Source organism: Pteropus medius, unplaced genomic scaffold (assembly GCF_902729225.1).
Source record: "Pteropus medius unplaced genomic scaffold, Ma_sr-lr_union100, whole genome shotgun sequence".
Lineage (NCBI taxonomy): Eukaryota > Metazoa > Chordata > Mammalia > Chiroptera > Pteropodidae > Pteropus > Pteropus medius.
In genome coordinates this window covers 6,343,504-6,631,861 of record NW_024340696.1, presented here as the reverse complement: position 1 = coordinate 6,631,861, position 288,358 = coordinate 6,343,504, and the positions used below count along the sequence as shown (strand labels likewise).

General features: G+C 33.3%; 3 protein-coding genes, 1 long non-coding RNA gene and 1 pseudogene across 9 annotated transcripts; 2 read left to right on the top strand and 3 right to left on the bottom strand.

Moving 5' to 3' along the window:
• Positions 1–58,004: 58,004 nt before the first annotated feature.
• METTL15 (methyltransferase 15, mitochondrial 12S rRNA N4-cytidine) lies at positions 58,005–208,954 on the bottom strand. Of its 5 annotated transcripts, none has more exons than XM_039866132.1 (7): positions 208,831–208,954; positions 203,476–203,762; positions 135,368–135,504; positions 86,266–86,457; positions 82,623–82,801; positions 58,467–59,021; positions 58,005–58,290 (listed from the first exon to the last, which is right to left on the bottom strand). In XM_039866132.1, exons 2-6 carry the CDS (start codon positions 203,743–203,745, stop codon positions 58,576–58,578), a joined length of 1,224 nt encoding a protein of 407 aa, XP_039722066.1. In that variant the 5' UTR covers positions 203,746–203,762; positions 208,831–208,954; the 3' UTR covers positions 58,005–58,290; positions 58,467–58,575. The 5 variants fall into 5 exon arrangements, with proteins under 5 accessions (XP_039722066.1, XP_039722056.1, XP_039722076.1 ...); XM_039866122.1 differs by lacking the exon at positions 208,831–208,954 and adding an exon at positions 206,704–206,874; XM_039866157.1 differs by lacking the exons at positions 58,005–58,290; positions 208,831–208,954 and adding exons at positions 64,278–64,371; positions 206,704–206,875 and having other exon boundaries at positions 58,888–59,021.
• On the bottom strand, positions 206,705–209,683 carry LOC120609239 (uncharacterized). The gene is made up of 3 exons (XM_039871593.1): positions 209,675–209,683; positions 208,858–209,311; positions 206,705–206,941 (listed from the first exon to the last, which is right to left on the bottom strand). Exons 1-3 carry the CDS (start codon positions 209,681–209,683, stop codon positions 206,733–206,735), a joined length of 672 nt encoding a protein of 223 aa, XP_039727527.1. The 3' UTR covers positions 206,705–206,732.
• KIF18A (kinesin family member 18A) lies at positions 209,044–286,243 on the top strand. Of its 2 annotated transcripts, XR_005653563.1 has the most exons (18): positions 209,044–209,228; positions 216,640–217,012; positions 219,123–219,280; positions 222,503–222,607; positions 223,065–223,175; positions 224,611–224,808; positions 226,707–226,883; positions 228,264–228,338; positions 228,545–228,657; positions 232,698–232,860; positions 239,317–239,481; positions 245,054–245,175; positions 252,566–252,801; positions 277,329–277,770; positions 278,505–278,612; positions 283,379–283,488; positions 283,640–283,788; positions 285,603–286,243. XR_005653563.1 is itself a non-coding variant. In XM_039866102.1 (17 exons), the coding sequence occupies exons 2-17, from the start codon at positions 216,688–216,690 to the stop codon at positions 285,683–285,685; spliced, it is 2,691 nt and encodes an 896-aa protein (XP_039722036.1). In that variant the 5' UTR covers positions 209,044–209,228; positions 216,640–216,687; the 3' UTR covers positions 285,686–286,243. The 2 variants fall into 2 exon arrangements, 1 of the variants encoding a protein (XP_039722036.1); XM_039866102.1 differs by lacking the exon at positions 283,640–283,788.
• LOC120605265 (uncharacterized) lies at positions 217,063–230,853 on the bottom strand. The gene is made up of 3 exons (XR_005653572.1): positions 230,843–230,853; positions 230,205–230,208; positions 217,063–217,147 (listed from the first exon to the last, which is right to left on the bottom strand). It is a non-coding gene; the product is annotated as an uncharacterized LOC120605265 (long non-coding RNA).
• LOC120610541 (uncharacterized) lies at positions 250,047–250,158 on the top strand (annotated as a pseudogene).
• Positions 286,244–288,358: the final 2,115 nt, after the last annotated feature.

The following is a 288,358-nucleotide window of genomic DNA, read 5'->3' as shown; positions in this document are numbered from 1 at the left end:
GAAAAGAAGGGGTTCTGCTGGTGACAAATGCAGCCCCCATTCTCAGAAGTACAAGGGTCCTGGAAAAGAAAGACACAAGGGAGCAAGACAGAAACCCTGGCAGTGATTTGACCTCAGGAATGGGGAAGAGTTGGGCTTATTAAAAAAAATCGTGCCAGAGCAGAATGGAGAATGAGGTCCTGACCCGCTAAGCCAGATTTCTCTCAGATGTCTGTCTCGAACATCCCAGGATGTCTCCCAGAGTCTGTGTTGGTACTCAGCTTGCCTAAAAGATCTCTAAGGTTTAGAGAAATTAAGTCAGTCTCTTAGTGACTTATAGGTTATACAACTTTGTGTTCCACCACAGATTCAAGTCCAGAGCCCTGAGTATATAGAAGACACTTAATTATAATCATATATAACTAAATGCATTCTATGTGCTAGATACTAGTCTACATGCTTGGCATGTGTTATCTCATTTAATCTCACCCTAAGAAGTATATACTATTATTCTGATTTAACAACAAGGAATCCAAGGCACAAGCAGATGAAGTAAATTGTCTGAAATCGTCTATTTTATAAACGGTGATGGTGGAATACATACACATACAGCTTGACAAAAAAAAAAACAGTTTTTAAACTATATTGGCAATCTTGATCATACTTTTTTGTACACCTATTTGCTAAATTTTTATCGTGTCAGACCCTATGCTGGCTATTATAGGTACCATCTATGCCTTTAAGGAGGTTAGTGGGAATATAGATGCATTAAAACGATAGTAACATTTACTCCTGGGCTCTGATGGAAGGCTTGAGGATGCTATGAGAGAACTCAGGGCTGGAACCCAATATTCCCTTAAGTAAGACCTCCTAAAGGAAATGATGGAAGATTAGTGGTCACAATAGCAAAGAATGGAGAAAAGAAGGAAAAGAAAAACCAACTTGCTCAAAATCCCAGAGGCAATAAAAAGTATAATTTCTTTCAAGTTATTGAAATGAGGTAGAAGGAAGGGGTTAAGAGGTATCAGTAGAGAAGTGGGCAGAACCCCATTATGCAGAGCCAGGGAGGCCACATTCAGGGGTCTAGAGTTCTCCCTGATGAAAAAGTGAGAAAAGGATTTTAAAAGGGAGTCACATGACCAGATGCGTATTTTGGAAAATTATTCTGGCTTCTATATGGAAAGAATGGATAAATAGACGGTTGGATGGAGGGATGGATGGATGGATGGATGGAGGGATGGATGGATGGATGGATTGGTGAATGGAAAACCAACTTTTCCTCTTCCTAAACCATGAGACAGGCCCACGTGGGTTTAATTGCTCCTGCAGCCCATCTGCTCTTCAGTCTTCTATTAGGGCCTAAAGCTCAGATGACAGCCCTAGGGGCCAAATCTACCAGCGGAAATACTATCATGTGGAAACAGTGACTGGATTTCATTTAATGGTGGTTTCTTTCATGCTCTGCATGGCCACTCATTGCTCCCATCCCAGCCAGGCAGGCTCCACTGGTTTCTGAGACTCTGTGCCCTGCTTTTATAACTCTCACAAGTCATCTATAACCCTCCACCACTACTACAGTAACTGTAAACATATGTTTTCTGCTCTTCCACATCCCTGAAGTAGAGCCTTGGGTTCTACTTAGCTTAATGCAGAGGAGAAGGTGCACATAAAAAGTTCTGGAATGTTAGGTGTAATCCCAGCCACACAACAGATCTTGACTTTATGTGATAAATCATAGCTTCCACATCTGTCAACGGGAGAATTAAAAGGGGCACATATCCTCTTCTGTGTGTGGCCAAATCATTTTCTCCCAGCACTGAACAAGCCCATTTGAAGCACAGGTTGGCAGGGGTCAATTCTTTTAGCATCACACGTGTTTTAACAATACAGGTGCTCATAATATAGAGTTCTGTAACTGACAAAAGAGAGACAGCTTTGAAGAGTCCTTGCTAATGCCTTTCAGGAATTATGTCTAAAAAATTCTGATTGTTGCAATGAATTATGCCCCATTTACATTCCTACCACCTTTTTTTTTTTGTCGTATGTAGGTACGCTCTCTAATTTTTTACCCCATCTTGTCCATGCAGAGAACCAAATGGGAGGAAGGGTTCTAGAGCAGTTACCCACCTTGGGTACCTGTAGACAAAGCTAGGGTGATAATTTTAGGTCTTTTTCACAAGACCATGCAGCCTAGAAAAAGAAAGGGCAAATGTTTAGAAATAATAAAACAAGCGTCAGGCTAGACATCTTTACTTTTTCTCTGTCAGACTAAATTAAGACTAGGTTTTTAGCAAGGTTAGTTTAAGACAACCTTATAGCCATTATGACTACAAAATGAATCAATGTTAGCTTTATACCAAAATGACAAACGCAAATGCCAGTAGGGAGAACATTCTGAACAGTACAAAGGGCTCTAAAAATGCAAAGCATTATGGCTAGGTTTTTCATTAATCCCATATAGCTATGACACCCCGCCTCTTGTCAATACTCTATCATACACATTCAAAATAGACTTGATGAAAAGAAACACTTCACCTGCATGAAATTCAGTAATGAAGCAATCTTACTTTCCTGAGACAGAGAAGGAGGAAGGGAAAGAAAGAGGGAGGGAGAAAGGAAAGGAGAGAGAGAGGGAAGGAAGGAGGGAGGGAAGGAAGGAAGGAGGAAAAGAAGGAAAAATGATGAGCCACTGATCAGGCAAGGTTGATATAATAAAGCTTCTGTATTTTATTCACATAAGAATGTTCCTGGGCCTCACATTTAGAATCGATTTACTTATATTTTAGGCATAACATTAATGAACGTGATTGTCTAGTTTCCCAATTCAAACTGTCTTGGAGGAAGCAGGTCACCAGGGAGACACATACTGGCAGCATCAAAAAGAGACAGCTGGCAGCCCGAGAACTGATGAAGACAGAAAAACTCTGAAAAGCTGATACCAGAACTCCAAACTGGATCCCGCAGAGGTTCAAACACAGAGCCCTGCACTCAACAGGCTCTATTACAGCCCTTTCGAATAATTTATGATTGAGTCATCAAGACAAGATCAAATTAGAATGTTCTATTTAATAAAGCAGGGAAGTATATATACATTTTCAAAGATGTTCACCAAAAATAGTTTAAATGAAACTATTTTTATACATATGAACTTTGTAACCAGAACAACTCATTTCCTTAATGTTCTAGATAGATAGTTGACATTTTATTGTACGTTGGTTATGTCCCAATTTTAATCCCAGCTGCCTATTCGTCCTACCCATTACTGACCAGGAAGCCAAGCTCAGAAAACACAAAGTCATTATGCTAATACTACCCTAAGCTTAACAAAATTAGGCAGCAAAATTTCCAACCCCCCCAAATAAAATCACACACTCCTTTCTACCCCAGCCCCAAATACATCTATGCTTCTGCCTGTTGCCAATCACATGTAAAAATGTTAGTGTATGTGCTGACCAAGTTCAAATCCAATTTTAGCAGACCACTTAAGAAGATATAAGTCAGAGTTTTTGTGATTGAATTTATCTTTGAATCCCTTAAGCCAAATTCTCAAGAAAACAAATTATTGTCACCCAAATAGAACTGAATTATTGAACCTAGAAGCAAAAAACAATAGATTGACTGGGACCTAGAAGATGGAACAAGAACCTACATAAATGATATTTCACATGATTCTTTTCATAGATGTTAACAGTGGAAAAATCGGTCACCAAAACCAAAGCAAACTTGAGATAAGAATTTTGCTGTACAAATGGTTGAGGTTTCTAGACACTGTCAACACTTGAAGTAAGAATTAAAAAGGAATAAAAGGAAGCAAAGGCTAAGTGTACAAAAACCAAGAATCACCACTCACTTGGGGGTAGGGTGCCAAAATCTTTAGCATAGTGCGAAGGAGGAAATAACCCTCTGGAGATAAGCTTTGCAAAGCCATTCATAAAAAGTCACGTTCAGTGTTATAGGTTAGAGGAAAGGAGGCATATCAGACAGGATAATGCTGTAGTGATGAACAACCTCAAAATGTCAAAGCTTAAAACAACGAAGGTTTCTTTCTCTGCCATGCTACTTGTCTACTGCAGGCCAGCTGGGGGTCTGTTCTTTGTTGCCTGCTCTCTTCACCTCAGGGTCTAGGCTAGCAGAGAAGCTATTATCTGGTCATTGCAGTTCAAGTTGATAGAAGGAAAGAAGAAGCAGCAAAGCGTAAAAGCCAGTATTTGGAAGTGGCCATGGTCATTTCTGCTCACATTTTTTGGCCAAAGTAAGTCACATGATAAAGTCTGACTTTCAAGGGAGCAGGATGTATAACCCTCCTTCAGACAGGAGCTCCAAATACTAGTGTGTTGGAATATAGTCACCACTGGCAGTAAGACAGAACTGATGAGTTGTTCACCAGAAGTCAGGGCTTTTCAAACAAGCACACACGAGAATCCCGTGGAGGACTCATTAAAGCACAGCTTTCTGGGCCCCACCCCCAGTCTTCCTAATCCAGTCAACCTGGGAGGGTCCCAAGATTTTTCATTTCTAACAAGTTCCCAGGTAATGTTGATGTGGCTGGTCCATGGACCTCGCTTTGAAAAGACAGACATTAAATGCCCCATCCTAACAGACAAATGGGGCCAACTGACTAGCTCTCACCAAGGAAATATGAGCAGAAGTGATGTGTGTCACTCGGATTAAATTGGTAAAAAGCAAATGCCTTTTCTCCCACTTCCTTCTCCCATACGCTTTCTACACTTGATGCCCAGCCAGGGCAGCATCATAGCTCATGTTTAAAGTCAAAGCCTTCATCAGCCTAAGCCACTTTCCCCCACTGAAAAGAAGCAGCTGCATCAGATAACTACGGAAAAAAGAACAAGTTTCTATCACATTAAGCCATTGAAATTTGGGGGTTTGTTACAGCAGTTAGTGTTAACTAACATGGGAAAGAATGGGAAAAGGTCAAGAGAATCTTGACCCTTCATTTGACATTTATCATTTTTCTTTCCTTCAGTTAAATGATAAACCTCTTCTGCCTCCTTAACTTCCACAAATGTCACTTTTTTTGATCCACCTTTATAATATGTTTTCTTCTCTAACTCACTGTGGTAACAGATAAAAATAAATGGACTAGGATTATAAAGTAGACAAACAGAATCATTTTAATTCTTGCCTAAGGTCCTAGCTATAGTTCACTTATATATAAGTCATTCTTTAAAAAAAAAAAAACCTTACTCAGTGCCTGCTTACATATGTCTAGGACATATTCCTGCCACTGTAAATGGCAGGGGCACTACCTCTGGCCCCTCCTATAACCATGACAGATACCAAAAATCAAGAAAAGTGCTTTTTCTCAGTAAGCTCACACAAAGCCACAGAATCCTTTACAGCAGAGTGCTCCAAATAGCCATTACCAATAACTCTATAATGGTGGTTTGTCATTAAAAGAAAAAAAAATGCAATATGTATTCAAGTGGTTCCTATTTGTATCTCAATAAATGGTTTTTCCAAAGCTGTTGCAAAGAGGTTTGGTCTCCCATGGTCACGCATTTCAATTTACTTTTAATATGTTCTCTTGCGTAATAAAAGCTTTAAAGATCAAACTACATGTGTAGCTAAGCTTTCGCACTGATTTAAGTTCCGCTAGGAAAACATAACTGCACAAGACGTGAAATCCAGAAATCAGCATTGTGAGGTGGCAGCTTTAAATGAAGAGATTGGACTCCCTGGCAAGCACAGTTGCAGAAGTGTTTGGTTCTCCTGAAGCTGCTGTAAGGAAAGTTCTACAGGTCAGTACCTGGCACCAAAGGTACAGAACAGCAGGTACGTTACCTGTGGCAGTCGGGTTTCCCTTAGCAAGGCCCTTGATGTGGTTACACAATTCATCAGGCCGCACTGTTCCTGAATGAGTAGGACCTAGGCTTGGTTCCACTCTTAGATTCAGGTAAGAGGGGCTCCTGCGCTGGGCCCAACACTTTAGAAGTTCTTGTTCTGGCTCTGGCCAACCCCCTTCACACTGAGTGAGGCATATGTGGGGCTAATGGAACATAACTAGACCTCTAGCCCCAGACTGCATACTGAGAACCATGCCTCCTGATTCCTTACCCGAATGGCCCTGAGCTTGCTTCCAGGGTCTGTGTGGGCCACCTACCTGGGGCCATTCTCTTGAGAGTAGATTCACCACCAGTGTGGATGCCTTTAGTTTTGAGGATGGCCCCAGGGCAGCTTGTTGCCAGGGTTATGGATAGAGCTTGGACACATGGGTTGTAGTGACCACACACATGCAGATGAGGGTCCTTTGAAGTACAGAATGGAGTCAGAGATGGGAACAGAAGGGCTAGGAACCTGGATTGGGGGCTGGGGTCATGCCTTCTCCCATGTCGCTATTCTTTGATGAGGAACCCAAAGGAGTCTGAGAATTCTAAAGTCAATCTTGAGCTTCCAGGTTATATTGGAGATACCTTTCTCAAGGTGCAAACATAGCATATATTTCATTTACCAGTTTGAAACTTATGTTTAACTTTCAAGTGTTTAGACGTGTCGTGTGGATCTCCACTTGTAATCTCGCCTTAGACCCTACAAATTTTAGTAGCAGGACTACTTAGTACTCTGTCCTATGATACATCCTGTAAGCTAACTCAGGCTTTATAATAAACCCCTTTCTGCTCAGGATATATTTTGTTCTCTCTAAAACCAAGAACTCTGGCTGTTATAGTTCCCTAATGTTTAGAAAGGGATGCCATTTTCCTTTCCTTGTAGATAAGTCTACATCAACTCCAAGATTACGGAACTCTTCCAAGATCAACCATAGCTTCAATTTTCTGAGAGTCTTTTTGATTCCAAGGCTGTGCCCTATGGCAGAAAGAGTATTGAAGGTTGAATGAGAGCTTGGGTTGGAGACTCAGCCCTAACACTTACCAGTTGTCTACTTTGAACAAGCAGTTTTTAACTTCTCTGAATCTTAGTTTCTTGCCTGAGATTTTAATTAGATAACATGTGTATACACAGCACTATGCATGAATAGCACTATGCAGATGTAACATTGCCATTTCTAATGCTAGAAATAAAGAAGAGAGTTAATAATAGCTGACACCTCAGGTATATTCTCTGTGGTGTATTCTCAGCTACCTGTTCTTTTGTTTACTTCAAAAACCTTTGTTCCAATCATTTCCCTCTGGAAAACCAATTCTACTCTCCTAACTTATGACTTCATCAAGATATATTTCTAGAAAGTCATTCAAATGTTTCCATTTGCCAATTCCATTTTGGTACTTCGAGTTCTAACTCCTTATGCTCCAGGAAATCATTTTCTTCCTTGCTTGATATTTAAACTCTTCAAGCACTTGTCAAGCATTATTATGTCATACTCACCCTACTCAGGGATTTAATCACACACACTCCATCCACTTCAAGATATATTAATTTTCTGGAGTATCCAATGACATGATCCACAACAGCAGAGATAAGGATTCAAGCATTTAAGTTCCTCTTAAGTTTTCTTGATTTTCTGAATCTTAAGGAATCTTTTAGAGTTAGTCCTACAGCAATGCAAGTTTCAAATAGCTTTCATAACATGACGTATTTTCTTTTCATTATGTTTTTTCAGATTAAGAACCTATTACAAAAGTAGCCTGTTCTAGCAGGAAGATAAGCTTTCTTTGGCTCATAAACTTGGAAAAGGAAATATTTCAAAAGTCATATTATTGGCATATTTCCATTAAATGCCTAAAAATCCACGATGATATGCACACAGACTGCATTAGGTAATTTCTATTTTTAAAATATTTTCCTAGTTTCCAATGATCTCCACCAGATGGTTCTATAACGTTCCCAAAAATGAAAGTAAATGACTATGGAACATTGAGACATAGCATCAAACAGTTGAAACTACATAGAACCTCTGCAAAATGCTTTAGATTCTGGAAACAATCAATATACCTATTGATGCTGTAGCTAGGAACTTGGGCATGTTGGCTCCTGTCTTTGTCCTTCCACTTAGCTCTCTATAGGAGGGGGAAACTGAGCCCTGCAGTCTGTGATTCCCAGGATCCCAAATCAGCTGTCTTCTGGCTGAGTTGTGACAAAGGAAAACACTGGTGGGAGGTTGAATGGTATGGGAGAGAGAAGGCAGGGATTTCTCTGCTTCTCTAGCTTAGGCAGTTTCTCAGCAGTTGCTTCTCTTTTATGGCTCCAGATTCTTCCTTTCATTGCTTGACAGTTTTGTCTTAGTTCCGGCTTCCACCTGATGACCTCCTGGGCAGTAATTCTGCTACACGTTTCATCTTTCCAGCCTACAGATGGTAGTGGTTTCCTGCTGTTTAACTTTGGATTACCTTACCACTCCCTCTCTGATTCTCAGAAATTCCATTACCCATGTAATAATTTCCCTGAATTAAATTCACTCTGTAGAAAAGTCATAAAGTGGTTTCTATTTTCCTGGTTAGACTCTGATTGATAATATAATGCATTGAATTTTGAAACAATTCCTAGTGTACCAATAGGAATGTTAAGGAAAAGGGGTATAATACGTCACCTTATAGACTTCTCAGGACACTACATGAAATGAAACATAAATTGTGGAAAAACTATTCCAGCAAGAAGACTAAATTAGAGGGACCAGTGGAATCTGGGGATGTAATTATCCCTTTTTCTTTTTCTCCAGGTGAAACAATACCTAGGTGAGCAGTTATTACAGCAGTCACTAACATCTTTAAAATTCTGACCTTGGGCAAGTAGGCTTATTATCTAGTATGGACTTCATTAAGATGTTCATTAGAAAACTCAGGGTAACACCTGAAAACATTGTTTGGTTTGTTAACAAAACAGATGCCAAATATAACATAAACCAACAGCACAGAAACATTTGTCTTCATTTTGACTTCGTTCTGTCATTCACTCATTGAGTATCTACTATGTACCAGTTACTATTCTAGGTCATATAAGTATATTCCTGAATAAGACAGAAAAAATATCCCTTACTCAAATGAATCTTATGATCTAGATGAGGTGAAAGCAGTATTTGGACCAATATCAACAATGGGTTGAAAAATATTATAGGAAAAACAAAAAAATACACTTAGATTTTTTTTTTTGTCATCTTAAGTCCTAAAAAAAGTAAAGGGTGGGAGGGGATGGTCTTAAATACAATAATGTATAAGGGTACTGAATTTGAAATTTGACAAGTTTTTATTTGAATTCAGATTCTTTATTTTCCTGAGCATTTAAATTATCATGTTTATAAGATCAATCATAAAAGTTCCCTGAAGTAATTTTAAAAATAGAGAAATGTGTTGAGAATAGAGATATTTAAACTTGGATAGTAAAATTAATGAATAGCTCTGCCTCATCTTCATTTTATTTTTGATTTTCAGCAACTGACCACAATGTGCTTGTGGATTTGTTGTACTTGTTTTTACAAAATTTGGGAAATTTTAGGTCATTAATTTTTCAGATATGTTTTCTATCTCATTCAATCTCTCTACTTCTGAGACTCCAATTACAACTTTTATTAGACCATTTTATATGGTCCCAAGGCTCACTAAAAAATATGTTCTCTTTTTTTCAATATATTTTTCTCTCTCTTCTTCAGGTTGAATAATTTCTATTTTTCTCTCTTCAAGCTGACTGACCCTTCTTTCTCCCAGTTTCTAATCTGATGTTAACACAATTAAATCAAATTTTAAATTTCAGAAGTGTACTTGTTAGTGCTAGAATTCCACTTGGTTCTTTTTATATTTCACTTTATTATCTGGTGTGATTTCCCACCATACATTTCCTATTTACATCTTTTCTTTAAAATTCTTAGATATATTTATAATATCTAATATAAAATCAGTACTTGCTAATTCCAACATCTGAGTCATCTGGGGTCTGTTTCTTTTGGCTACTTTATTTCATTATTATTGGTCACATTTTTCTATTCAGATATCCAGTAATTTTATGCAAAAAATTTTAGATAATATATTATAGTGAGTTTGATTATATCATCTTCCTTTAAAAACTATTAAGTTTTGTTCTGGCTGGAAGTTTAATTCTGCTTTCTGTTTAAAAATATCTGCTTTTATGGTCTCGCAAATAACCGCTTGTTCCTTCAAATACTTCTGACCAGCTCTCTAAACTATCACGCCTATAGCCAAGGGAAAAGAGGCCGTACAAGAGGCTCAGCTATTCAAAAGTAATGAGTATTAAGATTTAAGATCCATTTTCTCTTTTTATTTCAAAGATGCTTCTATGCAGAGAACCTATTGTACTTATTTGCATATATATTATTTTGTATTCCCTATACAAATTATATCCAGTAACAAATTAATGTAAATTTTTAAGTATAAATAGTCTTTCCAAAATCAATTTGTAAAAAATCTTAGTTCAAAAGTTTAGTTTGCTATACAGAGAAGGAAACCATCAACAACAAAAAAGGGCAACCTATTGAATGGAAAAAGATATTTGCCAACAATACATCTGATAAGGGGTTAATATCCAAAATATATAAGGAACTCATGTGGCTTAACACCAAAAAAAATCAATTAAAAATTGTCAGAGGACCCAAATAGACATTTTTCCAAAGAGGACATACAGATAGCCAAGAAACATATGAAAAGATGCTCAACATCACTAATCATCAGGGAAATGCACATCAAAACCACAATGAAATACCATCTCACACCTGTTAGAATGGCTATAATTGATAAATCAACAAATAACAAGTTGTGGTGAGGATAGGGAAAAAGGGAACCATCCTACACTATTGGTGAGATTGTAAATTGGTGCAGCCACTATGGAAAACAGTATGGGGATTTCTCGGAAAATTAAAAATCGATCTACCAGACAACCTAGCAATTCCACTCATGGGTAGTTATCCAAGGGAAAAAAACTCTATATACACTCCTATATCATTGCAGCATTATTTACAATGTTCAAGATATGGAAAAAGAAGATGAGGTACATATGTACAATGGAATATTACTCAGCAATAAAAAGGAATGAAATGTTGCCATTTGCAACAACGTAGATTGACCTAGATGGTATTATGCTAAGTGAAATAAGTCAAAAAGAGAAAGACAAATACCATATTATTTTACTTATATGTAAAATCTAAAAAACAAACAAACAAACAATCAAAACAGAAACAGACCCGTAGATACAAAGAATAAGCTGATGATTGCCAAAGGGGAGAAGGGTGAGGGAATGAGTGAAAAAATAAAAGCTTAGTTTGAAAAAAGGAATCTTCTAACATTATACTTAATGGTGAAAAACTAAAAACCTTCCCTCTAAGATCAAGAACAAGACAAGACTGTCCACTATCGCCACTGTTATTCAATATAACATTGGAGGTCCTAGTGAGTGCAATCAAACAAGGGAAAGATATAAAAAGCATCCAAATAGGAAACGAAGAAGTCAAACTGTCACTATTTGCGGATGACATGATTCTCTATATAGAAAACCCTAAAGACTCCACAAGAACGCTACTAGAAACAATAAGCAAATACAGTAAAGTTTCTGATTACAAAATCAACGTTCGAAAATCCACAGTGTTCCTATACTCTAACAACTAAGTGTCAGAAAAAGAAGTGGAAAAAATAATTCCTTTTGCAAGTGCAACAAAAAAAATAAAATACCTAGGAATAAATTTAACGAAATATGTGAAGGACCTATATCATGAAAACTATTAAAAGAAATCAAAGCAGACTCTATTAAAAGAAATCAAAGCAGATACAAAGAAATGGAAAGATATTCCATGTTCTTTGATTGGAAGAATCGACATAGTTAAAATGACCATATTACCTAAAGCAATATACAGATTTAATGCAATCCCCATCAAAATCCCATTGGCATTTTTTTAAGAAATAGAACAAAAAATCATCAGATTTGTATGGAAGCACAAAAGACCCTGAATTGCCAAAGCCATCCTGAGAGAAAAGAATGAGGCTTGGAGGCATCACTCTGCCCAACTTCAAATTATATTACAAAGCGATGGTAATCAAAACGGCATGGTATTGACAGCAAAACAGACACACGGACCAGTGGAACAGAATCGAGAGTCCACAAGTAAACCCATATTTATATGGGCAAATAATTTTCAACAAAAAAAGCCAAAAACATACAGTGGAGAAAGAAAAGCTTCTTCAATAAATGGTGCTGGGAAAACTGGAAAGCCACATGCAAAAGAATGAAACTAGACTGTTGTCTATCACCACATACCAAAATGAACTCAAAATGGATTAAGGGCTTAAATATAAGACCTGAAACAATAAAATGCATAGAAGAAAACATAAGAATGAAACTCAAGGACCTTGGACTTAAAGAGTATTTTATGAATTTGACCTCAAAAGCAAGGGAAGTAAATGCTAAAATAAATGAATGGGACTACATCAAACTAAAAAGCTTCTGCTCAGCAAAAGAAACCGTCAACAATGTAAAGAGACTACCATCAGATGGGAAAATATATTTGCAAGCAATGCCTCCGATAAGGGTCTAATATCCAAAATATACAAAGAACTCAAACGACTCAATAACAACAAAAAACCAAACAATCCAATCAAAAAATGGGCAGAGGATCTGAACAGACACTTCTCCCCAGAGGACATACAAATGGCCAACAAACATATGAAAAGATGCTCAACGTCGCTAGCTATTAGAGAAATGCAAATCAAAACCACAATGAGATACCATCACACACCTGTTAGAATGGCTATAATCAACAGGACAAGTAATAGCAACTGTTGGAGAGAGAGGATGCGGAGAAAAAGAAACCCTCATACACTGCTGGTGGGACTGCAAATTGGTACAGCCACTATGGAAAACAGTATGGAGGTTCTTCAAAAAACTAAGAATTGATCTCCCATATGATCCAGTAATAACTCTACTAGGTATTTACCCCCAAAGACTTGAAAAATCATATCCTTAAAGATATTTGCACACCAATGTTCATAGCAGCATTATTCACAGTGTCCAGGACATGGAAGCAACTGAAGTGTCCTACGATAGATGACTGGATAAAGAAGCTGTGGTACATATATACAATGGAATATTACTCAGCCATAAGAAGAGATGAAATATAGACATTTGCGACAACTTGAATGGAACTTGAGATAATCATGCTAAGCAAAATAAGCCAGAGAGAAAAAGTTGAAAAATCACATGATATCACTTATATGTGGGATATAAACCTAAAAGCAACAAATGAACAGGACAAACAAACAGACTCATGGACATGGACTATAGACTAGTGGTTACCAGAGGGTAGGGGTTGGGGGAGGATGGAGGAGGTAGATGGGGTGGGTAAGGGGTCAAATACTGGGGAGGGGGAAGGTGAAGTGGGTAAAGGGGATCAAATATATGGTAGCTGAAGGAAACTGGACTTTGGGTGGTAAACATACAATAGAATATACAGATGTAAAATTATAATGTACACCTGAAAATCATATAATTGTATTAACCAATGTTACCCCAATAAATTTAATTAAAATAAAAGAAAAGAAGAAAAAAGGAATCTTACAAAATTCTAGGGAAATTAGAGGAATTAAGAATAGTAATTTGGAGGTAAATGAAACAAAACTATTTGGTAATTTCTGTTTTGATGAAATATGTATGAAGACTAAGTGAATCCATATTTAAACGGGTGTCTTTTTCTAGTTTTAGCCAAAAATGGAAAATCACTTGTTTTATAGTATTTTTGTTTGTTTTAAAAGAAAACTACATTTGTTGTAATTTTTAAAAATATTTTAGAATATAAAGAAAAAAATTTTTCTCAGAGATAAATACTTGAACATATTGTTATTTCCTTTCAATTTTGATATATATGTATCTGTGTGTGTTTGTGTGTGTGTTGTGTGAAAATCACATATACATAAAACAAAATTGGAATGATGCCGTTAATATAAAATCGTATCTTATATAAGTCATTAAACATTACATGAGCTTTTTCGCATCATTAAATGGTCTTTAAAAATGTGATTTTTCATAGCTGTGTAAATTTTGTTGTATGGATAATTTACCTATCCATTCCTCTATTATAAGAGATCATGTTTCAAATTTTTTATTATCAAATAAACTAAATAATTATTCCCATATATGATTATTTCCTTATATTTTCAAAATGGAAATGGTTGTGTAATCTTATTCTCTATTAAGACCCACAGCATTTTTAATAATGATTCTATACTATGAAGATAAGAATCAAGAGAAAAACAGGTACTTCCTATCAACAATTCAAAAATGAATGCATTTCTTTTCTGCCTTTTCTGTAGACAGACATTTGTGCCCCAGGGATCACGGACCTTGCTCACCTACATTTTCTGCATTATCTCTGTAGTTCCAGATTGGCCAAGGGTTTATTTGTCCTCACAATAGAGATGTTTAACCTGCAGTTACTAAGCTTCAAGGGGCCTTTAAACACCATGAAATTGCATATAACATTTTCTCTTTATGTGGGAACATTCCTTTTTCTGGGACACACTCCACAGTTTTTGATAGATTTTCAAATGGCATTTTCAATCCCACGAAAACGTTAAAAAATTATTGCTGATAGGTTTCTTGAGATTTTTGAGGAAGTACATGATGAACAAAACAAGGTATAGACTAATTCTCAAGTTCAAAACACTAGTCTAAGAGATTGCTACAGTAATTTACCCATCATCAGAATGTGTGGGAGTAAAACCTCAGGGTACAGAAATTAGTATGATGGCAATAAATAAATAAGTGAATAAATAGATAAATAAATAAATAAAAATAAAAAATAAAAAAGCTTTGCTTCCCCAGGCTTGAAACACTAAATAGGAAAAAAAGCTGTATGAAAAATATTTTAATGCTATGTTATAAAAATCAGCTATTAACCAGATAGAAGTACCATTATTAGCAAAAAAAAAAAAAAAGAAGAAGAAAGGTAAAAATATTTACTCATTTATTAGCCACATTCCTAGAGACCTTAAAAAGAAACATTTCTATAAGTTTGTCTATAATCATCATAGTGCCTATGACAGAGTCTACTGTGATTGATCCTTTAAAGAGAGGATTAATGGGAAAGACTGCCTGTAGGATAATTTGGCAATCTTTAGGCTAAACTTTATTAATTTGGGTCATACACTGTCTTTTACATACTCTTGAACTCAAAGTCCCAATTTATTCTAGATTAAAATCACACATGCATCACTATGCACCTCTGAATGTCATTGTGTGACAGTGATGAAAATGACAATATAGACAATGAAGATGATAGCCAACGTTGATCTTGTATTTCATAGGTCCCTCACAGAAAGTCTTTTAGGTAGGGACTGTTAACTGGTTTACAGACAAGGAAACTGAACTGTAGAAAGTTTAAATAAATGATCTTGGGTCACAGAGCTAGAAAATGCCCACACAAGGATCAGAGCCAAACAGTCCTATTCCAGAGCTTATTACGTTAGTTGGCTCTAAGATGTAATTCAGGAATTTGCTCATATACTCCTTATTTTTCATCATCCCTATTCTTTCCATATTTGTTCTCCCTTAGCTATCCCACCCAGAATGCCCCCAAACTTCCTTCTAGATTTAACTCCTAGAAACTGCCAGCATTTCCCACAAGCCACAAAGGAGGTTGTCTCAGTTCATGACCTAGAAGGACCCTGGAGGGGCCTTGACCGTCATAGTCCTTGTGATAAGAAATAGAAACTGAAGAATTTACATCGCAGTGGTCTTCACAAAGTTGGCGTTAAACTCTGAGCTGTCACATTTTACAATCTGAGCAGTCATATTTTACAAGTCATATGTGGAGATTTTACAGGTCATATGTAGAAGGTTGAGTATATGGGGTTTGCCAGGAATGAACTCAACATTATATAAGACTGAATCCCAAAACTATGGCTATTCACATAATACCTTCATGATTTTTGTCAGTTCTGTACTCTCTGTACTAGCATTGATTTGATATTTTGATTTAAACATACGTGTTGTTTTTTTAGTTAAGTAAATACGTAAAAGTTTATCTCATCACAATAAATAAAAAACTAGTATCATCTAACTTAAATAAGGGGCAATTTAAAAAACAAACACAACAAAACAAAACCATGTTGTTAAGTTCTACCTAGATTTTATTGCCTTCCAAGGCTCTAATTATTGAGGCTTCTTTCCGTTTGTTATAAAGGGAAATTATGTTGTATTAGAGAAAAACTAATACCAAACTAGGATTTTTCTTTGATATAATCATAAGGGTTAGAGGGGAATGAAGAAAAGAATATTTTTTTTACTATATGATTTACTCTCATTTAATGCACATTACCTAAAATTCATCTTGAGCAATACTGCCCAGTAGAAATATAATGCACATCATGTAGAATTTTTAATATTCTACTAGCCACATTAAAAAATAAAAAACTGAAGAAATTAATTTTAATATTTTATTTAAACCCACATATCTAAAATATTTTTTCAACATATGTAACCAAAATAAAACTTATTTATGAGATATTTTACACTCTTTTTTCACATTTTCTTTGAATCTAGTTTGTATTTTACACTTATAGTACATCTCAATTCATACTAGCCGCATTTCAAGTACTCAACAGTCACATGATGCCAGTAGTGGCCACAGTAATAGTACAGAAGCCCTAAATTGTACTCTTTAGAAAATACTGGCTATAATCAGGAAGCGTGGGCTCTAGGACCCTTTGTGTTTGACATGGCTATGACCTCTGGCATCCAGTTAACTTTTCTGGGCCTCAGTTTCTCTGCCTCGAAAATAAGAGGATTTCTCTGGCTGTCCCTGTGGTTTCAAGCTGTCCTATTTTATGATGACTGCCATTTGTTTCTTTCCTGTTGAAGCTCTCCTTAAAGCCTTATTCCTATTCCCCTAGGCACCATCACTCCCTAAAGAATATACATTGTTGGTGAATGTTGCCACAGGAGAGTAGATAACAGGAATGGTTTAAATCTGAAGGTTACAGTGCCTGAAAGTTTCAAAAGAAGTAAAGCACAGTAACACTCAGTGATTCTGTTTGTTCATTCATTCATTCATCCATTTAACAAATGTTCATTGAGCCTGCTCTGTATCAGGCCCTGTGCCAGGTGTTGGATATAGAGAGCTAAATAGGATATGATCTTATCAGTGACAGGATGGGTTGGGAGGAGTTTGGTGAGACAATTGGACAAGTACTGTTGACTGAACCCCAGAGCTTCAAGAGAACAGAAGCGGGACTCCTAACCCAATTTAGGGCTTCTTGGAGAAGGTAACATTCAAATGGACTCCAGCAATAAACTGGAGGTAACCAGGCAATTAGCAAGAGAAATGTTTTAGGAAGCAGAAGCAGGTGCAAAGGCCCAGAGGCAAGAGGAATATTTGGGGAGCTCCAGGTAATTCCTATCAGATTTCGAGATGGAGGTGGTACTAAGAAATGAGAATGGAGAGGTAATAACTAGAGTGTGGATCCGGAAAGGTCTTGAATGATGTTAAATAATCTAGACTTTATCCTAAAATCAGAGGAGCACTGGAGACTTTAAATCAGGGTGGGGGTGGTGCATAATAATATTTATATTTGATTATTATCTCTCTGGCTTCAGAGAAAAGAAGGAAGATGAGAGAGCCAAGGCTGAATGACAGCCAGGGGACCAGTTAGGAGGCTGATTCAGCAATCTAGGCGGAGAAAGAAATGCATTGAAGGGACATTTAGAGGGCAATATCCATGGATTGAATTAACTTGTTGCCACTGGTAAGGAAATGAAAGAGGCAGAATTAATGATATTCTAGGTTCTGGCTTAGGTAGCTATTAGATAACAGTGACAGTCCCTAAAATAGTGACCAGAGAAGTGGGAAGAAGTCTGTTCACAACTTTGCTGTCCTGGAATCTGGCATATTTTGTTGAAGTTCTGAAAACTACCAGTCTTGGGTGGGCTTTGGAAGGCTTCGTGCAAGAACTGGATGTTTGGCTTAGGTGAGAGCTATACATGTTTATTTCACATTCACTGACAAGAAAAAAAAAATGGGTCAATCAACACAATAATATGAAGCTTTATTTTACTTCCTAGTTTAAAGCTATAATTCTTTTCATAAGACTGAATCTTCCTGAAAGTAAGGTAAAGTTGTTACAGCAATAACTTCTCTGATCTATCCTCGAAGTATCTTCCTGCAAGAGTTTATGAATTACAAGGAGGCAGGTTTTTTCAGTTTCTTTTAGCTTGCCAAATGAGAGCATCATCAAAGCCAAATGAGAGCTTCCCTTTGGGGTTCAGGAAGGGTCAAGTGCAGGTATGCAGAGCATTATGAAAGCTTTCAGCTATTTATCCCCAAACATGGCTCTGGCTGCCTTGTGTGGGTTTCAACTGTGTTGGTGTTTACAATCCTCATTACAAAGACAAAGATTAGAAAATGACATTAAGTAAATGAGAAGGCAATCATCAAAATGATTACTCAATAAAAGAGCAGAGATAACAACAGCATAGTCAACAAAAGGAAAAAATATATATAAATATGACAAAACATGAGCAAGGACCAGGAAGTTCTCGTCTCTAAATTTAGAAAAATGAAAATGATTTAAAAAAAAAAATCCTGAGTAATAGATAATTACCTAAAGAAATAGATTAAGGTATTACTTCTTAAGGGAGGCCTATAGGTAAAGGCCTGAAAAAGGATCACCCCCGGCAGACAGTTTTAGGCAGGAAGCCATAGTCAGCTGATTCTTCTTTCAGGCATATATTAATAATACCAATGAAAATAATTAATTCCCTAACTGAGGCATTTCATTAACTTGAAAATACAAATATAGCAGTCTCACATCCACTTAAAATCAGTAGGTTTTTGTCAAAATTAAAAAGACAACACACATCACTGGGTATGTCATTTATTTGGAGATTAGGGATTATACCAAATAATCTATTGTTTGCTGAAATAAAAACTTGTTGTCTATTTTTAAAATAGAGATCAGTAATGACTTCTTATTGACAACTGTTCACATGCACTTATTTTTGCTCGTACTGGTCCAGTGGAAACCTTGCCATTAAAAAGATTTCAAATAAGTCACTGCTCTCAAGTGTTTTCAATTCTGTCCAATTCAATAGCAAACGAAGCTAGTTAGGGGGGAATACTTGTCTTTGCAAATGTAGAGTTCCGAAAACACGTTGTTGTGGTTAGTGAGCATTACACGATCCATCCATATTTAGCAAACATTTTCATTCCCTTGTCCAAGCCCACCCACAAGAGTGGATGGAACTTTGATTTCATCCACACTCATCTGGGGAATGTAAACCCCTCAGGTCCTGCCAAGCCTACTGAGCAAGAAAGCTGAATACAGAAATGTCAGAAAAATATGTAACCTTTGGACCTAAGAGGGAAAGAGGGTGGGGGCAACTCAGACTCCACTGACTATTTCAAGTTGCTTTTTAAACTATTTCTCACCTTATCCACATCAGATCTTCTTTGTTTGCCCAAGGAGCACCTGGAAAGATGCCTAATTAGGGGAAGACAGCTGGCTGTTTATCTGAGGAGCGGGACCTCAGCATTGACCATGGCTCACCTCTGAGCTGAAGGTCAGTCCGGGATGTGAGCACTCCCCTCCATGCTGATGACTCTGCGTGTAGTCGTGCTTTCTTAAAGGATTGAAGACGTGTAGGCTTAAAGTGAAGCTTGGATTACTGAGGTGGAATGAAGCTGCCTTATATGGGATAGGACTGCTGCAGAGAAAAGAAGAGAAAATCTGCTTTGTACAAAGCTACACATAGTAGGTTATCGGTAAACAATGGCTGAATAAATTGTGGCCATCTCTAAGCAGAAGGCCAAATCTAGATCCTGAATCAAATCTGCATAGCAGTTTTACTTATATTTCACTGCTTAAGCACAGCAAAAAGTGTGAGGAAGAGAAAAAAGAATGAACTAAGATTAGGAAAGCCAGTTTGTTATAAGAATTTCTTTGAAGTCTCATGTCCTTTCTTAAAAGTTCATGCAAATTTTGCACTCTATATTACACTATATAAATATTTAACTTATGGCTTCAGGTACCACCTTGCCAAATAGTTTTAGGAAAAATGGTAATCTGTCATTCCCTCTGACCATGTTAACCAAAGAAAAGTTTAGAAAAAGACTTTGAGAATGAGTTATACCAACCCCAAGTTTATATATCGCAATGTTTGTACAAATACATGTCGATTTTAAAAAACTTTATTTTTGGCATTTCATTATCAATCAGTAGATGTGTTTTGATGTTTTCAAATGATTAAAAAGATTTTATACCTTAATATATTGAATTCTATATTAGAGGAGTAAAATATGCAACAAATAAAGCAGGTAATCTTGTATTAGCTCCTTGGTGTGTATCTGTCACTACTATCATGCAGAATTAGATTTTATAAAAAATAGCTAACTAATATTTCAATACATGTGCTGTATAGATAAATGATTTTAAAAAACCTCTTGAAATGAGTACACATTGCTTTATAATAACTTTCTGCCAAAACAATACGAATGTGTTATCTAGACGTTTTCTTCAGAGAGATGAAAGTAGTTTCATTTTCCCTTTCTTATAGGAGCTGCTATAGGTAAAAGAGAATGAAATTCTCTGAGTCCTAATGCATTGAAAATAATCCATAGTTCTATCATAAATATCGAATTCTAATACTAAGTATACTTTCAATTCTGAGTTCTAGTTCTGAGTTTTAGGCAAGTGTGAGAAATACTAAAACAAGTAAATTAGATTTCTGTTGTTCAGTTAGGTTATGCTTTACGTTACCTAAAATTCTTGGCTGTAAGAAAATTGCTTTAGCCAAGCTTGAGTTGAGTCCCAAAATTCTGAAGGCAGGATCAAGTTCTTCTGAAGCAAAAGGGAATTGTAGCAAAGAACAATGGCCAGATGATGTCTGAGAATACTGCATATACAATATACATATGGAAGAAACTCTCTTAAATTAATTTCATTATATTTTATTGTGACTATGACTAATAAGGATCAGCTCACTGTTTCTACAGATTGCAATAGTGGTATGTTTGGTGGGAAGGAATTTGCCAAGGTGGTATTTTAAATACAATTGTTTTGAGTAAATGATTTAATTCATTCGGCTTACACCTTATGTGCATCTATTGTGTATCGGGCAGCATAATGTATATATAAAGATAAGTAACACATGACTCTTTCATAATTCTGGGGAGAGACAAGTACGAACTAATGAATATAGGAAATCAAGGTAAGAATTTTGTTAGAAAAGCCATAGGAGCCACTTAAAGTATAGAGCAGCAATGATATCATTAAAAAGATTAAACATCAGTAACATCTTTATGTGCACATTGTTGTAAAAAAAAATCTAATATCTTTAATCCGTGTGGACCTCCCAGCCTGGGAAGATTAGAACTGAAAGAATCCATGAAACATGCTAGGATTTTTTTAATATTGAGAACTTTTGTCCTCTGCCATCTCTAAGACCACACTTCTTTTTATAACTTCCATCTCCCATATCTGTGAACCAGAGTATGTCAGTGAAATATCAAAAAGAGAACAGAGAAGAAAATTAGACCTAAAAAGGACTGAACATGATTGTCAGACTTGTGCAGATAGAAAGCTGCAGAGGTCGCGCACATTCCTCAACGTTTAGATTGTTGTGGATGAAAGCTTTTCTGACTCTTCCTGTTCTTTCCCAATTGCCCCTGTGAAGGTATTTTTAATTTGTTAACCTAATTTGTTAATTAACATCTGCTAATTAACAGAAATGGAACTCATGTGTCACAGCGAACTGTGACAACCAAATCTAACTGCTCAAGATTGCTCCTTCCTCCCTTCACCTCCTATTTTCCTCCCTTCTCCCTTCCTTCATTAATCTTTGAGCAAAACATAAGATACTAGGCTAATAAAGTATGGTCCCTATCCATAAAGTGCTTGGCCGAATGGAAGGAAGTCAGACACATACACAGGTAATTGTAACACAATGTATACATTTAAAAATGGACATATGTGCATTCTATGTGTACGCATATACCCACACATATATACTATATTACATAAACATATATGATATATATTAATATATGTATGTGATCTATGTGTATATGTATTCACACAATGCATGGGTATACACACACACACGGAATAGAAAGAGGGACAGTTATACAATTTAGAAAAGAGATTTAAAGAAGGCTTCCCAGAGGAATAACACATAGTGATCAATAATGATGTGGTAGTAAGCACCTAATGACCTTCACCATCTTGTGTTTACATCCTCGTGTAGTCTCCTCTCACAGTGAGCCAGCATGGACCTGCATGACCAACAGAGTACCGCTAAAATAATGGTGTGTAACTCCCAAAGGCTCACAAAAGGCCTTACAGTGTCAGCCCTGTCTCTTGGATCACTTGCTCTGAGGGAAGCCAGTCCCCATGCTGTGAAGACTGTCAAGCAACCCTGAAGAGAGGTCCATGTGGAAAGTCCGCCTACCAAAGCCAGCCATGTGATGGGGCCACTTTAAAGAAAGATCCTTCAGTGCAATTTAGCCTTTAAACGCCTCCCCCCCTCCACCCCAATATCTGACAGCAACCCTGGAAAGACCCCAAAGTCGAACCGCCCAAATAATCCACTCCCAAATTCCTGACCCACAGATAGACACCTTGAACAATAATAAATGATTATCATTGCTTTAAGCTACTAAATTTGGGGGTGATTTGTTATGCAGCAATAGATAACTGATACAGCTGAGCAGCATTAGGCATGTGAAAATCACACAAGGAGGCTGAGTGAGAAGGGAAAAGGGAAAAGGAAAAACAGAACAGCAAAAGCTCAGAATGTGTGGGGAGCTAAAAGTGAACCTCTAGTGCTAGAGAGATAATCTTAGGTTAAAAAAGTAAAAACTGTGGTTGGAGAAGTAGCTAGAGCCAAGCCATAAAGGGTTTGTATGCTATGTTAATGACTGGAAGTTGATTTCAACAAAGATTCTCAAAAATGGGTCTGGATCATTAGATTCAGATCAGTTTACTGAGTTAAAAATCCCAATGGGTGAAGCCTTAGAACATGCTTTTTAATAATCTTCAGCTGGTTCTCGAGTCCATACAAATTTAAGTATGTGATGACAAATGGGGAAAAATTAATAACATTTTAAGAAAAGAGAGACTTGGTTAAAACTGAGTTTTAGGTGGACCATGGCAGTTACATAGTGAATGAATTTTAGAGGAGAGAGACTATTTACAAGCAGCCAGTTAGAACACTTTTCACAGGGAAGGCCACTTGCTTCCCATCCAGTCCAGCTAAAATCTTATTTCTGATATATTCTCATTGTCCAGGCCATCAAATTTAAACCTAATCTGAACTTTAAGATCTAGGAACACTAGCTTAATAATAGCTAATATTTACTGTACATTTATTATCTGTCAGCCATGCTAAGAAGCATTTTTTATATAGATAGAGAAGTTAAGTGAGTAGTCCAAGGTCACAAAGCTGTAAGTGGCAGAATTAGTGTTCTGGATCAGTCACCTCCAAAATGGTTCCTCCAGTTTACAGCTTACTATTCTCCAACAGAGTCTCCAAGGAACATGTCTATTTGTCTTTGGAAATTCCATGCTGCTGGTTAATCTTCACTACCGTAATGTTCCATATAGTATTTCTCTTCCTAAGATGTTTTCTTTCTGGAGCAGTAGAAAAAATACCAGCTCTGGAGGCTGTCTTGTGTTCAAATCCTGCCTTTGACTAATTAAATATGTTATCCTAGAGAAGTCTTTTAACCTCGCAATTTCTCAGTTTCCTTATCTGTAAATTGGGAATAAAACATGTTTATATTGCAATGGTGACAATTTTGAATAAGAAAATATTTTTAAAGGGTTTAGTATACCCACTGGGCCTTGGCAGATACTCAATAAATCATAATTTTCTCTTTATTTTCCATTTCTTTTGTAGTCCAGAGGTAACAAACTCATGAACTTGAGAGCTAGAGTCATCTGCCATATATGTTTTGTTTGGTTGGCATTTTTTTTTTTTTGTAAAAAATACATAGCATAAAATTTACCCTCCTAATCATTTTTAAGTGTACAGTACTATAGTGCTAACTGTATGCACATTGTTGTTAAATAGATCTCTAGAACTTATTCATCTTGCAAAACTGAATTTCTATACCCATTGAACACTTTCCTTCTATCCCTCACCCCAGCCTTTGGTAACCACCAATCTACTTTCTGTTTCGAAGAGTTTGGCTACTTTACATACCTCATATAAATAGAATCATGCAGGAAATGCCTTTTTGTGACTGGCTTGTTTCATTTAGTATCATTTCCTCAGATGAGACCATGTTGTAGCATGTGACAGGACTTCCTTCTTTTTTAAGGATGAATAGTATTCCATTGTATGTACAAATCACATTGTCTTTATCAATTCATTTGTTAATGGGCATTAAGGTTGCTTCCACCTCTTGTAACTTTTTAAAATAATGCTGCAATGAACATGGGTATGCAATTATTTCTTTGAGATCCTGTTTTCAATTTCTTTAGATATATACCCAGATATATATTCCTAGAAGTGGTATTGCTGGATCATGGTAATTTTATTTTAAATTTTTTTGAGTTCTCCAAAACTATTTCCAAAAATTACTGTTTTCCATAGCAGCTACATTCCCATCAAAAGTGAGGAAAGATTCCAATTACTCTACATCCTCATCCACACTTGTTATTTTCTGTTTTACTTCCTTTTTTAAATTCTTCTTTCTTTATTTTTTTACTTATTTTTGGTTGTCGTGGCCATCCTAATGAGTGTGAGGTGATATTTCATTATGGTTTTGACTTGCATTTCTGGAGATTAGTGATGTTGAGTATGTTTGCTGGCCATTTGTATATTTTCTTTGGAAATACATCTGTCCAAGTCCTGTGCCTATGTTTTTTTATCAGGTTATTTGTTTTTTTTGTTGCTGAGCTGTAGAAAATTTTTCAAATATATTCTGGATATTAACCTATTATCAAATATGTGGTTTGCAAATATTTTCTCCCATTCTGTAGGTTGCCTTTTCATTGTTATTTCCCTTGCGTCACAGACGTTTGATATAGTCTCATTTGTCTATTTTTCATTTTGTTGTCTGTGCTTTGGTTTCATATCCAATAAACCATTGCCAAATCCAATGTCATGGAACTTTTCTATAAGAATTTTGTATAAACACAAACGTTGAATATATAACATTTTACTATCAGCCCTATAAATCCATGTCCTTCTCACATGTAAAATACGTTTGTTCCAACTCAGTAGCCTCAAAAGCCTTAACTTATTCCAGCATCAACTCAAAAGTCTCAAATCCAAAGTATAATCTAAATATCATCTAAATCACACATGGACGGACCCAAGATACAATTCATCTCAAGACAAATTTCTAACTGTGAACCTATAAAACCAAACAAGTTATGTGCTTCCAAAATACAGTTGTGGGATAAGCATAGAATATACATTCCCATTCCAAAAGGGGGAAATAAGAAAGAAGAAAGGAGTGCCAGGTATCAAGTAAATCCAAAACCTAATAAGGCAAACTCCATTACACCTTAAGGCTGAAGAATAATCTTCTTTGGGTCACTGTTCTGCCTTCTGGGCCTACAGGGGTGGCAATGTCACTCCCAAAGTTTGGGAGCATAGTCCCATGGCAGCTATCTGCTGGGGCACACCCCAGTGATTCCCTTAAGTTGGGGTTGAAAGCCCACAATTCTGGGTGGTTCCATCCTTTGAAACCTAGGTGGAAGCCATGACCCTGGAACCTGTGTACTCTGCAAGTGGCAGAGATGACACCACACAGATGCTGCCAAAATTTGCTTCCTGTACTGGACTGCACTAGGGCAGAAAGGCACTTGGGGTCACTGAAGTACAGATGTGAGGCAGTGCCAGGCAGCAAATGCCAAGGTCCCACAGGTGCCAGAAATCTGTCCTTTGAAACTGCTCAGGCCTCTGGCCCTTGCACTCTAGGCCTGTGATGTAAGCGCAGATCTGATGATCTCCAGATTGGCTTTGGCGTCCTTCTTCCATGGTCTTAAAGAATAGCTCCTGGCTCCCGTTGAGAAGGCTCATCTATACTTATGTCATGAGTGTTTCATTTTTTGCAACACGAATAGGCTGAGAATTTTCTAAACCTTTAGGTTATACTTACTTTTTGCTTAACAATTCCGTCTTTAAGCCATTTCTCTCTTCTCATATTTTACTATAAACATTCAGGAGGTGCCAAGCCATACCTTCAGCACTTTGCTTAGAAATAGCTTCAGCTAAATATTCAGTCCCATTGCTTGAAAGTTCTACTTTTCACAAGACACTAGAACATGAACACAATTCAGCCAAGTTCTTTGCCACTTTATAATAAGGATGACCTTTCCTCCAGCTTCCAATAACATCTTCCTCATTTCCATCCTGAGACCTCATCAGAATGGCTATTATCATCCATATTTTTACTAACATTCTATTCAGGATGACTTAGGCATTCTCTAAAATAGATTAAGGATTTCTCTATAGCTCTCTTCTTTTCTTTCTGGGCTCTCATCAGAATCACCCTTAATGGTCTGTTCACAGCCTTGCAGGCTTTTTTCTTGCCATGCACCTCAAAACTCTTCCATCCTTTAGCCATTAACCAGTTCCAAAACCACTCCTACATTTTCAGGTATTTGTTACAGCAGCACATCACTCTTCAGTACCAATTCTTAATTCATTTGGGCTACTAAAACAGAATACCATAGACTGGAAGGATTAAAAACAACAAAAAATTCATTTTGCACCTTTCTGGAGGCTAGGAAGTTTAAGATCAAGGTGCCAGCAGATTCATTGTCTGGTGAGGGCCAGCTCTCTGGCTCATAGACAGCTGCCTTCTCACTGCATCCACACATGATGAAAGGGGCAAGATGCTTTCTAGAGCCTCTGTCATAAGGGCACTGATCTCATGAATGAGGGTTCCATCCTCATGATATAATCATCTCCAAAAGGTCTCACCTCCAAATACCATCATATTGAGGATTAAAGTTCAACATATGAATTTTGGGAGGACATAGACATTCAATCTACAGCAAGGTGTTCGATCCATTTTGAGTTAATTTTTATATATGGTATACGGGTCTAACTTCATTATTTTGCATGTGGATAATTCACCCAACATCGTTTGTTGCCAAAACTATTCTCATTTGTAGCCTTGGCCGCCTCTTTGAAGACTGTTTGGACACATGAATTATGGGCTCTCTATTCTGTTCCAGTGTTGACCATGTCTGTTTTTATGCCAGTCATACTGTTTTAATTACTTTAACTTTCTCATATGTTTTGAAATCAGGAAGATAAGGCCTCTAACTTTTTTCTTATTTCTCAAGATTGTTTTGGCTATTTGAGGTCCCTTGAGGTTCCATATGAATTTTAAGATTTTTTTTTCTATTTCTGCAAAAAATGCCATTAGAACTTTGAAAGAGATTGCACTGAAGCAGTAGATCATTTGGGTGGTGTCCAAATACATAAGTTCCCTGTCAGCATTCAGAGTTATGTGAGACAGAACCAGACCCTCGGGCAGCCTCCTAAAAGCCAAGAATGTTGAATAAACATTGCACATTTCTCTTTCCTTCCACAGGGAGAGGTGGCAAGTTGCACAGTTTTTTCCAGTTTCACTGAGCTGTGCCATCTTGGGGAAAGGGTGAAATACAATGGCTTTTCCTACTAATTTCAATGTAAGTGTTCCTGACTTTGCACTTGCCTGGGGTACTATGACTTCTTAACTGGAAGATCGAGTTCTCATAAAGCTTTTGAACTGTATATTGTTGTGAAGTCAGTCTCTGTGGAGGAACAAGGTCTAGGAATTCCTATTTCACCATCTTGCTCTGGCACAGTGCTTTTAGAAAATGTGTATATAAAATTTAGATGGGCAGAACATATAGCTCTAATTTAGCCCTACCCTCACTTCTCCTCTTATCTTACACGGAGCTCTGAATGACACAGAATTCTTTTACAAGCTCCTTTAGAAAGTTTATAATCAAATATTTTCCAATATCTGAAACCCAGTATCAAAATATCACTTCCAAGTAGCCTCGCTACAAGGGCTCCACTTTCTTCAGGAATGGAAGGCTCGCTGCCTCATGAATGAGCTCATTTAATTGATGAATGGTTCTAGGTTTCAGAAATTAACTTTTTTTTCTTTTTTCCACTAAACTGTAATCTTCCATATTATATCTACTCATTGTTCCTATTTCTATCCTCAGGAGAAAATAGAACTAATTGGTCTGTTTTTGTTTTTGTTTCAATTATACAGGACAGTTTTTATTTAAGATGGATATAATGACTCACTCTAGTCTGGTTGTGGATGAAAATCCCTAGATCCTTTTGCTATATGGATCCAAGGCCTTCTCTCCATCTTCATACCCTCCAGTTTATTTTTGTCTTTCCTAAAACTTTTCTTTAAAATATCCCATAATTGCAGACCCCTTCCAGGTGGTATCAGACAAATGTAAAGTACAGGGGAACAATTACTGCCTACCACGGACTCACTGTGCTCCTGACATTAGAATCTTTCCTTTAAGTTTTTTTTTTTTTTTTTAAGCATCAAATTAAATTTGTGTGTTTTTTTTTTCAGTTCTCTGTATATTTTTCACATACAATGATGCCAATTTAAGTCTTCCATATTCTACACTTGTGAAAGGAATCTGACAATTTCCAGACTCAGAGTCCTAAGTGAGAATTGTCATTAATATAGAAAATGGTAGGTTATATTGCCTTACAGTATGACCTAACATACTATTTAATCATCTCCACCCAGCTTTCACTCAACTTTTTCCTTGCATTTTTCTTAATATCACAATTGTGATTCTTTACTCAGTTATTATTTGGTGAACCCACTGCTTCTGTAATTTGTATTTGTTTAATGTCATTTGATTTGGCTCTAGTGAAGCTCCATGAGCAGCGAAACTTCCTTTATCTTGTTCTCTGATATACTTGGTATTGAGCATACTGTGCAGCCACTGATGATGGTCAATACATATTTATTGAATAAATAAAAATGCTCCCTCCATTTTTCTTTGAAGATCAGCTGTGTTGGTTAGGTCTTCTGGGAAACTGACATTGAGATAAAATTAGGAGTGCAAGCAGTTTTTTGGAGTAACGCTTGTAAATATAACAGCAAGAAGAAACTAAATTGGGCAGAGAGCCTCCAACATTCTTGGAAGGACTCTAGAGGAAAGACAGTTCATTAGAGGATTCCTGTTGGGAATAAATAGCAAGGTACTGGTATCTCAACCTCTGTAGCCAAAATTGTGGTGTGGTCACCTTTTCTGGAATATAATAAATATAAAATAAATACTTATTAAATAAAATAGCAATACCATAGAACTTGTCATGCCCTCTGCCCCTGCCCCTGCCCAGAAAGGAAAGATGTGTTTACAAAGAGGATACGTTTCTGGCAATATATTCATTAGAACTCCTCATTGAGAGGCAACAGAAACCAAATCTAGTTAGTATAAGAAAACAAAAGTGGGCGGAGGGGGGAGGGGGAAAATAAATAAAATGTTTAATTAATTAACTAATTAATTAAAAAATGTTTTTTTAAAAAAAGAAAACAAAAGTGGGTCAAATATGCGGTGACAGAAAGAAATCTAACTATGGGTGGTGAACACACAACGCAAGATATATATGATACTGTTGAACTGTGCACTTGAAACTTATTGGATTTTGTTGATCAGTGTCACCCCAATAATGTTTCATTAAATATAAATAAATAGTCAATTATGACCATTGGAGGGAAAAAAGAAAAGTAGGTGAGAGGAATATATTTTAAGAATAAAGCAATGCTTTATAGATCTTGATAGCTACATGAAACCAGGTCTCAGATTCTGGAATGCCTTCTGGAATCCAAATAGTTCACCTTCTTCACATTATGCCTTAGCTTATCCCTGTGGCTGATTAATTCTATTTCTCTACAAATAGACTTTCTCCACGTCTCATGTCCCCTAAGGGAAAGCAGCTCTCCAACATCTTCTGAGTTTACATTATATGGTTATAATACACACTGCTACTCAGTTCCAAATGCCAGTTCCCGTGAGAAAGATTAGCATGGAAAATCTGCTTAGTTCATCCTGGATCACGTTTTTAACCCTGTTCCAATTAGCCATGGTCAAAAAGTGAAGTGGGGTGGGAGATGAGGTGGTAGAATCATACCATGCAAACATGACTGGTGAGTCCATCTCCTACTTGTATATTGGGGGAGCAGTTCTAAGGAAAGGAAGACAGCAAATGAAAACAAATTTTTGGACCATTGGAGATGGGCTACAAAGAGAAGGTAGGGTGTCTGTGTCCCTAGAAATCTTAAAAGAAGAGAAAGTATAATGATGTGGTTTAGATACTCTCTTAAAGGCAAAACACTTAGTGTCTCTTCCAGCTCCATGACTACAGGGACCATGTGCTCTCTCTCCTGAGAGGTAAGATTATTTTCTATGTTCTTTAAGAACATCTCCAGAGTCAAATTCATTTTTAGACCAAGCAGGTAAAGAGATATAAATCAAAGTAAAAGAACTGAACCACTCAGAAACCACTCAAGAGACTTGATGTTAATAGGGCTTATAAGTTAACATCTACATAAAGTTACCTCAGTAGGAGGGTAGCTGATTTGGTAAATTTAACAAAAGTCATTCTTTCAATTAAATTAGTTCATCAAAGAGCATGCTAGGTATGTTTTTTATGAGTTGCAAAACAGAACAAAGCAAATAAAAATTTCTTATACATGTAAATTTAAAACTGAAATTCACTCTATGATCCCAACAAGTACTTGCACCTTTTAGGTCTCAATGTCAATAGTTCATCAATTCTCCCACACATTTATTCACTGTTTCATTTAACAAACACACCTCCAGTGGCTACACTATGTCAGGCTCTGTGGTTGGTTTGGGAAGTACAAAAGTAAATCTCATAGTCCCTTCCCTGAAGACACAAATACACTCCAGAGATGGTCACATAAATAGATAATTACAAAATACTGAAAAGTACTACAATGAAACTACATAATGGTGCTGAGAAAGTCCAGTGGAAGCAGTAGCAAAGATTAATCTGAAGGTCTCAAAATCTGGATCTCTGAGGTTCTAGGTGGAAGTGTTGCACTGTCTACCTCAGACCCAAAGTACTGTTTTCAGCATAAGCTACTTCCTCTCTCTCCTGATTAATTTTTCATTGTTAATACTTCATGCTTCAGGGAAAGTTGCAAGCTGGTGTATTTTTTTTATTGATTCTGTAACAAATTACCACAAACATAATGGCTTAAAACAACACCCTTTTTTATCTCATAGTTTCAGTAGGTCAGAAGTATAGCATGACATAACTGCATTCTCTGCTTAGGGTCTCACAGGGCTAAAATCAAGGTGTCAGTCAGGGCTGCAGTTCTTGGTCTCTTGAGGCCTAGGATCCTCTTCCAAGCTCACTGGGCACTGGCAGAATTCAGTTCCACTTGGTTATATGATCCTATTTCTTTGACACATGCTCCCCTTTATCTTCAAGCCAACAACAGCACATAGAAACTTTCTCATGTTTTTAATATGAGGTCCACTGATTAGTTAACTTAATTATATCTGTGAAGTCCCTTTTGCCATGTAACATAGCATATTCAGGGGTATGCCATGAGAAAGAGAAAAGGTCATTGGGCCAAACTTTTGCTGACTATTACTGACGTGTACATTATTCCTCTCTCTTTGCTGATTGACTTCTTTCAAATCACTACAAAATGTGACCAGTGTCTTGGAGAGAGAAGGGCAATGCCTAAAGATGTATTAGATCAGATAATCAAAGCCACTTAATCCTAATTTGTGGTTTGCTTTCATCAAACCTCCCAGTACATCTATCTTTACTAGGCCAGTAAAGATAGAGGCCGGTAACTGAGCTAGTTGATATCTGTTGAGTAGTTACCAAGAATCAGGTACATAAACTCATGCCATCCTCACAATACTCCTATAAAGTAGAATTATTACTGTGATTACTTGACAGATACAGCAATTAAGGTACAATTTGGTTTGCTAAAGTCTGCATAGATAGAACAGGGAATCCTGGGATGTGAACCCAAGGCTATGTGGCTTGAGAGCAAAAGTTTTTGACCACTAATGCTGTTTCTACTGGTAACTACAGAGAGATTTTCCTTTATATGCCAACTAGGTGAGAAAGTAAGAAGAGATAGAAAAGAGAAGGAAATATTTATGTGTCAAACATTCACACACACACACACATACACACACACACTATCTCATAGAATGTTTAGAATGGTTATACCATTTCCATTTATTGAAGAGGAAGCTGAAGTTCAGTAATGTTAAGTGATTTTTACCTAGACCCTAAAACCCATAAATGGTAAAGCCAGAGAATCGCATGTAAATCAAAAGTCTGTGGTCCTTCAGTCTACTCTTATCAGCCCTACAAGCAATATACACCTTCCAAAGTTAAAAGCTAAAGTTCTGCCAACAAGGAGCAGGAAATGTAAAGCAAAGAAGTGTTCTGTGTATAGTGAGCCAGGATGTTGTTATTAGCAACTGTGAGATTCTGGACATGTCCATGGAACCAGGCCCAAGTGTGAAATTGAATGTGCCCTGTCTCCTCAAGAAATGAGCCCTGAGGCCAGCACACCTGGGCCTGTGTCAGCCACGACCATGCCAGGTAATGCCTTTTCCACCCAGGAGCACATCCTGGTTCAGCCAGGACGCCATCTGGGTCTCTGATTAATTTGAAGATGAAAAATTATAACTTGAAGGTGGGTTAGCTCTAAATACCAAGAGGCGCTGATGTTAACCTGTGAAATCACTCCAGATTGCTCTACAAAATGGCCTCATTCAAATGATGCTTTTGTTCCCAGGCCTTTGGTCTGGCATGGTTCATCTGGTCTGAAAATGTTTTGTCAAATGAGAATTCATGCCACTGCTTTAACAGAGCCACCACCTTTGGGGTCAGAGAATGCTAGGCCATTGTCTATCCCAGCCAGAGCTCCTGGCCTGGCTTTTTTTCTAAACAAACTCTGGCCTTTGGAATCTTTTTTTTTTTTTTTTTAAGAAAAACCTTTTCCTGCTTCCTCTTAAATATGCCCAAGCAATTACTTCTCAGAAAGAACAGAAATTATTTTTTACTTGTTCATTTCAAAATGTTCAATCTAACCTTCCCATAGACTTTCATATACAAATGGCTCATGTCATTCATTCAACAAATACTTATTGTCTACTGCATGCCAGGCACTGCAGCTACCTGGGCACTGCATTAAACAAGATTGACAAAGTTTTTTCAAAATCTTGAATTTCAGTGGGAGGAGACAGAACATAACAAAGTAAATAAACAAATGAACAACATAATTACAGGTTGTAAAAAGTACTATGAGAGATATAAGCAAAGTTATAAGATCCCAAATATCTTGCAGAGGCAATTTTAGATAGAAAGCAAGGAAAGACCTCACCAAGAGGGTGATATTTGAGCTGGGACCTGAAAGGTGAGAAGGAGCAAAGAGCTGGAGGTATAATATTACATGTAGAGAGAACACTTACAAAGGCCCTGATGTAGGAAACAGCTTGATGTTTTTGGAGTCAGCAATGTGCCAGAAAGGAAGTGAGTGAAGGAAAAATGTGGTGTGAGATAAAGTTTAATAGGTGGAGAAAATCCAAATCAGGGGGAGCCCTGCAGGCCATGGTATACATTTTTCAATTTGCTCTTCCCATAAACTTATTATTAATTTTTTTCTAGCAATGAAGAAACGGAGGCTCAGGAAGTTTAACCAACTCAGTGGTGGCTGTCCCCTCCAAAGACCAAGAAGGCCTGGGCTTGCAGAGCAACTATTAACCTACAAAGTAGTCCCAAATTGCTACATAAACAAAATTCTTCAAAAGGAATTTTTGTTTCCAAGCCCTTGGATTGACAGGGCCCCAAACATTCCAAAATCCATTCAAAAGTAAGAAATTTTGCAAAGTCTTTCAAGAGAGCCACCTTTAAAACAGTGAATTGGGGATAAAATGATGCTCCTACTTCTATCTAAAATTGATAGCCAAAAACAGGTTCAGGGAGAAGCAGAAAAGATCACCTCAACCACCTCTGTGCTAATGATTTTCGAAATCTGTGCTCAGCCCCAGGAGACCACCCAATTCCAGTTCCACAGTTCCTCTTCCCTTATATAGTAGTTCTCAACACCTTTTTGTTGGCAGCATACTTTGACACACTCGAAACATGAAGGGATTAAAAGTTCAACAATGATTTTAAAATAAGTTTTGTAAAATTGAAAAAACAATCACCCAATTATCGCACCACTTACCAATTTCCCTTAAGCTCTATGTCACTGTATGAGTAGCAATGTTTACTGCCCTGACCTTTCTCGCGTCTGTTAGCTGAAAGAGCTGAACTAAGAAGGATACAATAGTCGGTTTTATTTTTTATTTTCACTTCTGCCCTCAAACCATTCTACTAGATCTTTCTTCTCTGTCCTCTCAGGCCAATTCTATAGGTTTATGGCCAAATAATAATAATAAAGCATCATTTTCAAATATTAAAAATCAACCTAGAACAACTTCCAACCTCTCATCCAGTTTTAGGCTCCTCTCTCCCCTACTATGGCGTGACTCAAGAATTCTACAGACTAGCAGTGGGAAAAGAGATACAGCCAATTTCTTCACTGCTCTGCTATCCCATTCTCCATCTTCTCCCCTCCTCCCCCCACTATGTTCCTATGGGAGCACCAGAGTGAGAGAGCCATGTTGACTGCTTCATGGCTCAACCAATGAAATTTTACCTAAACATTTCCTCTTTCCAGAAGGAAGACCAGGCAGCACTTTCTCACCTGTGCTATAAAGAAGTGCATGCTAGATCCTGGAACATCTTTAAAATTAGAGTTCAGATTTTCAAGCTCAACTTACAAAGAAAGGAAGTAGATTTAACGTAGAATACTAAATTATATCACAAAGATTTACAAAATCTATACCTTATCTACTGCCTCATAACTTTCATCCACAGAGCCAGTTTCATCTTTCTAAACATGACATCCCTATGAGGGAAATCAAGGCAGAGAGAGTAAGTAACTTGCTTCACAATTCCAGACAAAGCGATCCTTCCAGCAGAGGTTATCAAACCTAGTCCCTCTCAGGCTTTGGCTTTAGAGTCTTCCTAACCATGAGCTGCCTTCATTTAAGACCTCTCAGTGCTGCCTATAATGGTTTTGCTCAGTTATAAATTTCCCGACATGCCTCATTCAGCCATTATGTGTGACTGGTTAATACTATTCTGTCACATTAAACTGCCTTAAGTTTCTATTTAATGATACTCAAATGCAGGGACACATGTGTTAAACTACAGCTTAGGCAGCAAATTGTACAGACCAATGAGGATTATACTTCCTTACACTTAAATGATATGCCATGCTTTATAGAACACTGTCATGGGCATGCTATATCATTGACTCCCCAGTAAGGCAGATACTGTTATAGATAAGTGGGGCAAAGAGCTAGAAAGATGATTCCAGAAATTCACATTATTGATTTGTGTGGTTGAACGATTGTTTCTGAATTCATAGCTTTAAGTAGTCAGTCTTGAATCTCAGTAGGTTTTACAAGTAAAGTAGGTCCTGCTGCTATTGCCCCACTCTCTGGAAAGAGAAATTAAGGGAGTTCATTCCACTTTCCAGACTGGCTAAACTTCTCAAATTCAAGTAGGAAATAAGAGAGTCAGTAATCTTTGTTAATAAAATTTGCTTGGTAACCAATGACCTAGTGTGAATATATTTTAATAGTTAAGGTAGGGAATGTTTATGTGGGAGTTTCTAATTACTACTTCTCGATATTAAAATTTTTAAGATTATTTCATTTTCCTAAATAGAGTACAAGCTCCTTAGCGACAGTGTCCAGACAGTCAGGGAATACCTGTTGATTGCGTCCAGACAGTCAGGGAATACCTGTCCTCTTGAAAATCAGTAGATTTGTGAATTTGACCATCATCCATAAGGCAGCAATAAGAATTTGTAAGCAGCTTTGTAAACAATTCCCTCGACCAGGCTATTTTGGATGCAGGCGTCATTTCTTATTTATCTACAGCCGCTGGAGCACAAAGCACATAGTAGGTATATAGTAGATGATTGAAAGATGAATATATATGGAAGGAATAGAGAAGGAAAGAAACAGTTTGCATCAATAACATGACTGATGCTGGTGGCCATCTTCACTGTAGCAACGAGAGAGCAACTCTGCGAGATGTTCCCAGAGCAAACCATTGTGCCCAAACTCCTTCCATTTATGCAACAACTTTGATGCTATTCTATACCCCTATATCATCTTTGCCATTTGTAACCTTATCTAATTTTTTGATTAACACTTTTTTTCTTAAAAAATATTAACAAAGGAAGCAAAACCAACTCTGATATACATCAGAACAGTGAAGGTCTACAAAGGATAGACTGACTGTGATCTTCTAGGGAGATGAAAATTTTCTATATCTCAATGTGGCACATGTATTTGTAAAAAGTCACTGAATTGTATGCTAAGAACTATGCTGATTAAAGTATGTAACTTCTTCCTCCATTAAAATATATTTAAAGAAAAGAAATAGATCAGGTAACTAAACTCATTCCCAATTAAAGCAAAAGTGTTATTAAATTCCAGATAGACACTATTTCTTATGGAAGGCTCTATGGCTAAAGCCTACTTTCTCTTTCTAAAATAAAGATTACTAAGTGTTCAAAAATAATGTAAAAGAATACTAGTAGTTATGTCTCTTTCTCACCCTATGCCCTTGTCCCTTTCTTTTCTTTAAAAAATATTTATTGGAGTTCTTTCTTCCATTGTCAAACAGTCATGAGTCAGGCCTGACAAGCTATGCTGCAGAGGAAGCCGATCTCAGCACAGGGCAGGTCCATTTGCGAAGAGGGTGGTAATATCAGAAGATTGGCTATGCCCAGAGAGATTGAGCAAATAAGTAAATATATCAAGAAGAATAAGAGTCAGGTTTTTCACTATTGGAAAGAGAGTTACAAATATGGAAAAAGATAAAGTTAGAATAAACCCAGCTGTCATTGGATTAGAATTGGATGTACCAGGGTGAACTAATAGTTTTCATTACAGATAGATATAGAAATAAATAGAGATGTAAATGTGTGTGTAGTTCCTCGCTATCTGTTGAAAGGGCCTGGGAGCAGTGCCATCCCAATAGTAATGAGCACTAAGTGCTCATCTCTTGATTTCAAATACTAAAATGAACCAATGTTCCTTGAAGAAATTACTTAATCCAGAGCTGTGGCTGAGAAAGAACATGATGAGCATGGGACATTGTGGGTAACAGAAAGTAAGAAAATGCTCAAAGAAGGGTGAGGGCATATTGGAAGAATACAGAATTATGCTTGAAGGGATTCCAGCTGGCCAAATAAAGGACAATTAGAGCATTAAAATAAATGATATAATAACAAATTGTACTTCACTGAATAAACTAGTCCTCTACTAATATAAATTAATGACTAAATAGATGGGGAGAAGAGAAAGTTCTTCTTTATAATAGAAAGCCACCAATTAAATGTAGAGGAAATAATGGTTATAGAAAAACACCATTTGGCAACAAGCATAGTAATAATTAACCCGGTAAGAAATATCAATATATACTGAAACTAGTAGGTAAAGTAAGGTAAGGAATGAGATTTTTACCTCCCTATATAATATTTGTTAATAACAAAGGAAACAAAAAGCAGAGAAACCTGGTTGGATACCATGCTGATCATATGATCAAAATGAATGACACTAGTAATGGGGCAAATAAACTTGGGCAACCAATAGAATTTAATGAAAAGAATATAGTGTGATAGTCTGACCAAAAATACATAATCTAAGTATAATCAAGAGGAAACATTAGACAAATCCAGATTGAAAGATATTCTAAAAAAAACAACTGGCCTATCTTCAAAATTGCCAATATCATGAAAGCAAAGTAAAGTATGAGTGCATGAAGAGGATGCTCTCTCAATTCTGCTTTGAGATGTCAGGGAAGGCTTGTTAAAGGAGATGACTTACATGTAGTCTTGTAAAATGAAGTTGTCTTATAAACTAGAGAAGAGGTCATTTTAGGCATAGGAGACAGCATTTTCAAAGATGTAGAGTCTTGAATACTGTAGCGAGTTGGGGGTACCTGGAGCATAAAGAGATGCTAGATGCAGGCAGGGAGATAAAGTGGGACAAAATTATGAAGGGTCATTTCCCGTGCCTTCTTTGGTACAGTGTTACAAGCATTTGAGGAACTGAAAAATGTTACAGTTTGAAGAATTAAAAAAGGCATTTGAGTTGATGTATTAGTTCATGCCCTCTGAGTAGCAGATGCCAAGATAAGATTAAATGTGCAAGGAGTTTATTAAGAGAAATGCCTGCATGAAAGGAAATAGGAAGGAAGGTGAAGAAGTCTGGAAGAGAAATCAAACTATAATGTAAGTCTGACCCTGAGTGAAGAAGAGCAGTAGGAAGGCTGGATGGAAGATTCAGCAAAGCCATCTTTAAGTCTTGAGGCAAAGTTCGCTGTCAAAGCACTCCTGTGTCTCCCAGAAATGGGTTCTCATTAGTATTCCTACCTCACTCAATTATTGGTGGGAAGCAGGCATGGCCTTGCTGTAAATGCAGAGACGACCTTCAGAGTGCAGTATCTTGGACCCTTACTCAGTTATGCTCTCTGTAGTAGGAGGCAGCGTTCTCATGATCTGAGCATATTTATCAATCTACAGTTAATAAACATGGACACTTAATCCTGGAGAGCCTACTAACTCGCTTTGGTTTCTTAATGTGGTTAAGTCTTCCATTTTTTGTCTTTGGTCCATTTGTGGAGGCTAACTTAAATATCATATAACTGTCCTTTCTCTGGAGCTATTTTGGCCTATCATGGCAACAGAAGTTGTTTTATAGTGAAAAGAAGCTTGTCAGTAATTGTATATGCCTTTCACTAATGAAATAGGAAAATAAATTTTATTTATATTTGGTATAAAAATACAGTTTTTTTAAACACTTTTTGAAAAATGTTTATGTTGTGGGGAAAGCTGGTAATAAGGAAGCAAAATAATAGCAAAAGGGATCCTCGATTTTGAAAAGATTGAGAACAATTAAAATCAACTGATCCTGTTGAGGTCCTGTTGAGTATGAAAGACTGTATAGGAATTCGTAACATAATTTCAAGGTGTTTTAGCCTACTCTTAATCATAAATTTCCTAAACCCTATTAAAGAAAGGAAATGGTTTTTATCATTTTATCAGGTTTGGAGTTCCTCTCATTCTTTATCAAGTGTCTGGAAAGTTCTCTGAATTGCATAAGTACCAACTATAAAATATGACTCACTGCATTTTTTTGGTGAGTAATGCAATTAACACTGTAATATAGTAGCCACTATTTTAAAAATTCTTATTAACATTTATTAACTGCTAGCATGGAGATTTTTAAAACTTAAGACTCAAGATGCCCATAAATATTTTTTGACAAACTTAACAATGTACCCTTTCCTCAAAGAATGATGTCCTATTACAAATACTGTCATTTAAAAACACAACAGAGCAGTTCACTGCGTAAAAAAAAAAAATGAGGGGCACAGCTTGCCTGGAAGAATTTGGGAAAATTTTTTTCACGAATGGAAAGAAAATTGTTATTTCAAACATGAAATGCGAACAAAAAATAGCTTAACTGAGGAATCATACTAAAGATGTGTCAGTAAAATTGCTGTATATGAGCTATCCTTTTGCATTTTGTCTTCAAGATTATTCAGTAAATGCTCTACAATATGTGAATAAGCAATATTTTTTGTGTGGTGATGGAGTGAGGAGGGAAGAATTTCCCTCCTTTTTAAAAAGTAATCATTTGTATTAAATATCTTTTATTGTAAGTGTTTTTCCTGGCTCACATATGCCGTGGTTACTAGCTCCTGGTCAGGAACACAGTGATTTACCCAGAATATACACTCATCTTTTAATGTTGACCTGAAAGGCCACCCTGGTGTAGTCGATCTGAAGCAATTTTTAAAGAGGATGTTAGTATAAGTTTGCATAATTTTGAATGTGGGTACAAAGATCTGTTTTGATCATCTTATTTTTTAGGTTGTTTTGTAGCTACACCCAAACCACTGGCCCTTAGAGAAGAGGAACGAGAAGATGCAGTTTCTTTGTGGTCAGCGTCACTGCACTGCATGACTCCAGGGGGCACAGCTTGCATCATCTTCCATGTACAGTGCAATTTAATAGAAGATAAGAGATTATTAGCTATTCATTTATTCTCAAGGGATAGTAATTACGGAGAAGAGAATTTTTCAAAAAGTGAAAACTGATCTCTGCTTTAACAAAACCAGATATACAGAAAGACTGCCATTTAATCTGGGTTTAAAACTGAGCTGTCCAGGGAGGGGGTCAAGATGGTGGAATAGGTAAAAGCAGAGTTCGCCTCTTTCCGGGACCGCATTAAAATGACAACCAAATTATAAAACAATCGACGTAGAGAACCACCTGAAGTCTAGCTAGTCATAACACACATCTGAGGATATAAAGAAAAAGCCACATCAAGACCAGTGGAAGGGGCGGGAACACGAAGTGGGCCGGTCTGGCACCCACACGTGGTGGTTAAGCACTGGGAGGGAGATTGTGGCTGCCAAGGCCCACACAGGCAGGGACACCCCAGCCCAGGGTTCCAGTCCCACAAAATCTGACTACAAACATCAGTGGGCATTCCGACCATCTGGGTGAGATAGAAGGAACCTGAAAACCGAGATGTCTCTCTTAAAGGGCCCGCGCACAGGCTCACTCGCTCCCACACACTTACCCTGGGCTCTGGTGGAGGGTCAGCAGCTCGGGAGGCACAAGAGAAAAAAGGGAAAAGACTGAGTTGTTTGGCGCTGGAGGGAGAGCTGGGGGAACAGCTGCCATTGTTTCTTTGCCAGGCCCCTGTTTGGGACAGCGTGCAGACAGGTGCCATCTTGCCTGTGTTGAAACCTCCTCCTCCCTGCACGGCCAATTCTGAAGCTGCATTGGCCGGGTGAGACCCGCTTGCTCCATCTCGCGTCTCCCTGGGACCCTGCCCCACGCAAACCACAAATTGCACACCATAGGCCATTGCCAGGCACCGGCCCCGCCCCACCCCGCTCCTTTCCTGGGCCTCCTTCACAGACTAACAACCTTTGGCTTGCACAGCCTGTCTACGCGTACCAGGGGAAACTTTCAGTGGTGGGCCACTGGCACCAGCACGAGCTTCTGTGTCTCTTGGGTGGATTGCTGGGTTTGCAGGCCCAAGGAAGACAGCGGCTGGCCTCACTGTGAACTGTGACTTTTGCAGAAGTCTGCGAGCTCAGCACAGGCAATAATTCCTACTCTGCACTGACCTGAAAAGAACAGCTCACTCCGCCTCGTATCTCCCTGAGACCCCACACCACCCAATCCACAAATTACCCTCAGTGAGCCAGTTCCCAGGCAGCTAGCCCACCCTGTGCTTTCCCTGGGCCACAAATTCAACAGCAAACGACAGCCCTCAGTTCGTGTGGCCCACACGTGGCCCTTGCATCCTGGGAGAGATGTTTGGTGGCAGGCCATAAACCTCACCCCGAGATGCAGTATTCCTTGAACAGATCTCAGGTGTCACAGGCCTGAGGCGGGCAGCAGCTGGCCTTGCTGCGATCTGAGACTTTTACAGGAAGCCACAGATTCAGCACTGGCACGAAAAATGACTCTGCATTGATTAGGGGAAATCTCACTTTACCCTGGTGACTCCTGGGGTCATACCACCCAAATCACGTACCACCCAAAGGCTCTTCCAGCTATGGAGTCTTATGGGCAGCCTCAGGTTGGTGAGGTGCACTGGCTCTTGCTAAGCTGTCTTAGGCTCACTATTGGGGGTAACCAGACTGGCTTGCAGTGTGGTCTCTACCACTTGCTTCCAGATCCAACATAGGTAGCAACCATTCATGGATCACTGTGTAACTCCTACCAGATAGCCCTGAGCAATCAAAGACAGAGGCTGACCTTGGCCTATACAGGAGCTGCTCCCAAGGGGCCACAGAACCAACACACCCGGAGGGTGGTGCCAGACTACAGAGGAGTACCAGATTACTAGCCCCACAAGCGGCACACCCAAAGGGTATTCTCAACAGCCTGCTGAGGAGAAACCCACTCTAAAGAGTTAGCCCCCACACAGCAACACAGACTCCGTAGGTGTGGCCAATCCTCACAGCCCGTCAGCCTAAGAGTCAATCCCATCCACTGACATGCTAACAGTAATCAAGGCATAGCTACAACAGGAGAACACACACAACCCACAAAAGGAGCACGCCCAGAGCCCCCAGGTAGGTGATTAGGGAGACTGCACCACTGGGCCACACAGGACACCTACAACATAAGACCATTTCACCAAGGCTGGGAGACAGAACAGATCTTCCATAGAAATGAACACAGAGAGGCAACGAAAACGAGAAAACAAACATGCTGCAAATGAAACAACAGGAGAAAACTCCAGAAAAAAATAAAATAAAATAAACAAAATGGAGGCAAGCAATCTACCAGAGACAAAGTTCAAAACACTGTTTATAAGGATGCTCAATGAACTCAGAAAGAGGATACGTGATCTCAGTGAGAACTTCAACAGAGAGATAGTAAGCATAAAAAATGTTACAGAAATCATTTAAAAAGCCAGAAGTCATTACAATAATTGAAATAAGAAATACACTAGAAGGAATCAATAGTAGATTAGATGAAGTAGAGGATCAAATTAGTGAGTTGGAAGGCAAGAAAGCAGAACTGTAAAACAATTTTTTAAAAAAATTTTAAAAAGAGGAAAGTTTAAGAGACATTTGAGACATCAAGCATACCAACATCTGCATCATAGGGATACCAGAAAAAGAAGAGACAGTGTAAGGGATTGAGCACCTATTTTTAAAAAATGACAGAAAACTTCCTAATCTGGCGGAGGAATTAGACATACAAGACCAGGAAGTGCAAAAAGTCCTAAACAAGAAGAACCCAAACAGACCCACACCAAAATACATCATAATTAAAACATGAAAGGTTGAAAACAAAGAGAGACTCTTAAAAGCAGCAAGAGAAAGGCAGGTTACTTACAAGGGTACTCCCATAAAATGACAGCTGATTTTTCAACAGAAATTTTGCAAGCTAAAGGGACTGGCAAGAAATATTCAAAGTGATGAAAAACAAGAACCTATAACCAAGACTAGTCTATCCAGCAAGGCTATCAATTAAAATGGAAGATGAGATAAAGAGATTCCCTGACAGGAAAAAGCTAAAAGAATTCATCACTAAAAGCCAGTTTTACAAGAAATGTTAAGGGGATTTCTGTAAAAAGAAGAGGGAAAAAAAAGAAACCTATAAATATAAATAATAAAATGGCAATAACTATGTACCTATCAATAATCACTTTAAATGTAAATGGATGAAATGCTCCAATCAAGATGCATAGTGTAGCTGAATGAATAAGGAAACAAAACCCATACATAAACTGTCTATAAGAGATCTACTTTGGATCAAATGATACACACAAACTGAAAGTAAACAAATGGAAAAAGACATTTCACAAAAATGGAAAAAGAAAAACTGGATAGCAATACATATACAAAATAGACTTCAAAACAAAGTCTATAATAAAAGATAAAAAGGGGCATTACATAATGATAAAGGGATCAATACAACAAGAGGACATAACCCTAGTAAACATATATGCACCTAACATAGGAGCACCTACATATATAAAGCAATTATTGACCAACATAAAGAGAGAGATTGACAGTAATGCACTCATAGTAGGAGATTTTAACACCCCATTGACAGCAATGAACAGATCTTCCAGACAGAAAATCAACAAAGAAACAGCAACCTTTAATGACACACTAGACCAGATGGATTTAATTGGTATTTTCAGACTGTTTTACCTCAAAGCAGCAGAATATACATTCATCTCATGTGCACAGGGACAGACTACATGTTAAGCCACAAAACAAATCTCAATAGATTTAAGAAGATTGAAATCATATCAAGCATCTTCTCTGACCACAACGAAACTAGAAATCAACTACCAAAAAAATGGAAAATACACAAACACAGGGAAGCAAAAAACAAGCTACTAAACAATGAATGGGTTAACAATGAGATCAAGGAAGAAATCGAAAGAGACCTAGAGACAAATGAAAATGAAAACACGATGACTCAAAATACACGAGACACAATGAAAGCAGTCCTAAGAAGGAAATTCACAGCAATACAGGGCTATCTCAAGAAACAAGAAAAATGTCAAATAAACAATCTAACCTTACACTTAAAAAAAAACTAGAAAAAGAACAGCAAACAAAACTCAAAGTGAGTAGAAAGAAGGAAATAATAAAGATCAAAGTGGAAATAAACAAAATAGAATATAGAAAAACATCACAAAAGATCGATGAAACCAATAGCTGGTTCTTTGAAAAGCTAAACAAAATTGATAGGCCTTTAACCAGACTCATTAAGAAAAAAAGAGAGAGGACCCACATAAATAAAATCAGAAATGAAAGAAGAGAAGTAACTATTAACCCCACAGAAATTCAAAGGATCATAAGAAAATAGCACAAGCAATTATATGCCAATGAATTGGACAATCTGGAAGAATGGATAAGTTCCTAGAAACATTCAATCTCCCAAATCTTAGTCAAGAAGAAACAGATAATTTGAACTAACTGATTACCACCAACGAAACTGAATTAGTAATCAGAAAACTTCAAAAACCAAAAGTCCTGGACCGGATGGCTTCACATGTAAATTTCACCAAACATTCAAAGAAGAATTAACACCTATTCTTCTCAAACTATTCCAAAAAATTGAAGAGGAAGGAAGCCTCCCTAATTCTTTTTATGAGGCTACCTTTACCCTAATTCCAAAAGCAGACAAAAATATTACAAAAAAATAAAAATAAAACTGTAGACCAATATCCTTGATGAACATTGATGCAAAATCCTCAACAAAATATTAGCAAACTGAATTCAGCAATATATTAAAAATATCATACACCATGATTAAGTTGTATTTGTTCCTGGAATGCAAAGTTGGTTTAATATTTTCAAACAAATTAATGTGATATACCACATTAACACATTGAAAAATAAAAATCATATGATCATATCAATAGATGCAGAAAAAGCATTCACCAAAATCCAGCATCCATTTATGATAAAAACTCTCAGCAAAGTGGGAATAGAGGGAACATACCTCAACATAATAAAGGCTATATATGACTAACCTACAGCTAACATCATACTGAATGAGGATAGGCTGAAAGCATTTTCCTTAAAATCAGAAACAAGACAAAAATGCCCACTTTCATCACTTCTTTTCAGTATAGTATTGGAAGTCCTAGCTACAGAAATCAGACAAGAAAAAGAAATAAAAGCCATCCAAATTGAAAAGGAAGAAGTAAAACTGGCATCTTTTTGCAGATTCCCCCCCAAAACTGTTAGATTCGATAAATGAATTCAGTAAAGTAGCAGGATACAAAATTAATACTTAGAAGTCACTTGCATTTTTACACACCAATGATGAACTTTCAGAAAGAGAAATTAAGAAAACTATCCCATTTACGATTGTATCAAAAACAATAAAATATCTAAGAATCAAATTAATCAAGTAAGTAAAAGATCTGTTCATGGAAAATTATAAGTAAATGGAAAAAGAAATTGAAAACAAGACAAATAAATGGAAAAAGAAATTGAAAACAATACAAATAAATATTCTCTGCTCATAGGTAGGAAGAATCAACATTGTTAAAATGTCCATACTACCCAAAGCAAACTACAGATTTAATGCAATCCTTGTCAAAACACCAATGGCATTTTTCAGAGAACTAGAACAAATAATCCAAAAAAAAAAAAAAAGCCTACTCTGAGAGTTGGAATGGATGAAATTGAGCAAAGACAGGGCTTGGGCAGATTCCTTATTTCGTTACAAATTTGTCCTCTTTGAAGTTAAACCCAACATTCTGGCCCGAAGAATATCCAGACTATTCCATGTCAGTCATCTGCTAGAAGATAAATCACAAAGAAAGTCAATCAGTGCTCTGTCAACCATAGGAGGATATTCTTCAATGTTTTTTCAAACTTGAAATATCACCTTAAGATGATAATATTTCATATTAAGTGATATGTTTGCATTTCCCAAATTACCAAAAACCAAGAGATGAGAGTACCACATTTCCTGGAACAGGAGTCAAAATCCCTTTGGGTTTCATGGGCCAGACAAGTAACAGAGATGAGCAAGCTAGAATGGGTATAAGTAATAAAAAGTGGTTGGAATAATGACCAGAAAGCTCTAAAATTGTACTCATTTAAATTGTTTTTCAATGTAGTACATGCTTATAAACACATATGGGTCAAATCTAGCCACTCACCAATGTATGACCTTTTGAGACCTAAAGCATACCCTAAACTTGTGTTTTATAAAGACATTTCTGTAACTTTGAATTCCATGAAAGCTAAAAAAAAATAAAGTAAATTTTTCTCCTTGGATAAAAAAAACCAAAAAACAAAACAAACAAACAAACAAAAACTGTGCTGTCCAGTATGGTAGCCACCAGATACCTATAGCTACAGAGCTCTTGAAATGCCGCTAGTCTAAATTAAGGTGTATCATAAGTGTGAAATACATACCACATTTCAAAGACTAAGTTCAAAAAAAAGGAATGTAAAATATCTTATTTTTTATATTGATTACATGTTGAAATATATAAGGTATATTAGTTTAAGTAGATTATATTATTAAAATTAATTTCATCTGTTTCACTTAACTTTTCTCAATGTGGTTTCTCAAAATTTTAAATTATAATGTAGTTCAAATATGGTGTCTTGCTATTTCCATTGGACAGCACTAGTCTGAAATATTTGATCTACTCAAGACCTCAGAAATCATTTTCTCCTTTCAATTTTTTTTGTGCCTAGCACAAAACTTCTATGGGGGACCAGGTTAACCTTGTTGGGACATTGACCAGGTTGGTTGATGCTAAGATTGGGATCCTTTAAAACAGCATTTGGAGCTTGAAGCTTCCAGGAATAAAGGAACCAGATGAAGTCAAAAGGTAGAAATTGTCAGCCTTCGTCTTTTGACATGCCATAGGATCAAATTTGAGAACTGTGGCTTGAAATGTTTCTCTAGTGCAAAAGTCATTGAACTGGAGTCCATGATAGACATGAGGGTGTTTTATAAATCCCTTGATAGTACATGAAATTAGTGTGCATGTGCCTTTTTCTTTAGAGGGGCTCTAATTTTATTTAGATTCCCCCCAAAAAGACGATGACTTCAAAAATATTATGAATCTTAATTCTAGGATGAAATGGCTCATTCAGATGGGCTTTTTCAATATTACTGTTAGGTGGTCATCCATGTTTATGAATATTAGACTTTTGGGGGGGAAAGGCATTTTATTTTTATTTATTCTTTAATAATAATTAAAATTTTTTCAACTACAGTTGGCATACATATGAATATTAGTCTTAATGTGAACATATGCATATACACATCATGAAAATCAAAGAACATGGAGCTCAGAGATCAAGAATAACTAACAATAAGTGTTAAGACAGGAAGACTATCAATACCATTACAAGGAAGATCACCTGGTTATTGTGTCCCAGGAAATTGAGCTATTGGTGGTTCAGCACAAAATTCCTGTAACTCTCACACTAAAAGGATATGTTATAAATTCAGTTCTATTTGGAAAAAAAAAAAACTTTATTCATTTATTCATTCCTTTGTGCTCTCATAATATTTTAACCTCTATTATAGAATTTAGCCTATTATATTCTAACTTTTCAGAATTGATATAACTGTCTTAATTTATATTATAATGTAGCTGTTCAAAAACAAGGGGCACATCTTTTCATTTTTATTTTTAGTGCTTAGCAAATAGACCCTCAATAGATGTTGTTGAGTAAAATAATGAATTAATAATTGACTGATTTCTATACATCTCAGAATAAACGATAATCTATGAAACAAATTCAGCTTTAAAGATTCAGATTTAATGGAGGGCTAAATAAAAGGCAAGAGCTGTGTTGATTTAGCCAAATTGACCAGATCTAGCATGTGACCCTGTTCAATGTTCACAAATTGAACTAACCTGCAGAAAGACTGCACACACATTGTAACTGTGATACATTTCTCCCAGGCCTAAACAGTGCTGATTCATTCACCACAGTTCGTGAAGGAAACAAACTTCTAAGTTAGAGAAATATAAGCAGTCTTAGATCTGGGAGTCATCAGGAAATGTTTGATACTTTAAAGAACTGACTGAAAGTTAAACAGGTTAATGTGACATTTCAAAGGGATTTTGTAATTCAATAGCTTTCTCTAGCAGCTGATGTTTATTCTCTGGTTGTAAGGCAAACGTCGAATTTCTTCAAAGGAACAATGATAGATTCTAGAATAACTAGATAGGTTCAACATTCATGATAGTTTTTTTTTTTTTAATTCTGCCTGATCCCTCCCCTCTCCATGAAAAATATATATGTATGCACATAATAGGGAATGGAAAAACCATCTGGCTAGCTCTTAAACATGGTTTTCTTCTTCATCAAAGAGGTTTCTGTGTGAAAATAATTTCACAGATTCAGAAGTAGGTATGGTGCCACTAAGAAGAGAAAAGCAGAATCATAAAGAATATATGTAAATCAAGGAAGAAGATATAATTTTTTTTTCTTACCATATCAGCATGGTGCAGCATGTAACATGTAAGATGTTTGCCATCATTTAAGTGAATTTGTAGTCTCTTTCAGATTTATGTACATTTTCAAATCTGCTTAGAAAGACTAGTAAAGATATGTCACATTTACTTAGATGAGATCGAGAAGCATATTTTATTGCTTAGGAACTAGGATGTGAAATATACAATGTGTATGTAAAACAATTTCATAAAGTTTTATAAAGGTAATGAAAATCACAGATGAGTCAGTAAAGAAGCAAAATTAAAGAGCATTCTTGAAAGAATTAATAAACACTCAGGTGAAAGAATACTTAAAAGTCATCTATTCTAGAAAGTCATTTTTTACAACTGATTTAGGTGTAAATAACAGAAATCAACCTGAAGTGATTTCATCTTAAAAACAAAGGAGAAGAAAGGAGAGAGAGGGAGAGGGAAAGGAATTTAGCAGCTCATAGTGTCCAAGAATGCGCTACACAACCAAATCATGGAAAGGGCATGGATACAGCTGGGCTTCCAGAACAAGTGGCAGCAGGAATGTGAATGTTCCCATCCTTCAGACATTAAAGAGGAACCAAGAGATATTTACATTAAATAAAAAAAAAATTCGAAAAGGAATGCATTGGTTTAGATTGTATCAGTCACCCGTGGCCAGGATTAGCCTAGTTTGCATCAGAGTCCTCCCCTGGTCCACTCAACTGTGACAATAGTACTGCAAGAAATTTGGGGAGAGGAAGTAGTCATGGAATAACACAACAGATTGCACAGTGGTCATGTAGGTGGGAATCAACTCTGAGAAAAGTGGAGGGCATACTAGAATGGCCAATAAAAACTCCATCATTTTACAGGTAAGTGAGCAAAGAGATGACCTGGTTTGTTTTACTTTATTTGACAAATGAGTAAAATAGCTAGAACTCAACAAATAAAAATCCTCCCTCCCCCCCAAAAAAGATAAATATAGATTTATTTCAGCATGATTTATGTATTGTTTTATATACATATTTATGTTTAATACAACTACCTTATAAAATAGGTATTAACATCCTCGTTTTTCAGATGAGCAAACAGGTTCAGTAATTAAGTAAATTTTCTAAGGCTACATTGCTATTTCGTGTCAGAGGGATTTATACACGACTCTGTCCAATTCCAAACCTGTGCTCCTTACAAACAATAATAGTAATAACGTCTGAATTGTTTTTATAAAACAGATATGTACTCATCATAAATATTCACATAACACAGAAAAACGCTTCTGTGTTATGTTTAACATAGACTGACTAAACTCCCCAAATTCTTCCACCTAGAATTAAACATCATTAACGAAGAATATCTTTCATATATCACTAAGAAAACTGAATAAATCAGCAAAATGTTTTATAAAAAGGACACATCAGAGGATGTATCTTATTTTCAAAAAAATTGTAACATTTAATTTTATTTTAATTTAACTGAAAAGAAATTAGAGTGAATAATTGCTGAACTTAGATTTTTTTATTTTATTACAAAAAGCCCCTTAATTTTACAATTATAAAATGTACAAAAGGGATGGAATCATTTTTAAAAGAAACTATACTTCAAATTTTGATGGTACTGACTGCTTGCTCTAAAAATAAATTGGCGCACTTATACTTTCCTACTTCCTGACCTCTTAACCTCAAAATTTTGATGTTATTAATTTCACTTTTTTAAGACTTATGTTTATATTCTTTGTAACCATAATCCCCATGGTTTACTCTTAGTTTTATATTTGCATGGATTCCAGGCTTATCGCAATATCCTTTACCAAATTTCTTCCTTACTGATTTTTTTTTTAATCTTGGTTTCTTGTAATCATCAAATAGTTCCCTCTCCACCAAGCTCACATGAGCCATATTCCCTGAGAATGTCCCTTGCCTTTGATTTCGATTTCTAGCAGGTTTTAAGAGCTGTTCCTAGGAAGTTTGGGGGCTTCTCAAATCTGTAGCTTAAAGTCTTTTCTCAGTTTTGGAAAATTCTCAGTCATCACTCTCCAAACATGGCTTCTGCTCCATTTTTTTTTTTCTCTTTCCTCCTTTTAGGATTCTAATTACACATGAATTAGACTTCTCATTGTAACTCCTGTGTCTCGTATTCTTTTTTGTGTTTTCTATCATTCTGTCTATGCTTTTTTCTGGATATTTCATTTTGAAATATCTTTTAGTTCACTATCTTTAGCTGTGCATAATCTGATTTTTAAATCAATCCATTGAGTTAAGTATAGATACAACATTTTTCACTTCTAAAATTTTTACTCTTTATAGTTTTCAGTTCTTTTTTATTTCCTTGAACATATTTAAAACATTGTATGAATATCCGTGGGTATTTTTTTAATTATGTGCATTTTTCTCCCTCTTTAAAAAATTATGCCTTGTCTCTTCATGACAGCCTATTTTCTGATTTAGTGATGGACACCGAATATAAAAAATTATAGAAATTACTTGTGTGCAAATTTTATTTTTCCCCAGAGTATTTAAAATTGCTTTTGTTAGGCAGTTAGTACCTCTAGCAACCAGGATCAGTTTAATCCAGCTTCAAGATGATTCGAAACTGCCTTTTAGTTCCTTTGATGTTTAGTTGGCTTCAAGTTCATCTGTACTCCCCAAAAGACTGTTAAAAATACTGTTTAGTTTCTCTGCAGCCACTTCTGAAATTGGCAATTGACATCTACGAATCTGGGTTTTCTTTCTCCTGGATATTTTTCACTGCCTTATTAGCTTTCTGATGCCTTCTAAGAGACTTCTTATAAAAAAATGTTTTCTCTATACTTTCTAATTGTTTTTAGTGGGATAGGTGGTCCTAATTATTGTCATTACTTAATTTGATATCAATTTTAACACCCAGGAAGACAACCTACACCTTGAGAATAAATCACATGAGGTATGGTCTGGCTTGATGTGATAGAGGAAGAAGGTCTAGTGAGAAAATCAGTGTTGGAGAGATAAAGCTGCAGAAGAATGCAATGAAGAACAATTTTTATGGGTGACTAGATCAACATTATCAAATGCTACAAGGACCAATTAAGTCAAGAGGAAGATTGGAATATTGGGCCTTGTAATTAGGAGGTCACCATTAATCTCTTAAGAAAATCGTTTCTATAATATAGGAAATGGATAAAAACAAGATAGGTGAAGAGTTGGAGGTAGTGTAGATTTTCTTTAAGAAATCAAGTCGTGAAGGAAAACAGAACAATGAGAGGTATTTTGGTAAGAAAAACAGAGGCAAGGAGAGATTTTAGTCATTATTGTTTGCTTTCAGCATGGGCACTTTTGAGCATGTTTGTATACTGAAGGAAAAATACCAGCAGAGAACAGATTAAAGACTAGAGAGGGCAAGGAAAATGAATGGAACTAAGTCTTGAAGAACAGAGAAAGAAAAGGAACAAGGATAAGCTTTCTGTTGAAACACAGGAGTACAAAATAGATATAAAGAAAAGTATTTATAATAAAAAAAAAATAAAGAATCCAATCAAAAAATGGGCAGAGGACATAAAGACATATTTCTCCAAAGAAGATATATTGGCCAACAGACATAAAAAGATGCTAAACATCACTAATCAGCAGGGAAATGCAAATCAAAACCACAATGAGATATCACCTCATACTAGTCAAAAAGGCAATCTTCAAAAAGTTAACAAATAACATGCATTGATATGGATGTGGAGAAAAGGAAACCTTTGTGTACTGTTGATGGGACTAGAAATTGGTGCAGACATTATGGAAAACAGTAAGGAGATTCCTCAAAAATTTAAAAATATCATATGATCAGCAATTCCACTCATGAGTATTTATCGAAGGAATATGAGGACACTAATTTGAAAAGATACATACACCTCTATGTTCATTGCAGCATTATTTACAATAGCCAAGATATGGAAGCAACTTAGGTGTTTGTCAATCAATGAATAAACAAATACACACACACACACACATTGGGATATTACTCAGCAATACAAAAGAATGAAGTTTTGACATTCAAAACACCATGGATGAACCTAGAGAGCATTATGCCAAGTGAAATAAGTGAGACAAATACAAATACTGTACGGTTTCACTTATATGCAGAATCTAAAAAACAAACAAACAAACAAGCAATGACAAAAAAACAAACGAACAAACAAAAGAAAAATTTATAGAAACAGACATCAAACTGAAGTTTGTCAGAGGGGATGGGAGTCAGCAGATGGGTGAGAAAAGTGAAGGGGAATATAGTCAATAATATTTACATGGTGACAGATGATTATTAGACTTGGTGTGACCACATTGTAAGGTATATAAAAATTGAATCACTATACTGTAGACCTGAAACTAATATTGTATACCAACTATACTTAAATAAAAAAAGAAAAAAGTTTGATATTTACAAAAGCTGAGATGAAGGTTTAGCGGTAGGAATTACATGAATCCTGTTCTATTTCTGCAATGTTATAAAAGATCATCAGCTAATTCTGAGTGTGAACAGTCCACTTGCCTTTCACCAGTTATTGTTCCTCTAACGCCTATAATACATACATTTCTATTGGTCCTGTAGCCTCTTCTTATTGGCTTTAGAGTGCAGAAGTAGAAAATGTTTTCATAATCCTATAGCAATCTTCCTCCTCATATCACACAAAGCACTCATTTCCTTTCTCTCCTCAAAATGTACTTTGGAGAATCTTACTGTCAGGACCACTTAGGATGGCCACTTACTGATATGGAAGTGTAGGAGAATGAATACCTTCTCCAATCTAAATAAATGTTAAATAACCAGCAACTACTTCTCTCCCACTTGCCCTGCATTTTGTTTTCTTGTAAATGGAAACTCCAGAAGGGCAATGATTGTGTTTTATATGCCCTGTCAAGGTATAGCAAATATCGGGGCTGTTAAACTAGTAACAAATAGAAATGAAATCCCCAAATAATAAAACTGACTATAACAAATCAATTGTTGCTAGTGATGCAGAGGCTGTACTTAAAACTACCAGGAATAAAGCAGACATGTCCTTAATCATGGTGTCCAGATATGCGAGTTACATTTTGGTAACTATAACTTTCAATTAAATATCTATCAATTACTTTCTTTTGACTTATAGATATCTGATGAGAAAGTATCAACACTATGCTCATTTTAAAGTGAAATAAATGAGGATTCAGGAGATTAAAGAGCATGCCCAAGTTCATATATTCAGCTAACATATGGAGACCTAGAATTCAAACTAATTTTTATGATTCCAAAAGCCAGTGGTGTTATTTACAAACCTATACAGTCTTCTCCTCAGTTCAACAGCTATAAGAGTTGGATATTACTTTTCCTTGTAAAAGAATGAGGAATCGTGCCACTTGACTGTTCAAAAATACAAAGCTTCATCCTGTGCAAGGCAGACAAGCATTATGGGTCAAACATAAAGACGGAGTCTAATGGATAGAAGTTATTACTCAAGAATGAGAAATAGAGCATGACCTCTTGTTTGATTTGTTTTGTATTCTAGTGTAGGGTAGTGATATATTTAATAGAGCTTGTGCTGCTAAAGGTAGAAAATTTGTTCGGTATTTATGATAAACAATTGCCTAAGGAGATGTGACATTACTGAAGAGGCAAACTTCCACTTTGCATATCAGAACATTAAATTTTATCTCTTTACTTTTGCTGTCTATCAATTTTGATAGATTGAGTAAAGAATGCGGTAACCAAAAATTCTGTGAAAAATTTTAAGGTCCACCTAAATGATAGGTATAGTGAACTATCCCCATTGCATCTAGCATAATTAACTCTATTGAACTTTTAATGGTTTTGAAAATTTACGTTGTAATCAGACTTAAAAAATAATTTATATTAAAACTTTCTCTTAGTATTCCTGCAGATCATGCTATGTGTTACAAAACAGTAGTTGGAAATAGTAGCTATAAACAGATGAAATTTGAGAAAATAAAATAAAAATAGTTACACTTGTTATACAATCCAGCCTCTTTAGAATGTGATGATTTTTACAAACCATTCCTCATTCAACACGGAACATATGGCACTGAGGTTCTGAGAAAAATATATCTCTGATCAGAATTCCTATCATTAAATTTATATTTATCCAGCACCTTAAAAATTTCCTTTTACATTTCAATACTTATTCCTTTCTATTACAAAATGTTGCTTACACAAAAATGTGTATTAAAATATTGCAGCAATCACAAAAACTCAATAGAAAAATAGCTACATTAAAATAAATATTACAAAATTTTAACCAGAAACAATTTTTAGTTAATTCTTATCCATCAAAAGATTCTAAGGTGTAGGGCATAGTTTTCAAGAGTATATGCTAATATGCCTAATATTTCTCTTTTCAGAGTAAATTAAACACATGAAGGTCACTTCAGTTGGCATAAGGATATCTATGTGAACAGAGAAAAGGAAAGAGAAGTATAAAAAGGAGAGTAAGATAATGTTTTTGATTTCTCCTAGTCAGCCTTTAATACATGTTTATTGAATGACTATAAATATATACATGCATGATTATATGTGTATATAACTATATAACTATACATACATACATACATACATACATACATAATCCAAATGAAAGTGCTGATACAAATATTGTATTTGTTGTATATTTTGATTTGTCCATGAAGAACTGTCTCATAATTTTCGATGAGAGATTTCAAATAAAAATTATTTTTAAAAGTTTGCAGTATAGATTCATCATTATTTCTTCTTATTTAAAAACAAAAATTAGAAAAAATAATTTTATAAACTTCTGAAGATATGTAATACTCTGCCAATACTAAAAAAATACAATTTCAAATCCTAGCAAGTGAGTTTTAAGCAATATTAAGTAACTTTAAAAATCTGGTTATGCATACTATATTTGCTTATGAACTATGGGCTGTGACATAAATAGTTTAATATAAATGAATTTAAACACAAATCATATGTCATGTATTCATGAAATAGTAAAGATATATAGATATAATTAGTGTCTCAAAAAGAAAACCATAGAAACTGCAGACATTACATAGTAACATATACAATTTTTAAAACTAAATGAATATACGAAATAAAAATATCAACTCAAAATTATTTGCAGTTATTAAATTGTATCTTAATAAGCAATGAACTAAAACTTGTTAAGAACTGATGTACTATACAATGACATCAATACTATATACCAAATGATTGGTAGAAGGCAGTTGATACGGAAATTCAGAAACAAAAAACAATTGCTTGTTTTATATTCTTTATATTTTATTAGAAAAGTAATGCACATTCATTTCAATAATCAGTTTTTATTTTCTATAAGTATTGTTTGAATTTCCCAAAACCATTCTCCAGAGTTAACTGTTTAAAACTCATTCGTGTTAAAAAGTGGGCAGAGTACCTGAACAGACATTTCTCCAAAGACATACAGATGGCCAACAGACCTATGAAAAGATGCTCAACATTATTAATCATCAGGGAAATGCAAATCAAAACCACAGTGAGATACCACTTCACGCCTGTCAGAATGGCTATCATCAAAAAGTCAACAAATAACAAGTGCTGGCAAGAATGTGAAAAAAAGAGAATCCTCCTACATTGTTGGTGGGATTGTAAATTGGTGCAGCCTCTATAGAAAACAGAATGGAGATTCTGCAAAAAAACTAAAAATAGAGCTGCCACGAAACCCAGAAATAACATTTCTGTGTATTTACCTAAAGAAAACAAAAACACTAATTGGAAAAGATATATGAACCCCTATGTCACTGCAGCATTATTTACAATAGCCAGGATATTGAAGCAACCTAGGTATCTATTGATAAATGGATTAAAAAAAAATGTGTCATATATAATGGAATATTACTCAGCAAGAAAAAAGAATAAAACTTGCTATTTATGACAACATGGATGGACCTAGAAGATATTATGCTAAGTGATATAAGTCAGACAGAGAAAGATAAGTACTATATGATTTCACTTACATCTGGAATCTAAAGCACATAAAAAATGAGCAAACAAAACAGAAACAGACCCATAGATACAGAGACCAAGCTAATGGTTGCCAAAGAGGAGGAGGTGGGGGGAATAGGTAGAAAAAAATTGAGTGCCATGGGATTGACTTTGATTCTTTACCCCCAACCTTCCCCCAAAACTAAAACTCATTCACATATTTTATTATGCATCTTACAACAAAGACTAGAAGCAGGTAAGAATGATTGTGGTTAAACAGCCTAATTAAAGAAAAGAACTAATATATTTTTACACTACAATATTTTGAAAGCAATTTTGTGTTTATTGAAGGATTTTTTCATGCATATTATTCACAATTTTTTTCTGTCAGAGTTTTAGTTTTCTAGGGCCGCTGTAACAAATTACCACAAATTGGGTGGCTTAAAATAGCAGAAATTTATTCCCTCCTTTATGGAGGCTGGGTCTGAAATCAAGGTGTCAGCAGAGTTTTTCCTACTTAAGACTCTGAGAATCTATTCCATGTTTCTATCCTAGCTTTTGATGGCTGGCAGCAATTCTCGGTGTCCCTTGGCTTGTAGTTGTATCACTCCTATCTCTGACTTCATATTCCTGTGATGTTCTTCTCTTTGTCTCTCTCTCTTCTCTTAAGGACACCAGAAATATTGGATTAAGGGCCTGCACTTATTCTTATTCTCTTATTCAACCTTCATATCATAGTAAAAGCACCACACAGTCAGATCTGGTTTCGTTCAGTAGATGAGTTCCCTACTAGATGTTCTTATGGTACCTGTACTGCTTCTTTGTAGAATTTACCACTATGTCAATTTTATATTAATTTTTCTGATTATTTAACTACCATCACTCTCCTCAACTTGACTATAAACTCTATAACACAGGTAATGTGGGATATGTGTATTTTACTCACCTTTTTTCTCTATCAAGCTCAGTAACTGCTGAATAAATTAGAAGTGCATATTTACATATAAAAAGTTGATATGTGAATTATGAATCAATCTCATCAATTTATTAAAAACTCTCTACCAAGTGAACTCCTGAATAAACATTTTATAATTAGAATTCCTATCTAAACATTAAGGGTGCATTGATTTTAACATTTGGAATACATCATATACATTTTTATTTTAAATAGACTTGGTTGAATTATTTTGAATAGCTCAATTAAAAACTGTAGGATTCAAATGATGAGAGATTTTATTATTTCTCAAAGACATTTTTGGCTATTAAAATAAACACCACTGACTTTAAAATAAGTTTTGTGAAATTTATTAATTGCTGCAACAGTAATTCTTCATTTTTACTTTGGAATATATAAAAACATGGCATATATAATAAGAAAAAATATCTTTAAAACAGTGGACACTATAATTTCAACAATAAAATTTATCAGTATGATGCATTTTAAAAATAAGACTTGATAACTTAAAAATGCTTAATATCTATATTTGAGAAAATTATAGTAATAATTATTTATTCCAATAATGATTCATTCCATAATCATTATTAATTATTTGAGTCACAGAAATTCTGTTGCAAATCTGAATATCTAAATTCAGAATTTAGGGCATACAGATATAATTATAATCTCTTTCTTTTGACAGCTTAAGCTTACATAGTTAAATGCACATAGTATTCTTTTTTTTTTTAATTTCCTGGTTAGAGATAGGACATTTCAAAAGTCAAACATAATGCTAAGATAAACACATTAATCCAATTTTGAGATGCTGCTGCTCTTTGAGTTGAACTTTCTGTGTCATGCTAATATTTCCTGCATTTTCTGTTGGAGAAAAAAAAATGCTAAATAACGTCAATTTCCACATATATGTAGTACATATCTATATATCTCTATTTTTATGTAGTACATATCTATATCTCTCTATATAGATATCTATATAGAGAGATATAGATACGTATCTATACGTATCTATATCTATAGATACGTATAGATATAGATACGTATAGATACGTATCTATATCTCTATATAATATATATCATATCTATCTATATATATTATATACAGATATATATATCATATTTTTTTGTATTAAGTTGTTTAGGAATAGTGCATGCAAAAAATAAATAGAAACTGTGATGGAAAACTTGAAGAATTAGATGATAATGACTTTCTCATAATTTGATAGCTGCTCTAAGCTTGGCTGAGCGCCCTCTGGGGTTATCCTGTACATCCTGATCTTCTGGAGTAAGTACCTTCTTGTGTATCAATTTCCACATTAAAGGGGCCCTTCCTACAGAGACTCCTTCCTTGTTTTCATGATCTGAATCCAATTGTGGTGTTTGTATCACCTTCTGTCTAGCACTTAAGTTAAACTTTTCCGTCATGCTTATCCCAAGCAAGAATCGTTTGACAATGCGATCCTCTAGTGAATGGAAGGAGAGGGCGACAAGGCGACCACCAGGTCTCAGAAACTTCTGAGCTGTCTTCAGTCCAGTGTAAAGTTCATTGAGTTCATTGTTCACAAATATGCGAAAAGCCTGGAAAGTCTTGGTAGCAATATGGGTAGATCGGTGTAGCAAGTCTTTTCGTGCATATGTAGCAGAAGGAGGAAATGCACCTATAAACAGATTTTGTGAAAACAGGAAAAGAAGATAGATAATATTAATATTTACCATTGTAAATATACTGGTTGTGTTGTATGTGTATATACTTAAGGCACTAAATTTCCTTAGAAAACTGGCATTTCATCCATTCTTCTCCATTTTATTTCCAAGCATTCTAACAAGGCTTAAAATTATTGTATCAGAAACATCTTTCATAACTCATAAAAGAAAGTGAAGTCAAACAGGAGTAGAAAAAAAGAAGTCTCTGCTACCCCCAAATAAAATAAACAAAAGAAAATTACACCTCGGCACATTATGATCAAACTACTATAAGTGAAAGATAATGAGACAAATCTTGAATACAACAAAGAAAAACTATACATTACATAAAAGAGAACAAAAATATATCAAGTTAATTTCTCATTAGAACAATGGAGCTACAAGATACTGAAATAATATTTAAATTGTTGAAAGAAAAAAAACTGGTCTTCCAAGAAAAGATTATTCTAAAACTAGTCTTTAAAATTAAAAATTGAAAGACATCTTCAAATAAATTAAAAATAAAAGAATTGCTAACAGGTCTGCATTCAAAAACTGCTAAAACAAACATTTTAGGACAAAGTAAAATGACACCAGGTGATAACTTGGATATATAAAAAGTAATGAAGAGAATTTATGTAGATAGTAGTCTTTAAGTAAAATTATAACACAATAATTTTTAGTTTATAATATAGAAATATAAAATATAGATATAGGTAAGTAACATATATGATAGCAATAGTACAAAGGATAAGAGTGGGTAAATGAAACTATCCTGTTGCAAGGTTCTTATATTTTACTTGGAGTTAAAGTTGCATTATGGTCCCTAAAGAAGTCAATAAAAATAATGCAAAGAAAGAAAACTAATATGCTAATAGAGAATAAAAATGATCCCCAAAAATAATGTTTAACACACAAAAAAAGAAAACAAAAATGAGACAAAGAGAAGACAAACAGCAAAATGGCAGACAATAAATCCAAATATAAAGATATTTTCATTAAATATAAATATACTAACACTCCAATAAAATGCAGATTGTCTGACTGAAAGAGAGCAAGACCTAACTATGCATTGTCTATAGAAATGCATTTGAAATATAAAAACATGCATAAAAATAAAAGCAAGCAAAAGGCTATGAAAAGATATACCATGCAGACAGTAAACTTAAAAAATCTAGAGAGACTACATTAATATTAAACAAAACGAACTTTTAAAAGAGAATCACTAAACCCAAAGAGGAATATTTCTTATTGAGAAAATAGTCAAGACAGCAGGAAGATACATCACAAATGTATGTGTACCAAATAATATAGCTCCAAAATTTAGCTGTTATCAGAAAAAGACCCACATTTATATAGGCAACTGAGTTTTGAGCAAGTTGTCAAGTTAATTCAATGGAGAGAGAATAGATTTTCAATAAAAGTTAATATCATAAGATGAACTTCAACCCATATTGCACACTGTACACAAAAATTGATTCAAAATCAATCAAACCTAGGAGTAAACACTGAAACCAAAAAATATATATCTGACAAAACTCTCTTATCAAGAATATAAAGAAAATCTTACAACTTAATAATAATAAACTTCCTACTTGAAAAAAGGGAAAACATTTTAACAGATATATTGCAAAAGGTAAAACAGCCAATAAACACATGCAAAGATTTTCAACATCGTTATTAGTCATAGAAATGGAAATTAAAATCATAATGAAATTCCACTACATACCCACTATAAACTGCTAATTCCTAGAGAGATACAAACTACTAAAACTGACTCAAGAATAAAGAGATAATCTGAATGGACCTACTACAAATGAAAGAGTTGAAGCAGTAATCAAAGTCAACTCACAAAGAGAAGTCCAGATGGTTCTACTGATGAATTTTGTCAAAATCGAAAAAATAAAAAGTACTTCATAACCTCTTCCAAAAATTGAAGAGGAGGAAACATTTCCCAAATTATTTCTACGAGGCCAAAATTACCCTAAAACTAAAACCAAAGACATCACAAGAAAATTATAGATCAATATTTCTTATGAATATAGACATAACAACCCTCAATAAAATATTAGCAAGCCAAATTCAGCAGCATAGTAAAAGGATTATATACCATGACCAAATGGGATTTATTCCTAGAATACAAGGATGGTTCAACACCTGAAACTTGATCTATGTAATACACCACATTAACAGAATAAAGGAAAAACATGCACATAACCATCAAAATGATTCAGTAAACACATTTGAAAAAAATTTAACATGTTTTTATGACCAAAAAACCCCAACAAACTAGTGATAGAAGGAAAGCACTTCACCATTATAAAGGCCGTATATGAGAACCCACAGCTAACACATATCAATGATAAACAACTGAAGTTTTTTCTCAAAGATCATGAATAACACAAGAAATGATAACTACTTTCACTATTTCTATTCAATATAGTACTGGAAGTTTTAGTCAGAGCAATTAGATAAGAAGAAGAAATAAAAGGCATCCAGATTAGAAAGGAAAAAATAAAAACTATCTCTGTTTGCAAAGGATATAAGCTTATACATAAAAAACACTAAAGGCTACACACACGCACATACACACATACACACATACACACATACACACACACACACACACACACTGTTAGAACTAACAAATTAACTCTGTAAAGCAGTAGGAGACAAAATTAACAAGCAAAAATCACTTGTGTTTCTATATACTATAATCCAAAAATGAAATTAAGAAAACAATTCAATTCACAATAGCATCAAAAAGAATTAAATATTTAGGAATAAAGTTAACAAAATAAGTATAAAACTTAAGCTATGAAATCTATATAAATTTTCTGAAACTGTTTAAGATGGAAATACTCTCCAAACTCATCTAAGGTTCAATACAATCTCTATCAGATCTCAGCTGACTTTTTGGTACAAATTGACAAGCTGATTATAAAATTCATATGGAATTGTAAGACACCCAGAACAGCCAAAATGATCCTAAAAAAAAAAAAGAACAAAGTAGGAAGACTCACGCTTATGGATTTTAAAACTTACTACAAAGCAATAGCTATAGAGACAGTGTGGTACTGGTGCAGCAATAGACATAGCAATCAACGAAATATAATTGAAAGCCCAGAATAAACTCATATAGTTATGATCAACTGATTTTTGACAAGAATGCCAAGACCATTCAATGGGGGAAAGAAAGGTCTTTTGAACAAATGGTGCTGGGACAACCAGTTAGCTACATAAAAAAGAATGAGTTGAATTTTTAAATCATACACAAAAATTAACTCGAAATGGATCGAAGACCTAAATGTGAGAGCAAAAACTAATAAAAATACTAGATGAAAACACAGAGATAAATCTTCATGACTTTGAATTTGCAGAAAACTCAGAAGAAAAACCCCAAATCACAAGCAACAAAAGAAAAAAATAGATAAACCGGAATTCATTAAAATTAAAACTTCTATCCTTCAAAGGACATCATCAAGAAAGCAAAGACAACCCAAAGAATGGGGGAAACATGCCAATCATATATCTGATAATGAATTTACATCTAGAATATGTAAAAGAAGCAAGTTACAAAATAAACATGTATGATACTATGTATATAAGATTTTAAAACATGAAGATCAAAAGAGACATGCCCCATTTAGCTTTCAAGGTAAACAAAAATGTTGATTTTTAAACAAATTAATAACTATGATTTTCCTTAGTTTTTCCCCATTGGCACACAAATATGGTATTAATGTTCAATGAATTTACACAGGAATTTTTATTTGATTTAGTAGCTTGTTCTCAGAGAATATTATCCTATAGAGAAGTGATCTTTCCAGTCCAGATTTCCTATGAATGAAGATCTGAAAGCATGACTGCAACCCTGGCACCTAAGTCTCCTTAGCATGATTCTTACAGCAAAATAAATTATACAAGACTAGTATCTTAGTTCACATGTCCAGTAGTAAAGTACATTAAAACACACCAGATTAATATTCTTAGGGAACTAGAAAATGGAAGGAGAGAAATAATTTACTAGGGAGCTAAGAATCTGGCTGTCTAAAGTTAACCAAATCAGTGTTATGAGTTCATTCTTTCCTCTACAAAAACTACTTTGCTGAAAAGCTAGAAAATGTTAGCCACTAGGGAATTTATCTTCCAACAACCAGGTCTCTCTGAAACAAAACACAAAGTCAAAGCTGAAGAGGGAGGTCAACTTCTTTCCATGGCTATTCAATTTCTCCATTTTCCAGAGAGAGTTTTGGTCATTGGAAAATGTGTTTCGAAACATTCTAAGGATCTGAACAAACATGCAACTCTTCATATTGTAGAGCTTAATTTAGAGGACATTTTCGGAAGGTTGCATTACCGAAAACTTTGTGTGATTCAAACCTTGCATAATTCAACACTAATTTTCTCAAAGGAGAAATATAACATAAAATACATTTTAAGATGCATGGATTTCATGTAAAATAGGAGGTAAACATTCACGAAGCACACGGATCAACAAATACTGTAGAATATTTTCGCTTTAATACTTAAAATTTTTTAAACATTATCTCTAATGTTTTATAGAAATTAAAAGCATAGCTCAACACGATAGAAGCTTATTCTATCACAGTAGTTCTAATATAAATAAGAGCATTGGTTAGTTTGACATGACAAAGGTATTTCTGTTTACCAGCTAAAATGGCCCCTTCCTGTGGCAGAATTATTGTTTATAATTCATCTAGTCAGCTAGCTGTGAAACTAAGATTCTTGATGAATTCTTTTAATTAGAGAATGTTTTAATTTCAAAGTTTTCACATAAAGCGAGACTTTATTAATATTTTATATTATGTAACTTCAAGTTTTATAATTCATATGCACATTTAGTACATCCACACTATATATGAATTTGGAGCTGACAGATTAATACCACTGTGAACTGACAAGCTTTTCTTTATAAAATCTAATTAGGCCCTGCCAATGTCATATCATGAAGAAAGAAAATAAGAGCTTCCCTTTATATTTAGAAATGGATGGTCTTGAAGATAACAGGATTAACTCCAATCCATGAATCTTTTCTTCTGGGTCTTTCTTACTTTTGTTTAGGGAATTTTAATCTGAACTATGTCCAGTGGGTCTGCTGAAAAGAATTACTAGGTGTGGTCCTGTCAACTTCCTCAAGTCCCATCTTTAGGCACCAAGGAGATGACAAGGGATTGCAATGAATGGGCAATGTGTTTTTGTAAGCTTACCATGCTGTTCTGGGGATCTAAGGCACATACCCTCCCTTATTTTACATAGGTTCAATTTCCAGGGTTCCCCTTCCTTTACAGTGGCACTTTGTGGCTATAATTTATAGGAAGAAAGGTTGACAATGAAGACTGTGTAAAATAAAATAAAAAAGAAAGAAAAGAATATAAAACAGCATATGGTAATAGAAATTAAAGTAGTAAAATAAAACATCAACTGGCAATGATACAAATACTCAAAATGACAAAAAAAAAAAAAGACAATCTTACTATTAAAGATTAAGCAAGGAAGGTTCTTCGTTTAAATTGGAAAGTTTAAGGGAAATCAGTAAATGTCCTGTGCCTCTGAGGTAGTAATGATGGGTTTCTTCCTGAAAGTCACTGGTCAGAGAACGAGAGACAGAATCCTCTTAGGTATACAAAGATGAGGTAGGGACATCTACCGACAAGTAATCAAGAAAAAAAAAAGGTTCAAAAACTATACCAGATCCAATGCTTACCCATGTGCTGGACTCTGAATCAGGCCCTAGGAAGAAAAATATTAATGAGGCCTGGTCCCTACCCTCAAGGAGCTGTTTTGCAATCCTTCTTCACCTCTTTCCCATCTCCTATATCCTGTTATCAAAAATAGAAACTGGTCTCTGCTTTCCCATTTCCTGAGTTTAATCACAATATCTTGTATGGCGAATTCATTTGATTAAGGCATAGAGTAAGACAGAAAATATGGACTCGATCACAATTTGGGCCATTTAGTTTGGTACTGAGAGAAAATCTTTTTGGTTTTATAGTCCATCAATGGACTTATTTAACACTAGGCCAATGTATATTAGTTCTAAGTGGGTAGAAGTGTGCTTACCCCTAAGTGTAGCACTGATCATGCTTTACTGTAATTACTAGTTTACTTGTCTGTCTCACTTGACTCTGCTCTCCTTGTGAACAGGAACTGTTCATGTTCACTCTTAAATCCCTTGCACTTAACAGAGAAGCTTGTGATTCTGAATCCTGATTGCACAATAGAGTCACCTGTGGACCTTTTTAAAAAATAAAGATCCCTGGCCCTAGTCCAGACCTACTGAATGAGTTTCAGAGGTTTATTGCACAGGAATCACTACTTTTAAAAAGCTTCACAGAGGATTTTGACTTGCAGCCAAGATTAAAAACTACTATAGTAAACACTCAGTAAATGATTGCTGAAAAGATAATGAATAGATAATGAATTTAAAAAACCCTAAATGGATAAATGAATAAAAATCCGGAAGCATTACCACAAAGAGTTTCATTTATATCATTGGATGGGTATATAAAGAGTATAATATTTAATCGCATCAGGGAGAACATATTTTTAGTCACAGAAAACATTATGAACAGAATGTAAAGTTAGTGTCATAAAAAGGGCCCCATCCTATATCCTACTTTTTGGCCATATGTAATTGTGGGTATAAAATTATAATTTTAATGGGGCAATTGAACTTTCAAATTTGCTAGTAATTTCATTGTCTCAATATAACTGTTTGCATGATTAAATGATATCTGGATACCGATTGGGAATGTCCTTACTGAATCAATCATTTGTACATGCAATGGAGAACCTGCAAATAATTTTAACCTTAAGAAATGCAAGTTTGCAAGCCCTTATTATCTGAAATGAGCAATATGCAACTTTATTTTCACATATTTCTTTTAAAGGATAAAATAAGACATAAAATATAATGGTAAAATTTGAAAATTTATGTTTAAATAAATTTGTGAAGATCTTCAGTGATTTAAGTTCAATTTTCCCCCAAAATTAATGCATAATGTTGTTAAGATTTAATGTAAGCTTTATTTTAGTTAATGCCTATGAAATTCTAAACTACAAGTTTTCTCAATTCTTCAGAATAACAGAACTGCTTTCCTCTTAATACTTCAATAGCAAAATTATAGCAGTAAATTTGACTACAAAAGGAAATTAAAAGCTCATATACATTTAATAACAAGATGTTTTCAAGTTACGTACTTTCCAAAAATGAACATTTAAAATTAAATGTACATTAAATTCATTATGAGATAATGAATTTAAAGTTCTAATTTCAGTATAACTTTGAGACATTATTTAGCCCTTAACTTCTCTCACAGTAATGTTGGAAAAACTGACAGAATGACATAGATGTTCAATCTCATTAGAAGCACTGCATTCTCACGTTCCAGAGCAGGTTCACTGTTGTTATTTTTTAGGTTTCTGACAGTTTCATATCCTTACTCTTTTCCTTCTCTCACATCAGCAAATTCGGACAGCTCCATATGTGAAATGTGTCCAGAACCCATCACTTCTCACCAACTCCATTACTATCTTCCTAGTCCAAGTCATCATCATCTTTTCTACCACTGAAGTGATCCTTTTCATACAAAAATTAGATCATGCCATTCCATTGTTCAACAAGTCTAGTATCTTCCTATCACATAAAATAGAAACTGAAGTTTTTTTACCTTGGCCAAATGTCCCTATGTCATATGCAACCTCTGCTTACTACCGCCCCCATTTCTCTGACCACATTTCCTGACTTTGAGCTCTGTATTTTTAACTGAACCATGGGCATGGTCCTATCTGAGTCCTTTGATTTGTACCTACAATATCTGCCTTCACATACCTGGATGGCTTACTCTCTGCTTCCCAAATATTTGGGAAAGTCTCTTCCCAAATATCATGGAATTAGAAAGAAAGTCTCTGACTACATGTATGAAAATAACACCCTGTCACTAGAGTCCCCTTACGTTGCTTTATTCTTTTTCATAATACCTCATAGGGGACAAATATTTACTTGTTTATCATGTCCTCCTCTGTTAGAACATATACTTAGTGAAAATAGAGACTTTGTTCACTGCTATAAATTCTTTGCACCAAGAAGAGTTGGCACATTAAAAAAAATATTGCATTTGTACTTTAGAGTTATATCATTGTTAAAAGAAAAAAGCAAAAAGGTATATTATCAGCTGTATATGAAGTAAAACATTAATGTCACCACTCCTTAAATTCTACCCCAAGATACAAACAAAAGGTACATTTTCTAACATTTTTTCTTGATAGACATACATGAAATTTGTATATAAACAAATATATAGCAGATATATTTTGTGAGAAGGTAATGATCTGCACAGTGATCTGAAACTTGCTTTGTTTACTGACTTTAATTTATAAAATAATTTCAGTTGCATAGATGTATTATAATTCATTTTGTTTGTTCATTTAACAAATGTTTGTAATGTCAAGCACAGTACCAGCTAACTGGGAATACAACAGTAATTAAGATAGAGGCAGTTTCTACTCTGGTATGGAGCTCATATTACCAACACAGCAGGGATATTTAGAATGTTTTCTATTTTTGCTATCACAAAAAGATGCTGCAGTACACATGTAAAATGGACATTTTAAATTTCTACAAGGCAAAAATCTCCACAAAGTAAACAGACAGTTACAAACTGAGAAAAATATTTGTTACTGTATGTGAAGTTGTGATAGTAGGATTAGAGTTGTTAGGTCAAAAGTTACTTATGCCCATTTAAGTTTGGATCAATACTCCCAAATTTACTCTCTAAATAGATTGTATCAATTTACTTCTATCAATAGTATATGAGAGAGTCCATCTACCCACATCCTCACTAGTCCTAGAAACTATCACTCTTTTTAACCTAATCTAATATTAGGCAAATGATAGTTAACAGTTGTTTTAATATGTGTTTCTTTGGCAATTAGCAGAATTTGGAATCTTTTCAAACCTAATGGCCATTTGATTTCAGCTATGAATTGCTTGAACAAACCCTTTGTCCATCTTCTTAATGTGATGTTGCTTTTTTCTTTATTGATTTGGAAGAGCTATTTATAAAATAAAGATATTAACCCTTTGTCTCTCATACATAGCTGCAAATATTTTTTTCTAGATTGTAACATTTTCACTTTGTAGGTTTTCTGCCATACAGAAATTAAAAATTTCTATATAGCTTTTTTTCCATGTCTTTTAGGTTTTATCAAGTTTAAGAAGGCTTTCCCCACTCTAAGATTATAGACAATCAATTCTGTTTTCCTGGTGTATTTCTGGTTTTATTTCTTATATTTAAACATATAATCCACAGGAAATTTATTTTTTAGTGTGGTATCAGGTAGGAATATAACTTCATTTTTTAAAAAATTATATAGCCAGTTGTCCTATTGATTAAACAGTACATTCTTTACTCATCTGGAGTACCACTTTGGTTATATATTACACTTTTATATGCAAACAGATCTGCTTCTGGATTCTCAATTGTGTTCTATTGGTATATTTCTCTATTTTCCTGCCAAAACCAGATGATTACTTTTTATTTTTCCAGTACATTTTTCTATCAGGTGGGGTCAGTCCCTCTCCCAACATTACCTTTCTTTTCAAATTTTCTTGGGTATTCTTACACATTTATTATTCCAAGTTAAAATTAGAAACAATGAAGTATATCATAATAAATATTTTGATTGGAATGGCAGTAAATTTCTAAACTAATTTGAATAAAGCTTACTCTATCATGATACCAAAACCATCCAGGGAACATAGTATTCCCATTAATATTTTACATGTCCTTTATTAAAGTTTAATAGCTGTCTTTACCTAAGTCATGGTCAGGCTATTTGTAAGTACTATGTTTATACATATACATTTTAATCATCCCTATGGAAAAGCATAAGAAATGACAATACTTATATGCAGACAACATGGTGTAATAGAATGGCACTGAACTTTATAAAGGAGAAACTAGGTTCAATGATTAGGTCTTTTCCTTTTTATAACTGTTCAATGTGGGGCAAAACACTTCTGAGTTTGTTTCCCTACTGGAAGATGAGATGATAACACTTCCCATAGCATTACTGTGAAGATTAAATAAAGAGAATGTTTAGGAACACCTACTGTATACTTGGCATAAAGTAGTCACTTTATGAATGTCACTCACATTTATTTACTTACTATTCTCAGTTGTAAAATGGAGTAGGTGATGACGGAGTGTGATATATTAATATGAGGGGGTGTGATATATTAATTTGAAGTTTCTGCCAAACTAATTATACTTTCATCCTGGATTAATAGAGTAGATAGGACAGAGGGCCGTTAAACACCCCTGAAGCATCTTCCGAGTAATGCTTTTTGGATTTAGGCATCAGACTAAAGACTAAAGCATCCAAAATAAAGTATAAAATTTTCTCTATGTACAAATTAATGATATACTTCTAAGTTCACAAAGTTGTATGTTGGCCTTAAAAGTATAAAGACTTAGTATGGCATAGGATTGAGAAATCATTTAAATTTTTGTTTTTAGTTTTACCTTGACTATTTAATAACTGATGCTAAGAATTGTAAAAACCCTAATTGCATTAACCTAAACCTTCAAGGTTATATTTACCTAGCCAGGAGATTATTTTCCATAGTTAAACTTCTAGATTCCTCTTGCCACCTAAGTAAACAACCTGTATTCTGGCATTTTAAACACAAAATTTCTCTATTCTTTTCTTATTTCTTTGCTTTAGTTTTCACAGAGCAACTTTCTGCACAGGTTATCTACTTTCTCAAGCATAGTTCCACAAGGATAAAATGTATTTGTGAGTCCTTTTAAACCATGTCCTTTGTTTTCACGGCTCCGAAAAAAAACCAATATATTTAGTCCATTTATTAAATGAACAGTATCTGAGGCTACCACTAAAAATTGTTTAGATAAAACTGGCATCAATGATATTTGGTAATTCAGTAATTACATGCTGAATAATAATACATACTTCATTTATGCAATATATGTTATCTACCATTCACTAAACACGGGGAATTAAAATGTTTATGAAGACATAGTTCTTGATCTTAAGAAATTCAAACCCAATGAGAAGATATGTGAATACTGGAAAAGAGGCTATAAAGAAAGACTGTACAACTATTAAAGAGGATAAGAAAAAAAGAAAATAACCTTGACCCCCCCACTCCCATATAGACAACCTTATGTACTACTGCACCTTCCATTCCTAACCAAATACCAATGTGTCTGTTTTGTCAAGTGAGTTTGATAAATGCAGCAGGCAACACTCATTTTTGGGAGATATATAATGCCCATCGGCATGGTAAAGTTCTGAGGATAACTATTTAATTTTGTTTACTTAGCATTTCTAAGCTTTTTGAAACAGAAACTTTTAATTTTTAATAACTATCTATTCCATAAAATTTGTTTTCTGGGTAACACACTTGGGAACATAGTAAAAGTAGGTTTTGTGTTAATCACTTTCCACAGATCTTAATTATGTTATTAAATCCCTATAGTAATTCTGAAAGGTAAGACGTAAATATCTTTATTTCCATCTAAAGGTGAAAAACTGAGGAGTTAAATATCTCTTCCCAAGTTCGCAGGAGTCAAATGGAAACTCAGCTCTTTTTAACATGATGTCCACCACTACAGCCCCCTTTTTTGTACCACAGAGTGAACCTAACGTCTCCAGAAAAAGGCATAACATTTCTGGTTAATTCAAGAAGCACACTCTCAGAAGGCCAGGGCAGCATTAGTTCATTGAAAACATACTCTCAGAAGGCCAGGGCATACTCTCAGAAGGCATACTTCTGAAAGCATACTCTCAGGGCAACATTAGTTCATTGAAAACAAATAAGTAAACAAATTTATTTTACTAAATAGTTTCTAATTTTTCAGTTTCCTGAGAATGTTCTTGAGTTTTCTTGTTGTTAAGTGTGCCCAAAACAAGGTAACAATTTTAAGATGGTATATTCACCAAACCATATCATCTCTTTTTCCCTGATTAGAATTTAAGGAAGTTCAGATGAAATCACGTGGTTTAGAGTGATTTCCAGAAGCTCTGATTCCATGTCTGGTGTTTTATGTAACAAGCTCATTTTCTGGGAGAAAAGAAGGAGTGTGGAATCTTTACTCGAAGCCTGAATAGGCTTTTACCGAGAGATGTTGTAATGGAACCCAAATCACTTTGCATCAAGTTGCAAGAGTTTAGCTTTCTCGCCACATTCCCCTTGGGGAGATGTGTATTGTCAGGCCTGGAGACTGCGCATCTGGTGAAGGCAGTAACTGCCCTGGTCTCTTATCCTGGGAACAATAATGAATACCTTTGGCTTTTGTCCTTTTTGTTCTACTGAAAGTAAGGTATTGTTAGCTCAGGTTATTAGGCCTTGTGTTGGTCGCCCTTTTTCATCAGTTTTCTAGATAGTGGGTTTAAAAAAGAAACAGTTGCAACTGGTGCCATTACCAAAAACGATTACTGATTACCATTTTTTGATTAAGAATATAAACTCATCCAATGCAGTATATACTGACTCACTTGCAAGAAGGGGGCCCTTTACAGTCGTTTTATATTGTAAAAATCAGCACTTAATATTCTGCAGCAAAGTAAAATGAGGGGAAAAGCTTGTGTACAATTAGACATAAAGGGCTTAGATGGCTAAAATCTTGGGAAATAAAACCTAGCCTTTTTTTTTTTCTTTAAAGCTTCTTGAGAAATGGTGAGAGAAGAATGATTTTCCATACATTTGTTATTATGTATTTCTTGTAAACACATGGTTTTAGCAATGACAGAGCAGTGCTCCTTACTCTCATTCTTAATCTAGAATGTCTCTTCTTACAATTTACATCTACTCATCCTTAATAGTCACTAAGGAGCCATCTTCTCCAGGAAGATTTTGCAATGACTTTTGTACAAATTTCATCAAACTATTTATCACTCTACACTACATGTCTATTAATCTCTAAAAAGTCTGAAAAACTTTTCTTATTTTCTTTTATATCCCCACTTCCAGATCTAAGATCTGGCGCACAGTAGGTGGCAAGGGGGAAAATCCACTAAATAAGAGAGACTCACAATTTCAAACAAAGATAAAGATGTACCATAAACAGTATTGTGAATGTGGAAATGCATGAACTCCCTAAAATCTTTGTAAGATTTTGTGTGTATGTGCAGTTTTATGTGGAGATACTCTAGGGCTTCTACCAAATTCTCAGATATACAAGGGACTCCAAAGTAGGAAAAGTTCTGGTGAAAACAATGAATTTAGTGAGTTTTCAGCTTACAACACACCACTGTTAATGATACTACCAAAAAAACCCCTCTGCATTCATTTAGTTATGTTTTGTTGTATTTTTTTTTTCTTAATCTGGGTATATCATCACCACTTAGCACATCACAAGCATGGATTGATAACTCCCTTCATGCATAGCAGCAGAAGTTGGAAACTATAGCAGTGAATATTCAGTTTTCCTCTGATTCACAAGAGATTTCATATTAAAAGTAGAGAAAACCTTGCTTAGTAACAGTCTGTACTACATATAATAATAGAACACATTTGTATGTGGAAATGGTAGATAAATTTCATTCATAAAAAACACCATCCTTCTAGATAAATGACTTGAAGTCCCAGAGAGAAATTATCATTTTTAGTTCTGGGATATCCTTATGCTACTTACACTTTTTAAAATTTAATACATTCACATGTTCAAATGTATTGAGATTTTTAAGCTTGTGAATGAAATTAGCAACGTGCTGTGGCTGTCAATGTGATACATTGCAATTCTCCCTGAGTGGTAGGGTTTAAAAATTAATTCAGCTCTTGCACCTGTTTGCCGGCATTCGTCTGTTGAATTTCCATCACATTTAATAAGTCGCTGTGACGCAACTCATGTCCTTTTGCCTGGGCTCCTTTAATATAGTGTTAAATTCTCACCCATCTAAAATTCAAGTAATATTACAGATTTCAAACTGTTAATTAAAATCCGTGAACTTGAATCGTTCTGGATAAAATTGGCTTTACTCAGTGAGGTTCTTTTTAAACTTCTTCAGAGTCTCATCTAATCCTCAACTCCTACCAGGTTAAGTCTGATGACAACATGATCTCACTATGGGTGGCTCAGGCTTACAAATCCTCATACAATAGGGAAAAATCAAGTTATAGGCTTGAGCAGAAAAGGTAACAAGGAATATTACCTGCTGAGATGAAATAAGAAATTTAGCTCAGAATTACAGGAAAGGATTTATATCCTACATACATTATTTTATAATAAAATTAATTGTATAGTACCTATGTCTTAAAATGCTTACCAGGATGAGATAGCTCAAACTGAATCATGATTCCTAATACCTATTTCGTGGTCAGTATTAAATTTAATTATCAAATCTTTAAGAAGGGATTGTGGCCTACTTGCTAGGTACTGTGAATACAGAGCAGAAGTCTAAGGAGGAGGTTCTGGCATACTTAAAACCCGTAATCAGATACTTTATTTGAACTTTTAGAAATAGTCTATAGGGCAGGCAGTACTGACTTCAGAGTTGGGTCATCTGCACTTCCAGGAGCTGGGAGATAGTAAGAGGAAAGGTATTTAACAATGCTTCTCTTTATCTTGTGAGGTCAGCACATACTCATAATTAATTGTCATGTTCCAAGTTCCTGCAGAAAACAACCTGCAATGAAACACTTCTCAACTGTATTACAATGGCTTTTTAAAAAATATTTATCTCTCCAACTGAAATATAAGCTTCCAGAAGGCAAGGATTGTGTGTTATTATCATTTTTTCTTATAACAGGCATGTTGAAAGACTAATAGGTCACCTAACTGAATTAAAGAATGATTAATTTCTCCAGGGGTAAATAGCACATGAATTTTAATTAAATTGTAGATTATAAATAGCTCCTTTTTTTTTATCTTACCACATCTAATTCTAATATTGAACTGCCCCCTTCTATCTTTTATTTTTCTGCCTGCTTTAGCATACTAAATTGCTCTAGAAGCAATGCTTTAAATAATGTCCAGTGAAGGCTTTTGGTTTCTAGAAGGATGTGTATCCTTTTTGAAAAACAGCATTTCAAGGGCTTAAAGGAATATATATGTGCCGTTAACCTCACTTAGAGAATTTATACTAAAAAGGAAGTAGACCCCCCCAAATCCCTTAAATATGCACAAAAATATTTATTATATGGCTTATAATAAAAGATCCCACTAAAAGGTAAGCCAAATATCTAATAATGAGAACATGATTAACTAAATTATAGTATTTCTTATTGATATTTGAAATCTTAAAAGTATCAGAAGAATAAAAAGACCAACTATGAAATAATGACAACTATACTTTTCATCAACCATAATAAAAGAGACAATAAAATATCTTAAAAGTACTGAGTGAAAATAATCATAAACCTCTTGATTCTATATCCAACTAAATTATAATTCTAATGTGAGGTAAAAATAATGATAAATTTAGACAAAGTGTGAGAATACATCATTTATAGAGTCTCACTGAAAATATCTCAAAATATGTACTTGTGTAAGAAGAAAAATGAAGTGGGAATTTTAAGCTAAGAAAAAAAAAATGTAAATGTTGATACAGCCAAGTAAGTACTAACTGCGAAGACTACTATCTAAGATCTCTTTTTTTTGTTAATTTTGAGAAGATGAAAGCTTTGTCTTAATCACTTACGTGCCTTCATTAGTACCTAGTACAAAGTGGACTCAATAAATATTTGATGACTAAATGAATGTGTAATGTGTTTATGAAATAGGTATCTTATCTCAATGTTGGGTCAAATTCCCTACTTGGTAATGAGAAAATTGAAAATATAGAAGACTGACCTAGCATTGTATGACATATTGAACCTGATTTACCCTTTAGAGAATAGGAAAGATACTATAAGTATCAGGAAAATTATTAGTTTCCCTTATTATTATAGGTCTAAGTTTACCTAACAACAGAAAGTGCCTATATGCTGAAAAAATTCATTGGTTATAAGATTTTCTCTATGAGTTGACTCTAGCCTCACCCATTTTTCTAAACACCACGAGTTTTATGAAGAAATGGACAATGATTTATTTATTCAAGAAATATTTTGTTGATTGTATCCTTTGATGCACAAAAGTTTTTAGTTCAAATTGTTTAATTTTGCTTTTGTTGCCTATACTTTTGCCATATTCAAAAAATCATTGCTAAATCCAATGTCATAAAGTTTTCCCTTAGGTTTTGAGGAGTTTAGTTTGGGTCTTTAATCCATTTTGAATTAATTTTGGTATGTGGTATAAGATAAGCTTCTAAGTTCATTCATTTGCAGATGGATATTCAGTTTCCCAAAACCATTTGTTGAAGAGACCACTGAATGGTGTAGGCACCAGTACTGAAGATCATTTGATCATATACATGAGGATTTATTTATTTCTGGCTCTCTATGCTATTCCATTTGTCTATATGTTTTGATTGCTACTATCAAAAAAAAAAAAAACCCAAAAAACAAAAAACAGAAAATTATAAGGTTGATAGGGATGTGGAGAAGTTGGATCCCCATGCAGTGTCGGGATTCTAAACTAGTTATAATCACTATGAAAAACAGTATGACAGTTCCTTGGAAAATTACAGATAAAAGTACCACATGATCCAGCAATCTCACTTCTGGGTACATACCCAAAATAATTGAAAGCAGAGTCTCAGAGAGATATTTTCACACTCATATTCATAGCAGCATTATTCACAGTAGCCAAGAGGTGGAAGCAACCCAAATGTCTACTGACAGATGAATGGATAAACAAAATGTGGTATGTACATACAATGGAATATTATTCAGATTTAAAAACAGAGGAAATACTGTCACATGATATAACATGGATGAACCTTGAGGACATTACACTGTGAAATAAGCCGGTCATATTAAGACAAATATTATATGACTCCATTTATATGAGGTATCTAAAGTAGTCAAATTTGTAGGCACAGAAAGTAGAATGATGATTACCAGGGACTGTGGGGGAGGGAGGAAAAAGGAGTTGTTTAATGGGTATAGAGTTTCAGTTCTGCAAGATGAAGAAGTTCCAGAGATCTGTTTCAGAACAGTGTGAAAATTCTTAACATTACTGAACTGTACACTTAAAAATTGTTAAGATGGTCCATTTTTTTTAAAAAAGAAATATTAATTGAATATCTATTATAAGCCACATTCTATATCAGGTCTTGAGGATGTAGCGATAAAGAAGATATACCTAATCCTTGATCTCATAGAGTTGACAGTCCAGATGATAAGAAAGTAATCAAATGAATAATTATAATTTGGAAAATGTAGAAAGTCAACAAAAATTTTCTATTGCTTACTGTGTGTTCTATGCTATTAAAACAAATGTAAGAGGAGATTTTCTGTTCTTCAGTTTATAACATGGTAGAAATGATAACAAGTTATTAAAATATGTGAAGCAATATATACTAATGTAAAGATTACAGGAATAAAATAAATTAAAATGTTTGGGAAATGGTGAAATTGCTAATATTCTTGCAAAAAATAAAGAGATAAAAAGATAAGACCATTTTTTAAATTCTGAGGAACATCTTTGCCAGATATTCCATAATTTTTTAACTTCAGCACAAAGCAACAGATGATAGAAAATAATTTGGAAGCATTATTCTTAATTTTTAATAATGATTAACATTTGGATATCAAAATTACTCTTCCATTCATTATTCCTCTTCCCGAACCTAGAAATATAACATTTTGATTTCTGACAACCTATTAACATTGGAGTTCTCTTTCTTTGACATTCTCCTGGCATGGTTTGAATATTTTAAACTTTGCAAATGAAAGCAGATGCTGTCTTCAAAGAACGTTCCCAATATATAAAAATAATAATCAATGTATTAAACTACTACTTTTAGGAATGGTGCTGTACACTGTTGATTCTCTCAGTATTTTGGGGGGTTAAAGCAAAGCTTATTATGATACCTACTACCATCTAGACAAGATCTGAATAATATCAATATAAATTTAAAAAATGGTAGTTCAGTTAATATGTAAGAATACTTGATCTTGATTCTCGAATGGAGAATCTTCTAAATATCTACCACCAAATTCTTAAAACTTCTGAACAACTAGTTACAGGAACGAATAATCTTTCCTCTTTTTTAATAAGTTAATAAAGAGAAGGATGAAATGGAGAGACTATATACATCTTTACAAAATTAATACCAATGTGAAAACTGATAATGTGCAGAATATGCAATACCACATCACTTTAATTTTCACTTGCAGAGGCACAAAAATTATAAAATAATGAGGAATGGAGTAATGAGATAGGGGTTACATTTGTCTTCTTTTGTTTCATAGGTGAAATTTGAAATTCAGCTGAAATCAGGAAGACCTAGAAGACTTCGTTATGACTAATTACTATATGAAGAAGTATCTGACCCAACTCAAGGTCACATTTATGATAGCAGATACCAAGATAATACAAAAATTCCAAGAATTTGGAAATGTATTGAGTCCTGGGATTGGTCTCTGAATTGTCTGTCTTCTATTCTCAGCCCTCTGAAAGCCTACCTTCTTCTTTATTTGTTCATTCATCTTTTAATTTCTGCAATTAATGACTTTCTATTGGGTACCAGAGACTTTTCTATAAATAGCCACCATTTCTCCCCCTAAAAGGCCCTATTCAAAGGTCTCCATGTCTGTAACATATATCCAACCCCTTTCTTCAATAACTAAATCCCTCCCACCACATCAAAATCAACTGCTCCTTTCTTTGAGTTGCCATACCTTTTTGTTCATGGCTCTATTACACATAGCACCTATCACAAGATAGCAAGAGTGAGTTGTTTGTACGATGGTCTCTCACATGAGTATGTGAGATCCTGGAAGATGGAGCTGTCAGCATTCTCCAGTAACAGTTTATGCTGTATCTTAATCATAAGAAAGGGATCTAGAGTAGTGTTGTAAATAAGAGCACAGGGTTTACAGTAAGATAACTAGCTTCTGATTCCAGCTCCACTTGACAAGAGACAAATTACCTAGCCTTTTTGTGCTTTAGTTTCCTCATCTATAAAATAGGGATAAAAATAGTACTGTCTCATAGGCTGTTGTGCTTATTAAGTGAGTTAATAGATGAAAATAATTTAGAATAGTGCCTACTATTTGCTCAATAAGTATTAGTTAACATTTATCATCATCATCATCATCATCATCATCATCATCATCATCATTAAATTAGGGTTGGGCCACAGTCATTGGGATTGAAGCAATCCCAGATAGCCACTTGGTACTCCAAAATGAGATAGCCAGATTTTTTCAGAAGAAAAAAAATTTTTAAGTTTTTTCTTTCTTTTTTTTCACATTTCATTTTCTTCTGAGTTGGACTTCTTGTACAGAATGTTTCTTGGAAACATTACTTATTAAAATAAGAAATAAGTTTACTTATGAAATGTCATTTGATAATTTAGTTGGCATGAAGTTACCATACGAACACACACTGCGTATAACAGATTGAACTCAAGAGATTTAAAATGACAGAAGAATAAGTGCATTGTCATAGGCAGTGGCAATAACAACTATGGCTCACTGGCGAGCCATTCAAATTCGACAGTAGGTATGACTATGCCATTTTCCACCAGAGTGACAATCAAACTCTCTGGTATCTTCATTTATTTCTTAATTATGGCAATATTAATGTAAAGAGTGCTTTTGGGGAAAGATGGAGGAAGCGACATGTAGATTATTAAAACAATAAAGGGATAGCAAACTCTTCTGATTAACTTCATCAGGAAAAAGTTTATGTTCTACTATACTATGACTAAAATTCCACTAAAATGATTATTTTTAAATGAATGTTTTATTTTTATTATTATTTCAACTTTGCTGAAAAATAACAGTGATTTCTGATACAAGTTGAGGCATCAATGCTGTGAAAAGATACACCTTACATGTATCAGTGCAGAAAATAATTATTATTTTCCTTTCAAAAAGTCACATAACCCCTATGGGAAGGGCAGCTTGAAAGAAGCTATCAGCCTATCACAGCTTAATCTCTTGAATTATCATACAATTCCATTATGTATACAATTGCGACTATGAGTGTGGTGGTCTTCCTTGTCTTAATGAATAATTAGCTTTCTGCAAGCAAAGGAAGTGATTTCTATTTCCACCAATATACAGGTTTAACTATGTGTCAGGAATAGTGGCATAATTCCCTGGGCACTTGATAATCTTGAACATATTTAGTATAAGAAAAGTCATTCAAATATAGTCACTGTATATTATAACCTGCCAAAATACATGTTCGTTAAATAAAGATATGGCTTAGGAATTATACTGGGTTCAATAGTGTCCCCAAACGTTCATGTCTATCAGGAATCTGCGAATGTTGACTTTATTTTAAAATATCGTCTTTGCAGATATAATCAAGTTAAATTGAGGGCATACTGGATTATGACGGTCCCTAAATCCAATGACTAGTATCCTTCTAATAAGGAGAAATTTTGACCCAAAGACAGATGCACAGGGAGAACACCATGTGACAATGGAGACAGAGACTTAGTGATACATCTACAAGCCAAGGAACATCAAAGATTGCTGGCAACCACCAGACACTAGGAATAGTCAAGGAAGCATTCTTCCCTAGAATCAAGATGATACCTTGATTCTGGATTTCTAGCCTTCACGACTCTGAAAGAATAAATTTTTCTTCTTTTAAGCCACCGAGTGTATGTGGTACTTTGTTATGGCAGCACTAGGAAACTAATACAGGAATCTTCGTGGGCCCTCTATCGCTTCCCGTATTTCCTTGAAGTAGCTCTCTCAAGAGTCTTCTATTTAATGCACCTGACAGATTCATCCCTTTCTCTGTTAAACAAATTATCTCAGGATAGTATTCTTCTCTTTAGCATTCTATACTTTTCTGCTTTTACCAGAAGAGCTATACATTTACAGCCCAGAACACTTACTATTGTCATCACGTGATTTAATCAAATATTATATAAGCTGGTGAAGTATGAATGCAAATGGAAAGGCAGCTGCTGTTTCCATAAGCACCAGGCTGGAAACTTCGGAAACTCCTGATAAGGATGCATCACATAAAAAACACAATTAAGTTTGATATGGGTGACGTAATTATAAAAGACTGAAAAAAAATGAAAATCTAGAGAATGTGCTCATTCAGATTGCTTTGTAAATACCTTTAAATTCTTCCTTTATTGGAATTAAAGTAAAATCAGAGCTTACGGAAGAGGTACCATGGGTGTGGCTTATGTAAGAATAGACGTGGGGGAACTGCAATTAGAAACTAAACAGGTCCATATATATGTGTCCATATATAGGTCCTATAATTCTACATTTTTATCAACTTTTTCTACTAGCCGCACAATCATAACTTAAAACTATAATAAATAAGAGAGTTTCCACTATAAGTCTAGGTTTATTACACCATATTTTTATTCAGTCACATGTTAGTAAGCTTATGAACACAGAGACTCTATCTGATTCACTCCCCATTCTATCTTTAGTACTCTGTGTAATGCCTGGTATAAAGCAGCCTCTCCCAAATTACTTTTTTAAAATAAATGAGAACAAAATGGAAGTCTATTGTTTCTATTTTTTTCCCTTTCCAAAGAATTATATAATCATCAATAAAGTTTTATTATTATGGGCTGATCTGACCATAAAAAATGGACTAATTATAGAAAACAGTCTTTTAGTGGCATTTACTAAAATGGGGTTTCACATACACATGTATAAATATTTTCACTTTTACTATATCATTTGTCATAGCCCTGTTTTTTATATCAAATCTTTCTAAAAATACTTATTTGTTCCTATTCTACATCTTCATATAATTTCTATCTAATGCCACAGTGTTATTTCCTCAAGTTTGCAAATTAAGATCTTGAGTCAGAAAAGTTAACTTAATTTCTTAAAGGCAGATTCTCAATTATGTGTCAAATTCATGAGCTTCCAAATTCTAGTTTAGTACTAACTTTGCGTTAATTAGGTTGTACCCTTGAAGAAACTATTGACACTCCCTGAGCCTCAAGTTTTTTCAGTTATCAGATGAGGTTTTTTGACTAGATGATCTCTAGGATGGCCTCTAGTCCTGAGTCCTCATTTTCTGCACCAGAAATTCTGGATTTTCTTGCAAATAAAAATGTAACTTCTTACTGATCTTCTTTCCAATATGAAAGACAGAAGACAACACACAGAGCTAAAAAAAATGACAAAAAAGATAAGGTGGAAACAAACATGTTAGTGGGTGTGAAGTGGGGGATAAAAAGGGACAGAGAACAGGGGATGAATTTAATGTTAGCCTGCTAGTATAAACTTTTTTGGGGGGAAAATACCATGGAATATTCTATGTTCACATAACCTATAAGAATTCTGCAATTACTTGTTTAAAGTAAGTTGCTCAATTGTAAGTTGCTCGGGCTGTGAGGTATGCAGCTTAAATATTAAGGACTTGATCAACTCTATATTTTATTATCATAACTAGGTAGAATATAGTCTTATTGAATTACATCATAAAACAATTGCTACATGATCGCTAAATCTTGATCTGAATGAATTTATAATTAAGTTTTATTCCTTAAACTATGGATAATATTTAGAGGCAATTAATACAAGTTCTTTCTATAAGCTACACCAATATTTCTTTTTCCTACTTCTTTAGCTACTTAAATAACTTAACTGGAACCACTGAAAAGAAATCTTAATACATTTGGTAAATAAAAATGATGTAGGGTTTCAGATGGTCCAATAAGACAAAGAATTTATCATTGGAATTCTGTTAAATAACTGCAGGAGTTGTATTTTTGTCTTGGAAAACTTTCATCATGGAACACAGCTGTGAAACAACTTTGGCTTCAAACAGAAAGGCTATAATAAAGCTCCTCCTAGCTAGACTTAGGTTCAAGAGGTTTATGATGGCAAACAGCAAAGAAGATAAAATGTTTCAATAAGGACCTCAGGCTGATTTAGTTAGCATTCACAAAGTGAAATAACCTATACATCATATACCCTTTGTTAGCTGGTTGTTTAGAATAGATGTATGAGTCACTAGATTTTATTTTAGCAATTGGGCAATGCAATCCTCCTTTTGTCCAAAACATTAAAATGCAGAAATGTGAAACTGAGAGGTAATGTCAGATCTTATGCAGGATGCTTATCAACCACTGTGATGAATCAAGAAATTCTTCTGCTCTTGTCATTCCATGTTTCACCTTGGTAGGCACAAATGATAACCTGTGCAAAAAGAAAAAAAAAATCTATTATTAAACTAATCAGCAAACTACAGTATTTTTTTTTTAAATTGTGTTTTGAGGAGGTGTTGGTGGGGAAGCTTGCAAAGAAAAGGAAAGTGGCATAAGAGAACATAGGCAAGATTCTATCCTGCATCATTTCAAGTACAAACTGAATCCCTCTGGAATTTGGGATATATGTATATATCCATGTAATACATATGCATTGTGTGTGTGTGTGTGTGTGTGTGTGTGTGTGTGTATATATATATACATATGTATATATCCATGTAATATATTATTTCCCCTCAGATACTGTTCAGAATTAATGAAGATACCTGCGACGATGCTGGCAAGCTGCTGGGTTCTGGTAACAGGATAGATGCTGCGTGCCTGAACGATTGCTGAAGCTATTTTCTTGGCATGCTTCTCCTCCCCGTATGCTCTCAGGATGGATGCAAGTGCCTGTTGATCTAAAGCGTTCACAACATCAGCTGCGGTGGGCATGTCAGGGTACCTACGCACAAGAAAAACTAATTAGTTCATTGACGTCAGTTTTAATTGACGAGGTGAAACTTCAGAGTATTGAGACATAAAGTCAAGCATACGCACATAGTCTAAGAGAGCTTCTGAGATTTTTAAAGTTGAGGACTGAAATCTTACATGAATGAAATAGGTTTTCCATTTCAAATACCCATCATTATGGCAGGTGGAGACTGTGTATGACATTCATCAAGGTCAAGGCCAGCAGAAAGTTAAAATATTTTACTAACCTTTAATTCACAAAGAGGTTATTACTGCTCAACAGAGTTTCCCTAAACTAAAACAATTAAACTGTTTGGATTTAGTTTGTTCAAAATTTAAATACCTGCTTGAATTTTTTTTTCAGTATAGAAGATACAAGGCTTACTAACTGATATTTAAATGAGCCTAGATCTCAGGAATGTTAAGTATATCTGAGACTGTCAAGTAACCAACTACTTATATGGGAGCACAAATGGAATTTAGCTAGTTCCCTCATCCCAGGGAACATGTTCCATGACTCCTAGCAGATGCCTGAAACCACAAAAAGTAGTGGACCCTATATATACTATGTTTTGCCCTATACATACACCATACACTTTATGAATTCTCTTTGGCAAATCTGAATTGCCAGCATCACTACTCTTGCACTATGGGGCCCTTGTTAAGTAAAATACAGGTTATTTGAATGCAAGCACTGCCATACTGTGACAGTCAATATGATAACCCAGATGGCTACTAAGAGACTAATGGATGATAAGCATATATAGGATGGATATGCTGGACAAAGGGATGATTCACATCCCGGGTAAGACAGAGTGAGACACCACGAGATTTCTTCATGCTACTCAGAATGGCACACAATTTAAACCTTATGAATTGCTTATTTCTGGAATTTCCCTTTTAATATTTTCAGGCTGCAGTTGACCCACAGGTAACTGAAACTGTGGAAAGTGAAATGGGGGCTAAGAGGGACTACTGTATAAGAAGATAATGCTGGTCAGTTCCTCTCACAAAAACTAGAATGATCTTAATACCAATAATGTATATTATTTCAAATGCTTAACAATACTGGCTCCTACCTCCATGACAAAAGACACCATGGGGTAAAACTCCGTAATCAGCAAGCAATACTAAACAAGCCTAGATTATAATTTCAGGTGAAAACAAAATACGACCCTCCAGCCAAATAAAATTAATCATAGTAGCAGGAAATAACATTTACTCTGTCAGACAATTCAAGTTTACCTTACTTTAGAGAAATGGGTCAAGGAATTCTAAGTGATAAGCTAACTGAGACTCTACTTATTAGAAAGATAGCTTTGCTAATAGTACAGTTACTGCATTGGACTGGTTGTTGATAACCATGCTTTAGGGACTTTAAGTAACAGGGATATGGTAGCTTTAAGACCTGAAGATCAAATCAGAGTGGAGTTGCCAAGAAACACCCAAATTCCTCCTTAAACGTACTACACTGAACATTGTTAACAAGCCTTGTGCCTTCAGGAGAAATTTTTGTTGTTCTTCCCTATTTTGCCATGACTTCCACCTCTCTCTCTATATCTTTCTCTTTTCCTCTCTCTCTTTCCTCCCCTTCCTTCCTTCTTCCCTCCCTCCCTCTCTCTCTCTCTCAAATCTTGCATTTCAAAACCTGTGACCCTTGTTTTTATTTTTGTTTTTATTTATTTGGGGCTTCCATGGCACCCCTAGGCCAATGAACATCCTAGAAGGTAGCCCTGTTTCCATCTCAATAAGCTTTGCTCCTTCAATAATAGCTTTAAAGATAAAGATTTGGTCTTTAGAGTCAAACTGACCTAGATTAGAATCCTGGCCTTGCAATTCATATCAGGTATATCTTTTAACCTATTAGCTTGAATTTTTAACCTATGAATGAAATAATGCTTACTTCACAGAATTGTTGGGAGCATTATATATTATTTTAAAGTTTAATTCTCAAGGGCAATCTTATTTTCCAGTTCTTAGAGGAGAACCTAGGGAACCTTGATTCTCAGACTACGATTTGCTGATACAACTTTACATTAACAATATGGGAATTTACTACTATTAACTAGAAGCTTTGTCATTGTATTTCAGAAGGCATCCTCCTTAGCAAGACAAAGGAACAGCAGAAATTTGCTTGACATTTTACTACCTCTGCACAACAACCTCAGTCTCCAAACATGAGAAGATATTTGACCTTTACTATTAGTCACTGGCTTTTAAAGGATTTTTATTATTTTCTTTTATGATCACATTCTTCAATCTATGAATGCCAACTTGTGCAAAAGAAAGTATAAGACTCAGAACAAAAAGAGTCTAACAGGTATAGGTCACAATCTCGGGTAACAGATCATATCAAAACATGGGGAAAAGGCTATATGTAAATAATAACCACAGGATAGAGCAGTTTGTGGGAAAGAAGTTAAAGTCAACTCAATATTAATTTGTTGACTTAAATGAAACTTTAAATTTCCTATATATTAGTTATTCTCGTAGATTGGAAGAAATTTTGGAAAACTTATTTGTTTCAGTAGAAATGTTTATGCAAGTGTAGAATTGTAGATTAGTAACATAACTGAATAGTTTGCTTAGTGATAAGAAAGTGTACTGTTCTCCTTAGAAGATGAGCTTCACAAAGGTAAGGGACAACGTACATAATTTGGTGGTGGTGGTGATGGGGACATGAAATGAAGGAGAAGGGCATGGTTAAACTTTTTAAGTACAAGCTGGCCAGTCTCTGGGCCAGTGTTGAGCACAGAGACAAGAAGAGCTAATCTAAGCCTTTAAAATTAATTTAGATTTGAAAAAATTATCCTATACTTTCCTAGAATGTGATCCTCTTTGTGTTATTTACTATAAATGTACCTACTTGGATAATGGAGATCAAACACTAATATCTCCAGGGTGGTTAGGAATGAAGAGGAGGTATAAACTATCCTCTGTAGAATACTGTTTGATATAGTACCATGAGTTGTAGTTTTTCTGAAGAAGGTGGAACCAAGGTGACTGCAAAATAGACAGGGAAAACACACAAATGCCAACCACTAGGATTTTGACTTTTATGCGGTATTTAAAAGAATATGCATTAAATATAGTTCCTTTTACTTCACACAAGAGACATAGTTGAGCCTGCATAAAAATGAAACCATTGTTTCAGTATCATATTTATCAATATTGTTAGTAGTCTAAAAGCTCACATTGTAAAAAAGATAATCAGCCTGAAGTTATCATCTTCACTATTCTGTGTAAAGACAGCAATGATTTTTCTTTTAGAATCCCAAATCTAGAGAAACAGTAAAAACTATAATGAGTAGCAAACAAAACTGACTTATTATATATGGATAGTGTTAGATGTGGGCATGTAATGGGAATTCTGCAGTCTTAAAAGGGAATTAAATTCAAAGTGCTTTTGAGAAATTGATTTCTTGTTGTAAGGAGAAATGCTTTATCAATACTCACCTGTCACCATCCATTCTCATGTCCAAGGGGCCATCCTTCCGAAGGGAAAAACCTCTTTCAGGAGCATCGAGTTGCATAGAGGAACATCCGAGATCCAAAAGGACTCCATCCAAAGTCCCTGGCTGCACTCCAGCTTTCATTAATAAGGCTTCTGCCTGGCTAAACTGGCCTAGTATAGCTCGGATCTGTTTACTGTGAATAAACCCAGGAGATGGAGATAATACTACTATTATGTTAAGATCTTTCTTAAGGTCTATGATCAATGGAATGAAGCACATCTTATTCTTAAACTGTTTAACCAATACATATTTACTAAGTGCCAAGCACATGCATAGTACTATATAAAGACATATGGCTACAGTGATTCTATATATTTGGTTTCAACACCAGAGGTGCTTTAATGTAATTTTATTCTTGTTAATAAACACAATTTATTTTACACCTTTGTGAAGGTATACAATAAGTTTATGAATTAGAAAAATTCTTTTGTCAGTCCAGGTCTTTCACTTTTTCTTTAAAAAAATACTTAAATCTCTGGGTCAAATAAAGAAGCATATGCAAATCTATCAAAAGAATAAATTTAGCGATAACAAATGCTGGAAATGCTGGTGAGGATGTGGAGAGAAGGGAACCTTTCTGCACTGTTGGTGGAAGGGTAAATTGGTACAGCCTCGATGAAATACAGTATGGAGGTTCTTCAAAAAATTAAAACCAGAACTACCATATGATCCAGCAACTCCACTTCTGACAACATATACAAAGGAAACAAAAACACCATTGTGAAGAGATTTCTGCACCTCCACATTCATAAAAGCATTATTTACAATAGCCATAACATGGAAACAACTTAAGCGTCCATCAGTGAATAAATGGATAAGAAGTGGTGGCGGTGGTGTGTGTGTGTTGGCCAAAAGTGGTCGAAAGCTAAAAACTTCCAGATAAATAAGTACTAGGAATGTAATGTACAACATGATTACTAGGTAACACTGATGCGTGGTGTACATAAAAGTTGTTAAGAAAGTAACTTCTAAGAGTTCTCATCACAAGGAAAAGATATTTTTTCTTTTTTTTTTTTGTTTCTATGTGAGATAATGGATATTAACTAAACTTATTGTGGTAATCATTTCACAACATATGTAGGTCAAATCATTATGCTGTATACCTTAAATTTATACAGTGCTATATGTCAAATATTATCTCCATAAAATTTGAAAATAATAAATTTAATGAGTAAGTCAAATTAAATACCATAAGTAATAAAACAGGAATCACACACACAAACAGATATGTCAAATGTCTTCATGCCAACCATTTTAGCTTTCTTCATATTTTTCTCATAATCTAGGATAGGAGTGCTGTGAAGCTGCAAACTTGAAGAATGAAACTATGCCTAAAATAAATGCCTTCTTGCAAAAGCAGTGTTTTAGCTCTCAGCAGGGATTTTGAAGTGAATGGAGCTTAATCAACAGACAGGCAAGAAGTTGGGATCACCTTGCAGCTATACTAACTCTCCTTCCTACACGAACTGAGATGCTGCCTTCAGGGTTCTTCAGAAGCCTTAGGGCAACTGGCATGCATTTTGGAAGGAGAATAAGAAGAAAAAAGTGGGCAACATTCCCAAAACCTCATTTTTTCCATCTACAGGTGGGTGGGGTGAGTGTGGATTTCAATAGTGTTGAGGAATTTATATTTATGATATTAACTTATAGGTTATGTTGTTTAAGGAGAATTTCACAGCTCATTGGTAATTTTTTTCTCAAATTCTGATGAAGAAAGGGATCTTCAGATTCACTCACCAAATATTCATTGAATACCTGCTATGTGTCAGGAACCTACATGATAGGAATTATGCTATGCAGACGTATATGAAGATTCATAAAAAAGATTAATAATGTATAGCTTTCTGAGCTTTGAGGTAAAAGGAAAAGATGTATAAATAAATAGTTTGCCTAACAATCTGATGAGTGCTAACAGTGGAGAGACAAACGAATTGTTATGGCTGTACAGGCATGCCTCATTTTATTACACTTTGCGGATATTATAGTGTTTTACAAATTGAAGGTTTACAGCAACCCAGCATCAAGATAGTCCATCAATGCCATGTTTCCAAAAGATCTGCTCAATTCGTGTCTGTCACATTTTGTTAATTCTCGCAATATTTCAAACTTTTTCATTATTATTATATTTGTTATAGTAATTGTTGTGTCCAGAATAACCAGACCCAACTTGAGTGCTCTTAACCAGGAGACAGTTTATTAGCCGGCGGCTGTCCTTGCAAAGGAGCAGCCCCGAAATGCCAAGATACAAGGTTTTTAAGCCCCAAATCCCATTCCTCATTCTGTCTTAAACACAAAGGTCCATCTTTCTCCTATTCACTACCTGTCAACCCACTGGTCAGGTGTGCAAGCGGGAAGTACAGAAGCAGAAAGCTTGTTGTTAGAATGTTATGTTCCTATGGGTGATTGCCTATGTTCCCATGGGTAATAGCCAGTGTTCCCATGGGCGATGGCCAAACAGTAATTTTCAGCTTATATACAATTGATTATTTTTCATGCCACACAAGCAAGCAGGGTTACACAGGCTAAAATTGGCAGTTAGCGTATGAGCTCATTGTTACGAGTTTCATGATTAACAGAATGTGGTTAGGGGTTCCAGAAACTAGGCCTAAGTTATAGACTTCCTTTGTCCAGTATCAGGTTTTAATTATTCTTTAACCCTTTCACATTTCAGCAGGCCATTACAGTAATCTGTGATTAGTAACTTTTGATGTCACTATCGTGTTTTGGGGTACCACAAACTGTGCCAATGTAAGATGATGAACTTAAATAATAAATGTGTGTGTGTTCTTACTGTTCTTTGGACCTCCTTATTCACGATACATAACAATATTGAAATTAGGCCAATAACCCTACAATGGCCTCTAAGTGTTCAAGTAAAAGGAAGAGTTATATACCTCTTACTTTAAATTAAAAGCTAGAAATGATTCAGCTTAGTAGGGAAGGCATGTCAAAAGCTAAGACAGTCTGAAAGCTAGGCATCTTGCACCAAACAACTAAGTTGTGAATGCACAGAAAAAGTCCTTGAAAAAAACTAAAAGTGGTACTACAGTGAAAACAAAAAGGATAAGGAAGCAAAACTGCTTTATTGCTTATATGGAGAAAGTTTTAATGGTCTGGACAGAAGATTAACCACAAAATTCCCTTAAGCCAAAACGTAATCTAGAGCAAGGCCCTAATGCTCTTTGAATTTCATGAAGGATGAGAGAGGTAAGGAAGCTGCAGAAGAAAAGTTTGAAGCTAGCAGAGGTTGGTTCATGAGGTTTAAGGAAAGAAACCATCTCCACAAAATAAAAGTGCAAGGCGAAGCAGCACATACTGATGTAGAAGATGCAGCAAGTTATCCAGAAGATGCAGTTGCAGCTAATATAATTAATGAAGGTGGCTACCCTAAACAATAGATTTTAAATATAGAAAAAACAGCCTTATATTAGAAGAGGATGCCATTTAGGATTTTCATAGCTTGAGAGAAGTCAATTCCTGGCTTCAAAGCTTCAAAGAACAGACTGACTCTCTTGTTGGGGCTAATGCAGCTAGTAACTTTAAGATGAAGCCAATGCTCATTTACCATTCCAGAAATCCCAGTGCCCTTAAGAATAATGCTAAATCTACTCTGTCTGTGCTCTAGAAATGGAACAACAAAGTCTAGATGACAGCACATCTATTTATAATATGACTTACTGAATATGTTAACCCCACTGTTGAGAACTACTGCTAATAAATGCTTAACAGCATTGCATGTTATAGAGAAATTGTGAAAGGAAGAGTCTATGCAGAAACTTCCTTGTTGTCTTATTTAATCATGTTCCTTGTTGGTGAGGGAGGGATTCCCATTCTATGATAATAGAAATGGCCAAACGCATGGTACCTGACAGTGGACAGATGAGATTGACAAGAGTTAATTAATCTGATATACTTATAGCCCAGGGAAGGAACATACCACATACCATATGCATGGATAAATGTGGGTAGCACTCAGGAACAGAGGAGAAAACCAAAGGCTGTGGAAAGCAGGTTTTTAGTATCAAGAGAGTGGTGTGCCCCTTGGATCCATGTGAGGATGTGATTGACTTATTTGATAATTCCATGCCTAGCAGGGTACTCAGGGATAAGCAGTTATTGTGCCTGATCTCTTTGATAAGGAGGATCATTTAGCTAAGGAACCCTATCCGTGGGAGCACAGTGGGGAGAACTTGTGCTTAGACCATTTGGGGCTCTCTCAGTATTCCTCAGATGTCAAGAACACATAACATTGGCCTTTAATTTTAGGCCTTATTCCACAATAACCTACCTCATATTTGAATACCCAGTCATAAGAACTCACTTTTTTTTTTTTTTTTTTTGGCCAGTTATTTTTATAGTTGATAGCTGTTACCTAACTATTTCTATAACTTTGTATCAGTCTATGTAAAACAACTGAAAACCTAAAACCCATTGCAGCCTTTCATATAACTACTGTCAGCTGTCGTAAGGAATATTTGTTGGCTACCTCAAAATTTCAACCATATATTTTGGGAGAGATTGATAGTTTGTGTCAACTTGGACAGGCTATAGTACCCAAATATTTAATAAAATACTGATCTAGGTGTTGCTGTGAAAGTATTTTGTAGATGTGGTTAATATTACAATCAGCTCACTTTAAGAAAAATAGATTATCTTCAGTAATGTGGGTATGCCTCATCCAGTTAGCTGAAAGACCTTGAGAGCAAAAACTGAGGTTTCTCAAAAGAAGAAGAAATTTTGCCTTGAGACTGCAATATCAGCCCATGTCAGAGTTTCCAGCATGCTGGCCTGCCCCACTGATTTCAGACTTGCTGATACCCCTAGTCGTGTGAGCCGATTCTTTGAAAGAAATCTCTTTAGATGATAATTGATAGATAGATGATAGATGGATGAAAGATAGAGAGATGATAGATGATAGATAGATAGATGATAGATAGATAGATAGATAGATAGATAGATAGATAGATAGATAGATATAATCTCTTTATATATATACACATACACATACATACGCACAGACCTGATTATTGCCAGCAGATTTCTTGACCTAAGAAGAGAGAGGATGGCAGCCAGTTTTTAGCTAAAATTGCAGATGGAAAAGCTGAGAGAAAGATTAACTAGGCCACTAGACTAAGCCTCACCTAAAATCCAACTTGTCTCTGAACTTTTGAGTGATATGAGCCCATAAATTACCTGTTATCAAAACCAGTTTGAGTTGGTTTTTCTTTTACTTACAAAGAAAAAAATCATAACTTTATAGCTATCATACTCCTCAAGTTTTTCTCTAAACAAAACTTAATTCTTCTGCTATTCTCCATATAAAAATCTTTCACCATGCTAGTTGCTGTTTCCTGAATGTGTTCCAATTTGCTGATGTTCCTAGGTCTGAATTCCAAAATGATCAGCACAGAATAGATTCTTGTCCCTATTAATCAGCTGAAGATCAAAATAGTTTTAGAATTTATTTCACACCATTGACTTATACTAATACCCTTGATTCTTTGACACGTACACTACTGCTAATAAGCCTGTTTCTTCCATTACTGTACTTGTTTTGTTCTGTTAATTATTTTAGAACTATGTACAATTTCCACTCTACACATTTTTACAACTCTTTTATCTTCAACCTTAGAAATCTTTACACAAAGCAAAAGCCTTACACAAATCATTATTGCTCGGTCTTAATTCCTTAGCCATTATAGTTATTATCCTGCTTGATGCTAGTATACTTGCAAAATAAAAATAATATCTTATATGCTTGCATTCTTGTGTACCCTCAAACACAACTGTTCTAACATGCAATACACAGTTTTATGCCTCACTATGACTAAAAAAAAAATGTAATCCTTGTGGTACAAAACTCAGCATAATAAACAAGTATGAGAATATTACATGAGGCAAAAACACAGAGTAAACCATGTGTTTAAAGCAGTTTTCTGATGCTATATCAGTTATGTTTCTAGAATTACTAGACTGTTCTCAGGGTAAAGAAACCATCCACAAAGTTTACCAACCAATCTGTTGAAAATTTAGCCTTAACTTCAGAACCTGGGGCATTTATTTCATATATGCAATTACGCTGAGGCTAATTTTCTTGGACAGACAGATTCCATGCCCATTTTTCTGTTTCTGCCTCTCCACTTTTCTTCCTCCCTCAGGTCCTCTCTCTTCCTTCCTTTCTTCCTTCCTCCTCCTCTCTCTTCCTCCTTTCCTTTTTTCAAATCTTAATTTTCAATATTTTTGCATATGTATTTTACAAGTGTTATAAAACAAAAGAAAAGAGTGACTTGGCCATGGAAGATGATGATGGTCACAAAAACAGAGCTAAACCAGGACATTTAGCCATAACTACGAATGCACAATTTATTCAAATTATTGTCATCATCATTTGTCATCATCTGAGAATTCCCAAGTTGTAAGTAAAATGTTGCTTGTGACTCAGAGCACATGCTACATGAGGATGGTTTTGCAAGCCAATCCCCAAAAAACTCAAGGCGCTTAGCAGTAGATTGGCAAGAATACCTTTGCTGCTGGAAGCCATATTTCTTTTGAGGTTCTTTAGCTATGACAAGTGTTGTTAATCTTGAATTTGGCAAGTCATCCGCACTTGGAGTACAAGTTATGAGTCTGTTTTATTATGAAGGACTAAAGTGCTCCAGTGTACACTGAGGCTAGTGATGTAAGAATAGCTATATTCACTGTATATCTGATTTAAGATTGAACATGGAACTTCATCATTCTTCAAACTACATACAGTCTAATGATAGGGGTTAAGGATATATATAATGATAAAAGTGGATCCAACTCACAGGGTTGAACATTCCGTAGTTAATGAGAGTATTTATCCATCTTAGTTTTAGAAACCCAAAACTCCCATGATTTATAAAATGCTTGATATAAAAATGCACTTTTTGCTGCCCAGGGATTAATAACTTTCAGTTTTATGGAAAGAAGTCTTATTTGTGAGAAATCCAATTAAAAAAAAAAAAAGAAAGAAAAACTAGGCTATTGAATAAAGCAATTTTTAAAATGTTAAGTTTGAACACAAATTTTCAAGAAAACCTTTGGAGACTAATTATCTCTTTCTAAGATAGGGAAGAAAAACATCACTATTATTTTTATTCTATGATTTAACATTCCTCCATCTTAACCAAAAATATTAAATAATTGCTTTAAGAAATTATGTACCTCTAATTTCAAGTATAGTAATGAATCTTACCATAATACACAGCTGACATACACAACCGACAAAACACAAAAAAATGACTAATAATGACGGTATTGATTCTCTCTGAACCACTTAACTTTTGCCATGTGACAAACCACCCCAAAACTTGGTGGCTTAAAACAACAATCATTTATCAGGTCATATTTTATGGGTTGGTAATTTGTGTTGAGCTCATCTGGCGATTCTTTTGATAGTGGGTTGATTGAGGCTTGCTTGGTCCCAAATGGTCTCACACGTCGGAAAGTTGGCTGGGGTAAAAAAAAGTGACTGGACCATGTTTCTCTAGCATTAGGTGGCTAGCCCAGGTTTCTGCAGAGTAGTTTGGTTCCAAAAGTAGCAAAGTAGAACAACCCCAATACATGATCACTTTTTAGGTTTCTGAATATGCCCCATTTTCTAATAACCCATTAGCCAAAACAAGTCCATATCTCAGTTCATACTCTAGGACTGTAAAAACAGACTTCACCTTGCGATGGAAAGAGCAGTTAAGGACACATGTGGAAGGGTTACATATAGAGAAGAGAGGAAGAGCAGTGGGCATTTTTGCAAAGAACATACCACACTCTTGTATTTAGGAGTAAAATTAAAAGTAGGTAGGAGAAAACAAAAATTTTTCCCCTTCTAACCTTCTAGATTCTCTTCTGCTAATTAAGACCTTTATGTTACACTACAACTTCCTCTTAAAGTCATCACAAGAAAAATGCAGTGATGGTTGATGGTTGATGCTAGAATTCAGGTGTAGACTAAGGGGCCAGGTTCTGATACCAGAAGTACAAAACTGAGCAAAGACTAGCAGGAGTAAGTGGTACAGGGGTCTGGCAAGGACTAATACATGATAAACTGGGAGGGAGTAATTTGTAGTAGTGGGGAGTCTTTAAGAAAGAAATGAGTAGAGAACTAGTCATGTTAACATCAATGTGGTGACTTTCCCTAAAAAGAACACATCATCTAGTTGTGAATAAACTGAGAAACAAGGATATGGGAAGAGGCTCAGGGATGAGAGAATAAGTTAGAAATTTAATTTATTAGAATTGGCCCAGTCACTAAAACCAAGGCATCAAGTCAGAATCAGCATCAAAGGTAATTTGATGTTAAGTCATCTAAGCTACACACACGGCCATCTTCAGTCCATTATCAAGAACACTGTGGAGAAATACGATGGTACATTGAGATAGCAGGTGGATATACACAGAACTCTGATCATAAGGACTAGAGTGACAAGCAGAGCACATAAAACAGAAGAGAACGAATATTTCTTAAGAAGCTGCCAGAATAGTATCTAGATACTTAAAATTTGTTTCACTAAACTTAACTGAATTCAGAGATCTCTTCATCATAATCATTCATTTTGTGTGTGCATTTGGGGCATATCTAGGTGATAATATTCCATAAGATAAGAAAGAACAAAATTCATATAGCTTTTTGGAGGAGGAAGTTCTGGTTACTATGGATCTGAGTCCTTCTCACATCAGTATCACCATTAATCCATGTAAATCCCAGTGTGCTACCTATTTTCCAGTCATTAAGTTTTATTGGTTTGTAGACAGAAATCAGGGGCCAAGGCTGCCTTTACCAATTCATTAGGCCTCCTAAGCAAGCAATTCAGAGGGAGCCAAAACAGTGGATGAAACGTGTAGTTCATATTTGAGCAATGGTAAGAGCAAACATTTAAAGAGTGCCTCCTACATGCCATAGCCTGTGCTAAGTGCTGTGTTCTTATTAAATCCTTTTATCCTCATGATAACTCTATGAGGTAGTGACATTATAACCCCAAATTCTGCAGATGAAGAAACAAGTACTGAGAGTAAAGTCACTTAACCAAGTCATACTAGTATGTGGTAGAATTAGAATGCAAACAGTCCAGTCTGGCTCCACGGTCAATGTTCTTAACCACTACACGGTAATACCTCTCAAATTTCTATTTATTTAGTACCATTTCAGATCTCTAACTCTTCATCATATGGCTTTTTCACGGTCCACAAATCTCCATAGTATATCTGATTTCTTTTTTTATTAAAGTACTTTAATTATTTTTAATGTTTGCCATCTTGTCATACCTGTAGGTCTACAGATTCAGCACTCAACATATATTTGCTGAATGAGGATTATCTATCAGGTACTGGACACAGGAATATAAAAATGGACAAGAGCACACAATATAGGAAGGTATATGCACAAATGTATATAAGTCACTGAGGAAATGGTTTATTTCTTCTTAAAACAACAGTGGTAGAGTGGAAAAGGGAAACAGCATGGTAAGACATGTTTAAATCTTGGCTCTGCTAATTATTAACTCTGTGGTTTTGGAAAAGTAACTTAATTTCCCTCAGTGGCAGTTCCCTATATCTCAAGGTGTTTCTATCAGTTATTCAAGAAATTCTATCATGACTTAAACATTAAGAGTTTCAAATACTTGTCATTGTTAATGTAAGGTGCTTAGATGACTGCCTGAATCCAGATCTAAAGGGAGAAGATGATTTTGTCTAGAGGTATCTAATTAATGGTGAATATCATAATCACCTAGAGAATGTTCACACATTATGGGTGTTTTACTACCTACTTAACGAATAAACATCAAGACAAGTATGCTATATTTTGGGGATTTTCCTGAGGAGATCACTTTCATAGCCCTCTTTAAGGAGCAATAGTTAGACATAATCAAAAAGAAAAGAAGACATATCATATTTTTCCTGTAGTCTTGAATATTCACTGGCAACACTGCTGACAACTACTAGCATATTAAAATGATGCATCCAGAGAAGGAAAAGGCATGCAAACCTTTCTCCTGTTGGCAGGTCTCATTAGCTTCAAAATTCAGTAGTTATTATGAAAGATAAGAAGAAGATTATGGTAAATAGCTAATGGTTTTAGTCTAAGGATAAGAAAATATGGCCTTTCTGACCTCTTGAAAAATGGTCATTAAAATTTAAATTGATAGAGTGAGATTTTAGTGGATTTTCATTGCTTTTTTTAAGTTCAGTGAGAGTAAGAAATTCATTCCCTCTATAAGTGCAAATTAATTAGCTGGGTATGTGTCAGAGGAAATTTCTTTTAGCCATACCATTTTCCAGTGACCTCCCACTGAAAAGGCTTTTCTGTACTTTTAGGTTGTTGAGTTTTACTCCTGTGACTACAGTGTATCACTTCTTATTTTAAAACAATATTCAGTTAGCATTAATATGACAGCTAGGTGGAGGGCCAGGGGGAGGGAGGGAGGGAGCAATTGGGGAGATCGTTTTATGAATTATATATATGTCCAATGAACTGTATACTTGAAACAAATTTAAAAAAAATTTTTTTAAACCCGATATTCAAATGTATATTAACAGGAGATAATCTCCCAAATCAAGCATGAATTTAGTTTCTGTGTATCTTGAGTGCTATTATTTTTCAAAGGGTGTTTAGGTTCAAATCTAGAAGTACAATGCAAGAATAGTGCCTAGGATCTAATTTTTTTTTTTTTTGCCTAATACTGATACTTTCTGGTCTACAAGATTCCCACCTTTTACATTATTAACTTACAATACACTACATGAAAGATTTTTAGATGTGGCCCAGTGTGCTGAAGTCTATTTCTAATCCATTTAATAACATTAATAAACATACAGTGTCCAAATAATTAGAAAGATTTTAAGGAGTTGAATACTATGTCAATTAAAGTAGAGTTTATTATTCAAAGATTATTATTAAGTTCAGGTACAAAATATATTTTCCTCCATATAACATACAAATTAAATTATTCTAAAATCTGGAGGCTTAACTGCGGTTCTAGGTGCACAAAAATAATACTGGCTTTTGGCTATAATAGATTCAATCGATTTTATAATTTCTCTTAATTCAAACCCTACATTACATTGTAGAAAGTAGGGCCTGCTAATAACACCGCAAATATAAAAATGCCTTTATTTAAGACCTTTTTTTTTTTTGAGGAAATCCCATAGGGATATTCCACATAAAGCTGAGTATATGTGGAATCTAGTTAGAAAATCAAAAGAATAAATTATCTATATTTTTAAGTTTAAATTTTAAATTGCTAATATTCTATGTACAGATAGATGCTTTTGAGACTTTAAAAAATCAGTCTGCTATAGACATTTTCTGAATACTTCTATATGTCAGATACTATATGTTAGATACTATGACAACAAAGGTAACATGTGGTCCCTACTCTTAGTAAATTATAGTATACAACTTTATGATTCGCAGAGTTTTTTACCTTAGATGATCACATTTTGACCTTCATCACAACTCTATAAATTATTCTGTTTCTAATTATTGAAACTTGGACTTAGAGATTATTTTTCTTATACATATTTCTATAAAATTATCTTGCATATTAATAGAGAACAGAATGGGTGCTCAACAAATATTCGATAATGAGTTGAATTGCTCAAGGTCACACAGCTACAAGTGGTAAAGCTAAGAATTAAACTCAGGTCAAGTTAATGCCAAGACCAAGATGTCAAAGTATTGCTATAAATAGCTTTGAGAGGTTGATTCAGGGCATCTATTTGCACATATCTCTGATAAACTCATTCAACAACTTCTTAATATAGTAATTCTTGAGCTATGTATACACCTTTTTAAAAAGCACAATGGTGTGCCAGGAGAAAAAGTCTATTCATCGCTCTAGTTTTAGCATCCACCCTTGAGGGGCAGGAGGCAGTAAAGAAATGGAATTATAGAGGCCTAGCATCTATGTTACCAATGTGAATGGTGAGGTCACTAGCAGGCATTATCAAGCTGAAATTATCTACTTGATGGAAAGCTTATTGTGTGCTTGAGAACAGGAACAGTCCAAATAGTAATCTTGAATCGGAATTACCTCAAACCAGTAGGACTAAATTTCCTAGAAGAATTACATATCTCAACTTTAAAATGTACAACAACAATAAAACCTGAAATAACATGATTTTGCAATAAGTACTAAAATGAACTCATTTAGATTTTGGTGTCAGTTATTTGAGTTAAATGAGTTTTACAATAAGTATTTATTGAATGGCTGTTTGCAGGTATTACTGGGCTAGATGGCAAAATCTCTAGAAATGCTTTGTATCTTCAGGCGAATCATTTCTACAGCTGGGCCTGTTTAATCATTATAAAATTCCAGGGCTGGACTTAAAATACTTCTAAAAATACCAGGAAGCTCATATTCAGCAATTTTTGTAATAATAATAGCTAACATTTTTTGAACTCATACTATGTGTCAGGCACTGTTCTGAGCACTCTCCTTGAATTAAAGCATATAATCTTCAAACACGCCTGAGGTAGGTACTATTATAGTCCCTCATTTTATAGATGAAGAAACTGGGGCAGCAGAGTTAAGTAACTTCTTGAAGGAAGGTTATGTAGCTCCTAAGTAGCAGAGCTGGGATTCTAACCCAGGCAGTCTGGTTCTAAAGCCTGCACTATTAAGCACGATGCCATACTGCCGCTGCAGACAACAAGAGTTACCAAGTCCAAGAGCACAAATGATAGTCAGCATTTATCGAGTTATACTATGAGCCAGACATTGAGTTAATGACTTTATGTTTGTTATTTCATTTAATCCTTACAACACAATAATCTTCAATGTAGTTATTATTATAACTATTTTATAGGTCAGGAAACTGATTCAGAATTCTGAAATAATCTGTTCATTGTCAGAGGTAGTGGCAGGCCGAGACTCTAACCCAGTATGCCTCCACTTTTAACTAATGTGCAATATTGTAACACTTTGTAAGAAATATAGTACCTTTGGAGTTGGAACTCATCCTATACATTTTATACCTCAAAAGAGTCTTGGTGGGTTTCAGGGAGAAAAAAAATTATAACATGCTGAAAAAGTTACCATATGGAGTATTCCTATTATATTTATATACAAACACTTAAAGTTTCCAAGGAAAAACAAATCAATTCATTAATAAGTGAAGATTAATAAGTAGATAATCATTAAAAATAATAGTAATAATTATTGTTGAAGTTGAGATCTCACACTGGAGTTTGAAAGAATTAACTTTCTCCTCAATTTAAAAGCACATATATCCTTAACTGACACAAGTGAGTTGTTTCACAAACACAAGTCTGGCAATGTTTTGTACAGGGTTTTAAGAGCAGCTAGGTCACTAAATAAAAGCTGAACTATTTTCCTCTTCTTAATTCCAAATGGTGGTTCCATCAGATCTGATTTGAAATGCAATGGCAAAGCTCAGCATGTAAACTGGCGCTTGGCTGGCTCAGGAGTCAAGGGACTTTAACTCCATGCACGGATGGACAGCACATCTTTAGTGCCTTCAGAAAATAATGGTCAAAGTTAAGAAGAAGGAAAACCTGCCTGTAACTGATTATATTACATTTGTACAAAAATGCTATTGTCCCCAGTACTTCCAAAGACTGCCATTGGTAGTAAACAAATGAAATGCTAAAGAGTCCTCTTTAAAAAGAGCAACAGCAATAATGCCAACAAACATGGTAGAGCTATGCAACCAATCAATATCTGTATCCATAGTAATAAATAACAATAATAATATGCAGCTAAGTCCTTTCTTAAAATAGTAATCAGTCTAGAACTTAAAGAAGTAAAATCATAATACTTGGCTTTTCAGAAGAAACTTTAAAAAGAATTTCTATGTAGAACATTAGTACATACCTATATATAAAATCTTATATTTAAATATATATTACACATCTTAGGAATATAAAGCATATGTATATTATATATACACACATGCATATATATTTGTGTATTATATATAATTTCTTGGTTCTAAGAGAGAAAGAAATCTAATTGGTCAAAATCAGTCATAAAATTTTAACCATGTTTCTGCAAAAAAAAGCAGTGCCAAAGGGTAATGCATTGCTAATGGTTTCCAGTGGAATAAATAGCCACTCTGACGTCAAAACTTTGTTACACTCCAATAACTGGCTCACTGGGGGTTTCAGGTACAGCAAGTTACATGTCAGTTTTAAATAAAGTTATAAAAATAGAATGCCTGGTGAACCATATTGTCGCTATGCAACCTGATACGTTATGCTTTATATCCAACAAAATGTTAACAAAGGTGATAGATTATACCAAAATAGTGTCTGGTGGTTTAGGATGCCTTGCTCCTTAAATTTCAGATGAAAAAAATGCTATATTTTACTTTGTCTTATCCTGAAGTAGTATGCAATATCCACTGTTAGCTTAAGTGTCAAATTAGAAATATTTACATATCTCAAAGGCAAAGTGATTCATATACTGGTATATCTCCCTTGATAGACATAATAATATTCTAACCAAGGTCTTGGGGCAATAAGGAACAGTCTGCAGAATGCAAAACTGTATCAATCATTTTTCAGAAAGAATATTGCTCAAATAAGTACAGGAATTTTCAATCAAACTAGAATAATTGTACCGCTTTACCCTACTAGTAGACTTGAAACTGTAAGTTGAAAACCCCTGAAAGACATGCTCCAATTATGTGTTGTATTTAACAATGAAAAAATGCTTATTGACATAATCAGTTCCATTTTAAAGTGAATGTAAATTCAATCTTATAAAGCTTAAACAATCTATCAAACAATGTACAATCGGAATAATGGTTTTCTATACTTGTGCCTTACCATAGACTGTATAAAAGATATATTTGTGTAGAGAGGGAAGGAAAACAAAATTCTTGTTTCAGAAACAATATTTACTGAAATAATATCAAAACAAAGCAAAATATATTTAAGTTACCAAAGAAGACAAATTTATGTGCAAGGAAATATTTGAATTCTATATAATTCAATTATTATTTCCATATTAAAGAGAAAGTATTTTATTCTTATTTGTAGACATTTATGTAAAAGTGTTTTTACCATTAAATAACACATAAATCCAACCATATATATATTTTTATTCTATTCTCTTGTTTTTGCTTACTTTATATGAGAGAGGCAAGGAGCAGATGATTTAGACAGACAAATCTCAGCTTCACTATTTATCAGATATTGACTTCAGCCAAGTTAGGTAAGCCCTAAGAGTCTAACTTCTTCATCTGTACATATAGAATTGATAATTAAATGAAATAATGTATGTAAAGTCTCTAGAACAGTCCTCCTCAAATGCAATATTCTAGACATCGTTCTATGTTACTAAGAATGTTCAGTAAACAAAACAAATAATTCAGCCTCATGGAGTTGATATTCTAGTAGGGATAATAATAAACATTTTAAATAAGCAAGTTATATAATGTAATAGGTGATAAGTGATATCAAAAATACAACATAAAGTGGAGAGGAGTGAGATCAGAAGTGCTGGGGTTGTGATTTTAATAAAGTGGTCAGGTAAACATCATTGAGAAGGTGATGTTTGAGCAAACACTTGAAAGAAAGAAAAAGGAAAGGAAAGAACATTTCAGGCAGAAGAAATAGCTAGTGCAATGGTTTTAATTCAGAAATAAGCCTGGTAATTCTGAAGAGTAGCAAGGAAGCCAGAGTGACCAAAGCAAAGTGATCAGGGGACAGAGAGGTAATGAGGGGGCTGGACATTGTAGGGCTTTGTAAGCTATTGTTAAGTTCTTCATTTTCTTTAAAATAGTTACCATGGAGAGTTTTGAACAAAGGAGTGGCATAATCTGACACGTTTTAAAAGGATAATTAATGGCTGCTGCATTAAGAATACATCGAGGATACAAGTAGGTTGGGTAAGAGGTTATTGCAGTCATCTAGGTAAGACACGGTAAGACTAGGATGGCAGCAGTGGAAGTGGTGCAGTCTAGGTATTCATAACATATTTGGAAGTTCAAGGCAGTAGGATTTCTGATGGACTGGGTGTAGTAAGAGAAAGTCGAGGATGACTACAAGGATTTTGGCCAGACCAATTGGCAAGATGGGAAGGGCTATAAGTAAAGCAAATTTCAGGCAAAGCTCAAGTGTTCAACTTTAGTCACATGAAATTTGAGATCTCTTAATATATCCAAATGCAGATGTCAAGAAGGTATTTAGGTATATAAGTCTAGATTTCCAGAGAGATTACTATAAAGATAGTATTTAAAACCATTATACTCAATAAGTTTACCAAGAGTGTGAATCTAGACAGAGAAGAGAACCAAGGAACCAATATGAATACTGAGGAAGGAATATTGATGAAATTATGACTGACATAGTACACTCATTTTAAATGTTTATTAATTGCAATAATAAGGATATTCATTAAGATGCTCATCAGATACTATATTTGGGGCCAACATGCATGTGTGTTTAAATTCCACACAGAAGGTAATAAAGAGAAGGCCTACAAAAATTGACAATTTCATTTGCTCACCACCTCTTTTATGCTTGTCTCAAAGAAAGAGTTTGAGACAATTTCTCTCTAGCCTTCCTATAACAGTGCCAGTGAGCTTCTACCTTAGCGGGGTACAGACTTCATCATACATCCCATAAGCTATTATGTTGGTAGGATAACTGAGATCTTGTAAATTTAGGGAATTCATAAGGGGAATGGGCAGGGGAAGTGCAAAAGGAATGAGAATCATACCTGCCTATGATTCAATAAATAAGGCTCGAATCTAAACTTGCATTTATAGACCTTAAAATACTGTCTTGTTTTGCCTCTGTTTGCTATAGCATCAGCCATCTTTGGTAATCTGCATTTATCACTCCCATCACACCGTAGCATCCACTTCATAAAGTTGCTGATTGGTTCTTCCATATTTTAAAATTGCCTTGATCTTCATCAATCACAGAGGCTTGCATATTAGTTGATCAATATATTATACTATTATTATTGATATAAAGCAATACTACAAGTAAATTCTTTTTTTTTTTACAAGTAAATTCTTAAATGAATAAGAAAGATTCTTTTCCTCCATATAAAACCCTTATGCATGGTCATGTCCTTCTACAGTCAGCATTTACTACTTAAATGTTACACAAAATCTTTGTGATCATATAGCCCAACTGAGCTCTCATTGTATAGTTAAGAAGAGAAATTCAGAGAGGGACAGTAATTTGTCCAAGTCCAATGGTTAATTAGTGGAAGAATCAAGTCTATTCACAATTGAGGTAGTAGACCTGCAAGAGACTGCGAACAGGGTACAAAATGGAATATATTTTAAAAAACTGTATTCTGGGATCCTGTAATCCTTTACACCTTTGTCCTTTAATATCCAGAGCAAAATACATGATAATTTTCTTGGTTCCTGCATTACTGGATTCTTACATCACAATTGATCCTTGAATTAATCAATAAGTAGGTGACATATAACTAAAGAATATAGGAAGACAGTGGAGTGAGATTCTTCACTAGAGAACAGATCCTAATATAGGGTCCTCAGTCTACATTGATTTTTGAAGAGTTGCGAGGGGAAAAAAATTCCAGATAATCACTAATTCTATTGCTGTAATCATCAATGTACAGCAAACTCTCATTATAATGAATGGAAAAATAGTGAGGTATCAGTGAGGATTGTCATACGTAAAGCAGTAATTTAGGTCAGAAATAAAAAAGGAGTGTAGCAAAAATAGTAATAGAAATACCATAATAGTCTATGAGCAATTTTATCCAAAATATTATACTGAGGAATTGGGTGAATGAAACACTCATATTTTTAAAAGTTTCCTTCTCATAATGTGAATCACAAGATTTGAATGAAGGTTATAACGGTAGGGGGTCAACCAGCTGTGCAACTTAGGCAAAGTCTCAAAACTTTTCTAGGCCTGAACTTTTTAAGTTCTGAGAATGTAGCTGAGAATTCACGTGTACAAAGCTAACTGCTGTGTGTTTAGCATTGTGTTGAGCCCTAGAATTTGCACATGAAGCATATTACATGACTCTTGCCTTCAAAGTACTTACCATCTTTTTGGGAGAATATGTTCTGTTCCCATAAAAGCACGATATATGGCAGAATATAAACATATATTTTATATATAATGAAAATAGAAAGTATAATGGAAAAAGATAAAAATGAGGCCAAGTGATTAACTTACAGATATATATATATGAATATTTTTTTAAATTATTGTTTTCATTAATTCTGATAAAACTCTTTGAAATATAAGTCTTTGAATAATTTAAGAAAGGTCCATGAAACAAGTTGAACATCTACTGAGTTCCAGACACTGGACAAAATACTATGGATGGAAAGATGAAAAGACATGGATGGTTCCTTCTAATGGGATGAAATACAATTATAATACAAAGTGATTAATTATATGTGTTTCAAAATTCAGAGACATTGAAATTCTCATCCTACTCTACAAAAATAAATAAAAACAGATATTCAGGTTTCAATAAAAGTGAAGTTTTAAAATATACATTTAACTGATTTTCTCTATGCTTTAGTTTTAGTCTTTATCCAACTTTCCTTGACTACAAAACTAAATTGCATTTCATCAATGTCATCTATGCCTATAAGAGCAAAAGGTAAAAGGCACTGCAATAAAATATAAACTATAGACAGTATCATTTTAGCTTATTACATCTAACTTTACATAAGTGGATATAGCTAATAAGTTTTATCACGTGAAAAATGAATCAATATCATCTCTTCCAATCTTGCAAATAAGAGGCTTATTTCCAAAGAAAGAGAAGATAAAATGTCATTATATTCGGCGCGGGGCGGGGGGGGCGGTTGTGGATTGCAGCACATGCTATGTTCAGTTCAGAGCACCACATTTCAAAACATACACTGACCAAGAGATCAGTGGGAAAAAAAGCATTTGGAGGTCAGGATTTAAGAGATTAAAAATGGAAGGAAGTGGAAATAACCTAATAAAAGAAAATCCATACATAAAAATTAAGATACTTGAGATCATTAAAAATATTAAAATCTCAAGATTTGTAAGAAATTGCAAATCAGTTTCTTCTTTGTGAATGCAGTTTTGAAGTTTCATGTCTGGGAGATGAGGAAGATTGATGTTTTGATGATTCTCTACTTTTCTTCTCTATGACCCAGGAAAAGCCAAAATAGTGAGAAAAGGGTCCCAAACATGAAGAAAACTACTTAACCTGGACGAGAAAGTGTGGGCTGCTACACAGATATTGGCTGACATTTTGTTTGTGCTTAGCAGAGATAATGTATCTTATAACCCAACATTTGCCTAATAAAAGTTTACTCCCAATAATATGCCTAAGTAGAATCCAGGAACTGCGATGACCAGTTTTTGATTTCTTACCTCTATTACATGTCACTCGTGGAAATATCATCTCCTTTATGAAGCCAACCACAATCTTTTGTCACCTGAGTGGAATTAACCATGCCATCTTTCACAATCTAATAGTGAAGTGAAAATACATGTTTGTGTGTGTGTGTGTGTATATAAAATTTGTGTATGTACATATATATGTATATAGTTATAGTGACTGCATTGTCAGTTGTTCACATGTTGATAGACTGTGAGCTAGTGGAGGACAGGAAATTTTATATCCAGTAGTTCATCCCTATAATATGGCAGGCAGTCAAGACAATTTATTACATAAATGTATGAAACTGTGATTTTCACTAAATCTGCTCTTCTGTGGTGTGCCTTTGTTAAGCAGTCATCTAATAGGCAGTACAGTATAACTGTTAAAGAGTACAAACTTAATCAAAAACAGATTCACAAGTATAAAGGACAACCTGGTGGTGGTCAGAGGGAAGGGGGATTAGGGGGTTGGGAGAATGGGGTGAATGGTTAAAGAAATACACATTAGTAGTTGATAGATGGTCACAGAGATGAGGAGCATGGCATAAGGAATGTAGTTAGCATTAATGTAATGGCTAGGTAAGAGCCAGAGGAGAGAAAGAGCAATTAGGGGGATCATTTTATAAACTACATAAATGTCTAACCAATGTACTGTATACTTGAAACTAATAAAATAAAATTTTAAAAAGAAGAAGAGTACAAACTTTAGAGCAAGATTACCTTTGTTTAGATTCTGGCTCTGCCATTAACTAGCTCTCTGGGACATGGCACATTATTTAACTTGTGTCTTAGTTTCCTTATTGATAAAAATACAGAGACTATTAGTAACCTATGTAGTAAGTTTATTAATGAGATTAAATAACACCTCTAAGTGTTAAGAACATTGACTAACAGTACACAATGAACAGCCATCATCACCATTATTATTATTACTATTATTATGATGTCAGATGCCAGTGTCTTCAGTGTAGAGAATGTAGAGGGTAGGGGATAACTATCTGATGTAGGTGGTAGCTACCTGAATGTTTAACAAGTGACCTGTGGAGGTCTTTAGGAAGAGCCACAATTAATATATGTTCTAATACCCATGTACACACACAACACACAGATATACAATATATTTATCTCTATACCTATCATATTTATATATTTGTATTATACATGTACATATCTACCTACCTACTTATCTAACTCTACCCACACACCTTACCTACCTATCTCTACCCACTCATCTTTCAAACCATCCATTCAACCACCCAACCATCCATCCTCATAAGGCCATATTTTCTGAATAGAAGGGGTGTAACACATTTAAAAATAATCTAGTAAGAGATAACTTGTTTTTGGTGAGTTTATAAATGTAACATTTCTTAAAGTTCAGTGGAACGCTATAAAAGATGCAGAATTCAGGTATTTTAGTTGTTGGTCTGGTGTTTATTTCTGTAGACTCATTTGTTATCTACTACAATGCTCGAAGATGAGAAATGCATTTACTGGGGGATTCAAGAAAGTAATGAATAAAATAATACAGTGATAGGGTGTAGCCTTTAGTCAAGGTAGGACACAATTCTTGAAACGCAATAACTAGAACACTTCTGGTGAAAGATGGTAGCATAATTAAATTGGTTCATTGGCCCAGGTGAGGAAAGAAATAGATCAAATTATAGTGGACAATTATTATTATTTACTGCTGCCTCTAGAAGACCTACAAAGAGTATTGAGATATTTAGGCAATGCACTCTTTTCAAAAGTGGAGTAGTTATCTCAGATAAATGCAGAGCCTAGTTAAAGCAGAAAGAAAAGTTTTTTCAGTAAGCCAGACTAGACGTGAGGTAGTTAAATTAAATTTATAGCCAAAGAGATGGTGAGAAGGATATATTTTGAGTAGTCAAGAAGTAGTAGTGAGGGACAGGAATCAGAGATGACTTCTTGTTTTTATGTTTTTTGTTTTTGTTTTTTTCTGTTTTGTTTTCGTTTTTGTTTTGTTTTTTGTTTTTGGTTTTTGGTCCCAAGCAACTGGGTACCTGTTACTGGGACAAGAAATAGAAGATGATTTTGGTGGGGAGGAAAACATATTTTGGATTTGGCTATGTTAAGTGGCAATTTCAAGTAGATAACTAGACTAAACCTGACTCAACTTTAGGGGAAAGGTCTGGACTGGAGATATAAATTAAAGAGTCATCAGTGAAGAGAGAGCCTTGTAAGTCATGGAATCAAACTCTTAAAGAACACAGATAGAAAAGAAAGCCAAAGACAAAGGCCAGTGGCACTCCGAAATTAAAAGTCTATTAGAGAAGTAGACTAAGAAATGAAGTTAATAAGGAAAACCAGAAACTTTGTGGTCATAGAAACCTATAAAAACATTGTATCAAGAAAGAAGTAGTGATTATTTCAGTAAAGTGGTGAGGATGAAAGCTCAATTGGAGTAGTTTAAGGAATGAATATGGACAATTTTTCAAGGAGTTTTACCATAAAGGAAAGAGAAAAATGAAGTGAAGCTGTAAAGAAATTTGGGTTCAAATGAGGATTTTTTAAATTGTGATATTAAAAATGCCTATTTACTGATGAGGATGCTTCCATGGAAAGAGAGACTGATAATGCAGAAAAGGAAAAATTTCAGGAGCAAAATTTTTGAGAAGGAAAAAGACTGGGATTCAGTGCTTAAGTGTAAATGCTTACTTTATAACTAAAAGGAGGACACAGTGGATGCATATAGATCCAAGTAAGATGGAGGAGCTGATGGTAAAAATGTGACACAGTTCATACTATATTTTATCTACAGGCAGCAAAGTCATTGACTGAGAGAGAAAAAAAAGAGTTAGAGATTAAAGAAGAGTGGTGGTATGGGGGTATAAAATAGTTTCTAGGATAATGGGAATTTATTGGCAGTAAAAAATGATACTATGAAATTAGCAATGCCTTCTGTGTTAGCCAAAATTGCAATCTTTCCTCTTTCTTCTCATCAATACTTATTCCATTTTTCTTCTATATAACCTCCTTAGCACTTGTTGATTATATATATATATAATAAGAAATTTGAAATGAGTCCAGCCAGTACAATTATATTATTTCACTAATAATGTTCAGCTGCAGGTGTGGAGTAAGCAATTAGTTGAGTTTGAAGAAATTTGGGGGTTATATGAAAGAGGAAGAAAGGGGGAAAGATCAGCAATGACATGATGGGGGTGTGGATAATGAAAGAATTATAGTCATTGGACAGTGACTGGAGGTTGGAAGTCACCAAGGGACTAAAGGACAGTTGGAGTATCTGGGCAGGGGATCTAGAAGGATAGGAAGTGATGGTTAGAGAGTGGGATGTTTGAAGTGAAAATTTTAGGGTGTTAGGGTATGATCATGTGAGTAAATGAGGTAAAATGGAAGAAAAATTCATTAGAGTTAAGGAAGCCAAGGAACTGAGAGGTCAGGATATTGAATGGAATTCAAGTGTGGAGACTGGTTAGTGAAATATTTCTATTGTTGATTCCTGGAGCACCAGGTACCTTTTAGATATAAAGGATCTAGGGCTTTGATAACTACTACAAGGAAATTCTATTACGGCATTATATTACTTCTGGATGGCATGGGCAATCTCAGAGCCCTGGAGTAATGATTCATTTGTACAATAACATTGACGACCTAGCAAGAATAATAAAATTGACCTTCAACAATTTCTTGAGAGAGAAGTTCATGTGTTTGGATTTAGATGAAAGGCTTGGTCTCCTTAAAGCTAAAAGCTTTATTAATTATAAAATTTACTGCTGAGGGTTATATGTCAAGAGTGAAGCAAAATTCTGGCCAAAATAGAAAGTTACTAATTAAGCTATTTACTGTTCTCTTTGCTAGAGAATAGTAAATACAGAGTGGTGGGAGCATGGTCGGAGAAACATAGGGAGTACTTTTGCCATTTCTTTGAATTTGCTTCAAATATTCTTCTCTATAGTAGGAAAACCAGAGATCTACACTACTGAGAAGCAAATGGGAGATTAGAAGATTAGAGAGCCTTAAAGAAGAAGATATATTTCAGAAGTAACTAAGGGAAGGCTTTGTTTAAAAGGATAAAAGAAAAATCCAGATCTGATAGTTTTGATTCAAGAGTCAAAATATCTGCAGAAATCCCTGAAAACTCCCCAAAATATCTGCAGAAATCCCTGAAACTCCTCTCTTAAACGTCAACCACAAATAATGCAAGTGGGATAGGAGAGTAAAGAGCCCAAACTGACAAGGTGGTTGACCTGATACATTTTATTAGTGATGCAGAAATAACAATGTTTTGAATGCTACTGACAAGTCAAAGGTCACTGATAACGAGAGGAGATGCTTTTTCTGGCAGGTAAAAAACAGAATTGAAGGTGATTTTCTAGACAAGAACACCAACTAAGAGAAGGTTGCTTTGGCCTTTGAATCAATAATTAATTTTGCTGAATCAGCCATGCACATTGCTCAGAAAGTTACATAGTTAGGCTCCTCCGCCCCTATGTTCATGAAGAAGCAAAAGAAGCAAATGATGTAGAGGAAACATTTTTTAAAGAAAAATAAGTTCTAAAATATCTCCTTAGTGTAGTACCAAATTAGTGTAACATCACACAAAGCATCTTGTTTAACATAGTAAGGAAGCTAAAATATACAACATAATAATGTGCATAATGGATGAGCATTACCTGTTTAATGATGGAAAGAAAGGACTTATCTATTAATGAACATTTACTGAACCCCTTATAAAATGCAAAGCAACAAGGAAATACTAAGACTTAAGAAGTATAAACTCTCCCTTCCTAGAAAATAAAACCTAATTTAGGAAATAATATATTTACATGTTGCAATATAGTATTTAGTGGAGTACCAGAGAGTATTTCAATTTTTAGCTAAGTACCTAATAGTATGAGGTAGAAATAGCAATGCTAATTTTTAGTCACCTAATAATGGAGCTTCAAATTCATGAAGCAAAAACTGATAGAACTGTAAGAAAAAGACAAATCCACTTTTACAGTCAAAGATTTTAACATCCAACAAACAAACAAAATAACCATTGACTGGCAGGAAACAATATCACAAAGCTACAGAGTTTATATTAGGGTGACTATGAGCAAATTTTTGTATTTTTTTTATTTCAAATATTTTCTATAGGTTTATATTATTTTTTACAATAAAAAAATAAACTGTAACTAGAAAACATATAACATTAGTTAGCTTCTCCGGGTATAAAGTCTCATGTTTTGAATTAAAAATATCTGTAGTTGTTCCAGTCCCAAGTGAAATGTCTTATTCCTCAATTTATTCATTGTCACACATCTATTAGATCCTTGTATATACAACTATTTTAGACAAATAGGATTGAAAAAACATCGTTATTCACACATAGTAGAAGAGAAAAATAGGTAAAAGCTCCATAAAATAATAAATGCAATGAGATAAGAAGTAGATGTGAATTACACAAAGATATCTGATCTGGTCTTGGGGAGCCAAGAAAGGCTTGCTAGAGCAGTTTATTAGATGAAGGAGCAGGAAAGGTGTTATAGATCAAATGAACAGAAGGAACTGCAGGCTGAAATTTGAAAAAGGATAGGTGATAGGGATGAAATAGTAAACAGGAATCATTTCATAAGTGGCTTTCAATCTCTAACAAAGGCTTTGAATTATATGCTTAAAAGATGAGAAGGTTTTTAAACCAGTGAGTGACCTGATGATATCTGCAGTATAAACCAGCAATATTCTCTTTCAAATACTCTCATTACCAAGAATTTGGTAGAAGCTATTGTCAAACTCAAAAATACTATTTTGGACCAGTTTTAAAAATTTTTAATTAATAGTATAGTTACCCTATTTTAATTTATTTTAATCAGCCACTGTTGGTTAATCAAACCTCTTTGATTATTTTTCTGGTTGATTTCAACTCCTTACATGACTGGTTAGTAAATGATTTGAAAACAAAAAGTGACTCAAAGGCCTTATTAATTGTTAACTCACTTTACCTTTAAGCCACCTGCTATACCTCTAAAAGCTGGTTATGGGACAAAGACGTCAGCAACCCAATAAAAGGAGAATTAGTTTTTAGTTCTGGATTTGTGACATACTATTTTCTTTCCCCCCAGGAAGTTCTGTTCAAATTATCAATCAATGTGAAAATGTTCCCAGGATCTGCCTTATATAAGACTTGATTTGTAGGTCAAATTATAAAAGAGATTATTATTGATATTTATAGCATAGAAGTATGAACCAACTCACTTCTTAAAACAATAAAAGTTATATATAAACATACTCTTTTTGGCAAAGTTCCTTTTCTTGAAAAAATTAATTTCCTAAGAAATAAAGAAAACCAGTCACAGAACAAAATTAACACTCTGTTATTATAAATTGTATAATTGTGGCAATATTTACCACAATTCAAAATATGCATTTTTTAATTCACATGTTCCATTGTCAGTAATTTTCTCCCTTGAGAAATTATAGGCATGTACAAAGTTACATGGATAAATATGTTCAAGGATATTTTAATCAATACAAAAATAATTAATGAGCTCATCTACATTCTATTTATAGTAAGTCTTTAAAATCTAGTGTGTATTTTACATTTACAATACATCTCAATTCAAATGCCAAAATTTCATCAGAAATACTTGATTTCTATTTAGATTTCATAAAACCTATAGTCGAAAAAGTAGATTCACATACTCAACTTACTCTATACTTAAAATTTTTCTGATAATTAAATCAAGTATTGATTTTAAAAAAAATTAAATTCATTACAATTAAAAATTTATTTCCTCAGTCATTTATGTCACATTTTAAGTGTTCAATGGGCTGTCACATGTGGCTAGTGGCTACCAAACTGGACACTGCAGTTCTCGAAGATGGTCATGTTCACTCACAGACATCATTCAATTAGATCACTAAGATACCTTAGTAGGAGATGTGAGCTTGAAGTCCTGAAAAGTGTTCCGTAACAATACTGTAAAAGCCCCAGGACCGTTTTCTCTGGCTTTCATGGTAACAGCAGTAATACTAGCTAGAGTTGTAATTCCATTGATCATGTCTTTTGGTCTAAAGTATGTGACACTAAAAACATAGCATTAATTACTTACTGGGTACTTTAAAAATCATTTAATGTTTACTGGCTTAGCTATAATGTCCTTTTGTGGCCCCTTGAGTTTGCTTAGCCATCTTGGTGCACATTTTCAGAAGTGGAGAAGTAGTTTATTATTTTCATCATTTTACAAATGGTGAAACAGGCATAGAGATTAAGTAATTTTCCCAAATTCTCACAATGAGCAATGGTAGAGCGGGGTTCTAAACACAAATTGTATGGTTTCATCATCTGCAATTTTTAACTCTTTCACATTTCTGATTTCTAAATAATAAAATCCAAAGTATAAGCAGCCAAATCAATTAAAACTTATCATCTCCCATCTAGGTGGACATCAGTTCTAGACCTGCTTACCTTCAGATCCATCTTCTGCCCTTCTCCTGCTCTGCTTTGTATTTCAGGGTGGCTAAACTCTGCAGGCTACACTCCCCAGGATTTTATCGGGGTCAGCCAACAGTAGATATTAACAAAAGATCAAAAGGCAGAAGGAAGAGAGAAGCCAGGACAATCCTGTTATTTCCTTTTAGTCTCTCTACTGTAGTTTCACTGACAGCCAGGGGACCCAGGTCCTTGAGCTCTAGTACAACCTCCAGCCCAAGATTAGGAGGGGCTTCTGGTTTTATTAATCCCTGCATAACCTCTCTGACCTCTCAGCTCTTCAATTACTGTGTACTAATTCCCTCTTTGAGAGATGCTCTTTTTGTCCCAGAATCCTCCTGACACTTGCTAATACTCTTTCCAACAAGTACAAGGTTTGGATGATAGATACAGTAGTTCTCAAACCAGGACATATATAAAAACCCAGAGGAGCTTTTAGAAATGCAGATTCCTGGGCCATAGTGAAAACAAAAAATTAGAAGTTAGTACTTAGGAATTTTAGGGGTGGGGTGGGGTGGAGAGAATCAAACGAATAAAAAATTCACCTCCAACAATCTTATGTAGCTGAAATGAGAACTACTTAAATCCCATAGTATGTGCAAAATTATTATTAAATTAACTTTTGCATAGATGATATGTTAAAATTCAGGCAGAGTAAAAAAATTGGGACAAGAAGAAAATAATGGTTATACTGAATAATTCTTTTAAAATTAAGATCAATAAAATAAATATTCTTGCATAAACTCACCAAGAAACGAAATAGAAAATTATCTTAACCCTCTGCAATATAATTTCCCTGGTTAATGTTAAGATAGAACCAAGAACCAAGATCCTGAATTCTGCACTAATTACTTATTCCCTTGCTCTTCTTTATAGTTTTCTATTTACAATCTTTGAATACATCATTAAATGTTATTATTTAGTTGCCTATTTTAGAACTTTTTAAAAAACTTGTTTTGAATTGCCCGTCCAAGCCATTTCCAGCCATTTCGGCCACCCAGCTGAGAACTGTCATTACAGAACAAACATGAAATATCCCCCATTTTGTCCTGCCCAAATTTCTGATCCACGAAATTATTAATATAATAAAATGGTTGCTTTTTGTTTCGTGATGATTTCATGAAACAACAAAAAAAAAGTTTTAGTAAAAAGTTATTATTTCTTCTTTGAATATGACATTTTCCTGGAAAGTACAGATGAGATAAGAACCTTCTCAGAAACATATGCATTAATTATGTTAGGTTAAACATAGTTAAGACGAGCTTTCAATGGTCAGTAAAATTGATGATTTGTCCCTTACTTTATATATTGCTACTGTAACCCACTTAAAGATCCTAGAATGCTATTCTTAATTTGAACTAAACTTTAATACTACTATTTGCTTAAGAATTTGAATGCTGTTAAATTCGCAAAAAGAAAAAAGTTTTACTCTCGAAAATGTAGTTGAAAGGTCAATAGTATGATATATATCATTTTATTAAATCAGGTAAGAAGACAAAAGGACCTTCAACCACAGAAATTCAGAGCAGCAAACATATCTGTCTATGTTTTCAGATATTCTTTACCTCTTGAACTACTTTAACTGCACCAAAGACCACAATGCATAAACTTCTCTTGCTAAGAGAGAAAAGGTGTTTCCAAAAGAAGTCATGAGACTAATTCTAACCATACCAATATCTCTACGGTTAACTGAATACTCTGCTGGGAGACTGTTAACTTAAACCAATGATAGCACCAATGATGATGCCAATGATGGCACATTTAAGGAACTCTTATTTAGCCTTTTTCTTCAAAGTCATCTAAAAATTCCTCCAGTATGCCAGTTTAGAATACTATTTTCATTCTCATACTATTGATTCTTCAATTATGACACAGAATCATATTTTTTCTCAATAAGGTCTCTTATTATTAAGGAGATTATAAAAATACATATGGTCATTCTTGGCTATAAAGTTAAATTCATATTATCCCTTTCAAGAGAACAGTCATTCACTCAATAAGAGATACTTATGTTAATAAAATTATTAAAGCAATAAGATGTCTAGGAAACAATGTAAGAAATTTTGTCTTTGCCAGTAATCAACTCTTGTAGAATGTTGAGCTTAGATCTGTGGAATTTAGTTTCTGCCAGCTTAGTACACTCTTCCCCTTTACAGCAGCCTTAAAGAAACTCTCCCAGGGTTCACAGAGAACACTGAAAATAACTCTTTTGATTAGCTCTAGGGGACCTTTTTTATAATTCTTCAAGACTGTTGTTAATATTTATTTAATCATTTGAAAATAAAATAGATATAGAAAGCCCACATAAGGTAAAACTGGGACTGTCCACAAAAACTGTTCAGGGCAAGTATGGTGAAAGCGAAAAGCAATTATATAATAGGTAAATTCAGAAAACTATCATATAACAGTATAATCTGATGAAATTCTTTTCTTATGTTTAGAAAAATGAGCATTTTATATACCAGAAATGATGCTCTCCAAATTATCATTACTAAAGTTTACTATTTGGAGTTTGTCCTTTGGCTCTGTTTCTCTTTTTAGTGTGTGTCTGTGTGTGTGTGTGTGTGTGTGTGTGTGTATATATATATGTGTGTGTGTGTGTGTGTGTGTGTATGTATATGTATATATACATATATATTTGCATATTAACAGTATACATGAGCTTTTCTATAATTTAAGAAAAAAATTAAGCACTGAGAATAGAGGTGAATAAGACATTATTTCTGTCTCTGAGTTGCTCATACTCCAGAGGAGAGATGGTGCAAAGGATGAGAGGAAATCAACAAATCTAAGTATAGTAACAAGAATTTTAATAAGAATATTTAAGAACAATTGACAAATAACTACATGCTAATAACATGCAAAAATATGTATAGCTCTTTTATCAAATATCTGGTTCTGACATTCTCAAAATCATCCACAGGGAGTTTTATTGATATTATTTTTATAGCCTCCACCTACCCATTTCTAGCTCCCCTGCTTCTGCCTTTGGACCACCTGAGTGATGCTTTTAAAACATGTCAGACAATGTCATTCATTCCTCTACTCAAAAATCGGCAAAAAATAAAAGCCAAAGTTTCTTCTGTGGCCTACAAAGCTCTGCCTTCTGAACACCACTATCCTCCCTCTTATCCATGAGCCTTCTGACATCATCTCTTACTCCTACTACTCTCATTTGCTCATTATCTACCCTCCAAATGGTCTTTCTTGTTTTTCCTTGAACACGCTGGGCATGTGTGTTATAACCCTTATGCCTTCGCCCTACCCTGGCAGCTCCTCTGTCTCAATGATAATCCTCTCAGATCTATCTCATGCGAATTTCTCACCTACTCCCAGTCTTTACTCAAAAGTTCCATTCTTAATAAGACTCCATTTACTCTACTGAAAATTATAACTAGCTTAGTCTACACTCCCCTCACATTCTCAATCTCTTTTGTTCTGTTCTGGTGGTTTTCCATAATATATATCACATTCTCAAAGACTAGACAATTTAATTATTATGTTTACTATGAGTTCTGCCTTGCTAGGATTAACTGCCATGGAGGCAGGGCTCTATCTAAATTTGCTCACTGATTTAGCTCAAGCACTGAGAAAAGGGACTGGCACATTGTAGCTATTCAACAAATATATGTTGAATAAATCAACAAATGACCACATTTCTAAAAAACAATATTTCAAGAAAATGTCTCTAGAGTATTTTACCACTTCGAAAAATCTGATAAGCAATTTAAAAATACAACTTTGATTTTCTGACAATCATTTTGCTAAATAATTCCATTTGCCTTTTTTTCCCCCCAAATTGGAATGGCAGATTAACAGTATTCTTCATTATGCAGTTTCTCACCCAGTTTCTTTACATCCATTTCTAATTCAAAAAAAAAAAAAGGCAAGGAAGCTAGGAGGCTGGGAGGTTGGAATGGAGTAAAAGGGAAATAAGCACAGAGCAGAAGAACAACATGATCTAATTTGTTTCAAAAAAGAATAACTTGCCCTGGTGCTGAGTACTGACTACAAAAATACTATAAAATCAGAAGCAGGGAGACAAGTTAGTAGGCAAAAATCCAGAGAGATGATGGTGGCTTGGACCAGGGTGGTATTGCTAATGTGGTATATACGGGTCAGATTCTGTATGTATTTTGAAGGTATAACTAATAAGATCTTTAGGAAAAATTGTACTGGCACGTGAAAAAGACAATATTCTTTTTAAATTAAGATTTATTTTATTTTATTTTGCCTAAGCAAATAGAAAAAACATACTTGCCCTGAATAGATGGTTGGATTCAGGGTGAGGCAGGTTTTAGGAGGAAGATCAAGAACTTTGGCTATGTTAGATTTGTGACTTCTATTACATAGCCAAGTGCAAATGTTAATCAAACAATTGGGTGGATATGTTTAGAGATAAAAATATGGGAGTCATCAATGGCTAGATAGTTTTTAAAACCCCAAACTAGATAAGACTACTGAGGGAATGAGTATAAATAGGAAAAAACCCTGTAGAATAAGCCCCAGAGAAGTACAAACATTAGGGGAAGATAAGAAGAAACTAGCAAAAGAGTTTGAGAAGAAGCTAACAGGAGAGAAGAAAAACCAAAGAATCAAAATAAAATAGTATGGAGAAGGAAGAAGTAGTCAACATCACATGTTGCTGATGGTTCATGTAAGATGAGGAATGAGAACTGACCATTCAGTTTGGTAATCTGGATAACACTGTGTGTCTTTAACAGGAGGAGTTCTGGTAGAGCTGGGAGGTTGGGCAGTTGAAAGCCTTATTTGAGTAAAAGTAAGAATGGAAGAATTCAAAAGAGTAAGTATAGACAGATGATGGAATAACTACAAAAGAGAAGTGAATACACCACTCATGTCATTTGTACTTGGATATTAGTTGAGTGATTGACTCCATTTAACAAGAGCAAAAAAAGCAACTTCTATGGTAACATCAATGAATGTTTATTTAAATAATTAAACATTATTTTATCACTTATGATATCTCATCATGAAGATGAGGTGACTGACACATACAGTAACTTGTCTAAAGTTAGACATCCAATGAGAGGAAGAAACTGAAGATAGTCTTGTGTTCCAAAGAGACTTTTATCCTTTAAGTTAAAAAAAAATAATTGATCAGTCACAGTCTATACATAAGTATCTGAAAAAAAAAGTTTTATGGTTCAGATGGATAAAGGAATTTAATACTGGCATGTGATCATTTATGTCAGTAAAATTATTTTTAAAATACACTTTTCTTATTCTCTATACTATAATTATTTTGCTTGCTTTTTAAGGATGCTACTAATATTACTATTCGAAGTTTTAGTATTAATTTAATTATCACTATCTATACCGTTTAAGCAGTAAGGAAATTACCTTTTTTTCCTAATCTAGTCAAATTCAGAAGCAGAAAATAGAATGGTGCTTGCCAGGTGGTAGAGGGAGCAGGAAATTAGTCTAAGGGTACAAAGTTTCAGTTACACAAGAGGAATAAAACCCAGAGATTTCCTGTAGAACATAGAGCTTATATGTTAACAATATGGAATCATATGCTTTAAAATTTACTAAGAGGGTAGATCTTATGTTAAGTGTTCTTATCATACCCCAAAAAATAATAAATAAAGAGGGTAGAAGTAAATTTTTGGAGGTAACATGTCTATAGCATAGACTGTGGTGATGGTTTCTTGGATGTATGTATACTTATCTCCAAATTCATCAAGTTATATACATTCAATATACACAGCATTTGGTATGTCAACCAAATCTCAATAAAGTGGTTTATAAAAAATCAGGTACAAAGGAGTATTCTTGATTTACAATGTACACTATTTTTGGTATTTATATTCACTACATTTGATAATACAAATATAAATTTTAAGCCACTTAAAATAAAACCATATTCATGATATCAGCTGTGATTTCCTTTACATGAGAAATTTAGATTATTATTAGGAGTATAATAAGAAATAAAGACTAATTTAGTTTCCACTTCAATTCCTTGCATACAGGTAGATAACTTTTTGAAATTCCAAGCTTAGACTAGCTTTTATTCTATTTTTCCCAATGATGCATATGTTGCTACCTTAATAAGGGAAAAAAATGGGTCAAGTCCTGTTAGATATTCAGAGTGTGGGTGGAAATCCTTTGACGAGCTGCCTGGGGATGCCCCTAACATGGAATTGCTGTTGAGATTCCAGGAGAAAAAGAAAAAATTCTGTCAGTAAAAATATCTCTAACAAATAAACCCTTTCACACCCACTAAAAAGAAGGTTAAAAAGGTGCCCAAAATCCAGCAATTAACCAATATCATTGCAAAGTTTTAGTGCAGAAAATCCTACGCCGAGCCTACATATTGCACAAAACATGTTCCTTTTAATATACTTGCTGATATAAAAAATAATTTTCAAGGTACAAAATAAGTAAGGATGTTAATATAAAAAAGTATTTTCTAAATTATTCTATGTAGCCTGATATCTTTAATTACTACATGATAATTTAATGTCACATAGTATTGACTTTTTCTTTAAAAGAAATGATCTATTTTACCTATTGGAGTTTGACATGCTAAACCTGAATTTTTCAGTTTCAGTGAAAGGAAAACAGACTAGTATCAATGGAGAATGGAATAAAGTTTCTTATAACATATGGTATACACTTTTTGTAATGAAAAAATATATACTCCCATATAGGTTCCCTTGATGTGCATGACCTCAAGTGAAACAGAAGTGATAATTAGTCTCTATAGTAAAAGCTGGTAATGAAGGCTTTGAGCTCATTGGAAGGTATGCTACATCAAATCAGAGTTTATTTCCTAATATGTCTTAATCCATTTCCCATTTAGAGAAAAAAAGTGCAGCTTGCTGTCGGTATTAATTTAATTTTACATAAAACGTTCTGTGAGGCTGAAGCAAATCTGAGAGGTTTTCAATGTGAAAATAAAATGTAAAAACTGTTTTTGGAGTTATTTCTAAATAGAATTTGTCTCTAATCCTAATGTAACAAAAATGTATACATAAATCAGATTTATCAAATGAATCTTCAGCTAACATCTGTTGGAGAACGGTGTTAACATCATGCATAGGAATGCTATGTTTTCTAGGATTTGACATTTTCAGTGATCGAGAATTGCTATATTTTGTAAATGGAAATACCACTACTAAAAACAGAACACTATAAATAGAATGATATCATTTGTTTCCAAAAACTATCAATATACTAGAGCTATGTGAAAACAATAATAATAAAAGCAAGACATTTTGTGGCGAACTTTGGGAGTGAGGTTTGGACTATAATCCATGAGTTATCTCTGGGTAAACACTGCAGCTGCAAGCGCTGCTGGTGAGTATTCTCAGGGCAAACGGGAAATGGGTTAATAAACGTTTAGTGAGGAGTTGAATCTTAATTAGCCCTTTATTTCTCTCTAGAACCTAGATATAAACAAACAACATTATTTCAAACAGTGGTTTAGAGATTTAGAAGGGTTCTGTTTACATTGTGAAATGAAAAGCAAATTACATCTAATTTCTTCTCCTTCTACACATTTGATCCAGAAAATGGAAAATCATCATCCATTCATCTATCTATTCATTCATATGACATATAGTCAAGCATCTATTACAGAAATATGAATGTACAAAATCAGGTAAGACAGTTATACTTTAAGAAACATATTACATATGCAAATAAAGCAACAGATTAGTGTGTTAAGAGCTTGGATAAAGGTTGCACAGGGTGTGATGGGGAACAGAAGAGAAATATTAAATCAAACTGGGAGAGTCACTGATGACTTCCTAGAGGACTGAGTGCTTCATTTTGAAAGATAAGCAGGATAAATAACGCTCTAGGAAAATAAACAGCATATAGACATAGAGTGGTATGATATTACATGATAAGTTTATGTAAATGTGGTTTAGTATTTCATGGAAGGTAGGAGGAGACTCGTGTGGAGTCATAGAAGATGAATCTCAAGAAAGGACAGAGGCCAAATCCTCAACAGTCTCCTGTGGTAAGCCGAAAAGTTTAACTTTATCTGGAAATCTAGGGTTCATCAACAAAAAAACTGTAAGAATTTTACCATGAAACAAAGCCTTCTATATAGAAGTATTACTTGAGTAACTCATTTAACTTGATCAGTGACATCTTGCTGTTACAGATATTTTACTGTCCCATGAAATGTCCATAATATGTCCTATATAATGCATACTCTTCATAAATATTTGTAGTAATGTTATTTTGTTTAAATAACATAGTTCTTCCATGCTATGAAAGCTATTTCCATAATATTTCATACTTCTGGGTCCTGACACTCATTACTCTCTATTGTAAACACCTGTTTAACACCTGTATTCCCTCATAAAGAAAGGATTATTATGCTCTTTTTATCCAGCAATATTCTGAAATGTGGTTTAATTAGTGCACCAAAATAGTTTCTTGAAGTGAATTAAATGAGTAATAATACTAACAGAAAACATAAGAATAAGTATTACAAAACTATTTAAATTTAGGTTTAGAATACATTTGGTATTTTCCTTTCAAGGAGATTTACCTACCTGACCTCGTTCGTGGTTTACCTATCTATCTATTAGATAATGAGCTCTCTCTTGTGATACAGGGGCCTTACCTTGAGTGCCTGAGCATTCTGCATGCCAAGTCTCTTTCCCTATACAGAGCAGACACTAAAATGAATGTTGAATTGTGAATTAAATTTAGATTGTATTCTCTCAGGAAAGAAGAATAAAATACTAAAGTAGATAATCCAATCCAGCAGCTGTTTCTCTCAGTTTTACTTTATATATCAGACAAAAGTAGGGGTGTAGAGAACAGAAGGATTATACATGAAATTATAGCAAAGTTATTTAATTAGCTTATGATGTTAGAGAAAATACAATTATTGTTTTCATTCTTTTAATAACTCAGAAGCCCAAACATAAAGGAATTTACTAAAATTTTTTCATATGTAATAAAATATGTCTCTAAATATGTATTGTTTACCCAAGATAAAATAAAATGAAGTCTTTCTAGGTATAGTCATTCATGTACTGAACAAGCTGTTATTCTTATCCTGGTACCATATGGATATGTTCAAATGACGTAGGCAATAAAAATGGATTATCTTAAGTTTGTGAAGAGGTAATTCATTTTCTCATAATATGAAATATCATTTGCATTTCAAATATAAATGTTGATTTCCATGAATCATTTTTTTTAAACTTTTAAGTTAAATATCCTAAGTGAAAAAATAATATCACCACTTGGGTGTAGGTGTAGAGGTGTTAATTATATAGGTCTATAGTTAAATTATTTGTATTATTAGAAAACAATGCAAAGAGTTTATTTGAAATAATCACTGGCATACTCTGTTTCCTCATACCAGTAATAAACTAAATAATCAATAACAACAACTTAAATCTATAGGTAATGAATACAACTCAGGAATCAGGCTTCCAGAGTTTTCAGGTTTCAAATACAAAGGGGCTAAGGATTAAACCTTGGTAAACTTTCAACCTTCTTTAATGAGGAAAAACTAGCTTCCAGGGAGCCAGCAGCATGTGAATATAAAGAGAGAGAGCCAAAGAACAGGAGACACATAGGAAAGGTCTTCTGATTGATTGGTTTTTAACATTCATAAAAATATTATTTTGGCCTGAAGCCAAGAACTGATGGCAAAATCACAAAAAAAGTAAGTCTGGGGGTGGGGAGAAAGAAAGATAACACTATAGCTTAGTGAAGCAGTACTGAAATTGTAACAGATGTAGTCTTCAGTATTTATACTGACAGTGGGAAAGAGAGCTTGTAATAAAAGCGGTTTCCAAAACATGTAAGGTGAGAGAGACTGGATGCAGTGTCCCACACCTCAAATCTTAGACCAACTCTAATCTATGCATGTTAAGGAAACAAGCAGGTAAACACAGGAAATAGAAGCCAATCATCTTGGTTATATGCCAATGAAACTTTCCAGACTCTTAGAATAATGACAATAATAATTAATATAATTATGCATTATCTTATTTAATAATTAGTATAACAAAGAAACTATAGCTAACATTTATTAAATAATTTTACATTAAACAATTAGATAATCTTATTTAATCCTTATAACACACCATGACGTATGTATTAATAGTACCTCCTTTTAGAGACTAGAATAAAACTTCAGAAAGGTTAGTTCACTTATCTAAAAACCCACAGCTAGAAAGAGGCAAAACTAAGACTCTAAATCATAACTATTTAAGTCCCAAATTTAGACTGCTTCTCCAGCAGTAGGATTGGATATTTGTTCTAAGTCAGATCCAGATGAGTCCAAAGGGGAGGGCCCAGCTAGAGATAAAGACTATTCAGTGGCCTAGAAAATCTGTAAAGTTAATGGCAGGAAAAAAAAAAAAAATTAGCACATCCAAGTAGGGTAACTGGAAAAAGTTTGACAAAGAGATTATTTACAAAGTATGACTGAGATAAAGGCAGTCAAAGGGATGTGGGAAGCACCCTGAAGCTAAGCATTGAAGAGGTAAGGGGAAGGGGCAGTGACTGACAACCCAAATGCCAGAACCACATCTGGTAGAAGAAGTCTGTGAACAGTGATATTTGAAGAGAAATGTGGCCGCTGCAAACACGCACTCTGACCTCACCGTCCTTTGCCCTCTGATTTTCTGCCAGTGTCTCCCATTCACTGAACCCAACCAGAGGCTAGAAGACAAGAAAGTCTGATGATACATCCACAAAAGTCATCTTCTGGGGATCAGTGTGGACAAGAGTGGAGAGAGAATCTAGGAACAAATGAAGACTACCTAGCACACCTGGTAAGAGTTCAGAAGAGAAGAACTGACTCTGAAAACTGAGAAAAGTAATCCATTTGGTAAACCTAGGATAAGGCACCTTCTTGAGCCTGTTCATCATCCCTTCTCCAAGGTACAGATGCTCCTTGACTTACAAGGGGGTTATATCCCAATAAACCCATCATAACTTGAAAATATTTTAAGTCAAAATACATTTAATACACCATTGAAAATCACAGTGTAGCCTAGCCTACTTTAAACATGCTCAGAACACTTACATCAGCCTACAGTTGGGAATTATCTTGAATTTCATCTCAAGAGTAATTGCCTTCCTCTTCTCACCAGAAGTAGAAGACACAGATGGGTGTTTTATAAATATGATGGAAGGTAAAAACACAAAATATAATATACAAAAACCGAAACTCTGTAGAGTGTCGGTTGTCCATCCTTGTGATTGCATGACTGCCCGGGAGCTGTGGCTTGCTGTCACAGCCCACCATCACAAGAGAGTATCATACAGTATAAAGTTGAAAAATCACAAGTCAAACCATTTTAAATAGGGAACAGTCTGTATTATTATAATCTCAAATCAGGAGAAAAGTTAGTTTATTTTCTGCCATACACCATAAATGTTTTGATTACGGATATTATGCTTTTATGTCTTACTCTAAAACTCTATTCTACTCCCAACCATGGGTTCTTTCTTCACAGTCAGTGTCTATATTTCAGATTCTATCTCATTCATTATAAGACAGAAAAAGTATAGAGTCAAGGGCGGCAGTTTCAGTGGGTTCTAATTCTCTAGGTAGACTGGGGTTTCCAGACAGGGTCCTAGAAAGTATAACTGTCATACGCACCACTGGTTTCTGTTTTGTTTGAACCATAAACAAACACTTGTAACTTCCATGTATATTCCAAACACAAAGCTAGGTTCTAGGGATATGGACATGACTGGACAAAGTTTCTGTCTTCAATGAACATTTAGTATACAATGTGAACAAACATGTGACATGTAGTCATACAGGACAGTAGTTTTTGAAAAAATTTTCATCAAGATACAAGTCAGAAATCTATACATATATGTATACATGTATACATATAGTGTCTATATATATACATATTACTTCCTGGGAAATGATATTTAATTTAACTTTATGTTATCGACTATTATAATTCCTACTCTATTCCATTCCATTATATAAAATGCTGATTAAGACTCAATAAAATGATTTCATGACTCGCTGAAAGGATATATTAACCAGTGTTCTAGGTTCAATCCTCACAACCTTCCTAGGAGGTAGCTACTATTATTATCCTCATCTTAAAGATAAGGAAATTGAGTAATAGAGAGGTTAAGTAATTTATCCGAGGTTTTACAGTGAGTAAATGGCAGAGCTCAAATTCAAAAAAGAAACAGACTGACTCCGGAGCTATATGGTGAAGGAAAAGTGAGGTCAGCTATTAAAGTTGCCAAGACTTTAGGGAGAACTGAAAGACCCTAACAACTGATTACACCAATACAAATACACTGCAGGATGTGGGAACATGGCAGGATTGGATTTGCTTATTCCTTGTTTCCTTCCCTATTTTGGCCAAGTCAGATAAGTGGGAATTCTTGAAGAGTCTTTCAAAATTCGTTGTCACAATATCAACTTCAATTTCATCTATAAACATGCAACATAATTTTACCTCGAAATGAACGATTTTACTCTTTCAGAATCCCATTAAAATTCAGAGACCTTAAAGCAAAGTAGAATTTCCAATATGACAATCAGGAAAAGAAAATCTTCAAGCCCCATCCACCATCAGCTTTCACACAGAGCAGCAATTCCTAGCCTTTTAACTGGCCTAACTGAATCATTTCCAATTTTACCCACCTCCGACCCCTTCTTCATACAGCAGGCAGAATAATCTGTTAGAAATGTAAATATGATCATGTCAGTTCCCTACTTCAAACAGTGTGGTTCCTTCCCATTGCTCTTAAGATAAAATCCAAATCCTTAACAATGTCCTGTCCTATATAACCTGGCCCTAGTTACTTTGCCAGCAAATCATCCTCTCTCTCTCTCTCTCATTTATTCACATGGCTGGCTTTATAGTCTCTTCAATATTACATTCTCTTTTCTGTTAAAGATCTTTGAATATTCTGTTCTATACTATAAATGCTCTCTTTCTCTCGCTCCACTATCCTTCCTTCTTCACCTACCTTCAGATCCTGACTTGAATTCACATACGTACATAGTCTTTCCAGATGTTCTAGACTAGATTAGGACATATTGCTCTTAGTACATATTATACTCATATTGCTCTTAAAACATTATAGTCATTCTTAGCTATGCCCACAATTGCAATTAAATAATTAATTGTGAAACTATCTGTTTCCTATTTCCATTTATATCATAAGCCCCATGAAGGCATGGACTATATGTCCCAATCTTGTTGGAGCCACTAGAACTGTGAGACCACCTGAAAACCACTTGGTACAACATATGTTTTCTCAAGCCTTGGAACTAAATGTTTAATAAACTAGAGAGTATTTTTACCTCCACAAACACCTTCACCTGGCAAGGCTGATATCCCTTGGGCAAAGGTTGGATTTAATAGTATTCAGTGGAGTGAAATACAACATCCCGTTTTAGTTATATTTGTATTACCCAAAATAGTGAAAAGGTGACAGACCATCATCAATAGTTCAAAATGATCTAGTAAGTTTTTCCAAGTCGTATTTTTTTTTATGCTTGTTTATATTTATAAAAATTCTTTCACTTTGACAGTGCATAGCAGAACTGACCTCCTATGGTTAGTAAGATTAATAACAGCTGTGTCTCATATCATATCCTGGCAGTCTAAATTTTAGGTAGATAGGACTGTTTAGGATAGTGTATTCCTTTACATAATTTTTACATTGGCCCTGGAGACAAGATGCCTAGGTTTGAGTCCTGACTCTGCTAGAGAATGTGACTAAATTGCTTCTACTATAATATTGCAGTGTGTTAGAAAGAACACAAGTAGCAGGCCTGAAGCCATGAGCTCTAGACTTGCTTTTGTCCTGGCTTCTTGTGTGAATTTAACTAAAAATAACAAGTTGTGACTTAAAAGGAAGAGAAAGTAAATAGTAAACTTCAAATGCTAGAGAAAAGACTACACAACTTAGAATAGATCATATGGGTAATTGAGAACAGATACATCATACGAGAAATGTACTTGTAACTCCAATTTAATGGACATGAAGCAAACTTTAATGGAAAACATGGAGGCCAGCTATTGATACCTATTCAATCTTCTCTGAAAACAAACAAAAGAGTGGAAGGTCAAATAGTATCAATAACTAAAAATGTTCCTCAAGGATGTGGCAGAATACAGAAGAAATATCTCTTTTTACCAATGGTAAGATTAGACCTTGATTCAGTTAGTTAAAAGGTTAAGAATGTTCCATCCACATCGATTGACTCAGAGACACAAGAGAACGCTGTGTTGATAGGAATCATTTAAACTATGCAAATAGGAATACTCTGAGGCTATTGGGGCCATTTTACCCACCACCTCTTCATATCCAGCCACCAATACCTACATTACTACATTCATTTAGAGATTACAATTCATATAATAAAATAACACTAAGGACAGAAGTGGATAGGTGCTATCAAAATGTGCCTTGGATATGAAGAATCTCTCTAGAATGAGAAGGCTGGAAGAGCCACAGAAGTATTATGAGAGCAGTCGCTCTTTTAAATTGCATTCTCTGGTAGGAATAAGAAAATAGAACCCTTTTCCCATTGGCAGATTCTAGAAAAGTCCCAAATGCTAAGATTTTTTGCAATAAGAGACTATATACCTCAAATAATTTTCTAGCTTAAAATCTGAAGTGAAGATTTCAGTCCACATGACTGAACAATGAGCAGGTAAAAGGAAAATCTGTCCAAATAATAAAAACTAAGAAATATTCAACCAAGATGGAACCTATGAAAAGATCCCGGAAAATAAAAAGAAAAAAAAAAGGAACTTTGTACTCAAGATATAGAGCAAAAGCACACTTTTGAAAAAAGATGTATTACAAAAAACGAAAGTTAAGAATGCATATACTTTAGATTTCATAAATTTCAAGAAAGCTGACTGAATTAAAATATAAAAAAGAGATGACAGAATGAGAGGAAATAAAAAGGTATTGGCAAAAAGAACAGGTCAACAAATACAGTTGCAAGAAAAGATAACTTTCAACAGCCGAATTAAATTGAACAAGTAGTAAAAACCATAATCGAACCATAGAAAACAAAATCTGTAACACATAGAATAACCTTAAGGAGATTTCCCAGAATACTGAGGCAAAGTAAAAATAGCAGAAAGCACTAAGAGAGGATATAAAGGTCATGCAGAAAAGATAATACAACTCAAAAACAAACAAACAAACAAGTATCCATAGAATAAAAAACAGAAAAAAGAGTGGGGGCTAACTAACACAAAAACTCCTTCATAGAGAAAAGACCTGAGCCACAGGCCAAAACTGTTCAGAGAACATGAAAAACTAATGAAAAGAAACCAATGAGTAATATTTCTTAGTGAAATTTATGAATAACAAAAATGTTCAAAGAAATATATCTAGTAAACATACAGCCTGGTTGTGGAAGAGTGAGAAAGAGATTACCTAGAAAAAGAAAAAATAAACTGGGTTGTCCTCAGACTTCTACCCAACACTAATGGAAGAAGGAAAAGAGTAACATCTATAAAATTCCCAAAATGTTATACTAAATCAAGTTACTGCCCATGAAAAAAACCATGAGTAACAGTCTCAGGTAAACAAAGGCAGAGATGGTTCTCTGTCACATATTCATAGAAAAACTACTTGAAGATGTAATATATTGACAGAGACATGAACCCACGGAAAGAACTCAAAATGAGGTTTGTAGTATTATAAGAAGGCAAGTGGGTACACTGAAACAAATTAAATGAATTTATATATATAAGTGATTATTTTAGATAAGAATGCCAAAGAATGCAACTGCTAACTAATAATTATCGTAATAGTAGATATTAATTTCTGAGATCCAAAATAATATTTTAAAAGTAAAGAAAAGGGGTAAAAGGAAAGGAAAATAAAAATGAGAGTGTTAATTTCTTACCTTACATGGGGTGGTCCATCAATAAATATTATTTTATTCTGCATACTTTATAAAAAGTGTTTAAATACTTTTAATCTTAAAAAATACTAACATCAGCCAGTAAATTAAAAAATAAAAGGTATGTCATCAAAACTTCTAGAGAAAAGGCAAAACCAAATATATATATACATGTATAATAGACCAAAAATTTTTTTAAAGCTAAAGAAAATTTCAATAAAACACAAAAACAGAAAATATAAAACAAGGTAACATAGAAAGAGCAAGCATATCCTGATTTAATTACTCTTTTAAAGAAAACATACTCAGTTTTGTTTACATAAAGTACATCTGGTATTTGTTTACAGGAAGTACATCTAAAATAATATAGCATAGAAAGATTTAAAATAGAGTGATATGAATGCAGATAAGGTTAGATTAGAACTAGAATTCTAATAAATTAAGTTATAATGACATAAAGGAAATATTCTACAACTAACTAAATTATTCTTTAACATAATTTAAGAAATATGAATGTGCTGATAAGGTATAAGTAGAATCAACCTTTATAAAATATATATGTATGCATATATGAATGCATATACATATACAATCAAAATGATTTAAAGGAAATATACAAAACTTAATATTAGTGGTGTGATTATGAATTATTTTAATTTCTTCTCAGCACTTTTCTGTATTTTGTCATTTTAATAAAAATATTTAAAAAGAAACAAAATACTGTAATAAATGGAAAGACATATCATGCTTCTGGATTGGGAGCAAAATAAAGATGTCAATTCTTTCTAAATTATGTATCTAATGCAATTAAGATTGTCCAAGATATGCTAACATTTTAGAAATATAAAAAGCAAAACTACCCAAGAAAGTTCAAACAAGAAATAGTACATATAATATAATAAAATACTGACAATTAAAAAAATAGAATGAAATACACAAAATCATTACTGCTGATTAAGGTGATGGAATTATAAGTGGGTTTAATTTTTTTCTTTACATTTTTCTACATGTTATAAATTTACCCCGATGAACGCATTCACCTTTATAAACTGTTGAAAATAACAGTATATTACATTTCAAAATTGCCTAAAATTATAGTCAAATGATAGAATCAATTATGACTTTTTTCCTTTATATATGGCTGTATTTTCTGAACTGAGTATATGGAGCACATATTATTCCTAAATTCAGTGAAAAAAAATGTAAAAAATTGTTCTATAGCAGCTGTCTTCCAAAGTGGTAAAAGTCAGCCAATACCCCATTGCTCCAATTTAAATGTGTTTCCTCTTGTACAGTCTTCAGAGGCAATGGGGAAAAGTTTCAGTTTTCAAACAACAGGTGATCTGACATGTCATCTTTTCTGAAAGAGCTAAAATGTGTTAGCCTAAAATTCAGCCTTCCTATGAATTGCTTAGTTTTCTGTGAAAACGTTAGTTTCTATTTTTGACTTAGTTTTGACAGAGTAAAGAACATGGGATTTTTCAGGAGAAACATAATGCTCCTCTTTCACAACAGCAAAATAAATAAATGAAAGAAAGAAATTACTATATTTCCTAAAAAGATGTTCACATTGAAATGACTAAATACTTCCTATATTGTGTACTGTACTATAAGTTGTAATTACATATGTATTTTTAAGAAGACAATCAATCTAATCTGCCTATCCATTGGAAAACCAATCAACCATTCATCCATTCATTATCCCCAGGAATAATCCCTGGCCTGAATTTGTGTTTTTCTTTCTCATGCATATTTTTATACCATAACTACATATGTAGGTCTTCATAAGCAATGTAGAGTATTGCTTGGTATTTTCTACTTTACATACATTTGCAGAGATGTGATAATATGATCTCTGGGTTTAGTTTTTTAAACATTGTTTTCCCTTTCTCCATACTTTCTCCCACCACTAATTCCATCTTTCTCAAGTTCTCATTATATACACAAACAATGCATATATAAAGTCTGTAAAAAGTCTAAGAATATGTTTCCTTAAATAGTGATTCTTTTATTTAGAATGAATAGATTCTAAGCAGGTTACGTATTATTTTTAAAATTAACAAATGTCCATGAAAAATGAATATCTTCTTCCCTATATCCTCACTTTCAAAATTAGAAGTCTTTCCAGTCTAAGTATAAAGTATTTATATAATTATTATTTTTAATTCATTTCCCTAACCACTGCTACTGATGTGGAGAATCCTTTCACACCTCAGTCTTCTATGAATTGCCTTTCTATAACTTTGCCCATTTTTCAAACTGGATTTTGTTGTCTTATCAGTTTTGAAAAAATTCTTCTTATATGATAAACAACGATGGGGTTCAGGGCATGATAACTCAAAATATGGCACCTTGGCATATTGAAAATTTTAAACCGAAGGAATTTGAGAAGTGGTACATGAAGGAAGAATTTTCTGAAGTAAATCAGAAAACCCTCTGACCTACTTAAGAAACTTCTTTTCCCCTGAAGTGGGTCTCATGTGAAAGACAGCCTCCCTATACCCAGAGGAAAGAAGACTCCTTATCTCTGAAGATGAAGGGATGAAAGGAATCTGAATGAATGGGACTTGCTATATTTCCCTCAGTTTACTAAACTTAGCTCATACCCTTTGTCCTGCAATATTTTTCCATAACTTTCCACTCTTCATCAAACCTAATATAAAAATGCTCAGTTTTAACTGTTCTTCAGGTCATTTCTTTATAAAGGCTCCTTGTGTCATGTAAAACTTACATTAAATAAATTTAAATGCTTTTCTATTTTTAATCTTTCTTTTGTTATAGAGGTCCCAGCTGAGAACTAGGAGGGTAAAGGGAAAAAATATTTTTTCCCCTATAACATCAATCCTTTTCTTATCCTCTATATTATTAATATTTCTTTTCCAAATTAATTGTTTGGAAAAAAGTTTATTAAATTTATTGCCATATATTTTTATGTATTAGACATAATATTAAGTATTTTATTATTATCTATTAATATACCATTATGTATTTAACATAATTTACTATAAAATTATATTTTAATATGTAATATATTATTACATATTAAAATATTAACTTTTTACCATATGTTTTTAAAATTTTATAATTAGGTATTTCTACTTAGTTTTGTAGACTTATGATTTCTAGTATTGATTTAAAGTTTCTTACCCTTAGATTGTGTATAACCTCTTCAATTTTACTTAGGACTTTTATTTTCAACTTTTCATATATTTTTACTTTATCTGGAAGTCGTTTTTGAATTTGATTTAAAATAGGGGTCCATTTTATTTTGTTGAAGTTTGATAGGCATTGCACCAATACCATTTATTTAAGCATGCACTATTTTCTCAATGAATTAAAATATATTTGCTTCCTTTTAAATTATTTTATAAAGTAGATCTGGATTCTCTCCTCCAGTAATCAACTTGCCTATTCTTATGCCAATATCATATTGATTTCGTTACAGTGATTTTATAGTATGATCTGACATCTGGTAAGACAAGTTTCCTCTTACTTCCCCCCCACTCCCCAAAATCTTGTTACTCCCCCCAACATATATGCTTAAGATTATATTATCCAGTCTAAAAAAAAAAAAAAAAAAACAAGACAAAACATACATCAGTTAAGCTAATATCAATTAAGATACTTCCTGGAAGTACATTAAATGCATCTATGAGTTTTAGGAGCTGACATTTAAAAAAGCATTAGTTTGTTTTGCCCCAAAACAAATACATTTTCCCTTTTGTTCAGATCTTGTATGCTTTTCAATAAGAAGATATAGGTATTTACTATTAGAGTATATTTTTAAATTTTTATCTAACCATCTTAATAATTTTACAAGTCTTTTGAGTTTTTAAGTATTCAGTCAAATCATTATTAGAGATATTTCGACCTCTCTTTAGTGTCTTAATTACTTCTGCCAGACCTTCCTAAAACATTGATTAAAATGTTTATAGAAGTTAATCCATATTTACATCCTGATTTTGACTTAAATTGTTATAGTATTTCATCGTTTGGGGAAACAATTGAATATTTTACATTTAAGTAGTTTACTTATATTTGTTTAACTTAGAGATTTTAATAAGAATAGCTATATGATCATTGCCATGTTTACCAAGCTATCATTGATTGTCCGATATGGATCCATTCCTATAGATAGTAATCTTTTAATTAAACAATGTGTAAATTAAATATACTAGTATTTCCTTTTGAATTTTGCATTTATATATTTCAGTGAGGTTGGGCTCTTTCTCTTTTTTATTTTATACTATCTCCAGCAAGAATAGGTATTAAATCTATGCTAGATTCAATGTAAAATAATTGAAAGAACTTTCTGTATTTACGATGGTCAGGACTAGAGTAAAAGGCAATACTCTTTTCTATTTTTAATAGCTCGATAACAACTGCAAATCTGGTCATGGTACATTTTCCTATGTACTTTAGTTACCTTTCTAACCTCTTTTATGTTAGTGACTTATTTGAGTTTTATAATTACTGAGTCAGTTTTAATAATTTATATTTTCCTAGGACATCATTTATTTCACCTAGGTTTCATGTTACAACAGAATTGTAATTGTAATATCTTATGATTAAATTATCTTGTGTCTATGGTTGGTCTTCTTTCGCAAATTTAATCATATATTTTTGTTCTCTTTTCCCCTTAACAACCAGGCTAAAAAGGAATTTTGCTATTTTCATTTTCAAACAGTGATCACTTGGGATTTCTTTATCTTTTCTCCATTTATTTATTTATTTATTTATTTATTTGTGGATTTTTAGTTTCTTTGATTCTAGCTTTTATGTATATTAATTAATTCCTTCTTCTTGATTTATTTTATTGTTCTTTAACTTATTATGTTTGGCAAAGGATCTATTTTGTTGATGAATTAAAAATGTCTCAATAAGATTTAAGCCACAGTAGTATAATTTAATAAAATGAGATTATTATATGACAGGTCAGAATACATGTCCCAGTTCTATTTCTATTACATCATGTATGCCTTCTAACAAATCATTTAATCCATCTAGCTAATAGTTTCCACATCTGTGAACTAAAGAGAGAATACAGAGCCTCGAGATTCCTGTTAGGTAAAAAATTACACCTGATAAAATTGATAACCATTTAAGCTCCATTGAGAAAGTAGGGTATTTGAAGGAATAAGATACCTTGGAACAACTGGACTAGAAATTATTGCCTTTACAAACAGCATCTAAAAATTTTCAATTTTTCTATGATAGTGAAATATAATGAAGACCTATACCCATTCTATGAATATTAAGGTGATAATCAAGTGAACACTTAAGTTGTTTCATAAACATGAATGCCCAAGTACAAGATCTTAAGGAAGGTGCATCTAAGTAACATTGCAGAATGACAGTGAAAAGATTTGAAACAATAAAAAGTTAGTACCATGTTATTAAATCACATCCTCATATATTTCTTAAAAGAAAATAACTTGAGATCAAATGGGTTTCAGGGACTCCATGAACCCTGCAATCTTGCAAACAAAAATTTATGTGAATTTATTTGCATACTTATTGGGAGAATAAATCACACTAATAGATTTGCAAAGAGTTTGGGACCTGAGAGAGACAGAAGACAGACTATGCTAGAATTGTAATCCAACATTCTGTTTATAGTCTTTGATTAAACTTTTCTATGGTCATACTTTTAGTCTCGCCAAAGAAACCTTTTCCTTATTAGACAGCTACAACTAGTAAAAACTCTAGTTTACATCAAGTCAAAATTTACCTCTGAAATTTCTTCTATTTTCTTGATTTCAATCTCTGGAGCATGAGAGAATAGAACAATTCTCATTTCTGAAAATAGTCTTTTACATAGTATTTGGAGATAGTTATCTTAGCTCCAACATATTTTTGTTTTTCAGGCTGATGGCTTTTAAACACCATAGCATAGGGACTTAACTCATTAATTCTAAATTTTCCTTAAAGGAAGATGGTTTCACCACTCATAAAGACAATATTTTACATTTTTAAGAAGTTCTAAAGTAAAAGCTCGCTAATTCTGATGGAGGAATAGATAGCTCCAAATTTACTTAGGTTATTTATCAAAATGTTATTCATGGATGGATTTCAAAACATCTTCAAATTTTAGCCAAAAGTCATTTTTGTATTTATTCTTATTTTTTCAGAAATAATAAATGCAGAATATCATTATTTTCTGATAACAATAAAATGGTAAAAAAAAAAAAAGACACATCATTTACATTAATTCTTTTAAGGAATACAGGGTAGGAAATACTTAATGGAATGAAGTATAACATCAGACACGGGAGAACAAATTCCAAAAGAGTAAACTAAACTCTATAAAACTCAGCACCAAAATTAAATAATTATATAAGAGTATTACTTACGGATACAATTCTGAGAGCTGTTGAGCTATTACATGAGCTGTCGGGTCTCTGTCTAAGGCATAAAGAGTAATATTTGACTCCTTCTGTAGAATGGCTCTTGTGTGTCCTCCTGAACCAAATGTCATATCTAGAAAAATCTAGCCAACACAGAAAAAAAAAATTACCACAGCATGAACAAAACTTATTTTTGCTAGCTACCTTAATTACTAGCAGCACGTGATTTTCAGAGCTGATAGCAAATAGAAAAACATTTATAATTATTTACATAGAATTCAGTTTGTTATATATGAAATCTGGATCAATTATAAATGATCAGTTTAAAAGAATTCATCAGAGTATCAGTAAAACAATAATTGCTGGTACAGACTGACCAGTTCAAGACAAATTTACATTTCACTCCATGAGGTCAAACTGGCCACAGTGTTGTGCTGCTAGCTTTTTAATGCTTTCCAACACCTGGATGGTAATGATATTTCCAACAATTTCATTTAGAGATAGCTTACAATTAGTATGGCTCACTTTTTCTCAATTTCTCTAAATGCCTTATATTAAACATACAGATATTCAAGAATATAGGGAGAGCGAGAGACTATATCTAACAATAAATAGTAAGAGGACAAATCTTTAAAAATCTAACCTGGAAAATTGACAGATTAACCAATCCGACCTGGAAGAAAAGCCCGAGGCTTAAATCAAAACACCTGGAGTAAATTCTAGCTTTGCCACTAAGTAGCTATATATCTTAGGGAAAGTTACTTAAAATTCCAGTGTCTCTAGATTTCTCCAGGATTTAAAAAAAAAAAAAAAAAGGTATAGGAAAAAAGGAGACACCACCAATACCTACTTAATTGGTAAAGTGATACACAATTTCTCATTTAACTAAGACACTTTTGAGAGTGAAAGATTCTCCAGTAATAATTTTGATAGGACAACAAGATACAATGTATGGGATACAATGTATCTTTACATGCTTGGATCATTCTAGATACACAATAAAGTTAATGGGACCTCAATCTACTCCTTGGATATTTTATTTGGCTACACTATAAAGAAAATAGGTCACAGCTAGGCAAGAAACCAGACCTGGACCATAAAGACACATATGTACGAACAAGTTACTTGATTGTGGCTGATTTGGAAATGAAGACACTCTCAGCACCTCCCCTCAAAGATATGCTCGTAGTTTAATGTGATTGCAAAAGTAAAAACAATTACGCCAATGATACTGAATACTATGACAAATACACTATAAGCCAGACTGTTAAAAATATTTAAATATATAACTTTTTAAAGTCCATGTGTATACTGCAGAAGAGAAATCCCTGTAATAAATTTGAACATTTCCCTGCCCTGCATGGTATAACTTATTTCAGGGAGAGTGGTCAGAAACAAGGAATAATTATGCTTTGATTTTTTTGCTACTGGCTACCATGCTGTGTCTCAGCCTCTGATCAGATCCTTAGAAAATTTAGCCTGCAATTCAAAGAATAACGTGGCGAAAATCTTCTGATCAAAATTGAGAAGAGAGATGTAAAATATGAGATGTAAATGTGGTAAAAACGTACAAGCACTGCCTTTTAACATAAATGTGTTAGCATAACTTAACCTTGTACTTCTATCACTGTTAGCACAAAAGGCATAACTACACATATTTTTCATCGTTTTAAACAGCATCTTTAAAATAACACTTAAAGTCGCCTTATAAGGATCTATGAATAGGTAAAAATTTTCTACCATACCTTAACTCAGTTTTAAGATTGCTAGGGGTGTAGCATAATTTAAATAAATAACTTTTCCCAGGCAAAACTGTAAACCACTTTCTTGTTATGGCCCAACATTAAATCTTGTTATATCTCTAAATTTAAACTAAGAGTATACCAAATAAAATAATTTACATATGATTACTTTATCTCAAGCCAGGAAAGTCCCAATCAATATTTACAAGAAAAAATCCTCATCATTAAAAATATCCTAGAAAATGTGAGATGGTAATTATAATTTACATGATTATTTTTTAATATATCATGATTATGCCCTTGAAGGTATAGTGACAATCAAGGATGTTTCCATAGAGGAAAAAAATTTTGTTATTATCAGTCAATACAAAACAAAAAGTGAGAGACAACAGGGGTTTACAAAACTAGAAATGAACCTCACCAAACGTCCCTAGTTAATAGCTGATTAGAGCCATCAACTTTCATTTTCAGGATTCTAATATACATTGCTCAAAATTCTAATATACATAAAATTCAAATATAATAGGGAATCACCCTGCACTACAATTCAAAAGGGAGTCAATTAGTTTTCCCCTTCTTTTGGGTCATTACCTAAACATAAGAACACTTTTTTAATTTGTACAAATTGACAATAAAATAAAGAGATTGGACAAATTTTTTTTTTTGGCTTAACAAATGCACAAGAACAAATAAATCTGAACATTTCAAAATAATCCTTCTACGGATCTCATCTATATATACATACATATGTATAGCTTATGCTCCAAACATATCAAACTCTTTCTCTGAAATTACCTGATATAATTATCTAAAAAGCCAAGCCCATATCTGATACCAAGAGTTTATTTTGGTAATTTCACTTATCACCTGTATAACCCTGGACAGATCATTTTAACTCTCTGAACTTCAATTGCTTCATCTAATAAATGAGGTTAAAACATACCCCTATTTACCTCACAGAGATTTATAAAGATTATCTTATTTCTTCCTTAGAACCATGAGGTAGGTGTTATTAGATTTTACATATACAGAACTGAGATTACACTAAGCTAGTAAATGACAAATGTGGGAACTGAATATAGGTGTATCTAGCTCTACTATCTGTGTTCTTCCTCACATCACTCTGACTCCACATTAAACTAATAAAGTCTATATTTGTTCACTGTTTTGTGGTTTGCCAAGCACAAATATTTTCCTACTTGGTCTAACAAAAACTCTTTAAGGAAATATAGACGAGTGGCAATCATCCACATTTTTACAAATAGAAAAGTCCAGTGCAAAGAGATAATGCAAATTGATTAAGATCATATTACTGGTGAGATAAAGAGAATCTCATCAACTCTAAATTCTATGCTCTTTCTGAAGGAAATGAAGAGACAAGGGAAGGAGGGAGCAAAAGAAATATGAAAAAAAAGTGGACGGCATGACAAAGAACCATAGCAGAAATGGCTTTAACAAAATTATACAAAAAAAAAAAATTGTGTTTTTTTTTTGATAAATCACTCATTCCTGCTGGAATTTAGGCTCTTGAAAATGATGTCTTTCTCTTTGTGTAGCAGGATAATGACATGTGTCTTCTCTCTCTCTCTCTCTCTCTCTCTCTCTCTCTCTGTCTCCCCTCCCGCTTCTCTTCCTCTCTCCCTCTCTCTGCCCCACTCACTCTCCCTCTCTCCCGTCCCACCCCATCTTTTTCCCTCCCTCATTCTCCTTTTCAAGCAGGTGCCTAGGTATTTAGAGTTGTAGAATGTATGTTTCTTAAAGATTTCTGCATGACAGAAAAAGAAAACATTTTCTATCTTATCATTTGAAGTCAACTTTCCCTCTTTTAAGATTAAAAAGAAAGACGAAGCTCAGAAAGAAAGCTAGTTATCCTGGCTACAGAGAGATTTCTCTGAAACTGGGTAGAAGAAACATGGAAAAGATGGACAAGTTCCAGGAAACTACAGGAACGATGAAGTGACTGAGAGATGATGAAATCTTCCAGCAGCTGGCTAGGTGATGAATTGAGGGAGGATGCACCTTCAATCACAGGGCCCCCAGTGCTACCAGAGATTTCTGTGCCCCTCTATAGCACAGAAGCAGCAGAACCTTTGATCCCAGAGGGTGTGCAGAAATTAGAACAACAGGCATCTGAGGGGAAACTAAGCGTGGCATGAGAGAAGTGACAAGATGCAGGGCCTCTGCATAGCTCTGGATGGTGTATGGGTTCAGGTGGATGACTGAGATTGATGGCCTTTCAGCACAGGGAGCTGGGGCTCAGAATCGAAATGAAGATGATTTAAAAAATAAACTAGCATTTGAAGGAGAAGATTCACAACTACAATTCTCCAGCATTGCCTCCAATTGAATATAGTAGCATCAGTGCACAGTGGTAGGTGCTTAGTATATATTTAGTGATGCGATATGAAAAACTGAGCTCAACCTCCCAAGGTAACTATGATAAAGATAGCAATACTCATCTGTGCATATGAATTCAGGAATACTCTTCAAGATGTAAGACCTATTACCATAGAACCACATAAAACAGTCACAAGCTGTTCAATTTTTAAGAGTCATTAAACATCAATGTATTCCTAATATTACAAATTGATTTATTAATGAACATTATTAATAGTAGTATATCACTAGAGCACCAAGTTTTTATTTGCTGGTCAGTTCTCCTTTACATTAAAATAAGAAAATGAACATTTATTATTTTAGGTTAGCTCTTTTAATTAAATAGAACTAAATGACATTTTATCCACATGATCTTCTAAATATGATTAGGTTCTATTTTTAATAGGATGAGTCACATCTTAGTAGATGAACTATAGCTGTGGATCTGATATGGACAGCATACAGACACAGAATTTCAGAGTTCAAAGGGACGTAATAGACTATTCCACTTCCTCATTTTACTTATGAGGAGACCAAGACTCAAAGAAGATAGCAGATAGCTCTTGGAGGGGAAAGCTAATACTGAAACACAGACCCTATGTTCTTTCCTCTTCATCTCACAATACTTGAAATTTTAAAAACACACTGAAATAAAAACAATTGTTTCTTGAAAAAGTATTTTTTTTTTCTTAATACGGGCATAGATACATGTGATAACTTTATATCTTTTGTAAAATTTATTTTTCAGTTATAGTTGACATATAATATTATATAAGTTTCGGGTGTACAACATAGTGATATACCTTATGAAGTGATCACCACAATAAATGATTTGGCACTATACATAGTTATTACAGTATTATTGACTATATTGTCTATGCTGTACCTTACATCCCCATGACTGTTGGGAACTACGTATTTTAAGCCTCCAACACTGTTAAAAGCAATCATTGTTCTACCATACTAAAATTTTTAAAAAGACTTTATAAAGATAAAACTGTTGAATTAAATTCCAAAGACGATTCTGTTGTGTATGTGGCCTGATGTGTCTGCTCATTATGTGTGACAGCGACTAATAAAGATTAACTTCTTGACAGGTTACAGTTTTCAAAATTTATCTTGACATTAAACCAAAATTTTAACACTTACAACCACAGGCTAACAGGTGGTTAGAGCTAGAAAGATCCATAAAAAAATCTAAGTTTAATTCCATTATTATACACTACTCTTTTTACACTATACCTAGCACTGCACTCTATATCTGGACTCGAATGTGATAGATTTCCTTTAAGAGTCAGCTAAGGCTGTTCGCTAAGGGGGGAGACTGACACAAATCAAGAGATTTGCCCAAGATTATCCTGTATAGATTAGATAATTAAATGATATTTTTTTCCAATCCAACAGTTCTAATCATTGAAATTTTAACACTGGAACAACACTGTTAAAATTGGACATGAAAACATTTTTAGCCATGAATAGTATGAGGGTAGATCTTCAAATTTCATTTTCCTAATGTTGATTAGTCATTTCCAATCTGTGCAAGATTTTTAATAGTAAGTTCTCATCTGAATTTGGAAACAATATGGCCTGATTTCACTTTAAAATTTCTTCCTATGAATATTTTCTTTTCTGGCAATTACTAATTTTGAATTTTTAGAATTAAAGTGCTTTTGAAATAATTTTAGTTAAACTACCTATTTACAACTACTAGTTTCATTTTGAAATACCAAAATGTCCCAACTATATACTTAACTTTCTGGATTTTTTTCAGGAGGTAATTAAATAAAAAGTATGATATTAATTAATAATTGTGTATTTACTAAACATGTAGTATAAATAAGGCCATAGGAGGTAATATAAAGTTACAGTTACAGGCCTTCCAAGTCAGTGAGAGAATTTGGACATGCACATAAATAACTACTCATAAAAATAAATCAGCAATATAAGAAAGGCACATATAACATTTTATAAAGAATAAAAAAAAAAGTAGGTACTTATTTTAATCTGCACCAAGATGGATGAAATTGTAATAGGTTATAATTCAACTGTGCCTTGAAGTCTGGGCAGCAGTAAGGGCTCATCCTTTTTTTCTGATTCTACCACATTCTCCAAATCCAACAGTTACCAAGTGCTGCTGATTTTATCATGTAAATATGTGTTAAATCTGTCCACTCTTATTTTTAATTAAGGTCCCATATTCTTTGCTTTACTATTGCAATAGGCTCACAACTTATATAGATGCCTCTAACCTTACTTCTAATTCTTCTTGCTGCACTGTTAACAAAATATCTTTTCTAAAATAAAATTGTTGCATGTGACAATCCTATTTAAACCCCCTCACAGGCTTTCCGAAGCTACATGATAGAGTCCAAACATCTAGGCATAATGGATAACATTCTTCATATTCTGGCCACTACATTTCTACATCATCTCTCACTCTCTCAGACGTGAATTTTACAATGTTTTCTCTAACCATACAGAAGTACATGAAATTATCGAACATGTCAAGCTGTCTCCTGACTCCCTCTCCCTTTTTGCCTCATTCCATCTCTTTCAAGCTTTAGTCTCAAACGGTTATGAGAATCCTAATATGTTCATAGCTCTATTCAGAGTTGGAAATACAACAGTAGGCTGAAATAGACACAGCCTTCCCACCATGTAGTTTTCAGCCCAGAGGTCTCAGTATCTTTAATATAATGTTCTTTCTTTCTAGAATATGCCTCTGAGAAATGCTCTAAACATCTGTGTCCCAGTGCTAAATAATACATGACATAAATAAAAACAAAAAGAATACTGAATAAATAAAAACAAAAAGAATTAATCTTGGCAAAGGCATAGACACAGAAAAGTGTCATTTAAAGGGGAAGCAGGTTTGACTGAAATGCAGGATTTATTAAAAGAAAAGGGTAAAAAGGAGTAAAAGAGAAAAAAGAGAAACAAGGTGAAATGAACAACTTTCTAAGTGCCAAATACTGTCTTTGTTGTGACATACTCCTTTTCTTAATCCTCACTGCAGCGCTGTGAGATAGACAAAGTAGGAAATAATGCTGGAAAAGTAGTACGAAGTCAAATTGTGGCAGTCCTAAAAGGCCAAGATAAGTAATTTGTAACATATTTGCTAGATAATGAACAACTTCAAGTACTTCTTTTTTCAGGTACAAAAAATAATTTAACTGTCAACAGTATTAGATGGATGGTAGGGTGTGAGAACACAGTGGTAACCTGGTGTAGAGCATTCAGATAAGAGGACAACAAGAGCCTGAACTGGCAATAGGAATGGGGAGTAACAACAACAATAACAATGTATGGTATATTTATTGCTTATTTTATGAAAAACACAATGCTAAACATTTTACCTGCATTATTCATTTATTTTATATATAAACACACACGTGTACACACACATTCAGTTAACTGAATGTGATTCTCAAAACCACTTTGAGGCAAGTTACTATTTTATTACTATTTTACAGAGAAGTGATGGGTATAGAGAGGGTTAGATAAATTGTCTAATTCAGGGCCAATAAACGATGGAGACAGATTTCAAAAACAATTAGGTCTCCTGAACCTGTACTACTAACTACATTGCTTTTATTATAGAGCTAGAATGGACTAATTAGATGTGGTGAGCTGAACAGTGAGAAAAATATTAAAAGATCACAAAGCATACTATCTTCGTGACTAAGAAGACACCATTTATTGTGCCAGCATTCGCTGTGCCACGCACTATAAAAACTTTACCTAATTTAATTCTTACAATATCCTGTATGACAGATAAAACAATCCAGTTTACAGATGGGTATACTGCAGTCATTTATTTAGGAAACATGAATTGGTGGTACAATGAGATAGTAGCAGAAATAACGTAAGCATTTATTTTCCCTCTCTTCCACAATGCTCCTCATCCCCTTCCAATTATTGTCAGAAAGGCCAAGGAACAATTCTTACTCTAGAAGACAGAAAATTAAAAGTATGAGAAGATACAGGCAGCTTGAAAGGGTGAAAACAGAGGTTTAAAAACTTCATGTGGGAATAGAATAACTCTTTGTAATAAATTTGAAACAGTGAAGTGAGGGTCATTGCTGAGCAGTTATTTTAAAGATAATTACAGTAAAAATTGAAATCCACAAATATTATAGCATTAATCCACAGTGGGAGCAAGAAGTGGGTTTCTGAAATGTTTAAAGAATATTAAATTTTAATTATATTTTTAAAATCTCATCCTAATCAAAAACATCAATACATGTAAAAATAATACTAAGATAAATTATATTCATTACATATGCAAATTATAGTACTCAGCCTTTGGGAATACCGTGCCCCAAATACAGTGTACCTTGTACACATTTACCAAAAGCAACAGAGTGGGGTTGTTTCGATAAATAGCAAGGCAAATGTTGAGATGAGATAGTTAATTGGACATATGATATAATTATGATATAACACGATATAATAGATATTCAGACTAAAACATCACTAGAAAGAGTCCTCTGTTTTACGATGTCACTGAAATGTTTATACTTGCTAAGGCAGGCTATTGTTCTAACATTGTGTGCTGAATCACTCAAGACTATCGCTGACTTCTCTCAGGCTTTACTTATCTTTTCTCTGTAATCTGTTGACAGGTAGACATTTATCACACTGATGCATTTGTAGCCCTGAAATAAATTAGAACCTATAACTGTGAACTTTGAAAGCCATCAACCTTATAGTCAGCTAACATTTTGAACAAACATTTTTCCTACCAAACCCCTTCATTTATTATTGTCTTGTAAAACTTTGTTGAGTATCTATCTGCTAAGTGCTTATTTTGTATAATTTGTAACTATTACATGGGTTTATGCAAAAAATATCTCAAAAGAGCATAAAAGTTATACCACAAATAAATAATCAATGCATTGCAATAAGTTTATCTCTTTTTCCATTTTATCGAGAGTACTGGTGTTATTATGATGACTCATTCTGCCTAAATTCTGCAAATATTTCATCTTGCAGCTTAAATTCTATCCTATTCATGAATTTTTATTTGTCATAACAAACTTATTTTTTTCTTCTTTATAAGTATGTTCTTCAATTATATTAAATAACTAGAGTATTCATCCTTCTTGGCGATGAGTAGCTTTTACTCTTATCTGTAACACAAGATGAATTTCAATCACTAGTCCCAGCCATGTACAATGGACTGCCACTTGATCTGCTTTCAGATACAATAGTTGAATTAACACAAATGGTTAAAAATAATATGGCATGGGTGGTCTCAATAAGCTTAATTTCACAGAGGTTTCTGGCTGAGATAATGCTAATCTGTCAGCACCTTTTTAAATAAGAAAATTAGTTTTAATCTACATCGGCAAGAAATTCATATACTATATTCTGGACAAACTTTTTCATGAACATTATACAACTAAGAGAATGCCAGACAAGAATTTTCTTCTAATCATTATTAAATATATAGATTGTTTACAGTATTTGAAAAAAATACTGTGAAAATAATACAAAACTAAACTTTAGTCAATGTGTTCAGCAAATCTCTTTTCAATTTTTTTTGTGGGGGTGAGGTCCAAATCATTTTACTAATGGTAGTTTCAAGGTAGTTCTAATATTAAATTCTTATCAGCATTAAATTAAAACCAATGATAGTAAAATTTTCTATTACCTGGCCTCCAAATAACATTAATTTTACATATATCAAAGCAGACAAAATTATATAAATTAATGTCTGATTCACTATGTGTACATGTGTGTATGTGTGCACATCTGCAGGCACACGTATATTCATGTAAGGGTAGGTGAACTTCCATATTCCTTACTTTGTTTAAACATGTGACTCAAGGTTGGAGCACTAAAAATAGGATGCACTATACCACCATGAAATCCTTGTGTGGAGATATTACCAAGTAAAATTTAAGGAGTGAGAAAGAGTTTCATAGGTAAGTTAAGAGGGAAAATAATCAAGAAAGTGTCATTAAAATAATTCAAAATAATTAGAAGAGGCAGGTTCAATAACATTATTAAATACTTTTAGAAGTGTTTTCATGACTCTCAAGTATTATATGAATTAAAAGACAAGATATAAATAAAGCAGCAGGGTATAAAACAGAGACTAAAGGTCAAAATGTCTGGTTTCTATTCCAGAATCTATTATTTTAATTGCCATAAAAGTTGAGCAAGTTACTTAACTTCTTTGACCCTCAATTTCATATGAAAATGGAGATAAATACACCATCCTAGTCCATATCACTAGGTTACTGGGATATGCAAATGAGACAATATCATGAAGAAATATGAAAATGTTGTAGTACTATATAAATATTATTAATAAAATCAATTTAAATTAAGAAAATAATTATACACAAAATGCTTAAATTTCATAATAATTTATAGAAAATAGAAAAGTAGTCAGCATACAAAAAATATTTCATGGCTTCTGAATTTTAAGAAACACTAAAAACTTTCAATTGGTAGATGGTTTTTAAAAGGTGCTTCCAAATAACATGACACTTCTAAAGGAATATTTTCAAAGAATTTTAAATGCAATAAAAATCATCACTGATACATCTGAAATAAGACAATTTCATAATTAGTCTGACTTTGCTATATCTTAAAATATTTTTAAATTCTTTTAATTCAGCCCAAACTGAAAAAAATGCAACTTCCTAAATGATCTTTTAAACACTTATTCTTTAAAAATATATTTTAGAAATGTAAATATTACTTTTCTTTTTAAAGTAATATTTAAAACAGTAATGGCTTTAAATTTTTTTATTATTGCCCTTTAAAATGTTATCACACTGCTAATCATATTTTGAAGTCTGTAAACAACTCCATATAGAGACAATAATTTGGACAGTGTGGCTAATTTAACTACACTGGTATTCTGACATATTACTAGGAATAAATCTCAATAATTTCTCAATTTTTAACTGACTTCCAAGACTATAAAACTTTCAAAGTGGCTAGTTGACTCAAAGGAAGAAATATACATACTAAAATCAATTAGTTGATTATCTTGACAGTAAAAATTATGCACTTATTGCATGAATTCTATAAGGAGAACACAAAATTTTGGAGTATAAATTCTGTATGGAGATACAAATTATAAAATATACTCCTAGTTTCCTACTGGAATTTCTATTTAAAGAGATCAAACACACATCTACAAAATGATTAAATAAGAAAGAAAATTCCAGACTTGCCAAATGCCAGTGTATAATTACATGACAGTGTTAACAAAGAGTAAACTATGTTTTGCGGGAAAAAATTATATTCGGCAGCTATGGTCTGAAAAGTCTCCTTCATCAAAGATGTCTCCAAGTCTGACCTGTATTATAACTAGCTAAGTACAACAGAGAGAAAAATATGTCCCAGGGAACAGAATAAACCTAAAACAAAGGCAAAGGAACATTATTCTTAAATCATTAATTAATTGTATTGGGTACAGGATTTGCATTAAGAAATAGACCAGACTGAATGTTAGGTTATTTAACCCTGGAGTCTGTTCTTAGTTATAAAATAGGAGTCAAAAACACTGACCTTGCAGGGTTATAATGAGGATTAAATAAATTTCTGGTATAAAGTGCTTAAAATACTTTCTGGCAGTAGTGAGTATAGACAACAAAAAAATACCTACTACTTCCATTGACAAGAAGCAGAACAGAGGAGAGCCCATGAAGTGATAGCAGTTACACTAAGATAATGACAGGTAGGGGAAGGAAGGGTCCATATGAAAGAAATGACAGAAGGAATGCTACCTACCATAAAGAAGAACTCGTAAGAATTAAAGTTTAGTTTAAATATAAGCAATAAAGATGGAAGAAATGTCAAAACTGTCACAAATTTTTCAGACCTATTCTCATGAAAGAATGATAGCATTGAATCTCAAACCACCCCCCTGCAAAAAAAAAGGTATCATCAGAGGAGATAATCTGATTTTCAGGGAGTCACCATGCTCCTCTCAAAATCTGACCCTCTCAAAATCTGAAATATTAGTTTATAAGCAGAGGCATTTTTCTTTAGTACTCATGACCATTTCTAACATATCAATAGTTTCACATCTAAATTAGTGACAAGAACGGGTTTTATATATCAATTTAAGATCACTAGTAGAGAATGGGTCATATTATAGATAGACCCTTTTATTATTACTAATAATAATAGCAAAGATTCATTAGATTTTATTTGCCAAGCAGAGGATTACTTTACATAACAACTTGATAAGGTAGATGCTATTATTAGTCTTATTTCATGCAGAGAATTTAACTAAGATTGAATGGTCAATAAATTACAGAGCCATTTAAACTCATGAGGTCTATCCTTTGAGTCTATGCTCTTAAAAAAATCCATGGTTTCTTACAATTTGTTTTTGAATAGCATGAATATCAGGTCATTTTGCTCTTCTGTTCAGAACTTTCTAATGGATTCCAATTTCACAAAGCCCTGCCCCAAAATTTGACCAGCACACCTCACTCAACTGGTCTGATTTTATCTTCTACTTCTCTACTCCTGGATCACTATATTCCAATTACCAGAGCCTTCTTGCTATCCTTCAAACACACTCCTGTCACAAAGCCTTTGCACTTAGTGTCCCATCTGCCTACTCAATGGCAGCCCAGATTTTCAAAAATGGAGCACTTGCTATCTTCTCTCTTAAGTCTTTGCTTAAATATAATCTTCTTAGTAAGGTTGTCTCTAATAAAACTATTTAAACTATAATCCCTTTACTCACCCCCAATACTTATTTACTCCCTTCACCCCTTCCTTGCTTTACTTTTTCTCCAGAGCATTTATCTAATCTAACATACTCTACTTTTATTCTTTCTTTTTTATTATGCTTATTGTCTATATCTCATCACTAGAGAGCAAGCTCTGAGAGAGTAGATATACTTTTGTATCTCTAAAACCTGAAACAGTACCTGTCACATAAAGCTGAACAAATGAACAAATGAATACAAATATATTGGTAATTAAAGAAATTTTGTTTTCAAAGGAGTAAGGGAAAAAAGAGACTACAAAATAATATTTATTGAGCATCCATGTTTCCAGGAAGTCTACTAGGAATTTAGTACACATTAACTCACTAAATACTCATCTAATTCTCCTCTTAGATAGATATGATTTGCCCTACTTTATAGAACAGGAAACAGACTCTGAAGTTATGCTTTTCTCAAAAGTAACTGTAGTGAGTAATACAGCCAAGGTGTGAACCTTAGGCTTTTTGATTTTGAGAGTCCATGAGCTTTCTGCTTTATCACTCTGCCTCCTGTAAAAGTTTCTTTTAGGTGTTCTTCACCATGAGAACTGGTAAAATTTTCCACACAACTGATTCAATAGCATCCTAATATAGTATTAAAACCACGTGGGTGTGCTCAAGAACACTAAAAACAGAGTTAGCAATGACTTCATTTAGAAAAGGGTCTCCACGTGACCTTGGAAAAGTCATTTAAAAGGTGAGTCTTAATATTGTGTGTAATAAAGAGATAATTCATATGAAAATGCTTTATACACTGTAGATCACCACACGAATATTATTTTTGCCATTAAACATTTGATGGTGACAATAATGGCATGACATCTAATTCTATCTCAAATATATTGATAATTATTGTCTTTCAAAACACCATAGGTCAAAAACTAGAAAATTACGTCAGTCAAAATTATTTATTGCCTATGATAAATGATTTAAAAGCTTGAAAGTCTCACTATATAACAGATCTACTACGTGCTGAGTTTGACTGCATGGGGAATCTCAGAAGCCTGGATCATGGCCCCAGTTCTTGGACAGTTTATGAAAACTGTGTTGTGTGCTTCCTGTCCCTCCCCCAATTATGACACCCACCCCCCAACTTGCAAAAAGATGGCTGAAGTACTTGAAGTGAACACTACAAGTCATATGAGTATTTCAGAGTTACAATGCTAATTAAACTCCAGATACAAGCATTATTGAAGGGACCATTTAGATTTCTAAACAATAAGTATAACATGCAAACTATTATAATCACCAAGGCTATATTACATTAGAATACAAAGGGAATGACTTCTTAAAACAAAAAACTATAAAGTGCTATAACAAAGGGAAGCTAATCTTCCCTATAAATGTGATTTCTTCTAATTTTAAAGTGGTTCTTTTCAGTTATTGCTATTTATTAAAGAATAACAAAAAATCAAATATTTTCAATCCATTCTAAATTAAATCATCTTAAATCATTCCTTCTGGATTAAAGAAAGAAACATTATTAAACAGACAAAAAGCCAATTTCCCATTCTTTCAACACTTCACCTAAAATTAAACTCCTACCTTCAATTCTCTATCTCCAATTCTACATTTATGTTGCAATAAACATGACTCCAATTGTTGATAATCACTTCAATTCTGGAAATCTCTTAGTTATGCCAAGTTGTGTATTCCAGAATGTGTTATCATTTGTTGTCAGACAATATCATTTCTGTCTTCATAATGCAAAGTACCAAGCCTACTTATTTGATACAGTCTTAAGAGAAGATAATATAAGATGGATAAGACATAATCATGGAATAAATACCTGATCCTAAAAAGACATACTAATAAGCAAAGAATAAAGTTTAGTTGTTTTGCCTATGTTTGAAGTAAAACATAATACCCCAAATAAATTCAGATGACCAGGTTAATCATTATTAAAAAAGGCTTTAAGCATATCGACACTGAGCATACCAAACAGAGGTCAGGAGCAGGTAAGTAGGAAATAATAAATATTAAAACATTAGCCCAGATCAAGAAAATTCTTACTTTTGCTAGGAGGAGAAAATTAGGCAGAAACAGCCAGCACTTTCTGTTAATTAATTATATTTTACTGTCAGAACACAAAGCAAAGTTATTTTCTGACTATTAGTTTTTGCAATAGGCTTAAAAATAAATCAATCTTGACTTTTAGGCGTTTATCTAATTTCAGACAGGCAACTGTTACTTCTTAAAATATGTCTGTGTCAAAAGTACTCTTCCATAATATATCATTACTTGCTTTTTTATACTTGGAGTTCATAATTAAACTGTAGACTACTACCCACAAAACTTGAAATATATTATAGATTTAAATTCACATATTATTTTTATAAAAAGGTTTATAAATTCTAAAAAATATATATTTTTCAATGAAAAGATACAGCATTTGAAAGGTAAATTTTTTTATGTTAATATAAAGCATAAATAAAATTTAGATCTTTTTATCTCTTTAAGTCTCTATTCCAGGTGTTTTTCTAAGTCTTCCAATTTTAGTTAACTATTGAATCGTCAAGAATATTCCACAAGGTACCAAAAAAAAAAAAAATCTATAAAAAGAAAAAGCAATTCGAATTACCCTGATACCCAAACCAGACAAACACATTATAAGAAAATAACATTTACACAAATTGTATAAATTTATGTACAGTAAATGTTTGCTTTAGAATTTCAGATGAAACTTTAAATAAAAGTATTATCATCAATTTAAAAGTCTACAGGCAAGTGTAAAAACATTCATGCTAATTCAGTTCTACAGAACAATTTATAAATTCAGGGATAACTTTACATTATAAACCTTATTATGATAATAATACAATAGAAGCATCATTTGCCTTCTAGGAGATATATGTGTCCTGTCAAGCAAAGTTATTATTAGTAGATCAGTGTTATAACTTCATTATACTGTAAAATGTAAATAATATCTAAAATAACCCTTATTAGAGCCAGTCTATATGTATATATAACTTTGGTTGAACAAGTGGTAACTAAAGCAAATTAGCTAAATATAGCAAATATTGCCTTAATACAAATTCAAATGTCAAAAAAAGTTCACTTTATTTTGCTAATAAATGTTTTAATTTATATTAATTCACATTATAACTCTATTTAATGTAAACACTAATTCTGCCTCTCCAATCATGATCTTTATGCAAGTTTCAAAATACATGTAATTCAATAGAAAATTAATAAACATTTCCTATATAATCATGCTAAGCTCTTTATATAAAAATGTGAGCCCATGACTTTACCTCTCCAAACCTTAGTTTTTTCAACAAGGAGCGGGGGGGAAGATGATCTCAAGTTTAAATATTCTATAATTCTAAAATCAATAGGATCTACACATACCTGACTATAAAGTAAGAGAGTTTCTTTTCATTTTTGATAAAATTAAATAGTTAACTCTAACATAATTTAACATCACATCAAGTGAGCTAGAAATTTAAATCCGAACGGTAATTAAAAGATTAATAGCTGTTAGAAATGATGGTTTTTCCCACAATTTCCAAAAATAGTAGTTGATCTTTAATCATCATTTGTGGAAATATATTTTATCTTGGTTATTGTTAGCCATGGGAAAAAGATTCATGTGAGGAAGGCATTTTATCCATGTACCAGGATAAATGCAAAAAGAGGCCACCTACTTCCCTTCTCTAAATAAACGGTTACTGTTAGAAGCAAGAGGAGAACTAATAAGTCAGAGGTTTCTTAGAAGCCAGAGGTTTCTCTTTATGAGAAGTAATCTTAAAATCATCAGTAATAAACAGCATTAAATCAACTTTTGAATAACTATTGATCAAAAAAAATTAAAGTAGTCAATAAAGTATAATCAACATTTAAGGGAAGATCAATTGCATTAACTCAAAATACAGAGCACTGTAGTGGGCTCTAGCAGGAGCCTTGAAAAGAAAAATTATAAATCAACAGCATTGCAAATATATATAAAATGTTTCAAAGAACTCTGTAGTAATGGTTTTATAACTACGTGCTATTGCAATGAAAACAGCTGATGGTAATCAATTCAGGAGTCTTTCATTTTATTGAAATTTCCATTACAATATTATTTGAACAAATAAATTACTCTTTTATGGTATCCTAGTGATATTTCATAAAATGTGAGGTTTACTGTACTGGCTAGCTAATCACCACAGGGAATCATCAAATGGAAATGATTCACTAATGGAAGTTTATTTCTATACCCATTCGCCCGTTGCACATTTCAACTGATGGAGTCAGGAGGTTTTTAAAATGGTCTCTTATTTACTACGATTTGCTCATAGGTTTATTAAGACTTTAATAAACTGATCTGGATCTCTTTTTAAAATAAAAAAAAAATCAAGGAATAAATATAAGGAGTTTATAAACAAAACTAAAGAATTCAAATCGGAGCTTTAGAAAAAATCTTTGGAGCTATTTCATGGTTTCTTTCTCCACAAGTAATAGTTGATTTTTATTTCAGACATCATCCTCTTTTTATCTATTATGACATTCTGTAGGCTTTGCGTCTTTGGAAAATAAAAAATGAAGAGATATAAGATATAATGCCATTAAATTAAACACAAAAATCTCATTTGGTAGTTCAAGTTATTAGCGACTTTGAAGCAAGGTCTGCATCCTCAAATTTCAACATAGTATGTTAAACAAAGAAATAAAATTAGGAATTAATAAACCAACATTCAATTATTTAACATTTTTGTGGGCTTCTGAGGGAAATGAAAATTCAACAATATATTTCCTGGCACAGTATTTCAGACAGTTTATAGTATCACTTATATCCTACATTTTATTACAAGTTCAAATGTGTTCTGGAAAATAAAATAATATAAGCTATATACCTAAATTACACATTAAATGACATTTCATGAATGTAAACATTAAAAATAGGCTAAGATGAAGGGGTTATTAAGAAACAAGTTTACATATTTTTATACTGCTGTTTCTATGAACAATTGCAGGAAATAAACACTATTATTTTAAACCAAAAGAAGTTAGCGATGACATTTGCTAGCGTAAAATGAGAAAGTAACAGAGAATTAGTATCTATAATTATATCATTTATATTGACTTGCGGAAAATTACAATAATAACCATGCTTCTAATGGCATTCAAAAAGGTATGGCTCAGCCAAAACTGTATATGGGCAGCAGCTGAATACAAACTCAGGTGAGTCCTAATATCCATCAGCTTTGCCATTAATTACCATGTATCACTTTTTGAAAAACACTTCATATCTTTCTTTCTTCTGTACTTTAACAATTATTTATTGTTATGAGTATCATAAACTATGAAGTTAACATTTAGGCATGAGGCAATTGTTTAAAACATTTGCTTGATAGCATTAAATCATTAAATTTTATTGTTAAAATAACAATAAATTTAATACCATATAGCTCTCAATTTAAGAATTTGTTAGAATATTAAAATATCTTTCCAATGATATACTTGAATTCATGTTCAAATAAACACGTGATTTGTATATGGTTTGGTGAACCGAATGCCAGATAGAAGCTGAGTCAACTATAACACATCTCAGAATTTCTCATTTTAAAAGTTAATTGGATAAAACTGTGATATATTATTGTTTCAAATGCCATGAGTACTAGTGTAGCAAATGAAGATATATATTTCCAAAACTACATACTTAAAGATAAACCAATATAAGTATGTTTTCACAAGTTCCATCATCTTATTCTTTCCAAGGAATATCCTTGTTTTTGATGTGTGTGTGTGGTGTCTATTTTTCCTTAAAAAATTTTTTAAATGTTATATTACTATGGTGTTGCATAAAATTAACACACTAAAGGCAATTAATAAAGATAAATGAACTGTATTTTAATTGTACACAGAATTATTATCCAATCAAATATTACTAAGCTTGCAAACTTAGAGGATTTAAAACTTTTTCCATACTGTAACCTGTGCCATTTTCGCCCAAAATATAGGTACCATACATCATTGTATATAATGAAAAACTAGGTAATTCTGGTTATTTATAATTAAGTCAAGCACACTTTTATCAAATAACACGTTTTCATCTCAAGGGGTGATCCAGTAAAACAATTTTTATTATACATACAAAATACAAATTCATAAAATCACCCTTCCAAAAAAATCAATCACTAATAATATTGAAAAGATTATTCAGATGTATACAAAGAAAAAGAAATCTTAAGAATATAAAAATTAATAAATCATTTATTTTTGTTCACTATAAAATATTTCACAATTATTGACAATAATACAGAATTCTGATATACAATGCCTATATTTGCTGACCCTATAATTCCCTTTGACCCACTCCAATCGGGTTTTTAATCTCACTTTCGTGAAGTATCTCCTCGCAAAATCACCAATAAACTCTATCTAGGCAAAACTCAGTTCTTATCTTTCTTGATCACAGTATTTTACATAGTACATAATTCATTCTTCAAATTACTGTTTTCCCTGGCCATGGCTTTAAATAACTTCTATGGCTTAACTCTTCATTTATTCTCTAGACCCCAAAACCCAAATGCCATATTTGTCATTTCTACTTTGATTTTCTACGTGCTTTTAAAAGTTAACATGGCTAAAACAAAACTCTTGATTCTACTATATTTTAATATATATGTGCATAAATAAATATATATTACATGTTATATAAAAATGTGTATATGATATATAAATGTACATATTTTACATATTTGATTACATATTAATTATATCTCCTCCAGTAGGTCATAAACTCCATGAAAACATAGATGTGTTCTTGTTAACTGTTATGTCCTCAAGGCTATGAACAGTACCTGAAACACAGTTATTATTCTATAAATATTTATTGAACTGAATGAATAAATAATATACAGAATTAGAATAAATGATTCTTCACTTTGCTTTTGCCTTGGGCCTTAATATAATACAAAAAAACAGTTTTAAACCAAAAACCAATAGAGGGTAATAACTGATAAATTATTTTATTTCTAAGTGCATTATAGAACAATTGATTTCTTTGTTGCAAAGCAGAGTCTAGTTGATCCTGAACTATCAATAATAAAAATAATAATGATGATCATGACAGCCACTAATTGTTCAGGGCTTATTACGTGCTAGTCACATTTCAAGATGTTTTATATGTATTTAATTCTAATAGCAATTCTAAAAGATAGGTATTATTCTCATAAATGCAAATAATAAGGATGGATATAGAAGCTAAGGCTCAAGATTAAGCAATTTGCCCAACCTTTTGAAAGTGGGGCTAGAATTTGAGCCCAACTCAGTCTGACACAAAACTCAATGTTTTTAAAAGAAATCTGTACTCCAGCTGCCTTTTTTTTTTTATTATAGTGTTTATTTATTTTAAAAGGATCCAATGTAATCAAAAGAAATATCAGTCAACAGTTACAATGTCTAACGCACTGCAGGAGAGTAAACAAATATAGAAAAGATATGATCCCTGATCCTACAGAGCTTATTATGCATAATTTAAGGAACCACTGTAGATAGATTTCAAATTAGAAAATATTTTAATATACATAATATAGTTATTTTATGCTTTCTAAAAATGCAATAATCCCTTATAATACTTATTTTAACATTAAAATGTGGATTAAGTAAGACTCATAATTAAAAACAAACTTCCAATACATTTCCTTTACCCAGGGACTATCAGAGCATTCTCAACAGTTCTTCTCTTGGTCACATTTGAGAAAAGATGGCTTTCACAGGTTACACATACTCGTAAGAGCCTACTCTGTAGGGATGAAAAGATACACTGTTAGTTTGATTCTTAACCAGTTGCGATAAACCCTTTCTCTCCCTAAAAGAATATGGGCCTATTTGCAAATTATTAAATGATACTTTACCATAACACAATGTTGAATTGGCTGTAATTTTAAAAGCTTAAAAGTAAAATATTGCAAAATTTTTGTAGTAATAAGAGATAATGCTAATTGAGGATTATAAACCAAGCACTCTTAGTACTTAAACGTCTTATCTTTAAATATTATTAGTAACAAATTACTTACAACTCATTATGACTCATAAGTGAATCTCTACACATATGTTTAAGACCATTCCTTTATGTAATAGATTAGTTATTCATGCCTCTGACCATGAATATTTTCTATATTATTTTGTCCATTTTCTAGTTCCACAGGACAAATGGGAAAAAAAGGAAAATAAATTTACATCAATCAATGTTATTACCTCCAGTAGCTATTGTCAGGGTTAAGAAGAAGGAAACTAAACCTAGTGAAAGTATGAAAGATTTAGTACATGTGTATAAATTTCACTTATCCATGTTTTTATTTTCTTTACCAACAATAAAAAAAAAAAATAACTGGCAACAAACACTCAATAGCAATTGTCGGAATTCTTTTTTTTTGCTTCAAGTCTTAGAAACCACCAGTAGAAGAAAAGGCCTAAAGTTTTTAAATAAAGTACCAAGGAACTGGGGAAAGTGGTATTCAAAATATGTTATTCTTTTATTTGCATTGCATATTAAAATCATCTTGTTCCTACCTTGCTTTTTATCAGCCGCAGAAAAGAAGGTTGTTAAGATATTGAATGCTAATTCTCTAGTAGGAAGGAGACATATAAAGAGAGGATTGTCATAATTCGTGTTAATATGTCTCTAATAAACACTAGCATCCTTAAATGGCAGAGGTCCTAGGCCCTTCTTGTCATTAAAAAATAATCCCCACTGACTGGGCCAAACTAGTAAAAAAGAATCCAGAAAGCAGAAAACTAATCACAGTTTCAGCTTACTTTTTTAAAAACAGGCTATTTTTAGAGCAGTTTTAGAATTACAACAAAATTAGCCAGATTACTTTTTAAGTCAGTTTTGCTGAATCCCAGATCATGGAAAGATAATGTAACAGCAGTGATATCATAGAACAAGACATAAAAAAAAGTTTCAGCTATATGATTGTCAAAACACATCAATATGAAATGAAAAAATGTGGAAGAGTCAAGCACTCATTTGCTCATTTATTCAATCAGCAATAAAGACATAATTTGTACTCTTATACAGCATTATACAGTCTACCATAGTACACAGACAAGACATCACAAGCTCCTTGTTTAAACAATTGAGTGGAGTTACACTTCTGTTAGCTAAAAAATGGAAGGCAAGAGAAAGATATGAGGTAATGAGATAAGGATTTGATTTGGGGCACTTTGAGTTGGTCAACAGTACTTAACAGCGTTCATCAAAGAAATAATAAGTAAAACCAAGGAGATACCAATAGACCCATACCCCCAAAAAGCTAAAATTAAAAACACTGACAATATCAAGTAGTGTTGAGTATGGGAAGTAACTAGAACTCTCATACAGTGCTGACAGAAATGTAAAGAGACCAAACCATTTGGTAACACTGTTTAGCAGTACCTACTAAATGCAAAATAGGTGCTTATCCTATGATTCAGTAGTTCTATTGTTAGGTATATATCCTAGAAAAATGAATGCCTACGACTATCCAAAGATATGTACAAAAATAATCACATCATCTTAATTCATAATAGCAAAACTGGTAACTACTCCAAAACCCATTAAGAGGAGAATAGACAGATTGATGTACAAAGAATAGAATACTATACTGCAATAAAAAAGAATAAACTACTAATCCTATCAAAACTATGCATGACTATCACTAACATGTTGAATGTAAAAAATCAGCCATTAATTAGTATATACTATATGATATAATTTAAATAAAATTTAAAAACCAGGAAAAGAAGATGATAAAGTAGTAACAGTGGTTACCACTGAGGTAGTCTTCTAGGGTGCAGGGATGCTCTATATTCTCATCTGGGTAGCAATTATAACTGTATATTCATTCATAAAAATTCATGGAACTGTACATTCAAAATGTACGTCTTTTTTTTTTACACGTATGCCAGACTTCGCTTAACACAAAATGTTATAGAAAAAGTATAATCAGGAAATTAACAAGGAATAACTGTAATTATAACATATAGTTAAGCCATCAAAAGAGAAAAAAAGTAAGATTATAGATTTTTACCCACATTTATTAGTGATTATATTAAATGCAAATGAACTAAATACTCCAGTTAAACTATTTTCAGACTGGACTTTAAATACACATTCACCGTGTATGAGTATGCATGCACACGCACATATATACTGCGTTAAAAACAATACAAAAGGATTTTCTTTTATCGTACATTTGGTAAAAATAAATTTATTTATCTTTGCTCATATAAAACATAGTTTACAGAATTAGTATTAAAAAACAAAACATTTAAAGTACAAGAAGAAAATATAAATTAATATAAATATAGACCTGGAATGGGGAAGGTCTATCCTAGCATAAAATGGCAAAAACATTGTCACGTGAATGGAAAACAGATTGTGTTTCAAAATAATTAAAATTTCTGAGACACGTGTACAACAAACCTGTAAGAATATTTACACATTAATTTTTAAAATAGGGTAAAATATTTGCAAATTTGTAAAATATTTCAAAGTATTCGTGTCAATAAGATTGTTTTTGTCTGAAACAATAAAAAATTAAAACCTTATTTTATAATGAGCACATTAAAAGTAGGGCATACAGAGAGACAATTAAATTTTCAACTTCGCATATAATAGGAAAATATAAATTAAAATAGAAATAAAGTGCTCATGACAAAAAAAAGAGTATTAATATCTGGTTTTGTAGAAAACGGCACCAATAATACTGGCAGTAGAACATCTATTGGTAGATATTTTCTCAAAGGCAATTTGGTAATATATATGAAAGACCATAAAATGTACATAACCTTTAGTCTATGTCAAGTAATTAACACCAATGTAATAATTACATAAATGAGTTATGTAATTATTCATTTAGTCTATGTCAAGTAATTAACACCAATGTAATAATTACATAAGTGAATTATGTAATTATTCATCTCCTAATTCAATGTAACATTGTGAAAACAGCAAAAACTGGAAACAAAGTGAATTTCAAACAGTAGTAATTTGTTTAAATATTTGTGGTATATTTTTATAGCAGGACATTATACAGCAAATACACCATGTTTTTGCTTGTTAATATAAAAATGTTAATGAAAAATTGCTAATAAAAAGTGCTGCTTTAAGAGCAGTGAATGTGTATATATATGTGGGTTTTCATAATGGCATAATCTTGAATAAGCAAGCACACTGCCAGTAAAGATTTCTCTTAGTAGAATGTTTGGGAAGGCAAATGATGATAGAAGCAAATCAGGCAGCCAAGCATCAACTCACTTTTACCTCTATAAACAGTGAAAAGCAAGTAATGTAGTTAAGAATAATTTTCTAAAATCAAAAGTGCTAAAGTTCCAAATCATTGTAATAATATAGTAAAAGTTATCAGCTTAAATTATAGTAATGTCATAAAACTTGTCTCATATGCATACAATAAACTCATGAAGGATTATTTAACTTAAAAAATCCATCTATCCATTATCCATCCACCCAAAGCAATTGAAGTTAAAACATTTCTTCAGGCTTTCACATTAAATGTTCCTTCTCAGGACCTAAAGGAATTCTAGATCTAAATTCCAACAGACTCCATCACTTTTATCACATCAGACAGGGAAACTGATGCCAAGAAAACCATGAAAATTAATAAATTAAAGAAAGCATCCAACTTCAAATGTTCTCCTAATTCATCTCATCATGAATAAATGAGTAATATAATTTTGCAGTTCTCAGGGTTCTGTGTTCTGATTTTTCTTACCTTATCCATATAACACAAATATTGTCCCTACATTGCCATGTTTCATATTAAATACAGCTTTCTAAATGCACAGAAAACATTTTAGTTGGAGTCTTCACACAACCCAAAACACTGATCTCAAATAAAACATCTGCTTTGCCAGCAAATGTTTCAAATTGGAAGACATTTGTTTCAATCATCTTTGTAGAAATTTTTCAGCATTTTTCTTGATGTGAGGCCAATCACTTAAAAAAAATTAACCATACTATATATTTCAATGAAAAGCCCTTATTCACTGGTAGAAATCTGCACAATAAAATGTTAAGTGTTAACTCTTTCTTTACACAAAATATATTTCATTTTATTATTGCGGCAAAAGTTTAAAGAAAATATTTTCAAACTTTTAAAATGTTCTTTCAGACATTATCAAATGTTTCATTTCTAAAAAGACTTGCCAAATATCTTAATAATGCAGAAGTTTTAGACACAACTACAATGAGAATCAGCTTTTCTTAGAACTTTTCTCCTAGTATGTACTGCTAAGATACATTAACATTTAACAAAAAGACAGTAAGTTCATCAAATTCATGCCCTCTCAATTTTAAAAAACATTGTATATTCTGTGCCAAGAAGTTTTCTAAGTTGGTGTTTTATATGAAAACTTTGAGCTTTTTTTTTTTTTTTACAAAACCCTACACAGTACTATCATAACCCCATTTTACATGTAAGGTAATAACTTCAGAGGTAAAGTCAATAGCTCAAGATGACAGAGGTAATAATTGGCAGCACTAGCTAGGTCCACTTGGCTACAAACACTATACATCATACTACCTCCTAAGATTGGATATCATGATGCAATACTCTATAATCAATAAAAATTAATACTGTAGAAGAATAACAGTAAATAATAATAGTAAATACTTACTTTTAAGAACTAACTGGGTGCCAGGCAGTATTCTAAACATTTTCCAATATTAACTGATTTAACCCTCATTTGACCCCTATGCTAATTTTACAGATGAAGAAACTGATGCACAGAAGAGTGGAGTAACTTGCCCAAGGACAGAGCTAGTAAGTTGTTGGGCCAGGATTCTGACTCACATGCTCTGGCTACTGAGTCAGGCTTTTAATGATTACATTACAGAAAAAGATATTTAAATTTTTTGCTAAGTACAAAAAGCATGAATAGTATGATTCCAATTCTGTGAGAAAAGAAACATCATATAAATATAAACACAGAAAGTTTGGAAAGATATATGCTAAGGAGATTAATACTGATTATCTCCAATTAAAGGGATATTTTTGGACACATTATTCTACAATAGGTATTTCTTTTGGAACATCAAAGTACGACAAATATATTTTTAGTTTAAAAAAAAAATCTGTGCTTTCCTTTCACCACTATCATTCTAGCCCTCATTACCTTTTATCTATTGACTAATCTCCATGTTTAGTGCTCTTCCCCCTACCCCCAAACTCCATATGAACACTAAATTAACTTTGCTATAGCAAAATGCAGAATTTCGATTATATTATCATTACTATAAAATATATATGCCTACATATATTTGTTGACCCATTTCTTTTATATTTCCTCCACCGATATGTGTGCTCTTTCATGGAAAGAAATATTCTTGTTTGTCAAGAACAGATATAGTGCTACTGTAGTGAACTACGAAAGACTCCCAAAGCAGAGAGAAAACAGTATATAATTGGACTTGTGCAGGCCAAGTCTGTGTTGTTCAAGGGTCAACTGTATATTTTTAATTTCAAGCAGTTATTATTTGAATTATTAAGTCTCAGCCTAGGATTTCACAACCAAATAAAATTAGTTAAATAAAAATCACAGCTGAATCCTGAACTAGAACCTAAGTCCTCTAGAACTGAGGACTTAAGTGATACAACATAGCTCAGAATATCATAAATGGGAATGCTAAGCAAGAAGAAACCTACAAAGACAAGAAATTGGGCTAGGAAATTTATATTCTGTACTTCTTTGTACTTTTATGAAAGTATTTCCTACACACTTACATTGTTTTCCAGACTAATCAATTTAAACCATAAATTCACATTATCATTGAGAACACAAAAACTAATCTTACGTTATTATACAGGATCACCGATGGCAGAGAATTAGATAATCAGCATACAGTAATGTTCACACAATGGGAGACAGAGAGAAAATGCAAATGAGTTATGTAAACCACTAGACTCAGAAAACACTGAAATGATTATAAACTAGTTTTCTAAAGCAAAAGAAATTCATATATGTCTCAATTCGAAGGGACAACTACAAACTAAGGCACAATGTCTGTTTTACTCTTTTAAGCAGAAACATACATATTCTTCCAGAAAAATACTTCCTGTAGTACCAATACTAGAATTAAAATGGTGGTTACCAGGTAGTCATACACTATGGTAATGAAGGCAATGGTGCAGTATTTCTTGTTTTATGATCCCAGGATAACGATCAGATCATGATAACATCACTGTTTAATATGCCTTTTAGTCTCATTTTGTTCATAAAGTGTTTTTAAATGCTTATTTTAGTTTTAGACCAATAAAGATACAATACTGTGACACTGCATGTTTAATAAATTAATAAGTAATGAATTAAATATAAATTAAATTAAATACAAAATATGTAATAAAGTAAATATAAAATAACAAGGAAATAGTGATTCATTTTGGCAGTGATTAATACCCAAGGGGAATTAATGTTTGTATTTTTTTAGTATATGTGCTGCTGAAGCAAACACATAATATTTATATTTTATTCAGACTTTAGAATTAACTCTAAAATTTATATTTAATGTTTAAAATGAATTAAGCCCTCTAGAAAAAAAAACTGGCTTAGTTCTTAAAAAAACAAACAAACAGAAAGAGCCTCTCCTAATGAGATATGTTATAATTTGGAAAATGTATTAAATTTACAATTCTTTCTAATAAAAGAGAGGATATATGTTAGTTGTTGCAAGTTTTCAAGTAGAGGTTCCTACTTTAATAAACAAGGAAAAGGCTTCCGGACAACAAAAAGAAATGAACAGTGAAGAATCAACAGCACACTAAATTTTAAAGATAAGTTTCCAGGGATAAGCCATTTTGCATCAGGTGCTTCTGGGGAGAAATTATATAAACAAAATTATTTTACCTGAGTCATTAAAGGTGAGGAAATATGTTTGTGTATGCTATGTTTGTGATGACTGTGTTTATGTACATGATATGTATATACTTTATATATAGTTTTCTACACACAGAGTTTTATATAGAGTTATATGAGAAAAAACATCCTATTAAAATTAGATAACCGCAAGTAACAGCATGTGAAGAGATTTATAAGAGGAAAACTTTGGAACAGATTTCAATGAAAGCAGTGCTGCTGTGGGAAGAAGTTCTGGCAACAGGTGCAGAAAGACAGGCACATGGGAAGGCAGCCATGAAGCCTGACAGAATTCTGGGAATAAAATAATAATATTTAGAATTTATGCCATACTTTTTTTTTTCCTCAAGCATTTTACACACATCAACTAATTAATCATCAAAACACCCACATGAATATTTCTCTCCTCATTATCACACCCAAGAATGATGAGTTGCTTCTTCTTGACTACATAGTACAAATCAAACTTAAAATCTTTCACTTTTAACACTAAATTTTTCTATAATTTTTGTCTTTTCATCTAGAATTAATTTAATCATTGCTTTTGGTATTTTCAACAGATTTTATTGCTCTCAGCAAATGCAAAATTCCTTATTTCAAAAAATTTTATTGCCCTCAGCAAATGCAAAATTCCTTATTTCAAAAAATTTTCTTTGAGAATGACATCAGGTTTATTAAAAGAATGGCTACATCATGACTGCTAAGGCTCAAATTCAGTCTGGATAGAGTATATTAATATAAGTAAAATCTATTGGACAAATAAATAGAACATTAAAAATTTCTAGAAAGTCTGAAGAAAACACACGCTTGGGTAACTTTTCTTGGGCTTTACAACATTACCGAACAACCATTTCCCAAATACTTATCAATCAGCAAATCCAATGGCCTTTTCTAAAATGCTCTGAATCTCAGGATATTAGCTACCATATCTTGTCCTTGGCCTTCCATGACAAGGTACACCCTAATTTACTCTCTTCACTAACTGCTATTTATTTATTGTTACTATTCCTCCAAACTGAAGGTGCTCTTCAAGAATCTTTCAATGGAAGTGGGTTCCAGAGCCAAGCTCTTCAAGTTTATATTCAAACGCTGCCATTTCAGTAGCTATGTGAATAAAGTGACCTCTGTGTTAGTCGTTTTATCTGTAAAAAGATGCTGGTAATATTTGTACCTAATTTATAGAAGTTTTGTGAAAAAGATATGTGATAAAATAAATGTCAAATTGATGTACAGTACATGGCACATAAAAACACGAACAAATGTTAGCAGTGATAATGATGATGTTAATTTCTATTACTGCTATCCTCTTTATTTGTAAAATCACCTGATCTTATGGCTTCAATGATTCCTCCTTTGAGAATGACCTACAAAACTAAATCTTATTGACACAACATTTTTTTCTGGAACTCTAATTCTCATTTTCAATTGCCTACTGATTATCTACAATAGCACAAATTCAGTAAACCCCAAACTAAATTCGTCTCCGCCCCCAAATTGTTGTATCTCTCATGCTTTTTCCTAGATGTAGAAGAATTTCCAAATACAAGTCATATTTTCTATTTCATTACTATGTTACCCTATGTTACAACCTAGACAATTATTTTAATACCACTCTTAAAATAAGGCCCAATTATTTTTCTCCAATTTGATAGTATATAATCTGTCAGATTTTGGCTAAAGTTGTTACCTTTTTTCTTAAATTTAAAAGTAATAAATGTGGTCTATATTATGTATTCTAACATCATTTTTTATTCTAGCGTGATCTGTATATCAGCTCTACCAATTTCCTATCTTATATAGATGAGCTCTTAATTTCTTATCTATCTTACACGGAATGATGTATGATCTCCTATATCTCTTATCTCCAAACATTAACTGTATTGTTGATTTCTAGCATTTACATATTGTAATACTTAATATTTACAATGATTTACTTCCTTTTAATTTCTTTATAGTTAGTACATTACATTGATTTTTTTTGTTGTGTATATTTAGCTGTATGTTCAGGATGATAAGGGATGCTACAAAATATTTATAATAAAAAGGGGATGTTAGGTCTGATAGGATTTAAAATCAATGTACTAAATAAAGAGCTAAATCACAAAGTTCTATTGCCTTGCTAGGCTTATTAAAGGGAGGAGGAATGTTTTGCTATTGATTTGTTTAGTTTAATATTATGGACATTTACTACATTTTATATAACAAGGAATAGGGCAATGATAATCATTACCATTATCATACTATTTTATAAATACCTATAGTATGTAATTATTGCAAAATCTCACTCACCTTATTTATTTCATATGTACAAATTCTAGGCCAAAATTAAGTATATCAACTCTAACATTTAAAAAAAGTTTTTTAAAAGTAACAAAGGTTACCTTTAAGAAACTAAAGTCACACTAAAAATAAATTCAGCAAATAGGTATATAACCACATGCTTATTAATTTATATGCAAATCCTAAATCTAAAACTTAAACCAGGTCATTAATTATAGACTTTTATTGTCTACAATAAGCAATTTTGAAATCAATATAATAACCTGATTATTAAGAGAAAGATGTCATCCTTTCTTCCTTGATCACTTCCTAACAATATAAACCTATAGGTAAGAATCATTACACCTTTCATTAAATGAGAAAATGAGGGTTTATAATTTCAGGAACAAGGGCCAAATATCATTTCTCTTATATCTATTACATATTAAAAACCATGTATTTCAGGAACAATTTAAAGTATTTTTGTAAAATTCTGATGTCAAGGATATTCTATTCTCTTATTTGTGTTCGAAGGCCACTATCTTTTGAATGGAGCCATCTTATTTGCTGGCTAAATTACCTGAGAATAAAATAGTTGTCTGTAACATAATTTATAAGTTTTTCCATAGCTATACTATAATTTTACAATACAAGAAGGGAAACAAATTTGTCTGCAGACAAGTTTGACAACTCATGAAAATTATTTTTTGAAATTTATATCATTTAAGAAAGTGACCCTGTGCAAATGTTTGTTGGTTCTATTATCCCCTCCCCCTGTTTGTCCTCCCCCACCTCAGCACTAAAGCACTGATAATTTTTAACACTTCAGAAGAAAAACAAGAGTGACTTAAAACATCTACAAAGTGAATACATACATGTTTATAGGCAAAGATATTTATCTATTTGAAAAGGTCATTTTAAAGGCTTCAAAGATTCTATAGCAATGAATATTTGCGGTTAGGAAGAATTACAGCATTTTGAACTGAAGATTCACTTTCCTAATGCATTGGGATCTGTTAACCTAAAAATCTCAAAAACATGTAATGCTTTTATGACATGAGTAGAAAGATGAATTTCTAACCATTCTAGCTATTAAAGATAAACAATGTTTCCAAGAAACACAAATAGAAATTTCAGGTCTTTATCCGTTTCTTCTTCTTTAACTGGGTACCTTTCCAGGATCATGTCTCCTATAAAGTACAAAGGATGAATGAGATTTTCTCTAAGGTCCCTTCCAAATCTAATATCTCATCGTAGGGAACACTTAACATTAGATACACAGGGGAACAAATTTTTCTAAGCAGAATACCTTTCTTAAAGAGAAAATGTATACATATACCCACACAGTCTTCAACTTCAGGGATACCAGATTCTACTAATTCGCATTTATCACAAAAATGAATTCCATGCTATTACTTACTGCACTTGTTCTCAAATGTCATACAAATGAACTTACATAGATTGGTCAATCTGCTTGGTGATATATTCCTAATAAGATTCTTAGTAACAACCTTTAAAATAATAATTGTTATTCTAGCAAGCATTTATGTAATGCTTATCAAGCCCTGACGTAGATCATTACCAAATATATAATCTCATTAATTTCTATGGGGGTCATTATCATCACTAAACTTAAGGAAAATGAGGCACAGAAAGAAGCCAGGATTTGAACTCAAGTAGTCCTTCTCAAAGTCCCACCTCGTATTGCCCTTTCTTCCTTGGCCTTTGCTCAAATCTCCAGCTCCTAGACTCAGTATGGTCTCCTTACCCTGCCATCTCACTCATGCCTAAGAGGGTCTACGGGTTGTTAATTCAAGCAGAGCCACTCCAGAAACCTGGCTGAGGAGGAATGGAAAAGAGAAAGTACATTATAATAAAGTTAGAATTTAAGAGAGGAAGGATACATTACTCATACTGTAAAGTAATAAGAGCTGTGTTTTTGATAAATCAAGAATTGGCTCTAAAGGCAATTTTATTGGAATAAAGGTAGCATTCCCTATGGTTGATTACTCTGTACTGCACTGGACAATAGATTTAGATTAAAATTAGGAACCATAACATTTTAGAGTTGGAAGATACCTAAACCGTCTAATGCAATCTTCCTCTCCATCCTCTTCTCTCCATTCCCCCCCAAAAGAGGCTGAAACTTAGAAAAGTAAGGTGGTTTATTTCAAGGGCTAATAAGCAGTGGCAAAACCACTAAAGAATCAATGTCATATACTTTTTGGGAAGCAACACATTTTTAAGTCCTTATTACTTGGTAATTACTGAATATAGTACAGTACTAAAGCACAAAAAGATCTCAACAAAATGAAGGAATAAGAAGAGGAAGAGTTGGAATTGGTTTTTCCTATAAAACCAATTACTCCATTAATACTTCAGACAACTAGAGATCCACCTTTCCCTTGCTCTGCTTTCTCAATTCTCTTTTCCTATTGCTCTCAATTCTGATCCTTCCAGAATGCATGCTATTAGGAAGTGCTCCTTTCTATCTTCCACAGTATCTTAATTTCCAGCAACCTTAATACGGCTCTCCCTTCCTCAATAAAATACAAGAAACTTGCCTAGCCTTGTCTTACAAATTCACCGGCAACTCACAAATTCACTTAAATCATATGCTAAAATCATCCCATATTGAGACTGACACAAATTCAAATGCACAAATTAGAATGAAATTCTTTTCAGAGAGAGAACTGAGAGAAATAGAGAGACTTTGTATGTAAGAGAGTTAAGGGCAGTAGCATTTTTAATATATACTATGTATCAGGCATTATAATTGGTATTTTGCACATTATTTCATAAAATGAGCACAACAGCCCTATGAGATAGCCTGTATTAACTTCTTTTACACATAATACTATTGAAGCTTTAAGAAACCAACTTGTCCAAAGTAGTACAAAACTAAAATACAAACCTCTGAAATCTGTTTTATTCAAACATTTATTATCAAAATCTACATGTTTTTCATACACTCATTCAATAAGCTGCTAATGTCTATTTCGATCTATTAAAATAAATTCTAGAACCAGAAGGGAATCTGGATTTTATTTAGTGCCTCATACAAAATAAGTAAAATAAATAAAGCCCAAGGATATAAAGTAACTTACCTAAAATTACATAACAAGATAATGGCAGGGCAGAAATTACAATTGTTAATAGTTAAGATGTACTTATTACCCTTTTGTGTAGAAATTATTACTATCCAAATTTTATAAATGAGGAAACTGAAGCAAAGGGAAGGTAAGTGGCTTGTCTAAGATCATAAAGCAGGTCACAAGAGAGAGGAGGGATAGAGATTTGTCCTCAAACAGGCTAGTTCCAGAGCCAGTGTTCTGAACCACTGTGCTAGAATCTCCCTTTGAATTACAAGTCAAATCTTCTAATTCCCTTTCCAGCTCTTTACTGGAAACTCAATAAATAAAAATGCCTGGCTAAAATTAAGATAAACTCTGCACTTATGAGTCGCACATAAAAGAATCAATAACAGAAACATCAGATAAAAACCTTAGTTTGAAAATTTAAACAGCTCCATTAATTCAATTGATATTAGATATTTACATTTTTATAAAATGAGTCAATCTGTGGAGATTAACAGAGGCTCAAATTTTAAACCAGAACTTTCCCCAGCACTACTAAATTCTGCATTTAGCTCATGCTTCCAACTCTACCACATGGATGTTTGTTAAGTGAGCTTAACGAGTAGAGCCTCTGTCCAGAATCATTCTAAATTGGGACCTTAATTGTTTCTGTTTCATGAGTCAGTGGGTGTAATATTTTATCTGTTGGTTTTTCTAAATGCCAGTTCCATCATATTCTGAACATACTCTTTTACCCACTCAGTAGACTGGGTCATCAAGACAAAACTTTGGGATAACAGAAAAATGAAGTTTTCTAATTCTTTAATTATTCTCTCTTATAAGCTACCGACAGACTGATATTTTCATAGGCTCATCTCTCTCTCTTTCTCCTCCTCCCCCCTCTTCCTTATTTAACCAAGCCCAAGTGTATAAATACAAATTAGAATATTTCTTTTTAAAAATTATATTCCAAAATAAAAGTCTCCCAAAGGCTGTGAATAAAACAAACAGAAAAGGTGTCATAACAATTTTTTCCCTTATTGTTCTCCTTGAACTGTCGAATTATAAAAAAAGAATGCGATGTGACCAGTATATGCCTATCACTAAATACATAAACAAATCTCTAACATCAAAATTGACAGAAAAGAAAAATTTTGTATCCTGAACCCCTTTTCCCTTCTACCATCCATTTGGAAATAAGGAAAGAATTCAGGAGAGAGAAGGTTACAAGATGATTTGAGAGAGCAGATAGGCGTAGAGCTTATGAACCAGAAGAGAACCGGCAGTGTGGTGCAGCAAAAAACACACAGCTTTGAGGCCATATAATACTAATGCTATCACTCTCTTGTTCTGTGATGTTAGAAAACTCATCACACTCCTCTGAATCTAAATTCGCTTGTCTAGAATGTGCATAAAGTAGCAGTTGGAGCCACAAGGAAAGTCTAAAAGTCTTGAGAAATAAAAGCAGAAACACAGATACACTAGACGATGTTATACAGTGTGAATAAAGCAGATATTCATGCCAGGGGCTGAGCTTCTCTATTTCAGAGGCAAATAACTGTACCTGATTATTGAAATCTGAAGGAAGATGGTGGGTGGGACCAATAATAGCAAGAGTAAAAATTCAAACTTAAAGATTCCTTTTCAGGAGAAAACTCAGGGAATACAGGTTTTTAAAAATAGCCAAAAGCTTATGTGTGATTCTAAGCCTTGTTGAGTGGAGACACACATAAATGTATAAGATGCAGAAGGAAGGGTAGTAATTCAATAAACAGTTATTGAATGAGGCACTGAGCTAAATGCTGAGAAAATATAGAGTAGGCATGATCCCTGCAGTTTTAGGGAAGAAACAAGTAAGTTACCAGATAATTACAGTGTAATAAATGCCATACTGGAAGAAAGAACAAACAGTATAGCAAATTGTGCAATAAACACTATTATGGAAGAAAAAAGGGACAGAAGCATGTGCAAAGTAACGGAGACCTGAAAGAATGTCATAGTTCTGATGTAGGTGGTAAGTAGGGCATATGGCAGAAGAGGAGGTTGAAGAAACAGAATGAACCTGGTGGTAAAGGAACTTTCACATTTGCCAGGAATTTACAGACCACTACACTGATAAGTGATATGATCAGATGTAAAGTCAGATTCATTTAACAACAAAGTGGAGGATATATTGAAAGTAAGTGACCAGTTAAGAGGCTCTTGCAGACATCCTGGTAAGAGGCGAGTAGGTGGTGATATGATGTTTTAAAGTAGGGGAGGGGTGAGATATTAAGCAATAAAGGATATCTACTGGGTTTTGAATTCAAGAATCAAAATGAGTAAATTATATAGTATAATATTTAAAGCTATAAGTTTGCTTTTAATTCAGGTCCAAATACTTGTTTTGAACATCAGGTCCAAATATTTGTCATGTGAAAACAAACAATTCCTTCTAATGAAAAGCGCTTCATCCACAAAAATTACATCTCAAACAGGCAAGTCTTTTCTTATTACCTATTTTTTGATCACTGTTCCTCTTTGTGAGCAGATGGGAAATTCTTCCTCTTAATCCAACCGAGGGCAGAAACTTCAAATCGTAAGAACTTTCTGGCATGGGTTTACAAAGACTGCTTAAATTTATTCCAACAACATAGTGTGGGAGTATTTCAGCACAGGTTGGAACAGTTTCAGTTCATCGTTACCTTCTGAGAATACCTTTGATAAATAAAACCTTATAAGAAAGTAAAGCTAAAGTCTCAGCTCTCTTGAATAGACAGCAATTATTCTCTTTTGTTTTTAACATTCTAACCTTTATGGGCACAATTCTCACACTGCTGCACTGCCGATAACTACAAGTGATAGCAACATATCCCCCATTCTTTAGAATAAAAGTATATAAATGTTAGGGCTTCTTGCTCAGTTTCCCTCCCCACCTCCCGCCTCAGGAGTGTGTATGCATCTGTAGGAGAATCTTTCATTTTTTAAAAATTATCCCACTTCACATTTAGTACAGATACTCCTAATGAACCTTTCCCAACTCAATTTTCTCATCTGCACTCATTTTATTTTCCTTCTCACTATCTCCTCCCTTGCAAATCCAAAATAATAGATATGAGTTTGTGTTTACTCTTGGAAGTTAGTGAGAAGCTATTGGTCAAATTCTTTTGCTTCCACAATATCTCTCACACAAATCTACCTCAATGCCATGGCCCAAATAAAGAGAATTAAAAAAGAACCGGGAAACAGGCAATAATAGGAAAGGGAAGGCAAAAGAACCAAAAACAATGAAACATGGAGCAAGAAGAATAAAGATAGTACTACACTGACACAGTATACTTAACAAATTGGAAGGTATTTTACTTATAGTCCAACTATTTTGTTGACAATTTCACATAAAGAGCATTGTAGTAAATTGGAGGGCTTGAGAAGAGGGGCCGATTAAACCTTTCAAATCTAACCTGGCTAAGAGTTTAGGACTGCCTGGCCAAGAGATTTTGATTTGCTGGAAAAATGACAGGCCAGTAGTCTGCATATATAAAAGCTGAAGAGGCAATATTGGCTCTAGTTGTATAAAGAGTGCAAAAGTATCAGATATTACCCAACTCCTTTTCCAAATTCCTCAGTTATCTTAGAGAGTGAGTGGTTTCCAATGGCCTCAGAATTGTATTTATTGACTCTTAATTTAAGAAATGCAAATTTTAAATGCAATTTAAATATCATTTTTTGCTATAGTGCTTTTTCGTATAAGTTCTTTTGTGGTTAAAATAATTTTTCTATTGGAAGCAGATGAATCCTGAACAGTCGTTTACCAGTTTAGTTTGGGAAATCCATTAGAAATACTGCAAAGAAATAAAAAAGGGCCCTACTCTCATGTTTTCCTCAAACCATCCTCAATCACCATTTGCCTAACCGTCCCCAAAATAATATATTTTAAATGCAGAATCAGACCTTTTAATAATTACCTAATCCAACTAAATTATCTAGAAAAATACAGTGGCCTAGAAGGGAAGGTGAGCTGCAAAGTCACAGTTAGGATTAGAGGCCAGGTCTCCTGATTTCCAGTTTAGAAAATGCAGGCTGTAACGATGGCCCTGGTGTGGTATGTCCACTGCCAGGCTACGTTAGCCAGACTAGAACAGATTGGGTGGTGTCATCCCCACACCCACCACACCCACACACACCTACCTCTGCTTCCATTTTCCAGTACTTTTTATCATCAGATTATTGTCATCGCCATAGATGGTAAGCACTGTTTGTCAAATGCTTTGTGAACAATATCTAATTTAATCATCAGGAAATCCTATGAGTTTTTTCAAAGTAGAAAAGACTAAAAAAATCAGAAAAGAGACTGAAGCCAAGATGTACTGGTAATAAAGCATCAAGCTACTAGAAATAAACTCAAATTTTTAAGCTAAATACATAGCAGGATAGGAAAAATGAAGCATATTATTACCTTGCTGAAGAACTATCTTAGCCTGGCAGTCAAACTGCCAAGTAATTTGGTATCAGTTCACATTTCTAATCTCATTTACTATACCTGTTAATTCAATATTATATGTCTTTGGGTCACCTTCTATAGGCTATGAATGTAGTAAGTTGTGAATTAATTGTTTTTTTCTGAGAGCATAGGGTTCTTAAAGGCACAAAAATATGTAAACTCCATGATAGCCACTACGATTGTAAAAACATAACATAAACTCAGGAATACTTGCTGACAGTAACGATAGCCACAGACATAACTATGAATACCACAGGTAAGAAAGAAGGAAATTGGGAAAGGTTGCAATAAAATCAGTATACCTGAATGACTTAGTGATGAGGAAGCATGATGATCTATTGGCCAACCGGAAAATTGGTAAGAAGCTAATTTAGCTTAGATATAAAAAACAAAAGACTTAGGCAGGCACATTTATACAGAAGTGGAGAGAACAGGGTTCTAAAGCAACATTATTAAAATGAAGAATATAATTGGGAATAAGAGTGACTAAATATTACATGATTAAATAGCTAATCCTGACAGAGCACAGAATTGGTAAGTAAAATGAGTCCAGATATTAGAGAGAGGATGGAGGGAAGAGGGAGAGAAGAGGAGGGAGGGTCAGGAAATAAAGAGGTAAACAAAAAAAATAGAAGAAAATGGAGATTTACTCTTTAGTGAGTCCTTGAAAATGAAAAATGTGAAGAGATCAGCACAAAATATGGTAATGAGGCTCCCATAACCTACTGACCTTTAGATGTCATAAAATGCCAGAAAATGGATTTTTTTTCTTTGTAATTTATATATTTCTAAGAATTTTATGGCTGCTTGGAATCCTACTAAAACTCCAAACACCCAGCTAATATGTTTCAAATTAAAACACACACATGCGCACACACACGATATTGGCAATGCAATGTGGCCAATCCATGAGCAAAAAATAAAAATAAAAACAAAATTAGGTTTGGTAAGAAGGCTGAAAAAGAAAACTCTGTTAAACCTCAAAAAGGTCAGACTCTAACTATTGATACTCTTAGATAAGAGAGTGTGTAATCCAGCATTTCTGAAAGTTATAAGCAAACCATTAAGTTCTTGAAGCACATTCACAATGTTCTTTGAAAAACAGATAAGAAAAAAGGCAGGATGAGTGGGGAGGGGACGCTTCTTTGGTCAAATAAGTTTGTATAACAGGTTAAACAAAGTTAATAATATCTTTTTTTTTGCTAGAATCCTTACATGCTAGTGTACAATGAGATTCTCCATAACATAGGTTATGCTATGTTCCTAAAACTTAATTGACTATAGAATTTTTAAAAGACTGTGTCATCAATATACTCAAGGGAAAATGACTGAAAAACCACAAGATCAAATGGTTGCCTTTGTATTCAAACATTTGTAAGGAGAAGAACAAAGACTATCTATTGTATTCCAACAAATCTAAAATCATACTGATTATAAGATGCAGCATTAATCTTATGTACCATGAAAAAAAAGATGGCTGCCAATTAAATTTTGATGTCATCAATTATACAATGTGTCTCAATTTCAATCAAATAACTTCAAAAGTAAAATTTATGAGGAATGATTAAAAGATATATAATCCATTTATTGTCTTTTGTATAACTAGATCAAATACTTTTCCTGAATTTTCCTTTGGCATAATGCCCAAATCTGGAATGAGACGGCACACTAAAGTACAGCCATAGGTTGCCTAATAAGTTTGTTATACAAATATTGTTGAGAACTTTCTATAAGTTATTAACTTGCTGGGCTCCAAGTTATTATTATAGGTAAGTAATTCCCATCTCACAGAGATGCTGGGAGGATTTAAAGAAATAGTACATGTAAAGTGTCTGAAAATTAGTAAGCACTTAATATGTGAGTTCTCTTCCTTTTTATTTCCCCTCAGTAATGCACCCTAGTGTTTTATTATTTTCCCAGGACATATTTGATCTCTTCAGCACAAATATCTTCCTGGTCTTGATTTCTTATTTTATCTTCCAAAACATGAAGAACACCTAATAAATTGCCCCTCACAAAAATCCTTCATACAAGTGAAAGTATTTTCAAATAAATACCAACATAATTAAGAAACAGAACCTTTCAAAAACATGTCATTTTTAATGAGTTTATTAAGGTCAAATTAATGCAATGTAAAGGAATCTAAGCAAGCCACATAATTTGTTTTTATTAAATAAAATACAGTGTTTAGTTGAAGAGCAGGCTCTTACTTGACAAATCAATATACTATTATTGTATGAACTAGTTTCTATGGAGCATAAAAGACTCCTCTCATGCACTGACAAATTAGCAAGTTAAAAAGAAAAAGAATTGTATTAAATAATTTTTAAGGCAAAGAAGGCATCAGGCAAGGGAAAAATTAAACACAAATGACACAGGATTCATGAAAGGGCTTTTAAAAAATCAACATGGTAACTATAGGTCTATTCAACAGATTAAAAAAAAAAAAATCTTAAAGCAAAACAAAAACCTAAATACCAAAGAACAATTAAGCAAGCTGCCAAAAGACAAAATACTTTGGTGGGATGTCAATCAGTAACACTGAGCTGACAACTATGCCTTAATTAATTTTGAAACTGTTTCCAATTAGTTAGTATAGAACACTAGAGGCTTCATGCTGCCTATGACTCAGTGCACTGACTCATCCACCAAAACTTTTTTTACAGAAGAAATATCCAAGCACCCACCAGGATGCAAGATCAAAAGGAAAGAAGGTTCACCAACCTTCTTAGTTAAAGGCCTGTGATAAATTTAGATGACCGGAAGGATATGGAACAACTTTCCAGAAAGGTTTAATAGTCAGAAATAGCTTGAGAAGTTTGATTTCAGAAAATAATGAAAATATATTATTTGAAAATCGGTTTTGCAAATATGTCTATAAAAAATGCTGTTTTTAAACTATATATAGGATATAAATAATATAACCAATATTAAAATCTTTAATTAAATTCACCTATTCATCATATGTAAATATCCTATATTTCCTAACTCCTTAAATAGCACTTAAATAAAATTTAGACATGAACAAAAGCCTAAAATCATCATATACATTTAGCCCATGGAACTCATATTTTTCAAATTTAGTTTATCCTTAGTGTGTTCCAAGATTACTGACCTTTCTAGAATTACCATGATGTCTTAGTTATTTTTTTAAAAAAACTACAAGACATTAGAGAAAAAAAGGTAACTAACTTTCCTTGCTTTTATTATAATTTACATCTACCTAATTTAATTTATTAAATGTAACAGCTATAACATAGGCAACTATTTTTAAAATAGTTTAGAAATGCTTTTGAGTTGGGAGAGTGGGTAAAGGACCGGAGGAAAGAAAATTAAAAGGACTAATCTCTGCAGGAAAAACAAAGAAAATCCTTTATTCAGAAAACAGAATCTAGGAGATGGGGTGCTTCACAGCCACAGCCAGTCTGAATATCCTGGAGAGCCAAGAGAATCCAATAAGAAAAGCCAGGGTTAATACCAAGTCAGTTCCCAAAACAAATTGCCAATAAGAGGTCTATTATGCTATAGATGTCTACATGTAATTTCTTAATGCCCTATAATTCAAAGAAAATTTGAGATGACTTACAAAGATAAATTAGTACAGAATGTAAAAAAGTAAAGAAGAGGGATGGGAAGAGGATAAAGGAGCAACAAAGATAGAAAAAATAAAAATGTATAATTAAAATCAATCAGTAGTAAGACTATTATTCAAAACATAGGATATAAAACGTCTATCTTTAATAAAGGCAGACCATAAAATTTATCTGAGTCTCCTAGAAGCCACTGCAAAAGGAGAAACATGTGCAGTTGCATCATTGGCCATATCCGCAAAAATATTAAACACGTGTATATACTCACAAATCCTAGTCGTTCAAATCACCTTAAAAAAATAATTTCCTATCAGTCCTCACAAAGAAATCAAAATAAACTACCTTCTCCTCTCTTTCTAGAGTCAACACATGAGTTTCAAAGTTGTGTTACTTTTAATATTCTTCAATATAAGCTATAGAATAAAAATGAAGTATGATTCAATAAAACCATTTCTAAGAATGTGAAAATAATATGGTCCAAGTACACTGCAATTCTTCATAAATTTTATTTTCTCCAAAATTTTTATAGAGAGTTCAAAGTCATAATCTAAGACAAGAATCTGAAGTATGGCTATTTTATGTTGTTTGCTAAAGAATAGGTCTATATATTTTGACAGTAAGTCAAGCAGGAAATGTGGTTGATATACATATATGAAATCTAATGAGTCTAATGAGAATAACTGCCTGAATTAATTAAACAAGTGTTCAATGTGTCTCATTACATAAAAGATAAGAGAGTACTTAGTGAAGATAAAATGGTTAACTTGACCCCATTCCCTCAAAGGTTAGAGTACTGAAGGACACATACAATTAAATAAATAAATAAAGCAATGATAAGAAATATAATAGGGTTGAGTATCTACTGGAGAAGAACATAGCCTAAAAATGAAATATCAAAAAGCCTTTCCAAGAAGCCTGAAGCAGGAGTTAGCTCAGAGGTTTCATTCAAAAGCAATAGAAATGCCAATCGGTCTTCTTTTAAGTTCATCTTCCTTACCCCAATCTTTAAATAATGGAGGTACTTAAGGATCAGGACACTCTTTCATTTACTGAATGACAAGGCAAAATAATCTCAGCCTATGGCTTTAGTTTTCACTTACATGATGAAAACTCGGTGGCTTGACAAAAATCATTAATATGTCACTGTTCCTAGAAGTGTTTCCTGACTTTCCTCTCCCTAAGCCGTCAAAAGAACAAATGGTTTTGTGCTCCATTTCTTTCCCTACCCTCCACTGCAAGAAAGGCCCTATGTTGTCAAAACAGGGAGAAAAAAGTTACAGCAATTTAAATGATGAGCAAAGAACAAAGATGAAGGATAAGTTAGAATAAAAGTTAGCCTGGATGGAAGTAGAGGAGTAGCTTCTTCAGTTTTGAAGAAAGTGGTGGAAGAGCAGCTGCATTTGATGAAGACAGATGTTGAGAAGGGGGAACCAGAACAATATTAGAAAGTATTAGCTATAGTAAGAGCTCCATTCAGTTTTGAGAAATTCATAAAGGACTTGTACTATTTTGAAATAATTGTTGTTTTAACAGATTGTGTTCTTTTGACCACAACACCCTTTGAGGGCTGTATTACATAGGTTATGACTTCATGAGAAATAAATCTGACAAATTTTTGTTTCATGCTCAGACCTCTCCTCTGAGCTCCTGAACAATATATCTAACTCTTGAAACTCCAATTTGGCTGTCTGAAAAGTAATGAAAAATATGTCCCGAACAAAATATACCATCTTCCTTTTTAAAAAAAAGGTCTTTATCCATCCACTGACAAGGCCGAACACCTACCGTAACAGCTCCCTCTCTCTTCACCTCTTATAACTCCTCACCACATTTTGTCTATTTTAAATACAAAACCTCTCAAATCTGCCCACCTCTCTCCATCTAAACTGCCAAACTCCAGTCCAAACTATCAACATTTCTTTAGATAAATTAAAGTGCTTTCTAACTGGTCTCCTTTCATCCATGCCTTGCACAACCCACTTGCAGCCTACCATCTCTAATCTGTTCTCCACAAGACAATCTGAGTATTCTCTACAAAATAAATGTAATCTAGTTACTGCCTTCATGCCCAGCTGAATACTTTTCAGTAGTTTCCCACTGCTATTAAATAAAGACCAAAATCTTTCCTATGGCCTTGGGCCTAGCATTTTCTAATTTCTTTACCTTCATCTCTTTCCGTCTCTTCTTTGCTGTCTACACTTAGTCACATTGGTCTTCTTTAGGTTTCTTAAAAGTGCCCTGTTTTTTCCCCACAACAGCTTTCATATACTATTCCTATCAGGAATGTTCCTTCCTATTCTTTAGATCTAAGCTAATAAGCCTTTCCCAAAACCCATACTAAATTAGAAATCTGTTAGCCACTTTCATTGCAGGGCATACCTCTCATTTATGGCAATTATCACAGTTGAAACACTGCTTTCATTTGAGTATATTACATCTCTGTATTGCATAACAAATTACCCTAAATTTAGGGGCTTAAAGCAATAAATATTTATTAGCTCACAGTTTCTAAAGGTCAGGAATACAAAAGCAGTTTAACCAGGTGATTCTGCCTTGAGGTTTCTCACAAAGTTGCAGTCACAGGGTCAGCCAGGGCTGCACTTCTCCGAAGGGCTTGTTTGAGGCTGGTTATCTGCTTCCAAGATGGCTCACTCACTTTGTGCTGGGTTTTGGCAGGAAGACTCAAATCCACCCTATGTTTGACTATTCATAGGCTGCTTAAGCATCCCGATGCCATGGTAATTGGCCTCCCTGAGCAAGCAATCCAAGAGATAGCAAGAAAGAAGTCGCAATTTCTTTTCTGACCTAGCCTCAGAAGTTACACACCATCATGCCTGCAATATCTTATTGGTTACATCGATCAACACAATTAATTATGGGAAGGAACTACAAAAGAGCACGATCATCTTGTAGACTGCCTTTCACAGTATGTTTGTTAACTCCAGGACCTAGAATGAAGTGACTATAATAAGCCTGAAATTACCCTGAAGTCTTGTGCTTAACCTGAGTCACAACTCTCATCCCCAAAACAACCTATTTCTTGCCATACTCCAAAAACATCCTCTTTAAAGCATTCTACACCTGTTTCTCAAAACTACAACCACTATTTCTAATACAACTATTCGAAGAGACATTGTCAATTTTTCTAAATATTCCAAGAAAAAAAAAAACTTACAAAACTGACATACCTTTTGTTATTTTTCTTAAATCAGATTACTCTTAATACTCCCAGGGGAAAAAAAGGATTTTTTTTTTCTTCATGACATAATATATTTTAATAAGTATCACACTAAAACATTTTATTTTGTAAGATTTAGAAGCTGCAATTAATTTCCTTATGCATCATTATTCCAGTAGATCTCTGGACTTCCAATTCAGAGATGAAAACTGAAAGTTAAAAAATACACCTTCCTTTTAATCATATCAAAATCATACTGCTTTTTGGAATAAGTATTAATTCGATACTTTATTCAAATAAAGCATATTGTGATTATAATATGAAGTTTAAAAAAACTTTTTGAGAAATTGTCCTTGGTGGCAAAAACAAACAAATAAGCAAACAAACAAAAAATAGTATATTTCATATCAAAAGATGAAGAAATAATTCTCAAATAATGTATCATATGCCATAAAAAAGTGAAGTTTCAAAAGACAGATGATTAAAAAATTCACTTTAGGGTAAGTAAAAAATCAGTTATGGTTTATGAAAATCTCATGGGGAAGCCCCTCCCCCACAGCATGAACTTAAAAGCAGCTGAAATAATTTGTTAATTGATTTAATAGATTCATTTCCAAGATTATTAAAGGGCCTAAGATAAAATGAGAAGGAGACCAAGAACAAATTATTTTCTACCAGTTTAAAACATGGTCTAAGTAATGTATCAAGATTAAGGAACAAGAACAAATTGGATTTTATGAAATATCTAATTTTTCTCATATAAAAATGAAATATGTTTTAATATGGAAGAAATGTAACTTCATAAGATGCCACCCATGCATATAATCATGATATAATTACATAGTGCCATTTGAATCAGCTGTGACCATTACTGTGTTCCATTTCAAGACCACGTCTGTTGCTATGACCTTTATAGGGCAAACAAAAAGATTTCATTTTTACAACTCTGACTTCTCTGCAGGGATACCCAAGAGCCATAATAATTAATGCTAATCATAATGATTTCCAAGGCATGGGCATTCCCTCCAAGGAACAGACCGGAAGTAAAAATGTATTTCACAAAGCATGTATACCTCGGGAACTACTTTAAATCTTTACTATCAAGAATGGGGTTTACTTTACAAATGAAGCTTAAAACCTCGTAAAAACCTCATTTAATTCTTTGAGTAATCATTTTTTTATCACCCTAAATTTTTCTGTAAAATGAAAAATATTGTTCCATTTTACAAATGTCACCTAATTTAAAATAAGCACAATATCAAAATAGCACAACTTCACTAGACTGTAAACATTAATGTTTTAAAAGCAATACTGGTGAACGATTAGGATCACCAGAAGTAAACTAGCAAAGATGATTCTTCAAAAATAACAAAAACCATTAACATGGACAAAGGTGAAATCTATTAAGTTAATTAGTTTCAACAAAAGATGAAACTGCAATGATCCCCCTGCATTTTAGTGCATTTGGACACGTTTCAAGAAAACACAGAAATTTATTATTACATTTTTATGCAACATTCACTGATGGCAGGGGAAAAAAATAGAGAAATATTTAAATAGAAGAAGCAAACACTTGCATTTGTCTTCACATGGAAAAGGAATGCTTGGAGTGTAGTAGAAAGGAAGGAAAATGCTTATGCAGTTAAAGAGAAATTATGCTGAAATTTACTCTTCACCAAATCCAGACAAGGATTTTTACTATACCAGACCACCAAGTGTTAACATAATCTAGGCTAGGGGTGGATTGGGGGAAGAAATTAATGAGGACCAGAGGCTAAAATGGCAAGAAAACTACTACCTTGGAACACTGAAACTTTGTATCAGGATTCTACCTGACTCTGTTGCCAGTTAATTCCCTTCTTCATTATCTCTATTGTACTAAGTCACTGTGCAAAACAGGGTCTTTTTCCTTGGGTCTAATCCTCATGTTACTTTGCACCTTCTTTCCCTTAACCCAGAGGTGCTCAATGGGGGAAATTCGAGAATGTGCTTATGCTATAACAATCAGAGGATGTTGCTAGCATTTAATGGGTGAGGTATAGGAATGCTAGATGTCCTTCTTGTAATGCACAGCACAGTGCTCTAAAATAAGTAAAATTCTACAGGACATACAGTTCATGAATGGGGGGAGGAGAGGAGAGACAAATATCTAAGCCCGAAACTGAACTTCATTTTACATATCACGGTGCTTTTGACAAGGACTTAATATACATGAATTTTCTAAGAATGCAACTACTGTGTAAATTGAGAGAAATGTTACCAAAAATAGCTCTCCAATTAAGAAAACAGAGTCACAGTAATGCCACTTGTTATATTTAAATGGTCAATATAATAACCATCTGTCAGTCTGCATGTACAGATATTGCATTCAGTTATTCTGTTTATAATTACAGACCTCTGATATTTTGACAATATATCCATCTCAAATCCAATGACCTTCACCTCTCACAGTCAGTTGCTGGACCTTTTCTGATATCAGCTCAACATGTTCTAAATGAAAATTTAAATTCAAATACTCTGTCTTTAACTCCAATTCTCACATATGCACATCCCCTCATGTTCTTTTTCTGTCACTCTCTCCCCAACCATACCACTTGCTCGCTGCTTCATCCTTCATATTTCAATTGTAAAAATAAAAATCAGAACTATCATATATAGAGTATGTACTATGTAGCAGCCATAATTTCATGTAAACATTTATTAAACCTCAAAATATTCCAATGAAGTAGGAACTATAATTATCTCCATTTTTAGATGAAAATGGAGGCACAGAGAGTCGAACTTGCCTGTGATCACACAGCTAATCAGTGGCAGAGTTCCAGAGCCCATGCTCTTAATCATTACACCATACTGCCTCATTTCTCAATGATTATTCTAAATTTTCAACATACCCCTTGAACCCATGCTTCAATAATCTCTTCAAGCAACACTCAGATTTACATTATCTTTGATCTCATCACGAATCTCTGGCTAGATTCCTCTCAATTTTTCTGACCACTTACTTACAAGCTTATCTCCAATCAAGCCCATCCTCACTTCAAGTTCCAAAGGATGAAATGACTCTCCTATACTCAAGGCCAATCTTGTACATCTGCTCTTGAACCAAGACTCTCTGGCTTTATCAGACATTCCCTCTTCTGTATCTTCAAATTTCTACTCTGGCCTACTCTACACTCACAAAAATAGTTAAATATCTATTCACCTACCTACCCTCCTACTCATCCACATATATACATACGCACACACATGAAATCCTCCACTGACATCCTACTATCCATACACTCTCCTCCTTTATTCATCTATTTTTTTTCATATCAATTTACACTTGCTCTTTCTTTCCCTTCCATATAGCAATCTGACAGCCAATGAACCATTATTCCATTGAAACTGCTCTGCTTAAGGTAATCATTTAACTATCAACTCCAAACAATATTTACCAGTCTCCACCTTTCTGAAACTTAGGTACATTTACCATTGTTGATGGCCTTGGTTTTAAAACTCTATTTCCTTGGCTTCCAAGTGACCAGAGTGTCCTGCCACTCTGCATACCTCTTTAACCATTCCTTCTCTCCTTCCTCAGTCATCTTCTTCTACCAAAGTCATAATACATTAGTTTCCTCTAGGTTCCCATCTTCAGGGCACATTTTTTTTTTTACATGCAATTATTGAGTGACCTCATTCCCTTTACAATTTCAATACTTCCTTCTTGATGACTCCTCAAATTATTATTTATAATCTAATCATCTCTTCCTTGCTTCAGACTATTTCAGTGAACTGCCTTCTAGACAGGAAAACCTAGCTACACCTCAAATACACAAGTCCAACATTTAATTCATATCTTCCTCAAAACCTGATCTTCCTCCATTATTCTCCATATCATGTAGCAGAACCACTCTCCATCTGCTTTCTCACTCCCCAAAAAGAAGAATAATGTCAAGCTTTCCCCTCGTCATCCAATCCACCACAACTGCTCATTTTTCAAGTCCTTAAGATATAGAGATTGGTCTCAAGTCATTCCAATAGAAAGTGTCCAGTCAGCTCTGGCAGAAAAAAAGTTGGCACACTGAAACTTGGTAATTTGAGAATGATAGTTTAATTAAGAAACTATTTACAAAGATGTGGACAGAGTTTACGGGATAGAGAACAGGGGATAGTGAATGGTTCCTGGGGGTCTAGCAACAGCAAGAGATATTACCATCACTAAGTCTGAGAGGCGAGAGGAGTAAGTGATTACTAGAATCTAGACAGGGTTAATTACATAGAGAAGGCTTCCCAACGGGACCTATGGCTTTTTGAGAGAGGAAAGCAGGCAATTCAAGGCAAAACAAGGGAGGACGCCAGAGTAAGAAGTACCATGACTTCACTTTCTCTTCAACCCTCTGATCTCTAGCTGGTGTCTCCAACTGGTATAATCCAACCAGAAGCCAAAGGGCAGGGGAGCCAGATGATGTAGATGGTAACGGTCAGCTTCCCAAGACACACATAGGGTGGAGAAGCATAGAGAGTGGTTCTGGAAAGGTAAACAGAACCACTATTTACCACTGATGACCAGCCCATTTATAGTCAACTCTGACAATTACAAATAATCTATTATAGTCTGTAACAGCCACTAAAGAGGACATTGTTCCAAAATCTTCATTTTCTATTTTAGGAATGGAGTCTTAGACAATCAAGTGACATTTCTAAGGTCACACAATTACTTAGGAGCAATACAGGTGAGATGACAGTTTCAATTATACCTCATGACATTGTAAACTGCCATTAAACAAATAAACACTCAGGTCCCCAAAAAGCATAATCATTTTTTTTCCAAGCCTTTCTCAAATGCCATTTCTCTACTAGTATATTTTCTGAAGATCCTCATTTAATATCATTGTTCCCTCTTCCAATTAAAATAGTATGCCTTTCTTATAACACTTATCTTTTCAACTAGTATTACTATTATTGTCATCTACTTATAGATTTTTTCTCACCTGCTGAATTATAAACCCTAGGAGAATTTTAAATCCATCCCCACACATATCACCTAACACATGGTTGCCAAGGTGGTGTGCTCCTTAAATGAGAGAAAGCCCACTCTTCTTTTCCCATGACTTTCCAAGTTAATTCACACCTAGGCTCTGTCTACCAATTCTAGACTTAAACTTATTCAGTGTCTTCATAATACAATTAGCCGTTGAACAGGAGAGGGTAGATAGGTCGACTTCAGATGAAGTTAAAAATCTGAGAATAACTTTACAGGTGGCCCTCCACATACATGAATTCACAGTCATGTAGTTGACCCCTGAATAAGATGGGTTTGCACTGGGAACTTCTGTATATGATTAGACCTGCAAGTTTCAAACTCTCATTGTTCAAGGGTCAACTGTACTGTATTCCCCAAATAAAAAAAGCCCGTAATTAAAAAATAAAATCTTCTAGGTATTGATTATCCCCTCCACCTTTATTCACCTACTATTTTGGTAATGCCTAGATCACACACAGCACAGTGCCAGACACATAAAAAACATTCGGAAGACACATATTAGATTTTTTAAAAAATTCTTTTAGAGCATACAAAAGAACCGAAGTAATTTGCTATGACTTGATTTCTCACCAGTCATGATGTCAGAAAGAAAAACTTATAAAAACAAACATTAAAGTATATGAGTGTGACTTTCCTGTGCAACCTAACAAAATCACCATATAAAATATGAAAACTGGAGAAAATCTAAGCAATTTCAAATGTTCAAAATAACCACATCTATTCATAGACATGTTGTCCTAAAGTCTACTGACCCACTGTGTAAATGAACAGCATTTAAAAGAGCTCTCATTTCTAAGTCAGAAGAATAAATTAACATAGCAAAAAGGAAAACCGTCAAAGGCTAACTGATGTAGTATAATCAATTTAATGTTTTTCTACTCTCCTAAAACACTATTAGTATTTTAAATTATAGTCTAAAAAATTCTGTTGATGGTTCTCGAATCATCTAAGATAACTACATAATAAAGCCTTACCTATAAAGTCTGAATGATCAGAAAACTCATTTCAGAGAATTTAGTTTCCCCACTCACATTTTTATAGGAAATCACATATCTGTGAATTTAGCAAAGAGAAAAACAGTGAATGCATGGTTTCTGCTCACTTTTGAACTTTAAAACATTTAAAACATTAGAAACTAAAAAAAATAAACACACAACCAAAGATTTATATAAAATGTCCATTGCAAAAAATAATTTGTTTCTACCTTTATCACTGATATTATTTGAGAGAATACTATACAAAATATAACATGTGCGATTTTTAAGAATCTTGAAAATAAATGTCTATAGCAAGCATACACATTTTATGTTGATTTTGGGGAAGTGAAAATACAGTCGCAAAAACCACATTCCCTGAATGCCTCTCTTAAACATCATACGAACTCTACTTGGAATTTTGAGCATGATGTAGATTTAAGCTAAATTATTATTTTAAATATTTTTAGAGATTACGAGTACCTAATTATAACATGTACTCATCTAGAAATTATACTATTTTTCCTGGTTGATTGTCTACTGCTAATTTTTTTAACCCAATCAATTAGTACCATCAATAAATGAATACAGAAACAAAGTTTCTGACTTGGTTAAGACAGTTGCCATGGAGCATTCAATGGTAGCTCATGCATAAAAGGATCCTTCCATCTTCTCCACTACCTATGAACATTATAACTCATCAAGAAGGTCAGGAAAGATAAAATTAAGAAATCACATTCACAACTTAAGTGGTGTTCCCTGTCCCTTAATTTATACCAAACGGAGTCCAGTCTCTAAAAAGTAATAAGCCAACAAATAGATTGAGTATTAGCCAAAGGCACTGAAGCTATAAACACATGAAAAGAAATAAACAAAATTCAAATAATGGACCAGAGATGGATAACTGCATGTTCCAAGATGGCGAACTTTGAACTGTCTGGGCAATTTCTTTAGTATTTATTTTTGTAAATAAATCTGTCAGAATAGTAGTAATAATAGTATCCATTTGCTTAGTTAGACCTATCTAGTAATATTTATTCTACATAAAATAGCAATGAAAAGTTTTCCAATAAATTGAAGTTACAAGATTTAGAATTCTAGGTGAAATACAATACTGCATATACTGTGGACTATCAAGTAGGTATTGTGGAATTTGGATGAAATATTAATTATCGCAAAGGAAGAGTAAATCTTAAATACAAGTAAGAAAAGCCTAGTTGTTGAAGGTATTAGTATGAATCATTTTAACTTTTACTTGAGTTATTCACAGAGCCAGAAAACAACCTTTCCTTCAAGTCCTGGGCCAATGAGCCCAAAGTAATGAAGTAGATGAAACTAGGCAGCCATTCACATTCCTACTTTCTTTACATATCTACCAACTTTTCTTATCCACTCTTTTTCTATCTCCCAGGCTTTTTTTACAGTTTTGATATTCAATGTGTTATCCAAGGTTTCCTCCTTTCTGCCTTGACAATCATATCTATTCTCAAGGGTTTAAATATCACCTGTGTGGTACATTAAATCTTCAATATCTCATTCCTGCCTCATTTCCATTAGTGGCCATTTCAAGTGAAAGCCCAACCTCTTCAAACCCAACTGTCCATCTTTCCACTCTAGCTCTAAATGAGCTTCAATTCCAGAGATTCGATGCCAAATGAGAGAGGAAAGTATCAAGGTTCCCCATCTCCAACAGGATAAAGTCTCACATTCTTAGCATACCTTACACATGGCTTCCTTTTCTGAATTTGAGCAAATGTTGCTTTCTAGTGTCTTTTTGCCTTTGCACAAAGTTCTCTGGTCCTAGAACTCTCCTCCTCTCCCTATCCACTTAAAAAATTCCTCCTTACTTCTGAAGATTCATATTAGCCTAAATCTCCTCTATCATCTCAAAACAATCTATCCATACCATATCTCTATAAAAGAATGCTTTATTCATGAGAGCTCTTCTACTGCTGTTTCTTTTTTGTATTCCCAGTACCTAACCTAGTGTCTGACATAAATATGATGTTTAATAAATGTTGGCTCTGTCCTATGCTTTTTACCTCCAAAATATCTTACAAACCTGTCCATTCCTCTCCAACTCCACAACTATCACGATTCATTACCTTTTGTCTGGATAAGAGCCTAGTGATTGTCTGGACCAATCCATTCTCAATAGTGTAGACAGAATAATCTTTTAAAAAGCGGACCTAATCATCTCTGACCTCCACCTCACTATTCAACTTCATCTTTCACCACCTCCCCTTGGCATTTCCAGCTCAGTCAGTGGCTTGCTTACAATCCTTGATTCATTCTTACCATGCTCCCGCCCAACATATAACCTTTACACAGGTTCTCTCTTCTCTCTGAAGTGTTCTTTGCTCTTAACCTATTTAAGTCTTGAAATTCTTGGCTTTTGGTCAGAGAAGCCTTCCCAGACCTCCTTGACCAGTTTAAATCCACCTGTTAAGTGATCTCATAGCACCCTACATTCTCTTTCACAGCAGTGGAAATTTCACATTCTCTTGGATAATTACTTGATAAATGCCTGTCTCCCCCACTAAATTTTAAGCTCCTTAGGAGCTAAGATTATGCCCAATTTTGCTCCACATTGTATCCCCAGCACCAAGAGCAATGCGCCTGTTATATAGTAGAAGCTCAATAGATATTTACTGAATAAATGAGGCAGTGATCTCATTTTCACACTGAAACTCAGACCTAAGAGCTCACTGCCATTTTTTCACTTCTCCCTATCCTTTCTTCTCTTCACTCAATCCCTTGCCACATTTATCCACTTAACGTCTCTCTTACCAGTACCTCTCTTTTCATTCCTTCGTTCAGTAATTATTTCAATAAATATTTATGGAGTACCTTCTATATGGCAGACTTCAACATTGAAGAGGCAGTTGTAAAAAACAGATAAACATCCAAGCATTCATGTAGTTTATATTCTAGGGTGCCATGACGGAAGGGCATGGGGGAGGAGCGTAATCGACAGTTAAGAAGCAAGATGAAAATGAAATACATAGCATGTTAGTGATAACTACTAAGGAGAAAGAAAAAAAGCAAGGAAGAGGGATAGCAACTATTGGGGGATGGTAGTTGGAATTTTAGATAGGGTGGCCAGGGAAGGTGTTTCTGAAAAGGTGTCATTTGAATAAAAACCTGAAGTGAGGGAGCCAGTCATGTGGATATCTAGGGGATGAGTATTCCAGGTTTACTGACTTAATAAATGTGCTATCTACTTTCACGTAGAAACTCCCAATTTGCTTAGATTAGCTGTATTGGAAAATTTAGTGAAGATGGCTTTGCTAGAACTGGGCATACTAAGAAATAACTATCAGCAGAAAAAATAAAAAGGTACCCAGAAATATATAGCCATGAAGAGATTTAAAGAAGAGAGAAATTAAGGCACTTAGAATATCACTGTTATATAGGACAGAATAAGAATGGATATTCAAAATTACAGTACTACCTTAAGTCAATTCAAAAAAGTTTAATTTAGATTCATATACTCTAAAGTAAGTTTATATTTTGGAAAGATACGATTTTAAATACTTTTTGTCCAAAAACCAAAACAAAAGGGGTGAAATAGCAGTTACGGCACTTAAAGTGCAAACTGTAATATGCAATTACCCTAATGCAAAATCAAATATAAATATTAAAATGACTTACTGTTTTCTCATTTAGCTCATTAATTCTTGTTCTCCCATTATCACGGAAGTACAGTGAAAAGTGTCAGAGACCTGCAACACTGTAGTTAACATCCTAAACTGACATAATGAGCCAGAGAGGAATGCAGTATCGACTCCTATTTAAAATGTAAATTAATATCTTGCTTTTCATATCATAATGCAAATGAATATCTGCCTTTTTGTATAAAATGCTCTACTTTATGAATATAATTATATATTATTAAATAAATTAGAGTTGCTCCTGTTTCAGCAAAAATGAGCATTCATAAAATATATTACCTTTGATGTATCATTTACTATTAGTTCTGTTAACAGTATTAACATAGTTTCCTACCCTATAATCCCTTACCTTCTTTAGGAAATTCTTAAGCTATTTTTGGTGGGTAACAGATCATATTCTTTTTTGGTTCCTCAAACAGAAGAAAAATTCGTACCCTGAAAAGGTCTGAATGCTTGTGTCCTCCCTAAAGTCATATATTGAAATCCTGATGACCAAAGATGACAGTGTTAGGAGGTGAGCCTTTGGAAGGAGGAAGCCCTCATGAAAGGGACCAGTGCCTTATTAAAGAGGCTCTAGAGATCCCTAGCACCTCCTATCCAGGAAGATCATTGGCCATGCTGGCATCATGATCCTGGTCTTACAATCTCAAGAACTGTAAGAAATAAATTTATGTTGTTTATAAACTACACAGTCTGTAGTATTTTGGACTGAGATATACCCAGTGGGTGGTCAATAAATATTTATTGATTAAATTATCTATGAACAAAAAACATTTTAATTTTTATGGTTACATCTTCAGAAAGAATATTTCTGGAAAAATTAATGCATTAATCATTTATAAAAACAATTACTTTTGGATTTTTTTTTAATATGTAATTATAAAACCAAAAATGTCAAGTCAGATGGCTTGGGTATAAATAAAAAATTCAGAACAGAACACACTGGAAAAAAAAATAAAATGTCAGAGTTTTAGATGGATACTTGTTTATTTTATCCAATTGCAAAAGGCTCAAAAATAATATATTCAGCATAACTGAACAAGAATGGTGGCAATCTACACAGAGAAGACTTTAAGGGAAATGGAGAATTTGACACTAACACCCACTTCTCATCCCTGACTTTCAGAAGGCCTGGTCACATATAGCAGAAATGACTGAATGTCCCTGATATGAGTTTCTCAAAAAATTTCTAATACTTACTTTGAATAAATCCTGAAATAATTTTTTATTTTATATGTTATCAATCATGTCTTTAAGCTAATGGCTCTTCAGGGGAAAACTTAATAACTGTAGAAAAATCTGGGCAGTTTGTATTCCTAACATGATGTTATAAAAATAAATATTAAAAGAAGAAAATACAATAAAACATTTCTCTCTCATTGTTATCTCCATTCTCTCTTCTGAAAAAATCTAACTTCATATTTAAATTCTAAAGTAGTCCCTAGCAAAAAAAGTTGGTTTCACGTTCATTCATTTAAGGTAGTTTGCTATTGTGTTCATTTTAAATGGATCAAAATCAAGGCTTTCTATTCAAAAATGTTGGTTTTGCATGTATTGCTCAAAGAAGAAATCATCTTGGTGATGATATCCTGTACTGGTGGTGGAAAAGTTAGTCTTCATGGGACCATTATGCAGATTATTTTTTAAAAGGGTGGGAGATGACTGAATTTAATTCCTTCATGATTTCTGCTGCAAAGGAAAAGTAAAATCAAAAGCATAGAAAAGAGACATGGTAGCAAGATGAGAAAGAAAGGAAAACATATAGTGAAGATGCAAACTCATGAGGTTTGGTTTTTTTCTCTTTTTAGTATTAAAACTGTTCCTTCAAAACATCCTCTTACAGTTTCCCTTACATCACCCTTTCCCCTATCTTCATTTCTAAGTCTCGGTCACTTAATTTATCCTATACTTTTCTTCGAGCAATTTATCTCTGTCTCCTGTCAGTATAAATATGAGGTTTCCTTGCCAGAGTGAAAGATCAATCGGGGAATAAGCTCTGAAAAAATCCAAGGAGCTGACCAATGAGATGGGTCAGAATACTTCTGCAGAGTGTCTTGAAGGCAAAAGTAGCATAATATGCTTCAAGTCTGTGGTCTGTTAGGAATCAGGCCGCACAGCAGGAGGTGAGCAGCAGGAGAGCACGCAAAGCTTCAATTGTATTTGCAGCCGTTCCCCAGAGCTAGTATCACCGCCTCAACTCCACTTCAGATCCTTGGGCATTAGATTCCCATAGGAGCACCGATTCCTGGTGCCTAAAAGGTTGGGGACCACTGCTCCAAATGACTGAGCACTGACATAGTCCCTAGTGTACTGCAGAGGCTAGTGATTTATTCTCTAGCGACAAGGGAAAACTGGCTGACCTAAGGGATTAAGGGGCCTAATACAGGTCCTGAAGATCTTGTGGGCTGACTACTAGATTCATAAGAACACTAACGGTCTAGGAAAAAAGGCATACTGCATAATCTGATTATTAGCTAGAAGCATTCGAATCCAACCAATATCATTTATTTACTATATGGTTCCATTAGAACAGAAGCAGTGAAAATATTTCCTCTTCTTTCTACACTTAACATGATACTTTGTACAAAATGCTACTGAGATAGGTACTAATGAAAACCACAGACAATAATATATGAAAGTGCTTTGCAAACAGTAAAATCTTATATGAATCTATGTTGTTATTATTAATGAATTTCCCAGCATACATTGACCTCATGTGAAAAATTCTCCATCTTTATGAATATATTCAAAATCCATAGTTAATTTCTTTTGCTTTCTAGAAAGAAAAAATATATACGACAAAAGAAAAAAATCAGGTTCTATATGGAAATTTAACTGTATAGAAAAATACTGTATACCAAAGAGAAAATAAACATGGCAATGATAAAATATATGCTTAAATTAGGATATAATGTGATAGAACTTCTCATATATTGAAGACCCAAACAAATCAAGTAATAGTTTATAAAGAACAATAAAGAGAAAATAAGTTGCCAAAAAACTGCACATAAATACTTTCTATGACAACATTCATCAAAATAAATAAAATCTTTAAATGCACATTACCTCCTAATAAATGGTATTTGTTTCACACGAAGAAGGCAAAAATGAGCACCCATAAAAAAGGAGACAGCTTACAGAACATTGCAAGATGAGTCACCATAAAGCTTTGCAACTTGGTTTATTATAAAATAACATTTTAAATATGCTACTTACAGCTCAGTGGTTTGTTATATGAGGAGAAGAGAGTGGAAGAATAAACTATGTTATGAGAATTCACAAGGTCAAGGTACACTTCCTACCACTCTTAACAAAAATAATATGGGACTTAGAAAAACAATAGGAAAAGACAGAACCACTGGACCTAGCCTCTTGCAGTAACTATGATTAAACTATTGATCAGGGACTAATGCTGACCTAAATAGAGAGTAACCAGTACCCAGGATGATTCATGCGAATGTGCTTTGTGAACAGAAAAACCTCACTTCTTTCTTTTTTCTCTATGAGCTTCATTACAGAATGGACCTGTTTTCTTCCTGGGTGTTTCTTTATTGAACTAGAAAAATGGCTCTTAAATCAATTTAAAAATTCTGTACATATATCTTTTAGACATGGAAGAACATCATTCTCACAACCATGAAAGCACATTTATTTTGAGGTTATATGTGGATCAGTGATTTTTAAAATTGTGATTTCTAATTTAAGTTAAATTTTAAACAACAAAAAAATCCTTATATTTTCATAGCAAAAATGAAGTAAAGATTCAGCTTCTGAATGACAATAACAATCAAATCATAAGATAAAAGGCACTGGACAGGCAAAAAGAAAAATCGAATAAGTTATTGGTCTTATTTATCCATGTCCTCTATTTATAATTTGCTTCAAAAATCTAAGGAAGTGAATTACATACAGTGTTAAAAATATATTAATTCACTGGTAGAAAAGCAAAAATATTCTCATAGATGCTAAACTCATTGGAAAGGATGGGTATATATTCAAAGAATACACTGTAATTATTAAAGAATTCAATATGATAATTAGTAGACATATTTATTTATATAAATGTGCATAAAATACATATATGTAACATAAATATTTTAAATAGTACCATAACATTATGGAATAATAAGAATGAACTAGTTATTTTCCTTTTAGTAATAAATGATTCATTCACTTCTAAAAATTTAAACAATTGTTAAAGAAACTAACAGTTTGGGCATGATTAAGTAGCTCATTTAGCTATAAACACCTTATTTCTTTATATATATGCCAAGTAAAATTTGAAAAAATAACCAGAAAATTCATTTCTGCATCAATTTTTCACATTTCTTATAATATGATATGAGCAAGCATTTTGTAGATAACATTAACTATGCACTTTCCAATTAGAGAAAAGAGGCTAAGTTTATCAGTGAGATCCATACACCCATATACCCCAACTCCAAAACTCTAAAAGGAATTCTGTATTTGGTAGTTCAAATGAATAAGATGTAAATGAATGAACACACATTAGAGTTTCGATAAACTGTAATTCTTATAACAATAATTGATAAGAAAAAATTTCTATTAAATGATCAAATACAAGTATTCCATATTTAAACACCTAATTGTTTTATGTTTACTACTGCTGGCTCCCTAAAAGATTTTAAATACCTTAACAATATTAAATTGTTCATTCCATCACAAATTAGTGTAGGCCACCTAAAAATGCAAATAGAAGCCCAAATAACAGATAACAAAATAAGTGTCATTAATATAATACTGTATATTATAAACACAAAGCTAATCATGAAATCCAACACTAATGAGATTTAAAAATATATATGAAAACATACTTTAGAAGTATACATAGAAAAAAATCTTCAAGAAATAATCTGCAATAGTAAAATAAAAAAGCAATATTTGTTTTACTTGAATATTCTCATATAATTATAAAATAATCCTCTATGTTAGGAACCCTAAAGTAATATAAAAAAAATTATGTTTTCACGAAAAAGGTAACTTGCTTTAAAAAAAATTACTATGCTAAAATACACATGACTTACCATCTTAACCATTTGTAAGTGTACATTTGAACAGTATGTGTTAAATACATTAACTGTATATGATAAATACACTGTACAACCACGACCACCATCCAGCAACATAACTCCTATCTTCTTGACCAACTGAAACTCTATACTAATTAAACAATAACTATTCGTTACCCTATTCCCCCAGCCCTTGAACTTTCTGTCTCTATGATTTCATCCACATTAAATACCTCATATAAGTAGAATCATATAGTATATGTCTTTTTGTGACTGGATTATTTCACTGAGGAAAATGTATTTCAAGGTTCATCCATGCTATAGCTTATTGTAGAATTTCCTTCCGTTTAAGGCTAAATAATACTCTGTTGTGTATATATAACACATTTTGCTTATCTATTCATCCATCCATGAACACCTGGGTTAATTCTACATTTTAGCTATTGTGAATAATGTTGTTATGAACAGGAGTGTACAAAATATCACAAGACCCTTCTTGCAATTCTTTTGTGTATACACCCAGCAGTGGAATTACTGGATCATATGGTAATTCTATTTTTACCTTTTTTACTTTTGTTTGCTTTGTTTTGTTTTTTGCTAGTAGCCATCCTAATGTCTATGAGGTGGTAGCTCATTGTAGTTTTTTTGATTTGCATTTCCCTAATGATTAGTGATGCTGAGAAGCTTTTCATGTGCTTATTGGCCATTTGTACACCTTTGGAGAAATGTCCTTTCAACTCCTTTGCCCATTTTTAAGTCAGGATGTTTGCTTTTTATTATCATCTTGTTGAATTTTATAAGTTCTCTGTATATTCTGATTAAACCCTCATCAGATACATGACTTGCAAATATTTCCTCCCACTCTGCGGGTTGCCTTTTTACTCTGTGAATAGTGTCTTCCGTTGTACAAATTTTTAAAATTTCCATGAAGTACAATATGCCTTTTTCCATTGTTACTTGTGCCTTTTTGTGTTATATCTAAAAAATCACTGCCAAATCCAATGCTGTGAAGTTTTTATCATTTTCTTCTAAGAATTTTATAGTTTTAGATGTTAAATTTATGTCTTTCATTCATTTTAATTTTTATATATGATGTTAGGTAACGGTCCAACTTCATTCTTCTGCATGTAGATAGCCAGTTTTCACAGCACCATTTATTGTAAAGATTGTCCTTTCCCCCATTGAATGATCTTAGCAACCTTGTCAAAAATCATTTGACCAGATATGCAAGGTTTCTTTCTGGGCTTTCTATTCTCTTTCATTGGTTTATATGTCTGACTTTATGCCAGTACCACAGTTTTGATAACTATAGCTTGATAGTTAACTTTTGAAATCAGAAAGTACTAGTCCTCCAGGTTTGTTCTTTTTCAAGATTGTTTTGACTATTTGAGGTCCCTTGAGATTCCATATGAAGTTTAGAATGGTCTTTTCTGTGTCTGCAAAAAACATCATTGGGATTTTGATATAGATTGCATTGAATCTGTAGATCACTTCGGGTAGTATTGACATTCTAACAATATTAAGTATTCCAATCTACAAATATAAAATATTTCATTTTTTTATGCCTTCTTTAATTTCTTTCAGCAATGTTTTGTAGTTTTCATCGTACAGGTCTTTCAGCTCCTTTAATTCCTAATCATTTTACTCTTTTTGATGCTATTACAAATTTAATTGCTGACTGTTTATATATAGTGATGTGTATGTGTTGACTGTATCTGCCACTTTACTAGAGTCATTTATTGGTTATAATATTTTTTGTGTGTGAAATCTATAAGAGTTCTACATATAAGATCACATCATTTGCAAATAGATAATTTTACTTATTCATTTCCAATTTAGATGACTTTTCTTTCTTTTTCTTGCCTAACTGCCCAAACTAGGAGTTCTAGTACTATGCTGAATAGCAGTGGTGAAAGCAGGCATCTTTGCCTTTTTCTTAATCTTAAAGGAAATGCTTTCAGTTTTTCACCATTGAATTTAATGTTTCACTGTGGGTTTTTATGCAAGACTTTTATTAGGCTATGGGAGTTTATTTCTATTCCAAGTTTCTTGAGTGTTTTAATCATGAAAGGGTGTTGAGTACTGCCAAACTTTTTCTGCTCAATTGAGATAATGTATTTTCCCTCATTTGTTGATGTTGCTTTTTACATTTATCAAATATCTGCATGTTGAACCATTCTTGCATATAGATTTCCAAGAATAAATCACATTTGGTCATTTTGTATAATCTTTTAATATGCTGCTGAATTCTGTTTGCTAGTATTTGTTGAGGATTTTTGCGTCAATGTTTATAGTGTGTCTTTGTAGTGTCTTTGTCTGGCTTTGGTAACAAAGTAATGCTGGTCTCATAGAATGAGTTAGGAAGTACTTTCTCCTCTTCAGTTTTCTGAAAAAGTATGAGGATTGGTACTAATTCTTTAAAAGTCCATCAGGTCCAAAGCATTTCTTTGTCAGAGATTTCTGATTATTGATTAGATCACCTTACTAGTTACAGGTATAGTCAAATTTTTTATTTCTCCATGATTTAGTTTTGGTAGGGTTCGTGTTTCTAGGAATTTATTCATTTCATCTAAATTACCCAATTTGTTGGTATACAATTATTCAGAAAACATTCACATAATCCTATTTCTGTAGAATTGGTAGTCATATCTTCATTTTCAATTTAGTTAAGGCTTTCCTTTTTCTTATTCTATCAAGCTAAAATTTGTTGATCTCTTCAATTTAGCTTCATTGATTTTCTCTATTCTCTATTTCTCCCATCTCTGCTCTAATCTTTATTTCTTTCTTTCTCTCTGCTATCTTTAGGATTAGTTTGTTCTTCTAGTTTCTTAAGATGTAAAGTTAGGTTGTTGCTTGAGATCTTTCTTGTTTTTTCATGTGTTTATAGCTATAAAGATCTCCCTTAGCACTGCTTTTCCTGGTGTCATAAGTTTTGTTATGTTTTTTGTTTTCATTCATCATTCATCTCTAAATATTTTCAATTTCCTTATGATTTCTTCTTTGATCCATTGGTTGTTGTGTATTGTTGAATTTGTACAAATTCATGGATTTTCCAATTTTCTGTTATTGATTTCTAACTTCATCCTATTATGGTTAGAAATAATAGGATACTTCATATATTTATCTTTAAAATCTACTGAGACCTAATTTATGACCTAACATACGGTCCATCCTGGAAAATGTCCCATGTACATCTGAGACAAATATGTATGCTGTTGTTAGATAGTGTTTTGTGTAACTTTCTTAGATCTAGTTGGTGTGTGGTGTTAAGTCCTCTATTTCCTTACTTATATTCTGTCTGATTGTTCAATAGACTGTGTGAGTAGAGTAATGAAGTCTCTAATTATTGCTGTACAACTGTCTAGTTCTCCCTTCAATTCTGTAAGTTTTTGCTTCATATATTTTGATAATCTGACAGGTGCATGACTATTTATGAGTTTTATATCTTCTTGCTATACCAAACCTTTAATTAATATATTTATTAACATATAATGTTTTTTTGATTTAATTAAAATTCTCTTACCACTTCTATTTAATTAAATATTAAACTGAGATTCCAAGAATATTGAAAAGAAAAAAACTTTACATTTTATAATTATTTATGTATGGGAATCTAAACTATGTTAAAAAAAGGATATTGATTTTGATTTCGAAGTTTTGCACTCAACTAAATACTTCACTGTTCCATAATTGACTTTATAACAAGTAAATTATATGTAAACAAATTTACATATAACCATTTTTTGTTTTACATTTGGCATAAACTGTTTATTAGAGAGAGTGAAAAAAAATCTGCTGTTGAAAATAGTATGAAAAACAGTGTTCTATGATTACACTATGGTACTTTCCGGGATAGAAAAACATAAAACATAGGTATTAAATAGGGAATGTCAAATGAACTAAGGAATACTATACCATTTTCAGAACTGTGAGGCAAAAATATTTACCATTATATAATTCACTTATATCTAATGGCATCAATCATGAGAATCATATCTGGTGTTGCCTCCAGCTAAAAAGATCCAACTGTATGTATTTCTTCTTAATGCTACATTCACATCAGGTTGGTTGCTTGAAATGGGCCATGGTAGAAATATGTAAATAACAGAAATATGCAAACAAAATAAATCATAGTTTTGTTTTTTTTTAAATCCACACTCTACCCCATCCCTCAGATTAGGTGTTAAATATGTACCAATGCAATACTGGAAATATTATACTCCAGAAGGTATCTCGATGCAAAGATCACTTAACTAGCTACATGATTCTTTTAAGAAAAAACATTTTTCAAGTAAACAATGGTAGAATAAAATGTAAAATAAAAATATGCTTCAAAGAAACCTATATTTTTAAAAATAAGGGAAAGGGAATACTACGTCTTCACACAATCCATTTCGCCTGAAATTTAAATTTTCTTTAATATGAAAAAGGCATCCCCTGCAGGTGCTATAGCATTGGTTCTATCTCTTAGAAAAGTTCCTTTTTCAATAATTTGGAGTAAAACAAAATAAATTAAGCTCTTCCTCTCTGTGATCAATCAGCTCTCAATATTTAAAGAGAGCAAACATATAATCTCAGGATTTTCTTTGATGTTTACTCCCAATTAAAGATTATAAAGATTTTCAAGTAAAATAAGTGAAATGTTGCTACTGATCTTGAAAGAAATCCATTATACAGAGCATAATAATTTTTTTAATAAAGAAAATGATCATATCTGGTACCATGACAACTTTGGTAAATCCAGTAAGTATGAAACATTAAATGTTAGAATATCAAAAAAGATAAGAAATTTATTTTGAATATTTATAAACCCAACCTTGGCCTGATATTTATCATAATCTATTTTGCATCAGTTTAGATGCCAGTTCATTTCTCAGCCCGAGAATCTGTTCCTTCACCACGTTTCTCTAGTTACTTCATCAGACTGGGCCTTCCACACTGAGGCTGGAATCATAAAAAAGTCTTGGGCCCAAGAAGCTACCTCAGTACCCAAGGCACACTTCTTTTGTTAGTGCCTCACATATGTCCTCCAGTTTACTTTGACTTTTATTTATTAACTTAAAAATCATTACAAACTTACCATGTTGTAGGCCTTGTGCTAAAAAGTGAAAATATAATGGTAAACAAGATAAATATATCCATAGTTTCATTGAAGGCAGTCTGCTAAGAGAGACGTCCATTGAACAAATAACTTCATAAAAATTATAATGATAAATTATAATAAATGCTATGAAAGAAAAATACATGACTCCATGAATGAATAACATAGAAATCTTTCTCCTCCGGAGACTCAGAAAAAGCTTCCCTGGGAAAATAAAATGTGACTCAAGACCTGAAGGATGGTGATGAGGAGAGTTCCAGACACAAGGAACAGTACATTTTCAGTTCCAGACATGTTGGTTCCACCTTTGCTGAAACTTTTATTTTCACCTTTGCTGTCTCCTGGCATTATTCTCTTGAATTTTATTGTATTAGCTACCAAACCAGACCCTTCCTATCACCATAATAATAAAAAGTTAATGTTTATTGAGCTCATACTATTTGGAAGGTATCATTCTAAGCGAAATTATATACATGAACTCATCTAATCCTTACAATAACCAAATTGGGGTAGGTTATATTTCTTCACTTTATAGAACAGGAATCTGAGGAACAGCCATGATAAGTTATTTGTCTAAAATTACACGGCTACTGATACTATGTCTTGCATGTCCATCATTTCCCTCATTACTTACTACTCTTACAGATACCCCAAGGCACCAAGCCCAATTAGCACTACAAATGGCAAAGAATACCAAGTCTCCTAAATCCTCTCAACTGCCACCTTTTTCAACTAGGCAGGATCACACTTATTTTCACCAATTTTCGGAAATTAGGAATGAAAAACTAACCAAGGTAGCCTACATTAAAACATCTCTAGGAGCAAGAAAAATGTTTTTAGAATAAGTAATACATTCTTACAAAAGGCGATTGACCCAGAAAATGAAATAATAAAAACTGGGCAAAGAGAAAGAATTATAATTTATTTAATTCCTTCTGTACCTCCCAAGGGAGAGGAAGATGATTTTTTTAAAATTTTAATCCAAACTCATCAATATTTTGAATGTATTTGCAAAACTAAATTAATACATTGCAAATTGGCAATGATATAGAAGAAATTTCTAAAATCAATTATTTTTTAGATAAGTACCTTTTAAATATTAAAGAAAAAGAAATAGCTATTAGATCACCAAGGTCTCACTCAAAACTACATTAGATATTTTTTAAGGTTTCTATTATGATCAAAAGTTTAATTTGTAATTCACCATTGAAGGTGATGTGAAAAACAGTAATTAAGTGGGTGATTGATACAAGTGAGTGTATGACTCATAGTATGCAAACGAAAATGATTTTTGGAAAAAAGCTCAGGAAGAAAAAAAGCAAATAACGGATTCTAGAAGAAATGAAGACCTTTCCTGTCCAAGGACTGCCACCAGTTCTTTATTACTTGAAGATTAAGGGAATAGTGAATAAAGCTGTCTGCCAGACAGCAGAAAAGGTAAGGAATAACACTACCTAAGATGAAAGTTTTCAGAAATAGCATTCATAAAATTAAACTTTCTATAAAAGTTGCTAGAAAACCCAACTCAAATCAGAACAATGGAAATGTCAAAATAAATCAACAATATATTTGTCAGGAACTTGAACAGAATGAAACAGCAGGGTAGGTCGAGTTGTAGAATCCTCTTCTTTTATTCTACTTGGTTCCAGAAAAAAACATCGATCCAATACTGATTTAGTAGGAGACGCAGTGGGGTTTATTTTTGTTTGGTTGCTTTTCCACTGCATGGGTTAGTGCAACATAAATATGTGGCTTTTGCTACTAAGGTTCACCGAATTTATACAATGAGCTTTGGTTTCTCATTCCACTAAACTAAGTTCTCCTTTTTGACTAACTACCCCTCTCTCATATGCATCTCAAGCACATCATATATATTCATATATACTTTTAAAAAAACTCATATTTAGGTATTGGTAACAATTGTTATCCTTGCATTATGAATCTTTAAAGACAATGAAGAGAATTTCATTTTGATGAACTCATATTTAATAGGATGTTTTATCCCACTTAATTTTTTAATTCATATTTTCATGTATATTGTGGAGTCCCTACAATGTGACAGCATTGAGCTACACGTTCTATAAATATAATGTCATTTAAGAATACTGAGTTTATTTTGTTATATATACACTGCCTGAAGAGAAAGTAAACAGAATGTTTTTATGATGAAGTAACCTAAGTCATACCATTAATGGCTTATGTATGAGGAATATCCAGTCATTTTAGCATACCTTATGCATATAGCTTATAACTTAGTTCATGAAAATTGCCTGCTCTAACTTAAAGAAGTCTCAAAAAAAAAAAAGAAAAAGGAAAGCCGTGTGTGTGCACATGCACACAAGCATGTTAGACAATGATTCAAACCCACGCAGTCCAGTTACAGAATCATTGCTCTTAATCACTAAGCCATTATATGCTGGAAAAAGCAGCAAGGTCTGGCTTTTTAAATGAAAATAACTAATTTAAATAATAACAGTAACTTCCAGAAAAAGATCAGATTTTTAAAGTCAGCAAGATAAAAAGTATCACTATTAAGTTCTAAAGACACATTTGAAGAATTTTTCTTTTATAAATGTGCTTAATTTTCAGAAAGCTTCTAACTTTTTCTTTTGGGCTATTATAACCCCTAATTTTTTTTATCTCTTTATAGATATTAAGGTATTTTCGTATCTAAGACCTTATATAATCCTAACAGCAACACTATAAATAACCTAGGTGTGATAAATAATTTTATGTGTCAACTTGGTTGGGCCACAGTGACCAGATATTTGGTTAAATGTTATTCTGGATGTTTCTGTGAGGGTATTTTTTTAAATGAAATTAACATTTAAACTGCTGGACTGAGTAAAGCAAATTACGCTCCATTATGTAAGTGGGCCTCATTCAGTCTAATGAAAAGCCTCAGTAGAACAAAAAGGAATTCTGCTGGCAGACTGTCTTTGCACACAAACTACAATTCTTACCTGGGTCTCCAGTCTGACAGCCTATTGTGCAGATTTTACTCACTAAACCTCTATAATCACATGAGTCAATTCTTTAAAAATCTCTCTCTTTCTCTCTCCATACACACACACACACACACACACACACACACACACTCTCTCCTCTCTCTCTCTCTTTCTCTCTCACTCTCTCACTCTCTTTCTCTCTCTCTCTCTCTCTTCCTGTTCCACACACATCTTGTGTTTGTCTTGCCTCTTTAGAGAACTCTGAGACAACGGGGTAGCTGAAAACAGTCTAAGAAAACACAGAACAGGAATTCAGATTCTTACTTTGTTTCCAAAAGTATCATTCCTGAAAAGATACTAAAATTTTCAAGAAGGTAAACTAAAATTCAGTTTCTATACCTTAACCATTTAGCCAGTGTAATGTTCTTGTAAAAGTTATTTGCCAAAATTAATCAACTCTGAAAAAGTCTGGCAGATTCTCAAAAAGTTAAACATAGAGTTACCATATAACCCAGCAATTCCACTCCTAGGTATATAACCCAAGAGAACTGAAAACATATTGTCCACACAAAAACTTGTAGATCAATATTCATAGCAGCATTCATAGTAGCCAAAAAGTGTAAACATAAGTGCCATCAATTTATGAATGGATAAAAAAAAGATGTGGCATATCCATACAATGGAATGATTCAGGAATAAAAGGAAATGAAGTTACAGATACATGCTACACAATGAATCTTGAAAACATGCTAAGAAGGCAGATATAAAAGGCCATATATTGTATGAATCTATTTATATGAAATATCCATACTCAGCAAATCCATACAGACAAAAAACAGATTAGTAGTTGTCAGGAGCAAGGGGAAGAGGGACAATGGGGAGTGAATGCTACTGGGTATGGGGTTTCCTATTTGGCTAATGAAAAAGTTCCTGAATTATACAATGGTAATGACTGCACAACCTGTGAACATACTAAAAACCAGAGTCATACACCTGAAAATTGTGAATATTAAGTAAATTATATCTCAATTTTAAGTGTCAAAAAATAAACTAATCAACTTACCTGCCCTTTTTGTGGTGCCAAACAACGAACAACTTCATCCACCATTACTGGAATATGTAATTTAGCCATAGCTTCAAAATCTCTATCTTGAGATCTGTGTAACTCTTGAGCTCCAGTTTGATCTGTTTGCTCTTGGGCTTCGTATTCATCATACCTTTCTGCTGTAGCATGTATCTTTTTTGGCCAGACACCTAAATTAAATATGCCAGCTTCCAACCAGCATGAAAGAAATTCTTTATAGGTTCTACAGAAATATGGGTATCGAAGCATTCTGTAGGTCAACAAATCTAGAAAAAAAATTTAAATATCATGATTGTCGGATTTTTATAAAACAATGCTATAATCCTTGGGGGTAAACAAACTAATATGCAATATTTAACACTGAAAAAAATGTGAGACTCATCATCTCAAACAAACGAAGGTGACTAATCTCCTTACGCAAAATGAGAAATCCAAAACAACCCAAGATATGATCTGAAAATATAATTTTTAACGTGGCCTGATAAGCTCAAAGACCATTAATGTTTTAACCATCAGAGATATGAAAATTGCTTATTTAATTATCATCTTTCTGAAATATACTTTTTGAATTCTAATTAAGTCTAGAAAATAGGTTCAACGCATTACTATTTATTTGAAAGCAATATCTGGATGATTGAAGGTATCATATATATTATTCTATTTTAAGCTTAGGTAGTCTTTTTTTCAAGTTCTTCTATTTGTTTTTCTCTTAATATTAAATCTCCCTCTTTAACTTTGTGAGAAACTGTCCCTGGAAAAAGACTGACATCCAAAAAGGAAGAGAGACAATTAGTCTCCCTGAAGGGTGACAATCTTGCAGACTCATCATGTATATTCTCTGACGGAATCCGCTCACCACAACCTGTATCAGCAAAGTTTTCAATTTAAACTATAACTTTATAAATGATCAACTGAGCCATTTCATACCCACTTTTGTTTTGTCTGTCCCCTGTCCCCCCAAAACAAGCAAATAAAAAGTTGATACATTCCTTCACTTTTTCATACTTGCTTACTCCATTTTATTTTGTAATTTGTAACTTTAAAGTGCTGAGGAAAAAAGCATTTGTCAATACACGAACAGAAGATCTTTTGTAAACATTATGCTTTTTACTCAATTGGTTGCAAGCAACTTTTGATGCTACCACAGTATCAAAATAACACTACTCTTCCTTTCTCATGCATTATTAAGAGAAAGACTACATCTTTATGTCCACAAAATCAGATGCACACTAGGTGCTTAATAAATGTTTTCTGAAAAGAAAAATATGAATGGATGGATAAATTTCAGATTCAATAAAAATAACATTTTTATCAAATCTTGCTGTAGGAAATTTCATCATCTGACCAACCCTACCAAAAACCACATTCTCAACATACTTCAAGAAACGTAAATCCTGCTTAAATATACCTTCCCTTCCTTTTACAGTAGAAATTAAAGAATAATGTTGAAAATTTAATCACATGTAATGACTAGAGAATACACACATATCTATCTATATGTAAATGATATCAATAAGATATTACCTTGAGGATATGTCAACTTTACCAAACACACAATCCACAGAATCATGCAACAAAAATGACACAAGAGAAATATGACCCTCCCCCAAAAAAACAAAAATAAAAAGTAGACTGGAAATGAGTACTTTAAGTAAAAATTTGGTTGTGCGGCAGTGACAAATTAGCCAAATGAATTATGCCTTATGTTGTCCAGAAAGCTTATACAAAGTAAACCCAACTACTATCTAACCTAGTAGTAACATTTTTCAAAATAAAAGCTAACATTTATTGAGCACTTACTAAGTACCCCTTACAATTCTAAGCACACTACGTGTACTAACTCATTCAATCCTTACGGCAACTCTTAGAGGTGTGTACTATTATTTCCATTTTAAAGATGAGGAAAATAGAAAAGTACTTTGCCGAAAGGTCACATAGCTAGAGAGACATAAAGCTAAAACCGTAATTCTAGTATTCTATCCCCAGAGCCTATACTCTTAACCTCTAAGCTATAAACACAGCCCACTGGTTCTATTTAATACACTTATGTAATTGCACGGTACTTTAACTACACTATTTGTACTATTTCATGAATTACATTTTTTTTTTAGGGAGTCAATATCCTATTGCTTAGTCCTGCTTCACTTGGACATTCTATATACTCTGGACTACTCTGGAGTAACAAAGGGCATAGAGTGTATAGGTCTAAATAGTACAATCTGGAGTGTTTAAACAATCTGCATTGTATGTCCAGATTTTGATTAAAAAACAAACAAAGCCATCAATTTCAGTTTAGGAATTGGAACCACAAGGGAAAACACAAGTGGAATAGACAGAAAAAAAAAGTTTTCTTTACCAGCATTTAATTCTTCTGGATTCATTTTCTATGTATTTACTCAACTATGTTCAAGGTACAACACCTGCAGATTTTCTTATGTACTAACTGGTTACTAACTGGGTCAACATGTAGAAGGGGCCACAATAGGTAATTTTCCTCTTTAGCTGTTTCCTTGAATACCTCCGTAAAAATGGAAGGGGGCAAGCTCCAAAGGGCGTTCCTTCCCTGTTCTCTGTAGCCCAATCTCCTACCTGATAACCCAGAGCATGCCTTCAATCAGCCAAGAACCAAACCCTCCTAAATGATTTAACAGTTTAAGTTCCCTCTGGTCACAGGAAAGAAGCAGGGAGTCAGGAAACGTGGCCTCTAGAACCAACTTTGTTTTTCCTAGATAGGTCATTTAACTTGTTTCTCTGCCAGTAAAGCTCAGTTTAAACTGTTGGGGCCACTTAATTGGTCAGGTTACTCTTCTAATTGTGGAAATACAAGGGTGAGTGACACCTAGAAAACTACTTTCTCAACCGTACTACCAGTTATCATCTCTGCAATCAGCTTTTCCGGCAAAGAAAACTTTGAAAACTTAATTCCTAAGGCGAAACCCGACCTGGAGCCTGGTAACCAAACACGGAGAAAGTGAAAGTTCTAAAGGGAACAGGGAAAAATGCATCCTTTTGCCTAAGAATTACTCCCTGACGAGGAAAACTGTTTAGAAACTTCTGAACAGAGTGTGGAGATGAAGCAAAAGCTGGGGAGGGAGCAGAGGTGTGTTTCCTTCGTCCTAGGCGTATTCGGCGACCCCTGGAAGTTCCGCCCACAGGCTTGGGGTGAGCGCCTGGAGAGCTCCCGGGACTTGGCCACTTTCCTCTCACCTGAGGCACGAAGATTTCTCAGTTGGCCTCTAACTTGGGCCGACGACGACCACTACGGTGCCGGAGAACCTGAACTCGCCGCACGCCTTGGTCTCAGCCATGGGGGAAACTTGAAAGGACGGACAGATTGGGTCCAAGTCCGCCCCAGCAACCGAAGAACGCCTGCCTTTCGTTCCGCCGCTTCCAGCCCCCAGATGCCAAAGGCTCTTGGAGGCGCTGGGGTTTCCAACTGGTGTTCCTTGCGGGGGTGGGGTGGGCGGTGGAGGGATAAGACTCTACCATTGACGGGTTTAAATTCACTTTTACTTTTTTTATAAATGCCCGATGCAACTTTAAATCTAACTTTCCATTATACTTATCTCCACTCTTTCAGTTTACTATGAACCTATGTTAAATTTCTGTGTTCTCAATAACCAAGCAGGTAGTTATACTCCAATTTCTAAAAAAGGTGGGAATTTGTTTCCTTAGTACGATATAGTTCTAGTAATTCTGGTTCTTTTTCCTTCATTTCGTTACAAAATATGCGAGTCTCTTATCCTTTCTATTATACTAAATGTCTTGCCAAAGAGAGTTGACACAGTAATAACATTGATTATAACATTCAAATTTCTCTGCTTTAACTAAATATATATCCCTTAAAAATACTAGTCTCATCTAAACGCTGAACACTGCCTAATGGCAAGTATAAGGCAGAATTTAAATGTAAAATAAGTACTTAGATTAGGTGTGAAAACACCTGTGAGACTGGTAAGCCTTAAACAATGTAGGTGTCAAAAACAACAAAATTTAAAAGACCTCTACTTAGTCACCAATGATCAATGCAATTTTACAAAAAATTGGTAAAACATGCTCTTTTTAAGACTAGATTAAGATAGCATCTTAATATCATTTAATCTGGAAAGTATTTCACAAATTACTCAATTCTGAATTAGCTTGCTTGTACAGTTCAAGAAAAACATTTTCCTTTTTTGGATTTTCTGAAAATTTCAGTTTTTTTCTTCAGTAAAATAAATAGTACCCACATCTCATGGGCTGTTTAGAGAATTAAATGAGATAACATACATAAAGTAAATAAAATGCCCAGGACATCAAAGGTAAACTACGATACAGTGAGTGTATATCTGAAAATAAAAAAAAACCTTCTCAATTTTATTACCAAACTCAGCATCGTACAAATAACTATTGTATTTGCTAAGATATATGTAATACAACCTAGTAACTTTACTGATTGATGGTCTACCCAATGTTCAGAAACAATCATATAACATGCATCACAATATACAGCGCTTCTGATTTTCTTCAATAAAAAATAAATGTCCGTATTATAGGGGTTTTCCATACATTATTTCACCTTTAATACTCTGCATTGGTGTTGCACCATCCTATTTATATGGTGATATTGAATATATGCACTGAGAGGGCAGGAATATTGACACAATGTGTACTATTATATCCCTAAATTCTACAATAATTGAATGGATACGATAATGGTAATTCAAAGAACAATGAAATTCAGATCTTACTATTAAAAATCTCATAGAGTTATCTTAGCAAACATATTTCTCATTTTTTTCTAGGTTTTTTTTGTTTTTAAAGTGTATTGTCTGAAATAAAACCTACAAACTAGGACTTAAAAGTACCACTGAATCCAATAATTAACTAGGCCAATAAATTTCAATGAATTTATTCTGTAATGCCATCACTACAAAGAAATGTAAAAACACAGCCAAACACCAAATAGATTCACAGTTAGCAATAAAGGGAGTAGGCCTGGGAGTCCCGAGACATGAAGTCTAAGGCCTCAAACCAAAAGCCATGGACTTTCAGTTAACTGAGGCAAACTGACCCCAGCTCAGTCCAAGTGAAACTACCTGGAAGAAACAGGTTCCTACATCTTCCAGAGCCTGGGACCTGTGCTTTGGAGGCCTCACTAGCCAATATAGAAAAGGAGAAAATAAAACCCAGAATCCATTAATCTACACCCAACAGGCTCCGCCTCTCCCTCTAGCAGAGGGCACACACCAACCCCCGCCCGCACCCGTCTCACCCACACCCTGAACCCAGGGACCCGGCCCCGCGCCCGCGGGTCTGGAGGTGGCCTGAGAATCCCAGGTGGCTGACTCCCACCTGCGGCTGCGGCCTAGCCCCGCCCACCTCGGGCACCGCCTCCGGAAACAGCCTTGTTCGTTGCCACGGCGACGCGGAGTCGGGCAGCTTCCGCTGGGCCGCGCGGCGGAGACTCCCGGTGCCAAGTTGCAGCGCGCCGCGGAAACGTCCGGCGTGATGACGTCATGAAGACGGCAGCCAATGAAACGACGCACTGAGGAAGCTGGCTTGGGTTTGAATCTTTTGGTTGAGTTTGAATCGCCGGGAAGCTGATATCGAAGTGAGCAGTGACGGTATCCCCTCTGAGCCTGCGGTGGAAGAGAGGTACTTGTGGAGAAAACTGGTCTCCGGACGCTCCTTTCGATGACCCGTTTTGCTGGATGCTGAGGGGTCCCGCCGCCTCATGTGTAGAAAACCAGGTGGGTTCGTTGACAATTATGGAAGCGTTAAATTGGGGATGAGGGAGGAGGGAGGGGGTGGGGGGGGAAATGGTTGGGGGTCCCTGGGGAGAAAACAAAAGGAAGAAGGAACTCGAGAATACCCTAGAGCATGGCTCTGCCTGATGTGGATCTCTCGCCTGCTTAGCAGGAAGGGCAGGAATCTCCTGCCTTAAATTCTGAGGAAGTCGAAGTTTTAAAGGGCATCCTGGCCTCTCTCCCAGGCTTCTGCAGAGCACTTTAACTGTCCAGCATCCTATAGCGTAAAGTTCCTTCCGGCCTCCAAATTCAGTGTTTTGTTTCAGACACAGGTATAAATGTAACCCTGGGCTTAACTATCAAATGAGGACCCTTGGTTCACCAATTTATAAACTTTTCGTTCGGCGTGGTTCTGCTGTTAGCCTGGCAAAGGTCAGTCGGGAACCTACCCTGAGCATCAAGGTAAAACCTGCCAGCACTGCCTAACGAGATTGCTGAGGATCAGATGAGGTACGGAAGAGATACTGCTTGGGAAGATGCAAATGAACGGGACTTTAAGCACTGATAATCAGTTCTTCTACCATTATTCTTAGTTTCTGCAACACTCCTTTAGGAGCTCATTAGACGGACACTAAGTTACAAACAGGTCAAGCCTGAATGCTGTTTACCCTACGAAAAGAGATTTGAGCAGAACTGAATAATTTTGCTGTGTAATACGTAGTTTAGGTTAACCATTAACAATCAGGTAGAATGTGTTAGGCATTCTACAGATTTTGGTTGGCAGTGTTATTCCACCACATTCAACTCCCACCTTGAATTCTGGGAGGTATTAATGAACTTTGGTGCTAGAAAATATAAGATTCAAAGACTAGATAGTGCTTGTTATTAAGTTTCCATTTTGTAAGAATTGTCTGTTTCCATACAAAGATTACCTTTAACTCTAGTAATTAATCGCTTCTGCTATTGAACAAATATTTACAAGTACATAAAATTTTCATTTTAAAAGTGCATCTTGTCCCACTATAAATCTACTCTGGATCAATTAAGGTACACATAAAATGACATTTATGCTCTCAACTATAAAAACTAGGAGGAAAAAATAGCACAGACGTCAGTGCTGCCCTTCCTTGCATTTGAAATTTTTGTTCCCTGATGCTTGTAAATTAGTAGAAGCAGTTACTCCAATGGTAAAATTATTTCAAAAAAAAGAGATTTAAGTTTCAGAGAGAATATAAATAATAGTATGAAGGATAGTTCATGGTCCTAAAAATGTTTGTTGGATCTGAATCTAATTCAAGTTAGAGTTCATATTTAAGAAATAATTTATAACTGTATTGTTCTACATTCAGAATAGTTTGTGCAAAATTTTAGTTTCATTGTTTGAAACTGATTCCGGTAGAGCATAGTTGTTAGGAACATGGACTTTGGATTTGGACCTGGGTCCACATTCTGGCTCCCCACTTACTAGCTATGTCGTCTTGGAAAAATTACTCTTCCTAAAGCTAAGTCTCTGTTTTTGTAAAATGGAGACAATCGTAGAATCTACCTTATGTAATTATTTTAAGGATTGAATGAGATGATGAGTGTCAAGTGTTTACCATAATGCCTGGCATATAGAGTGTGCTTATATGATAATCATTGTTTATTATTACTAGTTATCATAGCAACCTAATCCATGATTTCTCAATTGACAGCATATTCAGTTAGAATAGATACTGTATAATATCAGACAAGCACAGAACAGTCATGAACTTTCAGTTTTATTTCAACATTCATTCAAGAGCTCCTGTACTGAGCCCTGAGGTTTCTATCAAAAGTAGGCAATATATATTTTTAACTAATTCTTTAAGAAACTTTATGGGGATTATGTATTTATATCAGGGAGAGTAGTGATTAAATACCTGAACTTACATTCAGTCAGTTTGAGTTCAAATCCCATGTCTTATGCTTCCAGTAGTATGACTTTAGCCAGTTAATCTCTCTGTGCTAGTTTCTCCTTCTATAAAACAGGATTGATAATAATATACCTATATGATAGGATAGTTATGAGGATCAAAGGAGAAGTATGTAAATTGCTTAGCATACTTCTGTCTGTAGAGTAAGTGCTCAACAGAAAGTATGCTATAAGTAAAACTTATTGTTATTAAATGATAATTGTGTTTACAGTAAATTTTATAATTTTTTGTTTTGTTTTGTTTTGTTTTGTTTTTGAAATATAAATATCTAGACTTGTTTAAACTCCAAACAGTAAAAAAAGAATACAAAGTAGAAAGTAAGCCTTCCTGTCACCCAGATCTTCATATTTCCCCACCATGGGGCAACTGGCATTATCAGTTTCTATCTTCCCTTCCTGAGAGAGCCCCTGCATATACAAATATGTATGTGCCTTTTAAAAATACAGATGGTTGCTTGCCAAGTCCACTATTCTGCTCTTGCTTTTTTTGCACACATATCTTAAAAATCTGCATTAGTTTATTCATTTATTCAACAAGTATGTATTGAATCCTAAACTTTAGACAAGCCCTATTCTAGGTTCTGGGATACAGGTAAAGTCCACAGTGCTGACATTCTAGAGGGGAAACAAGCAATAAATATGTAACCAAATAATATATATTTTCCAGTCGGTCTAGATGCTAGGAAGAAAAAGCTGGTAAGGGATTGAGAGGCAAGGGCAGGATGATACTATTTGAATGGAACTTTTAGGAAAATCATCTGTGAAGTGACATTTGAAGAGAGACTTGAATGATGAACTGAGGGATTAAGATTTGCAAATATCTGAAGAAAAGTCTTCCAGGCAAAGAGAAGAGAAAGTGAAAGGCAATGAGGCCAGAATAAGACTGGTTTTCCAAAACAGTAAGAAGGGCAGTGCAACTGAAGCAGAATAAAGGGTGAGGATAACATTTGAAGAAAGGGTCAGAGAAGTAGATAGGGGCCAGATATAGAATCTCCAAGGCATGCCAAGGAGTTAATTTTATTCTATGCTGGGAAGTAATTGAAGAGTTTAGAGCAGGGATAATAACATGAGATACACAACATAATCCGATTACTTTTGAAGAAGTTATCAGTGCATACCATTAATGAATTAAATAAAATTTATTGTACTTGCATATAATTGGAGGTGAATCTTTAATTGGTTATATTTTATCTGGAGTGAACAGTAGCTAATATTACTTAATAGCTAAAGTTCAACTTGGTTTATATTATCTTGCAACAATTGAAGAGAAATAGGTTATAACACCTCTTCATTAAACATAGCAGAGCAATGAGCCGTTTTATGTAAATGATCTCCCTGAAAACTGAATATTACCCTGGTCAAATGATAGTTGTAACCACCGCCAACGATTAACATAAAACATTATCTTCCAGTTTTCCTAATTTTGGATAACAAGAAATTTAGCACATTTTTAAACTTTTTTCGATGCTTCAGGGTCCTCGCTATAATTGCCTATTATTGCCAATCATTGTACTCTACTGTAATATGTTGATTCTCTTACAGAAATATATTGTATGTTTGCCTCTACTCTAAATGTGTAAATTCCTTTCATGGATTCTTTGTCTACTTTTTATAATTTATTTAGTTAATAAATTATTTGAGAGTTTACTATATAATAGGTTCACTATAAGAGATTAGGGGTATAAAGGTAAAAGATATATATATGGTTTCATTAGCTGTTATTTCTTGTCACTTTTATCCTTTTCTAATCATATGCGATAATCAAAATTTTAAAACTAGAAAAGGACCTTAGATATCATATAGTCCAACCCTATCGTTGTATAGATTGGCAAAGAAAAGCCCCTTCACGAGCTTGTTCATTATTCTTTCTCTTATACTCTACCCTCTCTAGACTAGACATATACCTTTCTTTTATATAAACAAGGTTGTTGGGAGTACTTATCCTTAATGTTTTAGTCCCAGCAACCAGATCCTTCCAGCATGTTCTTTTGATTCTATTCAGCAATACCACTTAGCAGTAGATATGACAAAATTGATCAGAGACTGTGATACTATCTTCTGGATAATCATCTGAAAGTATTTTTGAATCAACACATTATTACAATATTTAGGCATTTATTTTGCCACTTTTTAGTAAACCTGGTCAAGGAATTTGCTTTTTGTGTACCTTATTCAGAATCATCTAGATGTTCATCTCTTACATGACCATGTAAGAAAAGAAAGCAGGCCTTATGTATTAATCTAAGAACAACCTCATTAATTCCTGAAGACATCAGTATATTTGAACATAGACAGATTTTTACATGTTAGTGATTCTGTTGCCCTTATGTATTTTTATTAAGAAAATTATATTTACTCATGTTTTGAAAAAGTAGAGGAAATGTGATACTTTAAAAATTAAGATCAATGTCTTAAAATCTGTAACAAGTAAATCTGTAAAACAAAGTTGTATTTGACATTATACTTCTTAAACCTCTTTAGATAATTGTCAGACTTTCTTCTTGAAATATTATTTGAATAAGATCTGTTGCCTTTTAAAATACCTTCTATATTTCCTAATTAACTTATAAATCAAATCTAAACTCTATAGCCTTGCAGTCAGGATCTAAATCTGGCCCCACCCTTATCCAGCTTTATCTTTTTAATGCAACCCTCACCCTTTGCAAAAACAAGATTTAAGCAAATTGACTATGCAGCCAGTTATGCCTACTGCACAAACTGTTTTCTACCACACTAGATAAGCTTTTTTCAATTCCCCCATCTAAAATAGGAGCCCCCATCTACCTTCTTGATCTTCTGTATCCCAGGGCCCAGAAAAATGCCTAGCACATAGAAGGCACTAAATAAGGATTTGTTGAATGCATAACTAGATTTCCTTCACAAAATGCTTTTTATACCTGGTTACAACTCATCACTTCCTCTAGGAAGCTCTCTATCAATCCCCCATTATAGTCCGCAGCACTGTTAACCTTTACCTTATAGCATTTGTCACAATTATACCTTTACTTTTTTGTGTCAGTATTTTGTTAATATCTGTTTCCCTCACTACACTGTAAATAATAATAATAAGACAAACACTTGTATTGCATACTCTGTGCCAGGCATTTTTCTGTATTAGTCCCATTTTACAGATGAGGAAACTGAGCCACAGGAGGTTAAACAGCTTACCCACTGTCAAGGTCAGTAAGTAGTAGAGTTGAGAGTTTAACCTAAGCTGTCTGGCTCCAACAGCTAATAATTAACTTATTGAATTGATTAGTTAATTAATTAATTAGCAAGAGATACCTTCCAACCTTGAGATTCTAAAGTCTATTTTAAAATAATCACCTAATGTTTTATATATGTTTATTTAACCATTTCATTTGTGTACATTTTATCTCTCATTTTAAAAAGTATATCAGTTAAAGTCAAAGCATCACTATTTCTAAAAGCTTTTAGAGATTAGTTTTTGATATCACAAGGAATGTGGGGTGCTACTAGCCCTTAATAGACAGAGGTCAGAAATGCTAACATCCTCTGATACATGGGACAGTTCCAAACAAGAAAGAATTGCCCTACCCAAAGTGCCAGGCATAAGCCCACTGGGAAACACTAAAACGATAGATCAGTATCTTTGGGAAGAAGAGGCACAACTGAGGACAAATAGGGAAGAGAATTGACATTTATTGAATGCCTTAATACACTTAATACCTGTTATCTCTTTTTGCCTTCACAACAGTGCTCTGAGTATTATCTCTTTTATACAAATGAGAAACCTGAGATTCAGTGAAATTAAGTAATTTGTCCAAGGTCATGGAAGTGAGGCATAGGTACTTTGTGGGACTTGGCTAGACAGAAGTTCAAGGATGAAGAAAAGTGTTGTAATTCACTTGGGACCTGACTGTTAAAATCCAAATGACCATCTTTCCTCTTCAGCATTCTATTTTTGGGTGAGAACAGAGTCCTAAAAAGGGAGTGCTGTGTCCAGTGTCTTCTGCTTTTAGATTGTGTTGGCCTTATTTGAATTCTTTCCAAAAGTATATGGTTTTATGACTTATTTTAGCTTTATCATTGCTATTATTTTTCCCATTTTAAAAAACAAATAAAATATTTTAATCCTTCTTCCCCCTCCACCCACACCATTTTTTTGCTCACTTTTGCCGTAGTACTTTCTCTGTTCACTCTCTAAGTCTTCTCTCATTCAGGCTTTTATCCCATTATTCCCCCAAAATTGCTTTTCTCTTTGTTCTCTATGTTGCTAAATCCCATGGTTACTTCTTATTAAGTACTTAACATATTAGCAGCATTCAACAAAATTGATCATCTCTCCTCCTTGATTCAAAGCTTCTTCTCCCAAAATCTTAATCCCTTTTGAAGACTTTGAAATTTTTTAAAAGCTTCAGAAGGCATTAAGACTCTGAGGACAGCCTTTACTCTCTTAACTTGGCTTCTAGTTACCTGGACATTTCTACCTGGATGCATATTAAAATTCTCTGAGATGTACAGAAGTGAACCCCTGATCTTCTCCCTAAAATCTGCTCTACCCTCCATTATTATCACCTCTACTCCATTTTTTAACATTCAAGCCAAAAACGTCGGACTCATTCTCAAATCCTATCTTTCTTTCATACTCCACATCTATCAGGAAATTCTGTTGTTTCTACCTCAAGAATACATCCAGAATCTGACTGCCACGATGAGTTGACAACATCATCTCTTGTCTATATTTCTTCAATGATGTACCTGGTCTTTATTCCCTATAATATGTTATCTGCACAGCAATGAAAGTGATCAGATTATGTCACAATATAGAAAATTAAATGATACACACATACAAAACCTGGATAAATCTTTTTACCTGAAATATTAGTCAGACTCTGGTCTTCCACTTAAACTCAGGCACTGCAGCTAAACCACGTACAATCACAGCTAGGCTGGTTACCCAGAAAACCTAGCTTTCATTTTATAAGGGCTCCAGCACTATTTTAGTTTGGGTCATGGGAATGAACAGGAAAGGATCTTTCAGAATCATATCTAGGTAATGAAAGGAGACCCTTGGCTCGTGAACTGTTTTTAGTAAAAGTTGTCTTGGCTGCAAGCATATTAACTTTTGACTCCCAAAAAACTTTACTAATAGCCTACTACTGTTGACTAGAAGCCTTACCAATAACATAAACAGTCATTAGTGCATATTTTGTATGTTATATGTGTTACATACTGTTTTCTTACAATAAAGTAAGCTAGAGAAAAAAGTTAAGAAAATCATAAGAGAAAATACATCTAAAGTATTTATTTTTGAAAATCTGCTCATAAGTGGACCTGCACACTTCAAACCCATGTTGTTCAAAGATAACTGTATATATATTTGCAGTCACATTTACCAGAACAGAATTAATACCTTTTTAAATGAATACTACATGCCAGTCATTTTGCATACAAGTAGAGCTAATATTAATACTTTATTTTTCTTTTTAATTTCAGAAGAGTATTTAGGCATTCATATAAACAAAAGAATCAAGATAATCAACAATGTCTGTCACCGAGGAAGACCTGTGTCACCACATGAAAGTAGTTGTTCGTGTACGTCCTGAAAACACAAAGGAAAAGACAACTGAATTCCATAAAGTGGTCCATGTTGTGGATAAGCATATTCTAGTTTTTGATCCCAAACAACAAGAAATCAGTTTTTTCCATGGAAAGAAAACTGCAAATCGAGATATTACAAAGAGACAAAATAAGGATCTTAAATTTGTATTTGATGCTGTTTTTGATGAAACTTCAACTCAGTTGGAAGTTTTTGAACATACTACTAAGCCAATTCTTCGTAGTTTTTTGAATGGATATAATTGCACAGGTAATTTTTTCAGTTGGGGTTGAATTTTTCCATCTGATTTCAGTTTTACGTTGGAAGAATATCTATTTGGCCCTTTGGTCTAAATGTAATCAATTTTAAGGTGCATGTTTGCTAAAAATTCTTTAGTAGACTTGCCTTCAAATTTAGTCATCATATATAACATATTTCATTTGTGAAAATTTATCTTCCAGGGTCTAGCTATGGTCCCGATAGATAATCATCCTTTTAGTTCCTATGTTATTAAACCACATGCTTCTTGTAATTGATGTCATATTTCCCACAATTTTTGTATTCTTATGTCCACTGCTTAACTATACAGCTATTATCCCTGTGGAGTAGTCAGAAATTTCTGAACAGTTGGCAGTTTCTTTATAACACCATATTTCTTTACAATACCTTGAAACAAAAATGTTAAAAGCCCATGTTAATTGAGTATCATATGCTATTTTAGCATATCTTCACCCCAAAAAGCATTTCTCATACTCTAAATGGACTTACAATTGCATTTCAAAATGGCCGTGTTGATTTCCAAGAAAGAGAGATATCCAAAAGGCCACTTAAACCACTGCTTATAAGGTACTTAACATTATTAATATATTACTTTTGGAATTACCACAATTTACGAGATTTTCTTTAAGATACTCCAAAACTATAACATGTTTCACTGTCACTGACTCGTTCAGTTTTATTACAGAAGACTTACCCTCTTGGTCGATCAAGATTAGAATGGGCTTATTGATTAAAACTGCCATGAATATCATTTTTAAGCAGATACTCTTCCTCATGCATGAAATGCCATATTGTATCTAGAGATTTAAAAAATTTTTCTTGACTTCAAATGAAAAAAATCTCCGGCAAGTTAATACTGAATATTTGTTTTTTTCTTAACTTTACTTTATATTCTTATCCAGATGTCTTAGGACTTCTTGATATACTACTGGCTCACACAAAATAGAACAAAATGAAGTATAACATCAGTTTAATTCATTCTACTGAAAAGTATTTTTGAGGTTCATTAACATTTAGCAGAGAGATTTAACATAAAAATATTTTCACCAGTAATAATATAAGGATTCTGCCTTAACTGAATATTTTATTGGATATTTGCCCTATGTAATCCAGGATTTTTTTTTTGCATTGAAACAACACATCACTTTTATGTTATACTGGATAGGATCTTGAAAATAAAGTAATTTGCCTAAAACAAGATTTTTTTGTTTTAAATTTGAAAAGGAATTTTTAAATGGCTTCTCTCTAGAATTCATTCACACAGCAAACTTATATTGAGTACCTGCTTTGTACCAGGTGGTTTACTAGGTGCAAGGGCTACATGGCCTCTGCCTTGTTTCCAAGTGGAACTCACACTTGGAAACATAATGTGATGCATGCTAGAATAGAAGGATGTACATCATATACTGAGGGCTCAAATGAGGGAGCAGACATTTCTGCCTAAGATAGGGAAGGCACAGGAAAGTGACATTTGTGCTGGATATTTAGAACGGGTAGAAGTTTCCCAGTTGGATTAAGTAGAGGGACTCTGCAGGACAAAAGCAAAGGAGTAGAAAAAGCAGGGCTTGCAGAGAACTTCAGATAATCTTGTGTACCTAGGCCACACAAGGAGAAATAGGCTGGAGAGATAAGCAGGTGCCATGTCTTTGAATGCCTAGTAGTAATCCAAGACAAGACATTTGAGCTTTCTCATGTAGGACAACGGGACAATTAAGATCTGACATATTCAGATTTCATTTTTCATAAAAAAGACTATAAATTCTAAGGGATGGTGTAAAGAAGATTGAAGCTAATAGAGAGACTGATAATTGATTACTTAATATTTGTAAGGTTACTGTACAGGAATGGGAACAAATGTTGGGGAGAGGTGAGGCAGACAGATGGTTGATGGTACCATTCATCAGAATAGAGAATTTAGGAGTAAGAGTAGATTTCTGCTAAAATTCCCAGATTTTAAGGATAAGACTATAAGTTAATTTTGGATCTGTTGGGTTTAAAGTTAGTGTTCAGGATATCCAGATGGAACTATCCACTAGACAGTAGATATAGTAATGGAATATGTCATAACAAAGAGCTTTGATCCCTTTTCATAAAAACCCAGTACTTGCATATGGTGCCACTGGAGCGGGGAAGACCCACACAATGCTAGGATCAACTGATGAACCAGGAGTGATGTATCTAACCATGTTAGACCTTTACAAATCCATGGATGAGATTAAAGAAGAGAAAGTATGTAGTACCGCAGTTTCTTATCTAGAGGTAAGTGGGCAGTATCATTCTTTGGATTAATCAATAGTATTGAGAAATCTCTAAGAAGTTCCATTCTAATTTTATCATACAGAAATTTTTTTATGACTATATAATATTACTAAAATCTCTGGTCTTATCTGTTATGAATCTTAGTCTTTTTCTGTCAAGTATTTTATTCGTGTAATTTCTGACTTACAGAAAAGTAGCAAGATTAGTACAGAAAACTTTCAGATACCCTTCACTCAGATTCTTCATATATTGACATTTTACTGCCTTTGCTTTCTCTCTCTTTACGTGTGTATGTATGTATTTTTTCTAAACTGTTTAAGTTACAAACTTCTAGAAACAGGAAATTTTCCTAAATAACCATTAAATAGTTACCAAATCAGGAAATTAACAATGATATAACACTAGTATTGAATCTGTAGACCTTAATGAGAGTTTACTAATTATTCTAATAATGCCCTTATTGAAAACGAAAATCTAAGATCATTAATTGCATTATATATAGTAGTTATATCTCTTTAGTCTCCTTAATCTGAATTTCTTTTTTCTTTTTTTTGTATTTGATGTCACTATCATAAAATTCTTAGTTTGGGTTTATTATGATTAGATTCGGGTTATGCACTGGCAGAAACATTACAGAAGTGATGATGAGTTCTTATGGCATCATACCAAGAGACTTATGTGGTTAATTGGTCCCATTACTGACTATGTTAACTTTGATCAATTTCATTATGCTGGTGTCTGCAAAGTATCTTCACTGTCAAGATACTACTTTAACTTTTATATTTAATAAGTACTTTGTAAGGAGAAAATGTAAATATCCTCTTACTCAAATTTTCATCTATTAGTATTAACATCCATTGATGATTCATTCTTGAATCAATTGTTATTATAGTAGATGATAGTGATTTTTAAATTTCATCAGTTTTCTACATTCATTCTTTCAACTGTAAGGAAGAACTTTCCCTTTCCTTTATAGTATTGGTGTGGACTCATGGATTCTTAACATTCAATAGATTATAATCCCTTTCTGTAATTATTTATTTGAATGTTCAAATTGTACCCGATCTGGCCAATCGAGGCTCTTTCATGATGTCTCTTGGGTCCTTTTGACACACCCCATCATTCTTTGAGGTCTCCTACCTTCATGATAGCTAATACTCAACAAATCATAATTAACTAACTCTGAGTTCTGATAGTGTTTCAGAAACCAGTGCAAAAATATAAATTCCTCATTTTATTGCCTATTCATTTATGGTGTCAGAAAATTTCTAGTAGTCATAGCTTTCTTATTGATATCTTGTTAGGTTCCTACTGAGAGAGTGTCTTCTCTTTTCAAAAATTGATTAAGATTATGTATGTTGCTAAAAATTTTCTTGTCAGTCTATAGAACTTGGAAATAAAATAAGTGAAACTCATTTTCTATAGTTAAGTATTGAAAAGAATTGCTCTGAACATAGTTAGGAAAAGAGCACAGCAATATTCATTATTTCTTCCTTAGATCTTTTCATAACCGGGAGAATTTTGAAGTTTTGTTATTTTTATATTTTTTTAATTGTTTTTCCTTTCTTTTAATCTTTCGTTTTATTATTGGCAATATCTAATCTAATGGTTTTCCACTAAGACTTTGCACCTGAAATGGCTATGGAGCTTTTTAAAAATAGACATGCCTGGGCCTCACTCTGTGGACATTTTAATTTAATAGGTCTGGATTGTGGCCAAGGCATCTATGTTTTTTAAAAGCTCCCAGGTGATTCTGATGCATAGACCTGCTTGAGAGTGATTGTTCTAATTGTATATTTTGTATGATTTAAGTAGGTAAGGGGAAGCATTAGAAAAGCAACTGCTGTTTATCAGAAAAATAGGAACCAAAAATTATCTCTTGATATTATACTACTTTTAAGAGTTTATTTTATTTAAAAATGGTTATCAACTCTGCCCAGAAAGCTCAGAAGGCTAAATGAATATTATCTCCACTACCTGCCACTCCAGTCTTTATCTCAGAACTGTTTGTCTCAATTGGTCATTTAAGTTTAATAGTAAAAGACTGGTTAATGATCACAATGCATCGTAAAACCTTCAGAAGGAAAGGAGAATGTTTTGTGGACCATTTGTTTTGTGTGTGTGTGTTTGTGTTAGTTATTAGTTTTTAAAATCAGTACTTTTTAACGGAAGCAACTTGACCAAAAATCTGTCACAGCATTTTGAGACATCATTAAAACAAAGTTTAATGAGAAAAAAAAAATAGTTATCATTCACTGTAGAAGATTTTACCAGCAATGAATTATCGCTATGGGCTATTTATTAGAACATGGAAATAACTTACATAAAATAATTCTTAAAGACTTCATTTTGTATTTTTTAAAAAATCTTATCAGTAACAGCTGTAGTTGTCATTTGGTTGGCAAGTAAGAAACTTAGAATTTTTAGTAATTTTATAAAATCAGGTCAGTAGTACTATTTTTATGTATTACTTACAGAAATTACTAAATACAGATATGTATTTAGTAAAATACCGATTACTGTAATACAGATATGTATTCGATGCCTTGCAGTAGAGTGAGGATATCTGGGCTCCAATCCCTGCTCCGCTTTTACCTTCGTGACCATGGACAAATCACTTAACCTCTTAGGACATTAGTTCCCTCATCAGTTAAATGAGGGGAGGGGGTTCCATTATCATTAAAAATTACATGTTAAAATTAATGTAATTGAAGGATAAACGAAATAATGTCTATCCTTGAATATGGGTTTCTTTAACTTTGAGCTCTAAAATATAAAAAGTTTGGACTACTTGGAAACCATGGAATAATAAATATCTTCTCCAATAAAATCCATGCCACCTCCATCTAACTTATATTTCAGATCTTGTAGAATTTCTTAAGACCAGGTGTCTCATATATTTCCAGGAAATAGGAAAAAGCAATTCCAGCTACCTTATTTCTGTTTTACCGTAACCATCATGTTAGACATTATGGGGTGAAGGCGTAATGACTCCAACTTTAAATTTTTCAATTTTAAATTTAGATAATTTAACTCTTCTGTTTTCTCAGAGAGTAGAAAATTATGGCAGTGTGAGGTAAAAGAAATGAGATGAATGAAATGAGCACTGTTTGTCTTTAGCATAAAATTCTAATATAAACTTAAATTGGCAATGTGTGCATATGTGTGATATTATCACTGTTGTGTCAACATCAATGCGAAAGCACTTCTTTTTATTTTAAGGTATATAATGAACAGATTCGTGACCTGTTAGTAAATTCAGGGCCACTTGCTGTCCGGGAAGATGCCCAGAAAGGGGTGGTCGTTCAGGGGTTGACTTTACATCAGGTATGTTTATAAACTTCTTTTTTCCGTGTTCAAATAGTAAAATATGGTTATTTAACCATTTACTTATTTCCCATTGTGCTTGAGAAGGAAGAAAAATAATGAAATGCAAAGTTAAAATACTCAGGATATATCTTCTGTTTATTTTGTTTTCCCTGAAATAATTAAATGAGCTTTCCTTTTAAAAATATACCTGAACATTTAATATCATGTATTATTCTACTTAATGCATTTAAATTTTATCTCCACAGAGAGACAAGATTTTCTCTTGTATTCCTCATATGATACCAAAGTACTAAGCAAATGATAATAGTCAATATTTAATGAGATTTAAATTATAGAAAGTACTTTCTTTTATTTTACCTTTAAAAGTCTTCTTGCTTGTTGAAAGTTTATTTAAAAATTTAAACACAGATGGCTAATTTGTGTATTTTTTTTTTTTATACCTAATCTTCTCTAGCCCAAGTCCTCAGAGGAAATTTTACAGTTACTGGATAATGGAAACAAAAACAGGACACAGCATCCCACTGATATGAATGCTACATCTTCTCGTTCTCATGCTGTTTTCCAGGTAACAGGCCACTAGACTATCGCTTTTAAAATTGAATTTAAAATAAATGAAGCTAAATTCACAAATAATAATTTTCACATACAAAAAAATTCACAAATAATAATTTTCACATACAAAAAAATCTCTTTATCTGTGGGCTTCTGTACTTCTCAGCTCTTCCTTTACTTTGCAGATTTGAGAAAATTATATCAAGAATATTTAGAATGGAGATGATGTAAATCAGAAATGTAAATTTTCTCCTATGTAAAGATATAAGGTAGAAAAGTAAATATGTTAGAAGGGATTTTTTTTAAGTTGGTGAAAATATTTAATATTTCTGAAACATAATCTTATATTCAGAGCAAACTTTCTCTTTATAGATCTAGATTTACAGGAGCAATAAATAGGGAGATACTGATTCACTTTTTAAAAGATTTCCTCATTATGGCCATGTAAAGTAGTTGCATTCCTTAAGGAAGTAGGATTCAGTTGCTACAGTACTTTTTATGAATATAATTCTGAAAAGAGCTACAGAGTAGATTAGCTGTTATTTCTTCGAGTTTCTAATCCTGTTAAAATTCATATGATTATATAGCTTCATTCTGGATTATGCTATATAGAACTGATTTTTCAGAAAGAAATTGTTATAGTTGAAAGAATTCACATCTGAGGCAGTCAAGTCATTTAGAAAGTCTGCAGCCCACAACATTTTATTAATCTTTTCTATTCTTAGCATTGACTCTTCATTTATCAGTAGTAGTCTTGAGAGAAATGTTTATCTGTGACAGTGAGACTTCCAAAATGTCTTAGACCCTGCTTTTTCAGAAAGTTTAATAAAAGGATTTTATAGTAGTAATAACTAAACTTCCCCATCTCTTTTAAGTTTGCCACCAAATTTATTTCAGTTAAACTACAAAGTAGCTTAAAATAGTTGAATAACTTATGCTTTACTCTAATAGGCCGTTGAATATGACAAGTATCCTTTATTATACTATTTTTTACATATTTTATTTTCTTAATTATAATGACAAAACAATTTTGAGAACTGGCGTAAATTTACCCTTCAATTTTGAGTCAACATTCAAATTCAGCTTTACTTTGAGAATAATCCCTGCAGACATGCAACGCATTCTGACCACTACCTTTAGTTTTCTCTTAGGAACATTCTTTCTAGAGGACCCGTGTGCTACCACCTCTGATAATTCTATGTCCTCTTTCAAGGATTACCAGTACACAAAAGTTAGTTGTTTTGACCTTTAATGAGGCCAGAGTTATTTTCAGATTTTTCTCAACTCTGGTACTCTTGAATATCAGCCAGTCAGATTATACCTTGTCTGGTGTGTTTATAAAATGAAAATAATTTTGATTGTATGCTCTTTAAAAAATAAATTGTACATTTCTCTTTTAATTTTGTTAAATCGTGTCCTCATTTTCCCTATTCTGTAATTTCAAAAAGATTTATTTGCGACAACAAGACAAAACAGCAAGTATTAATCAGAATGTCCGAATTGCCAAGATGTCACTCATTGACCTGGCAGGGTCTGAGAGAGCCAGTACTACCAGTGCTAAAGGGGCCCGTTTTATAGAAGGCACAAACATTAATCGATCACTTTTAGCTCTTGGAAATGTCATCAATGCCTTAGCAGATACAAAGGTAGGTACAATATATTTATTTACATATTTGAAATATTAAAGTGTATATAATTCCTAGAAAGATACTATTTGAGATAATTTGGTTTTAAAGGTCTATTGTAAATCAAATTTCAAGAGTATATCAGAGGAAAGACCTCAGAGAGCCTAGTGTATCAAATAAAGCTGTGGTTCTCTTTCTTTTATTTTAATTTCTAGTTTTATAACCAGGATTTGTTGAATGAAAAGTATCAGATATTAGATTGATAGGTAATATTTTAATGGTACTTTCTCCTCACATATTTTGAAATTGATTTTTTAAATTACTATTTAATAATCACTACATAGCAAGCATGATAATTTAATTGGCACGAAGACACAAAACACATTTTAGAAGAACTAAATCTGTTCTGGCTAGTATTTGATATACTGTAACATTGGGATAAATATTAAAGAGTGTTGATATTTCTCAGAGAGGAAGAGGGACTTAAGATATAAAATGTAATTACATGATCTAATAGGATAATGTTTACTAGATGCCTTTGGAGCATTTAAAATATTTTACACCTACTCTGTGCCAAAAGGGCTTACTAGAATACAGCATGTTTGGCACTTTCTGTATTTCTAAAAAAATGACTTTTTTTAAGTTTAAATATTATCATTTAATTTAAGTTCAAAGGAGGTACAAAAGCTTTAGGAAAATTAGTGTTAAACTCTTCAAAATGTTGCATTTTGATTTAGTATGAAGTATATTAAAATGATTTGGGAGTCTTTAAAATAGGCAAGTTACTGAAATCACACGAAGACTGCAAAAGCAAGATGACTTATATTCTAAGTTAAAATTTCAAACACGTAAGCAGAGGCAGCATGATATAGAGATTAATTTTCTAAACTTAAACTATAGCATTTTTTCCATATCTACTTAATTTTTAATAATTGACTCCTACATAGTCATTGATGAGTCAATGTTTAATGCATGTCTTAATGCATGCATGTAAAATCATTTCAAGCAGCACCAGCAGTGCACATTCCACACTGTTTGGGAAAGACTGCTCTGATGGGAAACATGATAATACTGGGAGCTGGAAGACCTAGGGCGACATTTCTAGCTCTGAATCACCAGCCATGTGACCTAAGGCAAGTCGTTTCACTTTTCACTAAGCTTCATTTTCCTCTACTATAATATGAAAAGACTTACATTGGATAGCATAAGGTGGCTTTCAGTTTAACATCGTAATGCTCTGTTTTTATATAGATGTCGTACTTCTTAGAAAGTTTGTTTCTTACTTGAAAGTCAAAACTATATCTTTTAAGTAAAAGAAAACCTAGGAAATTAATGTCTCTTAGAGCTTCAACTTTCAGATGAAGTATCTCTAAAATTGTAAAATTTATAAGTTATTTTGTTCCATTTTAGATGGTTGTTTAACAAGAGAAGCAGCTCTATGCCGTGCAGAATTCTTATTATTCTTCTAGTATATGTGTACAAGGCATATATTACTTCTTTATTTTAATTTATTTTTTAAAAAACAAATGAATATTTTTTAAATAGACATTTTGTTTTTGAGTAGCTTTAGATACAGAAAAGTTTCTAAGATAATACAGAAAAATTTTGTTAAATATACCCCACTCTCGGTTTCCCCTGCTGTAAGTATTTCACATTAATAGAGTACACTTATCACAACTAAGAGACCAATATTGATTTTTTTATTAACTAAAGTTCATAGTCATTCAGATGGAGATATAATCTTTAAATGGGATATTTGTTTTATATATTCACTAAATAGTCTCATAAAATTCATTAATCATCATTTAGATTACTAATTATAAGTCTAGGCAAAGTTGGGCAGTGCTTAGATTCTTGAAGTGGTAGCAGGTCTGCATTTAAATGTGGAAAATGACATAATCCTTTTTTTGTTCTTTCAGAGAAAGAATCAGCATATTCCTTACAGAAATAGTAAGCTCACTCGCTTGTTAAAGGATTCTCTTGGAGGCAACTGTCAAACTATAATGATAGCTGCTGTTAGTCCTTCCTCTATGAGCTACGATGACACATATAACACTCTTAAGTATGCTAATCGTGCAAAGGATATTAAATCTTCTGTAAGTATGTTTACTCTGCCTTTGCTGTAAAGGTATTGGGTACATGCTATTTTTATAATTCCAACGAAATATTAATTTAGAGTTACATTTATACTAATGAGTTAGGAAGCAGGGTTAGAAATATTTTTAAGGTTAACTTTGATAATTAAACTGTTAAGCATCTTGATCACGTATATAATAGATATCATCATTTAGTCTTTTGAGAGCTAGGCTGCTTTTAGTGTCTTTCTAACCTTTTTCACGTCGTGGCACATGCTATTTTGATGGCACTCTGGAACTGGTCAAGGCTTTGACACATTCGTGGCAGCCAAGGATGACACTGCTTTAACTCAGCATCAACACTTTCTACCTGACAACCCTGCATATGTTAGCTAATTTCTTCAAGCCTCAGTTACTTCATCCTTAAAAGAGATATATATCTGCCTCAGTTTATAAATAGCCTTTTAAAAATAATTTATTTTATGATATTTATGTAATCAATCTCTACGTAGCTCCAGCAATATAATAATGATTGATTAGATCAGTATTTTTGCCAATATTTGAGGTTTTGAAAATATGTAAGTCAAACATAATATATGTTTAAAGTCACAGGATCTCAGGGTTTGAAGAGACCTAGAGTTCAACTGGTGTGATGACTTCTCTTACCCCTCTGCTATTCCCATTGTTTGAACATGAGCGGCTTATTGTCTTCCCTAGAGAAATGTCCATACGCTGTTTATATAATTAATTAGTAAAGGTTATACTATATGAGTATTCAAAGGTTTTTCACACACATTTTTCATGTAATCCTTAAACCAACCCATTGAGGAAGGAATTTTTAGCTCTACAGTTGAGGAATCAGAGGCTCAGTGTTTTAAGTACTAAATTCTAAGTCATTTAAATGAGAAGTGGATGAGAGCCTCAAAATCAAGTATTTGGACTTCTTAATGCTTAATGTTCTCTCCACTATTAGCTGCCAAAGGGCCCATACTATTATAAAAAGGATAAATTATAACTCATTAAAAACTAGTTGAACGTACAGATGGGTGGAACTTAACATTATCTCTGAATTTCTTAGAAAACAGAAAAAAGAAAGTGGGCAATTTTATTTATTATATTGCCAATGAATGGTTTTCAAGTTCTTAAAAGTACTTTTTCTCATATAGTAAGGCAATTTCTTTATCATTTCATTTACATTCTTAATGTGCTCAGCATATCTTGTTAAAGATTTTAAACATGAGCATAATTGATCAAGATTATCACATGATTGTATTTGTCACAAATCCTGAATTAATGGACTGAATTAATGAGGATATATGCCATTTTGCTTATATTTATATTATTTGATTGTGATTATTATCTTTCTCTTTATACGCAACCATAATTTCTCTCTTTTAACAGTTGAAGAGCAATATTCTTCACCTTGACAATCACATAACTCAGTATGTTAAGATCTGTAATGAGCAGAAGGAAGAGGTATGTCTTTTTATGCTATTATGCTAAACTTCCTCAGTTCCTCATTTATGGGATTCTGTGAACTTAATTGTCTAAAAATTTGACATTTTTTTAATTACAGTTGAAATCTGGCTTGCTCAGTTATTTTTCATAGCTAAAATTTTACTGTGGTCATGTATAATAGAGACAATTTGTTTTATATTTTAACTAGTGTTTCTCTCTACTAGATTTTAATGTTAAAAGAAAAACTAAAAGCCTATGAAGAACAGAAAGCCTTTGCTGATGAAAATAACAAAGCAAAGTTAATGATTTCTAACCCTCAGGAAAAAGAAATTGAAAGGTAAAAATAATATTGAGATCTCATTTTGAGGATTTTATGGTTTCGAAATATTATCAAGTGTTTTATCATTTGTTGTATAATGTCTTTATATATTCTCAACTGAATCCAGGAAGTCACGGATTGCTATTTATATAGTACATTTTGGAATCAGATCATTTAAATTGTGATTATATAGATAGTGAGGAGAACCAGGACTTCAGTATAAGATAAAGAAGGTAAAGCCAATTATGTCACTTATGAAATTAGTTTTTAGTAAAGGTTTTCTTATTTTACTGATCAGGCATCATAGTCCATTGGGGCTGCTATAACAAAATACCACAGACTGGGTGGCTTATAAACAACATCAAAAAAATATTTCTCACAGTTCTGTTCTGGAGGCTGAAAGTCCAAGACCAGAGTGCCAGCACGGTTGGTTGCCAGCCTTCTTTCAGGTTGTAGACTTCTCAAATCCTTATATGTCAAAAAGAGAGGGCCACCTCTCTGGAGCCTCTTTTATAAGGGCACTAACCCCACACAGAGGCTCTCCACTCTCATGTCCTGATCACCCCCCAAAGGTTCCCACCTCCTAATAACCTCACCTTTGGTGTTAGGTTTCAACATGAGTTTGAGGGGTCACAAACATTCAGATGATTACATCTGGCATTATCATTACTTATATAGTTCGTATAAATTTTATCTACCCTTTCTTGATTCTATATAACTCAATAATCCACTTAATGAATTGAAGGGGCCGATTATTTGAAAGAACATCCCTCAGTGATATAAACTAATATAGAATTTTGATCAGTTTGTGCTAAGCTTCTTAGCAAGTAAATTTAAAAGAAAAAAAGCTGTTAATAATATAGTACTCACAAGTACTTTTCCCCTAAGCAATTAAGACAATTTTCTAAATTGTCCCAATGGGATACTATTTCAAAGGCTTTGAATCTTGAGTAGTTCTAAGAAGACAGTAGGAATTCCTGGATCAAACATGTTTGGAAATTACTCCTTAAGAAATCTAAAAGATTTCTAAAGTACATCAGCATACTAAAGGCCCTGAGAGGTCCTGTAGTAAGGGAATCTGTTCAACTGTGATTAAAGTTCAGTAAAGTTAAACTTATTTGACATTCCCGAATTTTCTGTTATCATAAGTGTGAGAAACTAACCACAACTCAAACTAGTGGTCGTTCACAATGTTTTGGAACTCTAGAGGTTGTAGAAGGTGTCTTAGTGTACACAAGGAAGACTAGTCAACAGTGACTTTCAACCTCGTTTCAGTACAACGCCTTTTTTAAATTGGATTTGTATATGGAATTTACATAAAATATCCTTGATTTCAAAACATATTTTTTCTGCCTCAATTGTTCCCAGATGCTTAGATAACTACTTTTAAGGATATTTTTGTAGATGGCTTTATAGTTTTTGATGATTTTTAGGTCCATATTAATTTCATCTGATTACTACAACAACCTTTTGAAATTTAAAGTGGGGCATCGTTTTCTCATTTATAGATAAAGGCAAGAGCTATAAATAATCTCTTTCAAATCTTAATCCTTTTGCTCTCATACTGTACTGTTTCACATATCATAAGTAATTAAACAGTTTATCAGTGACAATGAATCAGTTTTTCATAAAGCTGACCTATCTATTGTCATAGTACAAGTGTTCCATCTGTACTGAAGATTTTCTAAAGCATTTAAATTATTTTCTGTCAGTCCCTCTAACAACCCATTATCAAAATAAAATTGTTATGTTGTAGTAGTCTTATGATGCTTTTTTGTTATATCCTACCACTTTTACAGTACCTTTTAAAAAATAACAAGTTAAAATGATTCCTCATTATTTAGTCTTATCAAAGAAAGCTTTTAACTGTGATATATTAGTGGTTTGGTTATTATTTTATTTATGAATGCAATGTGGTGTTGGTCCTCATGCAGTAGTTATCTCCTGTTGATGCAGATATCTTGAAAATTAAAGAAGTCACCAACTGCTCAGATTTAGAGTCATTGCTTACATGGAATTGCTCAACACTGCATAACCGGATCTGGTTACCAGTTAAAGCATTACAAATTGGTAGACTTTTAGAGTTGATTACTTCAAGCTGTTGAACTTTTCTTCTGGTAAATTGATTCAGGAGGGAGATGGCCTGAGCTATGAAATAAGCATTTATTTGATATTTTTCAGATTTCAACCTGCCTTAACCAACAATAAAAACTTTCGAGTTTTAAACCATGCAACATGTTAAACAATTACTTGTATTTATAAAGAAGGTAATGATACAATTATATACTCCATTGCCTTTGTCATTTTCCCTCACAAGTGTCTCCTGAAATATATGAAATAACTTTTATATTAATCATACTGTTATATATAACTTTTTTAATGTCATGAATTAGCAAAGTGTCTTTTAAAAAACTTAAATTTTAACATGTTTATGAAGTTTAAATAGATAAAGGGAAGAATATACACTATTTGCTGTCTACCAAATCTGTTTGGAAAGAAAATATTCAAAAAGAAATCTTAAAAAGAAAATACAATTGTTCTTTATAGAGTTATTATAAAACTTCACTTGTGACTCTACCAAGGAAATTGTGTAGAACTTAACATTCTTCATATATCACCTAAAATTATTGGCAAAGATTTTTGTTTTCTAGTTACTTTAATGTTTTAAATTACTGCAAAATAGTTATTATTTGTCAATCCCTGAAGACACTGTTTTATAATGATAACATTTTTTAAGGAGCTCTCTAGAGGCCTTTGATACAAATTCTCTTCCTTCTGTACTAATCTCTAAACACCACTAATTGAAATAAATCTGCACTACAAAATTATAAAATTGACAACTGTTTAACCATGTCCTTAGATAAAATGTTACCAAAAAACTAAGAAATTATCTCTGGGTTTAACCTAAAGATAACTTATCAATTCATTTACTGGCATTAGCGTTGTTGTAATATAATACAATGAAATTGCAATGTCCGTACATACTTCCTATGAAATATTTATCAGTTTGACAAAACTGCAGTAAAGTCGATGTTCTGTGGTTTATATTCATTCCCAGTAGAGTTTCATTAAAAACTACTTACGTAAATCAGCAATGTTTTTACCACAGATCCTTACAAATATATCTAAAATTCTGGTCAAGAACATTTATTTTTAAGTGCGTATATTTTGTTACAGTTTTATTTTAAAGGCTTCATAGTTAATTTTTCTTTGAGTGTTTGGCCTGTATATGACTGTTTATACTGTTACTGAAGCTCAGAACTGATCTATGAATTAAAAACAAATATATTTTTATAAAATTAGAATATTGCTGTGACCAATATTCTGCTGATGCAGAGGATGCAGGATTGCAGGGTCATTTTAGGGTTTTCATAGGAGTTGTTCAGCTTGAGATCTTTCTTTATGCATTTGTAGGAGATGTAGGTCAAACTCCCCAACTTTGATTCTCTAAATCTGTATTGTCCTTTGGAAGAAACACACTGGAGTGGCTTTTCTACATTTACCGCATTGTAAACTTGGATGTTTTGGGTCCTGGCAATGTCAGCTGACTCTTAGCCAAGCTGTCGGGGGTACCTAACCTTATGGTGTGTTTTCACTCTAACAAATTCTGAAGCAAAAAGCTGGCTATCTCACTTTCCCTAGGGGGCAATGGAAGCACCATATGATTATGCCACCCACTGCTTATTTCTTCACCGTGAGCCAACACCAAAACAACACATAATATTGTGTTGCTTCTCGGGCCTTGTGATTTGGGATAGTACAGGTCTAGATTATCATCCTTTTTCTGCAAACAAATATTTTTACTAAGCGAAATATAGCATATGACTACTACCAATGGTCTTATAATTCCTGTCTTGGAGGAGAAAGAGAGAAAACCAGTGTAGTAAAAATAGTTAATAACTTTTCCAGAAATTTTTGTAATTTAATAGGAAAGAGTCACTTTAACAATTTGCTGTTTATGAATAAGTCTATGAGTGGCATATGTTTGTGCATTTCTTTAAATTCTATATCATCTATCACAAAATTAGTGAGATTCTATAATGTTTTATTTTCTATAGATTTCAAGAAGTTCTGAACTGCTTGTTCCAGAATCGAGAAGAAATTAGGCAAGAATATCTGAAGTTGGAAATGTTACTTAAAGAAAATGAACTTAAATCATTCTATCAACAACAATGCCATAAGCAAATAGAAATGATGTGTTCTGAAGATAAAGTAGAAAAGGTATTTAACAACTTTAAGATCAAATTTTAGAGAATATAAAAACATGGGACTTTCAATTCTAGAAATTTGTTAGGCAATGTTATTCAATCACCCATTCTCTACAAACACCTAGAAGTGCTGGGGGAAAATGTAGCATTGTTTTAAATGCATAGTTAAGTGTACAAGGAAAAAAAATATTAAATTCCTAGTTGTCAGAAACAAAATGAAAACTAAAAGAAACAAAATATCAGTTGCAACTTATTTCTGTGAGGGTTGATGAAAGCTTAACATGAATGAAGTTAGCACAGTCAGAGAGAGCTGACTGAGTACCAAAGGTGAGGCAGCAGGAGCAGTCTACCCAATTTAGACTAGTTTAGACTAATAGATTTTTTTTTCCCCCCAGGGAAAAAGATTCTATCAATGGCATTGTTAGAATTTCCATTGCATGGTGCTAAAAAAAAGCAGACCAACTTTTAGTCAGTCTGTTATTTAATGCAGTATTGCACTGCCCTCCCCTCTCTACATACACAGACCGCTCTTACTACCCTGCCTTTGATGTACACCGCTACTTAAGTAAGGGACTCAAGGAAGACAAACAGTTAGAAATGATAGTCCCCACATAAAGCCAGGAAACCACAGAGGCCTTCTCTCTTCATATTGGGAGTACACCAGGAGAAAACATATTATCAACTTGCGCAGGAAGACAAGAAACCAAACCTAGGATAAGGTAACACACTCAGTCTCATTGGAAGACTGTCGTTATAGATATACTTTTCACAAGATTTGAGGTTTGAATTTTTATAATCCATTGTTTTTTGTTTAGCAAATTTCTGAGGTGAGAAATTAACATAGAAAATGGTATACCAATGATAATCTGGGGAGCTGGGCAGAAGCAATGCAAAATGAGCCTAGTAAAACAAACCCTAAACTAAAACCACAAGAACTTACTGTCCAAAATCCAAACATGGTGAAACAGTTCACCATAAGCAAGTCAGCAGACTTAGCAAATATGACAACACCCAAAATTTCAGATACAAGAGCAATCTTATAAAAACTATAAAAATGAGTAAAGTCATCAAAGAAGGAATGAACAATAAAGGAATCAAAGATTAATCTATATTCAAGAAAAGGACAAATGAAACTAAAGATTTATTTACTGCAATTAAAAAATTCATGTTATAGATACAGTACTAGGCAGATGTTTTAAGCACTTCATATACATTAACTCATTTAATTTTTAGAAAATTCTATGAGATACATTATATTATCCTCATAATTAAGATGAGGAAATGAAGTTATTTTGACCAAAGTCACATGTACATTACCAAATCATCAAAGATAAGAAAAATAAACATTTTGAAAATACTGGATAATTATTTCCCCCACTTTTGGTGTTCATTGATAATAAGCTTAATTTTATTTTTATGTATTTTGTGTAATTTAATTACACAGGTAATACATGAGGTACATTCATATGTTCCTTATTAAAAAGCTTTCTCGTATAAATAACTTCCCAGTCCTCTCAGACCACCACCCCAAATGTTTTCTCCTTTTCCACCTTCCCAGAAATAACAATTATATATTAAAATTTTATATTTTTTTAATATCTGAAAGCCATCTAATTTTAAATAGTGCCTTAAAAAACAAACATTTCAGTTTTTTCTTAGCCTGTGAAATAAGAAAGATGTGATATGCTAAGAAATTAATCATTAAGTATTTATTAATGTATCATTAATACCAGTTTATCAGTATTAAACTATATTATCAAAATTATTAATTTATTTACTGAATATACATTTTATGCCTTATTGAAAATGCCTTTAAAAAAAAAACACTTTATCGAGGTATGGCAGACATACAAAAAACTATAAATATTTAATGTATGCAACTTGATGGGTTTGGTAATACAGATACACTGGTGAAACTCTCACCACAATCTATGCCATAAGCCTGTACATTACCTACTAAAGTTTCCTCACATCCTCTTTATAATTGTGGTGGTATTTTTTTTAATAACATAAGATCTACTCTCCTAGCACTTTTTTTAAGTATATAGTAATAGAACATTATTCAGCTTTCAAAAAAAGAAAAAGAAAATCCTGTCACTTGTGAGAACATAGATGAACCTGGAAAACATGCTAAGTAAAATAGATCAGATGCAGAAGGACATATTCTATATGATACCATTTATACAAAAAATCTAAAATAGTCAAACTCAGAAGTAGAGAGTAGATTAGTGATTGCCGGAGGCTGCGAGGAAGGCAAAACCAAGAAATATTAGTCAAAGGGTACGAAGTTTCAGTTATGCTGGACAAGTAAGCCCAAGAGATCTACTACTGCACAGCACAGTGCCTATATTTAATAATGTATTGAATACATAAAATTTCATTTTAATTTTGTTTTTTAAGATGCATTTAAAATGTTGCTCACATCCTTTAAAGGTACAAGAAAACTGAATTTATATCTTCGTTTGAGATTTGTTGCTATATGTGTACTTTAACTTTCTTGAACTGCAGAAATCTTGCCAGTATTTTCGATAACCTAAATGACTTCCAAATAACAGAGTATCTCATAGGATTAACATATCAAGTTGTTGTTGTAAACCCTTTCAGGTGTTTGCTAAATGGAATTCTGAAATAGTGCTATGTGATATATTCTAAGAATTACATATTTTATCTCAATTATTTGCACTTAAAGATTAATTTTCAGTGGAGATAATTTTCAGTTTTGTGTAGGTATCCATTAAAGAAATGTCAGTTATCCGAAGACACAATTATCTAATTTATTTCTTGAAAAAACAGCAAGAAATTCAGTAATAGAAGCTAATACTGACTTAGTATCTTAACCTTTAACAACAGTTTTTATTGAACACTTTTGTTTATATGCAAAGCATTGTATTAAATACAATAGAGGTAAAGAAAAGTATGAGACATTGTATGCCTTTAAATTATTTATAAAAATTAGTTGAAACAATAAAATAATATAAAAATGACAAGGCACTAAATGATTGTCATGTAAGTAGTAGTGCAATAATAAAAACAGCTAATATTATTGAGCACTATGTGCCACACACTTTTCAAAATCCTTTGCATGGGTTGATTCATTTAGTATCTATTACAAGCCTGTGAGGTAGACCCTATATTATCACCATTTGTGAGCAAAATAAACACTGAGGACTTAAGTGAGTTGTCTGGAATTTTATACCCAATTAATGTGGCTGAACCAGTATTAAACCCTGGCTGTGTGGCCTGAGAGTCTGCACTCTTAATCATTCTGTTATACTACAAGTACTGTAAATGCTGTTACTATTCAAAGAAGAAAATAGTGGCTTCCAATTGTGGTAGTTAAGAAAGTCTTTCCTGGTGGAGAGGTGGATTTATAATGGGCCTTGCATGAGAATATTAATGAGAGAAAAACAAATAGAAATAATATGTTCCTAGATTGGATATCAGTTTGACCAGAGCACAGCATATTTGTGGGACAGTGTATGGAAATATATAACTATGCTCAGTGTTTCCTGTCAATTCCTACTCCCTTACTCACAGCACATTGATTGATTGCCATACTCATTCTCTCTAAAGCTGAAGTTGCCAGAGCTAACCACTAAGAATGTTTTGGAGATGGCATATGATAGAAGACATATATGCCATATTAGGAATTATTGATAGTCAATTGGAAAGATAGAATAGATTGGAGAAACTTTGCTTGCCAGGAATTTTATAATTTATTTTTGTAGGCTAAAAAGATAGCACATTATCAGAGCTTAGAATCAGAGTGCCATTTTTTAAACATTTGAATATTATTTAATATGATTAATAAACTTGGTCTATTTAATCTCAAAGGAAAGTTTATTTTAAATAAAGGTTGTTTCACTGTTTTACTTACCCAACTGAATTTTGACTCTAGAGAGGTAAATGCTTAGAAAGATTAAGGCATAAAGTTAGGGAAATGGATTTAGCTCATTTCTTTAATTTTTTTCTGTTTTTATCTTTATTATTCTTCTACTTAGTAGCCTTTTTTCAACCCACTTGTTTTTTATGATTTCTTACTTTTGGTCATTTCAATCCACATGTCCCAATTCTTACAGCTATTTTTATGAGACTAGGTAAGCAATGGAGATAAAACCTCTTAAGTTTATTGGTTATAGTTAAAACAATTAAAAACAGGAAGACATCTGGGGCCAAGTTTTTTTTGTTTTTGTTTATTACACACAGAAGGGTCCAAGTTTAGTCTTATGAAACTGCTTGCTAAAGCAAGGACTTTTATATGTCTTGGACCCTCTCCAAAAGAGGTTTATTATCAGAAGTGCTAAAAGAACATTGATTCAACTATAAATGGTTCTAGAGTATGATCTCTGAGATTAATATTAAAGTGAAGCTCCTGGGTAATTTTGTGGCCATAGAAAGGTAATCTGCAAATTAATTTTAGAGAAAAAATGAGTTTACTATGTTAGTGGTCCTTTTACACAAAGCAATAGTAACACCTAAATTTTAGACTTCTGTGTTCATGCTCAAGACCTTCTGTTGTAGTCTAGAGATTTTGTTAATAAAATATGTAAAGCTCTTTGAAACCTTAATGGGAAATATTTTAATGTCAGGGTTTAACATGTATACGTTAGAGTTTTTTCCCAAACTCTTACTTGCTCTTTATTTCAGAACAGTGATTCCATAGGAGTACCCTGATGGAAAATGTCACCATAGAGGACCATCATAAGGGATACGTTTGGTGAACATTAAAAATAAAAACTCAAAAACATACTTTTTGGGGTTTTCAATTAGGATATTTTTGGTATTAAATATTGACTGCCATCAAACCCACAGATTATTATCTGCCTTGGTTTCTAATAGTACCTACAACATTTGTAAATGCTAAAGCAAAATAAACACAATTTGATTTAACTGCCTTCCTTTAGGCAGATACAATACTTTAATGTTCATTTTTCAGATGAAGTGACTGAAGACCCCCTGAGGTTGACTTATTTAAGTTTTTGTACCTGCTGAATAGCAGAAGAAAGTCAAGAAATCATACATCCTGCAGTGTTTTAGCAGTGGCTGTGTAGAACCCCTTTCTGCTTTAAAAAACTTTATTTAGGTAAAGGGATTAACAAGTACAAATTCATAGTTACAAAATAGTCATGGGAATGTGAAATACAGCATAGGGAATATAGTCAATAATATTATAATAACCACTTACAGGGCTAGGTGAGTACTAGACTAATTGGGGGATCACTTTGTAAATTATATAAATGTTGATACTGTACACATAATATAGTATAACTAATATAAAATAACATTGAAAGTCAAAAAAATGAAATTCAATATATGACCAAAAAAAAAAATTTAAGACCTCAAAGAGCTTTTATGTGGATTTTATCTATCAATATTCTCATACTAGAAATTTAAACTGAAATTTACAAAAATACATACATGTATTAATTAAAATACTTGATTAACCCATTGCATGATAACATAACACTTTAATGAAAAATAAAGTAATGTTTACTAAAACAAACAAAAGAGGTAGTGAGAAGAGTGACATTGTTTCACATTTTTGCAAATCTCTTTAATGTCTGGCTTTCCCTCAAAATGTCACTACATCTTTTATAAAAAGTAATAAGGAAGAACTTACATCCTAAGGAGGTTAAGGTCTTTGACAAAATTCAAATGTAGTTCCTGCCTTTTTTCATTCTTGTAGTTTTCTACTTCCAAAATCAGCTGCAAGAACTTGTTCTAATCCATGGGGATCTATTATTTCAGGTCCATCTATCATATCTGATGATTATTGAGTTCAGTATTTTTTGGCAGATAGCCCAGACAGATCAAGCTGCTCTGGCCTACAGTTCCCATGATAGTGTGCAAGACCCTTGGAATAAGAAACCAAAAGACCAGTTTTGATCTCATTTCATGCCTAGGTAAAACACCAAAAATATTCAGAATATTCATTATGCATCAGGCAAAATCAAATATTTATGACCACTCTGATATAAGCTCTATTTTCTACCATTTGTACCAGCCAATCCAAAGGCCTTATATGAAAACCAGAACAATAGAATACTTTATTTCTTCACATCTTTCAAATTTAAATAAAGACAAAAGGCAGGACATGGATCTGTTTTAGTTTTGAGTAAGAAAATCATGGGACTTACCAGACCATGTATGAACCTTTCAAATGCAACATTTAAAGAAATGGATTTTAGCACACACACAGACAAAAGTTAGTCTTCAGTTTTGCCATTGTGTTTCTTAAAGCTGTAAACTCTCAATGTGTAATTTTATAAAAATGACTCCCAACTCAAGTTTTATCTTTCTATGAGCAGTAGTATTATGACATTTCAAAAGAGAAATAGCTTTAAGTACAAGAGTAAGCCTTACTTAATGAACTACGATAGCATGCTTATAAGAAAATATCCTACTTTGCTAATATCATACATCAGACATCCTAAAAATTAGGTTGACTATCAAATGCATTGTTTTTCAGGCCACTTGCAAACGAGATCATAGACTCGCAATGTTGAAAACTCGTCGCTGCTACCTGCAGAAGAAAAGGGAGGAGGAATTGAAGCAATTTGATGAGAATAGTAATTGGCTCCATCGTGTCGAAACCGAAATGGGACTTTTAGGTCAAAATGGACATATTCCAAAGGTACAGATTTGTTTGTATAAACATACCTCAGAGATATTGTGGGTTCAGTTCCAAACTACCACAATAAAGCTAGTGAAACAAATTTTTTCCAATGCATACGAAAGTTATGTTGACACAATACCATAGTCTGTTAAGTATGCAATAGCATTATATCTTTAAAAACAATGTTTATACCTTAATTTAGAAGTACTTTATTGCTAAATGCTAACCATCATCTGAGCCCTCAGTGAGTTGTAAACTTTTTACTGGTGGAGGGTCTTGCCTCAGTGTTGATGAAAATCTGCAAAGTACACACACAAAAAAAGAAGTATGCCTATATATTCAGATTTATTTTTCGAGAACTGAGCTCTTTAAATGCATTGTCTTTGTTCTTGAGTAAATGTCTTTCATAAGACATTTCTCTGAGATTTAATTGACTAATTTTACTGTTTTTAACTGACTATATACCTTCTGCCTTTCTAATTACCTACTAGATTTTCTTTTTCTTTACTTTCAGAAGAGTAAAGTTACTTGTAAATGTTGTTATTAAGCAATTGTATACTTTTATGAGGTAGCTCTTGAGTTAGAATAAAGTAATTCTATTTCAAACTGTACTTGAGGAATCATCATGTAGGTAATTTTAGTTTGTTTTAATACTTGATATTTTGTGCAAAAATAGTTTTAAACGTGGTCGCCGTTACTTGTGTTATGGCTAAAGAAAGCTTATTTGAAAGCTATATGCATGTGTGTATATGTACTAAACCTAAGATAGTGCGCCTAGAATGGCAAAAGGTTATATTTATAAAGAATAGTGATGGATAATGATGGTTAATGGCTGAATCGGATCAGAATTGTGTTCAGCCATAAGGTTATAGAAATCTGACTTTAGTGTCTTAACCAGTTGGGGCATATTTTGCTCTCTTAACAATAATGAATCTTGGAAATACACAGTTCATTCTTAATACAACACCTCCAAAATGTCATCAATGTCATCATTATATTTGTCATTTCATAGTTGCGATATCACTATTCCATCTTTAGTCTCAAGTAGACCAGAAGAAGAGGAAAGAAAGAAAGCATAAGGGATATGTATATATATTGGGACAACAAAACTTTTTTAGAAATTTCTAACAGACCTATCTTATTGACTAGATGTGTCACATGGCTATCCTAAGATACAAGGGAATCTGGAGAGGTGTTTTTGCTGAAGACGTCACCCAGAACAAAATTAGAGTTCTTAATTAAAAAAAAAAAGATGGGGAAATAAGAAGCTAGCAGACAACTGCTACAAAGTAACTAATTTTCATACAAACACCTAATACTTTAAAAGAACTTCTTTAAAGAAGGAGCAGCTTTACTTTGATGCTGCTCTTCTAAAATTCTCTGCTTGTATCAGCTAATTGGTATCTAGTTCTAGAATCTTCATATTTCTAGAAGCAAGCACTAGACTGAAAATAAATGCAGTGGTGCAGAGTTAAAGCTGAGACTGGAGAGAGAGGAGACTAGCAAGAGTAGTCAGTAATGACAGTTCAAGGTATTGAAAGGGGCAGCAAGCAGCAAGTACCCTGTTTCTTATTAGAAAGCCAAAGAAACAGAGACTGAGTAGTTCTTTCAGTGCGGAGATTCACTGAAGGGTCAACCAACAACTTAATCTACACCTCAGTAATTCCAGAGGTCTTCGGAATATCTCTCTGAAAGCAAACCATACCAGTTAGTTCAGTAGATGAGGAATTACATGTTGTATAGCATATACTTTAATAATATTTTATAACATAATTGATAAAACACTCTATAATATTCCCTACAGAGAATATTAATATTGGAAAGAGGATAGACTTTTGAGTGGGAATAGCTAGCTGGTAATTCTGTTACTTGGTAATTGTATTAAATACTAACTCTAACACTAATCGTATGATTTTGGACAAGTCGTTTAACTTTATTGTTTTAATTTCTCATTTTTATAAAGCACTACTTAACACATAATAGATGGCTGATTAATAATAGTTTAATAATATTCTAAGCAATAATAACATAGACATCAATAGCCAAAGAAAGGTGTGCAAAAGAAGTACAGCAAAGTTAGCTGCATTATAAAATAAAGTTTACATTTTTACTCCAAAACAATAATTTCGACCTTTTTGGGTCATAGATGCCTTTGAGGATCTGACTATAAGCTACATAGATCTTCTGCCAAATGGGAGATTGCAGAGATTCATACAATTTTGCCTTTTTCCTTTTAAGTCATTTTTTCATTGATATAACATGAAGAATATCTACTCTAGAACACTAAAGCACTTTTTTTTAAATGCTATATTCATCTTAAGGTGATACAATAGACATATTTGCATGACTTAAGCAAAAAAAAAGATAATGGTTAATCAATAAACTATAAGGATTATCTAGACTTAGAAAATGTAACTTAAAATTCCATACTAAATACGAGGTATCTAAAAGTAGAGGCTCATCAGAGAATGTGACAGTCTCCATCAGAGTATCTAAGCCATGTTCTGGATAGAAAGTTTTCAGAGAAAACAGCCTATATGCTTGGCCAAATGAGTGCTTCTCATTCAGTGTACAAGAGCTAATTCTCTTGAAAAGTTAACAGATGTTGAATGTTTATATTAGTTTTGAGTTTGTTTTACTTACTTATAATATACATATACATGATCTCTAACAAATAGTAAGTTTTACTTACTATTTGTTAGAGATCATGTATATCTACAGCAGTCTTATTCTCAAGATGTTCATTGTCTAAATAACTTAATATGGCAAGTATTTTGATTAAATTTTTGACCTTATTTTAAAACAACTATTAGATTCTTAGTTTTCTTTATTACTGTTACTTACGGTCTTGATGTTCTAATAAAATAGTTAGCCCTTCTAGTGAGCAAAAGCCTTCTCGTGAAAAGTCTAAAAATTTTTTTGCATGTGGTAAAATGTAAAATAGAATTTACCATTTTAACCATTTTGGGTGTACAGTCCAAGTGGCATTAGTACATACATTAAAAATTTAATATATATGTGGTTTAAAATGTTATTACTAGAATATTTTCACCACAATAACCTTACTTAATTTACATTATATTTTTAATTTAATATATTTGTATAATCTAACTTATAACCCACCCTCAACTAGAGAAAGTACTTAAGTACTTGTATTAGTACTTTTTGTCTACTTGGTAGCTGTTTTAAAGTTATTGTGTTTGGGTTATTTTAAATAAATTTAATATAGTCAATTCGAATTTTTCTAGCAATTTGTCTTCTATAACTCTCTTAAGCAGAACTTTTCCACACCTGAATGTGAACCTAGAATTGATTTTTAAGTCCTTGTTTTTTAATGCATGTTATTATAATTTGAAAGAAAAAAAAAATTAAAACTGTTAAATTTCCACCACTTTAATGCCACTCTCAATTCTTTTTTCTTTTTTTTTTATGGATATTTCACAGGTAAAATGATTATTTATAACCCATTATTTCTTACATAAGCAAACTGAAATATAACTTTGTAAAAGGACTTATCCACAGTTATACAATTCTGGACACAGACCTAGTACTGTGACTTTCAAACTGGAGCTCTTTTTTCCGTACCTTTCTGCATTATCTACCTTTTAGCCTCTCAAATCTATCCACTCCTCTCTGTCTACAACTACCCTAATTCAGATTTCCACTCCCATTAGCGGACTGCTGCATTTGGTCTTTCTGCTTCCTTTCTACTCCACTTCCATTCTTTCTCTACTGCAAGGAAAATGAGTTTTCTAAAAGTTAACTCTAGTCTCATCATTCTTCAGTGCTTTCTCCCTAATGTAATCTCTCTATTATAATTTTTCAGGCCTAGCATGGCACCTGAATACCTCTCTAGTTTTACATATCAACTCTCGTTATATTCTTCACTTCAACCATTAATAACCTACTTGTAGTTCTCAGAATAGGCCATGCTCTTTTAATCTGATTCCATCATTAGTGTATCAAGGTAAGAAAAGACTCAAAATGTAAATTTGGTTTTCCAAAGATGACAAGCTAGCCAACACCCATTGTTGAATAATATGATTATACAGTAAAGGCTTGCCTCTTTAAAAGAAGAGTAATTCAAAACAATAAAGGAATAAGATTAACAGAGGAAGCGTATAAAGAAGGGATTTTTTTTTTTTTTAAGGTAAAAGATGGAATATTTGGCACATATGTTTACACTATTAGGATCATTGAATTTTCTAACTGGAAAACACTACAGAGATCATATTCGAGCTCTTGATATTAGTAAAATAAATTAATCCCCATAAAGACCATATTTTTGGCTTAAGGTTGCATTTGTGTCATGGCTGAGACCATCTCTAAAATCACCTGACATAGGCCAGTGCTCTAACCATATCATACTGAGTCCCTAAAGAGAGTTTTCTCTAAATACTTGCTGTATTTCTTGAAATATAATCGTGAATCATGTAAATGACTCCAAACTTTAATATATCACAGACATATAGAATGACATTGCTCCCCTGTCATAGTGCCTGCCACTGGCATAAAAAATATAAAGAGAGAGAGAGAGAAGTGATGGACGGAGGGAGAAAAAAAAAGCAGAAGGAAGGAAGGGCGAGAGGGAGGAAGGAAAGAAAGAAAGGGAAAGGAAAGAAAAGAAAAATTTTAGAGAATTAATGGTCAACTGTAGTTTGGGAGGAATATTGAAAAACTAAAATTGATTATGGGAATTGTCCCTAAGAGGATGTTTTCGTTCATAGTAACTTTGCTTTATGGGATTGTTGTCATAGCCCCTCACGGTATTCAAAAAATTTCACTGCCTTTCATTATACTGACTAAAATTTTCCCAATTAAAGATTCCGAGAATGCAATTGGGTTATTACCAGTTATAATTCAGTGTAACCACTTAGCTAACATTTTTCATACTTAAGGTTTAGGAATTTTGAGGAAAAAATAATTTTAGGTGGTAGGTTCGATAACACATGAGGCTTAGGAAAATGGGAGCCTACAAAAGACTTTTTCACACTTTTGTTGTAGGATGCAGTTTATACCAAGATTGGGTGAAAGCAAGAAATTGTTATTTCATAGAACTCCAAACACTGCACAATGGGGCTATAACACTGAACTAGTTTGACACAAACCCCTGCTCTGGTGATGAATCTTACAGTCCAGTACAGACAAACTATGAACATACAAATAGTTATTGATCAATGCTATGACAGAGCCTGTTGGGGATGGAGAGTTTCCATCTTTAAATATAATGCTCAGAGAAAGCCTCTCTAAAAAAGTGACATTTAAGCAAAGATTGGTCATATTCATGTATTTTTACAGTTTACTATGAACAAATTGGATAAACCAAGAAACTGTCAGAATAAAATTTGTTCATTTCTGACCTGCAGTTTCTGAGGAAACTTGGAACTTATTGCTTATAATAAGTTATAGACATCTATACCAGAATGCTTATTTTTCAGATTGTTTCCAAGCATATCATAGCATATGTAAAAAAAAAAAAAAAAAAAAAATTAAAACTACTGACACCAATATAAAATAAGTTTTATTAAAATTGATTTAATTTTTACGTTCTTAAAGAAATCTGATATCTCGTTTACATTGTTTTCCCTAGGAACTCAATAAAGATCTTCACTGTCACCATTTGCACCTCCAGAACAAAGATCTGAAAGCCCAAATCAAACATATGATGGATCTAGCTTGTCTTCAAGAACAACAACACAGGCAAACTGAAGCGTAAGTACATGTATTTACCTATTCTACAAATTTTAGCACTGTAGACCTAAAGAACCTGAAGCATAGAAGTTCAGCTTTTCACTACCAGAAAACTGAGTTTTATCTGGTACAGGATAGATTATTTTTAAGTGTCTGCCAGCATCAGAAAGCATGCAGACTTTGAAAACATTGAGAAAGTATAAAATATGTCGTTCTCCTCTAACTAATTTTTTATAATGCTTTATAGGTTTGAAAGATTTTTCTTAAAAATTATTTTAATTTTTATATGCCATGTAATGCAAAGTTCTAAAGATACCTATATAGTGAAAAGAAGTCCATTTCTTCCTGTCCTCCAGCAATTCATTTCCCTTCTTAGAAGCAATTACTATTAATAGCAACTGAATATTTAAGTAGGCAGTTTTTAAGCATTTATAGTTCCAGAATGATATTTTGCTGTCATCAATATGAAGTTACTAAAAATGTATATTTTTCATAGCAACTGTCTAATTTTTATGTGATGGTATCATAGCTCTTTCATTCTCCCTCTTCCAGCTCCATAGTAGCATCATTTGATCTTTGAAATATAATAGTAAAAAAATATAACTTAGTCTTTATTTTTGTTACTTAGAATATGTTAGTCAACTCCTTAGGTATCACTTTCATGCCCGGGAAAAATGAGAAATTTATTTCTCTCAGGGCTTTCTGCTAGTCTAAAATTCTACTGGAGTTCTATTAGTGTTCTCAAATAACTAGTAATTAATTTTTCATAGCTTTGATTTATCATATTTAGGTAGTTATTTTTAAAAAGAAGAAAAAAGAAAGGAAAAATGTTAGGGAGCTATTTTCCCATAGATACAAGCTCAACCTAATCTCCCCATACTGTCTACATCTATACCTTAAACAGACATTGAATATTTATTAACTAGCACTCAAATCACTTGCCAAAGCTAAAGTTATGAAAGAAACATTAATTTCTTTAACCATGCATATTTGCTATATGAAACAAAGAGATTAACACATTTAAAATAAATTTTTGCCTCAAAATGGTCAAATAGATCTCTGACTTATTTAAAAATTCGGTGAACCAAAAGCATTATAAAGGCATCATAGTAGAAAAAGTATGAATTTGGAGATTCATCTTGAATTCTAGTTTATATTGGCAATATAACCTTGCATTAATTATTTAACCCCCCATGCCTTAGTTTTTTTTCTTTTATTTTTCTCCTTCACTTTTTTATTAAAAATTATTGGGGTGACTTTGATTGACAAAATCGAATAAGTTCCAATTTGTCATTCAACAGTATGTTTTACATATATGTATATATATATATACATATATAAATACACATATATATATGTATGTGTATATATATATATGTATGTATGTGTATATATATATATATATTGCATTGTGTGTTCACCACCGAGACTTAGATTTCCTTCCATCACCAAATATTTGACCCCTTTTAGCCCTGTCTACCTCCCCCATCCCACACCTTAGTTTTCTCATATATTAAAACAGATCATAATACTTACAAAGAATTTGGAAGGATTTAATGATAAAAATAATGGAGGTTGTAAACTGTCTTAGCAAGACTTTGTAGAGTGGAGGCAAAAAGATGATTTAATATATAAAGTGCTAAAAGGAAAAATTTTCAACCAAGAATACGCTACCCAGCAAAATTATCATTCAGAATTGAAAGAGAGAATTTTCCAGATAGGCAAGAGCTAAGGGAGACTTTAAATAGACTTTAAAGCAACAACTGTAATAAGAGACAAAGAATGGCATTACATAATGATAAGGGGGTTAATCCAACAAGGTGTATAACATTCGTAAATATTTATGCACCTAATGTAAGAGCACCTAAATATATAAAACAAATATGAGCAAACCTACAAGGCAAAATAGATAGCAATACAATCAAAATGGAAAACTTTTCCAGGATAGTTCATATGTTAGCCCACAAAACAAGTCTTAACAAATTTAAGAAGACTGAGATCAGATCAAGCATCTTCTGTGACTACAGTGGTATGAAACTAGAAATCAATTACAAGAAGAAAACTAGAAAATTCACAAGTATGTGGAGATTAAATAACATACCGCTAAACAACCAATGGGTCAAGAAAGAAATCAAAGTGAAATTTTAAAAAATGCTTTGAGACAAATGAGAATGTATTTACAGTATACTAAAATTTATGGGATGCAGCAAAAGCAGTTCTAAGTGGGAAGTTCGTAGAGATAAATGTCTACCTCCAGAAAGGGAAAATCTCAAATAAACAACCTAACTGTACACCTCAATGAACTAGGGGAAAAAAAAAAAAAAACAAAGCTCAATGTAAGTAGGAGGAAGGAAATAACAAAAATTAGAGTAGAAATAAATGAAATAGAGACTTAAAAAACCAATAGCAGAGATCAATGAAACCAAAAGCTGGTACTTTGAAAAAATAAACAAAATTGACAGACCTTTAGCTAGACTCACCAAGAAAAAAAGAGGAGGGCTTAAAATGAATAATATCAGAGATGAAAGAGGAGATAGTGTAATTCAGCCACAGAAATACAAAAACTCATAAGACACTTCCATGAACAATTATATACCAAGATATTGGACAACCTAGAAGAAATTCCTAGAAACATACATTCTACCAAGAATGAATCATTAAGAAATAAAAAATCTGAGCAGACTCATTACTAGTAAGAAGATTGAATCACTGATTAAAGCCTCCCTAAATAAAAGTCCAGGACCAGATGGCTTCTCTGGTGAACTCTGCCAAATAGTCAAAGAAGAATTAATACCATTTCTTCTCAAACTCTTCCAAAAAGTAGAAGGGTCTATTTTATGAAGCCAATATTACTCTGATACCCAAACCAGACAAGGGTGACACAAGAAAAGAAAATTACAGGCCAATATCCCTGGTGAGCATAGATACAAAAATTTTCAACAAAATATTAGAAAACCAAATTCAGTAATACAATGAAAAGATCATATGCCATGATCTATTGGGACTTATTCCAGGAATGCAAGGATGATGGTTCAGCATTCGAAATCATTTAGTGTAATATACCACGTTAACATAATGAAGGATAAAAATCATATGATCATCTCAGTAAATGCAGAAAAAACATTTGACAATTAATTCAACATTTATTTTATGATAAAAATTCTCAACAAAGTCAGTATACACTTCAACATAATAAAGGCCATATATAACAAGCCCGCAGCTAACAGAACCCTCAATGGTGAAAATCTGAAAGCTTTTCTTCTAGAATCAGGAACAAGTCAAAGATGCACACTCTCACCATTATTATAGTACTGGAAGTTCTAGCCATAGCAATCCAACAAGAAAAAGAAAAGGCTTCCAAATTGGAAAGAAAGAAGTAAAACCATCACTATTTGCAGATGACTTGATACCATGTATGGAAAACCCTAAATACTCTATCAAAAAAAAAAAACAAAACAAAACTATAAGAACTAATAAATGAATTCTGTAAAGTTGCAGGATACAAAATCAATATACAGAAGTCATTTACAATTGTATCAAAAAGAATATATACCTAGGAACAAATTTAATGAAGTGAAAGACCTGTACACTGAAAACTCCGAGACATTAATGAAAGAAATTGAAGAAGACACAAATAAATGGAAAAATATTCTGTGTTCATGGATTGGAAGAATTAATATTAAAATGTCCATACTACCCAAAGAAATCTACAGATTCAGTGTAATCCCTATCAAAATTCCAAAGGCATTTTTCACAGAAATAGAAAAGACAGTTCTAAAATTTGTATGGAAGCACAAAAAACCCTGAATAGCCAAAGCAACCTTAAGGTAAAAAAACTAAATTAGAGACATTACTGTCTCTGATTTAAAACTGTATAACAAAGCCATAATAAAACAGTATGATATTGGTATAAACACAAATACATAAATTAATGGAACAGAATTGAAAATAAATCCAAGCATATATGGTCAGTTAATTTACAACAATGGAGACAAGAATATACAACGAGGAATGGACAGTCTCTTCAATAAATAATATTGGGAAAAGTAGATAGGCATTCACAAAAGAATGAAACTGGACCACTACTTCATACCATACACAAAAATTAACTCAAAATGAATTAAATACTTCAACTTAGACCTGAAACAAAAGTTCTAGAAGTTTTGACATTGGACTTGGTTTTGATTTTTTGGGATTTGATAGCAAAAGCAAAGCTCATAAAAGCAAACATAAACAAGTGGGACTACACCAAACTAAAAAGCTTCCACACAGCTAAAGCAAGTAATCAACCAAATGAAAAGTGAACTTACTGTATAGGAGAAAATATTTGCAAATAATTATCTGATAAGGGTTTAATATCCAGAATGTTTAAGGAACTCATACAACTTAATAGCAAAAGAGCAATCGATCTGATTTAAAAATGGGCAGATGATCTAAACAGACATTTTTCCAAAGAAGATGTACAGATGGCCAAAAGATTCATGAAAAGTTGCTCAGCATCACTAATCATCAGGAATTCAAATCAAAACCACAGTGAAATATCACCTCACATGTTAGAATGGATGTTATCAAAAAAGATAAGAAATGAGGGTTGGTGAGGATGTGGAGAAAAGGGATCCCCTGTGCACTGCTGGTAGGAATGTAAATTGATGTAGCCAGTTTCAAACATATTGAAAACAGTATGATGGTTCCTCAAAAAATTAAAAATAAAACTACCATATAACCCAGCAATTCCACTTCTAGGTATTTATCTGAAGAAAGCAGAAACACTAATTGGAAAAGATCTATGCACTAACATATTTATTGCAGCATTGTTTACAATAGCCAGGGTGTGAAAACAACCTAAGTATCCATCAACAGATGAATGGATAAGGAAAAAGTATATATAAAAATGCAGTGGGCTACCTTGAACAAGCCCGATCCCATCTGATCTCAGAAGCTAAGCAGGGTCGGGCCTGGTTAGTACTTGGATGGGAGACCACCTAGGAAGACCAGGCGCTGTAGGAGTAAAAAATAAAAAAAATAAGGGATTGTAAGCTGACAAGGTCCTTGCAATCTGTGAGGTCAACCAAGGGTTGCCTTGCCTTTAAAAATAAAAAATAAAAAAAAAAATGCAGTGGAATATTATTCAGCCATAAAAGAAAAAGAATGAAATCTTGCCATTTGCCAAAATAAGCATGGACCTTGAGGGCATGATGGTAAGTGAAATAGTCAGGGAAAGTCAAGTACCATATGATCTTGCTTATATGTGGAATCTTAAAAAAAAATAAAAATAAAAAAATAAAAACAAGCTCATAGAGAAAAGTACAGATTGCTGGTTGCCAGAGGCTGAGGTTGCAGTATGGGTGGAATAAGTGAAGGAAGTCAAAAGGTAGAAACTTCCAGTTATAACATAAATAATTCATGAGGATGTAATATACAGCATGGCCACTATAGTTAATAATACTGTACTGTGTATTTGAAAATTACTAAAAGAGATCTTAAAAATTCTCATCACAAGGAAAAAAATTCTGTATGTATGGTGACGGATATTCACTAGACTTATGGTGATGATTTCACAATATATACACATATCGAGTCAAAAAATAATGCAGAAATACATTCATACAAACATATATACACACATACATAACATGTGGTGGTTCCCTATGACCACCTATCTAGATTTGATGATTTACTAAGATAACTCACAGGACCCATCGCATAACTGTGCTCATTGTTGATTTATTAAAGCAAAACACACAAAACAAAATCAGCAAAAGGAAAAGGAGAATGGAGCAAAGTCCAAAGGAAACCAGATTGAAGCCGACAAGTGTGCTCTTCCAGTGGATCAACCAACATAGCATGTGATTAAGTGCAAAACGTTGAGACAAGTGTGAAATGTTGTCTACTTTGGAATCTCATTAGAAAAATACTTAGTGCCCTAGGTTTTTATCAGAAGCCAGTCAAATAAGCATGTACTTCTGCCTAGTATGTACCAAAATTCCAAACTTTCCAGAAGGAAAGCAGTTGTTCAGCATAAAACACATTGTACAGTTTAAGCACAGTGAGTCCCTCTTACCAGTTTTGAAAATGAGAACCCTGTCAGAATCCAAGGTTCAAAATGCCAGCCAAGAGTCAATCTTACTACAAGCGTTTCTAAGGATAGCAGTCTCAAGCTTGCTATGTTAACTGCTGCACAACACCTAATTAGTACACATACTCAATAAATGTTTTTATTGACTTTCAAATTAATGACTTTTTCTTATAGTTGTTACCTACTTGGCTTAAATGGAGAACTCCCCACCCTCACCAAAAAGAAAAGCGTCACAGACTATTCGTACTGCTATCTAAATATTTAAGACCCTTAGAGAATAAAGCAATTATACCCTTGTGTGTTAAAATTAATGCCTGTTCTTTTTCCACTGACCTATTCATACTTCAAATGGTTCTGATCTCCTGGATGTTATAAGTCAACTAGAACAACAGGACTGAATCATTTCAAGATCATCCATGTTGTTCGACATCTTCTTTGATTCACACAATGCAATATATGTAGGACGTATTGTTAAATCATACGCTTGAAACCTATATAATTTTATTAATCAATGTCACCCCGATAAATTTAATATACATAAATGTTAGGAACCATTGACTGAGTATATAAATTTATAGCTAGATAGCTGTGGCATTTCTTTAGTGAACACTTACGCAGAGGTCTAATACATAAAAAGATACATTCAGTACTGTTCTAATTGGCAACAATAGGGAAGATTCTGAATCAGAGCCAAGACTCCAGTGGCCCATCGATTCCCTGTACCTGCCATCTTTGTTCATAACTTTTCTCTTTGGAATCCCTAGGAATAGCTTGAAAGTTACTGTTTTAGCCCATAAAGAGCTAACTGAAAGGAAAGTTGTTTTGTTCCTTTGTTGTTACTACTTTTTAAATGTTATATACCTAAAATGAGTCTCATCATTTGACAGTGTATTAATTTTTCATTTCAATGCCATGATATTTAGTAACAATAACAATATATTTCGTTTGTAAATCACATTATGCTTTGAAAATAGCTTTTATATGTATTTAACTCAACCAGTTCTCAAAACAATCTCCTATTATAATTAGTTGCTATCCAATTGATCCCCAGATAATGGAGGAGAAATCTCACTTGTGCTTTATCCAAGATCACATAGAAGCAAGTGAAGACTATTTGAGACTACAGCCTGGTGCTTGTAATTCCCATCCAAGATTCTTTCCACTATATACTTAATGTATTAAAAATATATTAAGGTATTCGATTGAAATATTCTAAAAGGAAAATATATAGAGAGAATCATTTTACTGATCTGCTAATACTTTGGATGTTATATAGAACTATATAATGTATTTAAAATTTAGTATTTCTCTCTTCTTGTCACCTTCTGTATATAGAGTATTGAATGCTTTATTACCAACTCTAAGAAAACAGTATTGTGCATTAAAAGAAGCTGGCCTGTTAAATGCTGCTTTTGAGTCTGACTTCAAAGAAATTGAGCATTTGGTAGAGAGGAAAAAAGTGGTTGTTTGGGCTGACCAGACTACTGAACGTACCAAGCACAACGGTCTGCCTGGGGTTTCCGATTTTATGGCTTTCCCACAGCTTGCGCCAGTTCAGTCTACGTCCTGTTGTAAGTACAGCTTTCATTGATTAAGTAAATAATGACATGTCTGAAGATTAGCCTCCTTTACATATCAATCTACATAACAGTTAATTTTTTAATAGGTTTGGCTATTTTGTGAGAATTAATGGGAATATTAGATTTGGAATTATTTCAATTAACCAGTATCTTTCAACAGTAAGAGCAGGTATGCTTGATATTATAAATAACTCTAGCAATAAAACCTTTAAGTTATATTCTTCATTTTCGATAGACTAATTTTCCTTCCATCCTTTAAAATGTGACCTCTATTAAAGACTGAGATTATAATTAAGAATATTAATTCTTATGTAGTAAGCTGTTGTTAAGATCAACTAACAGTGTGGAATATCCTGTTTTTCTGTTGGCAGATCATTTGATATCTCTCCTCATAAAAGTGTGCATGGAAAACTTAATTACAAAACTAACATATAATCTTGGTTAAAAAAATTTCAGGCAATACAGAAGTACATGTAGAAGTAGAATACCATTTTCAACTTCCCCAAGAACACCATTCTTGTGTTTTTTCTCAGAGATAAGTCTCTTGATATTTTGATCATCCTTGCAGAAATGAGGGTGGGGGGAGTTGAGGGAGGGAGGGAATGAATTTGATTATTAGATAATATAACTAGCTTTTTATTAGGTTTTATATGAATGCTAGCTCATTATATACTAACCTACAACTTTTTGTTTGTTTATTTGTTTAGTTTATTATGAACATACATGATGAATCTAACTTATTTTTTTTAACACTTGTGAGAATTCAGAGAATAGATACACCATAATCTACTTAACCTTTGTTCTTTTGGTGAACAGTGCATCAGAGAGCATGCCTGTGTCTTCACATTCATGCATGTGTACCTGAATCCTAGAAACTGATTTGCTGAGTCAGTGGACAAATAATTTTTTTTAAAAAAGAAGTAACCTGCAAATCTTCAAAAATTTTTCCTATACTAAATGTCAGTGAAATACTTATTTTCTCTTTACCTTAACCCAAAATAATAACAGCAACACTAGACTAATATATATTCTTTTTAAATTTGCAACTCTGAGATTGCTAGTGACTTTTCATCTTTTCTAATATATCCTTTGCTCATTTGAGTCGGTGGAATTTTTTTATTACTTTATCTGAGGATTTGGACTTTGTTTGTTTGTTTGTTTGGAGTGCTTTAGAGTTTCTCTTCTGGTTACAACTGCCTTCATGTTCTTTTCTCTCACCAGACTTTTATGTCTTTCTGGAAATCTGCATCTTCCCAAGGCCCTACTCTATTTTTCTTTGTTTCCAAATGTTGGTGCTAGGGAGGTCTCCACTTTGTTAGAGAGTTTTAACTTACAATACAACATCACAGTAAATATATGGAGTAGTCGATCTACTAATTATCGTTGATAGTCATCTCATAGCCTACTCCCCAGTCTTTTTATCTGAGTTCACAGACTGGGGAAAAGCAGTTCTCATGATAGCTGGGGTCCTGATTTTTCTCTTCTAGATTTTCCGTTGATCTGCTTTCCAACTTCCAAAAGTTACCTAGTTTCTTCTGTTGGCAACTATTGTTTTTTTTTCCAATCACTAATATTATGTCAATAGATTTTAAGAGAGGATGAGGGAAATACCTATAGATTTATGCATTTGATTTTACTTCTTTTAGTATTATCCCTTGTCAGAACTGTCACTAAAATATTTGCTTTCTTGTTTTTTCCTCTTGGATGTTTGTTTTCTGTTTCATTGTGCATTTTCTTTTCTATTTAATTATATCTGCTCTTATCTTTGCTATTATTTTTATTTCCTTCGATTTTCACTATGTTCGCATTGCTGTTTTTCCTTCTAACTAATAAGGATGAATTTATTAATTTTACCTGGATTTTTTTTTTTTTTTTTTTTTTTTTTTTTTACTTTAAGAGTTTATTTGAGCCAAACTGAAGACTTGCCCAGGAACAACATCTCAAATGTTCCAGATAATACAATTTTGTAGCTTCTGATTTTTCTAATTTATAATTTATGTCCATAGATTTACCTTTAAACATAGCTTTCTCTTCATCTCGCAAATTTTGATACAGAATATTTGTCATTTTTATTTAGTTCAAAATATTTTGATTTATGTTACAATTTCTTCTTTGACCCATGTAGCGTTTTTTAATATCAAAAAACTGTGGCAAATCCTAGCCTATTTTTAGGTCATTGATTTCTAGCTTAATTGAATTGTATTTAGAGAAAATATTTTGTATGATTTTAATCTTTTGAAGTTTGTGCAGACTTGTTTTATACCAAGCATGTAGTTAGCTTGTATAAATGTTTCAAGTATACTTTTAAAGAATTTATATTTTGTAATCATTAGTTGCAATATTCTATATAAGTCAGTTAGGTTAAATTAGTTGTGTTCTTCAAATCTTATTGACTTACGTTTAAATTTATGTTTTATCACAAACTGAGGAAATCTATTAAAAATTTCCTCTATTTCTGTGGATTTTTCTATTTTGTATTGGTTTTCTATTGTTTCCCTAAAAAATTAACACAACCATATTAATTTAAAATAATACTTATTTATCCGAGAGTTCTGCATGTCAGAAGTCCAGCAAGCTCAATTGGTGAATCTGCTTAGAGTTACACAAGGCCAAAATTAAGGTGTCAGCCAGCCAAGTCTCTTATTTGGAGGTTCTAGGGGAGCATGTGCAGCTAGGTTCATTCTGGTTGTTAGGAGAATTCAGTTCTGTGTAGCTGTAAAGCTAGGATCTGTGTTTTTGTGTTGGCTGTTGGCCGGGGTCATTCAGTGTTTCTAGAGGTTCCCCATATTCCCTGGCATGTGGCCCTCTTCATCACTTCTTCTCCTCTATCTAGATTAAATCATTCTCATGCTTGGAATCTCTCTGACCTACCCTTCTGCTTATCTCTACTGCCTATAGTTAAAGTTCCCTTCTTTAAGTGCTCATATGATTAAATTGAGCCCCCTGGATAATCTAGGATAATCTTCCTATCTTAAAATTCCATAACCTCAATCATATCTGCAAAATCCCTTTTGCCATGTAATGTAACATATTCATAGGTTCTGGGGCTAGGGCATGGACATCTTTTAGGGGAAGAGGGTATTCTGCCTACTCTCTATTCTACCACATTATCCTTTTAGTTCTTTCAATTTTTGCTTTCTTTTATTGAAATTATATTTTTACATATGTGTATTTTAGAATTTTTACATCTTTTTATTATGATTCCCTTCCAGTAACTTTTCTTAACTTTAAGTATACTTTGTTAAATGTTAACGTAGCTACCCCCCTTTTCTTTTGCCTAGCATTTTTACTTTTTTGTTCTGTTTATCAGTCTTTATATTTTACTTAAGGTACTTAATGAACATATTGATAGTTGAGTTTAAATCTACCATCTTCTGATTTGCTTTCTAATTGTTCTGCTTATTGTAAATTCCTTTTCTTTGGAACTTTCCTTTGAAATGATAGAGTAATATTTAATATTCCATTTTTCACCTCGGTGACCTTGGGTGTTATGCATTCTTTTTATATTTTTTTAGTAGTTACCTTTTGGATAATTACTTTTTTTTTTACCTTTGGATAAAAGCCTTATCAGAGTCTATTTATCACAGTAACTATTTGTTATTAAAAGAATTTTTAATAAAGTAACTATTTATTTATCAAAGTAACTATTTGTTATTAAGTTTGTGGCACTGAGAAGAGGGTGGTGCCACAAACTTAAAATTCTTTAATTCCTTTAACCCCTCTCCTGACATATATACCATTGTTAAAACGTACTTTATTTTTCTATATATATAAAACCCATAGTATATTATTTTTATTGTTTATATAGTCAATGTTTACATTTACTTTTTTGTTCTACATATGTTCAGCATTTCTGCATCTTCATTCAAGACCATTTTTTTCATCTAAAGAACTTTACATTTTCTTTACAGTGTGTATGCTGATGATGAATTTTCTTAATTTTTATGCATCTGAAGATGTGTTTATTTTACTTTTCTTTCTTGAAGACTATTTTGCTGGGTATAGAATTCCAGTTTAGTTCTCTTAGCACTTGAAAAAAATTCTTTTATTATCTTCTGGCTTTCATTGTTGCTGTTGAAGTCAGCTTTCATTCTAATTGTTGCTCTCTTGAATGTAATCTTACCTCTGGCTTCCTAAAATATTTTCCCTTTGTCTTTGGGTTTTAGTAGTTTTGCTGTATTGTGCCTATGTAATTTTACTTCTGCTTCTCTTATTTGGGTTCATAGAACTTTCTAAATTTGTATCTGGGTTATCTTTCATTAGTTTTCTAAAATTCTTAACCATTACATCTTCAAATATTATTTCTGCCCTGTTTGCTTCCTCCTCTACTTTTGGGACGCCGATTTTATTGCATAGTAACTTATTGTCGTATCTATGCCTTACACCTTCTCCTGCTTGTAATTGCTTTTTCTCACCCTGGAAATTTCACATTTTCTATAGTTTACTTTTTAGCTGCGTCAAATGGTTCTTAAATCAATCAAGTTGTTAGTTTCGGTTTTATTTTAGTGCTAGAATTTCTATATGATTTTTTCTTATAGTTTCCATTTCTTTCCAGAAATTCTTACTGAACACATGGGTGCAATTATTTTAAAGGCTGGGTTTAGAAGGCCCAAGTCTGGAACCCTCTGGGTCTGTTTCTATTATCTTTCTGCTAGTTTTTGTTCACATGGTTTCATTTCCTTACATACATGCTAATTACATGTATTTGCAGAATTATTTGTAAAAATACTTTAAAGCTTCTGATAATAATGTCTTCCTTCAGAGAGGATTTACATTTGCTTCTTTCAGGCTCCTGGTGGTTTTAACAATCCAAACTAATTTCAGTCCGATTTTAGAGATTGAGATAATTTGAAATTGAACTGTTGCTCTGTGAAGGGCCTGGCTACCCCTTGATTTGCCCTTTAGAGTTTAGCTGTCTGGCATCCCAACTCAAAGCAAGGAGGGTTTACAAACAACTCCTTTTAGTGGGCCCTAAATTCCAGTTCCAGCACCCCAGACCTACAAAGCTCTCAACAATGTTGCTAAGCATTTCTGCCCCCTCCTTCAGCATCAGCAAAGAACCTCACAGGGAAAATACCTGTAAATGCAGAGATTACCTTCTGACCTCCAACTACCTCTTGATACTTGCCTATAATCCTTCACAGTCTTGTTAGCTCTCCTGTGCCTTCAAGCACATGTTTTTTATATTTTGTCCAGATTTTTTAGTTGCTTTCAGTAGGGAAGTTGGTCTGAATTACTTAGGTCTCTATTATTAAGTTCCTTCTGTTATATTTTTACATTAAGATGATAAGAAATTTGGAGATAAGTAGAAAGATAGATGAATCAATAGATAGAATTTTTCTTGAAATAAAGAATTATCAACATTAGAACTGACCTAGGTGAGATCTTTGGAAAGAAAAAAGATTTTTTTTCAGATTCTCTCATACCTTTTGGGCGTTGATTTTTTTCCCATATAATATATTCAAGATGTTGGAGAGGAAATATGTTTTTAACACCAAGATTGAGAAATAATAACCATCTGCTGTATTATAGTCATTATTCCTTATTTAAAAATCCATATTTCACTTTCAGTGTAATTGCGCAGACTATACTTGTCAACAGTAAAACAAAACATTTACTTGGTTCTGAATTCCTTTTCATAGTATTTTCAAAAGGAAAAACTTGAAATGTTACATTATAAATACGTATTTTCTTTTGAAAACATATCAGAGGGTGGGTTTTGTTTTATGTTTCTTCTTAGTTTGTTGTTTCAATATTTTGTTCACATGATTTTGTAGACTATTTGCTGAATATGTCTTGTCTATTCCATGAATTATGTATGTTGTCTTCATTATGAATAAAGAGTCAAAGATGAATAACAGAGAAGGGCTATAAAGTGAGGCCACTTATATTTATTTTTTACACTCTTAGAATATTGAAGTTCATTTTAAAAACTATAAGTAGGAAATTTACATTTGCATTTCCTAAGACATAAAGCAATACCCAGATAGCATATATTGCTAAAATTATACTATAAATGATAGTCTTAACACATTTTAGAAGTAAAATTGAAGTAATTTAACTCAAGCAAAACAAGTCAAAGGTGTCTCATTCATCTTAAACTTATATATGTATTACTGGCCTTTTCTTATGCTCTTACAAACAGGTAATGTCAAGAGGTTTTATTGTTAAATTTCAAAAATATGAAATTCTGTGGGATTTGATTTTTTTTTCCTCGATGCTGTAGGGACCTTTAAAGAATATTTACTAGCTCAACTGAATTCTTTGTATTTAAAACACACACTGTGTTTTTAAAAGTCTAATGAGAGTAACCATAATTAATTTATTCTCTTAGGCATTTAGGTTGTTTAACAAATTTTTATTATAAATAATATTGCATTACGCAAATATGTGTATTTATCCTGGTGCTCATATCTGATTATTACCATGATAAAGTTTCAGAAGTGGAATTTCTGGCTCAAGAAATATGCACATTTTTTAAAATTTATAAAAAAGATTGCCTATATGATTATACCAACTTTAATTCCCATCAGTAATGTAGGAAAAAAATGAGCTCCTTTCCCCTCAGCCTCGCCAGCTTTTGGTGTTTAAATATTTTTTATTTTTAATTTTTAGAAAATCATTTTCAAATACTATAATGAGCCCCATGGACCTATCATCTAACTTTAAGAATTATCTTATGGCTAGTCTTGAGAGCCCCCATTTGCTTTCTTCCACCCCATCTACATGTACACTGGATTATTTTAAAGGAAATCTAGACAGCATATCATTTCTTCCATTTGCATCTTAGTGTCCCTAAATGAAAACACAATGCCCTCTTCATACCTAATATCATCAAATATCTAATCAGCATTCAGAGTCCCTCATTGTCTCATAAATTATTTCTTTTTACAGTTTTTTCATATCAGTATCCAAATAAGGCCCATACCTTGTCGTTGTTGATGTATCTATTAAATCTGGGATTCTCTCGCTCTCTTTTGTCTTTGCTAATTACTTATTAATTCTTTGCCAATTTAATAGTCATAAATATTATCTAATTTTCATTTTTCCTTTGTTTAGTAATATAGTTCAACTATTTATGGGTCTCTTTTCTGTGAATGCTCTAGCCGTCATTTGAACATTTTTCTGGCATACTCATCTTTTGTAAAAATTGTTACTTATTTACAAGAGCTTAAGATATGGATATTTATTCATTTACTCAGCAATTTTTATTTAACTTTTACTATGTGCCAAGCACTTGTGTGATGCTAAGGATACATCAAAGTACAAAGCAAACTTCTTCACCCTCATGGAGCTTATGATAGTGCAAGGAGAAATACAATAAATGTAAGTAAATTCAACAGAATCTTTGAAAGTAGTACATGCTATGGAAAAAGAAATAAAGGCAGTTCAGGAGTGAGACTAACAAGAGATTGCTACTTTAAATAGCATGGTCAGGGAAGGAAGGCCTCACTGATAAAATTTGAAGGAGTTCACAGAGTTGGCTTTGTGGATATCTGGAAGAAGAGTCATTTTAGAAAGAACAAGCAGAGCAAAATCTTTAACACTGATGTTTGCTTTGCATATTCAAGAAATGGCAAGAAGGACATGTAATTGCTGGTACAAAGGAAAAGAGAAGGAAAGTAGATAGTAATGAGATCATAGAGATAAAGAGAAGGAAGGCAGGTTACTTAGAACTTGGTAAGTCACTATAAGGACTTAGGCCCTTACTCTGAACAAAACAGGGACCATGGAATGATCTGAGCAAAGAAGTAACATATCTCAGTCGTGTTTTAAAAACATCCCTCTGGCTACTACATTGAGAATAGCTTGTAGTATGGTGAAGGTTGAAACAGGAGACTACTGCAAATAACCCAAGTAAAAGATGGTGGTGGCTCAGACCAGGCTGGTAGCAGTAGAAGTTGGTGAGAAGTGGTCAGACTCTAAAATATTTCGAAGATAGAGCCAACAGACTTTCCATACATATTGAATTTGGGATGTGAGAGAAAAAATGATCAAGGATGACTCTAAGATTTTTTAACTTAGCAACTGAAAAGATCAAGTCATATTGAAAAAGATGGGGAAGACTTCAGGTGGAACAGTTTTATAGGGTAAAGGTGGTAGAAGATGAGGAGTTCAATTTGAGGCAATTAAAATTTGCCTAAGATACATCCATGAAAGCAGTTGGATATAAGAATCTGGAGTTCAGGGGAGAAGTCTAAATTGAAATATAAATTTGAGAGTTGTTAGCATTTAGATTCTATTTAAAGCCATATAACTGGGTGAGATCATCAAGGGATATTAACTCTCCTCCAAGATGCATGTTGCAAATGTATTCTTCAAATTTATCATTTACTCTTTGAGATTTCCTTTTTAATTCTGAAATTTTTAAACTTATATAATAAAATAGCATTTTTTTTTTCCTCTCTGACTTTGGAATCATTCCTCAAAATGCCTTTCATTCATAAGTTTTTGAATTTTCACTGTCATTTTCTCCTAATTTATTTTAATGTAAGATAATACGCAAGAATCTAACTTAATTTTTTCCAAAGTGCCTGTCATTCTTGTCTATTATATTGATAATCCATCCTTATGGCACCTATGTTTTAATATATAATTCTGTTTATTGGATTTCTAACCTATTATTTTGCCTTTTTGTCTATCCTAGAGCTAGTATTGTTTTAATAACTGATAATTTATAATTTTATGTATAGCAGTGCTAGTCCCTTTGTTATTCTTTGTTTTTAAAATGTTCTTGGCTGACCCTAAGAATCTTACAGTAATTTTTTTCCCATTCTAAGGAAATAAAATCTTTTTTTTAATTTATAAATTAGTTTTGTCTTCATATTTTTCTATCAAATCTTCAAATCTATCAAATCTTCTCATTCCCAGTTTGTCTCTCCATATTCACATCTTCTTGTATATTCCTCAGCAAAGTTTTACATTTTCTTCATATATATCTTACATTTTTGTTATTAAAGATATCCCAAGATATAATATTTATATTTTGTTACATAGACTATTTTTATTTTTCTAATATTAATAACCTTTTATTCTTATTTAAGAAGAAACTAAATTTAAATTTTGTTAATTTTACTACTTTACTAATGTCTGTACTTGATTTGGGGATAGATAGTTGACTTGAAATCTTTGCCTCCAGACTACATGTCTGTTGATTTGGGATAAAACATGCACCTATTTTGGGTCTGGAAAACAGAAAATGCACTCACTGAGTGCCATGCAGGATGGGGGTGCTGCCAGCAAGGTTTATTTATGGAACTGATAAAATTTCTGACATTAAATGAAAAGTCAAGATTTCCTCATTATCCATCTGGAAACACATTTAGTAATATTTCTGTCCCTAACCTTTCCTTTTCCTAAATTTTGCATCCCGTGTCAGTGGTTTTATCTTAAAGTACAATAAAAGAAAAGATACTAGTAGAACTATAGTACAGATACTCTGATTTACTATAGAGTTCCAATGTAAGTTTGTTTCCTTTAAAATTACTTGAATATGAGGAAATTTCATTTTAAAAAAATAGGAAATCTCAATACTAATTCTCTATAATAAGTATGAAGCAGCAAAAATGTTTACGAATTAAATCTTCTGTATTTTTTCCCACTTGGCAAATAAATTTAATCATTACCAATAAACAACAGAAGTCATACTTGTAGCTTAAATACATTTCATTTGGCCCTTAGTCTTATACACAAGACCATGTTCGGTTATTCATTTGTAACTGCAAATGTTGCTGTAAATTAAAAAGGTTATTTGCATGTCTTTTTTTCCCCATCTTAAATAAGCATGAGTACTATGAAAGTTAGACAGAGAGAAAATATGTATCTGCTATTTCCCACAGAGACAAGTATCAGAAAGTTATGGTTGATTTATTACCCAGAGTGCTGAATTAATTTAAAGGACTATGACAATTCTTTATACATGCGAACATATATTCTCTCTTTGTAATGTTTGCAAATAACTGATATTGTCTGTGTAGGCATTAGTACTACAGTAACCACAATAGTGTCTTATGAATGCATGATAAAATGTTTATTTGGTTAATTCAGTAGTACCTTAAGGTTACATATTTTTAAAATAGTTAAAATTCATTCACCTGTATCATTTACAACTATTAATTCCACAAGTCACAAAGCTGTTAAAAAGAACCCAGATTTATGATTAGTACAGTAATTGTATCAATCATTTGTAGCCTAGAAGTGTTTATTGAAATGAATACATTAATATTTGATTTCACTTTAGAACTTTGCCAACTAATTTTAATTTAGCATAGTTTCCCAAAATATCTCCTCACTCACATATTAATATGAGTGTTAGCAAAAGAAAAATCCTTGCCATCATTTTGTACCAAACCTCAATTAGATCTCATCCCATTCATCAATGTCTCCCTGTCATGAACCCTACTTTGCAGCCTGTGACTCATGTTTGCTAAATACTGCATTCTGCTTGTTACACTAACATACAGCTCTGTAAATCTTTTAACGTTTGCAATCTTAAGCTTTTGATAAATTAGTTCCTCTGGGTAAAATCATTCAGGACACATGATATGGCACATCAAAAGATGACCCTAGAAGGCCTGCCCATTTTTTAAGAGCGGGATTTTTAACTCATTAGTGATAAATTATCTAGTTTCTTTATTTAAAAGAAACATCTGTGGAGTGTTTCAAAGAGCTAAAAAATAAATATAGACCCCCTCCTACCTGAAACCACATGAAATTGCCAGTTAGTACTTGTATTTTAAAGATTTATTTAAAACAGAGAGAGAATAGAATGTTTCTTAATTCATTTATTTTAAAACATTGAGAAAATTTGATTTAAGAAATTAATAATTTCTACACTAGTTCTATTTCTCATCTATCCCCTGTAAAATCTACCCTTCACACTAAAATGTTCTCCCTAATAAACTGCAGGCCCCTTATTTAGAAGAGCCTTCAAAGGCTGTCCCAGTTCAATGTCAAGATTCAGACTCACTTCCATAAGGCACTTAGTGTCCCTACCTTCTCTTAAACATGTTTTCTGTTTCCTTGCCTCTGTAGTTTTCAAGCATTTCCCTCAATTTCGAATACTGTTTTCTCTAGTTCCATCCCACATACTAGCCTAGTAAAAATCCTTATCCTTGTTGAGGATCCAATTCAGATACTACCCTCTTTATGAAATCATTCCTTTAATGAATCCTCTCTCCTTTGCCCACACATACTCTTTTGCATTTCCATTGTATTTTTTTGTTCTACTATTATAGCAAGTGTATCATAACTTACCTTCCCTCACTGCAACAAATTATAACCTTGACAGTCGAAAACATTATTTTCAAGTTTATTATACCTTTATTGTTTTAACCTTGCTATTATCTTAGCAATAAATATTCATTTATTTTAATTTTTAAAAAAGGTCAAGCCAAAAGAAATAAGATATTTTTCATTAACTTCTATTAACATTTTGTTTTAATAGCTTACTAGAAATTTTTTTTTAAGCATGCATGTGTACTTTGGTTTTTTAAACAAAAAAATTGAGATGTCATACATACAGTTGATAACCAGCTGTTTTTCACTGAATCACTTGCTATACACACATTTTTCTATCAAATAAGAATGTAAGTCATTTTTAATGGCTATATATTATATTTACCTAATGCCCTACTAATGAACATTTGGCTTTTTTTCACTTTATTGCTGTTACAAGCAACACTCCACTAAACATTTGTGCATGTTTTGTATATTTTGCAACTTGTCTAATTATCTCCTTAGGCCAAAACCCTAAAAAGTAGAATAGCTAGATCAAGGGGTATGTTACACTTTTAAAGCACTTGATATTTATTGACAAGTTATTCTCCAAAACTGTTGTAACTGTACTGTCCTCCACCATAAATAGGTAATGATAGTGAACATTTTTTCATGTGCTTTTTGTTCAGTTGTAGATCATTCTGAATTGGTTATCTGTTCATTTCCGTTGCCTTTTTTCTGTTATTTTTCATCTGTCTTATTTATTTTGTAAGAGTTCTAGATAGATGGTGATGATGATGATGATGATGATGATAGATAGATAGATAGATAGATAGATAGATAGATAGATAATCTGACCATACACACACATATGCATATATACACATATACACATACAAGAGCTCTAAACCCTTTTTTTTATTCTTTTTTTCTTTATTTCGTTATGACTTTTAATTTTATATAACCTCATTTAAATTCTAAAGGTATCCATTTTTGTGCACATTTATATTCTCTTTCTAGTAGTAGTAGTAGTTAGGAGATGCTACATCTGTTTGCCTTCTATTCGTATTTTGGGGGTTTATAAAGAAAATTTTATAATTTTAAGTCTTCATTGTAATTATGTATTTTGTTACTTTGCATGACTTGGTTTCTTTACCTGGTTTTCCCTGGTAAATCAGCAAGAACCAACAGCAAATATGATTGACATTATGACTTTGAGCATGTCACTTTCTGTGAGTAACAAATTATAAAATAAGAAAGTTTAAATGACTTTTAAGATCATTTAGTACTAAATTCTGGTTCTTTGTATGAGATGATCCCACTGTGACTTTCATGGTGGTCTGTAATTAATCAGGAATTAGAGCCACCATTTTAAGGTGGGAATTCAATTAAAAAATATATAGATCGCTAAACTATATGATTTCTCTGGCATAGGAATAAGTAGCTAAAGGTTTATATTATTTAGGCCTTGCATTTTTTGCTACTAAGAAATATCGATGTATAATTTTTAAGTTTTTCTTCCTCTGTAATAGGCATTTGGTTTAAAATTATTTGGATGTGACTTGTCATTAATAATTTAATGATTTAAGGGCATTTCTTTTAATAATTAAAAGAATAACAAAGTAAAAATATATCAACATTTCTTAAAACTACTGTTAGGAAAATAGACATAAAACAACTTTGTATTTTCTGTTGAAATACATGCTGATGACTTATAACAAACTTCTAATATTTACCTAATATTTCTAAACAGGCTTATACTGCTGTTTCTTGAATCATGTTTAGATGTTGGCAACTTCTTATTCTAAGAGATGAAGATTTAGTTTGTTTATACCATCACTTTATTTCTTCTTCCCTGATTTGCTAATGTACCAGGATGTTATATAATTTCATATTAGCAGTTATATTAGCAGGATCGGTATATTAGCAGAATTATGTAAGAAATGGTATATGTTATATGTCATATAATATTATATACATTAATATATATAACATTTAATCCCAGGGCCTTTTTTAGGAAAATTTTTATAGTAAGTAAAAAATAAATATTAATTTTGAAAATCTTCTAAAAGTAAGACTATACTGACATTTCTTAAAACTACTTTTGGAAAGATAAACATAAAACAACTGTATTTTTCTACCGGAAACATTTCAGAATCCTTGGTTAAATCTGTGGGATAGACTTCTTGGAGAAATGAAGTATTTGAAAGATGGAAATACTCAAATAGGCTAGATTATGCTCACAGGTAGACTTAAATCGCTTAAAGAACAATATAGCCAATAAATACATTTTTAGATGTTTCTCTTGAAGGAATAGGTAGTCAATTTCTCTAATGTCTTTTTCATAGACTTCTTCATGAGACTCTCCAATATTTCATTAATAAAGTCAAAATATCTAATATATTGCTTTTATTAATATTGCTATTAATTGATCATGTTCCTTAAAAATCCCAGTAGTTTGGTGGAAGAGGTGTCAGGTGCCATAAACTTTGTTTACTTTTTCATTAACCACTTAACCAACATCAAATATTTAGTCATAATTTCTTTCAATCACTTAGCAAACTTAATTCAGTGGTTCAGGTAAATTCATTCTAATTTCATTATAATTTTCACTTTGTTTTAATTTTAAGCTATATCTTATATTAATAACATTTTATTCTATATAATACTGCACAAATACTACACAAATGTTAATGTGCTTGCGTTGTAATCCAGGTAACATTGTGTTGGAATCTGGACTATTACTGATGAAAATTGTATTTTTTCCTCCATCTAATCCATCACCTTAGTGCTTGCATTTAGAGCTTATTTTAAAAGCGGTTTTAATACTTAAAAGTCTTTTGAAAGGCTTCTAAAACTTGGCAGTCTCAACAAAATGTTTTTTCTTACTTCCTTTTTAAGTATCTCTGTGAACTTACAGTAAACAAACTTTTTAGAGCGGGAATCTCTAGCCATAATGCAGGAACAGATGAATAGAACACTAACCACTTTATTCTGAAATGCACATTTTCAGTTGTATATAAGATGCCTTAAAGCATCATATAAATATTTTAAGATGTTTCCTAAACTATTAATGGATAAGTGTTACAAAGACTCAGGTTGGATTCATTAAACAAAACTTATTGTAGAGTTTAGAGGAGGGGCTCTTCTGTATTTTCAGGAGCCCTATATCTGATCAGTTTTAAAAACCTGGTTTGAATTATAGCGTAATTTTGAAAGTTATATTATTTAATCATATAACCTGTGCTACCTGTCCTCTTCCCTAAACTACATATTTATCAATAAGATTCTTAAAGTGACATCCTCTCTGTTTGATCATTTGCATATTTTTCAACAAACCTGTAAAGAAATTAAAGTACAGTATATCTTGTCTCTATATAAAATCTAAATGTGAAGGTAAAGTATAAGAAATATAACTAAAGTTGGAGATCTTTAGGGTACAAAATACCTGAAAGCAAACTGATTAAATCCATGTCGTTATATAAAATGTCTTTTATTTCTTAGAGTTTTTGCTATCCTAAACTTAATTTTTATTTCTGCTATTATTCTCTATAAACATTTCAGCAAATCAATAATTACACGTGCTAACATTCACATTTCACAAGTGGTTTACCTGTTCCCTGGAGGAATTTTTCCTTATTCCTGAGACTCATAACCTTAAATCTCTTTTGTTCATTTCTCACCATATTGGATGATATATTTCTGATGATCGATCGATTTGCAATCTTTATTATCCCTCTTCAAATATACTAGGTAGGTATATGCCTTTCTGTTACATGAGTAGGGGACTCAGGTGGTAAGCCAATGGAGAATGGAACTAAATTTTAAAAAAATCTCTCCTACCTTCTTTAGGGCTAGAATAGTTATTTTGCTCTTCTATTTGATTGCCTATTCCATTTCATGTCATTTGCTTGCATGTTTCTGTTAGACAGTTGGATATAAAGCTTCATAGTTTTGGCTAGTTTGTGTAGCTGTCCCAGGACAAGCAAGCAATATATTTTGGTCTGCTTTTTTTTTTTTTTTTTTTTTTAATAGCCCCAACGTTTGATTAATTTCTTTTCATTAAAAGTCCTTCCATGTATATGTGCATGTGTGTCTCCCTCACCCTCTTGCTTTTCCTCTCTTTTCCCCTATCCACCTCCACCTCGTTTTAAAATTTAGTTTATGTATTTTTTAAAATTAATGCCTGTACATAGTTTAGAATCTAGCAAGTACTATAATGTTCATGGAAGTATTCCTTGACCTATTGTTACCTATTCCCAATTTTTATTCCCCTTTTAGCTATTTCTTCTGGTTTTTCCTCTTAATTTCTGAATTTTATATTTATACTGCTAATTCATATTTATGTTTTTCCAATTTTAGATATCTACTTATGTTTTACTTTGGAGGATAAGGATTTAATTTTTTTACATTACATATACATTTCCTCCCTTTTCTCATCTTGCTAAAACAGTTTTTTACCTTATTTTAAATCTCTAGAGTGTTTTCAAGTAAATATTGTTCCCTATTGAGCTAAGAAGTGTTAAATTTTATTATACAGCTTTAAGGTTTCTGTATGTAGTATTTGCTTTTTTCTCCATCTTTCTCATTCTCTCTTATTTTACAGAAATACATCCTTCAATAGATTCTGGAGATAATTGGTACATAGAAAGTAATTTCTTGAGACAACGCATGTGTGGCAATATCTTTATTTTCTGATTGTTTGACCAGATATAGAATTCTAGGTTGGAAATAATTTTTTTAAGTACTGTGAAGATGTTCTTTAATTGATTTCTAGATATCAGAGTTGCTGGTAACTGTCATGCCATTTTTATTCTTTATATGAGAATGTATATCGTGTGACTTTTTCTCCCAGGAAGATTATAGAATCTTTCCTTTATCTTTAGTATTCAGAAATGTCAAAATAACATGCCTTGATGTTGGTCTTTTTTAATTCATTAGACTAAACAGTCCATGGACCTTTCTCTCTAGAAACCTTTATCCTTTCACTTTTAGAAATTTTCATCTATTTATGCACATACACATACATACACTACAAATACATACATACATATACCGCCATATGTACTTTTCTTCCTTTCTATCTGTTCTTTGGAACACTTATTAATTTGATGTTGGATCTCCTGGATTGATCCTCTAATTCTGTTTTCTGTCTTCTGGTATTTACCTCTTTTGTTTATTCTTCTTTCTGGGAAATGTTATCAACTTACTACCTTTATTTTTATTCTTTCTTCATATTTTCAATTTCTAAGAACTTTTTTTTGTAATTCAATGTTTCTTTCCATAGCACTTTGTTTTTATTTCATTAATGTAATAATTTCTCACCTCTCTGAAGATATTATGGTTATTCTAACATATTCTTCTACATCGTCTCTTTTTTTTTTTTTCCTGTGTGTAGTATATGTCCTGCTGATCATGTTGAAATGCATACCCTCAAATATCTGGTAACCGTGGTCGTGTTCCATATACATAGTCAGGTCTTTCAGTTAAAGAGTTTTGCTTTATGATGCCCTCCAGAAAATTGTTTTGGGGAAACCTAAAAATGTCAGTACCTAGATCTTTTTTATTGTTGGTTTATCTAAAAAGAACTCTTTGATTTCCATTTAGGGAGTATATAAGCATGGCTACCAGTATTTTAGGGAAGTAGGATAAAAATCTGTATCTATTCATCATTGAGAAATTATTTAATCTCCTTGCTATCAGCTGTTGGTCCCAAGTCTGCAACCTGTCCAAAGAGTAAAATTTTATGTCTTTTAGCAGCATTATGAAATAGTAGCCATGTGGTGGTATAGTTGATGTTGATGGGATAACCCAACTACTTCCTTATGTAGGCTTTCAATTAATTTTGTTTTTAGCTCCACCCTGTACTTTCAGAAACAACCTTATACCTCCAATTCCTGAGACTTTCTGAGGCTGTAAAGAGCTGAAAATTTTTATTGGCTTCTTCCCTCCGCCATCCTAGACATTGCTCTTTTTTTTAATTTTATTAAATTTATTGGAGTAACATTGGTTAGTAAAATTATATAGGCTTCAAATGTACAATTTTATTATATATCATCTGTATATCACATTATGTGTTCACCACCCAAAGTCAAGTCTCCTTCCATCACCTTATATGATGACATTGCTCTTCCTTAAAAAAATATTTTTGGTATTTATAATTTTATAGAAGCAGTATAAATTTATTGTAAAAAGTAATCAAATGTTTAGAGAAGAATATAATACCACTCAGAATTTTTCCAGCCATAACCTATGCTAATATTTTAATGGATTATACCATATTTCCTTCTGCAGTTTTCTGTGACTTCCCCCCACCCTATTTTTTCTTGTGGTGTCTGTGTTAGCTTTGATTTGTTTTGGAGGGATTTCATTTTTCAAATTGGTATCATGCTGTGTATAAAATTTGTACTTCATTTAATGAGCATTTCCCTATATCATCAAATAATCTATAAAATGTGGCTTTAAATCACAGTGTAATTGTGAATATCCCACATTTTATTTAGCCATTATCCTAACCGATTTAATTCTCCCTGTGATAGAGACTCCACATTGTGTAGTGGTGAAGAATATGGCATCTGGGTTATCAGAAGGCCTAAGTTTATATGCCAGCTCTGCCATTCCTTTATATTATCCTTTTACTGATCCAGTGAGTTTCCTCTGTTTATTATAAGTAATCTTCTATCCATAACTCGCTGATAAACAAGTCAAAATTAAGGTTTAGAAATAGGGGGAAAATGCATTTCTTTTCATGGATCTCACAGCAGAGGGAGTATACAAAAGGAACTAGAGCCACAGGTAGTCTCAGCTAAAAACTTTACCTCTTTGCCCAGTGGCTTCTCATTCATATGTAGTGACCACCAATGCTGGGAGCAAGGCCCGCAGGGTTGGGCACTTTCTGTTAAGTATTCCTTTCCACATTGAGATAGCTGGGCCAGGACCAAATCTTGGGCCTGTGAGTGCCCCTGCTGGTATTCAAATCTTGATATTTTGCCATATACCATAGCCTTGTCTCACCCTTTCTCCTCCTACCCCACCTACAACCCTCATCCCTGTTCCTAATTCAAGGGACTTTAATAATATTCTACCAGTGTCTTTTACTTAACTCCCAGGGACAGCGCTGAAGGATGAAGTGGGGGATATTATAAGTTATTTTCCATGCCTTCCTTTATTTCAGTTTTAGCCACGCAACATCCTTCGTGAAGTCTTCTGGTATCCTGGTGTGCAGATGATATTCTTCCCTTATTAACATTAGGGCAAGTTTTCTCCTATATCTACTATATGATCATTTTAAAGGGAATCTGTAAGGAGAGCTAGATGCCTCTATTCAGGTTACCATCTTGGCTAAAATTGGCTTTTTCATAGTTAACCTTCATAACCCTTCTTGTATTATGGCTGTTTCTAAAGTGCGACTCTTAAAGTGAGGCCAACCAAGTGCTAATTCTTGAGAAACCCTTCAATTTTTCATTGCCTTTCTGTCATCCTCTCTTATCAAAAAGAAGAGGTTCTAATAGCAGATATATCATACATTATTTGATCAAAACACATTTATTGCAGGATCACATTTTACATTTTCAGGCTTCATCAAATATGGATTAAACTGTGTTGGCTCCTTTTTAAGGAATTGAATGCAATAATTAAGGTATTGGGAGGGGAGCAGTCAGTCCCTGTGTCTGAAATCATAGTATGTCTATGTCTGGAACAGAAGAGAAATCTCTTTCAGTTGTTTGAGGATATCTAGAGATGAATTCGCAGAGAATGTAGAGGGCCTAACATAAAAAGAGATGACCTTTCCACATCATTCTCTTAACCTAATTCTTCCCTTCACATCATGCTTTGTACACTTCCTAGGAATCAGTTCATTTTCGTTAACTTTTCTTCTATCTGCCACCCTTGTTCTAGAACCCTTTTCTACTTAACCTCACTCTTCTTTCCTTTTCTCCATCCCAGCATGATAATAACCCCATCACCTCTCAGTAAGAAATTATATTCTCAAACCCCAAAGTGTATCTGCTGCCTCAAGTCCATGAACATTCAAACTAGAGAGGGAAGGAAACAGATTCTAAGATACCTGCACTGACTTAGATGAGAGCTCCTCTTTAGAGGACAGGAGCTCAAGCCTGTTGAGTGAATGTGGGGAAGAGGATGTCAGTAACAAGAGGATGCAAATTTGAGGGAATGACTTAAAGCAGGTGTCCTCAAACCTCGGGCCACACAGACCAGTACCCATCCGTGGCCTGTCAGAAACCAGGCCGCCCAGCAGGAGGTGAGCGGCAGGCAGGTGAGCGAAGCTTCATCTGCATTTGCAGCCGCTTCCCAGTGCTAGCATCACCACCTCAGCTCCACCTCAGATCGTCAGGCATTAGATTCTCATAGGAGCACCAGTCCCTGGTGCCAAAAAAGGTTGGGGACCGCTTATAGGACCTTTTGAACTTTTCTGTAATTGTTAATGTGGAAATGGTTCATGGTTTCACAGAAAGTGGTCAATTTCTGTTGATTAAGGTGTGTAAAATTAATATAGACCATGCCTTTGTGTGAACTTCTTATCTTTGTTCCTGATTGTCAGGCAGCTAATCTCACATATGTCTGTCATTGGATGTGTTCTGGATTTACTGTATATAAGTTTTAGCTGATTATTTGATTATAGCACCCTTTCCACATCTCTCCATCACTACTGCTACCACTGCAGTCCAAGCTGTCATTTCTTGCCTGAGCTATAGCAACAGCCTTGTTACTGATTTCCTTTTCTCTCTTGCCTGTTCATATTCAATTCTCCACACAATAAGCAAAGCAATCTTTTTTAAAACATAAATCAGATCACATCATATTCTTAAAATCCTCCAGAGATAACCCTTGAACTTGGAATAAATCTAAAATAAACTCTTATCTTGTCCATACATCTTCACATAGCATGGCCCCCTTTGATCTCTCTAGCAGCTTCTCATTTCTACTCTTCCTCTAACACACTATACTTCAGTCACACTAGCCCTCTCTTCCTTGAGTTCAAAAAAGTTATTCTTGCCACTTGCTATATCCTCTACCTCTTCCCCAGGTCTTCGCAGGGCTAGCACCTTCATAGCCATTTAAGTCTCAGGTTGTATATCCCATCCTTAGAATTGCCTTCCCTGGCCATTGTAATTCACACCTCTCCTATCTCCCATCACTCTCTATTCCATTTCTCTGTTTTTATTGTCTTTACAACTTATTTGTTATAACTATCTTACTTTATTAAGGTAATTTACTTTTTTACCTTCTTCCCTCAAAAATTAAGTTCTTAGCTATCTTGTTTCTGCTATATTCTCAATACCTAGAAAAGGTCTAAAACATGGCAGGTGCTTAATACCAGGTAGATGAACAAACAGTGATTTTTTTTTTTTTTTAATGTAGATGCAGTGCTCTTAGATTATTTGTCCTGTACCATAGCTGACTACAAATTTTTTATATTTCATACATAAAATAAATAATGATGCTGAATTGAAAATAGTAATACTGAACTTCTTTTAAGTGTCTTGACATTACGATTACTGTTATTATGTAGACATGAGTTTCAATAAGTCACACATCCGTTGGGTCATGAGCATTTCAGGGCAGTAGAAATGCAATATACATGTAATATGTTGTAGAGTTAAAAGTCCAAAAAATGGTCTAGAAATAACAAAACATTTCAGACCATAAGATACATTGCTACATATTGCCTCCCAAACTCAAGTATATGATACAGTGAACTGGTTCCTTAGCTGGAGAGACCCTGGAGAGAAGACTCACTGTCCTCCCAAGTGGCTGCCTACCCTATAACAATGTATTTTTAATTTTCTATCCTCTCCTGTGTAGCACATTGCTGAGGTGTTTCATAGACTTCCATCATCTATTAGAGTCCCTTGATCTGAAAGTCTGTAACAACACGATTTCTTTTTTTCATTTTATGAGGCCTTTTTAAAGAATTATAACCAGCCTCCAGGTTCCTTTCTCATTTTCACTCAGTAGACCCAAGAATTACAGAATCTTGTTAAATAGTATTTTCCCAGTCTGAATCAGGGGAAACTCACCTGCTCTTCTGGAAAGTTACTGTATATCCTCTAATGGAAAAGTACAGCAAATCTCTTTTATAGACCTAGACTTAGCATATTCAGTGGTTCTTCTAGCTTATTAGAATATACAGTACCCCTAATCCAACACTCTCTGGTTTCTCATACCCACTTTAATCACTCTATTACTTAACCTGCTAAAGGAGAATGATTATTTATTATATAATTACATTTATATTCTCTAAATCTTATTCAGAGTGAAATATCAGTTGTTTGTTGTATTCTTTTCATTTTCATGAATTAGTGGAGTCATTGTTCCTGTACAGTTATAGTGAATTTACTGTTCAATTTTTATTTACACCTTTAGATCTTTTTTTGCTCTGGTTATCTCCTGAACCTTTCTTAACTAGTCAGTCTAACTAGTCTTGAATTGACCATCTAGTTTCTGTGCTCTTCTTATTATTTGATCTGCATTAAATAATTGAGAAGATAAAAAGAAAAGAACCCTCTGGATTTGTATTTTGTACCTGCTGTATGTCTATAACATCTTTTCTTCCAGGCTCGGTAAAACAATGGTATGTGAATCCACATCAAGTACCACATCTCCATGTTTTCCTTCAAGTTATCATATCTTGTCAGGAAAGCAGAATTATGGCTAAAGATCTATCACTGTAACATTACTATTGATTTCACTGACAATTCTTATTCAGTCTAAGCATATGAGAATTTGATGTTGGATGTGTGTTTACATTATTCCAGAGAACAGGTGGCTAATTTCTTCAGTGTCTTGTGGAAAACCCCTATTTTCATGCTCTTTACAGGCAGTAGGGAAAAAGCGGTCTACCATCATAGAAATTTTCCCAGTGCAACTCTAGAGATTATCCCTTTCTAGATCTGTGCAAGAAAAATAGTGACTCTGGATAATCCTTATCCTTTGAGGTTTCATGTTCTGTTGTGTCTAAGTTAAATAACACATGTGCCTGCTTTAATACCACCTATGGTCTGTGTTATGATTTATCGTCAGCCTTGATAAACTAGATTTCTGATAAACTGAAAATGAGACATTGTTTGAAATGTATTCTTTTAGTGATAACTGGGAGTTAGGCATTGATGGAATCCTGGAAAGTAAATTACAGCTTTCTCTGTGAAGTAGTAGTGCAAACAGCAGAAGCATATTTATATTTCTAGAGCCTTTCTTTGAATCCTAAGTATTTTATAGATATTATCTAATCCTAGAAAATTCCCTACTTATCAAAATGTATCTCCTTTTTGGAGGGGGGGACGGGTTATTAATGCCCACAATGCTTAAGTGAGTTGCCCAAGGTCACTCAGTGAGTCGTTGGTGAGGCCAGAAATAGAATCTAAGTCTCCTGACTCCCAATTCGGTTCTCTATCCTCGATATAGTTTTCTATCCTCTATATACCCCTGCTGCCTCTCATGGGAAAAGAAGTTAATCTTCCAGCTATTAATAGCCACCAAATTGGTGGTAGCAGCACAGTGGAGAAAAGTAACTGTCTTTATACTGCAGCATTAGTATAAAAATATCTGGTAATGGAAAATTTGACAAATGTCATGTTAAAGGGAGTGGAAAATTATTTTAAGATCTGGATCTCATTTATCTAGTTCTCAGAAAAGTAAAATTTCTTAGTAGAACAGGGATCATATTTTTCTTCCTGTTTTTAAATTGTATTTCCTAGAGGGTAATTGTCAACCTAGCCATAGCAGAGCCTATTGTCAACTAACATAATAAGAATAATGCATGTACTGTTGGTGATTGTTATAAGTATATTTTCTAACTCAGTTGAAAGTTTGAATTGCTTTATTGAAATATATAACACTTATTTTATTCAGCTTTCAGTGTTAATATTGTATCATAAAGCAAATACGACATCAATTGGGAATTTTACTGCATGATTTGTAAAAAAAGGCAGAAACACACTTTATAGTTTCTTCCCTGGACAATACAAAATTACTTCGTATCGGGCATCGTGAATTTCACCAGAATGAAATAGGCAAAGCAGAGAAATAGTTAAGAAATACAAGATAAGCACACTGGAGTTGATCAAGTTTATTGTTATATATATAACCAATTTTTTACTTTATACCTTTGAAAAAGGTGTTTCAGAGGTGTTTATGCTCCTATCTTGGTGGGAATTCACACTTAAGTTCAAATAAAAAATTTGTCTCAATTTTAGACCAACGAACAAGAATTCCCCTACTAAAAATCTCCAGGTCGTATGTTTCTGTTTGAAGATTACTAAAAGTATTTAATTAGAAGAATAACATGGTCAGAATTAGGTTTTAACTGTGTAAGCGTAAGAGAGATGCGGTTGATGGAGGTTGGGAAATGCAAGGAAAAGGTTTCAAAAAATTGGTTATTTGGGACCCAGGTGACAGAGAAGGTAATAGCAAGAGGATAATTAGAAATGAATGTGAAATAAGCAGACTAGAGGGTCAAGTACAGATCCTTGGGAACGTATGTACATTTACTAGATGGAGCAAGAAGAAGGTAACATATTAGAGAGATAATGGGAAAATCACTTTGAAAAACTACAGAATTTATAGGGTTAGGGCTAAGAAAAGTTTTCAAACTTGGCGACTTCCTGACATTTGGGAAACTTGCTTTTACAGAGTGATAATGATCAAGTAAGAGTACTCTGAACTCTTCAAATTATGTTTATCTTTGGTATTAGTCTAAGTTTTGCAAACCTATGAATTATGTGTGTTATAGAAAACAAATCAACCAGAATGCTTAATTAACTACTATACCTGGAATAGTAACAGATACAGTTATTTCATTCACCTGGGATTTTATTGGTTATCGCTGTTTTTTTACTTTAGATGTTCACTCAATTAATAATAAACTGGTGATATTTTACAATAAAAAAAATCACAAATCTTTATGCCTTCAAATGTTGAATAATGTTTTGTTATCTTAAACCTAAATCAAACATGAAAGCTGGAAATTGCTTGTAAATTTTATTTGAATTGGTTGGAAATTTGTTTTCACGATTACCTAGTCTCTCAAGATATCTGTATCTATAAATTAATATTGATATTAGCCATTTATTATTTATACTAGTTTATAGAATCTCTTTATAATGAGTTTACTTTATTTAAAGTTATTAGCAATGAACTATGGTATTTCCTTTCCAACTTATTTTAAATTTTTAATATTTGGCAGAAAATGTACTTTATCATCGGTATTTTTTTTAACTGATAGGGTTATTGGAAAACTGGGCAATATCTTTGAGATTTTTAAAAATTTTGTCAAACAGGCACATCTTCAAGTGAATCTAATCTGCTTAACATTCCTTCACAAAAAAGAACTCGAAGAAAACTAATGTCCTCTCCTTTGAAAGCAGAACTTACCCAAAAGTCAACACTGTCTGAAAGTATGCAACTCAATGATTCTTTCAGCAAAGAACTTCAGCCTATTACGTATACCCCAGAAGACTATAGAAAAACTTTTCAAAATCCATCTACAGTGACTTTATTAAAACCATCGTCTAATGCTACAAATTTTCAGGCCATCAGCTCAAATATAAACAGTGATAATTCTCTGAAAATGTCATGTGAATTAGATATCCCTCTGAGTAGGAAAAAAGAATATGGACGGGAAGATTTGGACTCTACATTTACTATATGTGAAGACACCAGGAGATTGAAGAGTAAATTACCTGAAGAACAATCACTACCAAACAATAACATTTTACAAAGGTATAAAAAAAACAGTATTTGTCAATTCTTTTTTTTTTTTTTGCAGCCTTTAAACTATTAGCTTTCTTTTTCTTCTTTAGCTATATTTGAGGTCTGTTTTATAGATTAAATATGTTCTCTTGAGCATACTTTATTAAATCTTAATTGTCTTTTTTTCTAAATATTAATTCACTAACACAATGTTTTAAAGTCTTTAAGATGGTATCTTAAGTTGACTTACCCTCCTTAAGCTAAAAGAGACCTTACTGTATATTTAGTTTATATAGGCCATCATTGGAGGATTACCATGATTATTATTATTCACTAATATCTTCACTAAAGAATATTCCACAGTTTCTATTTCAGAATAAGTTGAGGTTTGCTAAACTTCAACTTATTCTGAAATAGTAATATGTCTAAGGTATAGCTGACTGCATGTCATCCAAGCAAACATATCCTTCTCGTTTCATCTGTATTATCACAGCCAATCTAAATATGAGAAGAATGACACTTTTATATTTCTGTGCTGTTAGGAATTCAGAAATATCTCGATAGCAACTCTATGATGTAAAAATGAGAATAGAAAACCCCAAAGCAAGCAAAGGAAGTCTTATAGTATAATGTTTTTCTTTATATAGTAATAAGAAATCATGTTCCAATTATGTAAGTATATGGCCCCTTTTTTCCCCATAGTACAAACCAAAATTACTCTTTTTAAAATTATTTTTTATAATTTTTTATAATTTATTATACAGGCTAGCCCCTACCTCATTCTCAACCAAACATGACCTGCCTGTACGAAGCATTGTACCATCCTACATGGCAATGACTGCTGCTGCTAAAAGGAAACGGAAATTAGCAAGGTACGATTTAACAGAAACTGATTCAGTCTTTATACTTATATAAGATCCTCTTTATACTTTATTTCCTACAGTTCTTTTTTATTTCTTATAGTTAGACTTGTCAATTCATATTTAAGCATGCATATAATAAATAGCTCTGAATGTGACACTGGATTTATATTATCAAAGGGAGATCTTGATACAGCCTAAGTATTTCACTTGACATTTGCATAAAGTATTCCATATTTTAGATTATTAAAAATAAGTTAAAAAGTCTTCTGGCTTTTAAAAATGTCATTTAATTTCAACTTTTCTACTGGTTACAACTTTTATTCATTTAGTATTTTTCCTTTTAGACATTACTGAATTTTTTCAGTCCTAAAATTATATTATTTTAATGGATTTTGATATATGACTACAATGTAACGAATGAAGAGACTTCTGTAGTTTGTGTCAGGCCAAGCCATGCATCGAGAACAATTATAAAAGCTGATAAAAATACAACTAACAGCTACTCGAAGGCCCTGGAGAACAACCAAGGCAGCCAAGAATTGAGGGTCTGAGATCCCAGAGAAAAGGGAAAAACAGAAAAAAAAGCTATAGCTATCCAGACCTCCACTGCTTCTTTTTTCCTTTTAGCATTTGCCAATTCATGGCATCAAATATAGAGACCAAGCAGAAAATGGAAGCCTAGAGCTTATCAGCAGTCTCACCGAGCTAGGGAAACAAAATCATTCTGTATAGCTTTTGCCCTCAAGATATTTGCCAAGTTCTAAACTCTATGGAATAAGAATCCAAGAAACCTAAGTTGAAGGTAGCTGCTAAAAGGTTAAAGTATCAAGCAGAGCTACATTTTCTTGGGACTGGGATATAACATTGTTGTTCAGGGATCCTCATGAAGAACAGGCCCTGTTAAACACCTAGGATTTTATTTGAGACCCCCGAAGGCTTGTGCTACAGGAGTAAGGCAAACTGAAAATAAACCAGTTCTTGAAAGCCTAAAACCAACCTTAAACCAACTCAATCCCTTTTTAGATCAAGGAGATCTTTCTCTCTACTGCCTGCTTACCAGAGGAAAATTTAATCATCTCTTGAAGAATATACCATCCAGAGCCTCTACAGTTTTTCATATACAGTGTTTAGCCCATAAGCAAAAATAACCAAGCATGCCAGGAGACAAGACCAAATGACTGAAAATTAAGAGAAAAAAAACAAATTAGAGAAACAGTGGTCTATAAGTGATGCAGATATTGAGGTTATCAGATAGAGACTTCCAGATTTTAACTGTGATTAACAAAAAGTAGAATAAAATGGGTGATAATTTCCCAATAAACTGAATTCTATTAAAATGAGTCCAATGTATATTCTAGAACTGAATAAAATAGAATTACTGAAACTAAGAACTCAATAAATATTTTACAAGATTTGGCACAGCAAAAGAGAATTTAGTGAACTGGAAGCCAGCTTGATAAAAAACTATCCAAGCCGATGTGCAAAAGGATAAAAAGAAAATATGAAAAAGACTGAAAAAGAAATATGGGGCACAATGAAAAATATGGTACACACGTATATATTCTGAGTCCCAGAAAGAAATAAGGATAAGAATGGGGGAAACTAGTATTTGAGAAGATACTGGCTAATAATTTTCCAAAACTAACAAAAGATTCAAGAAGCATTGCAAACCACAAGCATCATAAGTATAAAGAGAAATATACCTAGTTAATTAGCAGTAAAGAGAGCTAAAAATCAAAGACAAGGAAAAAATCATAAACTAAGTTATATGACATTAAACTCAATGACAAATTACAGTGAATAGTTATATTGTAAAATGGATCTGACTTGCTCTCCCTTTCCTTTGACATATGATTATGGGGAGAAGACTATAAGATCTAAAGATAATTCTGTTAAGTTTCTCATTTTACACCATGGACCTGTTCTCATCTGGGCTAGTGTAAACAAATTTATAAATAGCCTACTTATTTGTGCCACATAGAGTATCATCTCTTAGGTGCATTTAAGATCTGCCCTTTTCTCTCCAACCAAAGTATAGCAGACCCTTGGAATGTGTACATTAAAAATTCATGGACTGATTTTTCTTGAATGTCTCTGACTGTGCATGACATTAAATTTTGTATTTTCCTAAGGTACAAATTTGAATTGTGCAATTAGTCTGGCTCATGTATGGGAATCAGTCACTTAATGAGTGAGCCTAGCTAACAACTATCATCTGTGTCATCCATCTTATCACTAATTTTCATTGTGTCGATTGTGTTATTCTTTCGACTAATTAATGGTGACTTTTCTGATTCTTCTCTGGTAGCCTTCTCTGTTGTGTTAATGAAGATATGGCAAGTTTATAGCTAAGAATAATTTTAAAATGTAAGCATAATCATTATCAAAATCAAATGTCCAGGTATGTAAATGTGTATTTGGAGTGGTTTTAGATGACTTAAAAGGCTTCCACATGAGCAACTAACATGGTGAAATAATACTAAAGGACATATAAAGAAAGATTTCTCATAGCCTATTAATTGCTCTATTACATTCCCTCTGATACAAGTAATTAGATCCTGCCATTAACTAAGGTTAAAAGAGATTAATGCTAGAAATGTACATAATTACTTTTTTTTTTAATCTTCCTTTTCCCCAATTAAATCTACATGAACTTTAGAGTAATAAACTCTGGTATTTTCCACTTAGCAGCTTTATGTACATATTTAGACATGTTTGTATTCTAATATTGTTTTTAAAAATGAAGAAGGGAAGGCCCCACGTATATAATTATTTTATTTATTTGTATCAGTTTTTCTCTCTGAAAAAAAATATTTCAGTCAGAAAAGCACTAGATATTCAAAGAACCTACCAAACCATATAGCTTTTTTAGTTACTAGTTAAATTGAGAATATGATTTTTAATCATTTCAACTTATTTAATCTCACAGTAGCAGACCGTTTTAATTAAATGAATCAGTCTACCAAAAGACAAATGAAAAATATACATATATAAAATTTTACTTACAAATTATATTAGTTTTGAGATTTTGTTTGCTTTGTGTTTAATTGGTTGATGTTTTGTTTGTTCATTTGTTCCACAATCGTTCTTAGTGCCCAAAAATGGTCTCACACTTGCTATACACTTTTGATTTATTTTGAAAGATGTCTAATGATTTCATTAGAAATTATCTCAACTGAAAGAATATGAGATGTATTACGTCTGTTAAGCAGAAGCATTCTACCTATGAAAGGGAACAAAAGGTTGAATCTTAACTTTTATTAATTGTCATAGAAATATATTAGGCACACAACTAGAAGAGTCTTTAGATTTCTTTTCAGTACAGTCTTTAACATAATGTGAATTTGGAATCTTACCAATTTTAGGGTTTTTATATTTTAAATTGTATTTTTAATTAAAATTATTGGGGTGACATTTGTTAATAAAATTATTCATAGGGGTTTTTTATGATCTAACATAAATCTAACAAATTTATAACATAAATGTCAAACATTTTATCAGTGGACTTTTTTATCTAAATCTTAAAAATGTTTTAGTGTATTTTACTTATATATAATTATACAACTTATTTTATTAGGCTTTGATTTTATTCCTAAAAATATGTTTGAATAGCTTTATTCAAAAGTTTAATTTTTCAAGTTAAAAAAATATTATGAGTAAAAACAAAGGTCCTAAAACCAACCAAAGTGAAGAATCATACCATAGAAATAATAACTTTAAGATAAACTGTAATTACAGGAAAAACGACTTATTGAAAGTAACCAATGACATTGATCTTTTACTTGAAGAAATAAAATCACCAAATAACCAAAAAAGAATTTTACCCGAGACAGCTGATGTACATATTATCAAAAAAAAGGGTATTTAATATCCAAAATAGAATTATAGTAACCTAGTTTAGTTAGCACCATTTAGGAATGGAGAATTTCTACAACTGAATTTTTTGCTTTCATAACACTAATACTTCTTTGTAACCATTTGGGTAAGTATTATTTGCATTCTTGAACCAACTAGGCAAAATCACCATTATGAATACTATAATCATCTCTCTTACAAACTCTAGAAAATTGAGGTACATAGGTTGAGAGTTATTTTTCCCAGCATTCAGTGTGTCCATGTCTATTTTTCTTTGCTGTCATATTAAATTGCTGTTTCTGACTACTTTAAATGAATATATAACTAACCCACGTTCTTGAACAAACATACACCCGTATCATTTTACCACGTGGTTAGGATTGCCAGAAGAGCAAGTTGTTGCCATATAAAGAAAGCCTCCAATTGTTAGTCCAACTGACAATCAAATTAGTATCAATTGTAGAATGGTATATATCTTTATGAGCCAGAAATCCCCTAGAGTTAGCATATTTGATTCAATGTAGAACAGGGAGCTTCATCCCCTGCCGGACCCCCAGATCTGCCTGTTAAAACTTAATCCTCCTTAGGTCTTGGAAGGATTGGATTGCTATTTTCTGGGCCCAGATTAAACTCAGCTCAAACACAAAATCTTTCATTTTTCTTTCTTTTTCTAAACTCAGGAACCTACAGCTCCTTGTAGTTTGAAAACCTGTGGTACTGTTTTTTCCTACCTTCTATTATTTTATATATTTGTCTTATTTTTTCTCCTCCCCACCGCATGGCCATAATATAAATTTTCAGGACAGGAGTTGTTTGTGCCTTACTTATTTATATATTCTGTAACATGAAGCTATAATAGGTGTATTAGAACTTACAGCTATAAAAAATGCTTAACTAAACTTTAAAATTTTCTCTTCAAGTTCTGCATCAAACACTTTGTTAACTGCTGAGGGAAGTTCTGGATTTGCCAAACGTGTTCGAAAAGATAATTCAAGTGGTAATCACTCACAAGAAAATGGGCCAACAGTGGGTATGTCTGAGCTCTTATTTTGATATTTAATAACATGATTACCTAACATATGTATAGTATTTTACATTTTTTATGGTGTTTTCATAAGAATCTTCTTTTATCTACTCGTCACATTTATTACATGGTAAGTGTGATTATATCCATGTTACAGATAAGAAAACTTAGGACTCCAAATAGAAAACATTTTCCTGAGATCACACAGATATTTCATGGTGGAGCCAGAACTCAGTACTGAATCTCCTAATGCTACATTCTACACCCTTTTTGTAATCGATACTTCTTCATATTGCAGAAGAATTGGTAAATGATTTAACTATTTATTGAAATAATTAGCTAAATGTATTATTTAATAGGTTAGTGATTAAATATATTTTACATATAAATTATATCCACTTGAAATTTTTCCTTTAGCCTAATTTTTAATAATGTGGCCTCTGATTCATTTGTGCAATTATTTACAGCCTCCAGTCTATACCTAGTTACAATCATATTATAACTCTCATTAGCAAATTGAAAAGATGCTGATGGGGTTGACTTCATTCTCTTAATTACATGTGTGGGGAGGTGGGGGGTGACATGAGTCCGTGTCAACAAAACTACATCTTCAGTAAAACTAGTGTTATATAGTGCCTATGAGTTTCTAGACCTAGGTGTCCCGACTTTTGTTTCTCTAACACTACAGTTCCTAAGATTTCGTTCAGGAAATATTTATTTACTACACACTCACTATGTGCTAGGTTCTGTGATGATACAAAGATCATTAAGGCCCAGTTGGTTTCTTCTCTAAAGGAACTTATAATTTTAGCACTTGGAATTTAAAGGAGTTTCATGAGGTAATGAGTGTTTCTAAGAATCTTAACATGAAAACTGTTACTTTTTTTTGTTAATGCTCTTTCATTAGAGTAATATAAAATTTCTCAATAGCTTTGCCAAACTGTATGATAAATCTTTACTTCTTGTGGTAGCCAGTAACAGTTGTTTCCCTTAAGTTTAATGGCAGTGTCTTTCATGCAAATTTAAAAAGCAATAAAGTCCTGAAAAATAAAATTTACTATGATATTTGGTTTAATATGCCATATTTAATAATGCTTGACAAGGTGTATATGCAGTTGGTGTAGGTACATACTGTCCCATGGATCTCCTGAAAAAAATTCTCCAGAAAGGCATAGTTCTGCAACCAAATAATAAGTTTATGGAAATTCTCAAAGAGACATTTGGTTTTCCTAATATGCTATGGAGTAAAAGGTAGGAGATGATACTAATATGCTTCTCAGCAGGAAAGAACTAAAGCTAGTTTCTAAGATCACGTGTAGTTAAGGATAATGGAGCACTTAGAAAAAGATTTAGGAAAGATCATAGTTTAGTACATTGGAATATCCAAGGAAAAATACACATCAGAAATTATTAGAAAGGTAAGAAAACAACAGGAACTACCTTCCTTCTAATATATTTTACTGAATTCTCAAGCTAAGTGTACAAATAAAAAAACAAAGGAACATAGTAGAAAGAAGGTAACTACTGTTTACTGAGCAATTAGAAGAATAAGAAATAGGGTCAAGAGAATATGTGTCCCTAAAACTAAAATCTAATGTGACCAAGAAGATGGATCAGAGATTATTAGACTGATCCCTAAAAAAGCCAATCGCACACTGTCGTGTCAACATTTCATTGAGTGGAGAATCACTGTGAAGGCTGGTGAAGATCCAGAAGAATGGAACACATTTGAGAGGTGGCAGTAAAAGAAAAAAGGGCTATGAGATAGGATCAGCACTTTAGAAAGTACTAGATTCAAATGATACTTATAAATTGGAAAAATATGGAAGTTTAAAAACCTTAGGCAAATAATCCAGAGAATGAGAAAAAATTAATGAGGCAAAAAAGAAAGGGAACAGTGCTTGTAGGAATAATCTTTCATTCATTTAAAAAAAAAAAACACAAAAGTTAATCTGCAAGTGTGTATGTGTGTATGTGTGCGTGTGCATGTAGGCACACATGCACTAAAACTCCAGTTCGCAATATGGAGAAATAAATTTCTCAGTAGAATGAATGGTGAAAAATTTTTTTGAATAATGCTTTTACCATATTTATATTTTTTTCCTTAATTTTTTCTCTAGAATATAAAAGGAACATCCATAAAGTAAAGCCAAACATGGTCAGAAATTTTGGAAGAAGTATTTCAAAAGGAAATTTAAGATAAGTCACTTCAAAATCAAGAGAAATTAAATGGACAGCTCTGCTTTTAAAAGGATTTGTTGCCAGTGCCCTCTCAGAAACTTATTTAAAATCTTTGAAGCTATTTATCAAAATAGCTTCAGCAGACAGAAAATGAAATTTCTTTCACTTCTGTTCTTTTGTATTCTAAGGAAATATAAAATTTTAACAGAAAAAGTCATGTTTTAAGTTTGTAAAATATTTGCTACCTTTTTAAAATCCCTAAGTCAGCATGGTGGCAGCTCAGTTTTATTATTCTGCAACAAGTCGATTAGGACATTTAGAAAATAATAGTGAGTTAAATTATCCTTACTGCTTTTTGAAAATAAGGAGAATTTCACAGTGATAAAATTATGTCCCAGGCTGTGTTTGGTCTTAACATTCTTTTAATCATATATGTGACTTTTCTTTGCAAAAATATTTTGATGTGCAAATGTACATGTGTTCCCATAAAGTTGTAAATATTATTTAAATAGTCTTCATGAATAAAATACTAATTTTGTTCCGTGCTTCTCAGTATATTAAAGATGTAGATTTTATAATATTTGCTGTTCCGTCTCATTACTACCCCCACACACTTCGAACTATTTTATATAAAATGTGAGTTTTCTAGATTTATATTACAGATTAGATCAAGATATGTGGTACTAGAACCCGGTCTGAAAATAACCCATAAGTTTCTTAATGATAATGAGAAAGTGTTTTAATCCCTGCTATAGGAAGCACAACTGCTTTGGAGCTACGACTTAATCATGTAACCTTGTTCACCTGCCTTCCTTGGGCTCTTTCATTCTGAATACAACAAATATTTGGTTAAATACACTTTTAAATTTATGTAACCTAGGAACCATCCACCAAAGCAAACAACCATTTAATAGCCAGTTGAATATTTAAGGCCTTTAGCAAGTCAAGTTTTCAACTTAAAATATAGTTAGGGAGAGTATGAGAGGGAATAATGATTTGAAGTTCCTTCCAACTCTGACACTGGTGATCCATATTCATAGAAGTGCATATAAAATCTGTCACTGGGAGAGCCACCATACACATTTGGGTTTTTTGGTCTCTTTGTCATTAGGTTGTTGGTTGTGTTGCCTATTTAACAATCACTTTCGGCTCTCTCTATTTCTTTTCATCTATTTCAGGTAATTATGTGTTTCAAAAGAAATCTTTTTACCAGGTACTGATGAATGGCTAGCAGAATTAAGTAACCATACCTCATGGTCCACTTCATACCATAAGATGTGAGTGATTTTCTTACATGCCATTTTTATCAGCTAGGGATTTTGTCCTCTTTAAAAATTAATGATTCCTTTACAATGCATCCATGTCAAGTAGAAATTAAGAGGAATAAATCATAATGAATGTGAGAAAAGAAAGCTGTTTAATAAATGAATAAGAATATATTTGTTTAAACTAGAACAAGAATGCTATTCATTAAATCACTGTCAAACAATTTTTAAATGAATTTCATTTATGTGAAAAGACCAATCATAAGTATATAGCTCAATGATTTTTCACAAAGTGAACACAGGCATGTAACCAACACTGAGATTAATGAATAGAAAGTTATTAGTATCCCAAAAGCCTCCCTTATATCCCACTTTTCTTTAAGAGTAACCACTGTCCTAACACCATGGATTGATTTAACTAAAATAATTTTATTTGTATTAAAAAATAATATCTTGTTCCAAAAAATGTGCTTCCTCCTCAACAGCTACCAGTATCATTGGCAGTTGGAACCACAGTCATTTTATTCATATACGAACCTATATACCAGGTTTTTTACAAAACCTGAGTCATACTATTTATATATTTTCCTTGCCCTATTCACATTTGAAAGCAGCATGGGCATCTTTATAAAAGCTTTAAGTGTGAATTTAATAAATACTGCTATCACAAATTGATTGCTTAAGAGATCAATCACTCGATTGTAACAACTGGAAACAATTTTTAGGTGGCAAATCAAAGATCAGAGAGAAACCCAGATGACATTCAGTACAGTGTTTCTGAGAATACTTTGGAGTAGTCATTGTTATTTCTATCATGTGTCCAGAGTATGTTGCACAGGACATGGTTCATCTGGGATACCTTGCCAGGAAAAAGGTTCCCTTTCAAAGACTAGAGAATGGCAGCCTACTGGCATATTGATCATGCACGTTGACAGTATAAGCCCCTTTATTACAATTCAGAATCTTATTTGTATAACCTATTAATCCCCAAATTCTTTTGAAACATCAAACTTAAAAAAAAAAATGTTTAAGTGAGGATAATACAATGAATCCCTCATATAATCATAACACTGAACTCAATTACCAAATTTTTCCGCATTTGCTGGAGTATCCCTTTTTTCCTTTATTTTTTTCTCCCCTTTACTGCACAGCCCACACATCATTTCATCTCATCACTATATATTTGTTTGTGCATCTCTAAAAAATGGCCATTTTCTTATTTAATACCAAAAAAAAGTCCTTTTATTAAAATACTTCTAGTAATATCCCTAAGATCATACTTTGAACAACAATGTTCTAGATTAATAATGCCTACAAAACTAACAGAATTAGAGAATAGTTATAATGGTAAGGATTTATTTAACCTTCCAACACATTAATACTAACTTCACCAATCTTTCTCATTCGTTTTCATTAAATTAGGACCTAAT

What these genes read in the sequence shown, in the direction of transcription:
- METTL15 (XM_039866132.1), bottom strand. Translation starts at nt 203,745, where the DNA reads ATGCTTCGATACCCATATTTCTGTAGAACCTATAAAGAATTTCTTTCA. An exon ending in CAGCTCTCAGAATTGTATCC is followed by an intron (nt 86,458 to 135,367) that starts GTAAGTAATACT and finishes GTTTATTCACAG; the next exon opens with TAAACAGATCCGAGCTATAC. An exon ending in ATGAGAATGGATGGTGACAG is followed by an intron (nt 82,802 to 86,265) that starts GTGAGTATTGAT and finishes TCTTGTGCGTAG; the next exon opens with GTACCCTGACATGCCCACCG.
- LOC120609239 (XM_039871593.1), bottom strand. An exon ending in TTCCGGAGGCGGTGCCCGAG is followed by an intron (nt 206,942 to 208,857) that starts GTGGGCGGGGCT and finishes CACCCCCGCAAG; the next exon opens with GAACACCAGTTGGAAACCCC.
- KIF18A (XM_039866102.1), top strand. Translation starts at nt 216,688, where the DNA reads ATGTCTGTCACCGAGGAAGACCTGTGTCACCACATGAAAGTAGTTGTT. An exon ending in GTTCTCATGCTGTTTTCCAG is followed by an intron (nt 223,176 to 224,610) that starts GTAACAGGCCAC and finishes AATTTCAAAAAG; the next exon opens with ATTTATTTGCGACAACAAGA. An exon ending in ATGCCTTAGCAGATACAAAG is followed by an intron (nt 224,809 to 226,706) that starts GTAGGTACAATA and finishes TTGTTCTTTCAG; the next exon opens with AGAAAGAATCAGCATATTCC.